This window comes from Sylvia atricapilla, chromosome 1 (assembly GCF_009819655.1).
Source record: "Sylvia atricapilla isolate bSylAtr1 chromosome 1, bSylAtr1.pri, whole genome shotgun sequence".
Taxonomy (NCBI): Eukaryota; Metazoa; Chordata; class Aves; order Passeriformes; family Sylviidae; genus Sylvia; species Sylvia atricapilla.
This window is the reverse complement of record NC_089140.1, coordinates 16419982-16692041: the sequence shown is the minus strand read 5'-3', so window position 1 is coordinate 16692041 and position 272060 is coordinate 16419982. Positions and strand designations below refer to the sequence as shown.

Below are 272060 nucleotides of genomic sequence, written 5' to 3'. Positions count from 1 at the left end.
TGGAAGTGTTGGTAAGAGTTCTGCAGCTTAGACCTGTCTACTTATAACCCTACTAAAGTTTTGGTTTTAACTTTGTCTAAATGGCCAACTTGTGTTTGTAAAGCAATATGGTTTTGCTGTCTCTAAAATACTTGAAGACAAAATACGAAGTGCAATGTGGGTTTAATTTCATCTAAAATAGATAAATGGAGTATTGATTCAGTGTAATATGAGGACATGAAGTAAGAGGAAATAAATAGTGTCTGTAATTGTGTTGCCTTTATTATATTGATAGTACTGTTTCGTCACCTCAGATTGAGGCTGTGCACTTTAGATTTAAACTGTACAATGTTGCAAATCAACATGTGTTGCTGTATAAGCTTGTACAATATATTATTGATATGTCATTATTTGTGTGGTAGTAGTATTGACTCTTGATATTGTAAGAACTGCATTCATGCCTGTCCCTCTACTGTATCTTTGCTTGGTGTTAACCTCTCCTCTTCAGCTTCTGGGCACACCCCTCACCTCACTTCAGTGGACTTCCATTGCTACCTGCATAGTGTTTCAAGCCAAGCTGTAGAGGAGATACCCATTCTGTCAGGAAGGCCTCAATGTGACCTCTGCTAAACGTGTCAAAATCAGCAGATAAATCACTGAAATACTGAGTAGAGCAGCAAATTTTATTCTTTTTCTTCCTGGGGAAAAAAGGTAAGCAAAGAACTTACAAAGTCAGAATAGGACAGGGACAATGACGAAGGTGATCAGTAGCCCGGTTACATCTTGCATGTGCAATTACCTTTCAAAGTGCTAAATGCAAACAGCGTATTTATTAGATGTATGTGCCAATCCAAGATTTACATTTGGTGTTCCAGGAGAACCAGCAGATATTTTTTTTACACATTACTGTGCTTAATGCAGCCAGGAAGGAGCGGCATAGCAATCTGTTCTTGTGTTTGACCAAAGTATCTTATCTGTGGTGTTGATCTAAATCCAAATAAAAGTGTACCGTGTGACTCTGGGTCTTTTCATTAGCAGCACTGATGAGCACTCTAAGTGTTTATCACTTGTGCCATTTCGGAGCAAGGCCCCAATAAAGAGAATGTTTAATTGGAACATTTTATGTCTCCTGGATTTTTTCATTTTTTCATTACAAGATGCATTCTGTTCACTACTGTAACATAAAAATACCAGCTCCACCACCAGACCTTTTCTGAGTCAGTACTCCAGACCTTTTTTGAAGGCAGTACTCAGCACCAGCATACAAAAGGATAAATCTGTCATTTCTGTACCTTATCTTTACAAGATGGATTTAGTTGCTTTTTTTCTCCTCAGACCACTTCAGTTTTTCTATGTTCTGTTTTGTCTTTTTATTTCACAAGTACTTATCCCCAAATTAACCATAGAGTCATATCAGCCTTCAGGACAGCAGTGAAAGCAGTCAGGGCACTTGCCAGGACAGCACAGACTATACAATGGCAACAATATAAAACAGCTATGAAGTAAAAAAGACAAAACAACCAATACAAAAACTTAAGATTTTTATCTTATATGTCTCTCCTGGCCCAAGGCCACCTCCCTTTAAAATCTGCCACCAATCTGCTCTATTTCTCTTCCACACGCTGTAGTGCAATACCAGCAGCAGAGAAATAAAACTATGCTTTTAAAGCCACAGCAGTCTGAAAGCTCATGCCTGAAATGGGATTTTTTTCTATCATTTCTTGAAGTAAGTCTCTACCAGAATTTAAGATTAACACCTGTGCTGAATACCTACACAGAGCCCAGATAGGAGATCTGTCAGGAAATAGAGGGAGAACATGTGGGGATAAGTTACTGTCCTTATCTCAGTGAAGCTCTCCATTTGGCACTGGGGAGGGGAGAACTGGTTTAGCCTTTTTGAGCACTACCCTCACAGGAGTGGATGAAGCTCGGGCTTGTAAAAGTGACTTTCCTCAGTACCCAGTAGTTAATAGCTTCTGGGGGGTCAATGCAGGAAAAAACAGTGTATGTGGGCTCTTGTCCAGCTTCTGCACATCCTTGGTCCTGATGCCACACTGTAGCCATGAGAGTGGCTGAGGGGCAGATGAGAGGCTGTAGAAGTTGTCAGCCCAGCTGATTTGTTAGTCTGATTACAAGATGGACCACCCAAGGACATTACTGACCTGGTCATTGGCCCTGGATGACTTTGGCTCTTTGTGGATGCTGCTCCTTTAGCAAAGCCTCCAAGCTGGACCCAGAGAGAACCCCTGACCTGCTCAACAGCTTACATCTCCAAGGAAGGCAGGTTTAATGTGTCAGCATGGCTAAGGAACAGACAAAGCAAGACAGAGCTCAAAAAAAGGCATATCTTCTATCTGACTTAGCCAGGCTAACTGCCAAGAAGAAATTCATTCTAGAAAGAAAGTGAGCCCCATGCAAAGCCATGAAACTCTGTCTTTACTGTGCTAATGTCTAAGTCCCACAGTGTCTGGAACCATCCTGTTTTGTCTGGCCAACCTAACTAAAGGGACTAATTCAGCCAGCAAGGGAAAGCTAAGTGCTGCAGCTGGAAGAATTACAGACCTGACTTTCCTTTTCACTGAAAAGACAGAACACCTACAGGTCATGGAACTGTTCATTACAGCACTGTAGCATGCAGGTGTATAGATTTTATGCTGTACTTTGGAGCAAGAAATTTGGTCTGAGATTAGAAGAAAAGGAATATCTACCTCTTTTTGTAATAGAATAAAAGCCTTGCTGCTGAAATTCTTGCGTTGCAAGTCAAGATGAAAAAAACCCTATTCTATAAATTCCCATTTCATGGACAGAGCAAAGGCTGTTTTCTCCAGGCACAGAAAAGTCACAAGTCAAGCAAGGATGGAAACCTCCCATTCTCCCACCACTCTGCACCAGCTCTCCCTGAGCAAATTCTCACTCCAGCTGATAGCTGATGCTGAGAATTCCAAAAGCATTCAAATACCTAATTTCCATGAGGTTAACCCAGATGGCTTAATCCCAGTCCTCTAGAGTACTCACTTTTAGCCTGTGACCTGTAATTCTCTAGGAATAATTTTCCGTAGGTCTATGACCAATGATCAGGAAAGGCAAGTTCAAAGCACTGCTCTGCAGTATGTGAAATTTCTAAAGGAGTCCTTGCTTTCCATAGAAAGGAATTGTTTCTAAAACAGTAGATTTCACATGACAAGTAACAGGATCTAGTGTGTTACTGACATCTGACCTATACTGGACAGTAAAATCATGTCAGATTTTAATTATATAGCAACAGAAAGATACAAACATTAAACTAACAAGCAGGACAGGGAGTATAAGAGTAGGTGTACCTAATTTGTCCCATTACCCTGGAAAATTTTATTTTTTATATAAACCTCTATCAGTAATTTTCCATTTTCGCCCACTTCTACACTCCCGATATGATGGACTTCTATTTTTCTACCCATCTTCTGTCCCAGTAATGAAAGTGGTTCTGGAAGAAGAGGTGTTTGGGACTTGATGCAAACATGTTTTCTGGCTCTGTGAAGCTAAAAGGAAATGGTTTGTGTTAAAATAGTTAGCTGGAGTCCACAGCTCTTTAAAGGCAGTCTGTGAAGAGGGATGGAGCTGTGTGGTTGGGGACTGCACACACCAGGACTGCCCAGCAGAGCTCTCCAGGTGCTCCTTTGTTGGAGGGCAATGCCTGCAGTGGAAAGTGACTCCAGCAGTCCCTGCCAAACAGCTCCAGCTAGTTTTCCTGCTGTTTGCATTGCACAGGCAGCCAGCAGAAGCCCAAGCCTGGCAGCAGTAAAAGCTGTAACATTGTTAGCTTCAAACTGGAAAGCATGGAAAGGACTTGGGGCACAGAACTTATCGCAGGACTTTGTCTCACATGGTGATTTTTCTCTTTCACCAGTATCTCCTTCTGACCAAGAGGGATTCTGGAAATAAAATATGAAAATTTTAGGCAATTCTCTGTTTGGATTCCTCTTTCAATGGAGTTGACTTTGGGACGTAGGTAGTTTATTTTCACCAGTTCCCAGATGCATGATTCCAGCAGCATGTTTAACCAGCATGATAAACCCTCCTGGCTGCAGAAAGCTCAGAGACAAGGACAACAGCTCTGCACAGTGCCTGCAGAGAGGATTCCTGTCACAGGTGGGACTGTGCACCTTCCTTCTTCAGCAGGCACCTATGTCCCTTCTGGGATCACAACACAGAAATGAGTTATGAACCCCCATCCCTTATCTTATGGTTATTGGCTCTTGCACCAACAGTTTGGGTTGCTACTCCAGATAAGTCTATCTATATTAAAATTGGGAGACTGAGAATTAAACTGTATTAATAGTGATACTAATGAGCAGGACATTAATAAAATTCAGAATGCCATAAGTAAGATCCTACAATTCAGTAAGATTCATGACAGTTCTGAATAGATGCTTTAATAGAAATTTTTAGACTAGAAGCTTATCGTTGTGTTATTTTCTGTAATGACTTTGTATTTAAAATATTATTTCCTGGTTTAGGACTACAAGAATTAATAAGCTGCCTCAGGAATTCATATCCAATAGTAAATGACAAATGGCAGCATTATGATATAGTGCAAGTTCCTCCATATCTCACTCTGTCCTTTTACCTTCAATACAAATGAGTTGCAATACTGCAATACTACAGAAGTGTTTTCCTTGCTTAACCAAACAGATTACATCTCACATTTACTAAAATGTCAATGAATTTCTGTAGTTGAAAGAAATAATCACATTGAAGTGAAATACAAAATACATACAATTTATGGTAGTGGTCAAAATTGTCGGTTCAGGCACACACTTAGGGCCCTGTTTGTGCATATCATAGCTCAGTTTGTGTTGATTCATTTCTCCCTTTGCCATTTCTCTAATTTCGTGTTTTCATGAGCTGCAGAAAAATCTACAAGCAAATCAGGTATTGTTGAAATGACACTGGCACCCAAGAGGTATGCAAGGATCCTCTCACCACTTTGCCGTTGGCACTGAAACAGCTTGCCCTTTTTTTGCCACTGTGACAGACTTTGTCTTCTACAGATGACAATTTGCAATCACTTTCTCCTTTTCTTCTGCTAGTTTAGCTACAGTCACTATGAAAGAAAAGATAAAAATAATCAAACTCAAAAAGCCTTCCGGTGATTGGAGCTGATTGTAGATGCCTCAGTTGTAACACAGCTGAAATTACTGATGTATTACAGTGCTTGAAAGCAATTTAATGGCAGTAACTCTTAAATAAATTGCAGCTATTGATCACTAGCCTTCACATTTCCTGCACAGAAAGCCCCCACTTTGCTCACATTGTAGGCAGCCTCACTTGCTCCCAGGCTTGTTTTTAGAGTGAACCAACTATACCACTTATTTGGAAAACTGGACACATTTGGCAGGATAGGTAATAATAATCCATGCAGACAGCACCAATGCTGCACCAAGTTTGACTTCTGCATCACAAAGAACATTGCAATTAAAAAATACTCCTGCTCTCTCTCTTTGGTACACAAAAAATACCCTGGAGTCATGCACAAAGACATCATTCTGCAGGCTGTAACAGAGCTCTCTTTGTGCTCATAGAATCAGTTTGATTGGAAAAGACCTCTAAGATCATTTATTCCAACCATTCACCTAACACTACCAAGTCCACCGCTAAACCATGACCCCAAGACACAGCAGTGGACTGTGTTGTCCATTATCCTCTGCTGTAATACTACATAGTCACTGAACATGAACTAACTTAAAGCTGATGCTCATGAAGGACTGCTACAAGTAGAGAAGAAGCAGAAAAAATAGTCTGAAGATCAAAAAAGGCTCACAGAGAAGGTGTCCTCTCTCATTCAGTGTTTTGGTTGGGACTTTCAAAAATAACATCATAAGGTCTCAGGTCCAAACCTAATTTTGTCGAATGAGATCTGAACCCACTAAAATGCTCATTGGTGCATATAGGGGTAAGAAATGCTCTTAATCCCTTCTGTGGACATATAATCTGAGTGAAACTGTGAAGGGATTGGCACAAAACTGGCTAATAAATATACCCAGATAGTTTTCTGTAGGCAGCACAGAGAACAGCTCTGTTTATGTCAGAACCAGACCTGATTTTGTCCAGCTCCTCACTAAAGACCCAGACTGTGAAATACAGACTCTGTCTATCAAGTAACTTGGTGGTGTGGTGCAAGGAGTGGCAAAAGCCTGGGAAGAGCAGACAAAAGGGAACAGCTGAATTCAAACCAATCTTGACAACTTGGAAAAATAGGATGAAAATGTAGGATGAGATTCAGTAAGCGCAAGTGAAGGTTCTCACTTCAAGCAGGACTGTGGTGACTTGCCCCTGGCTGGACACCAAAGCCACTCTAGCACTCTTCTCCTCAGCTGGGCAGGGGAGAGAAAATTTAACAAAAGGCTTATGGGTTGAGATAAGGATGGGGAGAGATCACTCACCAGTTACATCACTGGCAAAACGGGCACACCTTGGCAAAAATTATTTATTATTACCAATCAAATCAGAATAGGATAATGAGAAAATATAAACTAAATCTTAAAATACCTTTCCCTCCTCTCTCCCTTCTTCCTGGGTTTAACTGCAGCTCAAATTTGGTCTACCCTGCAGTAGCACAGTGGGGTGGGGAACTTTGGTCAGTTCATCATGTTGTCTCTGCCACTCCTTCCCTCCTTGGGGCAGAATTCCTCTCACTCTTCCCCAGCTCCACTGTGGGGTGCCACTTACAGGAAACAATCCTCCACCAGCTTCTCCAATTTGAGTCCTTCCCACACAGTAAAGTTCTTCAGGAAGTGCTCCAGTGTGGGTCCCTACCATGGGCTGCAGTCCTTCGGGAGCAGGCTGCTCCAGGGTGAGTGCCCCACAGGATCATAAATCCTGCCAGCCAACCTGCTCCACTGGGGGCTCCTCACCACAAGTCAACAGGTTCTGGCAGGAGCCTGACCCAGCACTGGCTTCCCACAGGGTCACAGCCTCCTTCAGGTGCATCCAGCAGGTCCAGGGTGGAGTCCTCCACAGGCTGTGGGGGGATCTCTGCTCCCCCGTGGCCCTCCGTGGCTGCAGGGACACAGCTGCTTCACCTTGGGCTCACCACGGGGCAGGGCAATCTCTCCTCTGGCTCCTGCACCATCTCCTGCCCCTCCTTCTGCACTCACCTTGGTGTCTGCAGAGTTGTTGCTCTCACATTATTCTCACTCCTCTCTCCACTGTTGTTTTTCCCCTTCTTAAACATCTTATCCCAGAGGCTCTGCCACCATCACTGATGGTCTCAGACTTGGGCAGTGACGGGCTCCTCTTTGAGCCAGCTGGCATTGTTTCTGTGGGACATGGAGAAGCTTCTGGCAGCTTCTCACAGAAGCCACGGCTGTAGCTGCCCTGCTAACAAAACCTTGCCAGTAATCACAGTCATAGATTGAAGGTGCTTTATGTAACAGCCTTTCAAAAAGGGTCTCAATTATTGCTGAACAATGTTTTATCAGAGAGAAAAAGTACACAGTCAGCCTGGAATATATGAGTGGGAAAATGGCTTGCACCACAGACTGAGTCATCCCTCAGACCTAGTCAACAGTGAGGTACAGCCTCAACAAGGACATAATATTCCGTTTTAGGCATCACACTTCCAGGAAGACACCAAGAAGAGAGGAATAATTATTAGCAATCTAAAAACATATAATCTTCAAGAAAATAGCAAAAGATGAACTGTCTGCCTAAAAAAACATGTCAAATTTTTGATGAAAGTCCTCTAGTATCTAGAAGACTAAGGTAGAGAGAAGGGATTTTTATTTCTCTGTGGTCATGAAGGCTCAGAAAAGAAACATTGTGTTCAAACTCCAGCAGGGAAGATGCAAATCAATATTAGAAACAGCTTTCCATTGTTAAAGCAAATAAAGCCTCAAAACAGATTACCTTGGGAAACCATGGGACATTGGAGATCTTCAGAACAGGGTGGACAAATGTTAAGCAAGAAAAAGATAATCCTGCTTGGAGCAGAGGCATGGACCAGGGATCTCCTTGAGACCCTTCTGCTGCATTTTTCTGTGCCTCAAGGCAGCAGTCCTGGGTTGATCTGTAATTACCTGCAATGCCTTTCAGTGACAGTTTTCAAATCTGTGATCAGCACAAAATTAATTTTTAGGAAATCCACTGTAGCAAGAAAGCTGCAGAGATCTCAGGCAATCTCAGTGTAATAACAGATGTAAGGAGCTCTATTTATTTCCCTCCTTTGGCAAAGGCAGTGACCTGCTGACCTGCCAGCTCCCCAGAGTGCTGCTACCCTGCCTTAACCATGGAGTAGGTTGTGTCCTTGATCATTAACTGTTGTAAAATGCAGCAGAAATTTCCTAAAAATTTCTCAAATCTCAGTACCACGAGACAGGTCAGAACCAGAAATCCAGATTGTGACTGAAATTTGAATTTCAACAAAGCAAAAAGAGGAAAGGAGAGAGAAGGGGGTGAGTTTGGATTCACTCCCAGCAGTTCTGGTGGAGAAGTAGCCTGGGTGCTCATTTTGACTCCTTAAAACCAGGAGTCGGGAAACAAACTCAGTCTTCTGCATTTGTTTCAAATTTCTCAGTTTGTCTTGCCTATGTATTCTGACCACATTAATAATTTTCTTACATAGCTATTACAAGATTTTAAGTAGATAAAACAGGGCATGGAGTTGACAGTCTCCCTGCATTGGCTTCAGGGCACTGGGAGGGAGAAGGTAGGGAAGGGTGTAGGAGCAAAGTAGCAGGACAAGGAGTACAATTTCCCTTGGGTCTGGAGAAGGCGGAGAGGCACTGATGTTGCACATCAAAGCACAGTCCTGGTCTAGTCTTGGATAAAATACAGAAGCCAGATCCTGCTGGTGATGGCTCCAATTCATATTTCCAGATGGATATCTTGGACAATCTCTCATCCTGACTCACCTTGAAACTAACCCAGGGCAGTTGTGAACAGGTGATAAAATACCCCTGTAGCCCCAGCCTACTGACAGATATGTGTTGAAGGAAGGTGGCTGTAAATCTCACTCCTCTCCACCCACACAAGCTGACTTTCATTCAGCCATGCCCAAGTCTATGGCAACATTCCTACTGACTGCAAATGGACTTGGACAGAGTTTACGGGTGACATGATTTACAGGATGTCTTGGCTGCCTGAACTAATATCCATCTGTTTCAATGCCATTTGTGACACTTAACAAATCAGCTGAGCCCAGAGACCAGGCAGGGCCTGACAGGAAAATGCCAAGTAGAAACTTGGATTGTCACTGATGCTGCAAAGCACCTCTTCAGTCACAGCCATTTCTCAGGGACTTTTCCCATGTTCACTTTTCACCTCCCAGCCAAGGGGTTGCCCAAACAGGGAGTTGCTTTTGGGGTCAGCTGGAGTGGGAGGAACCAGCTTCTGCCCATCCTTGCAGCCTCCTGCCAGGTCCTCATGCCCTGTGCCAGGTGATGCCCAGTGTTGGGTGTGCACCTGCTTTCTAGACAGGTGAAGTGCTGCCAAACCATTACAAATGACTACAGGGCTAAAGAAAGGGTTCCTGACCTGCACACATTTTCAGAGGTAAATTTCAATTTGTAGACATGACTATCATACATTAAAAGAGGCACCAGGAACTGGGTAATTACTATGCTCTGACAGTCCAAATAAGAAAGCGTATTTACTTAATTAAAAAATGAAGAGGAAAAAAATTAGAAATAAGAATGAAGAGACTTAAATGAGGAATAATGGATTTTCAGTTCAATGATAAGAGAAAGAATTATTTTAAAAATCTGTTCAAGCTGACTTGAATGAATTTGTATTGAGGAAACAAAAACTATGTATGTGTCCCTCCACAATTTAATTTCTGATCAACCAAATAATGTTAAAACTAATGTGCTTTTTCTGGGGACTATTTAGTCTATTGAACTTGCCATTTTTTTACACAGGTAAGAATCTTTACAAAAGCTTATTCAAGAATTAAGGCCCTATATTCATCTCAGAAATGCAGAAATTACATATCCCAAACACATTGAGATTGTAACCACATTTCTGTCTACCATAGCTAGAAGATCAATCAAAGTTGTTTTAATCCAAGTTGTATTTGGCACCCATTTGGCCCTTTTGTCTTTCCATAGCTCGTTTCATTTCTAGAATGAAGATGCCCCAGACATTTGCCCCAAACATTTGCCAAGCCCCTGGGAAAGAGCCCATCACAGCCACCCACGAGGTAGATGGAAATTGAGGTGTTCTCACAGTGCCTCCTGACGGGATCTTGTTTGTACACTGAATCCAGAAAAGTAAGTCAGCTCTGTCTTTTTGTCACATTTTGCCTGTGACAAGTTGGTGAGGGTAAGGCAAAGGTGTGGGGAAAAGAAGCAGCTTAAACCTGAACACCCATCAGCCACTGCACAGTGACCAAAGTTGAGTCTGGAGTACTCTGCAATGGATGTGGCTTTTCCTCAGTGTAAATTCCTTGATTTCAGTCTCATCAAGCCATAAATTTGTTTCTCGCCCTGTGCTGACAGTTTCCTTGGAGTGTATTTGCAGAGGTGGAGGCAGCCTGGCAGCTGTCCTGCATCACACAGATGATTTGGTGAAGCAGTGAAGTACACTGTGATCATGCAGCCTTCCTTCCACTCACATCCTGGGGACCAGACACAGATGGCTGTGGCTGAAAAGAAGTGAGAGAAAGATGACCAAATGCTGTTGGTTAATTTCAAAACACCTTATCAGTGAGTAGAAGAGATCAGATGTAGGAGCTGAAATGCACAGTGCAAACACAGCCATAGCAGGAGATAGGAATGACGACAATAGGTACTCCCACTGCCACTTGTTCATGTGTTTTTAACTTATTGTAATTTGTTCTTTCTAAATTGGGAAGAGGGATGGGGGGAAGATGTCTAATTTTTTGCAGGTGTCTTCCACTGACCCTTTTTAAGAATTTGGCTGAAGAAGAAGGAGGAAAAAGGCTCATATTGCATAAAAAACATTGCAATATCACATTATGCTGAGATCAGTCACTTACCATGGAAGAAAAAAAGTCCTCCCCTCTCAACTCCAGACTGTAAAACATTTTTGAACTGTGCACTGAGACAAATGGTAGCACTGCCATGCTTTTGCAGCGCTTGGGTGCAGAGGGAAATAGAAGGTATCATGTGCTGGCCCTTCTGAGCTCGATGGGGTTTTCTCCATGGAAAGGACAATGCTCCCAGACTAGGTAGTTGTTTTCTACATCACACTATTGTCATCTGGTTCTTCTCACAAGAAGGCCTTCAGTGAGTGGCAGGTTTGACTGCTTAATAGAAGCTTGAATTTGACAGGAGAAGGGACAGAAAGCTGATGTACTCATCAGACCCCAATAATGCTGAGCTCCACTGGCCTAGAAGACCTGAAGGACCTGAAGACCAAACACACTGGTACCCTTGAGAGCCACTGAATGTGACATCATTAAAAAGACAGATTTCTATGTTACTCTTTCCTGTAATTTCTCTGTATTACTGTTGCATTCAGGGGACCTTAGAGTTTTGCCATGGTGAATCATCTAACAACATGAAATTATTTGTTTCATTCTCACCTTCAATGTCATTATTTTTAAAAGAGACAAGCTGATGCAGGACTGTGCAATTAAATTGTTAAATTTGTAAGCAGACTAATAATACATTGGTAGCAGTCAAGATATACTTCACCCTTCATTGCTAGCTATCTGGAGAAAGCTGCTGGTACAATCAAACACTATTTTATACATGATCATAGTAATTCCTAATTTTTTTCCTAGTCACATTTTCATGTAAGCATTTTAATGACAAATATATATGAAGTTATTAAATACAACTGTTCCTCTCATCTTGTTTTCTTGCATTTCTAAGGCATGAATGTGTCTGTTCTCAGTACATGATTTTCTTGTATTTCTTTTTCCTCTCATGTTTATACTTATATCATACTTCATCCACATTTTACCACCGTATGTCTATAACAATAATGTTTTTATCAATGAGGCACACTGCAGAAATGAATAGTAATATGGAATTAAACATAGCCAGCAGTTAATAAAAGACACCTTAGCTGTACTTCACAGTTAACTCTCTGACCAGAAACATTTTTTTTTTCTGTAGAAGATGTTTTACATAATGAAGACAAAAAAAGAAAACTCAAAGCAAAGGTATGTGGACTGGTTTGGAGATGAGTGAGCTAGAAAGATTAAGGCGGGGCATGAAGTCAGGCTTTCACATTTCAGCCATTAATTGGCTGCTAAGAAGCAGTGGCTGAAGAGTAGGAGGTGTGTTAATTTTGGTGAAGACCCACAAAGAGAAGAGAAATTCTCATTCTTTTATTTCTCAATCCTGCTCCAATAAAAATTAAGCTGGTGAGAAGGTTTTTTAGAAGTCAGAGCAAGCTGATGTGGGGATGCTGTGCTGGAATGAGGAGAGTGCAGTCCCACCACCTCCAGCCAAGCCTTCTGCTGCAAGTACCACAGGCAGCCAAGTGGGGCTGGGCTGCAGCACAGGTGAGCATCCCAGCACACCACAGAGCTGGCTGTTAGGGCAATGCTTTCCTCTAGATCAACACAGTGTATGTCAGAAGATGATGCTAAAATTAGAAGTTGCAAGGATAGGAGGTGCTTTCAAGCTAACTTCAGACAAATAAGTTCCTATAACTTGTCTAATTTGATTGGTAGTTGAAATCCTGGCTGTGTTGAAGTCTTCTGCTGACTCCAGAAGTTCCAGGACCCCAATGGCCAATCTCTGCTGCTTGGTGGCCCCGTAGCTGGTTGGGTCTGATTGTGTTTTAAAGTGGCCACAAGCCACAGTGCCAGAGCAGCTGCATTGGCAGTGGGTAACGTGGAACCCACCCCTGACCCTGTACTTATCAAGGGGACAGGCTTGCCACAGGCTGGCAATTTGGCTTTTTAAAACTCAACTTTAAAGCCACCCTGGACATGCACGAAGAATAGGAAGGACCTGAGGCTGTAAAATTAGCTACTTCCAACTTGCTGCTCCCAGGTAGAGTGATGGGTGGAAACCTGCAGGCAAGCACAGAGATGGACAGACTGGAGGTCCATTGTCTAGGGCTAAGGCTGAGAGGACTGCCAGTCACTCACCAAAAAGCTGGATGTTATTCTCTGAGGAAGACAAAGAGAAACAAGAATTTGAACAGTGTAAGTTTGTCCAGCTCCTGGACAGCACAGTGAGCCATTACCCCTTATTGTGGATGGATTGTACTGTGACAAAATAATCCTTCACCAAAAATTAAACAAGGAAGCTTTTTTTTTTTTTTCTGAATATGAATAGAGTGCATGAAATGGCTTTGAATTACTTATGAAGTGATGACTCTCTAATGTTTTAAAAAGCATTTGGAAAATTTAGTAAATACTGAAGCACTGCACTGCTATATGAAAAAAATATAGAATAGAAACTGGAGCATTCATTGGAGACTGTGGGGACCTGCATGTGTTTTTTGAAGCCTCCTAAAGGCCTCTGTGACCAGGATTACATTCTCTGTTAATGCTGCAAGGTAGTTTATTGCTTACAAAATTCCATAATGCAGGGGTAACAGAAGTCTATTGAAAATGTTTCATGAATAGGTAACAGCACTGCTCAGTGCCTAAGATATATACACAAATATATATATGGAAATCAAGTGTTTGTTGAAAGTAAGTGGAAGTAAATGCCAGGGTCAATGAAGCACTGTCTTTCACTCATTACCCTAAGCTGATGTTTTCTGTTAGAAGAGCTTTAGGTAGAATGTGCCTGAGATGTTTTAAGCAGAAGGACAGGGATCAAGAGAAGATTAACTAGGGTGATGAAAACATCAGAGCACACATTAGCCCATGTGTCTTGATGTATAGAAAAAAATGGATTATTTGTGTATGCCCTATTACTTAACAGGCATTAATGATTGCTAGCATTCAAACAAGCTCCTGTAAGTCAGTTGCATTTCATGGCCAGTGACTGATCTGCTACTTTTCTCTACATCGAATTAACTTGGAAAGTGCTTAAAAGTCTGCTGTAGATTTCTTCCTCTTTCTCTTTGTAGTAGCTTATGAGCTACTAAGACTACAAGCACACCACTACATTTTCTAAGTGTGGATTAAAAGAGAACAAGGATTTTTTTTCTAGCTGCTACTTTCTTTAAAAAAGAAATAAACACAGCTGTCTGAAGTCATAATATTTAGTAAGCAACAGGCCATATTACACAGAGATTAAATGGGGGAAAAACAAATTAAACAAACAAAAACAAGAACTGTAGTTTTAACTACCTCCCAGTTCCAATATTCTGAAAAAAAACAATGTGTTTCAGTTTTTAAATGGGGGTTTTAAACTCACTATGGCTTTCTGTAAACTCTGTGAAGACAAAGATATTTCTGAAGTGGTCATGACTCAGTTTTCAGATTACTGTGAAAATTACAAGGATTTGGCTGCATATGCAGTTACAAATGGAAACTATTTTGTTAGTCTGATTCTAGTATGGGTAATTACTTTCTTAGACATATGCTTGTTATTTTTTTTATAGATTTCAGTTTGTGTAATCTTCTTCATAAACTAAAACTATTTTGAAATGGTACAAGACAAGTATTTACTTTCAGATCCACACCTATTTAACAACATACCCTACTGTATTTTTCCCCTACTTGTTATTTGAATAAAGTGCCAGAAATGAAATCTTGCAAAATTCAACACTTGAGTAATCATGTGGCCACTAGAGTATTTGCTATATAATGCTTCGTGTGTTCAAAGCACTCACCAGTCCTCATTTTCTATCTGATGCTTCATAATCTTACATATACTTCTTCAAACAGGAAGCAAATAACTTCTGCTATCCTTTCAGTACAAGTGGCCTAATGTTTAAATGACAACATAAGCACCATACCACAACTTACAGCAGAACACTATTGATGCTTCTCCCAGCTTTCCTCTGCCAAACCCTAAAACCACAACGCACTGAACATTAAACTAAATGGGACATTTTAATATGCAGCAAGAAATTATCCGGTATTAACTCAGTCTTTGCTTCTGGAGCTCATTCTGGGTGCTGCTGCAGTGTTTGTGGATGCTTTAAAAGATGCTGATGTGGCCCGTGATCAGGGGTGTGTTCCCTCTCTCAGCCTTGCATAGTCACCAGCACTGTTGCTCATTTCAGGATACCAACCAGAAAAGCTATTTCTTCTCGAAAGAACAGGCTTTTCTGTGGAAAAAAATGTACCTTATGATCTGGGCACAGACATGGAGCAGTGAGCAAGGAAAACAGTATCTGGGAACAGCCAAGGACTGGAGTGAGGCCAGGCTGGACCATCCTAATGCTGCATGGAATGCCACCCTGCTGGGGATGAAGTTCCACAGGTTGAGCAGTCCTGTTATCCCTGCTGTGCTGCAGCAAGGCATTGGCCTTGTTTTATCCTCTGTGCCACAGGTTTAGGTCCCCATTTCCTGGGGATTCCCTTGTGGAAAGAGGAACTGCTACTGTCCACTAAATGAGCCACAGGAGATTCAGCACAAAGCCAGACACCTCTACCCTCCATCACTCATGGTGTGTGCTAAAAGGTCTGTTTCCATCATGTGCAATATAAAACCATGAGCATTTTGCTCCTGGCTCTTGAGTTATTAGTCTATTGCATTATGAATGTTTACCTAAGGGGCCTAACTTCTGTTTCTGCTTCTGAAGATATCCCCCTTTCATCAAACATCCCTCTCAAGCAGTTTTACCCCTACTGTGATTTTCACTCAAGTATTTTCCTGCAAATGAAAGTGTCAAATGGCAGTGAGATGGACCTCAGCTTTTTTCAACTCGAAAAAGAAACCTGACGCTTTCTAAATTTCAATTTCTTACTATTCTGTTTTAAGCAATGGTCAAGCCTCTCCCCTCTACCCAAACCATTTAATCATGAGACTTTTTTTTCTCTTGTGTTTCTTCTTTCCCTAGTATAGATCCTTAAACATACAGAGAAAAGTAGTGGAGCTAGAATGCTGCAGTAGCACATTCTCAGACTTACAGTGTCTTTCCATGAAGGTGTGATCAACCAACAAAGGAATTGCTTTGCAGACCTCAGAATCTTCTAGCTATTCTCTCCCACTAATTGCTGAAGTTGACTACTAAAGCCAGTTTTACTTCCTTGTGGGCTATTTCAGTGTTAGAACAAAAGACACTTAGAAAAATGCAGTTGCCAGCTTTACCGAATCCTTCTGTCAGACCTGTATAAAGTCACCCTACCTATAAATTTAATGAGAATGAACTAAATAGCTTTCTACTGATATTATATTTCCAGACAGAACAAGGAACTTGGTCATACAGCACTACTGGCAAGCGTCTGCTTTTGTCTGTCGTTTTCCTTCTCCAGACTCTGGTTTTATTATCATACTGCTGTAATGAAAAGCACAAATCATCCGGACAGCAATGGCAAGGAGCTGTATCTCACTGCTCTGATGTCACCAAATGACTGTATTTCAGGGCTCCGTCATTTCCAGCTTCTGTGGAAAATGCTGACTGCTTTGAAGACTAACATGTAAATGAACAGGAGCTGGCTCCGTGGGTCCCCTCTGAGTCAGTCACAGGATATTTCAGCCCTGTCTTTGCCTGTGCCCTTCACCCCTGGCTGGCTGCAGCAGCTCCTGACAGAGCCTTCTGCCATCCTCCCTGAGGATCAGGGCCAGGGCTTGGGAATTCCTCAAGGGAAAAGTCAAACATTACAGCACAGCAGGGAGAGTTCTGTTTTCCCCGTGGCTTCACGACACTTGAACAAGTGTTTCTTTGCTGTTGCTTTATTCGTCATCAATTCGTCATGCATCGATCTCTCCCACCTGACAGCAGGGAAATGTGCTTTCTGAATGGCACACGTTTATTGTGACATGCATGCAAAATTCCCACCGGAGGAATCACGCTGTGATATTGCAGCTTCTTCTCAGGTTTAATTCCCTTTAATTTAAAGACGACACTGGACTGGAGCACTAACTCAGCATTGTTTTCACTTTCTGTAGATCTCAAATCACCTCCCATCAAACTACACTCACATGCTAAATAGCTGCGAGCAAGTCTTACTTCGGTCTGTGTAAAAAGTCACAGAATGGAAATTGAATCAGGAGAAACTGAATGACCTTGCTTTAAAAGGCAGATAAACTTTACTGTCTTTAGATGAAACATACTAGGCAGAGATCGTGATTGAGCTACGTAATGCGATATCTGGAAAACTGACCCCAATTTCTGCTTACTGACCCTCATCTTACCTGCTATGGCTGCAGAAAGCTCAAGTAGCTGTGCAAGGCAAGTGTGAACATACTCAGACTCTGCCAAAGGCAATGAGACATTTCTACCAATGAAAAGAATTACCTGGGGAAAAACTGATGGGTTTTGGTTTGGAAAATTTTGCAAGTAATTGTTTCTTTTAAAAAAAATCAACCCAAAATTATACAAAGAATCCAAGGTGATTATTCACTGCAAACTCTTCTTGCATAAATATAAATAGTATATTTAAACTATTATGTAAATGATATTTTGGGCTGAGATTTTTCTTCTTCCATGTTGTTACTGGTGTAGAAGGACATTGCTGCTTGTGTTCCTGTTCTGCCTCAGCAGCAAAATGGAATCAGAGGGGCAACAAGAAATTCTCACCAGCGAAAAAATGTAGGACAAGAAAAACTGTGAGGAAGGGCAACATAAAACATTCTGCTTTCTCACCAGAAGCTGTATTAAGCTTATTTCAGAGGCTCTTTGCATCCACAAGGTATGTACAAGTCTGGCAGCAACAGCTGCTTAACCTGTGCCTTTCTTCAAGGGGGTATCTTGGATAATCACCCCAAAACCATATTGTTCTTATGACTTACAAAGCAAAAACCTATCATGTCCAGACATTTATGACATAGTAAGAACTCTAAGAGGTGTGTTTTTTTGTGAAAAGTGACAGTGATATTTGTATATTTAGTTGTTGTAACAACTATTAGCATCTGAAATTTGTGTATCTCAAAACACCAGTATGATTCCTAATGTGTAGATAGTTAAACAGAAATACTTTTTGTGGCCAGTTCAGCAGCAAGCTAGAGTCTTGATTTGGACCGAAGCATGGGACAAAAGCAACTATATCAAATCACTAATAAAGCCTCAAAATCTGCAACCCCACTTTAAGACATATGAGACATTGAGGCACACAGGTCCTCGCTGTGCCCAGTCTGGAGGAGCTACCAGGGGGTGTCCTGAGCATGGTTTGAAAGAGCTGCATGTTGATGTGGCTGTGCAGGGGAGGGTTTAGCTCAGTGCAGTTCTTTCTGGACAACAGACTGGATTTCTTACTATCTCTTTCACAGACCCATCCCACAGATTTCCTTCACATGCAAAAACCAGACATAGTCTTGGAGATGCTGCTCTGTCTTTTATCAGGCATCCCCCATCAGAGATGGGGCAATAGGATTTTATTCTCTCCTCTTCCTCAATTAATTCAATCTCATACCTCAAGGAAGAGTACATTGCACTATAATTTTTAGGTGCTTAGTGTTGGACCTTTTTTGTTTTCTTTCCCCTGAAAAAAAAAATTAAGGTTTTGAATAAAAGAATGTTAATGAGCCTCACTTCAGAAAGGTATATTTATCCTGAGGGGAAATATGCTTTCTTCTAGCTCAGAGTGATTGTTATGATTGTGCCCATTTCCTAAAGATAATTAGCAAATGCTTATGTCTTTTCATTCTTATGCTATTTTAATGCACACACATGCACACTGCATCTCTACACACACCTGCACATACAGCTGCTACTGTATTGAATAGATGCATGTATTGACAGCCTCCTTTCCTTCCCTTCCCCGTGTTACCCTTTGGAGTACAACAAATAGAAACAGTAGCAGTATTGGTTATTCAATTTCATTGAACAATGATATTTGAGTCATTAGCCAAAAAAAACTTTGAAAAAATACAATTTAATCTGATTCTCCTTTGAGCAGAGTAAATTATGTGTAATTTTTTCATGTTAGTTCTTAATTAAGTGCAAGGAGTATTGAGTTTCTTAGTTCCTGAATGTTGTAGAGCTATTCTAGTGGCTGTTTTTGTGTTCATTAAATTCACTGAAAAACTCTTTGCCTTTAGAAGACAGAAGGTCAAGTACCCAATGTCAGATTCTGCCCCAGTGTAGTCAGTGGGAACCTTGCCATTGGTTTTGTCAGAAGCAGAATTAAATTTTTATGTATTGCACCATCTTGCTTGTGAATGACTAATTATCAATTTGGTTTAGCATCTCTTTCAAAACTTATTGAAGAAAACTAAAATCTTTTTTTATAAAAACAAATCTCTCATCATGGTATTTTAAGAGTCTATGAAACTACCACCATCCACTACTTTACAAAGCTACCTTTAGGAAGTTTTGGGAAGCAGAAAAGGAAAGTGTGAGGGGAATGGCAGGCAAACAAACACATGGCTATGCCTCTGAGACGTGTATCTCCTGTGGGTTTGACTGAAAAGGACCAGTCAGAAGCAAAGGCAGGTGAAAACACAAGACTACCCACAATCAATGCAAGTCTTCAGACTCAGAGATTTCAATAGTTCTTTTAGGTATCTTCTGTGCTCTGATGCAGATGCTTTTTAGGTAAATGAAGATGGTTGCCTCTATCTGAATTTAAGAAGGATTAGACTACAAAGGATAAGTACAAATCCACAAATACAAGAAAAATGTAACTTGTGTGGTTAAAAAAAAAAAAAAAAAAAAAAAAAAAGTTTAAATAATATGCTGTGTGTTCCTGTAATACCATAGAATTTGAACATTTTCCAGCAGTGCATCGAGTCATGCAGGTAATATTCTGGGTATTTTGCTTTTTCCCCTGTTACCATTCTTGTTATAGCTCTGTGTGTTTGTATCTGTGAATGTCTGTGTCCTGTATTGTTAGGATGCTACATGACTGGGCACTTAACCTTCTTACTTCTCTGTGCCAAATTTAGATGAACTGACTGAAGAAACACCCAGACTCAAACTCTTCATGAGTGTCTATTTTCAGACTTGTCTCCAGGAAAGCTCAGTCTTTGTCTTCAATGGAAAAAATGAGCATTTACACTCCTCCCGATTAAATTTTTAGGGTACTTCTTCAGAGACAGTTTCAAACAGTGCAAATACAATGAATATTTTAGAGGTTTGGTTTGGGTGAAGCATAAAGCATCATTTATGTGTTAAACACACACAGACACTCCAGCTCAACCCAAGAAAGCTCCTGTTGCACTTAGTTTGTTTCAAACAAAATTTTAGTGTTGTCTTCTTCTGATGCCTCATGGTCACAGCTCAAATAGTAAACGTCTGGTTTTAATTTCTTAAAGGCAGAAAATCACTGTCCTTTAGTGAAAGCAGATGGGAAAGGGTGGGATTCCAGGCAATTACCCACACAGAGTGATCCAGGAATAGAGCAGCTGATGATGTTAAACTCTTTCAGCCCACAGGAATGGAGGAGCCCTCTTTAAGAATAAACTCAAAGGAATAATATTTTTCAAATTGACAGATTATAACACTTGACAGTCACTGAAAAAGAAGATGAACTTATGGAAAACATAAGTTGAAGGCAATAGCTCCTGGTATGTGGTTAAATTTCCATTTAGTGTGCCTGTGATGACCCAACACTGTAATCAGGCACAAGTACAGTGACCTGAACAGCCCATATCTAGCCTTCATCACACCCACTGAAGTCTCTCGGACACATGAAGTGGTTTGTAGCCTCACCAGCAGCTAAGCACTTGTGTTACCAGTGCATTATTGCCCCTTTTAAAAGTAAGTTCTGGTCCACATTACAAGATAATGCCCACCCACAGAGACTGAACATTGTGTCTTATGGCATGTCCCCACCGAGATTGTACTACGTGATCCTTGTTCTGAGGGAGGATAGAGATTTTTAACTTCCATGCTCCAGATCTGCCTGTAGGGGCAGGAACTCTAAGTGAGAATGTCCCAAAGCTGCTTCCAGTGTACATTTCTAGGAGCTTGGCAAAATCTGCAAAATCAGAGGCCTGGACACTATGACTATATTCCTTAATCCTACAGAAGCATTTGAAGGTGCCAGCAAGAAGGCTGCTCTTCCAGATTATTGTTTAGAAGATGCTGAAATCATAGATCAAAGTATAATGTATTATAATGTGTAATTATAATGTATTACAATATGTATTATAATAAGTACATAGGTCAATGTATTAAAGATCACTGCTGGATTTGCAAGAAGACAGTTTTCTGAAAGAAGAATCACTGGTGTCCATACAAGATTCCACATCTGTTTAAGCCACTCCTTCTCAAAACAATTTCCAAAGTCTATCAGGGTGGGGATGAGCTGGGATGAAACGAAACACCTTTAAAGATGTAAAGGCATTTTTAAATTTGCTGGTTCTTCTTAATTTTAAATAAATTGAAAGAAGAATTTTAATTTATTAAAGTGTGACTTAATCAATTAAAATACCTTTTAATAAAAATTAACCATTCCATTTAGGAATAGTCAGAAAAAAGCATGCTGAGAATAATCACATAGGGGCTTTTCCTAACAGCAGTTCTAAAAGTCAAGAGGAAATCTGAAACAACTGCAGGTTGTTACAAAATCTGTAGCTTCCAATAATGTGGTGTGATCAGATGTGCTACATAAACTAAACCAAGGTCTGGATGCTGCTCCTTTTCCTCTTTGCAGCTGTGCCCAGTAGCTGTTCACCATACAGCTGGAAGGTAAGGGTAGACTGCACTCTTCATTCTTTATGTGCTTTCATGGATTTCCGTGTTTCTTTTGTGGACTTACACTCAGCTATGACATTTATTGTGCAGTTATGCAGCTCTAGTAGTGGTGGTGACAAAGCTGCCTTCAAAGCCATCTGCTCTGGAGCTCCTGGTGACTATTTTAAACATTTCAGTGACCTGTTTTGCAGCATGGCCTCAAAACCAGCCATAACTTCCCACCTTGGAGGTGGTAAACTTTGGCACAGCATTACAATTCTTGCTTAAGGCTGCTATGAATAAAGAAAGGAGTTTCTTAAACCAGCTTTCCCACTGAAGGCAGCACACAGGCTTGACTTGATTTCCTGCAGAAATGCAGTTCATTAGGCACCATAGAATCAAGAGGGCAGGGCTTTTCTTTGATTGGAGGCAATCTAGAAGTTCAATCAATGTGAAATGTGGTGCACAGCTATAATATGAACTATAATACAAAAGGCTGTGCTTCCTTGGTTTTCACAGTTTTGCCATGACCTAAATATAATGGTCTAATTGCTTTTTACTGAACGTGGGACTCTGTTTCTTGTTAGAGGCAAGTCTACATTTGCTTTGTTAATCCCTTGCATCCCTTGCCTACTGAATCCTAAAGTTTATTTTCACTGAGATTTCTGTCACACTTGAGCCTTTCTCCCAGTACAGGGAATTACTCTGTTTCCCCATATGGCTCCCATATTTCTGGGGTGTATTTTTGTCTGTGTGTATATATATATATATATATATACACACATATGTATGTGTATATATGTTCTCCTACCCTGCCCCTCATTAAACATATGTACCATAAAATCTCTTTGTCACATAGCCAAAGCTTTCTTGCTACCTACTCAAATGCAAAGAACATTCTGCTACCCTCTGTACATTTCCTATAGTGCAGCTCTGCTGCTGTGTCCATGCTCAGCTATTTAAAATACCTGCTGGGAAAACGCTCAAATCCTTTAATAATTTTCAGAGAAACAGAAAATCCTAACAAAAATCAGTACATCTGATTGCATGAAATAGTAAGAAGTGAGGAGAAGTTCCATTTCTTCCAGGAATTTGAATTCTTACAGGAGAGCTGCAGCAAGGGACTACTCTGTTGGAATTAGACATCTGTGTCAGTGCTTTCTCACAAACACACATAAGGAGATTTCTGATTTTACCCAACAGCCTGCTTAAGATGTTTTAGAATACTTGGTTTCAGAGGAGTCCTACAGCTAAAGGAAATTTCAATCAAATCTGGCCAAAAGACCTAAATGCCTGTTATTTTTTACCTCCTCTTCATATGAAGATGCTATATGAGTGTGTATCTATGTCTATGTAAAAACAAAGGCAATTAATTTACTTGCACAAAATACACTGAGGGAAGAGCTCATTAGAATCAAGGTAAATGATGTTTTGTAGGGTATTGGCAGCATGTAAATTTGGAACTGATTTATGTCAACATTAAAGTATGTACATTTAATTAGCATTGATTTTAAAATGGAAAATGGTCTCCCAGGATGCTGTAGAGCAATTCCTTATGTCTTAATTTGCAGCAGATATTGCTCTTGAAAACAGATTTTAGTAGAGACTAACCTATTTTAGGCAAAAGGAGATGTATAAACATTAACCTGTAAGGAGGAACTGTTAGGATAATCTTCCTAGATCTCACAGAGAAAAGCCTCCTTCATCTGTCTTCAGTGCTTGCTGGAAATAGGGAAGATTCTCATTTCTTTTGTATCTATTCACATTCCAGCTTTTAGAAAATAGATGGAGGTCTCACTCACACTAAAGATATAATTGTGGTAATATCATGCTCAGATAAGCACTGAATGACTGGGCAGATTTACAGAACAGGCTTTGTGGCCCACATTCTGTGCTTTCTTTTCCATTTCTTAACCAGAAATTGATTCTTATGTTCAGTCTTGCAACACCTTAACCCTTTTGTTAGGCATTTTTTCATGGTACATTACCCAGCACAAATGCACAGAGCTGGAAACCTGTTCTTGAGCAGAGGTGAAGGCAAGTGAAGTAGTGCTCAGAGCAATGGATAGTACAGAAATTGACTTGAAGAGATGCAGGTGCTGAGAATAAGCAGAGCACGAGAATTTGAACTTAGGTGTCTTTTCAACACTTCTTTTTTTCCTATATTTCCCTTATATCTTTACATGGTAATTGGGCTAGACTGACAGAGAGAAGAACTGAAACCCTAAAACCTGAAGTTTTTGTTTTAAATTGGTGACAACTATTTAAACATGACATATTTGCCTTTCTCCATATGTAGGATTGGATCTTTGGCAACCACCACTCATCTTAACACACAGCAGCTGGAAGGAGGACACAGGCACTGGCTGCATTAGGAGGATGAGGCTGCACAGTCTTCAGGCTGTGGTGAGCACCTCCTCACAGGAGCAGTCCTTGAGCTTCCATGGGATATAAACTCTTGCTGGTCTGGAAACACTGACTGCACACAGCTCAGAGTTGCAGATCTCTGTGATATCTGTTTTATGTAAAGACATTCACACAACCGTAACATGGCAGGATAAAACTGGTAGATAATATCACATACCTCTACACTGCTAAAAGGAAGAGATTTTATGGATAACGTAAGTGAAATACACACAGCTCTTTCCAAGAAAGCGAACACAAGGTTATCACGTACATCTGCTGACAGTAACAGATGGCAGCACTAATTGTTGTTCAGAAAGTTCATATTGTTTTAATTTCCTCAAGGGCAGTGCATGGACATGGACATGATGTGTTTCCATATTACCCTATTTATGCACTGCTCAGGCAAGTGCTGCTGCTTCCCACCAAAAGTAGGGTGACCTCGAGGCTTCTGCTGTAAGCAGGGGAGAGGGCTGAGCTGAGGAAAAGGGGGGCTGGAGGAAGGGAGACAGAGGAATAGGCCTGCAACATTCAGAGTTCACAGTGTCAAAGTAAAAAACAGAATTTTTTTAATAGCAGAATAGGAATGGAGGAAAATGTGAGCACAATTCAATAATGATGCCTGATACTTCCACATCCAGTGGAGAGCAGCTACAATGGTACAGATGCAGAGGGGTTGCCAAGGAAACAGACGTGTTTTGCTTCAGATGTGCAGTGAAGCACATACTCCAGACATCCATATAGCCTCATTACCACTGCATCTGAATACCTCACAGCCATCAGGAATTAATTTTACCCTCATAACACCCCTGTAGCAGTGCAGTGGTGCTCTATCCCATTTTTAAAGCAGCAAAAGCAAACAGATTGAGGCACCAGCCCAGTCACACCAGCAGTCTGTGGTAAGATTCCTGGAATCTAAACAAGAACAGAGCATTTGTACCCACGATCCAGCCAGTGCAGTGATTTTGATATGGGTAAACAATAAACAGCTAGGAGAAGGATGGAAAAGTAACAAAACCCCAGCCTGTGATACAGACCACTGCCAGGGAATGGTTCCATGTTCATTTCCAAGGATATGCAACACTTCTCTCTCAGAATGTAGCAGGAAAACACGGATGTAGTTCATGGCTCTATACTTCAGAATCAAATAATGGTGTATGAAAAATCTCATCTGCATATCAGAAGTTTTCTTACAAAATTCAATAGAAAGGTAGAGATAAGGAAACAAGCAGATATTACCCATAAAAGTCTGACATTTTATTAAGCTCTGTTCACTTCTGCCTTCAAATCAGCACAGCTCCCTTTAAGCTTGGAAGAGAAGAAAGGGGAATAGTCTTCTCAGTTTAGGGAAGATGAAGGAGTGGCCAAATTATATGCAAATAGGCCATCTGATAACCACTCATTGCATAGGCTGTATTTTCCTTACTCTGTATTTCAATTTTCTTCTTTAGTCTATCACATGCCCAGCAAATTTTGCTCTCTTTAAAACAAAGAAACAATTAGAACTCATTACTCTTAGAGTAGAAATTGCTGTGCTGAGACATATTTTTTTTAGATTTCTAAAGAAGAAGAAAGAGCATAGGACTCTCAGAGCAAGCTGTGGATGACTGGAAATGTGGATGACACTGAAAACACAGGCTGTGGTAATGGGCTTTCAGTCCTTTTTAAGAAATGTAGAGATAATAGAAAGAGCACCAATAAGAGCTAAATAATCATCCACAGTGCATAGAGTAGTCCATAGTGATTTCAGGCTGTATGTATGATGGGTTGAGTGTCCCTGCTCCAAGCTCTGAGTGTCAGAGCCTGTTCTGAAAACCTCCAAAAGCTTGGCAACAGCCCTTCTCCAAAACAGGGGGCTCTCTCAGCTGTGGTTCAATTGCACAAGGTGAAGAGTGACAAGGGGACATGGCACCTCCTGTCCTGCCAGTCTTTGGCTGGGTTGTCAAAGGTGCTGCTTCCTTTTTGACTGTCTGGTCTGACAAAATAGGTAAGTGGCCATTAATTCATTTAGATGTTTGAAAATGACGCATTTGTCTTTATTGATACAGACCTAGTTTCAATAATTCTCAAAAAGGGAAAAATACGAGTGTGCTAAAAAAAAAAAGCTTTAAAGATCTCTACTTCCTGCTTTTCTTTTAAGGAACTCCTTCATCTGCTCATGAGAAATATTTTTCACAATTTTTTCTCAAATTTGAGATATTGACAAGCTGCAAAAAGAAATCAAAGTAAGTGTCAAGAGTACAGAATCCCATCCAATTTGCCTTTAGAAACACTCTTAAATATTTCTACCATTAAAACTTAAGTCCAAAAACATTTCCAAGATCTTTGATGTAGAAATTCCCTGATCTCTTCCCCCACACACTCTTTTTCTTTCTAATAATGTAGCCAACACATCCTGTTGTATCAAATAAGGTTTAGGGTTTAGCTGGAATCCACAGAAAATGAGGGAAGGGAGTGACTGTGACCTTCTGTGTTTTCATTCTTATGGCCTCTGCCCTGAGTGTTTTCTTTTGTCAGATTAATTCAGTCTTTGAAGACTCCAGTGTTGACCTCAGGACACCTAAGGCATATCAGCATAGATGCTCACATTAAGAAACAGACTCAAGGCCCCAAAATACCTACCTGAAACATTACATTTATTTTTGCAATTACTTGCTCATCCAGAAATATGAGAGGAAAAACGTAACAAACCTGTACTGCACAAAACATTGTAGAAAGCAAGGTGCAGGCTGTTTGTCTCCTTTTGAAAGGGACTGTATGGGGGTTTAACACTCAATTAGCACTCACCTAAATCTGTACAGAATTTTTTAACAAATGGTTACAGTTAAAACCAGCTGATACCCATTGTGATACACTTAAAGAAATAGAAAAGACAAAAATTTATACAAGCAAATACTAAATTTGTCATTAACTGATTGCAGATCAAGAGCCCATGTAACTTGCAACGAAAGAGTTCGGGGCAAAGATTTGTCACAAACACACCTGTTTAAGGCATGTCACCAAAATCAAGATACATCCTTTTCTGTGTGCTAGAGAGTTCACTCATCCCTCACTCACTGGTCTCTTCCAAAGAGAAATGAGTTAGCTATGAAGGAAAAGATGCCAACAGCAGATAAAGAGGTTGCTGTAATGACCTCAACTATGCCTACAGTAATTTCTCTCATTTACCTGTAGCATTACCTGCATACAGCTGATGAGCCCATCTGTCTCCAAGCCAGCAACACCTCCAATCTAGTGAGCAGCCATTTGTCAAAACCTTCCCCAGGGCAGGAGACCTGCCTTTTTACTGCTCTTATCAACTATTATAGCCACTTTCATGACTGCTCAGCTGAGGCAGTGATAAATAAGACCTTGCCCTGTTCAGAGTTTTTCACTGAAACAAAAAAAAAAAAAAAAAAGTCCTCTCTAACATACAACCTCTAGTGGCAGCCTTGAAGGGCACAGAAACATCTCTAGGGCAACATGAACACGATCAGCTTTCAGTGGGCCAGAAAAATTCTTTCTTGTCTCTGATCCTCAACAGACTCCTGCAGCCCCCATGCACAGCCTTTCCTACTTACAGGGAACCCCCCCAGCTGGGCACAGGCTGCAGCCGGGGCAAGGCTTGTTTACAGATATGTGAAATTTGGAGGGATGTTCCTGCACATAGGCTGGGGCTGCTGTAGCAGAGGAAATGTCAGCATTTTGTGTGTGAGTTTTCACTTTTGAACGGAGACACGAGGTGTTCTGGGGTGGGGGTGGGCCTGGAGATCCTCCTGGTGTAGCAACAGCCACTGCCACTGCTCAGCTCCAAAGAAAATGCTATTAACAGGGCTACAGTGCTACTTTGGTGATGGGTAAGGGTATCCCAGTCTTAAAGTCTGGACAGAGAGTTTGAATACAGATTGAGTATCTGCTCCCTGAAGCAATGATCTAGACCTCAGTGATGTATCTGGTAAGTATCCATAGCACTGCTGAAGTAAAGATTTTCAGTTTACCAAAAATAGTGTAATTCAAAACCCTGCTTCACAGTGATTATTTATTAGAAGAGAGCAGATCCATGCAGATCTTTCAGATGGCTGGGAGGAATGATTGCAGAAGAGATTTCACATTTCACTCCATAAATCCAGACACATGTTGAGAGCCCTCAACACTTCACCATCAGTGTCAAGTCCAGTGAATTTGTATCTGTTGGTTTCCTGGGAGGCACTGGGAGGATACAGATGAGGTGAACTGATCTCAGGTGAACTGTATCTATCTGATACAGCACAGGCAGAATGAAGTCTTCTTTGAGTTATGTCAGAAACAGTTTTTATTTATCAGCTGATAACTACCCATAAGAATACCCCAACCCCTAATACAGACCTTAGCCTGGATACTTGCTATCCAGGTTTAGCATGTTTTGAAAGCACAAAATTAAGGGTATCTGTTACAGTTCCAGCCTAAGTTTCTATTATCAAGTGACGTGTCCTGTGCCCATACCGATGTGTGAAAACTCAGCGCATTTCGTGAACACTTCACCTCATCATCTGCAATTTCCAGGCATTTTGTTCAGATTTTCAAACCAGGATGGGCTTCTGGAACAAATTTCCCTTAAGTTGCTTTAGATACTGAATACAGGCAACCTTCCAAGGAAAGCATTATTTACCCATAGGAATACAGCAATGAGCAACAAAAATGCTGCAACAGCAAAATAACCTCAACACACCCCAGCCATTCCTAAACCTTGGCATGTCTTGAGGACTGCTCAGGTCCCACAAACTCCTGCTTCTGTGAGAGACAGGCTGCAGCAGGATCCTCAGTCGTGTCAACTCCTGAGCTTCAGCAGGGGTCCCTCTCCCAGAGCCAGCCTGGCCTGTTTAATCAGTATTTCCATGTGCTCTCCAATCTGTTTCTTATCAAAGAATATTGTGCCAACCTGGACAGAAATAAATCTTCAAAGACTTTGATACCTGCATTGGAATTAAAATATGCCTGCAGAACTGGCCAGATTCTGAGATTACTATCAATTCTGAAATGTATTTTATCAGTAGCACACCAATAATACCATAGGTATTTATTATCTTATAAGCAGGATAGGAAACACACTTTGTGTTCTGGCCTCTGGAAACCAAATGCCAGGAAGATTGGATGAAAGCAGATCTTTTCCTTACAGTTGGCTTTGGGAGTAATTGCAAAAGTAAGACCAAAAGAGGTATTCCCTCTCCTCCCAGGATATAATATTAAGTGCATGTGCAAGCACAGAACCTGAAAGAAGTTTTCGAGGACATCAATACTTCAAGAGCAAGGGGTGATACCAAAAGGTGTGAATGCTGCAAGAGCACTGTCATGGAAACAGGACATGTCTGCATATGAAAATGCCACCTCCCTGTCTCCTAGGGCTGTACAGGTCCAAACAGGACAAATCACCTCTGGTAATGCAGTTTATGTGGTGTTTATGTGGTGCTCCACAGATGAGTATGAGAGGGAAGCCTGCCAACAACAAACCAAAAACTGAAACCCCTGTCACACACCAAAACCTGAGAGAGCAGAAGTATAGGTGCACATCAAGGGTGGAGATGTGGGAACAGTGGATTTTTGCCTTATGGCTAACCATGAAAGAAGAAGGAAAAGCAGAATGGATAAAATAAGTGGTGAAAAAAACCCACATTTATTGCAGATCAGACTCAAGTATTTGCAACTTCCCACCCTATACAGCTGTCACTGCACACCTCCAGCAAGGCCAAAAGGCTTGACCCCCTCAGGACAAGGGCTTCAGGAGGCTGAAGCAGCTGAGGACAAAACCCACTGCCTGAGACAGGATCACAGAGCTTGTACCTGTTGGGAGACTTGCAGTATTAGACCCTATTTTTCAAGGACTGATCAGTGGTGTTTGAGATGAATTGCTTGTCTGGCACACGGGGGGAAAATATCCTCAAAGGTTTTAGCACAAATCAAGCCTGTATTAAAGTTATTGGTGTGGCAGTAGTTTGAAGCAAAGGTTTAAGCAAATCCAGGTACACGTTCGAGAAGAAATGAAATATAGAGCATTTTCAGGCATAAAGGCATCTTAAGCAATTTGTCTTTTCTGTTTGGTATAAAGCACACATTTTCATTCTCCTCTGCTAATAAAACAGCAAATGTATATCTCCTTCAAAAACCATTGTATTTTACAGTATATACTAAATTTTTATTTTTTTGACCTCCTGAGTAGAATATGAGGCTTTTATTTGAGTTTGATGTAAAGCACCTCTGGCTCTTTACTCAAGACACCTGCATTTAATCTGTGAGTATTCTCAGAAGTTTTTTTATACTCAGCAAGAGAAGGCTGCAATCATGGAACTCAGATGTGATTACCAGTCTAAATCACTCACCAGGCCAAACTTGCTTTGAAAGCCCATATCTATCATATGGACTTCTGAACTGAACACAACTTGTGATTTAAAACAATGAAGCAAGTCAGGAAAAACCAACTGTGACCAGGACACTGTCAGCATTCCACATGCACAGAGCTCCTGAAGACACTTAGTACATGTCTAGATTATTGACTAAAATATAATAGAAAAATACCCAAAGGAGAATTAAAGGTACTATTAGCAGTCAAGTGATGGTAACGTGGAGCTTAGAGAAGGCTCATTTATCTAATGAGAAGCAGTTCCAAATATAAACATAGTTAAGAGGTAATGATGAAAACTGAGGTTTGCATGCCAAAACCCACAAATATATCCAGAGAATTCCCAGTACAAGCTGGTATTTAATTAACCAAATTACCCAACTTAATGTTCCAGCTGAGCAAAGTGCTTTAGCATATTCGAGATACTCTAATACTACTTCAGTTTACAAAAGTTGGTGAGTGGGAAATGCTTTAAAGAAGAGACAGAAATTAAGCCAAATGTGATCGAATTTTCAGTTGAACAAATGTTTAAATACAACTTATTGAAAGCCTAAGAATTTCTGACAAAAACTAGGTTAAATTCCTATACATGGAATTACCTAAAAATTGGAGATTGCTTTTTCCTTCTTCTACTTTTTCTTCCCTACTATCTCCATTCCCCCAATCTTCTCTTTTTAATTTCCCTTTCATTCCTCTACATTTCCAGTGAAAAAACTGCAAAGGGGAGAGTTGAAGACATTGATTTGATGAGAAGATGCAGGAACTTTTAAAAATGCTTTTTCCACAGTACTTCTTTTAGAGAAAATGCTATTTAACCAAGACCAGGGAGATTATATAAGTATATACATACATATATGTAGGTAGGTAGGTAGATAGGTAAGTAGGTAGGTAGGTAGGTATTTATGTAGGTATGTATGTATATAACCATGACAGGCTTTTACTTCAAGGTTCTGCTAAACCCAGGCATTAACACCCTTCTAGTGAGGAAATCACATCCAGCCTTTTAAGGCTACTTTAAAGAGATGCCATTTAACTGGAGTGCACTAGAATGTCTGGAGAGCAGCTCGTTTTCCTTTGAAGAGCCTGTGAACAAAAGATGCAATCCTGCAGGTCACAATGTGCCTGCAGAGCTCCAACTAAGGGCTGAGGAAAGCTGTGCAAACTGCAGCTGGACAAGAAACTCTGTTTTAGCAATAGCAGTTCTATTATTTAATGCAAATGAGTTTCATGGATCTCTTACAGTCATTTGGCTTTCATACAACCAGAACCAGACAGTGAAAGGTGCAGAGAGAAAGATGCTGAGGTCCAGCAGATGGGCAACTCAGTTATTTTGGGGCCCACTCACTACTTGTATCTGTCAGGCAGCACAGCAAATGCAGCATAGGCACTGCCACTAATACAGTTAACATCTTTGGGGCCATACTGTAAGGCAAACCCTGCAAGCAGCAGAAGGGGCGCCAGGCTCAGGGCACAGTGTGCTTTTAGACCTGTACATGTGGATGTTGTACAGGGGCATGTCAGACCCCTGAAGAGAAATGTAAGGTGACCCTGAGAGAGCCATCATAGGAGCAGACAAACATCAAGATGGTTCAGAATGTTAGGGAAGGGCACAAACAGTGTCAGCTGCTGAAGGCCAGAAGAGAAGAGCCAGTTTTGATCCAGCCTGGAGGAGGATGGTCTTATCTTCAACTGTATTTCACAAACACTTCTTTTACTATTAGCACAAATACTTCACAAATACTATAAATACTTCTTTTCTCCTTCCTCCCCAAGGAATTTTATCCTTGGGTAGAGTATGTTAATGATGTCCGTAATTTTTAACAGCAACTCTCTGTTCACATACAATAAACAATAACATCCGCCAAAAGAAGAAACAGATGTATAATCTAAAATACTTGTAAAGTTTCTATCGAGAATACATGAGTTTTAATTTGGCCAGACACTGACAGAAGCACAGCTGTGCTACTGCAACAGCCTGATCTGTTAAAAGCTTTCACATACAACAGAGAGCCTATGAAGCACCAATGCAGGACAAATTTCTTTCTTCTGTTAGTGAGGCACTAGCCAAGACCAGGATAAACTCTACTGCTCTTGCGACAATTTTCATCTTCTCAGATCTGCTGTTTCAACCACAGGAACAGAAGGCAGGCAGATCTCTAGAAATGTTCACTGTTAGTGCTGCTGTTTACTGCCACTTCAGCAAGCACAGGTGAATAACTCAAATGACATCTGTGAAATGCTGACCCCAGAAGAGTCAGTGGTAAAAAAAAACAAGAGCCACCAATAGTCTTCCTCAGAACAGGACAAGAATACAATGAAGTTTTATCATTTTATTTATCTCAGTAAAGTTCTTTTAAAACATATTACAACATAATATTAACAGAGGCAAGTGTCTAAACAGTATTTTTAAAACAAGGAAATATTTCAAAGTAGAAAATTTCATAAAAAGCACCACTAGAAAATAGTATTGTTTTCACAGTGTACTGCAATCTGCAGAGACCACAGAACAGTGGAATATCCATAATATTAAAACAGACTTCACATATTCTCCCCAGTTTTGACTTGACAGAAAGCATAAAAATTTGCATAGGTAATAAATATATTCAGGTAAAAGCTTTGAACTTGCAAAATGTTTCCCAATACAAATCAATGCAGGCTTCCTAAGTCAAATCTTTTTTTCTTTTGTATGAGCAGCACTATACAACCTGAATTATTTTCCTCCTGTAATGTTTTCTATAACAAGTTGCCCATTATCTTCATAACACAGTGAAATAACCACTTCCTTTCCTGGATGTATTAACTTAAACTCACTCTGTACAGGTAGATCCTACCAGCCTCATACTTACTCTGTTACTTTGTGAATCCTTTCTTTAGAAACACTCTCTGGCAGAAAAGATTGAAGGGCTTGTCTCCAGCTATTTTAACCATTCATGGATATGGTATGAAAAGATGCAAAATGAAAGTTTTTGAATGAATTCCATACTTCACAGTGTTATATTGTACTATTAATAGAAAAAATATCAACAAAATAATAAAAACGTTCAAAATTTGTAAATATCATTAGTAAGATACTTGTCAATAAAACATGCAATTTATTACAGCAAATGGGATAAGTGCCATAAGATTAGCATTCATTGTGCATCAATTCCTCCTTTATCTTATTCAGGATCATAGTGCACCACTTAATGTTGCATGGCATGAGGCAATATATATCATTTTCATAGATGCAAAGGCTATATACTACACAATGAATTAGGCTATCATAAATCTATAGTGATTCCAACATACTCAAATTTCTCTTGCTATAACCAAGGTCAGTGAGTGCCCTGAATGACAGATCTGGCGTTCCTTTTTTTGAAAGGTAGATCAGCCTTTTCTTGCTTGAAATAAGGCTAATCTTGCTGTAAATTGCAATTAATAATACATATTAGATAAGACTTTTTTTTCCACTCTGAGTGCCTTATCACAGATGACACGAGTTACACATTATTAGATGCATTATCACTACCAGATGGCTGCAAACTACTGTGTTTCTGCCACTGCGCATCTAAAAACTTACTCTGAATTTAAGGGAAATTATGGCCACTTCCCAAAAATCCTCAAAAAAAAGTTTTATTAGCATGAAGAATTTATACTCTGGAACTTCTCTCAGTTGTAATAATGTTCACTTGTACCTTCCTTGTAGCTTCTGTATCCTTTAATAATGGTGCATTTAAATGCAAGTACCACCAGCAGGCATAATACAGGATTGTAGCATCATTCTCTTCCCTGTTTAACTCCACTAATCTCACAGTCTCATTCAAATAAAGCATGCTCATACAAATCATGGCATTAGATTTGCTATATGCCACATACAGACAAATGTTTATTATATTCAAGTAACATCTGCACCTTGCTAAAGATGTACCAGATTATTTCTAATACCAGGTTCTGATCTCTGCTACACAGGTTTTAATCTAGAATGAGTCTTAAACTGTCATTCTGGGGAGCTCAACAGAACTGCACAGCACAAACCAGCAAAGGATAATAAGGGGCTCTGTTTGTGAGAAAGTGGCATCCTTAACTTCTTCTAAAACAAAAACATAAGCCTATAATTTCTAGCTTTCTCCAACCTTGTCTCTCCCTCAACTCTTACCATAAAAATACCCAGGTGTACTCTCTGCAGAGCTTCTCCTACATCACATGCACCCTTCTACAGAAAGCAGAATGGGTATGTCAGAAGAACTTCCACTCCTGTGCCATTTCATCTTTGTTCAGTCTCAGTAGACTCCAAGAGTGAAGTTCCCAGAAAAACTGCTCTGCTCCCAGGTAATGCAGCTCTTCTGTACACAACAGATACACGTGCTTTTCATTCCAGAAGTCCTTCTTCACCACTACAAAATGTCCTCTGTAATGATAACAGTATTATGCAGATGTTGAACACCTTCAACAGTAGTTTTAATTAATCCTTCCTTATGACCTTGCAAGAACAAATGAGACCCTGGCTACACACGGGCACTAAGATCTCTGTCACTGACAGACTTTGGGGACACCAGGATTACTGGTTTGTGACCCCACACTGGCTCCAACACACTGCTCAGTGAGGTGTCTTCTGACAGGTTGCTTAGATTTTGCAGCTGAAAGCAAGAAAAACTACTGCTCTCTATTTGGAGCAGGAGAGCAGTTTGTCAAAAGCCTGAATCCTTGAGCATATTCTTGAAGGAAAAAAAAAAAAAAAGATGATGGAAAGATAACTTCAGATGTTAAGGACACAATTATAGTGTCACAAGTTAAAACAATGACCAGATAGAAGATTTGCACTTGGGTCCATTCTATTACAGAAAATTAAAGGAGGCCATTATACAGCAAAAACTGTGTAACAAACTCCAAAACACAAAAATGTACACATATTTTAGATATACATACTCAGGAAAGCACATTTAAGTTATATTGTGCAGAACATTTCTTTTCAGTAGGCTTAATTTAAGGCAGCCTCCAAGTGCACTGTTAATGTCCCTTTTCTATAGTTACATCTGTAACACAAACATCTACCCTTTTGTAAGAATGCTGAAAGAAAGCTGGAAAGAGATGTGACAAGGCATGCCACTTACTCCTAACAAAAGAAATGATAAAGGAGAGTGAAGAAGAGTTTGTGGAGGAGAAAGGAGAAAATGGAAGAAAACAGTCTTCATAGCTTAGAAAAAGATAAAAAAAATAGTTTGATGGAAGAGTTGGAAGAAGATAAAATTTACTGTCAATGAATACACCATTTCCCTGAATTAAGTGACTGATATTACAAAAAAAACAACAAACCCCTCCCCTTCCACCCCCCGCAAAAAAATAACCACCAAAAAAAACACCCCCACCTTTTTAATGTAAGTACCTGTTTGCCTGTTTGGAAAAATAAATGGACTTGTGAATAACGGGGGGTTTTGATCAGAAAAATATTTTGCTGTTTAAAAGAAATGGAATAAAAATTTGCTAAATTTACAGAAGTCTAATTTTCAAGACATTCTTTTAGTATTTGTTTCTTTTCTTATATACTCTTTCTTGCTAGAATAGACCTCCTTCCTTCTCATTCTGCAACTTCTCACTGGCAAAACTAAAAACAGGGAAAAGCCTTTCTAAATTACTTAAATGCAGATTACTTCCAAATTAAATTAGAGCAGTCATTAGTTCCACTGTTTTGGTTGTAAAAACAATATTCTATTTTTGACCCAGTCCCTTTCCACAATATTAAGAATGTGTACTCCAGTGCTGCCAGATTATCACCTATTTGAGTCATGTTCTCTCCATTTATGGAAAGCACAACATTTTGTAAGATGTAGACAAATCAGCCCCTAAGTACATTTAGTCTTTTCATTAGCCTGTTGCATGAAAAAAATGAAAGCAGGTTTCAATTATTTGGTTGTGCTGCTTTCAGTTACAGTACTAAATGCTATTTACCCTCAGCTGCAATTTTTTGTGGCTCAGAAATAATCAAATCTAAGAGAGTGCTTTATTAAAAATAAGGGAGTTTGATCTGAATTCCACATTCCCACCTGAGGATGGTAACAGAATTAAAATCTTGACTGAAAGCTCATGTTTTCTCTAAAACGTGATAATTCAGTTAAGATTATATTTAAATATTCCTAAAATGGAGAGCATTTTGTGGGATGAGCTGCTCAAGCCAACACAGTATAGTGTCAAATATGTACAGAATCAGAGTAGAATCCAAATGCAATTGAGACCCCAATTCCATGCTAATTTCACTGCGCAGAAATTAAGATGAAATCCATAAAATAGATATACTGGTTCCATGTTCATGAGTGATCTGATTGATCCTTCCACGCACACAGTCAAGAGAAACTGATATCAATGTTCCATTATGTACTTCAAAAGATGCACGGAGTGACACGCTGGTCCATATGCTTCCTTCTGGCATCTGACCTCCAATCTGTTGAGCAACTGCTGTGGGCTGCATGTGGTCCATGGTCAACTGATTGAGAGTCACTTTGAGCACATTGCAGGAATGGATCAGCTTTAAGTTAAATGCAATGCTGGCAACTCCCTTTTCAGTAAAAATAAAATACTTCTGAGCTAGTTGTCCAGAAGAAACCAGCTGTATCTGTTTCTCATTGGATGAGACCTGGGTGAAATCCAGTAGTTTGTTTCTCACAGCTCCAGTAGGCAGACCTGTAACAGAAACTGTGGCTGATATGGCACTAGAAACCGCTGAAGGGATCCAGATGAGGCTAAATGTACTAATTCCAGAACTATCTCCAAAATAGCGAACATTACACTGTGCAGGAGAAAGTATCTCAAAGCTAACCAGATCTCCAGCACCAACCTTTGTGGCCCCAGAAGCAGATATCGATGTGTCTCTGTAATTTACACCAGATTTAAACACATTCATTAATTCTCTGTTGGTACCATTCCTATTGATGTAAGAAATTAAGGAGAAGCCCTCTCGGACACACGTATGACCCATGGAATACAGTGCTTGATGAAACACAAATTTGACAACACCAGTTTCAGTGAACTTTATAGCTCTGCCATCATGAGACAAACTTAGCATATAAGGATCAGAAACAGAAATTATTTTGAAGGTAGGTCGATAGTTGGTTTGGTAATGCATTGCTGTTGACATCTGTGCACTGAGTGCCACAGCACCTGTGTCATGGGACAACCAAAACAAACTGAGTGGGGTATTAAGATCATAAATATTTAAATCTTTGCTTTGATTGCAGAATTGATTAGGGCTCCTCAAATACACAGAAAGAGTTTGGCTGGGCTCTACTTCAGCAGCACTGCTTAAACTAGTGCTCTGGAAATACTTTCCTTCTGGCTGCTCGATCCGAACACCGCTCAGTTCATAGTCCTCCTCGCTGCCATTGAGCTTTAAGGAAAGTTGCAAAAAGTTCCTGCAGTTGTGCTTTACTGCAAAATTTAGGTCAGTCCACAACAGACCATGTTGCCTGAATACCAGGCTGCTCTCTTCAGTGGACAGGATATCACAGGGAAGCTTTCCCTTTATCTTCAGTTGCAAGCCAGAGTAGATCTGAGAGACACCAGACTTTACAGAGGGTAGAACGATGTTTGCAGCCCAAGACTCTGAGAGCTTGTTTTCACTGGCTGCTGAACAAATCGTGTCACTGACAGTGGAACAAGGCACGGCCACCATTCCATCTTCACACTTTAAACATGCTTGGCATTCCTGCATTTCCTTATTAAAGAAATGTTCCTCTCCACACATTCCCAAAGCTGCGTCTTTCTCAGCAATTCCAAGGCATCGGAAACCACCTGTGCACAGAAAATGGACTTTTTTTATTGTCATACCTTTAAAATACTAAAAATAAGAACTCTACAGCTCCACATATCAAGCATCTTTGATATATATCTAATCATAAGGGAGAAACCAGAAGACAGTTATGGTGTTAGATCACTTTATGCTATTAGAGGATCCTTGATAGATTACAGAGGAAATATTAGGCATAACTCACCTTGTCCAAGCCAAGCACAATGGTTTGGAGTGAAAAAGAAGGTACACAGGGATAATTCTAACTAAAACCTGTAAACATATCAGATACAATGACACTGCTCCAAAGATAGTCTCTTACTTCTCTGACGTAAAAGGCGCAATGACTGTACACTGACACCAGTGGTTGTGATCAAGCTAAGGTAAAACGCTCGGCAAACAGTGGGGAGGATATACATGTGCTGTTTGAAATTATTTTGTTTGACATAAAGCAATTTTGTGCTGTTAAATGGTACACCATGACCTCAGTGGATCAAAAAATGAACATCAAAAACCACGTTTAAAAACAGCCTGTAATTTTCTGTGGGAATTTTCCAAGAGCACCACCAGCTGCCAGTGCTTCCACCTGGAGCAACCAGAACTCAAAGCCTTGGAATGTGAAGATTTCAAGATCTGAACTAACACACAAGATCTGAGGCATCCTAAAGAATAACTATCTGCAGTTACATATATAACAGTCTGTGCCTCAAAACTTAATCACTAATGCACTCATTTATGCTTTTTTACCACTATGATCAAAACCCAATAATCATCTAACAGATCTTCTTAAATATCCTTTAGTATCTAGATCCTATGTCATACACTTGCATTATTCTTTAGGTGGAAACTTCATGTACCTGGGCTGAGATTTGCACTAAGATTGGGACTACAAGCATTTGCATGGATCCCAACAATGAATTCTCCACTGCCAGCCCAGGGTGGGGCTGGCTATGCCAACTGGTGATGTAGACAGAAAAGCTCACCACACTTGCTACAAACTGCAAGTACACATGTACCTGGCCCACAGGGGAGGTCAGAATGTTGGCTAGAATTAATTTCTGATACTACTTTATTCAGCAGAGAACACCAGACATCGTGTTAATTTATACAGGCTTCATATATTCACCCTTGTATCACTTTGTCTATTTATACTTCGTTCACTTAAGTGATGATTCTCCACTCACACTGATATATAGGACTGTACAATTTATGATGTGAGAATATTCCTTCCAAGATCGGGTACCATTTTATCACAAGAGTTCACTGCAGAACAAAAAGATTTTTTCCATCTGGAAAAAAATCAAGAGAAACTTAACACTTTGTTCCTCTATGAAAGTGTCTCATTCTTTAATGAGAAACAAAAGCCAAATAAATAAGATTACATTTTTCAACTAAAAACATTCTAGAGGGAGTATAGAAAAAAGTCCCAGACAATCTTTCCCCTTGAAAACAGTTGCAACCACGATGTATTTGCTCACAAGACATTTCTTAACTACTTCTCATATCAGTAACTCCACCATCACTGAGAAATACTGGATGAACTGATACTAAGTACACATATGCATTTGGTCCATATGGCGGAATGTATGCTGAAAATATTTTTTATGCTGTTGGTTTCTTAAAAATATTTTAGTGTATATTTGAATATTTACAAATACCATGTTTCACAAATACTTGTGATGGCTATATGCAGTAATTTGCTCTCTAGTCTCTTATTGGTTAGATCTGCAGCAGGTGGCCCCCCTGTGTACTTCAAATAGCTGACTTCAGAGCAGCAAACAAACTGCTTCTTGCTGTAGCCGCAGTTGCAAGAGCAACACCCTACCCTTTGCCCAGCAGAGGTCAAGCAGCAAATGATAGCCAAACAGCAGAAAACCAGCACAGCAGCATACTGCTTCCTACTGCTCTTTATCATTTACAACCTCTGCCAGCTCTTCCTGCTCCTTGCTCTGAGCACTGCTGCACCTGGTTCCACAGTGAGCAGTCCAGCTGTACTCAACCTGGCTTTGTGAAATCGAGTCTTTCTGCAGCACATTCCCCAGCCCTTGCCAGGAATTGCAAGGCAATTACAATCAGCTATGCACATGTTTTTTGCTGCTACTACTCACAACTGACTGATGCAAAGGTTACATTTGGGCAGATTAAGTGCAGGAATCCTTCTCTTTTTAAACCCTCTATGTCAAATTTGGATCATCACATATCAATATGGTTCAATACAAATGTGGGCTATCTGTCAAGGTTTTCATTCCTCTTCCCCCTTGCATCCCATATTAAGTTCTAAGGTAAGTCCTCTTCATTTTGCATGGCATTTCAGGGAGAGTGCCTTTGGTTGATTCCATTTGTTGGATAAACAATCTGACTACGCTCCCATGGCTGTCTAAGAAGGAAATGATCCACCAAACCCTGTTTTCACTGATTACATACTCATTATTGAACCTTAGTGACTAGCCTTTAACCAAATAAGTCAACAATTCTCATCCCACATAGAAGTGAGAAAAAGTAGCAAGGGAAGAAGGTATGATGTAGAGGAAAGCGGAAGGGTGAAGAAAGAGAAGCTCCTATTTACATGATTCTTTGCTGTTATTTGCTCTGTGTCCCCTCACACTGTGCATTAAACATGAATTGCTACAGATGCAACAACCTTTGCGTGCAGCTTGAGAAAGCACATTCAGCATCTGGAACTCATATGTCACATCACATCCCCTTCTTCCCTTCTTTACCCAAAACAGACACTGAGTTTCAGCCTTTCTCTTGACATGTTAATCACACTTGTATAAGATAATGAGCTACCATGAACCAACAGGCTAAAAGTAGCAGTCATCTCTAACAAAAAATAACAGGAACACTCCATGACAGATGGGAACAACATTGACAGGACATGAATTCCTGTCCAGGTGATGGGTAGCAACTTGCTTTTACATATCTACACACAACCATTAAAACTGGGAGAAGAGGAAGAGAGGGAAGGTTCCTTTCCTTCCAGATGCACTGCTATTGCCTCTCTGTGGTCTGACACACTGTCACAACCCATCTGTTTCTTGGCAGTGTTTTGCCCTCACGTTCCTCCAGCAGTTGTACAGACCCTTTCTTGGTCTGGTTCCCCTCCACGGAACCCACTGAATAAATTCATTACAGCCTTCCCTCTTCCAAGCCACAGACTAGAGCAACACCAAATGACTTCCACATTGGTGGCTCTCCTTTCCTAGGGCTGAGGCCTTGTGGGCTTTCATCCAACAAAACACCAACGGGAGCAAACCTAATGTCTCAGTAAAGACAAGACAAAGCCTTACACCTTCCCAATGCTCTGACTCAAATCTTGTGCTCTAAACTGTCTTGCCTCCAACTGTCCACCTCCAAGACTCTCCAGAAGTGTCTTCCCTCTTCTTCTGTAAGACTGAGGGTACCTCATGCGCAGCATTTACCACATAAGGCAACACTAAGTGCTCTCTTTCTCAAGTAATTTCCACTTTCCTGTAGTGTTTGTAGTAACATCCAAACCAACATAATTCCTATCCAAAGAAAGTAAGGACAATACAGGAAAATCCACTTTTGATCTTAAAAGAGGAAAACCCTCTTTTAATCCTTTCAAAGGTTCCCCAGTTTTCTCCACCAGTTACTGGGTTAAAAGGCACAGAATCACTCACAATCAGCTGAAAACATCCCTTTGCCCCTCAAAAAGGCCACCCACTTCTTACAAGTCTAGAAGCCTAGAGGAAGAAAAGCATAGAATCTAATGAAGCCCTTGCTGGGTTATTTGACTGTGAGACCTCAGGTACAGGTCACAGCTGCTGAAGCTGCTGAAATGCTCTGTTTGATCACAGAGCCCCTTTCCAGGTTTTTGGATAACCAAAAATTAGACCAATATAAAGAAACTTAGTCCCTGGATAAAATTTTCTCAGTATGTCTATTAATTTCACTCTTTTTGCCATGAGAATGTAATGAACTAATGAAGTCCACAGTGCAAAACACCAGACAGTTTTGTTCTTAAATGTCTGAAAAACTCCCCCAAAGTATCCTCAAATAATGGAAACTGTTGATCTTTCCTCAGTATTTGACAATATCGTTGCTAAGGAGAATAATATTCATGGAGGGAGGTATTATAAGAGTCTTCATTAGATCAAATCAGGTAACCAGTGCACCAGAAGGAAAATGACAACTATTTTTCCCCATTAGGAATAATATCTTTGATTTGGGCCCTATTTGAACCAGCATAAACAGGAAGAAACTCAGATCATAAGAGAAAATGAGAAACAAAGCATATCAACCCCCATGAAAATAAGGCAAAAGGGACCATCCAACACTTCTAAAGGATATTAATGTCCTAAATAGCCCATTGTCCATGAGAACTGCTATCGACTTACAGATTAGTGTTTTTTAACCCCTTTGATTCCAGCAAGCTGTGCATTTCACTACTCACTAACATATAAGCCTTATAAGTCCTTATCTATTTCTTTGGCCTTTTCCTGAAGATCTAATTATCCTCATTCCTGAATTATCAGAGACTATAACTTACCTGGAGTATTGAGGCATTTTATCCTCTCACCACAAATGCTTGGCGATTCAGTGCATTCATCTCTGTCCTATAAACCACAAGAATCATATTAAAAGAGTTTAACATGACAAATTTCAAACAGGCATTTCAGGCTCTGTGACATCCATCTGTCTGTAATAGGTGTGTGTAGGGATGGAGAAGGGTTGGATCCCATAAGCATGTTAGAGCAGGACAGTTTTGGTTTTTTAACCAGGTATCCAAAAACACTGTGTGATGCCACAGAAAGCAAGCAGTGTGCAGATGAGCTGAACAGAGGAGTTGCGCAAGTAACACTTGTTATGATGCACATCCTCAGGAGTGGTACATCAATCAATCAACTGATCTTAAGGATGTTGCAACAATTAAGACAGTGTTAAGAAAGGCTTTTAAGGACATTTAGTCTGGGAGGAAGCTGCTAACCAACACACACACGAAAAGAAAAATATAAAGTAATATTCCCTGTCAATATTCCCTGTCCATATTCCCTGTCCTTTCACCCTACAGCAGGCAGAGGGGAAAGAAAAACAGCCTACATGTGTCTTTAAATGCTAGCATTAAAGAAAATTGAGGCTAGCAGAGAGGGAACTGAACAGACACATTCTCAGTATCTGGTCCAAATGGTCAGGCTCATGTTAAGCTAAGAATTGAGGGCAACACATAGCAAACAAGACACTGCTTTAAATACCAAGTTGCCCATATATCTTAGGACTTCTAAATGACAGAAAGCAAACAAAGAATCATCTTACTTTGCTTGCATGCTAGTCTTGTGTTGTATAATAAAATGTATTTCATAATAAAATGTATTTAACAATAGAAGTATCTGTGTTCTATATTCGTGTATTTGTATGTTGTGTTTAAGAAGGAACTAGTTCTTACATTTAATTGACAACTTCTGCTTCCAAACTTATAAATAAATGTCTAACTTATGCTTAATAAAGCTTTCCTGTGTTTTTGATAGATGTCTAGAAGCTCCTGTAGAGTGTAATGGAATTAAATAAACAAATTTAGCATGCATAAGTCTGAATGTTTTAGGATGTCTTTTCCTACCATGATGAAAAGAATTTAAGTCCTGCCAGCTGTCAGGTTTGGGAAAGTGTCATACCAACAGGCACAAACCAGTGCCTCATTTAGAACACAAAATGCTAAAAAACCTTCTGGAAGACTTTGAAGTTCCATAGACACATTCAGTAAAACACATGATCCAAAGTGGATTTCTCAGCTCTCCAAGTAGTTATTTCCAGAATGTTATCCCAATATGTCCAACAAAATGCTTCATAAGCAATAACTAAAAGTGACAGAATTATGTTTCACCTGGCAAATCCGATCAGAGTTTGCAGAACAGTCGGCCATTTGGAAAAAACCAGCAGGACACAATGTGCATTTTTCACATTGTGAAGGTGTCTTCTGGAAATTGCAAAATTCATCACTTTCACAAAGGCCACAGTCCAGCAAAGACTCCCCAACGTTAATCACTTTTGCATCCACTTCTACTTTGTGCACAGAGTATGACTTCTGGAGATGATTTCTGACCTGGTTCTGAAGTCCACGAAGATGACTTTCAAAATAATTTTGAATATCTTCTTGCAAACTCTGAAATGACATTTTTTTCACTGTATCAAAAAGAATGCCATACTGGACTTTGATCAGATCCATTTGCTCATACATCTTTCTTTGCTGTTCAAGAATCTCCCGTTGTTGGCTAACCAACACATGCTGCTGCTCATTAAGTTTTTGCTGCAAATCAACAATGATCTGCTGTTGGCTTTTTAGCATTTCAGTGAATTTCTCATGCCCTTTTGCAAGGTGCAGTTGTAGTATTAGGGCATCTTCAGATGGAACTTCATTTTCTCCTGAAATACAAATGATCTATTATTGTCCAAGCTTGTTATATTATCTCTTAAAAAAAAAATCCAATTTTAGCAAATTAATGAAAAGTGTCACTAAATTCAAGACATCATTATAAGGTCAGTTCCTTTACTATCTTTGTAGTCCCTTCATGGAACCACAAGGTTTTCCATTTCATAAGCAGCTTATGAAATCATCATTTGCCCCTGCTTCAGGGCATAAATTAATCACCACATCAATAACAGAGTAATCATTCCTATGTACATGTTCAAACACAGTAAAGAGTAAATGGCCAATTTTCACTGTAGAAGTGATAAAATGAAGTGATAAAACATGCTGCAAATACTGAGCTATTAAGGGTAGTAAAAGTAAGGGTAAATTGCAAGGAGCCGCAAAAGGAGTCTATGATACTGAGCAGCAGCAATAAAATGACAAAATGGAAGCTCAGAGGAGATAAAGGTGAATTGAGGTTCTCATTGGAAAAAAAAAAAACAAAAAACCAAGATTTTTAGATCAAATGTCATACTTGTGGATTATTATTACCCCTTGGAAATGATCTTGAAGTTATATATCTAGATATAAACGCTGGGCTACAGAGCCGTGTAATCATCAGTTCAGTGCCCAACAGAGGTCAGAAAGGCAAATAAAATGCTAGGATTAATTAGAAGAAGAACATATAATAGAAGATAATAAACTATTATTACATTATATTAATCAATAGAGCATCTGACTATAGAATGCACTCTGGTTCCCCATCTCAAAAAGGAGTATAGAAGAACTCACAAGTTCACAAAAAGGGCAGCAAGAAAAATCTAACATGATACTGCTGCAATATTAGAAAGTAGGTAAGACCTTTCAGGATCAAGAAAAAAAGAAACCAAACAACTGTGCTATATTACAGGTATCATAAAGCAAGTAAATATGGAAAGACTTTTCAGTCTTTCTTCCAATATAAGAATTAAAAGGGATTAAATGAAGGCAGCAGTTCCATACACACTAAAACTTAAAAAATAAAATCAATTTGGGGCTTAAGGACATTGACCAGATTCAGGAAATCTAAGCAACAAATTGTTGGAGCTGGGAAAATTATCTAGGCAAATATTGTGCCATATTTTCTACAGTATCTGCTGCTGGACACTGCCAGAGAGAATCCTCAATCCATATAATCACTCATCTGTTCTTAAGCAGCACTGATTTTTATTCTTACAAGCCCATAACATGAAGGACAACACAATGAACAAAGACTATATCCAGTTTTTGTTTACAACTCCCAAAATATTTTGCTGTTTGGTTATTTTTACTCACAGCATGAGGCACACATTCATTTTTATTTTTCAGCATTAACTTAAATAATAAAGTAGTTTTCAGTATACTGGATTTGAGAAGACAACTACCAGTAAGACAACAAACCCAGTTTCTGTGCATTCCGTTTCTTTGGAATGCCAAGGTGCACTCATGGTGCTGCTAAGAAATAGCAGGAACAATGGGCTCATCTGATGTGAAATGGGATAATGAGTCTGCACTCCAGCATCTGCACCTGGCCAAAAGAAGTGGTGGTTCAGCTGCAGTTGGCAGGAGTCTTCCAGACAGTAGGTGTGGTGCTGGTGATACTGGCTGAAAAGATGAAGAGGGTTGTGTAACCCCCACAGATGGGCTGTGCTGGCTGTGACAGGCAGCTGGTGGAGAGTGACAGTCACCTGCCTGATGTACATGAGCCTGCAAACATGGACACCATGCTGGGAATCAGCCTGAGCCCCTGCTATTGGCCTGTACCTTGGAGGGCTGGCATCAGGCATGGCCTTCAGGAAGCATCTGAGTAGACTGCAGTGAGGGGAGCTTTTTAACAGGCTGAACGACAGAGCATTCAATTCACTAAAACACAGTTTTTTCCAGCAGGTTGATTAGAGTAGGGATATTTTAATTACTAATAAATCACTGCAAATCTACTCAGGCACTGTCACAAAGCTGGCACCATACACTGGGGTGGGCCACCAGGTCTCCACCTGTGCACGCTGGATTAATGCAGGTAGAAAGTGGCCTTTGGGTCACCTAGGCAGTATATTCCAGCTCCCCTGCTGTCTGAGGAGAGATCAATGACAAAGAAACATCCCATTCAGCTGGTATTAGTGATGTGCTGAAATCGTACCTTGGCAGGTAACTTTAAAACCAGAGAAAGACAGGAACGGTCACTGATCTGTCTCTTGAATTATTGAATAATGACTTGCCTTGGAAGGGACATTAGAGTTCATCCAGTTCCAATATCCCTGCCACAGGCAGGGACACCCTGCACCAGACCAGGTTGCTCAGAGCACCATACAACCAAGCCCTGAACACTTCCAGGAATGGGAATCCACGAATTCTCTGGACAACCTGCTCAGTGCCTCACCACCCACACAGTAAAGAATTGCTTCCTAGTATCTTATCTACACCTACTCTCTTTTAAGTTGGAAGCCATTCCCCCTTGTCACGGACATTACATCCGTTTGAGTTGCAGCTCTCACCAGACAATTGTCAATGCCCAATTCTCCCACTTAGAGATCTGATTATCACATTATTTTGTCTGCTTGTTTCAGTAGACAAGCCATGCTAGAATTACTAAACAAATCATGCTCATTTGCAAGACTTGACTCTAGCTGCCAATGGAGATTCCTCTGCACTACCAACCTGTCTTAAAAGGTCTCAGGGAAACAGAGAATGTTAAGAGGTTGCAAGCAGAGCAGAATGCTGGATGCTTGCCCATACACTGACTTGAAGGAAACCAAATACAGTCAACATGCCTTATTTTTGTTCCTGATGGCAAATACATGCAATTTCTGCTAGATGTTGATGAATTCAGTATGCTGTTCTTCCACTCCTAGGAGAGTGAGCTGGCTTATGAAGGTCTGAGTTGGGTCCTGTCTTTGGAATAAGCAAAACATGTATATATGTCCTCTGTCCACTCCAGACAACGCATGTCTACAGCAAGACTCATTCACATCAACTGCAGCAGTGGGCACTAGTGCAAGAAGAGAATGTCTGGTCCTCATCTGAAAACTCACATGAAAGCTTGTGAAGTTTGCTTGCTGTGTGTTCCATGTCGACAGCGCCTTCCATGAGATTACATGGGTTAGTGGGCAGTGTTGTACACTGCTTTCTCTCCTATTGATAGGACACTTGTCTCTGCTCTAGGATGAGGAATGCAGGAATTCATGATCACCACTGCCCATAATCCATTCTTGACACATTAAAGGGTTTTGTTAAGGGAAACTTCTAATCACACTCCTCCCTCTCCAAGATTTCACCCAGCATCAGGCCTGCAAAGAGTCCTGAAAAACTGAAAGAGCGAACTCTGAGTCTCTGAACATCTTCACTCTCTGACTCTTGAGCTTTAATTCCTGTGACCCACATCAGAGGGGACAGAGGACCCAAACCTAAGGCCCAGGAGATGAGAGCTGCATGTAACTCACCATGCAAGCTGTTAACTGCTGATGGTATTAGAGACTGGGCAGCACAGACTGACCAGAGACAGCCAAAGAATAAGATAATGCTTGGAGAAAGAGCTTATGCTGAGCTGAATGGTCTTTGTAAGACTTGAATGGAGATGCATGTCTATTTTCAGCACCATTCAAAAGTATTACACTTCTCTGTACAAGCAGAATGCTCTTACTATCTGCTAAGGCTTGTATAACAGGACTTTGGTATGGACAAAGAAAATGCAAATATCCTGGGTTCTTCGGCAAAACAGAGGCATGGCATTTATGATGACAATAGGAAGAAGAGTATGCACAGAAGCAGAGAAAAGGGAGGTTAACCATACTGACTTGTTTTCTGTCCACTTTTGGTCACTGAGCATCCAGAGGCTCTCTAGGATGTCTGCAGACAGTTCCAGGCAAGATGAAGGTAGACAGTGTCACTGCATTATGCATGAGGGGGCTTAAATGTAAGTCCTGGGACTGGAATCACCAGTGTAGCAGTCTCCTTTGGAGGAGACGCCACTTCACTAAGCAGAACCTTGATAACTTGTAGGCTCAGCACGTGCTCTGATGTCTGAGGCAGCCATGGCACTCATATTTGCCATGCAGATGAGACAAAGCTTAGATTACCTTCTTCATGCTTTTCATTAGCTTTTAACATCAATGGGAAATAAATAACCCTTCCTAATACATTTCCTGTCTTTCAGACAAGGCAGTAAACCACAATCCAAACTGTTTTGTGGTTTTTAAAGGCTTGTTTGTGCTCTTCATGTTGGTAAATCCACAAGTCGCTGACCATTAGAGACATCTTCTGCTGACCTGTGAGTATAACCATAGCCGTGCCTGGCTTCCTACAGGAATACCAGAGCTGTGCTTGTCAGTGGACAGGCAAGTGTTCTGAAGAATGCACTGTTAGAGATGCTTTACAATTTTTTCCCCCCTGGCTATTACAGCAGGACAGTTGGGAAGCAATAGCAAGTTTCTTACCAACGGCATCAGTCTGGGTATGGAACATACACCCACCCCACAGAAGCTTTTAACGATGTTGCTATAAATTAGGAACACCAGAAATACCAGACTGTGAAGAGAGAGACTTCAATTTGTTTAAAAAAAGCGCTAAAATAGATTCTGCCAAATTTCACCAGCTCTAGGTCTCCTAGGTGCATGTGTTTCTGGAGGGAAGATGAGGGGGAGCAGAGAGAGGAGGCACGGCAGCAACTCCCTCACATGGTGTGAAGACCAGTGCCAGATTTTCTTCCCAACTCTCCCAAAACAAGGCGCTCCCGTGCAGCCGCTCAGATGCCCCTGCGTCCGGGCTCTCAAAGGTGCTGAAGCCCCTTGGCCCAGCAGAAACCCGCCCGGCTCCAGGTGACCCAGCCCCCAGCGGCTCTCCGTGACCACAGCGAGCCTCGGAGGGCTGCAGGAGCCCTGCGCGCCGCGGCAGGGCGGCGATGGTGCGGGGTGTGCCCTCCCGCCCCCGGGCCCCTCATGCCGCCCCGCACCTGGCTTGACGTCGCAGGTGAGCTGCACGCCCGGGGCGCCGCCGCCTCGCTCGGGAGCGCCGTGGGCAAACTCGTCCCCCGCGAACTGGGCGGCTCTGTCGGCGGCGCGCAGCAGCGCGGGCTCGGGGCAGCCCTCGGCGGGGCCGGCGCAGCCCGGGCCGCGGGGCCGCGGGCGCAGGCGGGGCGGCAGGAGGCGGCACTCCAGGCCCGGGCAGTCGCGGCGGGTGGCGTTGGCGGCGCAGTCCCCGCCGGGGCAGGCGGGCGGCGGGGCGGCGGGCGCTGCCTTGCCCTGCGGCGGCCGCAGCGGCGCGGCGGTGTGCAGGAAGGAGCGCGCCGGGCGCCCGGCCCGGCCGCCGCAGCGGGGTCCGCGGCAGGGCGGCGGGGGGCGCGGAGCCGCCCTCACACGGGGCTCCGCGGCAGGGCTCGGCTGAGCCGCCCCCCGCGCCCAGCAGCGAGAGGCAGACGCCGAGCCAGCAGCGCGCCCACCACAGCCGTCTCCCCGGCATCTCGGGCCGCGCCTGCAAGAGAAGAGAGGCCGCGGCGGGTCAGGGCAGATGCCCCTCTCCCTCCGCTCTAGCCCGGGGTGTTCAGAGCCGCGGAATCCCGCCTCCCACACCCCTCTCTCCCTCCGTTGTGCAGGTACCGTCACAGCATCCCAAATCCAGGAAAAAACTTTTCGCCCCCGTCCCTCCCCGGCGTCTCCCGGCGTAACCTGCGGGAAGGTGTGCCGGAGCAAGTGCGGCCTCGGCGCTGTGCTCCTCGGAGCGGCTGCCCGCAGCGGGGACCAACCTCCTCCGAAAGCTGGAGGGGAATGGAAATGTGCAACATTCCTGGGGCTTCGTTAGCATCAGATTTCCCAAGCGCCTCCCTTTAACTCCTTCGCTCCTCCAGCCCCTGCCGGCTGCCCGGGGCGGCGGTGGGACGGAGGGGGGCTGCCCCGCGGCTCCGGCTCTCCCGCCGGCGGTTCTTGGCTGTGCTATCCCACGGCGCCCAGCCAGGGATATGTACGTGTCTTTATAGGCTGTCTTTTATTCCAAGCGGTTTATTCTTATTCCAAGACTGAGCACCCTACACGCCTTCCCCCCCTGCCCCCCCCCCCCAAAAAAAAAAAAAAAAAAAAAAAAAAACAACCACCACCAAAAACCACAAAAGCCAAACAACCGAAACCTCAAACCAAACAAGGATAAAGTCCACATGCGAAGCAGTTACGAATAAAGAAAAATTCACGCAGTTGAAAAAAATTATGGGTGGTTTTGATTTCTTGGTTCCCACTTCAACCTCAGGAAGCTCCATCAAAGTTAACCACGACGGTAGAGTCGTCTTCTCTGAGGTTACGGAGGGCCGCAGCAGAACGGAAGCCAAGGACCGATTTTGAACAGACCAGCAACGTCGCCGTGCCCATGTGTATTTGCTTTCTGATAAAGCAGCTTCCCCGGACTGCTTCTGGCAGCGCTCTCACCGAGGTGCGAGGATCAGCATACCTTTCAAGTGCTCCGAGGCGTGAATAACTCCCCGCAGCAGGAGCCACCTCGCTTATCTAATCTCTTCCACATGCTACCGCGGGAAAGCCACACCAAGTATGTGTCCAGTTCAACACTAACTGCGATGCCGCATTGGGAAGTCAGCCAGCATAGATACAGTAGCTATGGACAGAAGAACAATTACAAAAAATTCTATTTATTGATTCGTTAGCTTCAGCTTCCTTCCATGCACGGGCTCACACACATGTAAAACCTCTTCAGAGTATCTTTGCAACACTCTCACACGGTCCGTTTGCTATCACTTAGAACAGGAAAGAGGAGAGACAGCACTGTTTTGTTGGTTGATTTTTTTCAGATTTTTTCCCCTACAAATACCGTCTGAAACTTCTTGGGCCGGCCTTTTTTTTTTTTTTTTTTTTTTTTTTTTTTTTTTTTTTTTAGATTCAGGCTGATTCATTTACTGTTTCCCTTGCTACTGGGAGAACATACCAAATACATCACTTGCAAACTGGCTTGCCATTTTTTGACTAAGTATCACTTCTTTTGAAAACACTGGCTTGTCAAAACTGAAATACCCTGTGCAGCAGCAGCAGTAAAGGCTGCAACACACAGGGATTGTAGCCCCTGCTGAACTGTGCAGAGCTGGTGACCTGTCAGGTTCCAGAACACCTGCCTGGGACAAGGATACCTGTCAGCTCTGCCAGACCATATCTTACGTGAAATGCCCAACAGTTCCTTGACTCTTTCCTTTGACCTTCAACTGAAGTCGAATTCCAGGGTCAATTGCTCCTGAGAATGCCTATATTCTCCTATGGCTTCCAGCAGCTCTACAAAAAGGCATAGAATAAATGGAGATAAACCTCCACAGTTTGTCCCTCCAGGGAATCCACAGCCCGGCTGTGGTAGTATGGAGCTCTGCACAAGCTATTTTTTTTCTTCTAAATGAACACCAGTGTGTTTTCTCTAGTTCCTTGATAAGTTTTGCAGCCAATACATTGCTACCACAGTTGTATTATTTTGGGGTTCTGTGCTAATGCATATAAAGCTACATAAGATACAAACTAATCTTTGGATCATCTTCAGAAATGCCATAAAAAAGGCTATAGAGTTGGGGGTGATTCCCAGAGTAGCTACACCTTCAGTCTAATAATTCATTAAATGACATGAGACATCGTGTTCTCAGACACTACACAGATCAAGAGCAACTCTCCTGAATTTGAGCTCTTTATATATGGATGCGAAAAATAAAAATAGAATTTACCTTCAAACCTGAACCTTATTAACTTTTTTTTTTGATAAAAAAATCTTTTAGACAGCCAAATATCATAACAGTAATAATGCCAACAAGAGTATTGATTGACACATTTTACTTTGGAAGTGTCTGTAACACAGAATGCAGCAGTGAGAAATGCTTCCATTGGTTTGACAAGCAGCATAAACATGTGTATGCCATCCCTTATGATTGAAAAGCTGCACATCAATTAAATGGAAGGGGTGATACATGTAAAAAAGTATGTTCTGCTGATGTCTAGTATAGGGTGTATCAGCTATATGATGCTCTTTGTAGGTTTTGTCTACAGATGTCTACAGGACCAGAATCACTCAGTAAACCTGCTGAACATCCAAACTGAAGTCAGTGACTCGTTTGTAAATGCACATAAAGCTGTGCCTGTTGTACTTTTGCTTTCCTTCTCTGTATGGGCACTGTGTAAGGAAGGAGAGTTCCTACTTCACAAGTTTGAAAGATGGTTTGGTGCAACACTTTTGTTTTTCATGGCATTTTTCAGACTGCCTGTGTTTGCTGGCGCAAAAGGATCGGCTCACATCAAAAAAGTAAGTTAAGGGGCTTCTCCATCTACACTATATGCAGTTGGGGAGAGTTCTTCAGACCCGGCAATGATTAAAATTTATACAGAACTGGTCTGTGCAGCTACATCCCCAGCCAGGCACTGATACCTGTTTGATGTCTGTCCAGAAAAGAGCATATCCTGTTAGATTCCCCCAAAAAGCACCGCCTGCAAGTGGCAAAACTGAATCTGATAGGCAAGAAAGACTGTGGCAATCGGCACAAAACAGCCCTGTTGCTCTGAACAGGACAGAAACTCAGAAAGAACCCCAAACCGATTTACTTAGCCACATCTTCCACTAGACGCAGCGGCTCTATCGCTCCCCGTGCAGCGGGAGGCGGGCTTTCCCCGTCTCGAAATCCATCTTACCGAGGCCAGCGAGACCCGTGAGGGAGCATCCGGACCTCCGCAGCCCGCGGAGCGCTCGGGGGCGGCGGGCCCGGGGCGGGGCGGCAGCCGGCAGAGGGCGGCAGGGCCCCGCGCCTGCCCGACGGGCACGGCCCGGGCTGGCCCTGTCCCCATGCTGTCCCCATCCCGTCCCCGAGCCTGTCCCCATCCCGTCCCCGACCCTGTCCCCATACTGTCCCCGACCCTGTCCCCGACCCTGTCCCCATCCTGTCCCCATCTTGTCCCCGAGCCTGTCCTCATGCTGTCCCCATCCTGTCCCCGAGCCTGTCCCCATCCTGTCTCCATCCTGTCCCCGAGCCTGTCCCCATCCTGCCCCCGAGCCTGTCCCCATCCTGTCCCCGACCCTGTCCCCATGCTGTCCCCTACCCTGTCCGCAATCCTGTCCTCGACCCTGTCGCCGTCCTGTCCGGCCCCGTACCGGGCGAGCAGCTCTCCTCTCTGGCACTCCCCGCCGCTCCCGTTCGGGTTCGCTCCCCGGGCGGTGCTTTGGCGTTTCTCGAGGCGCCGGGCGGAGGGGAGACCGCGGGTGAGTGCACGGCATCCTTAAGGGCCACTGGCTTTTACGAAACCTCAGCGGCACTTTTTCTCTGTTCGTTTCTTTGTTGTGGCAGCTGGATGAAGTAAAATGTTCTTTTATGGCGCGCTCTCTGCATGAGCCAGTTTTTTTAAAAGGTCTGGACAACCTGCATCACGCATTTTTGAGTAACGTTTGGAGTTGGATGGTATTTTGCAATATTGATGATAAAAAGCATCCAAAGCAGTCATACATAACACAATTGCTCAACGTGATTTACTTTTCCTAAATTTCTAGTTTAACCATGCAGCAGTTTTGGAAAAATCCCTGCCAGGTACCTAAATGTAGACCCCACATTATTTCCTCACCTTTCACAATCTTTTTCAGTAGCAATGTTGAACAATAATTTGATCCTGCAGGCCTTGCAGACATGCTTAATTTATCAATCTGAATTAATACTACATCCAGCAGCACTGCTTACAGTGCACACCTTTCCAGATACGCATTTTTCTTTAATCAAAACCTAAACCAGAACAAAATAAATATTTTTGTCTGGTTGTTTTCAATTATTTATTTTTTATAAGACTTTTTTTAGGATAAAATTTCAAGTATTGCTGTCATTTTTAGTAAATGTTGGTTCCCAAAGAAGATTGATAGTTAAATAAATCCTTAAGCCAGATGAAAAATATGGGAGGAGTTATGAGTTTTTTCCATTGAAGGTAATGGGATTTTTGCACGAACATTAGCTAAGAAAGAAAAAGAAACAAATCCAGAATGTAACTAATTTGCTATCAGGCAGCATTAGAAACACTCTGATTTTGCTCAATGCCTTGTATCCTTCACTGTTTTTCAGAACATTACCAAATTTGAATCCCAAGGTGTTTTCGGTATTTTCAGAACTAAGCTAAGTTTCCTGTTTAGAATTTTTTTTTAATATCCACTAACCTCCAGCCTCTATTTGTAGGTTGGATTTCAATAAATTAATTCTATACACTGTAAACAGATTCCTAATCAAAGTATAGATGAACAAATAATAGTTGAACTGGTAATAGTGCATGTCAAGGGATTGACAGGTTTTGCCTAAAACAGCCATTACAAACAATTTGCAATACAAAATGGATAGACCTCGAACTTACATTCCTTCCTTCTTGAATGACTTTAGGTCATGCAAAATGGCATGCAATGATATCTGTGATGACTAATTTGCCCGTAACTGTACCTTAGATCACTGAACTAGATGAACCGAGGAGAGAGCCATGTCACTGAAGTAGTACTTCTCTCTGCTATGTCCTAGATCGAGAAGTAGCATCAGATCTCACAAGACAATCAGCCTCTCTTAGATGTCTAGACTGACACACCTTTACAGGAAATAGTTTACCATCTAATTGGCATGGGGAAAGAAATGGAAACTCACAGCTGTCCAAAGGGAAAAGACGTAGAAACTCCATTGAATAATGACAATACTGAAACATCCACCCCCCCCCACCCCATGCAAAGATTTCAGGGTTTCATGAAAGCAATAAAAAAAGGGAAACAGTATAGTTCGAAGGACATACTTTATGTTGTTAAGTTACACACAAGAAGTTGTTACCTTGGCATATGGATACTGAGAACTGGAAAAAAGAAGAGCTATTCTCTGTGAGAAGATCAATGACAAAGATCTCAGATAACACACATTGCCAATCTTTTCCACCTGCACAGAAGCAGGAGCAACAATTATGCAGTGTAGCTACAAACAAATGAAGAATCTCCTTTTCTAAGTAAGTTTGGGAATGACCTGTTATCCAACCAATTTTAGGGAATCACCTGGAATAATTTTTGTGTACGTTCATTAAAAAAAAAAAGTAGACCAAATCAGGCTGGTAGTACAAGCTTAGTATTTTGTGGCTTTTACTTCTATGGCCAAAATAGTACAAAGACAGGAAATACAAATATTCTCTCCAATTGCCAAGAGAAAACTAGATCCTTTTCACAATGTAGTTCTTAACTGTACTAAAATTGAGCAGGAGAATGCATACACCACAGCTTGAAACTAATAGCATTTCACTGTTTCCACAATCCAGTGTAGTTTCTCTGCAAAACAGTCTGCTGCCTCACATCAGTGTGTCAGTGTACTCAGCACTGACTCACAGGGCTGCACACAGCTCTGCAGACTGCTCTATGTTGCAACTGCTTCCTCCAAGTGAGCTCTGTCTGCCCTGTGGATAAGCCTTCAGGCTCTCAGGATAATCTAGGATTTTACAGCTGAGGTGAACTATGAATACTTTGAATTGGTCAGGGCTCAGACTTTGCATTTTCTGAGGAATCTTACCAGTTTGAAATCTTAATTTTAGAATGAAATCCCAATTTAGAAGGAAAACTGTTAAAACATTTCCTAGGAAATAGACATTCCACTAACAATGCTATTTGGGAAACAAAGATTCACAGCATTTCCAAAAAGCAACAATTTCGTCCGAGAGTAGTGGAGCCCCGAATACCAGGAGGTCCTTGTATTCCTGGATCCCTGAGACAAGGAAGAGGCCATCACACAGGAGTAGATCTGACTGAATGGAAAACTGGCAGCTGACCCACTTTGCAGAGGACTATCAAAAGTTATCTGTATTCCATTATAAGGCTCACTGAGATAAGCTTTCATGAAATGTTTCACTCTCAGTGAACCCTCAACTTCTGACAGAAAACATGCCAACAGAATGGTGTTTCCAAGAGATGCATTCATAGCTGGATGACACAATGATAAAAATATCTCAGACTTGGCTAGGCTAGCTGGTCAGCATTAGCTCAGTGCTACAAGTCTCAGCCTCCTGAAATAATAATAATCTTTGAGTCACCTTCTGTTCCCCTCATTGCTGACTGCACTTCTTCCGGAGTGCCACATGAGCATTAGAAGCACAGTACAGAATCTCCGTTAATGGTTTCATAGTTGCTTAGAAAGAATCTCCTGGACAGATATTTTTGCATTCTACTTTGAAGTTAAATATGGATCACCAGACTGCCCAGAAATTCTCCTGATCAAAGCACCTTAACAAGGAGTCTTGACTTTTTCCTCAGGTAATGGGAAAAGCACAAAAATTATGAGGGAAAATTTCTCTTGAGTAGCTGTAGAGCTAAGTTTAGGAAGACTTTATTGTGTTCCCATGCCTTCACACAGAAGATCTGCAAAGAGAAGGTGTGCTTGAGGTACATCACATCAGTGTACATTCAGGCTACCAAGAATTGTGGAGCAGAGTCCCTAGCTGGACATATATAATGTGTTTTAAATCAATGTCAGCAAGTACAAGAGATACCTAACTTATCCACTTCAGCTGCTATATTTTCTTGCATATACTATTTCTAATGGCCTGAGGACAACCTCAGATCTAACCTGTTATTGTTGTTTTTCATTACAGGAGTAGCAGAAACTGTCATTTGCTAGTAATACTCTCTCAGATTTTCCCATTATAAATTTTGGGTGGAGTTTTTTAATACTTTTGCCAGTTTTTAACTGCTTGGATCAATACTTACTCCAGTGTGCAAAAAATTTGACAGAAATTAATTTAAATCAGCAGCCTTAATTCTGTTATTCCCAAGTCCATGAAAGTTTTATTTTATAGCCTTAATAAAAGCTTTGGTTTTGAACATACTTATATGTTAAATATTTGGTGTAAAATAAATCGTGGGCAGGTTACCACCTGTCAAAACTCCATGGCCCCTGCAAAAGTAAACATACGTAATTATGGTGTAGGTCAGACTAAAATGTACCAACTACTCTTGGAACATCAAGGAGCCTGAAGGGAAAATGGTGGGTTAAAGAAAGTATTTTTAAAAAGCTAATACGAGTGAAATATGAATACAAAGTCCTGGATTCTCTAGTGAATGGTAAAGCACCCACAGCTATAAATGGTGTCATGCAGAAAATTAAAGCAGAAAAAACCCAAAAAAAACAAAACCCTACAAAATAGGAACTGGATGAGTGCAACACTGGATTCATTATTTTTGAAAGCCCAAATCAGAAAACAATGTTTTTCTAAACAAAAAATATTTGGCTTAGTACTGACTGTATGTGTAGAGGATTTTATCTTATGTTATAAAGAATAACAGACTAAGAAATCTAGCCTTCACTTCCAAAACTTCTGTACCAGGACTTGTCAGTATGGAAGTAGGAGAAGATGGTCCTGTTTATATTTTACTTTATTTGACAGATTCTGTTAAGACCAGTTTTCTTTAAACTTTAAAAGAAACCCCAAACCAAAACCAACTGTTTGGAATTATATACTTAATATTTAGAAAAGTTTTTGGCAATATTCCTTCTAATCAATTTATGTCTAATAGTTAGAAACTATCACTATGACAAGCACTGGCCAAAAATGAAAAAAATTAATATAACCTACATGAAATCTTCCAGTGGACATTTCAGACCACAGACAATATCAGGTCTGAATCTGATAATGTTTCTATTTGATTTTTTAGACAAACATACATTCACTAAATGTATAAAATGTTAAAAATGGGGACTTGAACCTGGAATTGAAGATGACAAAATCTTTAGTGTTGTCTATATTTCACTAATGCTGAAAAATATCACCAGTCAGTCTTGAGGCTGCCAAAGAGAACAAATAAAAAGACATCTAGATAATTTTTATGCACACAACTTATAACAGTGTAATTTTTTAAAAGCCAGACTGTAGAGCTACAAGAAAGATAGTCCTGCATCTTGGTGCCTTTTGCCTTCAGGGTGAAAATGGGAAGAAAACTTCAGTTGTGATAATTACTAAGACAAAGGGTATTTTATTTTATTTTTTTTTTTTTTTATGTCAATTTCTAATTTTGCAGACCAACAATGGGAGAAACAGCACAGGAGAGATACCATGGAGTGCTTATAGGTTTCCAGTTTTTTATCTTCATTCATCCAAGAACTGCAGAGGTTTTTCCTGTAGAGGAGACGTTTTTCAGACATACCCAAAAGAAAGGGCATAGCAGTGAAAGTTTTCTGCAAAGATAGGCAGCATTGTCAATTTAGATCTCTGCAGTCTTGGAGTTTTGTGAACAGGGGAGTCATTCTTGCAAAAATGACTAAATTAAGACTGCTTAAGCTACTAAATACTGTAGACTTGATCCTCATTTACCTCATGTGAAGGAGCTCTACTACAAACGTAAATCAAGTGCTCTATGTTTTCCTAGCAATTACAAAAGCTCTTGAAACAAACATTCTATATGAGTTTCTCTTTGTGCCTTTCTATAAATAAGGATTCACTTTTCTCCTTGAGAAAGGAAGCACACTCTTGCTGCATAAGACAAGCAAATCATGGTTCCTAGGGCAGAAATCTGCACAGTAACACAACAGGCTCTTCTCAATAATGCTCCAGTGTCTGGTGGTCTCTCAAATACCCTTTATAAACAGTTTACATTGATCTTTGCTCCAAGCTGTGAGACTTTTTGGGATCTTTTTCAGTATGGCTGTTTGCCCACCATCAAGACCTTATTTTGGTAATCCCAAAAATAGGCTAGGATCGATTACAAAGACTTTTCCTCAACAATGTAGCTCTAAAATAAATTTAAAGCCTGAGATTTTGGCAAAAAATCACATTAACAGTCCAACTGGAAATGTTTCAAACACTGATTGATCAAGACCCAGCTGAGTTTATTCTCCTCAAGATAGATTTTCATTAGATAGTCCAAGAAGAGTGTTTGTCTTGGCCTCTGCTTCTAGAAATAATATTAACCTGGCAAAAAATGTTGTTTCCTTAAAGAAAAAGGCTGTTGAGCAGGCTAAATATCTGTGTCTTTTTTCTCATATACTACATTAGTTTCACTTACATCCTGTGTTTGTATTTTCAGGAGCTGCATTAGAGTTTTGGGGCTGTGGTTAAATAATCTGTCTAGATCTCTGAGGTACTTACCTGGCCAGAGATTGTGAGAAGGTCACAGTCCAATGCAGATATGTTCAGAACACATCTGTGACTTAAAGAAGTGTTCTTTTGCCATTATTCACCCATAATGATTTGATTCCTAGACAGTTAAGGTGCAGACTTGCAGTCATTCAAGAACAGTCACACAGCTAATGGGACACATTTATTTTTTTTACAATCTAACGTGACATTTAGCTCTTTTGACAATTTTAAGTGGCTTTAAATGCCACTAGTGACATGGTTACAAATATCCAATGACAGACTTGAAAAACCATTTAGGTCTTCCACACCCTTGTTTAGTACCTTCTCTTTCATCTCCCTTGCTCCATATTATCAGTTTTATATGCTTTAGGGAAAGAACAATCTTCCTTACCCTCTAGAAATGTGAGACCCACAGTTACCTACAGGAAAAGAAGCTGACAAGAGAGATTAAACCTGTGGAAATTTTCATTTTTAGTCAAAAAGGATTATACTTTTCATTCAATATGAACCTTGCAGGGAAAAAAATGGTATATAGTGTTGTCAAGAATATTGTCTTCATGAGATAAGATCATATTTGCAAAGTTATAAATGTTAAGGACTTTTTTCCTGGAGTATGTACATATATATGGGATGTTCATTTTGTATGCATGCATCATAAGGCATATGGAATTCTTTCTGCATGAAAAAGGAAAACCTGAATACAGAAGAAAATTGTGATTAAAGATGCTGCTGAAAATCTTATTACTTTTACAGCAGTTTACCACCAAGGGAAAGTTTGCTTTACAGTCTTCAAAAGAAACAAATCAAGTGCATACCATGTATGTGACAATACTGACAGCTTAACAAAACCAGTGCATGTCAGTTGCTGAATTTACTTGGAATGCACATTTATATGTTCCAGGTTTACTTGCAGTGTATGTTTTTCAGCTTCTCTCTTTATCCAGCTGTCAAATCAAGCTCAAGTTGAGCCTATGAAGATTTAAGAAAATACTTTCTTCCACATGCTTTCCTTCTCTGCTGTTAACTAGGCATCGTCTTTGACTCAGATCTTCCCTGGTTAGCTGTGCCTAGAGATTGCTGCTTATTTTCTTGCAACACCTATATAATAGGTGGTCTCTTTCCACAGGTCAAAGCTTGAAGCAAGGCTTTCATTTCATATCCTTACCCATGGTTTCCTGATGTGGTCTTTCCCTTCTCATTTATTCTTTCTTGCTCAGAAAATTATTTTCTAGGCTCAATACTTTTATTGTATCATTTTGTCTCTGCATTCCTTAGCTGGCACTGGCTTCCCACTTCTATCAAACAAAAACTACTGATCTTTTTCAAGTTCCTTCGTGGACTCTCCATGTTCCACACCACCTCTCTTTCATTATAGACTCATAAACCCTCATCTCTTCTTGGCCCATTTATTAAAATTTAGGACAGCCTTCACATTTTATTTTTCACACCTGAAACTTCTAAAAAGTCCCTGCAAAAGGTTGTCTTTAAATCCAGGATAATGTGGTACACATACTTGCTATTCTACCACAGCTACCTGTACATGGAAAAGTTTCTGTCAGCTGGGAATAATCTAAATGCTACTGGAAAGGATTTTCATTTGAAAATGAACAAAAATACTATTGAAGAGTGAAATGTGAAGGGTACACAATTTGAATTATGTTCAGATGTAATATGTGAGATGAAGACTAATGATACTGTGGCAAAAAGGGAGCAGGATTAGACACCACAACATGAATAAGTAGCAGAGCGCATAAACACCAATTATAGTGGACTGAACATGAGTACAGTACAAGCACTTCCTCAACCGCTTTGCTGAAATACAGCTATAAACTACCCCTTGTCCAAGAAGTCCTGGACAAAACTGTTTAAAAGTTTTTTGTTAAGTCTGTTTGAGAAAGTAATCTCCTTACTTTCAGAGAAACATGATCAGCCAAAGATCTTTCATGCTTATTGTATTTTCAGAGCAGAAGGATCAGTTTTTTCAATACCAAGCTATATTATTTGAAATAATTTCCTCAAAACTTTTACCCCAAAGTCACATTCTGCCTTAATGTGTCCTGCAACAAACTCTTCAAATTGACACCACGGACATAGCTAGTATATAAGAACCCTTATCCTCAGGAACATGAAAGACCAATAAAGCATGTGATTCTGGCTGGCATACCTAAGCTGTTGAATGATTTTAACTTCTGTTGCTGGGTCAAAGCTTGTTTTTCCTTGTTCTCATAGAAAGCTCTGTTGTGGTCAGCAGGTGGCTGTATCATTGTGCAAGAGTACTATTTTTTGTTGACAAATGGCCACTCAAGCTATCATATGAGGGAACTAGGACACCATTTAATAAATTATTTATAGTCTAAAAATATAGTCTAAACCATAATCTAAAAAAAATACAACTGTATATTGCAATAGTGCAGTGTAGAAACATGAGCTATTCAATGAAAGGAGAAGTGAGAATTCACTGTCTTCTCCTTAGAAAAAAAAAAACAAAAACAAAACAAAACAGGCTACCAGTACCAGAGGAAGCACAATGTTATTGCCAAGTTCCTCTTTTAAACAGTATTGATTCTATTAAATTCAAATGAAGCTCATATTCAACTTGTATTCCCATGAAAGTACTATATTGCCAACTTCATCTGGAAAACACAGACTACCAGTTCTATTCCAGTAAACCTTTCATTGTCTTATGTTCTTGTGAATCAAGTGAGATGGTTCTTGAGTAAAAGTGATACTATTTGCCACAGCTGGGTTATTGTCATTTCTCTGCACACTGGAAGGAGTGTCTCACCTTGACTCTTGCCTGACTTATAGACATTTGGTTACAGACCAGCACCAATTATAGGCCATAGAAAGCTGAAGAACAAGAAAAGATAGAAAGTTCAAGGTCTCCAAAATTTTAATAGTAACATTCAGAACTCAGCTGTAGGTTACCTGAACAGGGTAAATACTACCCTTCAGAAAATCTGGAATTTTATGCAGGCAATTTTTATGAACAATATGGAAATAAACAAGTTCCCTGCCTATCTTATTTATCAGCAGCCATGTAAAGCTGAGACCACTGCTGCAGTGTGTTAAGCTCAAGCACATAGCTTTTCTCTCGGAATTCATTGTACAAGACTGTGGTAGGGTGGAAACTAAAGAGTATTTATTTGGTTGAAGATTGTCCTGTATCTCAGACAAATCTAAAATAATCTGAGTTGGCCGAGACAGGTTAAAGCTGTCATGGTATGACAAAACTCTTAGCCTCAAATTTTTGCATTATGTGTACTTTTTCTGTAGACTCAGCTTGCACTTCTATGAGACCACTGGTCTGGCTCACTGGGACCTACCAGGAAGGATTGAGTGCATAGCCAAATTCCAGCTGTGAGTTTCATATGCATGAGTTCATTTCATATGTACCTCTCTTTGAGGTGGGGCTAGAAGATGAAACTCTTAAAAATAGTTTCCCACAGTCCCTTCCATGTTTAGTACATGGTCTGAAAGCAAGTTCTGCTTTCTAATTTCCCCCCTTATGAGCTGTAAGAGCAACACACTTAAAATGTATTTTGCAGGAGCTGTCAGGAACTTTGCTGGTAAAAAATAGTTCTGATGATTATTTCTGAAGGTGTCCACCTGTTTCTTGCAGTGTTTACACATGTGGGAAAAAAGTGATTATGCAAAAACTCTACTTTGCACTTCTTCACACTCAAAAAAAATCATACAGGTATAGTGCTGCTTTCCTCATACTATCCCTCACCCTGTATGCATATTACATCTGGACAAATGTTACACACTATATATATGCTCTGAGTGACAGACACACAGCAGAAAAATTTGCAGCCTAATTCTGATATGCAGCGACAGAAAATCAAATGCATGTGCTAAAAGATGTAACATTGCATTTGTACTTAAAAAAAAACTGCCAAGAGGGAAAGAGGACTAAATGCATACTCAGATTTTGGAGATATTTTCTGGCAAGCAAAAAAATGCTGACAATTATCTCCTTAAAGAGTTCTGTAATCACTGTGAAAATAATGGATGGCTGGGAAGTGGGCAGGGGGTGGAACAAGTTTATTTTGAACCCTGAACAACAGAAAAAAAATCTCAAAATGAAGTTATGAAGTTGTTTGCAACTACTATTGTTTTGTCAAAAGAAGACTATTAAGTGTTCCTAAGGCTTTCCCCAGGCATTCCCCAAGGAATGGGGGAAGTTTTAATATTCATATGAATGTAATGAAACAGTCAACATTTAGCAGGTAAAGGAGAACACTTAAAATTTATTTTTAAAAAGGTGAAAATTTAAAGTGGTATGACCAGACGACCAATTTCCATGCTTGCTCTCACACAAGCTAACACCTTTGAATTGATGAAACTTCAAATGAACATTCTACCTGTATAAAATATGCTTACAAAATTTCAACAGTCAGGAAAGAAAAATGCATAAGGAAGTAAATCCCAGAGGAAAGGAGTGAGTAAGGAAAGGGTTGAACAGCTTTAAATTAGTAAAATATATAATTAATTTTTTTCTATTAATAAAGTGAGATAATTATTTCTTATTTTGTCTTCAAGTACCCTGTAAATTCACATCAGTAAGAAGCTTCAAAACCTTACTCATATTATGCTTAGTTTGTCATATATATGAAATCTAACATACAGCATTAATAAAATCAAGTGATCAGTTTAAAATTATACTTCCAATTAAACTAACTTTTGCACACATTGCTGTGAGCAATATCAAAAAGCCTATTTTGCAAAGCTAAAGAAATTATATTAGTAATAAATGCTGACATTTTCAAATGAAGACCCTCAGGTTACAATTTTCTAGTTAATAACAAATATTCTGAGCAAGTTAGATGAAATTTCAATCTTCCATGTCATGACATATGCTGGTTTCCTTTAAAGGGTGCAGCCAATTTCATTTATTATAAGATTAATAAAGCTAATAAATGAGATGTGTTACTCAGGCTTTTCCTGCCTCAGCTGCAATTTACGTTAGATGCTCAGGTCTCACAGTAAATAAGGGGACTGACTTGAAAAGAGGTCTACAAGGAACAGAAAGGGATATATAGAGATATCTGCTATGCACAAACAGAAGAAATATGGGCGTACGCTGTGATACCTATCTGTGTGAGAAGGAAAACTCAGACTCTGATCTAAAACTCATTGAGCCCAGCAAAAAAGTCTCCCTCAGGCATCTCTGATTTATTAATCAAGACCTCAGAGAAATTTTAACAGTGGAAATCGTGGATATCAAAATAGTTGCCTAAATGTATTCTACATGCAAAAATGGAAGCCATTTACTAACTCAAAGCCCTACCATATACAGAGGAAAAAAAAAATGGAAATCGATCTTAAAACTATGATGGTGGATAGAATTCTAGTAACTAAGCTTTGATCATAGACTTTTCAGAAGCACTTCTTATTTTCTGCAGTCAAAAGTGTGAATTTTCTAGCTTCGCTGCTAACATCTTCAGATTAAAACATCTTCAGCTTTTCATCCAGGTTGAGATACTGCTTTGTTTTGCTTTTGGTTTTCCACTGTAAGAACCAATGCTTTCCTCTTAAGAGTAATGGAGAAATAATTCTATTTTCAGTTCTGATTCACTGAAAGATGTTTTCAAAAGGATGGAAGAGAAGATGGGCATAGGGGTCATGGTGCTCTTTAGCACACTGAGTTTTAGCTTCTTAATTTGCTATAATTTTAAAGAACTTTGTATTATGTTCTTGTTAACTAGCTTATGTACACAGTGCACAAGTCATACTGCAATTTGATTTATTGTGATTTTTTTAAATGCTGCTTCTGGTAATTGCTTCAATATAAGCTCTTAAATGAGAGCTTTCCATATTTCTTGTAAGGAAGATTTAGGGTTTACAGATCTTCTGCCGTATTGCACAATCACAAATGAATTTTTAAAGAACCTCCATCCTTAAATAGAATTAACAATTATTGGAAGAACATAAAACCTATCGTTGCTACGTCCTTATACATATATTTTTTTTACTTTTGGCCTTGTAAGAAGACACCAAACATTTTTCCAGAATGCTCTGACATTACAGTCAGATGTGATGTCATTACAGTGGTAATGTGAGTCACTTCTCATGAACTGAAATCTCTTAAAGCTTATCTGATGTACCCTAGAGGATCATCCAGTCGTTGTACCAAAGCTGTTCAGTATCTGCATGGTACTACTTGAAAAGAGGATACTCCAGCTTTTAGATATTACTTGCTTTAAACACATATTTTTAATCCTATTTTGTAGCTTGTATCTATATGCCTTTGTCCTCTATGATCAAAACTTCCATTATGCTGCCTGAAAGTTATTTTGTTTGAACAAACACAAAACAAACAACCTTTTCAATTGCATTGTCTGTGTTTTGCTATGACAAAAGTTCTAATTAATGCACTGATTTTTTTTCCCTCGTTTTTTACTGTTGGCCAGGGGCACAAAGACCTGGCAATATTTTACATATCTGCACCCTCTCCATTCATAACACTGAGGGCTATGGATTGTTCCTGCATTACTTTGCAGATCTGAGCTAAGATCTGCTAAGACCTTAGCATAGTGTACCATTTACCCTGTAGAGAAAATTACAGTCAGTCTCTACAAAGTCAGGTCATTATTAACAGTGTATAAAGTCATCTCAATAATAATTTAAGGGAATACATTTATGGTAAAATGTTTGGGTTTTTTCCCAATGAATTTCTGGTTTCCTGATGCTAGAAATATAGCTATTTGTTCCCTTTCAAAAACAGATGTCCTGCTTTAATTCTAAATTATCTGCTGCTTTATAGAAACTTACATTACTAGGACATCCAAAAGGACTGGGGAGGCTAATAGAGCTCTCCCCCTTCTTTCTCAGTGGAGAGTGTATAGCATATCTACCCACCCATCACATGGGTGATCCCCTCACCCATGATAAGAGAAGGAAAAGAACGATTTCTAACTGCATGCATTAGCTCTTGAGTCATGCAATTGCTAAGAAACACCCAACTGTAACCTGGGTGGAGTGCATGTCTCCTCTTCCCATTAGAAAATTAAAAGCTTCTGGAGGAAAGCAGGCAGAATGTAGGGCTGGAATTCTGGGGAATGATTCTGCTGTACATTTAATTTCATCTAAAAAAAAAATTAGGAAGTTTTACTTATGTTCACCTCCTCTTCCCACAAACTTTGTTTCTCTCTAACATTAGAACACACACTGTTAATAAAGTCTGTATCTGCTGTAGCATTTGCCTCACCACATTTCTTCCTTATGAAGATATGATGGCCTCCACCCATCCCACTGGAGCACAATCCTCATGCTCCTGAACATAGACCAAAAATTTCACAGACAGCACTCAAGATTTTCTGGGATTTTCTGTTGTTTTCTCTTTGCTTTCTAATGGTGTGCTGTCTTATTGCCACTGTTCCTCTTATAGGCAATGCCAGGTGAGCTTTTGAGAGCTGCAAAATACTGCCATTCAGCTCTCTCAGCCTTTTTCAGGATACTTGAAGAGAACAAGAACAAATCTAGAGACAGAGCAAACAAAAGCTACTTTGTACAGCAAAAAACTATCAAAGCAGAATAGATGTTTCCTACATCATCTTAACAAATATCTTGGTTATGTATTTAACAACAGCAAAATAAGTGTGAAACCATTACAGGGTGTATTCAGGGCGTGACCATGTTATTGGTAGGTCACATACAAAAATGAAACAAACAAAAATGCACCATCTAATATTTAATACATGCAGAGTGTTCAGTGCTAAGTGCTGATTTAAAAATTGACTTTGGGATAAATTAAAAAAAACCAAAACAAACTGCCAATGAATTTTTCTTTAGAAGTACATCTTTCCTTGGCACCACAATGATACCAAAAATCAAAAGGAGCAACTGCAAATAAAGTCAGCAAAGACAATATGCATTATCCATGGAATCTCAGATTCCCAACCTCCTCAACTAATTACTGTTTAATAGCTATGTGCATGATTTTACAAATTCTGTTGGCCAAATTTAGATGTATTTTCATGTGCCTGGCCGAAAATGAAGCTCTGACCTCACCAAAGACTGGCAGATTTTAGCCAGCTTGTCAGTGAAATAATTTTTTTTTTTTTTTTTTAAATAACACAAGCAGAACAATGCACTATTTCCTAAATGTGTTCTGAAATATGGCTGAGCTGTCTCAGCTGGAATTTTTCAAAGCAATTACCCCTTAAAGCATTGAAACATATTTGCTGTGCAAAACATGGTGGTAAATTAAAATGCTACCATCCTTTTGCTATCATCATTTTATCTCCAGCAGTGTTGGAGCAACAAAACATGGGATTTCTTGGCTGCTTTGAAGCAAAATCTGGAATTTTAATACAAATTGCCAATTTGTATTAAATATATATTTATAATTTTATACATATATAATTTATAGTCACATTAATTTTATTAGATTAATTAAATATATATATTATATTTATAATATAAATATTTGTCTTACACAAGACTAAGCTAGATTACCTGGTGACTTCTCAAGTAACAGAAGGAGACGATGGTGACATCGTTACTTTTTTCACTTTTTTTCATTTTACTGTCAGTGCTTTAGATATAGAAGAAAATAATCTGCTAAAACCATTTTGTTTTGGCGAAGTTATAGGTATTGAAAGTAGGATTTTAAATCAAGAGAGATTTCTATTTTCACATGGCTTACATTACTTAAAATCTCTTTAACTTGGTGACATCAGCATTTCATGGCCTCACTCATTTTCTGACACTTGCTTTTTTAACTTCAGATGGAAACGTCTCCATTTTTTTCCTCCACAGCTTTTTATGGAATTTAACCTGTTAGAAAATCATTCCCACTCCGTTATTAAAATTAAAGTACCCTTCAAGGCAGCTTTTTCCAAAAGTACGAAGTGACCAAAAGAAATGCCATGAAAGCACTTCGCTGTCTTGCGCGTTACAGAAGATGTAGAGTCACTAAAGAGAGCGGGAAAAGAAACACAACTCTGTCCGAAAAGCAGAGACGCCTGACAGCGCTGTCCAGCCGAGAGCGCGGCTGGGGCGGCCCAGGGGCGGCCGCGGCAGGGAGCACAGAGAGAGGGCTGCCTCGGGGCGGCCGGGGTTTGCCCGGGGGATGCGGGCAGGCAGCGGCCGCGGCAGGGAGCACAGAGAGAGGGCTGGCTCGGTGCCTCGGGGCGGCCGGGGTTTGCCCGGGGGATGCGGGCAGGCAGCGGCCGCGGCAGGGAGCGCAGAGAGAGGGCTGGCTCGGTGCCTCGGGGTGGCCGGGGTTTGCCCGGGGGATGCGGGCAGGCAGCGGCCGCGGCAGGGAGCACAGTGAGAGGGCTGGCTCGGTGCCTCGGGGTGGCCGGGGTTTGCCGGGGGATGCGGGCAGGCAGCGGCCGCGGCAGGGAGCACAGTGAGAGGGCTGGCTCGGTGCCTCGGGGCGGCCGGGGTTTGCCCGGGGGATGCGGGCAGGCAGCAGCCGCGGCAGGGAGCACAGAGAGAGGGCTGGCTCGGGCGGCTCGGGGCGGCCGGGGTTTGCCCTGTGCCGCCGGGGTTTGCCCTGTGCCGCCGGGGTTTGCCCGGGGGGCGCGGGCAAGCAGCTCCCGTCGACCCGGGGGCGGGGCAGTTTTGCGAACACGGCGGGACGGCCCCACTTCCCTCAGGCAGCGCCGGCCCCCGCCGAGTCGGGCCGGGCCCCGCAGAGCGGCCTCCGTGAGTCTTCGGAGCTTCCGGAGCCGTCGCCCGCCAAGGTAAAGCGGGGAGGCCGGGATTAGCACCCGGCACCCGACGGGGCGGAGGACAGCGGAGGGCGGGCTGTGCGAGGCCCGCTGGCCGCGGGAGGAGGCCGGGCGACGAAGGGCGCGGCTGCCGCGGGGCGTACGGCGAGCCCCGCTCTGGGCAGCGCGGCGGGAGCCCGCGGGGGGACGCGGCCCCGCACACCGCGCTCCCCTCGGGACGGCGGCCTCCCGGCGGCACGCCTGGCCTCTCGGAAGGATGACGGGGAGGTGCGCGCTGCGGTGCTGGGTCCCGGTGATGGTTGTTCTCCTCGGCGGGGCTAAGCTGAGTCCGACCTTCCCTGTGCCCTGTCCCTGGGGGAAGCGAGGATTGATGATGGCAAGGCAAGGGTGCCAGAGCTCCCCTGCAGCCTCACGAGGCCGGTGGTATCCCGAGGGACGCGCAGTGCCCTGTTCCAGGATCAGCGTTAGGAAAGGGAAGGCTGGAGGGAAAAAACTGCGGACCAAGCGGACAGAGAACACACCATGTTAATGCTCTCATTACTCTTAAAGTAAGCGTGTAAGAATGTGATGGGTTGTGACCAAACAGCGAGTACAGACTTCTGAGGAGCACAGTTAACATCTCTCTGCTGGTGGTGTCTTTCGCCATGTAGGTTAGGGACTCTTAAGTGCTTGACCAGAGAGCATGATAACATCTCAGCTGAATACCACGGAGAAGTAAATGAAATGCAATCTCCACAAGCTTGGGATGGTTTTTCAATCCCTCGTGCACCAAAAAGAGAAGTTATTAAATCCATTCGTTTTCAAACTGGGAAGAGGTATCTGGTAGTATCTTTTAGGCAGCATATGATCCAGCCTGCCTTAACGGTCATTAAAAAATTATTTCAGGAATACAGCCTACAAACAGAATAAGCAGGGTTCCACCAAACTAGCAGCTTAACTTTCTGAAGTCACTTTTTGCCCGAGATGACTCTGATTCTGTGAATAACTTGGCCTCCGTTTGTTTCTCCCTCTCAGAACTTAGGTTTACAGAATTTTGGCAGTCATTTTTCCTCTTTGGATCTAGTTCCTCTTTATGAATTACATGACATGCGTGTTTTGTCATCTCTTCCTGCGTCCGTCTTATTTCACTCATGAAATTTGTTGATTTTACTGTTAATCAATTGCCCTGCTGCCAGACAACAGTGATGTAAATGTAGTCAGGGCTTGATGTAGTCCATCTGTGTTTTTAGAGACAAATAGGTGAGCCCCGGTGCTCCAGGGAGTTATACTAATGACCTGCTCCTCCTGTGCAGTCTCCTAATCATTTGTCTTCACTAAATCTACAGTATTTTTTGTTGTTGTTACTTTGTAAAGAATGTGAATTTCAGTTAAAACTTGACGTCTGAAACAGAATGTTTAACTTTTTGCCGAACCTCTTTGGTTCTCTTTCCCCATGTGAGCTTTCTAAGGAGACTATTACATTTAATTGTACTTAATACTTTGTGCAAGTATTGCTTAAAAATGGAGATAATTTGGTTTGAAATATGGCATACAAATGTATTTGGGAGGTTGAATCAATGGAGTATTACAAATAACTGAGTTGTCCTTGTTTTATTCTCAGAAAATTCTGGTCCATCTGGGAACACTCATAACTGGAAAAATGTACTATCTCTGAAAGAAACATTTAATCATTCTTTGTGTCTTCTCTTTCATTTTTAAATACTTCCTATGGATATAACAGACTATTCTGGTGTTTGGAGGCAAAATGACTGATGGCTCAATGTAATTATTGAGTAAATTGTGTTTTAATTGTTCATTATGGAATTTGTGGTTATCAGTGTGTAGTATTTTCAAGCAGGGTATAATGCTTTTGAAGGGCTGGTTTATTTTGTTATCAAGTGTATTTATTACAGCAAAGTTTGATTTTTTTTTTTACAAATCAAAAGTCCCTATACTTAGGCAGTGTCTAGTAGATTGCACGCCATAACTCATGTACCTGTAAATCAAGGTGTAACCTTGATATTTTTTGTAAAGAGATAACACATTTGGTAGGATAAAAATTTGCACAAAAGGGATGACAGTATGAGCGGATGGGCCTGTTGGATGTTGTAACAATTTGTCTCAGTACTGGGCCCCAAGATTTCTTACAGGTAAAAAGATTTACCCAACCCACTAAGATGTTGCTTTTGCTATGTTTTACCTTTCCTGTTAAAAGCAATCTCTTAAAACAGTAAGAGGAAGAGGAGGCAGAAAGCTTTCCTTCTCTTGCTCTGCCTTAAGTAGTGAAGGAAGAGCTAGGACTTGGGAAACCTGTGGACAGGGGAATCACCTGTTGCATCTCTTTGGCCCAGCAAAATGTCTGAGAAAACCACCAGTCTGCAGTACTGCTGCAGATGAGAGAAGGGGTTGCCTTGTTCAAGAGAGGACCTGTCTTTCTTGCAGATTCATGAACGTCTGACCATTCATAAGATGATCTGGGAACATGTATTTTCTTAAAGGCATGCTTCTGTTTCAGAGGTTGCTTTACAGGAATGTAGCTGAATTTTGTTTTCCCATGTATCATTAAGATATCAAGGCCCTTACGCCTTCCTGCTGTCTTTGCAATCTGTGTGGGTTTTTCTTTCTCACAGATCATTTTTGATGTCTTTGGTTGGGGTATATCTTGGTTGTTTTGTTTTAGGTTGGTCTGACCTGTTCTGATGGTTCTGTTGGTCTGACCTGACTTCACATGGTCAGGTCCTGATCTGGGGTGAAAGTGGAAATAAGACCTCCTATTTGCCTGCAGCCATATGGAAGCTTTAGCTCATTTCCTTTGGAAGGTCTCTAGTGACAATGCACTTGCATCCATGCAGACCTTCCAAAGCACTTCTTGGGCTTTAGGGGCAGGACTCTCCTCATGCAGCTGTAGATATGAGCGTTTGAATCACTGATACCGTCTTTTACACAGCAAGATAGAAACTGCTAAGCCTTGCTTTGGTGGCCCAGTTTTAGACAGCAGCCGTGAATCATACTCCATAAAGTTGCCTTCCTTTCCCTTCATTGTCTGAAAAGAGCTTGGGACAGCCACATCAGATGCAGATATCATAGAAATGCTACCATATGTGTTCCCATGATTAGGAGTGATCCATGGCTCTTGGAAAAGCAGGCATTTGAGACATTTCCTTCTTGTCCAGCCTATTGATCCATAACTACCCTAGGGATTACCAGTAGAGCTGCCAGTGTAGAAGCTGTATGTTGTACTGTGAAAGATAGGAAGAAACTGGGTGCTATGTTCTTCTCAGGTTTCTGTAGGAGACTCTGAGCATCTACAGCAGCATATATGAGGTGGTGTTCCTCACACCCCTCAGTTTCCAGTTATAGTATTGATTCTGGGTTTTGAATGAAATGGAAACACAGATGACTTTGATCTGACTTAAAGTTTTACTGTGGGAATTCACAAACTAGTTTGGTAATGATAGTGCAAAAAGTTTAGGCCTGTTATTAGTTTCAAAGGCTTTCTTCCATTAAAGTGACTTTTTAGATTTGTGGCTGGCTAATTGCCCTTATATTTTTTTTTGCTGCCAGAGGCTACACCAGCCTGCACAAAGCTCTGTTTCTTCTTGTTGAACATTGATTCAGCATGCTATGAATTTGGGCTCAAATAAATAAGGGCTACAGTCATTAGAAGTATTAGCAGTATTTTGAGGAGTAGATGAATTATGAATCCCAGAAGAACAACGTTCAGTGTACATACAAAACAATTTTTTCTCTGTTGCTCCATTTAGAAATGCGAACAACCCCAAATCTGATAGAACCACACCTCAATGCATTTTCCATTTTTACTTTCACTCTCTATTTTCCTGTAATCTAAAGCAGCGGATGTAAAAGTGGGGCATGTGACATCAGTACTGAAGGATAAAACTCTGTCTGTGTGCTATCAGTGATGAGCAGACCCTGCATGGTGGATGTTACTACCAACGGAAAGTCCTCAGTTGTCCTCAGACAATCCAACAGATAAAATAAACATTTTGGTGAAATTCTCGTCATTGTACCTACACCTATCAGGGAGAATGGGGGTGGAAGGGGAGCAAATCTGCCTTTAGCAGCATTGCTGGTCCATCAAGCACAGAGAGAATCACTAGGAGCCCAAATCAATCATACAGGCACTCACTGGATGCTTTTGCTGATAAAAATTGTAAATTACCTTCAGAGTCCCCTGTTTTAGGCAAAATTATGTGTCTGCCTCATAGGCAATTCACCAGGAAAGCTAGGAACCTCAGAAGAATGGTCATTTAAACTGTTGGCATCAAGTCCTTGCTGGCAGGAATAAAAACGTGCTCCTTGGTGGCCTTAGTTGATCCATTTTGGTACTCTCACTGCATCTTCAGGTAACCCACACTGCAGACACATGATTACTTTACTTCTGCATCAGGACAAGATGTTTCTGGTATTTTCTGATAGTACTGGAAGGCCCCATTACCTCACTTGCTACGGGGATTTCACTGAAACACAGAAATAAGAAGAATTATCAGCCCAAAAATTTCTTTGAAAGGTGATGTGGTTTTTCTGTCTGATTGAAAAAAAAAATAAAATAAACAACCCCCCAAAAATCCCCAAACAAACAACATCCCCCCCCAAACAGTCAAATATACATTACTATTCTTTCTGCTTTTTGATGAAATAGCGTATATGAAATATCTGCTGTACATGTGCCTTGGAGGAGATAAGTATCTGAGATAGCCTTGACCAAGCAAGAATATGTGCCAAAAACATGAACACAGATAACAATCTTGAACATTTGTTGTGGTTACAGCTTAGTTTTGTACTTTGGTGACCATATCCTCATGACTTAAGGGGAGGTGACAGAGACGTTTGAGATAGCAAATACAAATGAGTGATTTTGGATGCTAGTTCTAGGAAGGAATTAATAATAAACTTAACTACAGTTCTGTCCTGTGGGGACCATGCTCTTACATGAAATCCAGCAAAATCTTTCCTGTCTGTCTCTAGATTGGTTTCTTTTGTCTCCCCTGTGTCATGATGGAGTTGCTGTGACCAGATCAGCATTGTTCCATCCCTCCTCCAGTTCTAAGGGGAAAAAGAGAGGGAGGCAGTAATATTTCCTTCTCATGGAAAACCTTAGAGAAATGGAAGAATGGAAATGTCACAAGGCTCTTCTCCTTTTGGTGCCTTTTCTTCTCATAACTGTTTTTTTGTGCAGTTCAGGGCTCTCTGTATTGTGACAAAGCAACCACTGCCATGCCAATACAACGTCCTATCTGTGGTGACTCCGGACTTCACTGTCCTTACAGATCTTCATCTGAAACCTACTGCTTAAAGCTGCACATAATCACTGCACTGAAAGAAAGCAAATTTGCTAGATGAAAATTAACAGTGGGCCTTGGAATTGTACCTGACACTTCAGTCAGTAGTATAACACTGAGATTTGTTAAAAAAATCATCATTTAATTTTTCTACTACTCGCAATGTTAATGAGCACTGTACTTTCGTGAAATATCTATAAATTCATATTAAAGCATTATTTGCTTTATTTGATTTTAATATATGAACTGCATACAAAATGAACAGATTAATAGAATTTGTCAATAGAATTTTTACAGATTCATCCTTTTGCTTCACTCTTACTGTTAAAACATTTTATGTTAGTGTCTTCTCCTTTTTCAGTGTTCCTTTCCCATACCATGTGTGCCATCCCTTAAGCATTTCTGGCAGTGATAAGAACATGTGATTATAAGAAAAAAGATGGTGATTTAGAGCTTTTGCCAAGGATAGGTCATAGGAATAAGTTATTTGTATGGAGAGACTGTTGTGTCGTGGACCCTTGTAGCATATCTTGTGCTTAACCAATGCTCACTGTGGGAGGAAGTGAGTGTTGGAAAAGAGCCATCGACTGTCCAACGTAGCAGTTTCTTCGCTCAAATTTGGTACTGTAACTTTTCTTCCCTTTTTTCCTCTTTCTTACATTCTTATTTTCACTATTCCACACTTTAAACATCTCTTGATTCTATAGAGAATTGAGGAGAGGAAGGATTTTCCCTCATTTTACACCTGTGTATGCCTTCCTCTCTCATCTGTGGGCTTCCTTGTCTGCTGTTTTCTGCTCTTAGACAATCTATTAATGTGGGATCAGCCTACTTCATGTACTGTGAAGCTAAACATCAACATTGCATTATTGTATTTTGCTGGCCATTGTTTAAAGTACAAGACAGTCTCTTGTTGTCATCTAAGTTCTGGACAGCAGTGTTGGGTAACAGGAAAAAAAAATCAGGAAGGAAAACATTGCACCAACATCAACAAGCTACAGATTATGGGAAGGAATGTGGAAACTATAAATTTCTGCTACTCAGAGTTACATTACTCTTTTGCCATTCTGAGCTGCCATCCTGGCAGGGAATGGGGAGGACCTAAAACTGAGGTTCTGATACTGAGTTCTAATAACTTGGATGTCTGCAGTTGTTTATACCTGAGCAGAGCTAAAGTAGAAACGTTATCAACTCAAAGTAGATGAGCCTGGGTTAGCTGGTGGTTCATGAACTCAGGGGACACATTTGCACCCAGCTTTCTGCCTTTTGCAGGAGAAGATCTGTTGGCAGAATGGAAATATTGTTCCTGTGTGCCATTAATCTGGCGCAGAATAAGGAATTGTTTCTTTTACTAGTGAAGACATAGGGCTGGAAATATGTCTTCTCCTGCCATTTAATCTGCACAGTTTGTGCTGCCTCTATGGCTCGTGAGGAGAGAGTTGCCAGACTGGACCATTCTGCAGTAAAAAATCCTGTGATAAAGGAAAAAGCAGATGAATGAGACTGTAGCTGTATTTCTGTAATGTTCTTAGACCCACAAGCCAGACTGGAGCACATTGGCTGATGTGAGGATACTATATAAAAATGAACAGAAGTGACACTGTTTTGATTTCCATAGAAACAATCCCCTTTGGGAGCTGACAGGAAGGTACAAAGTGCAGTTCTGGTACACAGAAATTGCTCCCTTTTATAACTTTCTCCTCCTTGCATATATGCTTTACACCAGGTAGGTGTTTTTCCCCCACCTTTAATAAGGTGCTTTTAACTCACAGTTCCACAGCTGGTTGAGTATATTTGGAATGCATTTTCTGGAGGCAAGGATACAGACTGTGTTTTTGCCTGAGAATTACTGTGCAGAGTATCTTAGTGAGGAGTCTCATACCCAGCCTGCATGCCATATTCCTCTACATGCCTTTAATGTAGTCACACGTTAAATGTTCTTGTCTTCTTCAGAGCAAGAGTCTTTTGCTAAACCCCTCCTCTGGCCTTGGGTAACTTCTTCCTGATGTACTGTGAGTAGGCTTTTAGGTAGTCCCTTGATGCGTTCCGCCTCACTTAAAAGAACCTCAGTGACCACTCAGTAATCTTGCCATCCTGCCTTACCCTAAGAGCAGAACCCACAGCTGGTTCTTCCAGACACCACTCTCGGCAAGGGCACTAAAGAAAAAAGTATGTGTTTGGGGAGAGGGGACGGCTGGGGGTGGTGGTGGAGCCATCACGGAGGTGATGGATGCTGAGGCAGCACCACCTGGAGGATGGTCTCACACTCAGCGAGGTGGGACTCTGTCGCTTTCCTCATGCTGCCTTCGGTGCTCTACAAGCACATTAAATGTTTGTCTGTCTCTCCCTGCCCTCCCCATGCTCTTCACCCTCCCTGTCACTCTCTCTGAAAGTGACGTACTCAAATATCAGTGAAAAAGATGGTGGTATACTTGTGCATGGGAGTTCCTGTAGTGTTTAAATTATTATTATCATCTTGGCGAAACAAGTGTAAAATGCAACTGGCTGTCATTGTTTAAGTGAAATAATGTAGTTTTCATGTCTATGAAATCTGGGACTTTTGGCCTAATAAAGACTTTTTCCAAAATCAGGCCTCACTACAGGTTTGTTCCAGGAAAACATAACATAACTGTGTATTTCCAAAATGGCAAAAAAGGGAACAAGTTTTTGAGAAGTTTAATTGTAAAAATGGCGTAGTTAAAATTTATGTGAAACATAAGTAGGATCTGTGAGTTTGGGGTGCTTTTATCTAACAATGTTTGTATTTACCTCTGGGTGGATGATTCTGGAATTAGTAGAATATGAGCCCTAGTACCCCATGTTAATATTAGAGTACAAATCTCTCTTGATTGTATTTATCTGCCACTTTAATTTTAATCCAAAGCCAGATGTCACTCATTTTTGGACTAATAAGGACACTTTGCAGTTTTACAATCTTCCTGGAGCTACTTGTGTTTTAGTGTGTCACTTTTATTTCCTCGTGAATGGAGTTAGAGCATGTCACACCATCCCTAAGATAAATATACAGTGTAACTTCAGCTGCAGATAAGCCTACAGTTACTGGCACACCAAATTTCCCAGAAGGATAGTGAATATTAGTAAAAAACTGCTTTCAGAATTATCAGTGTGTGCAAGCTTTTTATTGGAAAACACCATGCTTATCAGCGTTAGGTAAGTACAGTGCTAGAAGCAGTCTAATTTTTAAGCAGTCTAATTGCTTTTAATTTATTCTTTTCAAAATATGAGCTAGTGTTAAAGCAGAAGAGACTTACATGTCATGTAGGTAGAAAAGAGGAAAGTCAACGCGCTAGTTGCCAAATCTGATTGTGATTTTGAAACCTTGGGGTCAGCTACCATTTCTGCTCTATCACGCCAAAACTTCAATTTCCATTCTTTGTATCTACTACAATTAGTAATTGATTGGATTATGTTCTTCTAGACTGAAGTCTGCAGAGACAGATGTTCTCTTGTACCTTACTTCATAAAAGTGGGCCAAAATGTCTGTTAAGGATTTTTTACTAGATGTGAAGAAATAGCTGGTTAAGGAACTTCCCGTCCTGCCTCACTTTGGTATATGAGAGAACTGTGTAGTATGAGTTTTTTCTTGACATCTAACTGTAAAATCACTGTAAGAAACCTAGTTAGATCTATTTCAGACCTGCAGTCAATCTGGCCAAAGAGTTCTTCCCAGCAGTGGCTAGCATCATGTACTTCAGGCAAGAAATCTTGTGCTGGAAGGTATGGTGTAACTAACCTGTCTATCATGAAAGGCTCCAAACTGGTGGAGCCTTTATTTTAGTCTTAAAACATGAGGTTCATCGTCCTTGCCTGAAGCTCTATGCACTTCTGCTTCATACTAGCATTTCTAGCTACAACTACATGTAGAGCAAACCAACTCCTCAGCTTGCTTACTCACCAGTTTTCATGATGCAGGTTTCCCTGGAACAGTTTGTTATTTAGACTTTCATTTACTATCCTGTTGGTTTTGTGTCGTAAGTCAGGATGAAATGGTGCCTCAGTATACTTTCCCCTAGGTTTTGGTGAATTTTTTTAATCACACTAGTTTCACATCTGTTTTCTGTGACAGTCACCCTCTTTCAAGCTTTTCACTTTATGGTGGGACTCTGTCACTTTCCTCATGCTTCGTTAGTTTTCTTCCTTTTTCTGTCTTTGCTGTGGGATGATCTACTTTGTGTAGTCTGTAGTACACATGGGTGAATCTCTGATTTGAGCAGTTCGCTCCTCAGGCTACTGCTGTGTCTCTATAAAACGTTAAAGGTTTCTTCATTACACTCCACATTAGGAGTGTAGGCATGTAGGTATTGAGCAATAGCAGGAAGTTGCAGTGCTCGCTCTTAGTGGTTAGTGGATTGGGGAGTCAGTGTTAACTTTGGTGGTCTGGTACTACATGCTGTAGTGCACTACACTAAGGCCTGAAGGTGTGCTTTTGGTGTTTCTGTGTGACTTGTCGAAATATACTTCATGTATTTTTATCTCTGCTATTTACGTGTATAGCAGGTTAAGAATAGCAACAATACTTTGAATGTAATGACTGTGACTGTAACTGTTCCCCAGATCACTGAGTGGGCTGATTCCCAGTGCTGTTCATAGCATGAATCCACTGTAAGTCGTTATCTTCTGACATCGTGATGTTCCTTATTCTTTTTTTTTGTTGTAGCCCTTTGGTTGGTTAAACTGCATCAGCTCCACTGAGACAGAGTTGCCCAAGTGGTAACTTTACTGTTTCCTGTTTGATGTTTCTCAAGGCTTTTTTTGAGCTTGTTTTTTAACTTCTCTGGTGCAAAAGCCTTTTAACTATGTGTCCTAGACTATTCTTCCTGTGAACAGGGGCGTAGCTTTGAGTATTTCTCAGGCTGATTTTTTTTTAAGCAGTGTGAATTTTGTACCATTATTTTACTCTCCATTTGCTAGCTTCCTTCTGAGTGTTAAAGATTCTGTCAAACAATTCAATTTCCTATCTAAACTGGGAAGGTAAAAAAATTAAGAGATCCAGTGATTTTGGAGGACTTCTGGAATTAATGAGTCAATATTTATGTATTACATAAACCTCTGAGAATTTAATATACATACACCAAGAGTGAGACTCATGGGTGATTAGAATAGGAAGTTGAAGAGACTATGTCCCAATCTCTTAGATACACAGTACGAGAAATGTAGGACTCTTAAATAAAATGTTTTTATGAGAGCTTAGGGAAGATCTGAGAATGTGAAGTAAAAAACAAGGAATGCTTTTAACTGTGCTACTTCAAAAGGTGGTCCAGAAGGCATCAGTTTGAAAATCAATTGCTTTAAAAATACATTACATTTTGCATATATTGCTTCCCAGAAGGCCCTTCTTAGCTTGTTTATTTGTGACAACTGCAATTTCCTCATTTTATTTCAATTCTGGGGTGGTGTTTTTTGTTTGGTTTTTTTGGTTTTTTTCTCTGCTTAAAATCTTATGCATAGTCTGGGAAACTTATTGTTAAAGTACTGTTCTGTTTGGTTTAGGTTTTTTCCTGCTCCGTTTATTGTAGTCAGTAGTGATTTTAAGAGTTTCTAGTATTAGTACAAAATACAGAAAAACCTGACAGAAAAGTTACAGTAAAGTAGGACTGGGTATGAAACTGAGTATTCTTCTGGGCACTTTGGTAAATATTTTCTCTTTTTTTCATTAATAATAGCTCATACACCTACAGATTTCATCTTGAATTTCTGGTTTAAATAAGTTCAAGGCTATTTATAAAATTCAGAAAAAAATTGTGATCCAAAATGCATCAACATCCAAAGGATAATTTCCCAATATGAGTTTTTAAATCTGTTTATTTCTGCTGTGGCAATCAAATAAAAGAAATGGATATAAGTGGAGAGAAGTCAAAGAGGAGACGGGTGAATGGACAGTCTTTTGCAATTCCACATTATGGGGACGCATATTACTATCTTTTTGCTAGCTCTTGGCAAGATCTTTGGTGAATATGTAGAGTTCTTATACCAATTTAAGGGATTATTCAGTGTGTTTTAACATAAAAAAAAATCCAGCATATTTGTTGATTATGATAATAATTTTTTCTTCCTAAACCAAATCAATAAAAATTCAAGAGAAAATAAAATACCAGTAGAAGCAGTGGCTTGGTGACAGCATGATTTTATTTTTTTTTTGTCATTAGTAATTACTGAGCAGGGTCTTTAGGTTTGATTTTTCCTTTTTAGACACTTCTTATTACTCCTTATGATAAGAAGTTGCAACTGGTTGCAACTTGAGTAATTTTTTAGCCATTTTTATATTTCTGTTCTGTAAAAATATAGTAAAGGAGGATTTCAGTTTGTCAAAAGAACTAGTATGAAGATCTTTCCCTGAAAGTTGACATAGCTAGTGCTTAAAAAATCTACCAAAAACATACAAATAACTGGAACTGATAAGATTCCCTTAGAAGTTATTTTTATCTCCTAAGTCAGAAAACAGGAAAACATAAAATTATTCAGTACTATTTAAACACTGATGAGATACTTGTCAGTATGGACTGCTGCTCCATTTTTTTGTCATGTAACAAATGTATCTTCACTCTTCCTGATCAAGTAAGTGCCATTTTATCTAGCCTTTCTATGAAAATTGATTCTCCAAGTGCCAGATGTGTAGGAAGCTAAACAGCTGCTGATCCAAATAAGTGAATTAAGAGTCAGTAATCATATGCCACCCAGCATACAGCTGAGTCTACAGAAACAGAATGTTATGTGCAAGGCTCTGTATGAGAAGTGTGATACAGACAGAGGGTGTGAGCCACGCGGTATGCATTTGTCAGCTGAAAGGAAGCAGATAAGATGACTTGTAACTCACCACTGACTCAGTCCTGTGAGATATCTGTTCCCTCCTTGGGCAGAGCTGTGCAATCTCCACTGCTGGGCTACAGTTGCCCTCAGCTCTGTCAACCACATCCTATTAAAATGTCTTTAAGAGTATCCAATTCCCAAATCTTTAATTCTTTGATTTCTGGGATTTCAGAGAAATGTGAACATTGAAAATTCAGTTCTTTGTTGCCTGTGCCTTGTTTTGTTATATCACAATTCTCAAACAGCAGATTCTGACTTCAGGGTTCTACTTACATATGTAAGGTTTGGCCCTAGTTTGAGCCACAGTTCTCAATCCTTTGCAGGCTTGAGCCTCTTAATAAAATGTTGTTTCTAGTTCTTGTCTCTGGTACCGTTCCATGGCAGACACCATTTCATACTGGACTCTCCCTGCAAAGGAACAGATTGATGAGAAAGAGGATTATTATAGAAGCTGTCTCTTCCCCATAGCCCAGCTCCATTGATGTGTGATCCTATCCTTGCACTTCCCTCTTGCAACAAGCACTGCCATCAACTGTCATGCAGCATGTACACATTTTCCTTCTCTCAGTGCACTTCCTCAGATCCCTTCAGGTTAGGTAAGGCCTGGAGTTCTCTCAGTGCAGTAATAATTGAAAAAAAAAAAAAAAAAAGGAGAAATACTGAGCCAAAAAGTTGGCCATGTGCCTAACCATAACCTGGTTTTGCACTAGATAACACCCAATAAACTTCTATAGTATTAGTTATGTAAGTCAAAGAAAGAAGGCTTTCAAGATGAAACATTCAGAAATTTCTCAACATCAAACTTTGCTTTCCCCTCCACCTCTCACAGGCTATATTTTTTTAATGTTTAGGATACAACCATGGTTTAGTAGATGGTGACTTTGTATGGAATGTAAATGATAAAAGGAGGCAATTGGAACTTCTGAATAGCGTAGATCAGAAGTGTGTGTTTTAGCACATACAGGATAAGGATATTGAACTCTTAATAGTTACTTCTAAGGTATAGATTTAGGTTTTTGTCATGACCAATGACTCACAAAGTTATTAAAGTGATTTAAAGTTATTTGTGAACACAATATAAAAGAGCATTGTGCACCTTCTGGTTTCAACTGTTCCTGGCTTTGAAATGAACTTCTGAAATGAACTTCTTGTCTTTGTTTTTTTTTTTCTTTCAGATGGAGCAAACCTGTGATGATATAGATGAAATGTTCAGCAATTTACTTGGGGAGATGGACATGCTGACTCAGGTAAATTTTTTTCCCTCATCAAGATTAGAAAAATTAGAAAAAAGCTATTATGTGTTAGAGAAAAGAGGGAATTTTTCTACATTTTTCATGCACTTCCACTCTGAATAAATACAGTTACATTACTGTGGTAAACCTTCAGCTAAATTTCTCTGCTTGACTGTTAAAACAAGTGGCCCAAAGAATAATATCAGTACAGGGTAGGTTACTAGAGAGACCTAACTGCTTGTGAAAGACATTTTCTGAAAAAAACCCAGCCCAGCAATTAAATTCCTCTGGACCTGGTCCAAAGAAATTAAAGGATTCTGTGAAAACAGGAAGACTTTGAGTCTGAATGTTCAGGTATGAATGCTTAGCACACATGGGTAAATGGGAGGTAGCCTGAGGGTCAAATGTGAACTTTGAAAATGAAAGCAACATTTTAAATATATGTTTAAAGGATTCTTTAGATATGGCAAGATATTAAACTGCAGTGAGGGTGGCATTCAAGAATTCATGGAGATTCTAATCCCAATGCATAATACATTCTTGAGAGTATAAAACAGCATGAGCCTTTTTCTAAAGCTCTAATCATTAAGTACTTCCTGCAAAATCTGATGAAAGGAGAATTTTTATTTCTAGGAAAAAAATCTACAAAGGGAATAAACTTGTTGTATTTTAATAAATGCATGATTGAAAACACTTAAGTTGTCCTCTTGGATGTCTGAGTTTGGTTACAGCCTTGTTTTGAGGGGGTCTTCCTTCTTGGTGAATCCCACTGCTTGAGAAATTAAATGCAAATAATTCCGAGGCACAGAATAAAAATTGTGTTTAAACTGGGTGAAAGCCAAGATTTCACATGGTATTGTAGCTGTCAAATCACAATACCTTGTCCCTTGGTGGTCTTTCTAATATTTAGGACTTTTTGTGAATGTGCATATTTATTTTTATGTATTTACATACATATATATATATGGAGGGATTTATGGTAATCTCATTTCAGTATTATGCCTTCAAAAGAACAAAAGACTGCTTGTGATAAATTTTACCTCCTCAGACTGGACCCAGCAGTGTTACAAGTGCAGGTGGTGCAAAGAGTGTGAGAGAGTGAGTCTCCTGTCTCTGTGCTCCTCAGTGCAGTACTGGGTGGGAAGCAGTGTAGAGATTGAGACAGGCTTCTCCTCCTCCCTAAAGTTCTGGCATCACCTCTCACATCAGCACTGTATGGGAGAAAGAGGCAGGGGTGTCTGAAAGCCTGAAGACTTTCAGTTAACTGAACTGGATCTGTTAATACCCTCAGACTCTTAACTTTCAGAACAAAATTGTAGATAGTTTTTCACACTTTTTCACCAGTCTGTCTGTTCCTAAGGTAAGTGTAAATGATAGAAGTGCACAGAGATACCTCTACATGGCATAACAGGGCTGAAAAGGAAATGCAAATTCAGAATTGGCCTTTTCTGCGCCAACTAGGAATTCTCTATTTACACAGATTTGCAGCTTACATTGCAACAGCATGAGGTTTTGTTTGTTGTATTCGGGTTTGGGCTTGTTTGGTGTTTTTTCCAAACAACAGGAGAAAGCAACAGGTAGGTTTCTTTTATATTGGTAAATAAAGCACTGTGGAAAGAAAATGGCACTGTGGCTCAAATGTGTACACAGCTAAATGCTTCGCCCACCCCCCTTCAAAGAACCCAAGGAAGCTAAAAATCAGCCTGTCTTTGCCCACTGTCTCAATTAGAAACAGCCCAGTTCTCTGCTGTTCCCCACACCAGGCCCAGGTGTTGCCTGACAGGAGCTGCTGCCATCAGCATTGAATTGGGGAGCATGTAAAACCCTTGCCATGACTGTGAGACAGTGCTTGAACCCTTGTCCTGGCCCTTGTGAGTTTACCAGTCCAGCATAATCTCAGAAACCAGTGTGTGTCATTCTGTTCTTGAAGAATATATTTCATAGATAATTCAGATAATTGATTTTGAAATGTTAATGTATGTAATAGTAGTTATATCATCAGACACTCGTATTTTCTTCTGTCTTAACAGAGTTTAGGAGTGGAGACTCTACCACCTCCATGCCCCAAAGTGTCCAACAATGAATTTAGCTTTACAGTTGGTTTTAAAGATTTAAATGGTAAGTAGCTGAATGGACTCTTTCATGTCTTTTATGCTTGCTTAAAATGCCTGACAGCAACAAATGAGAATAAAATCTTTACGTACCTGATCAAAAACCCCAAACCAAACAAACGAACCCTCTTTTGCTGGAGGGAGAGGTATATTTTTGTGTCTCAGTTTAGGAAACTTCAAAGGGAACAGTTTTTTGGGGCATTACTCAGTTTAAATAGAAGTCAGACTTAAAAATGTCTGAGTGTAGAGGAAAACAAAAATGAGAAGTCTCCCAAATAACTTTCTAAAATTCAACCTTTTTAATGTAAAGATTTAACTTGGTGGAAGACAAAGTTCCTCAGTGTCATGTCAGAGCTGTGTAAGCATTTCTGTCCAGTGGAAGTATCAGCTTCATTTGCTTCCACTTTTCTTCAGTGCTTACTCTCATTTTGGTTTGCACTGTTGCTTCTGCATGTATAGCTGCTTGCTGAGGCTGTAAGGCAAACCAAATGAAGGGATTTATGAGTTTGAAGTAAGAACCCTTCCTTCAATTTTGTTTGTGGTTTGGTTTTTTTGTTTTGCTTTGCTTTGTTTAGTTTTTGGTGATTTTGGTTTTTGGTGGGTTTTGTTTTCGGTTTTTTTTTTTTGTTTTTTTTTTTTTTGACTGAGGGCTGGTTGTTCATGTTAACCTGAGTTGGTGCTAACTTCTGGTTTTGTCCCAGGATCAGTTCCCTGTTGGGCTTCCTAAAGGCTCTATCAGTAAAGTGGATAGAGCTATCCTAACAGAGAGGATCATAAGCCAACCTTCCCACTGTGAAGAAAAACTTATAAAGTACTATATTGACAGGGAGAGCAGAGTAAACTGAGATGGCCTATCCTGACATGTTCACTTAATAATTCATAATCTTACTAATGACTATATTATTTATTGGACGGTATTAGCATCTTTGAGTACCTAATTCTGTGTTCTCTGTCCCTCTCAAAATCTCGCTTAAAAGTTTTCCCAGTTTGTGATTTATTTATTTCTTAACTGGACTCTTTAAAAAGACTTAAACCACTGAATCTGTTCAATCCTAAAGAGCCCTTCTCTTCTAGAAAGCTAGATCATCTTACAGGGTTTTGCTCCACAGTATCTCTCTACACCACAGCTAGTTCAAACAACCACAAATTACAAATGAAGTTCTGGTATAAGATTCTGTTTTATACTCTGTCTGAGGAGAAAAAAATAGAAAGAAAAAGTTACAATATTTCTACCTGGTTCATAAAACCCTTTAAAAAGAGATTTTCTTGTTTGTTCCTTGCTTAAAGGATCCTCAAAAGCATGTGTGATGTACCACCCATGTGGTATGTCACAGATCACACAATTAATGATGTGCTACAGATGATACCATGCAGTTTCTTGTGTCTTAATATTCCTTGATTCTGCTTCATTTTAATTTTAGAGTTTTAGAATAGTAATAATATATGAAGATATTCTTGATCTAGGCCTCAGTTACATGGTTTCTTGTGTGCTGTTCCAGAACTTCCTAAGCATTTGTGTATGTGCTTACATAGCCTAATGGGAGCACATAGAGGTAACCTTGCTGGATCAGGGCCATGTTTTGTAACATCATAAGGGTCTGAGACTATATCACTGGAACTGAAGTTTGTATTTGTAGAGTTCCTTGTAACAAACTGTTTAGTTTGTATTTGTAGAGTTCCTTGTAACCAGATTAATGGATGTTCAGAAAGCACATTTGTTTCTTGAACCCATGTAAAATGTTGTTTCCTTTCCCATAACCCTGTAACCATGCCTTCTGCAATTTAATCTCTGCTGAACTGGAAACAATGCTTTGCATTGCACTCCCTCTGACACATTTTGTGGTTTTCTTTATAGAATCGCTAAATGCCCTAGAGGACCAAGACCTAGATGCTTTAATGGCTGATCTTGTAGCAGACCTTAATGATGTTGAACAGAAAACTTTACAAGCCCAGAAAACTTCTTGCAATCAGGAAAGTACAGTCACTCAGCCTTCAACAGGCTTGAATAGTGACATTTATTCTAAAGTAAGTCCCTATGTTGCCATTACTGGACAGTTTGGGGATGATTTGCCCCCTCCACCTCCAGACCCTGAACCAGAACTTCCACCACCACCACCACCACCTCCTCCTGAGCCACTTACTCAGGTAAGTCTGGGTGGAACCTTATTCTAAGCACTCACTAGTTCTTGTCATTTTGTAAGTGGTATTTGGCACTGGAATCTCCCAGGTAGGTATATCTTGGGAAGGTTCTGCAATGATGAAACATGCATGAACTCTGGAGTGAAATTTCTAGTGCTGTGGCCTCAGCAGTTTCTGCCTGTTCCTTGACCTATTGCCCATTCCTTCATCCTCCTAATCCTCATTTTTATAGCCCAATACATGCATAATCTTGGCAAATGGTTTATTGTAACAGAAAATTTATCACTGAATTTTTTTAGGAAGCACTGATCAGTTAATATCGTCCTACAGAGAACTTGGTTTTGGCATCAGTGCATAGCATGGCCAGTGATCTCCACTTTGTGAAGAGGTTATTATGTGTGTTCATTGCAGTCTGTGCTATTTGTACTGATGACAAAATTCTGGCTGAAGTGATTTCTTGCGATAGGAAAAGCTGTTCATTTGTGTAAAACTCAACATTTGCTAGGTGACCAGGTCCAGGGACAAGCACAAGAAGTACCTCTCCTTGAAATAACATGGAATTACTGCTCTTCTTGGTCTTGCCCTTGAAGTAATGAAGACTACCTGGATAGGGGACAAATGCTCTTAGGAGGTGCCAAAGTTATCAGTAGGTACCTATTTATGGCTATTTAGAAACGACTGGCTTACCTGTATCTAAAATTTCAGACTCATCACAACCTCCTCCCTGTTTGTGTTTCTTGCAGAGCTGTTTTAACAACTGAAATAAAATGTGATAATTGTAGTATTTTTTTGATGTGAGGTTGTGGAGAGGTAGATAGTGTGAGAATTCTGCCCTGTCACAGCCCTATAAGGAGAACAGAAGGCATTAAAAGAGTGATGCAGCCCCCCCCCAAATGAATCTGAAATAATGAAATACACAAATATACCTCTTTCAGTATTCATGTTTACAGTAACTATGATTAAGAGAAGATATTTACATTTAGGAAATGGAAATATTTTAGGGAACATGAAAAGTATCAGTCAGTTTTGCTTAAAACCATGGTCAGTTCATTGCTGTTTAAAAGCTCACATGAACTGAATATGAGTCACCTCAGCATCACTGCTGCCCCTGTGTTTGGAGTCATACAGCAGATATATTCAGCAAAAGGAACAGAAAATTTAGTAGGAAAATTGGATATGTTTGATGACATTAAAAGCAATTCACTGGATAAACTGGGGTTTATATTGTTTAACATTTTCATTTGTGACCTGGGAGATGACATAAAATCCCACCTGCAGATGTGCTGAAGATGCTTTTAATTAAGGGCACTGACTCTCAGGATCACTGGCAGACCTTCAATGCAAGGGGACTTAAAACATGAGAACTAGGCCAGAAAAACTCTCAAAAACCCAGCCAGGTACAAGGTCCTGCACCTGGGGTATAATAACCAATCGTACAGTTTGGGAGACAACAGGCTGAGCAGCAGCCCTGGGGAAAAGGAGATCCTGCTGGATACCAGAGTGAATAAGAACCATGAGTGAAAGATCATCTCAGTAGAGGAAACTGGCCTCTATTGGGAGGAGTATGGCCAACAAACTAAGGGAGTTATTGTTCCTTTCTCTTGGCACTGATGGTCCCACTCCTAGAATACTGCACTCTATTCTAGATGTGGAGATACTGGAGACTGTCCGGCAGAGAGCTGATGGAATGGCCAGGGGCATGCAGTGATCAGGAGCCAGCAAGGACAGGCTGAGGGAGCTGTGCATGTTTAGCCTGACAGAGGAGGTTGGGGAGTGATCTAATGACTAACGTAGAAGTGGCAACAGCTACGTGTTGTAGCTTTGTTGTTTCAGACATGACATTAGGAAAGTTTTTTCCACTTCAGATGATGATGTAGCACTGGAACAGGTGACCAAGAAAGATTCCAAATTCCCTTTCTTTGAAGGTTTTCCAAACTTTGCCAGGCAAAATCATGACCAACCTGATCTAATGTTGGGCAGGAGCCTGACTATGGACCCTCAGGCCTCTCTTCCGGGCAGCATTTTTATGATGCTGGGATCTAAAGCTCACTGAAATCAACCGTATTGGAGTTCTTTCCATTTGAGTGTTGTATGGAGCTAATTCTTTATTAGCTGACATCATGCATTACCTGAGGGTCAAACAAGATTTTAGAGTGGGAAGAATATGTACTTGCTAAACATTACTGAAATTCTATATGAAGAAAAGGGTAGCCAAAAGTCACTTCTCCCTCAGTTAACTGGTCCTCTGAAACTGATCTCTAATGATATTCCCTGGTCTCTTTCCAGATTCAGGAGTGTCAGAGAAGGACAGGAACAGGTTGTAGAAGCATTTCTAAGGAATATAGTAACAATACTTTATTTCCTCACTAAGGCATGGTTTGGCTTTTTCCTGCAGCCGTTGCCTCATTTTGTGATACAGGCTGTATTCCAATACTAATGGCATTCCCACTGTGGCTTACTGTCCACAAAATTGCCACAGGGTTATTACACAGGTTGCAGTGTGAGTGATGGAGGTAATAACCATTTAAAATTAATGTGGAAAGAATTGATTTCAAATTAATATTCATTGTCCTGATTAGTTTTTTTTCTTGATTAGATTTGTTTTGACATGACATTTCTGCTCAGTAGAATAAAATTCAGTTGTAAGTGGAATGTATTTTGTCTTACCAAAGTCCAAGTTCCTGTTAACCATGATTCTTGATAAGTGGATCATGAGCCAATCAAGGCTGAAGTTGTGTTCAACACTTCTGGTTATCCACAGTCAAATAAGAACAGTGTTAATAATTCCCAATACAACCGTGATATTAAGACCCTATTTTCCTACCTTTAGGTGTGCCAAAATAAAGAAGTATGGCCTTCCTTTCAGGGAAGCATAGAGATGTCTCATAAATTTCCATCAACTCTGACATTTCTTCTTAAAACTGCCCTTCAGCTAAATAAGGCTTCTTCATTTGCTGTTAACATGATGACTTCATGTGCTTCTGTTTAAAGAAAATGCCATGATGACATAATACTGTAGCAGGTGAAAAAATCCTGTAGCTTGTGTAAGCATTTCTCTAATACTGCTAAAATTTTGCATCTGATAGTTTATTTCCTTTTTCTGCATTAAATCAAATCTTACGAAGCCATAAGGCTGTCAGGTGAGAGCTCTGTTGCACAGATTTATACAGTGTGTGAACTCTGTTCAACACAGGTCACATGCAGGTGAAGCCTGAATTATACCTGCCTAAAACTTTCATCAGGTATGTGCCCATACCACAGTCAGCCACTTGAGTTGGGGTGCTTCTCCTGTTTGCTGCATAGAGGTGACAAGGGGAGGGCCATGGTGTGAAAGGCTCTGTGCTTTTTTCTCTGTACAATAGTCAACCTCACTGCGGTGGGCACCTTTGTGCAACTGCTTGTGTTCAACTACAGAGGTTTTTTTTTGGATTCTCTAAGTTAAGCACTGCTGAGCTATAGGAATGCAAATTTCCACACCTGCAGAGAAAAAAAGGAGATATTTTTAACTGATTGCATGGTATTTATAGTGGAGAATTTGATAACAGGAAACATGCTTGAAGCAGTGATGAAACAAAAGATGTTTAGTTCAGCAGGAGGGATGTCAGTCAGGAGTACTTCAGCTACTGTTGAACGTGCCTCAAAACTTGAGATGAATAAGATGACCTTCTTTGCTCTTTCTTTGTTATGGTTGTATGATATCTCAGTAACAGGAAGTGATGGTAATGCTTAGTTGGGCTTAGTTTCTTGCAAGTGCAACTTCCATGAGTTGCAGCCAGCAACTCTTGGTTGCAGGAGCAACTTCAGCTCTTGGTACAAAGGCCACTAAAAATTACGACTTTATGGTAGCAAATGGAGGCTGAAGGTAACAGAAATCTTGTGTGGAAGCAGAACAGGAGCTTTCTTCCACAGTCCTTGACAGGAAGTTGGTAGCCAGTGAGTAGCGTAGCACAAAATCCAACCCCTTTTAAACAAAGGAAACTGAAAGTAAGAGAGCAACAGGGAGATGAAAAATCAGCAGAGAGGCAAAAAAAAGCTTTGAGAAGATAGACTTTAGTAGAGGCAACAGGGATGTTAAGTTGGAAAGAAACTGAACCCTCTAGTAGTACTGGAGGGAGTCCAAGGCAGCCCCAGGAACCACTGTCACTCTTGCTGTCCAAAATGTGCTTTTCCAAATCTGAATGTGACTAGAGGAGACTTCTAGAAGAGATGTGGCATAAAGGAACAGTCTCAATCTACACAGTAGTCACAGAGGCGGCACTGTCTTGGTACATGTAGGAAAAATTATCAGCACTGGGGATCCAGAGTCGTCTTGGATCACAAGTGTTGATATTGAAAGGCATGATATTGATAAAGCTGCTTTGTAAAAGGAGAGCTGGGTGATACTGAGATTTTTGATATTCTTACTGTGGCGTTCAGGAAAAGCTGGAATGAACTTGTGTGCTCTATCTAACTCTGTGTGTGTGTTAACATGAATAGGTTCATTAGTAGAATAAAAAGCCATGCCATCATCCAATTAATGGAGGTGTTCTTCTCAGTGTCTGTGCATTAAGAGATCATATGTGACAAGTCAAAGAATTCAAGTAAATGAATGTAATGAGCACAAAGTATGAAATTATAAGTGGTGTAATTGCAGGCCAAAATTTCAGTAAAATCATACAAATTCTAGTTGTCTTACCCTAATGAGAAGCAAGTTTTCTTCCAAGCAGCTGCATCCACAGTGCTGTTTCACTCAGGCTAGATCTTCCTTCACCTTCTCTTTTGTATCAGCTGTATGTACAGAAACACAGAAGAGTCCAGTTTTCAGGCGTTAGTGTAGCATTTGAGGAACAGATCATGTAAGAACTATATCACTGAGCAACAGCAGGGAGCATTGGACTTGTAAATCAAAGCTTTCATTTAAGGATATTAGGTCAAGGAAAGCTGGAGATTATCTGTATGTATGAAGTTTGCTGTGACAAGCCTTATCTTCAGGATATAAATATCAAGAAAAAAACTTTTTTTTCAAGTAAATGTAAATTGCTGCGATTACTTAACAAGAAATATACCAAATGTCTTGTGTCTTTTCAGGAAGAACTAGAGGCAAAGGCTAAAGCTGACAAGATTAAACTTGCATTGGAGAAACTGAAGGAAGCCAAAGTTAAAAAGGTGAGCCATAAAATAATAAATGCTACCATAAGAGCTACCTAAATAATCTGTTAACATTATTCTTAATAATACATTTCTTACTAAAGTGACTAGGCTTTTCCATATTTTATCCGTAAAGATACTCTGTGGAGCTCTCATCATCTGCCTCAAGAGAAGTCTCTGGGAAAATGCTACCTCCAAGGGACCTATTTTTTAGAGAACTTGGAAAGTGCTGCCTCTTTTTGGTTTTTTCAGCATTGAGGCAAAATCCACTGTTCTGATAAGTTGCTGTAGAGAAAGCTGAGTGTATGTGAAAATGTTTCTTACTTATGCTGTGTTGATTCCAGGAGTATTAAACTTTTGTTTACTGTGGATGTGGATTTAGCTAATCCATATTAAATTAATGAGGGTCTTCTTGCTAAATCTTTTCACAGCAGTGTAGTAATGTACAAGGATAATAGAAATTATTTTAGACCAACAAGTTAGAAAGGTTCCAGCCAGTGTCTGCACCATGCTGCAGTGTGACAGTACTTATGCCCACTCATCCTAAACTGGTGTTCTATCTGAACTCAATAGAAGCTGCAGGTGTTCAGTAACTCCAGATAATGGATGTGAACTAAAAACTGTCATAACCTTTCAGTCTTGCTCAAGGGAGATAGGAAGTGCTGGAGCCTGCAGAGCTTCTAGGAAGAATGGAAGCTTTTGATAATTTTGGTGATGTCCAGACTTGAGATGGTTCCCACAGAATACTTCATCTTCATATACAAATGCCACCTCTGAGAGAATATGTTGGGAGGAATTCACCAATGTTGACTTTGTAAAGCTCTGTAACTAAAGTTAGGACTGCTCATTGGTTGCCCTCTTTTCCTTCTAATGTTAGCAGTTCTCCTTTGGGAGACTTTTTTTTTTCCCAACTTTTTTTTCCACTCTGAATATTTGGAACCATATGGTAGAAGTAAGGTTTAATCTTGTGCCCATGTCACTATAATGAGATTACTGTCATTCTTGAATTCTAAATTGGCTAAATATTGTCAAGAAAACTGTTTTGTCTCTTTTACCAAAAGTGAAGTGCAAAGGGCAAGGATGATGGTGAAAAGCAAGTTGACAGCCCTGGACTTCAGGAGTGCAGACTTTGGCTTCTTCAAAGATCTGCTTGGAAGAGTCCCATGTGGAACTTCCTCGTGGGTAGAAGGGATCAAGAAAGCTGGTTAATATTTGAAGATCACCTCCTTCAAACTCAAGAGAGTTCCATTCCAATGGAAGATGATCAGAAATTATCATGAGAATGATCAGGAGTATCTCCTGTGAGGAAAGATTGAGAGTGCCTAAGGAGGAGAGAGGTCTATGTGGTGCTTGTCTATCTCTAGAAAAACCTCAAGAGAAGGTACAAAGAGAATGGAACCAGGCTGTCTTAGTGCTGCCCAGTAATGGGACCAGAGGCAATGGGCACAAACTGAAACACGGGAGACTCTGAACACTGGGAAACAGGCTCTGAACACATTTCTTCACTGTGAGGGTGGGTGAGCCTAGCACAGGTTTCTCAGGCAGGTGTTGGAGTCTCCCTCCTTGGAGATGATAAACCATCTGGACAGGGCCCTGGGCATTGGTCTCTAGTGGCCCTGCTTACACAGGAAACTGGACTGGATGACCACCAGGTGCCTTCCAGCCTCAGCTGTTTGGTGAGTCTGTGAAGATGGATGCTGCATGACCAGTCAGTTATAACCAGCTAAAAATCCCCTTTTGCCTTAAACATGTTAGAGTATGCACATACAACACTTCTTTTTCTCTATAATCTGCATTATGGCTCAGCTGCTTATTTCACAGGAGAGGCTGCTTACAAGGATTGGAATCAAAACAAGTGCATGGCTTTTGTTACATTTGGTTTTGCTTTTCAGAGATAGTGTAGATTTTCTCTCAGGGATCATAACTCTGCTCCTACCTGACCTTTTACACAGATTGTCTCCACAGAACCAAAGCTTCTTATGCACACATTTTAAAATAAAGAGCTATTTAAACAAGACTATATGGAAAAGCCTCCCAACTCACCAGCAATGTGCAGATCTTGTAGAGAATTATTCTATTGTTTTAAGTACTAATGGAGCATTTTAAGTACTTCCTTCTAATGTATTTCCAGTTCTTTATCACATTTTATGTACTTCAGCATTTTCTTGCATTGTTCCTCTCCAAGGAAAGTTCACTCTGTTTCTTGTTTAACAAATACTTCACCATATAAAGAAGTAATGACTGTCTTAGGTTAGTTAGTAACTCATGAGGGGAAGAGGAGGGGCACTCACTGATTTTTTTCTCTGTGGTGGCCGGTGACAGAACCTGAGGAAATGGCCTGGAACAGGCCCTCCAGGGAAGTGGTCCCAGCACCAAGCCTGACAGGGTTCAAAAAACATTTGGACTATGCTCTGAGGCACAGGGTGTGACTCTTGGGGTTGTCCTGGGCAGGACCAGGAGTTGAGCTCAGTGATCCTGGTGGGTCCCTTCCAACTCAGCATATTCTATGAACTCACCTGTTTTTGTATTGATGAATGTTGGACTATGGCCCATCTTAGTACAATCCAGTTTCAGGTTAACCTGTTGGCATGGCAAGATTCTTCCATTCTTTTTCTGTTTACAACTAAATTTTCCACATTTGTAGCTTGCATTAAGGATAATCTGTCTTTTTGTACTTGTATTCCCTATCAAGCATTTTCCTTTATTGCACATGTAGTAGATTTAGAGAAGACATTAACTTCTGCTTTTTCTTCATAGCACTTTTACCTGTTCTGAAGTCCTGCATAGGACAAGGCTCAATTTTATTTTTAGAGAAAATATCTTTATTTTGGTAGCATTATAATGTGAAAACTTCTGAACTGTTTTATTCTCTCAGCTTTGTGTAGGACAGGATGCCTTCGAATCAGTAATCACCTTCAGCCTTTACCTTTCTTATCTGTGTTAGCAGATTCAGACTAATCTTTTTCTTGCTTCTCAAATTAACTGACTCTTCTTGTTCTCAGCTTGTTATCAAGGTGCACATGAACGATAACAGCACAAAGTCTCTGATGGTGGATGAGCGTCAGGTGGCACGGGATGTTTTGGACAATCTCTTTGAGAAAACCCATTGTGACTGCAACGTTGACTGGTGTCTGTATGAGATGTACCCAGAGCTGCAGATTGGTAAGTGACATAGCACACAGCAAATAGATCAAGGGCTGGTAATCTTGAAAGATCAAGTGAGTGCTGGTGATCTTGAAAACATGACATTTCTCCTGCCCACGTGTCCCTTCGTGCTGGAACATCACAAAATCTAAGCTGAGGGATGCTGCAGGAATATGTTTCTGCAGTAGAAAGGAGTCCATTCAGCTGTGCTGTGACCTGCAGAAGGCTCTTTGCTTTTCTCCATTTCCATTATTTTATTTTACACAAAATGAAGGATCTATGTGAAATTTCAAGGTGATGACAAACCCAAACACACCAGTACTCAAATCCACTTTTTGAAGAGAGGGTGCAGTGCTGGAGTGTTGTCAGCAGGCATGCATTACATACTGACCAAACAAAAATGTCATTAAACAAGACTCTATGAGAAGTGTTTTAGTCATTTCTAATGCTTTTCATTTGTGGTAATCATTTTCTTAAGTGTAGCTGTGTACAGGATACTGCTCTGTGATGGGGCTGCAGCTCTGCTGATGTTAAATTATGACTTATGAAGTAATTAACCTGGCCTAGAAAACAGCTGTGCTAAACTTAGAAATTGTTCTGTGCAACATGAGTCTTGTTTGAAAAAGGCGTCAAGGTTTCTTTCATTAAGAACAGAGTATTCTTTAATTGAGAAATATTTCAGAATCTTTTTATTTTCCAGACTGAAAAGGTATTGACATCAAAAGGAGAAGGAAAATTGCCACAACTTTCTTTTGGAGCCACATTTGACTTAGAGAATCGGGAAATTGTCAAACAGCCTTTAACATTCTGAGTTTACAGTCTCCCAGTAGAGATGTGAAAATTCACAAATAAAGTCAAATATCAATATTGCACTTTAAAAGAACCCCAGGTGTTGTCATTCTGCTAAACTAAACGACAGAAATTTAAAAATAACTGGAAAAAAGCCTGACTGGTCATGAGCAAGGAGATGCTCATCTGCTTGTAAGAGTGATGCAGAAATGTGCTGCCAATCTGTTCTTGCTACTTGATTAAGATAATGGTGCTGCATTCTTTTGTACCTGCTTATCTTAACTTACCTTATCTTATCTTAAGGAAAGACCAGAAATGTCATCTGACTCTAGAAATCTGACAAAAGTCTTCTGAATAATTTTTGAGTGTTTTCCTGTCTTAGGAAGTTGCTCCCTTTTTGTCCAGCGTGACTTGGACAAACATGTCTGAGTATTAGGATGACAACATATAAACATACTGTTTTCTGAATTTCCATAATCATTAAGGAGAATGTACTTGTGTTTCTTCATAATCTAATATTCGACTAGTAGATATTCCAATTTCTCATCATGCAATTAAAATGGAAGATATCGGGGAGATTGTTTGCTACAAACATTGGGGTTAATGATTAGAAATTTTTTGTGAAAATTAATTTTGCTACTTTAGTCCCAGCTAATACTAGGTGATGTTAGTTAGAGTTAGAGTATTGATGTAGTAAGGATTTACTCTCATAATGAATAAGAATTATTTTAAAAGCCAGGACAGAAGAAAAGTACCAAAGGAAATAAACTTGTATCTGGTTCAAGAAAAAAGGAAGAATCTGTTAACTTTTGATGCAGTGATCTATTACCAGGTCCAAATCTGCTGAGGATGGATTCTTTTTGTTTGCAGAAGGCAGTTTCAACATGAGTGGAATGTTACATGTTCTTTCTTCTGCTTCTAATGTGCAGCAACATGCAGTTATTTTTATTCAAAATTAGAACAATGTGAGCCATTCTTTATTTTCGTCATAATACTTCTTGGCTTCTCTAGATAGCTTTATTACTATCAGCGCAAAGACAGAACTTTTCTGCACTTCATCTTTCTGCCTGCTTTCCACATTAGTATTAAAGAGAAAAAAATTATATTTACTTTAAGAAGCAAATCTGAGCGGCAGAAACTTTTTGCTGAACTGAAGGTCCAAACTACTTTTATATCATAAGATCCTTGACAGATTGTCTTACATATATGGTTGTTTTGAAAGACTACCATTGTAAATAAAATAAACTCCAGTTTAAAATTAAATACATGCTAAATATCACAAATAATCTCAATAGGAGATGGTGATGTCACACTGGGCTGTACATACCAGCATCTATTTTGCAATAAAGGCTATTATAGTCTTACAATAGGCATCTAGATTTTACTTCTTTTAGGTAAAAGTAATTATTAAAAATACCCGCCTAAGTATAATAAAATCACATTTTCCATACAAGAAAATCCTGGTGCAGCAAATGAACAAACAAAAATACGTGTGGCAAAAATTATTTCACCCTTCAAACCATTAACAGGGTTTTATGTAGTGCTTTCTATTTCCAGTGCATTGCAGAAGTGCCAGTTGCTAAATAAGGTGTTATGGTGTTGGGGTTAAAAGTTACCATATACATGCAAATGGGTCTTGTAGCTAATCTCATTCTGTGAATTTAATTAATTCACAAGATATAGGTTGTATGGGATGAACTAAACCCTTGTCAAAAGTAACAAGTGTTAGAGAAAGCCTACAAAATATATGCAGTGTTACCTCCTCTGATGCTGGGCCAGTCTGGGCCATTGGAAGATGTGATCATCACAGGCCACAGAAATGGGAGTACAGCTGTTCCCAGGAAACTGCCAAAATCCTACTGAATTCCCTATCCCAGTACTGAATCTGTAGAAAACTGCAGGTTGGGACCCTCCAAAATGACCCGTCAAGTTATGATGAATTAGTTTTCCTTTAAAAGTGGGGGGGGGGGAGGTGTGGGGTGGGGTGGTTTATTGTTTCTAAGATTGTTGAGCAATCTTATAGAAAGCAGAAGAGATCAGAGTTACCTATCCGCACACCCTGTGACTTTCCTGGGTGGAGGACTGCAGTTCAGAGCAGGTTAGGAGGGGACAGGGGTGACATAAGGTCTCTCACATCCCTGGTAAGGTGTTTTAAGTACCAGAAATGCTGGGTGAACCTCAGTTCAGACTGATAGCTCTCAGTCTATCTTTGTGTTTTCTGTGTTTGTAATTTGTGGTTTTAAATACAGTTGCTTGAAACCAAAAATTTTATTTTCAGTGCATAGAATTCTTCCTGCTGACAAAAAGCTGATCATCATTATAAAAGAAGTAAAGCAAAAGACAAATAGATAAATTTTTACTCTTTTTTTTTTAATTCATTAGCCAAAGTTTATATATACCCCTTCTGCTGCCCCCCAATCTGCAGTACAGCAAACCTTAAAAAAACCCAAATCAATCAAAAGCAGAAAGCCGTGAAAAACATGGGTGTAACCATCTGCTCCTGATGGGCCATTGTTTTCATCCCTTGCAGTCTTCAAGGAAGAGCACAGAGATGCAGTAGAAATCCAGGAGCATGGCACAGCTACATAAGGCATCTTCTGTAGCTGCTTTGCCCTTCCATGTGACACAATTTCATGTGGGTTTTGCACCCATCTGTGCAGTGGAAAAGAGTGCTGGACTGTCCAGCCCTGAGAGAGTGAACATCAGATAATGATTACATTCTTACACAGCAATTTCTGCAGCCTCAGGACAGGGCAGAAACAGTTTGAATGTCTTATATTGTCTTCTCTGTCTCTCCAGAAAGGTTTTTTGAAGACCATGAAAATGTCGTTGAAGTGTTATCAGACTGGACTCGAGACACTGAGAATAAGATTCTGTTTTTGGAAAAAAGTCAAAAATATGCTTTGTTTAAAAACCCCCAGGTAAGCTAACATGGTATTTGGATAACAATCTAAACTAGGGTCATTGGTCTGCATGCTGCCTATTGCATTAGTAGTTTGCTTTCAGCTCTGTCCGTTCAGAGAAAGCAAAACTTGTATTTTCAACTAAATAATTCAACATCCCACCAGGATGTTGAATGCAAAGATTTGAAAATTAGTGCTTTCTACTTTTTTTCTGATACTATTTTAGAATTCTGTCTGTAGATGTAAAAGCTGAAGCATGTACTTCAGTACAAGCTACTGCCTGGGTACAGCTCTGAGAACTGGGTGAGATGGCTCAGCTCTGAAAACCTGGCCTTTGTTATTGCTACAGCTTCTCCACTATTTCTGCTGATGAATATCAACATTTCCTTAAAGGCCCAGTTTTTGCCAGTTGTACATGAAACTTTGTAAAGGATATACTGAATGCTACAGAGGATTTACTGGATTTTGTTTATACCGAGGAGAAGAATTTATCAGTAACTTGTGCACATTAACTTTGTAAAGGAGGGTCTGCACACTGAATTGCATCAAATTATTCAGATAGGTATATACATAGATTGTTTTATTTCTTGTGTTATGTGGTCAAACCTGTATGTACAAACATCCTGGAACATACAGTTGCTGGATTCTGGGGCACAAGATCTTTTCCTCATGTCAGCTGACTGTTAGCTCACTGAGCATCTGGTTTGTTCCTGAGGGCTGCAGGAGAAAAATGAGCAATTCAGCATTGCAAAAAAAAATGAGTCAAATATGTAATTTGGCAGCAAATATCACCAAGCTGCTCATTAGGAAGTAATTTTTTTATAGAATGAACCAGTGTTTCAAATAAAACCTGCAGAAAGCAAGTTTTCTTCATTGACATAAGTATCTACAGTCAGGGAAGGAAAACTTACCCTGCAATGTACATGGCTTAATGTTGATTTTTAATATGAAACAGCAAAACCAAATTTAGAAATACACCATGGTGGCTCAGTGTCCTCCTTTCTAGGGCGCATAAACCCACTCAGCAGCAGAAGTTCACCTCCACATTTGATAAATACACTGAAGTGTTATTTGGGTAAGTGGTTTAGAGCAATTCTCTGAACCTCAAACGGAAAGTAAAATTACGAATATTCTGCTCTGGTGAATACTGCATTTGGGTTGCAATGACATTTAGAAATAAACATGACTTAAACTGAAACCAAAGTGTAGCTCTATCCTCATGTCTCAGCTGGATCTGAACAAGTCTGCAGTCATTGAGCTTTAGCCTTCCATGATAAGCTCTAAAATGAACAGTATAAGGAAACTAGATCAGTTGTGACAATCACACTGTTGAGATATTTTGCTAATAATAAAGTCTGTCCATCTGTTGGCCATGGTAAACTCAAACATTGTGAATGGGGAAAACATATCAGCACTTTGTGGCAGAAAGTAATCAGTACTGTACAGATCTCACAGTAAATACTGAAACATGGTAAAATACATGATCTGCAGTGAGTCCCTGAAAAGGTAAACCAAGCGGAAAGGCTGAGTTGTAGGGGGTAAGATGTGTGATTAACTAGCTGACTACTTACAGAAATTATAGTGTAACCAATGAGAAACTGAAATCTTGTGCTCTGAGACTGCTGAGTATATTCAGCCTCCTTCTAGCTTAGTCAAGGCTGCCTCATGAAACTCATTTTGGGAGTACATAAATTGCAGAATTTTTTTTTTGACACACCCAGTGGTGCTAATGCTGCAGCAGTTGAATTCCTTGTTTTATTTCATGCTCATTCTATTGGGAGGGTTTTGTGGAGATCTCACCATTTTTTAACTTGCAGATATATTTCTAGGGAAAAAAAGAGGCAAATTCCAAAGGTGGCCAAGTGCCTACAGTTCATTCTTAGACAAATTAGTGATCCAAAATTTTCATCACAAAGATTTGACACAATTAAGTGCTTTAAAAAAACATTATAAAGATGGGCAGTTGCCTTGCTAAAACAAGTGGACCTCTGAAGAAGGTCTATGACCTGTGCCAATGTTTATTGTTTCTTTCTGTGAACTAGTTATAGACCAATTTAACAAAAACTTAATTAAAATATTTTATTTTCTAAGAGGGATTTCACATTCTGAAATGCAGGATTTATTCTCTATGTGCTGGCAATATGTTACTCAGTTAATGCCTGTGGGTTTTTTTGAAGATTATCATTCTTGTAATGCATCACTTGGTAGTTTTTCTGCAGCTTTGTTTCTGAAATACTTTTTTTAAGTGTTTGAAATACCTTTTAGAAAAACCACTATAAAATTCTCAGGTGTCTCCCTCACCATGAAGACAGGCACGCTTTTGCCCTCTGCTCACTGTGATATAATAGACCCTGCAGGGAACTTGCAGTAAAAGGCTGTTCCATGAATGCCATCAGTGACTCATGTGCAGAGAAGGAGCATCACAAGTCTGTGACTAAAGAGTGAAACAAAAATACATACTGGTACATGGGCAAATAAAGAGAACCTTTATAACATTGGAAAGGTGATGCTTTGTCATGTGGTTGAGTGATGCTGGTTTTCTCTTGAAAGAAAAGGTTGTCAGTTATCTTTTCAAAAAAACCTCAAACAATAACTCTCATCTGTAAGACACTAAAAAGAAAGAAAAATGAAGGAAAATGGTTGTTTTTAAGATGTAGCTGAATCTAAACTCCTTGCTGTAAATGCTGGGCATGCTCCTAGAACACTATTTCACTTCTGTTTGCATGAACTTCCATTTCCTGTGTTTTTCTTTTGATAAAATGAAACAGTGCAGGCACAACTACATGTGCTTTTCTTTGTTTGTTTTCTTATTTTTGGACAGTATTTATGAAAACTGTTGAAAGTCTCTACAGTGAGTACTTTATGCTTTTGCTCCCTCATATGTGAGCCAAAAGCTAGAGTTACACCTTCCAATGGAGAACCCATACACTGAATTGATATTTTATTTCTTCTGAAGAGCAAGAGTTCTCAAGAGCATGACAAGGTGGAGTAAGGATTTGTAATGTCTTTTGTAACAGAAAGCTATAGTGAGTTTCATGCCTGAATATTTATCTACTATCCACCAGGTGATACTTTTGTTTTACACCAGTTTGGCCAGATTTATGAATCAAGATTTTCCTTTTGTCTCCACTGTTACCCAGTGATGAAAACATAAAGGGGTGACAGGGAACCTAGTTATTGACTATGCTGGCAAAATTGCACAGAAATAGAAGCGAGACAAGGGAGGTGTTTTTCACTGTACTCCCACTGTTTATTAATATTAATTTCTCTCTCTTTTTAGGGGGTTTCAAAAGATTAGCTTAATGTAATTTTTTACTTTTACGATCTTCAGAACAATTATAAGTGTCTTCTAATATTTGTAATGTACAGTTTTCTAGGGGGACACACTATGATATGAATTGCAGATATGACCTTGCTCTGTTATGTTTTTTCTGCACAAACCATGCTGCAGTTGGATTGATCTGAAAGGGGGTGTGAGCTGGCCAGTTCTGGCATCATATTGGGTGCAGGTTGGATGAGCATAAACAAGCAGCCCATTGCTCAAAAGAAGCTAGTCATGAGTATGAAGCAGCTGCCTTGTTTTATGCACACTGTTGGATCTGTGCTGTTTTGGATTTTTCAGATCTTCTGGAAAAATCAATTTTAAGAGCTTGAAAGCAAAAATACAACCTAAGTGTAAGAGGAGGTAGAGGGAGCATGCTGTGTTGGAGTACCTGTTTTTTGCCATGCAACAAGTAGTTGCTGCTGCATTCCCACTTGGATGGCTCTGTGTATGAAAAAGAGTGAAAGGTGTGAGACAGATGCTATTTCATTTAGGGAGTTCATTTTTTGAGCATAGAGACATAAAAACCAATCTGAGAGTTTGATAGTGCAATGGTTAAGTACTGTTTCTGTCATGATCCATGTTTGCTTTGCTTACATGCCAACACAGATGTTCTTGGACACTACTGAAAACACTTTCTGTCTTCCACTGTTTGAGGGTTTTACAGAGAGGTACAGCCTGGTTTGTTTTTGTTTTTTTTTAACCTACCTTTCCACGCAAAAGGAGAAGGCTGTATCCCTAAGTGGAAAGGTTGTATGGATAGACTTGGCTTTTGAATGTAAGAAATAGTTAATTCTCAAATCTGTAGATATATGTAGAAAGCTGCCCTCCAGCTACATCTTATCCCATTAATGACCTGACATCCCAAACCAAACATGCATTTTCCAGTGGTGTCCTCACACAGGAAGGAGCTTGTCTTTTATCATGACCTTTGACTACTGGACTTGAAATGACCTCTTCTGGACACATGTGGTTTTCCTCCTCTAGGATGAATGCTTCTGATCAAAAATAGAAGACCACACAGTGATGAAGCAAGTACAGTGCTCAGTCTGCTCCCCAGGTTTTTAGCCACTGACAAATAATAAGTACCATGTACTTCAGGTTTCAGAACAGAGACATAAAGGAGATAATCAGTAATAAATGAAGTGTGTGTTGACAGGTGAAAGACAACTGTGTACATCTGTGTAACATTGGGTTAGGTGACAGAGCCCTGTTTTCCTAATGAAAAAGCTGTGGCATTAGAGATCCAGCATGGATCCCCGTACAAACCTTCTCTCTTTATGATTAACTGTGTCAGTACAGGGTGGTCTGGGCTTCTGCTAAATAAATGCCAGATGCCTGAATGTGAATCAGTTGTAGTCAGAGGAGCTTTGTTTCTATATTATCAATCCACAGAAGGCTGACTAAGTCGGATGGATGGTCTCCCCACTAGTAGTAAAGTTGATGAGCCAAGCCTTGTTGAGACAGTGATAAGGTGTCAATAAACCTTCATTGTATTTTAGGGGTTGTACTATGTCTTTATAATGGTATAGAGAAGAAGCCTTCACAGGCTTCACACAGCTTATGTCCCCCTCTACTTTCCAAATCCATCCCAAGGTCTGAAGGCCCATCCTATCCTAACAGTATTGAAGCCCAGCTGCAATAGTGCTGCCTATCAAGAGGAGCTGTTGCACATGCATGGATTGCTGGGCTGCAGCTGCTAAGAACTTTTAAGTGAGTTTTGTTTTGAGCTGATTTGGGTTTTTTCCCATTCTGAATATTGTCTTTAGATGTAATTGCAAAGCTGTGGTCCTTAGTGTTTGCTTACCTTCCGCTGTGGACGAAAAATGTGTCCAGGCAGTCTGAAGCCAGCTGCATGTCCTAGGATAACTGTTATAGTCAATGCTGAAGTTTCTCACACCACAGACATGGCATCAGCATAGGCCACATTGCAGGTGTCTGTCTTTCTGAGCTCCCTTATCTGACATATTGTGAACTTTCAAGTTTTTAAAGAACTGGTTTTGAGATCCAGACCTCTTCTGCTTCCTTTCCTGGTGCCCCTCCAAAAACGGTCTGCTCTGTGGCTTGCATTCGGGCAAACAGCTGTTCACAGCACTGCTTGGAAAACAAGATGTGGTTGTGTGGAAGAGCAGAGTTTCACTTCAGATAAATTTCATTGCTTTAAATGTGGTCTGCTGGCAGGCAGATTTGCTGCTTTGTGTTTTTTCTTTCTTTTTCTTTTGGCAGCAGCCTGTTCCTTCATTTACACACTTCTCATTTGTATTTTGGTAATGTTTACATTTATGTTGCAGTTTAGGTGTTGAGGAGTTCTAGGCATGTAAATATGTTGTCACTTTCTCATAGTCTTGACACATGAAGAGATAGAGAAAAGTCAGATAAACTGAAAAACTGTAAACCACAAGAACTCTTGAGTGTAACCATTCTGGCCTCAAGGCCATGGATCCAAATAGCTACTTGATACATCCATCCTTGATCTTCCTTCACATTCAATTGCCTTACACTGTGCAGGCAGCTGTCTGTGTTTGTCTGGCCCTGCTTGCTGTGGAGCAAAGTCACAGCACCTGCTCCAGCACACAGGTCCTAGCATCCTTCCCACACATCAGAATCTGTACGTATGTCCGTGTGCTGTCCTTTTGTCCATCTGTACAATGCAGATGGATGCAGACTGGTTATTGCTGTTCAACAGTGGGTGAATTTGTTTTCATGGGTGAGCGTGTTCTTGAGGCAGCATGGTTCCTTATTTGTGGCGCAGGCAGGCACTGGGTCCTCCAAGGGCAGCTGCATCTTCACAGAAACAGAGGAGTGCAGGCTTTATTTTCAGTAGGCTTGAGCACATGTGCCAAGATATCATGACGATCACTTCTTCAGATTTCTTCTAGATTTTGCACAGTTTCTTTGCTGCTTAAAAGTACTTTGAAGAGCATGAGCAGGGGTACAAAAGTAGAAAATAGTAACTTTGGATAAAAAGTGCTTTGGCACATAAGCACTTTAACTAAAAATTGAGAGCTGACTTGTATCCAGAGTGCAAGATACAAAGCATGCAAATGACCAGATTGGGTTGTAGGGAAAATGCTTTCTAGCCTTTTGATACTGTATTGTATTCATTCTATATCAGCATGCAATCAAATGTTAGGTTCTCTACAACCTGTAATAATATAGGAAAAATTGTGAGTTGTATAGTAAAAATTGGAATGCTAAAACCGAAACTCATTGACCCAGAAAAACAGCCAAAACCAAAAGCCACTGGTTTTAATTTCTGGAGGCCATATTTACATAGGCAAAAACAATCGTATGTTAGCTTTGAACAATATTCATAATGAAGAACTAAAATTCAGAATAAAGAACTAAATGAGCAGGCAGATGTGATTAAACTTTTCTGTAAGAAGAGTCCCTAAGCATGTGTCTTTTGCACCTGCTGATAGGGTACTCATTATTGAAAGACTCAGTAACTATTGAGTTTGTAGCAATCTAGTTTCTTTTATTGCTGGCTTTATAATGAACATGAACTTCTTTTGTGTCTTCACCAGAATTTCTACCTGGCAAACAAAGGGAAGAAAGAAAGCAAAGAAATGAATGATAAAAACAAAGAGGCTTTGCTGGAGGTAAGCCAAATTCTTAGGCTGATTATACAGATGTCACCAAGACTCCACCACCATTTGCACATTTGTCTGCAATAACATTTAGTCCTTTGTGGGAACCAGTGTAACAGGAAGTTGTTGGTGTCTTTGTATCTCGGGTTTAATATGTAGACTTTCCTCTGCATCTGCTGCTTCTCGTTAAAAAAACGCAGATTGTTCACTCTTAGGTCAGCCCTTGGGACTTATTGTTAGTAAGGTTGATCAGTACTGAACAATTATCTTTAGATTAGAAGTGGATTTACTTCTCAACTTGTTAGCTGTTCTACAACAGAAAAAGACCTGTTCACTTTTCCAGAAAGTCTGTTTAATCTCTTGCCTCCTGCTCAAGTTTTGCTTCAGATGTACTCTTGAAAGAGAAAAACCCAGAGCTGTTTGAAAGAAAAGATTACCACAGTTCTCCAGGCAAGCAGTTTGGTGAAAGCTCACAAAGGAAATGCTTTTCTCAGGTGACTGAGGACTCATATTTCCAAATTAGTGCATCTCCTGAAGGCACCAGATGTTAACCATCAGAAATCCTGGTTAATTCTGGATGAAAACCTTAAGTGATAAGTGTGTTTGCATTAAAAATTACCTAACAGTAAGTCCTTCAAGCAAACAATTAGTATATCAGATTAAACAGTGTTTTAAATGCTAGCATGTATTTCAAAGTGAAGGCAGAGGTTCAGCTGTTTTTAGAGCTCTAAGCAGTCTCTGAAGAATCTCTCTACCATAATATTTCTCTACAGAACCTCTAAACACTGCAATAGAGAAAAAAAAGCAACAGTACTAACCACTCTGTTCTATAGCCTTCACTGAGCACATCTATGTCTAGTTAAAAGCCTTTGTAGGTTTTTGCTTGACCCTAAGGGATGGAGATTTTGCAAGCCTTCTTTATCACTGTGTGAGCACCCAGCATTAGCTTGGAAAAGTTTCCTTTGCCTGTCTAAGGTGTTCATCTCCCCAGTAACTGCATTCCCCATGTTCGTATGTTCACTGTCATGAGAAATGTCTTTATTTTTCAAGAAAGCATTTTTCTGCTATATATTGATAGGATTGTCCTTAAGTGGATTTATCTTGTGCGTTATTATTCTTGTTGCACAGGAAAGCTTCTGTGGGACATCTGTCATTGTGCCAGAGCTTGAAGGGGCTCTTTATTTAAAAGAAGATGGAAAAAAATCCTGGAAGAGGCGTTATTTTCTTCTACGAGCTTCTGGAATTTATTATGTACCCAGAGGAAAAACCAAGGTCAGGAAGCCAAATAATCCTTTTAGCAATAAAACAATTCATGGAGGTGAAAGTGTAGAACTCCCAAGGTGATATTTGAAGAGCACTGTCTGGTGCATCTGAGAGGGCTGAGATTTCCATGGTTCAACTTTGACTACATCACTTGTGCAAATACTAGAATGCAGTCACTGAATCCTGTCATGTTTCTCTCCTTCAGATTTCTAGGGACATATAAAAGCATTAATAAAATAGTGCTCCTCCGGGAGGCAGGAGGGGAAAGAAAAACAGCATAGCACCCATCAGCTGGTGAAGTGTTGCCAAAATACTTCACTGTTTATGGGTTTCCTGTGAAAGCCTATCTTAAAAAGTTATCAAGTAAACTATTTTTTGTCCAAAAAAAGGTAGAATTTTACTTTGCTTGATACTGACTTTCTGGGCCAGTAACCAGCAAGTGAAGTGCTGTACATTTTTTATTACAGTGATCTATACATAGAGAATGTGTTGTGTCTTTTATGGCTTTTTAATACCACCCATTATGTAGAAAGAAGTGGGTCAGAAGTGTCTACCCAGCTGAATCAAATTTACTTACATTTAGTATTACAAAATACTTGAAGAGTCTGAGGTACCAGCACTGGATGTATTGCACGTACAGCTGTGGCTTTTCATTTCCACGGTGATGAGGTAGAATAGTGGATTCTGGGACTGGTGATATTTTTTTGGTGTGTGTTCTGAAAACCTCTTCTGTTACCGCTTACATCTCTGCTAATGCTTCATATTTAAAAATGCTGCTGCTGGTGGTGAAGCTTTACTGTTATGATTTATGCTTTGAAACTTAACTCTTCTGCTACTTCCTGACTAAAATAGGAAGGAAAAAATAATTTTTATCTTGTAAAAGGATGTTGTGCTGCTGCTGCAGTAACCTGTGTTTATAACTGAACCACAGTGAAACACAGATCACCTTACTGCTTTATCAGCAATTGATTTTGACTTTACCTGACCCTGAGATAATGGCTTTCATGCCTCAAATCAGGTTGTGCACACAACATCCAGTCAATTAGGATCTAGAATGCTATTTAGAAGGCATTTAAGGTGGAAAAAATGTAATAGTCAAATGCAAAGTTTATCTTGGACATTTCCTTGTAGTATGCCTCCAACAATGACCAGTAGTACAGTGCCAAAGCAAGGCAAGCATGTGCTGATAGTTACTCAGCCTTTTTTCATCATTCAGTGATACCTGTTCCAGTGACTTTTCATCATAGTGCAAATGAGGGAAGTGCTTTCTTTTTTCAGGTGATAGGCTGTAAACCGCTTGTTACAGTCCCCTTGTAACAGCTGTTTAACACTTTACTGCCTGTTCCTCATTTCAGCCTGTGTAACTGCCTGTTATTGAGTATTTTTGGGACTTGTGTGCTTTAAAGTCACTATATTTTCACCAGGAATCTCGTTCTTTAGGAGATAGTGACAGCCGTTGAAGACTGTAGAACAGTCATCTGTTTGCTTCTGCATCTGTAACAGCCTTCAGCCAAAGGATTCCTATGCCCATGTCTTAACCATTCCATAGAAAATCAAGTCTCTTAGCTCAAATCTGTGCTTAATGGTGATCTAAATTATTACTGCAGTCTGTATTGGAACAGATGAGGATGAGGTACACTTATCTGTTGTGGAGACGGTAATTTCTGGGACATGAGCAGGATGCAGTGACAGTGTTAAACCTCTTAAAGCACTGCAGTAGAATTCAGTAAAGCTCTTCAGTTAAAACCCTTAAATTATGAGACTTCATCCCTTTGTCAGGGTAGCATGAAAAGTGCACGTGCACCTTGCACATCATTCAGTTGTGGGCAGGGTAGTCTTTCTTTGAGAGATGGAAACGAACACTTGGCAGACAGCAGTATCTTCAGCTGCTGCAGCTGTTTTGAGATTCATCATAGTATTCCTGTTTTCAGTTGTTACACAAAAGCAAAAACATCTGGCATACCTTTGGCCCTTTGTTCTGGCTGTAAAATACATGGTGAAGGTGAAAATACAGGGGCACGTTCAGATAATTTTGCAAACATGCTTGTGGTGATTTTTGTTTCAGGGTTATTTGTTAACAAACCGGCACCAGTCAGCCCTGCTGTCTTAATTTTTTTCTTCAACATTGCTCCACTTATATCCCATTCAAAAATGTGCTGTTAATGGATAGAGTCACAAAAGAAAAGCATCAGAATTACAGATGATAATTAAAAAATCTATTCTTGTTAATTGTGTTGCTATGTCATGTTAACGTTGCTATGTCATGCTAACATTGCACAAATACTCACAGTAAGTGCCTTTGTCCCTTGCATAAAAATCTGTTCCTTAGAAGATAGTAAGAGCTGCATTCATATTGGTCTTAATCACTATTGCCTGGTTCCTAAAGGAAAGGAGCAACACATTGTACTGGATGGATTTGAGCACATTTATGAACTTTAAGATGTTTGAAAAACCGAGGTCCGCGCACGCTCTGACAAAATCTGTGGTATTATCAGCTCCAGTGGAGACAGGAGAGAGAGAGAGAGAAGCCCTGTCTACGTCTAGTAGGAAGTGTTTCACCATAAATCTTATTTGCAAACTCTGTAAATAAAGCTGACTCAAGGGTATATTGTAATGAAAATATCATTAAGAATAAGAACAGCAGACAAGGACCATCATATGCATATTATAACATATCCCCATATCATATCATATCATATCCCATTTTTAAGGGTAAAGGGAGCTTGTGGTTTGTTGATTCCTTTTTGCCTTTTTTTCCCACAATTTCTTGATTTCTCAGTTTAGCAAAGAGTGACCCTGTGAAATGGCTATTTTTGCATTTCCATGCAAAGGATTGCAAAAGTTACTGTATGCAGAATTCATCACTGAGAAATGTGCCAGCAACAGAAACCTTGTTACTTTAGCAATATATTGTGAACAAGCAAATGTTATGATAAACAGAAACGGAATGACACCAGGAAATTTGAGAAAATTCATAACGAAACAGATTAAATGTGTGCTTATTTCCTGATGAGGGCTTGTTTGTTACATGTACAAAAGAAAAACAAGCTCCCAAACCAATTTAGAATCCCAAACTTACTTTCTCCACTCAGAATTTTAAGGGTGTGGTTTATTACTATGGTGTTCTCTTTGACCATATTATACATAAGCTAAAATTTCCAGACAAAGCAATGAAGCACAGCATAATCAGAACAAGAGCAAAATATTGAACTGTGTTATAGATTATTCATAATATGTACTGACCCTCTTTCAATTTTTATTTTAAGAAAGCATACACTTAAAATTAATCCTTCTTTTTTTAGTCAGCCTCATGAGAGTTACAGGAATAAAATTCATTGGCATTCAAGCACTTGATAAAGGTCCTATTGGTAAGTTTCACATCAAAATTCAGTTTGTTCTAAGAATGATGGGCTTGGTTTTCATTTGTAGACATCACGGGATCTGGCATGCTTCCTTCAGTTTGAGAACGTGAATGTGTATTACGGTTATCAACACAAAGTGAAATATAAGGCACCAACAGATCACTGCTTTGTCCTAAAGGTAATGTACAAAAAAATAAGAGTTCTGCAAATGTCACACATTTTGTTTTATATGCACACATGTTTAAGTTTGAATCTCCAAGGATCCTGATAAGATAGAGTAACTGGTGCAAATCATGTGTAATTTCTTCTTTGCTTCATTGTTATCAGCAACATACATTTAGAACCTTAATTTTATTACTGATGGTCCTGTAATATATGTCTACACTGCATCCTAAAGTTGTCTTCAAAACAGGGTTGAATATGCTGACTATTCAGGTGACTGGACACATTTGGACAGATGACACCCATGGCAGATGTATGATGTGAAGTCTGGCAGTCTCTAATTTTGATGTTATGAGCATTATGGATTATACACTAAAAAACATGTCTCTTTTTTTTTTTTTTTTTTTTTTTTTTTTTTTTTTTTTTTTTTTTTTTTTTTTTTTTTTTGTGGTGTAGTCATTCCTGTTGACGGGTTTGTTAAACTGAGATACAAAATTTTGCAGAATAGGCCTCTCATTTGTCATATTTTACTGCAATGCTGTTTCTGGCAGGAAGGCAAAATACACGGTTCATCCACTCATGAAAACCAATGCTTGTTCTTGAATAAGTATCTCATTGCTGCCTCTCCAGGTAATAGCTCTGCAAATAGGCTGAGAATTCTGCATTCCTCTCAGGAAACGAAAAGAAGCCCATGCTTTTGACCTAGTTCAGACAGCAGAAATGAAGCTTTGAGGTTGCAGTAATTTGGCCTTGATTGCTATCTGTCATATCACTGTGTACAAGACAGAAGATAATCTTGTTGCTGCTTTTCTTTTTATAGGTTTGCGGTGCAAACATAGTGTTAGAAAACACAGTATCTTGCCATCTCAGGGGGAAAAAAAAAAAAAAAAAAAAAAAAAAAAAGTAGAAGAAACATTCTCATGTTTCCTTACACATTTCTGGCTGCAGTTGCACACTTAAAGCACTTTTTTATTCAGTTCCAAGATACCTGCTAGCCTAATTTACATATGGCCAGGCAGAAGTGGTTTATAGACACAGATTTGTTTTCTGAAACAGATGTATCTAATTAACACAGATGAACAGTTTTAATACTATAATCCTCCACAAAACACTCTACAAGAAACACAGGTGAGCTTTCAGAAGTTAACAGGCAAGCAGTGCTTCTGAAAAGTACAACCTCTAATGAAAAAAAAGGAAAAAAGGAGCTGATGTAAAAAATAAGGAGAAATTGATTTTCTAAACAGATGACTGGTCTGAGAACTATCTGACTAATTTAATAACAGCTATTCACATTCTGTTCAGATGAAAATAAAGGCATGATTTTTGAATGTATGTAGCAATGTGTTTAACTGTCCACAATAGTTAGGTAATCTTGCTGGACTCACTGCCATCTTTTTTGAGAAGAGGTATGCTATTGACACTAGCAAAATGTCACACCTCAACTGAAATTCTTGCTTTATTTCATGTGTGATGTTAGTGCTCTACCTTCAAGGTGAAATGGGAAAAACAAAATCAAAAGCTCACATGGGAAAGCTTTATGCGTAATAGCTTTATATATGTATGAAACTGACTTAGCAAATCATGTTTGCTCTAATGCTTCTAAAATGTGTTTGCAGTACACTAGAAAAAACATTGTAACAGTAATTATTTCTGAATGATATAACTTAGTGATGAATAGATTATGTTACAGTGCTTGTTTTTCATTTTTATTGTTACAAATCATCATTTGGTAGATTCTTTACCCTCTTAGTTTCAGACTTGGCTTTTTTTTAACGGCTGATTTGCAGTGGCTGGAGTTGGTCAGGAAATACAGGCAAATACTGATATCTTCATATTTTCTGTTGATTCAGAAGTGAAAGTCTCCCACTTAGGGTGGCTTTCTGAGGGCGGTGGAATGGAGAGTTTAATATTTATTATAATTCCTGTACATTAAGTTGAATTCTATATATAAATAGGGTATTAATTCTACTTTTTAAAGCCGTGCTGCTGAAATGAGTTCTCTCATATCCTTGTCTTACCTTTGGAGGTTGGAGCTGAGGATGTAATACATTTTGTGATCTGTGAGCTGAGCGAAAGAGCAAAGTTAAATGTCAGTCTCTATGATTGGATCCATGGTGGCACAAAAGTGTGTGGATGGTAACACTGAGCCATTTATCACACTTAGTCACATTTTTGTCCTGCCTGGTTTGATCTGGAACTCTCCAAGAAGAAAATATCTCTTTTGATGTGAGACACTTGTCCTGACATGTCAAAGGAAAACAAACCATCATTCTTGAGGTATTTCTCATCCTGCCATATTTTGAGAATGAAGTCCTCAAGAAGAAATGACAGTATTCTCACAGACAGATGCAGTGAGCAACAAAAGGCAATGGATTTAATGGGTAAACATTTGTTTTCATTACACAGGAAGCCTAGTAATTTTGTAGGAATTTGGATACCCAGTTCAGTCCAAGTCAGTTGGAAATTTCTCCACAGCCAAGGCTCTGCTGTGTCTTCACAGCTCTTTATTGCCCAGTGTGTGCCTTGCCACTGAGAGCAGGATAAGATTATCTATTTTACAACAAGTAGGGGAAGGTAATTGAAAGAGTAACAGCCACAGCCCGTGCTAGCTGTTCACTTAGCTGGCTGTAAAGCAAAGGAAATATTTTGGGGAAAAAGGTTAGTCTGGAAGCCATTATTAGCTCCAGCAAGCTGTAATGCCACTTGGGAAGTTTTTGAATAGCATTCCACTACATTTTTTAAAGAATTGTTTCTTTCTGAGGACCCCCTTAGGAACTGCTATGTCAAAACAGGGAGCAGTCAACAGTGAGCAAGTCACTTGCTCTGCTGTGTTCAGGCATAACAGAAGAACCTGCCCAGCTCAGAGGCAAGAGACCAGCTTATACTTTATAGTACAAGAGAAATGTAAGGGTGTAGCAGCTTCAGCAGTACCTTGCTTCTGTGCTAGGTGGAAAATCTTGCTGAATTCAGAACTATATCTTCCCAGCTTTGAGAACTGAGTTGAAAAAATACCATATTAATTTCTAGTGGTTAAGCTATTGGCAACTTTACATCACGAACAGGGACATGTCCTTTGTTTATTCAAATGGCAGCAAATGGCCAGTAAGGTAGGCTGATTTGGAGTTGAATATGGCCTAATAACTTGAAGGAAGTGTTCTTTCTTTCTCTCCAGTCCCCAGCTGTATCATAAGCCTTCTAAACAAATAATATATGTATATTTGTAATATTTGTTCCTGCTTTGAAGGTCTTTTCTCACATTAGCAGGGAGAAAAGAGAAAACATTTCCTTTTGCCTCCCCCCAGTCTTGATCATCTTTGTGGTGTGCATTTATGTAGGGAAGAGCACTCAGGAAAAAATTTAAGAATGAGCAAAGCATTCCTGCCATTTTTACATATGTTCCAGGCATTGCCAAGAATGTAAAGAGAATGTAAACACTGTAACTAATGTTAACCACAATCCTGGTGACCTGGTTTTAGCCAGAACAATGAGATTTATCAGGTCGTCTGGCACAGCCCTGAATAATATGGGTGTTGCCTCGAAATCTTTATGACATTTCTTTGAATGTTACTTCACTTTGATCTCTCTCAGTGGGATGTAGGCTTTTGTCCAGTTTCTTCTCCTCAGCTACAGTCAGGTATGGGGCTTGCAGAGACAGTGAGCTTTTGGTCATAGTGCTTATCCCAGCTAATATGCATCCAGCCACCAGGAGCTGGCAGCTCCCTGGTCCTGTTTCTTTTATAATCTAGATTCATTTCGACTTCAGTCATCATACCTGGGTTATGTAGCTAATGCTATATATGCTAATACTGGGTGCTGGTATTAGTATAGCAACAAACCATAGGAAGCCATGGGCAGGTTGCATTGATACTTAGCCTGAAGCTGTGTTGCATTTTGCAGCCTGGGATATTGGAGCTGCACCTAAACTAGCTCAAATATAAGTATTCTTATCTGCAGATCCATGCTGTAGGATATTCCTCTTTCAGCTGAGAAGCACAATGTGTTGTGAGTGCTCCTTGTGTATTATTTGTTCCTATTTTGTCAGCACACCACTGTATATATTATACTTCAGGGCAAAGATGGGGTGTGCTTTGCTTATTCATTAATAATCAAGATGCTGAGGAGGTAATGGGAAAAGGGTGGGGTGCCAGAAACAATTAAACATCACAGTGTTTATTAGCAAAACGGGGAGCATTATTCAGAAGTTTCCTTTCAGGATGATTCAGGAGACAACTGTAGTAACAGAAGAAAGCAGCCTTTTCCTCAATATCAGGCAGCAGAAAGCCCAGCTGTGACCAGCCAGAAAGACCACAGCTGGCTGGTTGGTGGCTGAGAATAGAGTCACCTTCAGCTGTGCCTGTGCAGCAGACCAGGACAGATGTGGCTAGGTCCTGAGGACAAGACTGCACCCTGGCACAGAGCCTCTCATGGAGTTGGCTTTCAGGAATCCTTATGCCTTGGGGCACTAAAAGCTTGAACTGTGCTTTATTTCTCAGTGGCTATTTGGTCTGTGCTGAGCCTTAACCATCTTAAATGCTCTTGTTCTATACCACTGCTAAACAAACCTTCCTCCCTCAGAGGAAGTCCCACATTTCAAAACCCAGAAACAACACAAAGAACTCTCAGAATATTAAGAACAGAGCCTCTGAGTATAAGTACTTTTTGGACATCTGCTCCTGTAAATATGTGGCTTCTTCCTGTTTTTTTCTCAACCTAATGTTTTCATAAAGTCTAATGTTTTACACCCTTCTCTTGGACATCAGATAAAGTGAGTCTTTTCCTAATAGAGATCTCCATATGCAGAGAAGAGGAAAGGAAAGATCAGCGAAGTTTGAAAAAAGACCCTCACTCAAACCTGCATCTCTCAAGTTTGGATTTGTCACTCTGTTCCCAGCAGAGTAGGCAGGAGAGAAGTCACAGCACAGCTCTCCCTGCCGCCCTGCACAGAGTGCTGGCCACTCCTGGGAAAGCAATGGTGAGGGAGCAAAGTTCTCTCTCCTTTCCAGGAAAAATATATTCACACACTGCACACAGCAAGAAGGAATGGTTTGGTTCCTCTGACCCACCTTTGCATTTACAAATATGTGGCTTTATATCTAGATTCCTTGCAAATTTTCTCATTCACCATCTACTATGTTATGTGGGAAATGCTATGGAAGTAAATGAGACCTTTAATGATTTATTTTATATTCTGAAACTGAAAGCCCACAAAAGTAAGGTATTTTACCATGGAGGAAGGGATCTGTCCATCATGCTAGCAACAGCATCTATTGCACTGAGCAAAAATTGTGAATGTAATGTTTATTTTGTGGATTGTCTCTGTGTGTGCATGTGCACGCCTGCTCGTCCAGGAGCTGATTTTGTCACACCATGTTGAAAAATCTTTCAAAGCAGACAAATAGCAAGGTAATCTATATGCAAATTTGCTGGTTTAGTCAGTCTGATGTGCCTGTGACAAAGAGTGGATTTAATTATAGTTTATTGGTGCTGGTTATGCTTGAGTAATCTGGAGGTAATGGTGCATAATGCTGAATTAATCTAGGATGAAAATAATTGGTTTCCTGAGGATAAACTGAGACAAAGGCAAATCATCCACTATTTCTACAGCTAGATACATTTTCCTGTGCAATCAAAACAGTTAAGTTTTCCTGGCATCATTTGGCACCATGATTTAAAAAGAAAATTCTAATGATCCAAAGAATTTTAGAAGTAAATTTTCAAAAAGAATAGCTTGTTTGCAATAGTGGCATCATTCTAGCAGGTAATTTGGTATTTAGCTTCTCCTGATTACCTCCTCCCTCACACCCCATGTGCTTCATGCAGGCTGAGTCATGTACATAATGCATTCAACACAAAGACAGTTAAAAAGGAGGAAGGAGAATTAGCATTGTTTGAGGTAGAAAACCCTATGAATAACAACTATGTAGAACAAATGGCTAGTGCAGGAAACAAAGATAGAAAGCAGGAGATTTTTTTTAATGTGAAAGATTTGGAAATTGTGTTAGTATGAGTGCTTCACTTAAATGTAATAATAGTAAATTCATTGCTAGATTAACTGAGAAAGCAGAAGTAGAAATACTTTTTATTGCAGAACACTTTCAGATATGTGGTATTACAGTCATGTACATGCACAGTTTTGCTAGATTAATGTATAAACAGCAGAGAGGATAGGGACAGAGAATGGACAGGGAGAAACTGAATATGATAGCTTTGGAAAATACTACTTTCTGGATAAAGCAGACCTCTTTGGTTACAATGGCTATTATATATATATTTTAGTGACCTAAAAATTTTACTTCAGGTCATCAGAGAAATGTAGGTCAAAAGAATAATTTCCTTATAATAGGGCAATTATTATTTTATACATAGAGTTCACGCATCTTCAAAAGATCATTTAAGTATGATCATCTTCATGCAAGGGGTGCACAGCATCTGAGTTTGATCATGATGAATAGTAGATTGCAAATCTGAACAATTTCAATGTGACTTTTGAAAGGTACTGACTATTAATTCTACTTTCAGTCATGGGAGCCAGAAGAGTCTCAGCTTTTCAGAGAACCTAGTTCAACACAGCACAAGTTCGTTGGTAGTAGTTAAGGTATCCAAAGGCACTGAGCATTTTATGAAAATTTGGCTGAAAGCCAAAGCTTGTGATCCAAAGTTAGTCACTCTTTATGCTTCTGGCTATTGTTTCTGCCTTAGAGACTGAGTAATGATCCATATATTTTGGGGCAAGGAGTGCAATGAGATGCCTGAATAATTTCAGTTTACTTTTCATCCTCAGTGTTGGAAGAAGGCAATGCAAAAGAACATTTTATAGGGATAATCTCCAGTTTCATGCACACATGGCCTTCAGTCATTTGTTTTGGCAGACACCATAGAAACCACATCATTCAGTTCTCATTTCTTGAGGTTTTCAATGTGTTTTATCTTTTTTTCCTTAGGCAAAGAGTTTACTTTATATCTGAAAATGTTATCTGTGGACAAATATTTTTTCAAATCTCTCCAGAAAACACACTCTTTATATTCAAGTGCTTCTGCTTTCTTTATCTCTAGACAGTTGATACTTACAGTGGGACAGGGAAGAATATTAGGTTCTATTCCAAGCCCTTTCAGTGCTTTTCTGGGTGAAACATAGCACATCCTTTTGCAGGCTGATGTTTGAGATGCTGAGATCTTAATACCTGCAAAATCGGCTCAATTGTGCAACTAGTTCATCATTATTAAGTTTTGACATCGACAGATAAAATCTCACTGTAGTCCATATTATTTCAAAGCACTATTCAATTTTTTAATGTCAGAAAAATTCTGGAGAAATTTTCTATTTGCATATTTCCACTTTTCTTTTAAACTGTGACTTCTAGAGTTGTTACTTTTTCAGCAGTTGTCTTTCATAATTCGTTTTGGTGCTGCATATTTCCAAGGCAAAGGTGCTAAACCTTTCCAGAGAAAGTGTTTTCACTTTGCTGTCCGATGATTTTAATGATCTTTTCAGAACATGGTATGCACCCTATAACAAAATAATTTATCTGTGTCTATGTGTGAGGTGTGGCATACTGAGGTTAGTATAATTTTGCCTTAAAGTTTATTAATTCTCATATAGCTGTCATGATTGATGTTGTTGACCTCTTTTAGTCTCACAAAGAAGTTGTTATAGATTCTCTGAATCTAGTTTAGTAAAACCAGACTTGCGCAGTGACTGCAGCTGCTTCTGTCTGTGTGCTAGACTAAACACTCTCCTGAGACACTGGAGCTGTGAAAGGAACAAATTGGTCCACACAGAATCGTAGAATCATTTAGGGATCTTCATACCAAGTCAGCATTTCCAGGCACTTTCAGCTGCCTAGGTTCTTCTTCAAATTGCTTATTCTGAGTCACCATTTTTATGCACTATGTAGTAGGTTTTGTGTGAAGTTCTAAGTGGGAAATTGAGCTTGTAAAGGTCAGCATCGAGAGCTGAGACTTCTGCCTTTTGTACTGCCGAAGCAATTCCACCATGATACAGTTCCTCCAAGTGAGCAAATGGTGGGGTGGGTGGACTGTGACAATTCTTGCGTGAAACATTTTACCTTCCTACCTATAGTAGCATGCTTGATGCATCTAAAATCACTGGAAGCCAAATGTCTCCATTTGGGCCAGTCACTAATAATACCATATGGGTACAAACCTTCAGCGCTAAGCCTGGTGCTGCTGGTGTTTGTTCCTGTGATGTGGCCTTGCAGACAGCTGCTGTAGGCAGCCTCTGTAGTGGCAGCCTGGAGCAGTCCTCCTTAGGCCTGATCCAAAGCCCTTGTGAGGTGAGGAGGATATTTCCAGTTAACCTTAGTAGGCTGTGGAACTAGTAGTGACTTAAGCTTCATGTGTTATTCGTAAAGTTACATGTAAAAAGAGCCAGTGCTGCTGGTGCTTCTTGGAAAATGAGAGACAATACAGTTCTCAGCTGTAGCAAAGTGGTTATACAGGCTGCCTGCATGGCTCTGAAGGTGTCTGACCTTCCTTCTCAGAGCTGGGGGTTCAGCAGCCTGCTGGTTTGGTCCCTAATGGACTGCACATATTTGTGACTGTGCACTTAATCATAGTTGCTGATTGGAGTAATTTAATCAAGGAACTGATTGGGGCAATTTGGAATAGGTCCCACTGGTGAATATCAGTAGTGAAGATGGATTGCCTAGTCAAGACAATAGCCAGCAAAAGATAGGGTAAAGGGTAGCCAGTAAGTAACTCACATGTTACCCAGCAAGGGACACTGTCACCTTCACTGCAAGAATGCACTGATTGTTCCCCCTCAACTTCTCAGGCTTGTGAGACTGCCACAGTCTGAAAATATTCTTAGTCAGGGTAAGGAGTGAGGTGAGGAAACTTGCTGATGATACTACGTTATTCAGATCATTGAGGAAAGGGCAAATTGAGGAATTCTGGAAGGTCATTGTGAGGCTGAGGTTCAGTGCTCAGTAGTTGTCAGATATATAAATCAAGCATTAGGAATTATTAGGAAAGAAATAGATGATAAAACAGCAAATGTTGCCTTACCATGGCACAAGTTCATGGTTTCTGTTCACCTGTGCAGTTCTGTTCCTCTCATGTCAAAGAGAATATATAATAAATTTGCAAAGATACCAAGCAGGAACAAGGATAAGCAAAGGTGAGGAATTACTTTGACTTGATGAACGACTAGAAGAGACTTTGACTTGAAGAGACTAGAAGCCCATAGGCTGAAAAGAAGGGACAGTATGATGTGGATCTCTAGGCTCAGGAGAGATGTGCAGCATGGAGAGATGTGTCATGGGGTCAGGCATTCAGAGTCTCTTCCAAACAAGAATGGCAGTGGCAATCAAGTTCAGAGAAGGAGGTGGTTCTTCATAGGCTGTGTGACAGACTTGCAGAGGTTGTTGCTTAAAACTGTTGTGGATGCCAGAACTCTCTTTGTACTCAATGAAAAACTGAAAAATATCTGGAAGAAAACCTATTTACAGGGAAACCTTGTGAGTCTCCAAAAATCGCTGAAAATCATTGTAGAGAGTGTCCAGAGAAGGAAGTATCATATATGCTTATCTTTTCCTTTCTCTTTCCCATTTCTGGCCACTCTCAGGGTCCAGATACTGGGTTCAGGGACCTTTGATCTGACCCAGTACAGGTGTTTTTTTGAAACTGATATTTCCATAGGGTACCCCAGAGGAGAGGTCTGCAGCAGCCTCTCCTGAGCACCCCAGAAGCAGATCCCAGTGGCACGGCTGTATGTGCAGCACCATTGCCTAGTTTGCTCTATGCCATGACCTCCTCTGCCTTGTTATGCAGTGTGGACATTCTTCCGGGTGTTTGCATGTTAAATTATGGAAGTCTTCTGGTTTTTTCTTATAATAAAAACATGCACTGGTAGGTGTGGTGTTTAAAAATGCGGGGCGGGGGAGTATGTAGATGCAGTGGACTTCTTGCCATGAAGGAGAAAGGGAAGGAAAAGTTCCATTTTTTCCTTTTTCGAAGGTTTGGGTGCCATCTGCTGGGTTCAGTAGGACCTTGCACACTGGAGCAAAATTGCTGCTTGCTGGTTGAAAAGTGCCTGAAGAATTGAATTTACAGAGGGTTGCAGTGTCTTTATTTGCAGCTCCTGGTTCTTTTGTCTTCATTGGTGATAATGTAACCCTGGTATATGGGATGTACTCTGTAAAACAAAAAAGTGCCTGCTTTAAGTTCCCTTTTAAAGGAACCATTCAGGCTGAATTCTTTACTAGTTTTCATTGTGTTTGATCACCTAATGCAGAAATAGTGGAAAGAAATAAGAATTTTTGGGCATAGCAGTGCCCACTCTAAGCAGCATTCAGGCTCTCTGAGGCTGTGGGAGACAAGGACAGGCAGATGCTGGGAGCTGCAACAGGCTGTTTGTCCAGGGGCCTGGTTACTGCCTCGGTGTGATACGTGGCAGAGGTGTATTAAAACAAGATACAGCCCTGTATGTTGAGCTGTGTGAACGGGTGATGTGTGAGTGTACCAGGTGGGTGAGAGTCCATAAGGAGGGCATGGCACCTACTCTGCAGTTAAGACACGTGGTGACAGTGAGCTGGCACCTCTGGGCTTGCAGTGTGAGCTGTCCCTTGCTCCCAACGTGGGAGTGCCCCAGAGCAAGGTAATGGGATAAGGTAGCCATAGGCACTTCCAGAGGTGGAAGCAGACTTGGTGTATTCATTGTCCAGGGGAGATGGCCAGCTGTGTTTTTGCAGAAAAATGGCCAAGACTGTGACCTGTGTGAGCTGATGAGTGCAAACATGCAGGGTCTTGCAACATCATTACCTGCAGCAAGGCCTAGGGATGCATCTGTCACTGTGAGGCCTCTTAAGGGTAATATCCCTTTGTTTTTTTCTTCCTCATAGTTATCTCCATGGTATGTTCCCTCTCACTCCATATTTTGATGATACTGGGCTTTGGCAGCAATAGTGGCTTGTGCAGTCCCATCTCTCATCCATCTCTTGCTACTCATTCTGTCCTCAAACCATAATGTCCCTTAGTCCCTCACCGTATGTGAGGTCATGCTGTGGGCTGCTGAGTTTAAAAACATATAAACCAAAACTACAGCATGATGACATGGGTTATATTTAACCCAGATCAGTTCTGTTTTGGGTTGGTTTTTTTTTCAGAATGTGTTTTCCTGAGCAGCTGGGTCAGCACAAGGAAGGGAAGCCTGGTGTCTGCAGTACTGAGCGAGGAGCAAGGGACACGTGGCTGAGGAACAAGTCTGCTGTATTTGGCTCTGCTTTTGAACCCTTGGGTCACCCAGCTGTGGACAGGTTTAGCCTCTGCAGCAGGATGCCCCAACTACCAGGAGATATTTGTGAGGAGGTGGCACCTGCATGAGCGAGAGGCTGGCAGCACTCACTGCTGGGAGGGACCTTGCTGAGTTCCCCATGTCCAGCACTGCTCTGCTTTGGGGGCTTAATGACACCTATAAACCTAGTGTCCTTCCTAGGTGGAGGTGTGCTTTAAATTTTTAACTGCACAGGCTGAAAAGAGTGAATCCTTGGAGCATATTTAGTTACTCTTTGAGCGTTCACGATATTTCACTGACTGTGCACTTACAATTTTTAAGACTATAGATAAAAATGAACACATAAATAAGGGATAATGAAGCATTTTTCCTTTGGGTCCATTCTTTCCTTTACATATCAATAGATGGCATTATGTTATTCCATGCAAGTTAGTAAAGACATACGTCCTTTCCTGCCTTAGCAGGGAAACCAAATTCCTTCAAAGTCTTAGAGAGAATGTTCAGTCCTAGGCAAGTAGGAAGTCTGGCATTTTGGTCTTTGAGTTGCAAAGGTATGTCAACACACACCCATACTACCTTGATCAGTAAAGGAAAGAGATCCTAAATTTTGTCCAAAATGAAAAAAAAAATAAATAAAAAAAATATTTTAAAATTGTAGAGGTTTCTGGTACAAACAAATGAAAAAGAATTCTTCCAATGGTGCTGGATTTTGAATGATTCTCTATCTAGAACATATAACAGTTCTATATATATAATTTTTGCAAAAAAAGCAAGAGTAAATGAGAATAAGAATATATAAGAAGAAAGCTAGAATTGAGCCCAGAGAAAAATGGTCAGTTAGGAGGGAAAATCTGTTTCAGTTGAAAGTTTATATTTAAACAAATTTAACATACTCTTTGAGAACTAATTATGTTCAACAGTGAGTCTGGGTGCCTTACGTATGACAAACCACAAAATGAGAAACAGACTTCCTTCTCGTCTTTGTACATTGAGTGTTAGACCTTGAACCAGAGCAGGTGTAGATTTCCTTGAATTCTAGATCACTGTTACATTTCTGAAACCTTTGAATTCATGTTACAATGCATTTAAATGATTTCAAGCAAAAGTTGCCAGTGGCAACTCATGTGTTGTTCATAATCACCATATTTTTTTATATTTTCTTATACTCTGTTTTTGCTGCCTTTTTTTTTTTCAACTCATCTTCATGATGTGTTTTCACAAGGTCTTTGTGCGGTGCCTTCAGACTTTTGCATAGTGATTTAATTTCTGTGTTTGTCTTATTTTATAAATTAATATCTTTCAGCACCCCCAGATTCAAAAGGAGTCACAATATATCAAGTACTTGTGCTGTGATGATAAAGCAACCCTGCATCAGTGGGTAACAGGAATAAGAATTGCCAAGGTGAGATAAAAAGTAAATTTACTTTAATGTGTTTTCTGTAAAATCAGGTTTTCCTGAGGTTACTGACTTGTCATCTCAACTGGATGTGCTGTGGCAAGAATGAAGATTCATGCTAATTTTGCCATAGAAACAAAGATCAGAAGTGCATGATGAGGATGGAGTTGCTGAATGTCCCTGTACCTTAGCTATCAGTATGTTTTTCTTAATAACACAGGAGTGAGTTCAGTAGCTATAAAACTCATGTACTCTAAAAACCTACTGCACAGTTAACTGGCTCAATAATAATATGCTGTGGCTAAAGTGCAAGCTCTGGTCAATCCAGTTGTGACATTTTTCAGACAGTCCTACCTAAATTGTCTGCCTCACTCTGTTCAAAAAGATCCTAATTGACAACCTATTTTTCATTGTACAAAACGTGAAGGTAGATGAATTTATAGCCTTGGTATTGGCTGTATGTTTCCATATAGACCTATTCCTCTGATCTGTTAGTCTGGGCTTTTTCCTGACAGCTCTGCTGCAGGGTGGCATATAAAAAGGTGTGGGGTGAACATAAACTTATGTTGTGTCTTACACTGACAGAGCTGTTTGCTCTAGAGCCTGAGATTCCATGTCTCAAGTCTCCAGTTTGAAAACATAATACTTGAAAAGAGATACTGGGAACAGTTGATTCTAAAGCCAGGTTCCAAGAAGTTTACAGATACTGAATGAACATGAAATCTAAGAATGATATCTATCAGTAGGATTGTGTTTGGTCATGGGGGTTCATGTTTTATTGTGCTTTCCACCTGGCCCTACACAGAAAAGGGCACACTACTTCTAGAAAGACACATTTTGACAAAACTAAGTAAAAAAGAAACAAGGTCAGAAAAGTTGTCCAGGAGCAAAATGAATGCTTGGCCTATGTCAAGCCTGTGTCAAGCTCATGTTATTGTTTGATTATTTTGCAGTATGGCAAGACGCTCTATGACAATTACAAATGTGCAGTGAAGAAAGCTGGCTTGTCCTCTCGGTGGGTGAATCAAAAAGTGGTGGAACCAGCTGCCTCTGCAGGATCCTCATCAGCAGGTACTGACACTGTCACAGGAGTTAAGTCACATTTATTGCCCCCTTCTATTATCATCAGTGTTGCATAGAGTCTTTGTTCAGAAAACTATCCCGTGCATGCAGCAAGATGTCTTTTTATAGACGAGCCAGTGCAGCAGCAAAGCTCTCACTTTGCAGTTAGAACCTGGAGAATACAAAGACAGTTCACTGAAGATCAGTGTAAATCAGCATTAACTTAATAAGGCATTTTTCTGTTGGCATCTGAATCCTTTATCCCCCATCTACATTTTGCAGACTGATGGTCCATGTCTTGAAACTTTCTGTTTGCCAGTCTCTACACTGGCTGTATTGGAGTTTTTCTTCCAATTAGTAAAAGGGGTGAGTGAGATATTCTGAGATTGATCATTATAGAAAAATTATTACAGGGTGAAGCATTCTCTGTCCTAGCCTTTCATTCATTTGCATGGTGACAATGTGTGTGTTAGGACACAAGAGTAAGAAAGCATTGTGTTATTTTCTAGCCTTACTTTTCCAGTAGTTTCATCATCCTGCTGGTACTGATCTAATCATGATACCAGTACAACAGTGTACTAGCTGTAACTTGCATGACTATTTTTAGTTTACATGCTTAAGATATGCTTTTTTAGGGAAGGCATGCTGGCCAAGTACTTACTGTCATAAGGGAGGTGAAGTCGAAATCACTGTTGGCAGTAAATATTCTGACTTCTCATGTAGGCAACTCAAATACCTTTCTAGGGGTTTTTTGAGTGCATGAGAGATAGAGGATGGTCTTCTTACTATTCCTTGGAGTCAAATCGTGTTAATAAATACATGTCTGTTTTGAGATTAGAGAGGTTTCTGATAGACAAAGGTGTTTTTAGGGGTTCCTTTAACTTCTCATTATCCTGCTCTGATTTTCTTAGCAATAAATTCACCTTATATCTCTAACTTGTGCCTGTTTTGAACTTTATGGTATTTGGTGAGCAGTCTCTCCTGGTTCTTATCTCAACCTCTGAACTGTTTGTTAAATTTTCTCTCCTGTGTACAACTGCAGGGAGGAGTGAACAAGCAGCTTTTGTGGGTGCCTGGCATCCAACCAGCATCAACCCTAGACAGGAGGAAGTTTACTTGAGTGAGGATGGATTTGGCAGTTGTGAAACATTTGTGTTCAGGTGCTGACAGTAGAGAGGTGGCTGGCCAGGGGGGCTCCATGCTGATGCTGCCATCTGTCCTGGAATGGGCAGGATTGAGGCCTTACAGAGTCTGTATATACATCTGTGTGACTTCAGCTCCTGACTAGAATCCAGGAACACTGCATGTGTTCAATAGGGTATACTGCTAATTTCAGCTAATGGATTGCATTAAATGGTTAAGTAGCCTGGGAAGGTTTTAGTCATGTGTATTGTCTCTATGGAAATACCACAAAAGGATCATTAGTGTTGTAATTGAGGCAAGTCACTGTGATTCTGGGTATCTTACATTTGCATAGCTGGCCTATATAAAACCTGGGGCCTGACTATGCTACTAGAACTGCTTAGCTGTGAGCAGTTGTTGGTTTGTGTTTTGGAAATGGAACAAAACATGTTCACTGCTGTTTTCAGATGGCTCCGTAGCCATTTGTATCGACTGACTTCAGTATAGGCTAAAATCTGCTATAGAAAACTACAGTCCTGTGTGAACTGGGCAGGGGCTGTACTCTGTTAACTTCAGTGGCAGCTAAGGAAGGCAGGTGAAACTTAGGTTCTCACTTACTGTGTAGCCACTATTCCCTGGACACACTGCTGTAGCCAGCATTGGTATCTTCACATATACACCAGCCTGTGTAGTCTGGGGCTCTGAAGCGTCCCAGGTGCATCTCAGTCAAAATACGTTGTTTCCCTCTCTGCCTTACTGTGTGCCTTTGAACACTAAAAACATCAGGTATGTAGTGGTCCTGCACAATATCACAGTGTTTGAAAGATGGAAGATGTCACTTTACACAGATGTTCTTTTTTGCTACAGGGATAAATACTTTGCATTTGAGTATCTATATTTTGCATTATTTGGGCTACCTAATTTTTTTTCTTAAAACAAATGTTAATTCACTATAAAATTTTGAAGAAATCAACTTGTAAAGGATACTATAACATTTAAATTAAAAAGAAATCTTGGTAATAGAATGCATGGGCTCACATACTGTATTGTCTGGGAGTCCATTAGCTGGCTGGCAAGAGATGATGTATCAAGTGTTGCTTTCAAGTCTTGCATAGTTTATGAAATCCATTAACAGAAGAAGAAACAGATTACCGTGTCCCAGCCTTCTGTTACATCATCTTTGCCAAGTAGAGCACCGTACCTTGCACTAGATGGAGTGGATCTCTCTGCTCTGCTTCATTTAGCTAAATCTCAGACTGAGAGCAGCAACATCTTTGAGCAGTGTGAAAACCAAACTGCTGCTCTGCTATGAACAGCAGACAAAGGGAGGTGAGACAGTAACTTGCTCCACTTTAGGCAGCATAACCCCTCCAGCCACAGAACCCAGGGATTTACTTCTCTTTCCACTGAGGAATTCCACAAGATTGATTCTGTCTCTTTGTTGACTTCTATGTTAGTCCTTCAACAAACACAAGACTGTAGTTTAAATGATCCAAATGGTATTTTGAATTAAATATGCTGAACAACATGCAGGCACAGGCATAAAACCTAAGCATGTTAGACCACCTTCTGTCATCCCTTGAAGCTTAAATAGCCTTAGTAAATTAGGCACACTGCAGAGTTTGTCTTACTTCTCTGCCAGTCATAGGATTTGCAGGTATGGCAGTAAAAATATTCTATTTCTTATCATACTCTTGGAACCTCTTTGCTGATCAGTAAAGTACACAGTAAGATTAACGCCATTGTTGAGCTTAGTCTACACTGTAGACAGCCAAGGGTTCACTAACATCTGAGAAGTACATGAGTGGAACTTTACTGAATCTCAGAACTGTAAAATATAATAGAACTAAGGCAGTCATTAAGGTTTGCAAATGTAGTCTCTAGGCAGCAAACGCTGTCTGCTACTTTGACACATACAGCTTTCAAAAATGCTACACTAAACTGGAGAGTATTTAATCCTCATCAGACTACACAGGGACAGGAGATTTTTTTATAATTAAAGTTGTAAATTTGTTCTTTGGTCTCACATTCACTTATTCCATTTGACAGTACTGGGTTATTTATGTATATCCCTTGCACAAGCAGAAATGGTGGGCAGATGTTTTGCAGAGTTTTAACTCAGCCAGATCCCAGATCCATACTAATCTGACAATTCAGTGAAGTTCACAGATCTTTGTGATTCCAAATGGGGCAGAAATTTCAGAGCTCGGGAGATGTTTTAGCTCATTTACTAAAGAAAGTAAGTGGATCAGCCCCTCTGTAGGATTTTGGACCTTCCACTCCCATGACTGATTGATATGAAACTATGGTGCTTTTAGTCTTTAGCCTAAATTAAACAAACAAAAAAAAGCAATGAAAACTGGGAATGTAGTAATACTACAACATGCTGCAAACTTAAAAATGCTGTTATGAAACACAGGTATTTTAATGTAAGGTACTTTGTTTATTTTCATTAAGTAATGAACTTAATATGAAAAGTCACAAAATTAGCTTGAAGTAGAAAACAGATGTATAAAAACCCTGTATCAAGTGTTTCCTTGTGGAAGTTGTAAATAAATTTTTATAGCCTTTTTCTTAGTTGGGTATTTCCTGATCTGGTTAATATCACAAAAACAGAACACTGTCTTCCCTCTGGCTCCTCTCCTTGTCACAGGTGCTGTTCAGTCAAATGGACAGATTCCCCAAAGTGTTCGTCGTTCCAGTGCAGAATTTCCAGACACTCAGAAGAAACTGGATACATCTGAGGCACAAGTAAGCAGTTACTACAGTTAAATGTCATCTGTGAACGAGTTCTCCAAGTTTGTTTTCCTTCACCTACTGTCTTCCCCCTCCAAGTGCCAATGAGAAGCATTTGGCTCCTGGGAAAGGTGGCTGCCCCTCCTCATGCTTTGCACGCTGCAAACAGAGTGTGTGCTGTGCAGAACCAGGAGCCTCTGATGGAAGGTGAAGGCACAGCCACTCACTGCTTCTGTTCTTCAGAACAAGCAGCCATGAGTTCATGTAGCAGGAATAGAAATGTGCCTGCTGGGATAGTCTCAAAGTGTGCTGCCAGAACCTTGGTGCCATGTTCTGCTTCTGCCAAAAAATAAAAAAAATCTTGCCTTAGGAACACAAGACATACAGCAGTGTTTTCAGTAGGGAACACTGCACAGCTGAAGATGAATGTCTAAGAAAGGAGAAACTGTTAAGAACTAAGGTAAAACATTACATGTTTTCCTTAGACTCTAAATGCATTTCTTAGTTAAGTTCCAAATTTTCTGTACTTCCACCAAATCTGGCTGTTCAAATATCAAAGGGTACAGTAAGTGAACCTCAAGAATGTCATACAGAAAAAAGTGTGCATTTTTTTGTAGTTATTTATTCAATCTCTCCATCATGCATGAAGTGCACAGGACAAATGAAATTAAATTCCTAGGATTTTCCTGTCACCAGCATTATGTGTTCTATACTTCTTGTTTCTGTCTTTGAGTTCTTCCTGTTTCTGTGTTCTGAACCTCACTTCCTCTGGACCAGGCCATTCTGAGAACTCAGCCAGTGGTTCCCTCCTCCTGTGTCTGATTCACTTCCATGTTTGTAGGCAAGAAGTGAAGAAGAGGAGGCATACGTGTTATAATTAGCTCATGCCAGAATTAATGCTGCTGACTGCAGAGATGCAGAGCGCTTTTCTCTAGAAGCAGCAGACAGGAGGAACTGGAAATCTCCATGCAGCCACTGGGCTTTGATCCCATTGCAATTATGGACATGGTGGGATAGCTCCTGTGACTGGAATGTTGTCATGAAGGGCCACAGGCTGTTCAGGGGAGACAGACCAGGAAGGTGCAGTGTTGGAGTTACCCTCAATGTGAGGTAACACTTGGAATGTACTGAGCTCTGCCTTGGTGAGGATAAAAGGGTGGGCCAGTAAGGGTGACACCACTGTGGGTGTTTCCTACAGGCTGCCTGATCAGGAGCGAGTGGATGAGGCATTCTACAGGCAGCTGGAAGCAGCCCCACAGCCACAGGCCCTGGTCCCTGGGGGGCTTTAACTACCCTGTCATCTCCTGGAGAGGTAAAACAGCAAAGCACAAGCAGTGCAGGAGGTTCCTGGAAAGCACTGGTGACTTCTTCCTGTCATAGGTAGTGGAGGATCCCACAGGGAATGTTGGGCTGCCAAACCTTATACTAATAAACAGGGAAGGCCTCGTTGGACATATGATGGTTGGGCAGCCCTGGCTGCAGTGACCATGAGATTGTAGAGTTCAGTATTGAAGGAAGAGGTAGCAGGACAGAGAGCAAGATTTCAAACAGGGACTCCAGGGGAGCTAACTTGAGCATCTTCAGGGATCTTCTTAGAAGAATCTCGTGGGAGAAGGCCTTGAAGGGAAGAGGATTCCAGGAGAAGTGGTCAGTATTCAAGGATCATTTCTTCCAGGCTCAAGGACAGTGCATCCCAAAGATACTTCTTTGATGTTAGTCGTACTAACTGCAATTACTTAAAATTTTAAAAGGTCATGAACTCATGAGCTTGAACTCATGTTCTGTGGACAGCATTCAAAGAAGCACTATGAATACAGTCAACAGGGAGGTTTCCACTGTCAAACCTCTGTGGGCAGCTCCAGAAAGAAAACAAAATACTATTTTCATGTTTCAGGCAAAATGTACTCTACCCAATTTTTCTGTCTACTACACTCATCTGTTTTCACATATTTTTATGTTCTTAGGCAGTGGCATTAGTTCACACATTTGCTGACTGTGTCTGTCCTTTTATTTTTCTGTTTATTAAAGGCTGAAACAAGTAATGCCAGTGCAGCTTGCCTGGCACAGCCACTGCTGAGGCCACAGAAAGTCCAGAGTAAGAGGGCCTCACTGCAGCCTCCTCCTCCACCTGAGAGGCGTTCATCTGTTATTTCTGCTTCACCAGTTCTACCCCCCAAAGTGAAACGAGACAGCGGCGTTTTCCTGACTGATCCAGAGAGCTTTCCAGCACCACCACCTACACTGAGGACTGATTTTCCTCCACCACCGCCCGATTTCTGTGAACCTCCTCCTGATTTTGTGCCTCCACCCCCACCAGTCTCCAGCAGCTTTAATGGGGATGTGCCATTACCCCCTCCACCTCCACCTCTCTCCTGTAAGCCACCACCTCCTCCAGCGAAGAAACCTGTACCACTTCCGCCAAAAAGGCTGGAAAACACAGGACAAGATGGAGAGCCACAGTCAGCGGGGCCACCTCTGATTGCAGGGGGAGGCAAGCAAGGAGATTTCATGTCTGACCTAATGAAAGCTCTTGAGAAGAAAAGGGGTAACAGCTCCTGAACTCTGGGAGTGGATAGACTGTAAAATATATGTGATTTTGTGAGGCATCGGAGAAGATCCTGCTGGATCAAACTTCTTTAGACAGAATTCTTCTTCAGAGTTCCTCTTGGGGGGTGGTCTCAAGAGGATGGACCACCCTTTGTCCCCCACTTTGTCCCTGTAACCTGCTCCTTTCCCCTTGTACCGCACCATCCCCTGCTCTTAACTCCTATTCCAGCACCAGGCAAGGTAAGAATTAGCTGGAGAGTCTTGCTTCCCTCCAGCCAAGGAGGGAAGGACAGCCAGGGATGGTGGAGCCAGTGCTCTGGAGCCAGCCATTTCAGAAACTGAAATGCATCTACTCTGGTGGCCTTTTTAGTAGAATTGGAGTTAAAGGGAAAATAGAGTGTTCTCATGCAAAATTTGAGAAGTGGGAAGGAAGATCCCTTTTCACAGAATTGCCTTTAAAAGTTCTTTATCAGCAAACTACCAGTTGTGGGGGGGGTTTCTTCTAATACAAAGATACTTTTAATTTTTTTTTTTAAATAGTTTGTCTTAAAAATTAAAGCCTCAGCTAGATTATCATGCAGATTAGGGCTAGGATCCTTTCCAGTGTCACCCCAAATGTTAGACACTAAACACTCATGTTTCCATATGCAACTCAGTTATACTTGTCACCAGCATTCACAGCTTTGAAATCTCATTTATTTGGTTACCTTAGACAAAGAAAAATAATTTATTTTTAAATCATGTATGCTTCCGTGGTAAGCAGGGATTTTTTTTTTTCTGCTGGTTAACATTTGTCTTCAAACTGTACCTAGAAATGATCTGTGTTGTGAAAGACGTCATAATTATGTTGTACATGATACAAACGTCTGCCCCCACTTTTTTTAATTTGTTCTCCCCTTTTAATTTTCCACTGTTCATTTAGGAAACGTTCATTGTTAGTTCTTATATAAAAATAGCTTCTATTTTATATCTGTACAAAGTGTTATACTTAATGAACAACCATTTTACTGGCAATAAAAGTATTTTCAAGAAATTTTGCCTATACCTTCTAGATTTTGTTTTTATTTATTCTGGTGCCTCTTCTCATGCACTCTTGACCTTCTAAGACATCACCAGCAGTGTATCTTTGTATATTGAATTATAAAAAAAGCATAAAAAGCAAAGTGTGTGGTCTAAATAAATGCATGACACAGAGGACAGAGCAGGAGGTGAGTCTTGCTTTCTTTGTCAGAATCGATTCATAGATCCAGAAGTGGTGGTGGAGGCAAGAGAATGACAAGCTGGTGGCAGTGCCACAGTCTGTATTTTGGGTCATCTCTATTTCTGGCTTAAGGCTGGCTTGTCAGAACTTACTTGCATAACAAGCTTAGGAGAAATAAGAAAGCCGTAACCATGTCTTCATGAAGAACCTTCTCTTTCTTCTGAAAACTGTTTGGAACCACATGCACTTCTTCCTGAAATACTTCTGCTTTAAGCACCACGTTAAGCTGACACAGAGAGAGTCCATTCACTTCTTACTGGTTTTTGAGCTCCCTTGCTTTCAGCTGAACTGCACAAAAAGTTCTTACCAAGAGAACTATGCCCCCCTGTAATAGAAATGTCACCTGGAAGTCTTGAATTGACATGCTGGGACATTCAAAAGGTATCTCAGCACTTTCAGACTGGGAGCTGAGGAAGGCCTATGAGACCAGTGCAAAGCTCATACAAGCCTCAGTTCAAACTGGAGGGGAAAAATGCCTATGACCTAAGAGGGTTAAAACTAGAAGTTGAAAAAAAAAATTAAAAGGGAGGAAAGGATTACAGTTTCCCAATCCCTTTCTCCCTTTCCATATATATCTGAAGGAAGCATTATACAGAATCACTGAAGAGCTATGTGTCATTTTCTGACTAGGTATTAGGAGTGCCCACATTTGGCATTCTTAGGTGACAACAGCTGTCTGCAAGTCAAGTATTTTTAAATCAAATTAATTTAATGAAATATACACCCAGCATCAAAATAAAGCAGAACATGTCCTTGGGAAAATGTTGCACAATAAGGTCACAAAGCACTGAGACTTTTACAATGGCTTTTCTAGCATTCACTCTTCTCCCCAGAACGCTCAGCCTCCCACCATATTTCCTCCCTCCCTTCTCTTTTGTTACAACACAAAAAAATCAATTTTATACATTTTACATCTGTAGTCGATCATAATTCATGCACTTAATCTTAAATAAAAGAAGTTGAGCTTTGTTCAAAACAAAAAACATCAAAGCCTACAGAAAACTCCAGAAATCAAGTAAAATGCTGTGATGATTAGACCTCTATCAACTATTTTGTGTATGTACATGGTTACATGGAATTTTTAAAATGTAAGATTTAAACTCCATTCAAAGAACAAAGCTGCCTCTTATTGATACAGAATTACTTGGCTTGATCTGGTACCAAAATATGCTGCAAAATACAAAAAGATGTTGCAATGCTGTAATTCAAAGCATTTGTAAAAAGAAATTAATCCTTCCACCTTTACCTAACCTATTGCATTCTAAATGGTCTGTACATCACCAGACCTTACAATATTTTAGCCTGCAAGTATCTGACATTGCATCATGTCCTTTTTAGTCTCCCTCCATGCCTGAAATGGAAGCAGTCTCAGCTGAGATACTTCCAACAGTCCTTTTCCAGGTCCAAACAGTGAATTTTTCCTGAGACTTCATATCTGTGCACCAATAATCTTTCCACTCCTATCAAAGGATACTTTTAAAGAGCAGTGGTCCTCTGGATTATCTGATGTCAGATACTTGACATCAGCAACAACACTAAAACTGACTCTAGAGTCACTCCCAAGACACATCTTTTGTAACTAGTTAACTGAATTTCCTTTAAACCTTTTGTCAGTTTAATGGGACAAAACAGAATGAGAAAAGGTGTCAAGATTTAAGATGATCCTCTGTGCCAGGTCTGCAAGATTTAAGAACATTTATGTCTGCAGAACATGGCTATATTTGATGAGTGTGTAACAGCAAGAGGAAAATTCTTCAAAATACTGCATTATTAAAATGAGCTTAGATTTTAAATTGAGAAGTCACTTAAAGCTATTAAGACCCACCTGATCAGCCATGAATTTTGAAAGGTTAGCTGTGACAGGTTTTTTTGAGAGGGAAAGTGTGACAGAACTTAAATATTGGAACTCAAAGTAATGCACAGCTGAATGTGAGAGGCAGAGTTGTCAAAGGCAACACAACCTGCTGATGCAACCACACACAGTGATGAACTTCTTTAATCTTAAGGCTTCATAAGTTGGTCAAAAACAGTAGCAGATTCCAGTCCACAAAGTCTAAGGGAGAGAAGTTCCTGTGGCTTGGTCCATTAGCCCTGTTTGAAGGCTTGAGCTTTGACCTTGATCATTCTTCTTGCTTGTTTGAATTTCCCTCAGGATGAACAGCTGACTTTCAGATGCTTGGCCCAGTCTGGGGGGCGCAGGGAGTACCCTGCTCTCTCTGCAGCCTCCTGCCTCTCAAAGGGGTGTTGTAAAACCTGCTCTAGGAGCTGAACCTGGAAGCAATTAAAAATGGCTAAGTTTTTATATAAAATGTTTTCTGGTAAACAAGGAAAGTTTTTTCCACTTTGCCTTACACACCCTCCTGGCTTCAGAAACTATCACATTAATTGCTTACTATTATTAGTACTACTATTAATATATTCATTACTATTTATGTTATAATTAATATTATTAATATTTTTTAATATTTTAAGTAGCAATTGGTGTTATATGGTACAATTTTGGTCAAAATGTAGTACAGTTCAAAGTGTAAAATTAAAAATTGTTTCATTAACTGTTATGCCAGTTATTATTAAATCTGTCAAGAAAAAAGAGAGAATTTTACCTCAGAGAAATCATTCAAATTAGCTTTTTGCACTGCTGATTCTGCCATCCAATTCCTAAGTATGTATCTAGGATTAACAGCTGAAACCAAGAGTAAATAATGTTAAATTTAGTTAGATATATTCAACAAAATGAAAACAGTCATTGAAACATATTGCTGAAATCTTCAAGAAGATTTTAATTTGCAGAGCAAGAAAAAAATGCATGAAAAGGAAAAGGAATTCATCAATTTACTTAATTATGGGAGGTGCTAAAAGGATTTTTGAAACTTGCACTATCAGTAGTGCCAAAGTAGCAAACAGAAACTAGAGTAGCACAGAAAATGACATTGATACAGGAAGGATTTCCTGTCAGGAACACCAGCAGGCTTTTGCAGAGGTTACCATGTGTTTGCCATGTATTTACCATGGCCTAGGTTCCTGCTGTGTTGACGGAAAACATTTCAACATTGTCAATACCTTCCTGGAGGTCACATAAATTAATATTGTATTATTTGATTCAAAAAATAGTTACTAAGATATGCTTTATTGCATATATACTTAGATACTCCTTCTATGTCATGTAACAAAAGTTTAGCTATAAAAGCCTTTAATGTTATATTTCAGCTGTATTTTTTAGAAACTACTTTTTCAACTTTCCTTTTAATCTCCTGTTTGGGGGTAGGCAGAGGTTCCTCAGGTTTTTCCAAAGCTGTCTGTTGTATCCTTTTGGAAACCCTCATGACAACTGCACTGCTTCCCTGCCTTGTTTCAGGCTGCTTTTGTCTAAAGAGCAGTAGAGAGAATGTAGCAACACTGGAAAATGAAACTGCGGAATTAGTAAGCCAGGATATATCCTACAGCAGAGCCACTAACAATTTATAAAAGGAGTTTTGTCAAACTATCTGCCAAGGACAATTCTTATAAGCACACACTGCTCTAATTATGAGGGATTTAACAATTATGTCAACGGAATTCTTATTTTTGTTCTGAAATTAAAGGCTAGAATTCTATTAGTGATGACCTACCTAATGATCCAAAGAACATTACAGAATAATTGTAACACTTCAAGCCTGCTTTGAAGTAATGATTTGCCATTGGTCTGTATATTTTCCCCAATTCAGTAAGCATTTATTACATTAAGATATTAGTTACTGATTCCAAAGGGGTTTCACCCATGCTCTTGAGAGCAAAAGTCTGTAATTTATGAACATACACAAACTTCATCTCCTTCTCTTTCCACTGATGTCCCAGTAGGTTTTATATGAATAAATGTTAGTTTTATATGTGAATAAATGTTAGTTTTATATAGTTATTTTTAAAAATACATAGAGATGTATAAAATATTCTTATAAATACCCTTACAGTATATTTGAAAGAGGGTATTAGAAAAAGCAGAGGAATCATCAAAATTACCATCTCAAACTTCCCTCTACTCAATTCCTTTAATCAATTAGTTATTAAATTATTTTATTTACAAATAATGTATTAGAAGAGGCCCCAGACATTCTTCTTTTTCACATCCTCACTGTCCAGTATGTACTTACACATACTAAAAAAGTCAATAAATACAACTGTCTACTGAGAATCCTGATAACCCCTACACAGGCATAACACTGCTCTAACTCCTAAAAAACAGTTTACTACTTGGCAAAACGATTTGTTCTGGCCAAGTATTTGACTTAATCCAGTAAATGGGTTATCAACAGTGAAGTGTGATAACTATTTGAAAAAATATTTTCAAAGGTGAAAAAGTTAATATATGACTCATTCAAAAAATGGTAATTCACATTAGAGCTGTGAGTCATTTTAGCAGGAGAATATTCGTCCCAGAAATAAATTCTTAACAATTGAAAATTGACAGGTCTCACAGTGGTTTTAAAAATATCAGTATTTAACAGAAGTGACAAGATAATTATGAAAGAGTAATTCAAGCCAGGTAAGAAAAGGACAAAGCAAAAGAACTTTTGTGCCCTTATAAGCATGATCTGGTCTACTTTTTTTACATTTTTCTTTTGTAAAGAAATACAATTTTAGACTTGAATTGTCAAAACTTTTTGATCAACTCCAGCAGAACTAAGTTTAGGCTGTGCAAGAAAAAATACTACTCAGAACTGAAAACTAAATAAAGGGAGAAAAAATAAAAACAATAAGTGATGACTTCAAATGATTAAAGTTAATGTACTTTGAGAAGTGAGATTTTTTATGACGCTTACTAACAATTAGGGAAGGGTGATGAATAATGAGGTGTTAATGCCAGTGTATTCAAGGTCAGTCAAAGACAGCAGTACACAATTTAGTGGAACTTCACAACCCAGTTGAGAGAATCTGAGGAGCCAGGACATTTTTGTCTTCAATATGAAATGCTGGGTAAAAATGCAGAGCTGACTGAATTGAAACAGATTTCTGTTGGAAGTTGTGCTGACAAGGACAGCTGTTACAAGCAAATGCTCAAACAAACAAACAAACAACAAAACAAAAACTGAAATAATTTTAAAGAGACCACAGGGGCATCTAAGCAATCTATTTAAATGCAAGGATGTAAAAATGTAAAAAACAAACAAACAAAAAAATTCCCAAAAACCTCTGTAGGAAATTTCAGTCACACCGAAATATTATAGAGCAGTTGGCAAAAATCCAACAAGGGTTGTTCATTTTAAATAAAACAATAACAAACTAAGATCAGTAGCCCATTATAAATTTTTGCAGCTCTACAGTATGAATAGAGAGTGATGGTTGATTATATGGAAGAAAACTAACTGAACCATGAATCTTTGCAGATCAAGTTTTGACTGCTACCAAAACTAAGACCATTAGTACAAGTGTGATTTTGGATACAAAATCTTTTCTGAGTTTCATCTGTCTCCTGTATGAGATCTTCTGCGTGCATGTGGAAAAACATAATGATGGTTTGCAGAAGACATTGACAAACTAGGATCCTTTCTGATTTGGAATAAAACCTCAGAATATCATGATTTTCTCTAAAAGCAAATTCAAAAGATACAGAAAAATAAGAAATATGTTCAGACTGTTTTCAACATTCAATTTTAGCTGAGGAAACAGGAGCTTGAAAACTCAAAATGATAATTGAGCAAAGGGCCTCAGAAACTCACAAATGAAGCTTCTTAACCCTATCAAAAACCAAAAAAATAAATATTTCTTCTTGGTAGCACTTTTCATATTAACTTTCTAAAATGCATATAGAATTTTAAGAAGTATTCCTTAAAAATGATAGAGCCTTTGTAAGAAAATGGGGATGCAAACCTGAAACCATAAACTGTGCTCTCTATAGTTTTACTGTCTCATTACTGAGTCAGTGCCAGCTCCTGCCACTTTCGTAGCAAATCAATTTTAGAAGTTTTAGAAGAAAGTGGCAAATCAATATCTAACAAAAGAGTGCAACCATTTCCATCCTGCTTTGCAGGAAGCACCCTGCAAAGCAGTGGAACAGTGAAGCCTCTTGTGCAGAGTTTGATCAGATCCTGTAGTTCCGTCATTCCCTTCTCCCTACTCATTTTCAGTTGCTCATTTTCTCTTATAAGCAAATTTCACAAATTTACCACAGCTTAGTGCAGATGAAAAATATCTCCTGCTGAACAATTCTTGGGAGTTCCATATCCACTGTTTCTGCTGTGATACCTAACTGCCATTTTGTGTTTAGAGTAACCTGGAGAATCAAAGCACCTTCCTTTGCCTTCTATGCCTAGACAGTCTTTTCATAAGGAGTTTCTTCTCTGGGTGAGAGAAAGAAAAGTGTGTCCCTGTCAGAAATTTGAATTCTGTGTAGCATGTAGAAAGGACAGAGACAGACAGAATCTATGTACAGTGTTATAAGATTTGCAGCAGCATAATGAGAGCTTCTCCTCTTCAGGAAAGTCCTGTATTTTAGTTCTACCCAAAAAGAAAAATATCTAACACTAAAGAAACATATGTAAATAGATATTTGCCAGCTGCAAGCATATGATTCCTTTGGATTGTTTTACTCACTTGCCATCCTTGTTCTTCTTTTGGCATCTGAGTCACTGTTGTTACTACACATGAAAAACAAATGAAAAGAAAAACAGAAAGCACTGCAGCTAGTGGGGTTATGCTGATTTATTTTTAGAAATATCTTACTTGATTTCCATTAAAATCATTAAGTGCTCTGCTTTTGTGTTTGGCAGAAGCTCTAAGAATGATGAGACTTGGAAAAGTGCACACTTTCTTGTAGGTTTTGTGCCTTGTGCCTAGATTTTGTCCCCTAATAATATCATTTACTGAATAAAATTTCCAAGTACCTGATATGAATTTATGTTCACTACTATTAGCCATGCATACCATATATAACTAAGAAAAAAGGTTAGATTCTTTATTGATTTAACACAAAAGAATCCTGTGCATTCCTATCTATGCAATACCATGATTTCCAAACACAATCTGTGTATTTGCAACTCTTCAACTTCCATCCCCTGTCAGTATAAATCAATGTTATTACATAGTAAATATATCTATATATAAACAGCAGTTAAATACTATTAATTCCTGTGTACTTGCAAAGCCTGTTTGTGATTCTTGGACTGAATCTGTGGGATTAGTATTTTAAGGAAAACTGCTAACCAAAAAAACTGATGAAGGAAAAAAGAACAGAAATTACTCCTTCCATGTTATTTTTATGTACCTGTGTGTCAAAACAAAACTACAACAGTAATTATTGTTGAATCCAGCACAATCTAGAACCATGAAGACAAAAAAGACGTATGAAACCATGTTTGGGCCAGTTTATTAGACTCATTAAAGCCTATGCAAAATCACTGCAGATTAAAGTCACCTGCTTCTGGCAAATACACATTTCAAATTGCAATCAGACTTACCTTTTTAATCTCAGGAGGTACATAGTAACCCATTCTGAAAATAATTCGTGTTTACCCAGATCCTGGAGAGCCCAGAACTCCTAAAGAGAAAGAAACATTTATTGACAGATAATCAGAATTATTTTCCTGTTAAGCAAAAACCAAAGTAAGCAGCAGTAAATACTGTGTTTTAACCCCAGCTGAGAACTAAGCCTCACATAGCCAGTTGCTCATGCTCTCCCTCAATGTGGCTTTAAAGTAAGGTTAAAAGTAAGAAAACTCATGGGTTGAGATAAGAACAGTTTAATAATTGAAATAATGCAATAATAATAATAACAGCAACAATAGCAATGAAAAGGAAAATATCAAAAGGAGAAAGAAATAAAATCCAACAGAAACAAGTGATGCAAATGAAAAAACAATTGCTCACCAACCTATGCCCAGCCAGTTCCCAAGCCAGTTCCTATGCCTTATTCCACCCAGCTCTCCCCTGGTTTATTTGCTGAGCCTGACACTGAGTGCTGTAAGATATCCCTTTGGCCACTTTGGGTCAGTGTGGGATATCCCTTTGGCCACTTTGGGTCAGCTGTCCTGGCTCTGTGCCCTCCCAGCTTCTTGTGTACCCCCAGCCTCCTTCCTGGCACAGCACCATGAGGAGCTAAAAAGTCCATGACTTAGTGTAAGCCCTGCTCAGCAACAACTAAACCATCAGTGTGTTAGCAGCATTATTCACAATCTAAATCCAAAACAGAGCACTGGACCGGCTACTAGGAAGAAAATTAACTCTATCCCAGCTGAAACCAGGACACTGAAAAAGAAAAGGATTTAAAAGGCAAACATATGATGAAATTCAAAGAATTTTCTCCCTAAACATTCTACTAGTATCTTTTTCTCTGTATTCAGATTATTTCTTTTTGCCACCATGACATATCCATATTAATCCATCTCTGTAATGACAAATTTTACCTAAACACCTCTAGGACTTCACCCCTGTTTTTCCTCAGCTTATTGTCTGACCATTTTTTAAGGTACATAATTACAGGTTTCACTCTCTTCTGAGACTTGTACATGGGTCAGATATATTAACAGAGATTTTTTTTTGTCAAAAATTGTGCAATAAAATATATAAATAAAAGGTGAAGAGAAGGGGAAACTAAAATCTACAGGGATAGGCGAAAACTGAGAAGGATAGAGACAGCAGGAGAGGAGACAGAACTTGGAAAAGGCCAACAGCAAGAAATCAGAGCTTGGGGTTACTGCCTGCAGTGATGGACAGCAAACACAAACTAGGCCTCCCTGGCTGAGTACACTGAGCTAACAGCTGCTTCATATTCCTCAGCTGAAAGCAGCCAAAGCTCACAGACAAAAAATGAACCCGAGAGAAAAAACAGATTAGGAAGAAATGGACGTAGATAAAAGGAGGTAAACAGCACATATTCTAGAAAAAAAGTAAGGGAAATTGAAAGCAAGAAGAAAAAGTTTTGATCTTATTTGGGTTTTTTTGAAGAATAAGAGTAAAAAATATATTAAAACTCTATTTGATCATAAAAATGAGCATAGAAATGATTAAGAGCTGGGAATCAGGCAGGTGGATAACAGGTGAGTGTGAGAATCAAGAATTTGTTCAAAGATGTGTAGAGTTAGGCTGCTTTAGGAGGAATTTCATGTTTTGGCTAAATAATAAATGTAAGGACTCCTGCAGTGTTTCCAAAGGATTCTGGCATTTTTAGGTCAATTCTGGTATGCAGCTGAAAAAATCTTAAGTGATGTACAAATCAATATGAAAACTTACTCATAAAAGTATTGATGTGTAAATAAACAGAGGTGAAATTGCTTTAAAACTGAAATTCTTTAAAACAATGAAAACCTTTTACCAGCATAAAATTGTACTTGTTTTTCCACACCAGTTTTGGAACTCAGAATTTGTGGGCTAAATCATTTCATTGTGTGGAAAAGAAAGAACAGGTTGCTACCAAGTGAAGGTTGGAAATGACCCTTGGTGTAGCAGCAGGGTCACAACTACACCACAATCACTGGTTCCTCAGCCAACACCTTCAATGATGGGGAGATGGAGTTGCCATAAATGGAAAAATCCCTTGGGTTCTATGACAAATACCATCTCCAACAAACACACCCATCCTCTTACCACCCTCCTGTGCAAACAATTAATTCCAAAGACACAATTCTTGGGGTTTTTTTTGTTGCTTAACTCTATAGTATCTAAACTTTTAAACTCTAAATAGTTTCAAGTCCATAGAAAAGGTCAGGATAGACCTCTAACTTAACAGAAGAAAACAAGGAAAACCAGAAAATTTGCTCAAAACTACTTAATTATACTTGGAAAAAGAACTGTTAACTCCTCATTTTCATTCTGTGTTTTACATAGTCATCCTGCTGCCTAAAAACAACCTCCTAAGTCTACCTGCTCGTTTTAAACTGGCTTCGAAAACAGACATAAATCAGATGTTTGGGGAAGGCAGTGAAGCTTCCCAGCAAAAATGAACAATATTTATCAGATGGAAAAGGCACTGTATTAAAGAATAAAAGAAAAAAAAAAACATTTTGGCACTCACAAAAAGGCTATTTTCTTTCCAGAATAGGTTGCTTTTCAGAACCAGATTACAAGCTTCCCTTTCAGAATTTCCCTTTTGCTTTTTTTTTTCCAATTATGACTTATCTAACATCTCAGTCCAGTTCAAATATTTCAGCTATATCTCCACTTTCAAAGACTGCACTACATCCAGGTAAAACATTTTAAATACTCTCATGTCTTTTATATATGGTTATACTTGGTCCTGAAGAATAAGTTTAGGCTAAGTTAGCAGCTACACAGGATGGGATAGCAGGCTGAGCAGGTCACAATAGCAAAATGTATTCTTTTGTTTCAAGTTACATTTAAAACCATTCTCATGCTCAAGGAAGGGCAGAGGCCAATCTGGGCTGAGTTCCAGCAGGAGTTTATGTTGAGATTGGATCTCACTTATCATTAGGTACCAAGACAAGCAAATATGCCTGAGAGCAGAGGTTTAGGCCACCTGCTAAACCCATGTCAGGAACAGTTTGGTTGCCCTGAGGCTGAAATTTTCCTCATGAGCCCTGTGCAACTTCACTTGTTGGACAAAATGTATTCTTAAACAAAACAACCAAAAATGGGAGATGAGGGGGAAGAAAGTTCTTTTCTTCCTATTTAAATGTAAAGAAAATCACACTCCCAGTTGTGTATGAGTATTTATGACTACTCATATTGGATCTGTACCAAAGGCTGAAAATCTGATTTTCAGCATTCTTCATTAATGCACCTTTCATTAGCACTTTTCATTCTCATGTCCATCATTACATAAAGACACAGGCTTTACAAGGGGTGGTAGTCTGACACAGGTGTATTACTTCCTCTGTCCCTTAATAATGATACAATAACATATTTCCCAGATGAATCATGGCTTGAGATAACCTCTACTATATTGAGGTTACGCTCAACTTGATTTACTCTTTTTATATTAAATATTCCTAAGATTGGGTGCTTGTATTTATACCTCAGGAATATGGAGCTCCTTTAACTGGTCTGCAGTAATTTCACTCAGCTCGCGGAAGGTCATTGTAAAATCAGCCTTTGTATCTTCCATAATCTAGTGAATAAAGATACTTCTGAGTGTTTTTCAAGTGTGGGTGGTCAGTTCAGACAATTGCCAACAAAATTAGCAAAGTAAACTCACTTTTAAGAGGAAAGCAATCAAATAGTTATCATTCTCATTCTCCCCAAGAAGACCCAATTTTGTTTTGAATAGTTCTGTGAAACTGAAAATAGTAACAAAGTATGGAAATTGTGAACATTATATATTTTACAGTATTGTGACTGGAAGGTTTCAGTTCTGAAAGTGCATACCGACTGTAATAGTGCTCATCATACCCCTTCAAAATTTGGGAAGCTCTGCAAAACAAAAGAAATATCAAGTCCTAAGGAACTAAAATGCTGCTGCAGGTATAATCCTGCTAAACAATGAAAACTTCCGCCTGCTATCTCAGAAACATTGATATTCTGAATCATCTGGGATCTATTCTTCTTTTGAGAATCTTTACAAGAGGCTACTAAATACTACTTCATTACTTCAGGAAGATGCATCATCTTCCTAAGTAAGTGTCTTACAAAACAAGCTAGACAAACTTAGAACAGAAAACAATGGGCAAAGGTCCTACCTTAGGTCCTACCTATCTAATACCTCCCTGTGGTCCTGTTTTGCTACTATTTATGACCAAGAAAAACTTTTCTCCCCACCCTCTAATCCTATTCTGACCAATAATTAATCCAGACTCAATTTCCAGTTTAAAAAAAAATATTTTAAAAGCTAATCCATTTCTTTCTTAAGCATATGGTGATTACAGTGTCTCCCATTTCACTAGTTCCTTTAAGCATTACGATATTTTAAGGATTACTTACAGCTGCTTTTGCCTGGGATCCAATAAAGGTTTTAGAGCTTGTAACAGCTTGCTCAGATTAAACTGCCCAACAGTTGCCTGATTTCCTATTTTATACCTCCTTTCATCATCGGATGTGTTCGGAACAAAATCTGTTTCAAACAAAACATTACTTTTCCATAACAGAGTAATTACAATAAACAATCAGTGTTAAAATATTGAAATATATTCATTTTATACTTACACAGCAAACTTAAAGAAGACCAGAAACTACTAAATACTTAAAATCAGATCACAAGAATACTTATTTAAAGTGAATTAACTCAAGATCTATTATTTGCAAATCTAAGGAATACATCCTTCACACACAAGTTCTCATGTGTCACAAGTGACAGTTTCCTACCTGAAGATACAAGATGAATTCAGATGGTTACAGAGAAAAAGACCATTTTTGCATTAAAACACTGTCTTTTACACTTAAACTCAGTATTTTTACTACGTCTAGTGCAACTACTTAGCACATAGATTAAGCAAACAAATGTCCAACTAGATTCAGAATTTAAGTATTTATGGAAAAGTCACATATATAGTAAACATGTATTTAATAGGCCACCTAAGCAAGATTTGTTTCAGTTGGACAAAGAAGGTTTGTATTCACATAAAAATTGGGCCTAATGTGTTCCAATGTGCAAATCCATTATCTGGGAGATAATAAGTGCCTGTCATGCAAGTTACAAGTATCCAGCAGTAAAATGTATGCTTATATACAGCAGTAGTCTCTGAGGGGATCAGTGGAAACACTCAGATCAAACCCAGACAAGCTGATCAATGCCCACAGCATTGCCTGAGTCCTCAGAAGGACACTGACAGCAAATGGAGCTTCAAAGAGGAGACTCCCACCTCATCTGTCAGATCTGGTGAGTGGTTGAAATCTGAATTTCAACTCTAACACCTCTCATCAGGCTCTAGGGGGCTGGCTGGGACAGTTAGTTCTCCTCACTGCAGCCTGTCTGGCACCATGTGGTGGACTTGTGACTAAAATAGTGCTGATGGCACAGCAATGTTCTACACGTTGCTCAGCAGGGCTGAGGGTTCTGTTCTCACTCTGTAATCCCAGAAAATGAGGCTGGGGTGGGCAAGAGACTAGGAGGGATGCTGCTGGGACAGCTGAGCCCAGCTGACCAAAGAGATATTCCATACCTATGACACCATGATCAGCAATAAAAACTGGGGGTATTTTTTCCAAGGCAGCTGATGCTTGGGGATTGACTTGGTGGTGAGATATGGTGAGTGATTGTCTTTGCATCACTTGCTGGCCACCCCTGCTCCTTTTTTCCCCTTCACTTACGCAAATGTCTTTATGTTAACCCATAAGCTTTTTTCTTAGCCTTGCCTTTCCATTTCTCTCTCTCAGCCCACAGCAGGGAGGACTGAAAAATTGGCTTGTGGGTTCAAATTGCCAGCTGGGGCCAATCCACCCTATAGAGAACGATCTAAAAGCAAAAAAGCCCCATTTTGTTCAATCCAATAGAAACAATATGACATTTATTCTCATGACTTTTCCTTAATTTGAGGCTGCAGGCAAGAGAACACATAGCAAGATAACCACTGCTGATTCTGAAGTTTATTCAGCTGCAAACTATAAACAATATTCTAAGAATACACATTTATGTACATACTGAACCTGTATCTATCCATCCCCAACTGACTGAGTTAAGACTTTCAAAGAAAGGTTACCATAACTGTGTAGGTTTGATTTCTTTTCTTCCAACATATAATTGGCTGTTGTGACTATAAAGCTAGCGCTTCCAGCAATATACAATTTTTAGTTTTCTTGCCTTCTGTTGTAGCATCTATTGAATTGATGGTGTTTATGTGGAACCAGTCTTATGGAAATGGGTTTAATAGTAATATTTCATTAACGAGACTTTTAGTCCTTGAATGCAACCTACATAGTGTATCATAAAACTAGTCACTGATGCAATTTTTTCCCCTAAAATTCTTCAAACAGTACACATGCTTACAGTTTTTCTGCTAATAATGAAAAATGTTTTCATGCAATGGAAACTATATAATTTAATATAACAAGATGGTTTCAAGTAAAAAAAAAAAAAAACAACCAAAAAAAAAAAACCCACAACAGGTCTACACTCACTTGGGTCATAGGCGTCCATAAATCCAAATGGACCATAATCTATTGTTATGGACAATAAACTGAAGTTATCTGTATTGCACACACCTACAGTTGAACAGAAAGGAAGAAAGTTAAAATTCCACCTGAACCCCAGTCTTTAGGCAATTTGCTGTGAAACAGATCCACTGAATTTAGAGAGCTGTCAGGAATCAGGCTCTGGAAAATGTACCCGTCCCTCTGCCCCCAGCCCATGCCCACAGGACACCAAGGCTCCTGGCCCCACCACTGTTTTGGGGTTAATCCCACAAATCAGCAGAAAGCCAAGACACCTCTGCCTCCTGTGCATTGAAAAAGGCCAGGGCTTTTTGTGGATGGATTGAATTCAGAGCAGTTAAATCAAGCAGTTAAACTGATACATGGCATCAGTGCCCTGTCTTTGTACACTGCAGTGTTACAACAGCTCTGAGAATTCTTGCTCCCCTATTCTGGCCCTGTCACAGTTGTGCTCTGAGAGATCAGACAGTGTAACTCTGTTACAAAGTCCCCTGTGAAACAGATAAAGCTGTAGGTGAAGACATCAGCAGAAGTGACGACCACAGTGACAAACAAAAGCCATTTTTAAGTACATTACTGCAAAGTGTCCCTCCCCTAAAGCCAATGCCATCTGGCACCTTACCATGTGCAAACCCCACAGACATCCACAAGGAAATGAGATTTGCAGTCTCTGACACGACTGTAGAGAAAAATTCCTAAAATCAAATACATCTATTACTTCAAGTTGTCTGTATCAAAAATATTGAAATAGATAAGCATTTTATTCACTTTAGAAATAAGTAATACATTCTATTTTTCAAATTTACGTCTCTCTCAGTCAGGACTTGTCATTCCCATTCTAAATTAAGTGTATGCATAATAACCTTATCCAGCGAAGACTATAGTTAAATAAGTATACACAGGTGCCCTTAAAGAAATTAAGAAGTAAAATTTAAAAAAACCAAACCAACAAACAAACAAAAAAAAACCAAAACAAAAAAAAGACACTATATATACTAGGCAGTATACTAAAATATACTATATCTACTACATTTACATTAGCAAAAGCAGATTTCATCACTTCATGACCACTGCTCAATGACAACCTGAGCAGTAAGAGAATAAAACAACAGAAAATGGAAGCCTCACAATAAACATGTTCATAATGGAAACTGGTGAAAAATGTTGACTTTGAGAAAACAAAAAAAATCAAGAAGCAGATTTTTACTGCAGAGAATTAACAAACTTTTGCTAATAAAACCTGGCAGCTTACTTCAAATTTTAAAATGTTGTAAAACTTGAAATTGTGAAGACCTTCCTGTAATATTTGTTCACATGCCTGTGGAAAATGAAAATTACTCTTAAAAAAGACTTACCAGGTATCTGTTTGAATCATTCATTGGTATTGATGGAAAATGTTCCTGGATGATAAAGTCTAGCAATCTTCTGTAACAGCAGAAACAGAATTCTTTAAATAAAACTGGTACTTTGGAACTGAACATTAAAAATTCTTGTTTTCAAACAGCAAAATGCTGATCTACAGCTTGCCACAAACAGTTATGAAAAAACTCAGTCTATTTATTCCAATGAATATTAGTTTAAGCTCTTCCAAATGCTTTAAGACAAAACCTAAGGTTGTAGTCATAAATACAACTGGAGACTACCAGACAGAGTTAAAATTATCCCCACATTAAATCTCCAGAGCACACCAGGATGTGGTTTTGCATGCAGCAATATCCATTTCTTAGGGAAAAAAAGCTTGCATTTCCAAAAAACAGTATAAGATTACAAGGAATAATCATTCTACATCAGAATTCTCACAAACAAAATGCTATGGCCGAATTCTTATGAAGTAGGGTTACTTCCATAGTAATTGGCTGCTCCCAAAACAGGCTTATGGAAATGGGATAGATGCATTAAAATTTGCAGAAAAAACTGTCACAGAAAACTGAGAAATGTAGGAACTTACACGTTCAACTTACAAATCTTTCCAAAACAAACAACTTCTGCCTAGTGCTTAGTTACCAGAACTACTTAGGTATAGAATTTTCCTCATTTTGTAAGATCCAGGCCTTTAGAAACATCTCAAAGGTTTTACCCTTGTGAGGTAAGATCTTTGGTATGCTTGAACAAAAATAGCAGGCTACCTTTTTAAATTATGTAATCTTACTTGCTAAATAATTTATGTCTAAATTCCATCTATATACATGAATTCTAATGGAATTTGATTGCTGAGAAAACTATTGCAGTTACTATGAAGATTCAATTCAAACCTTAGTAAGTCCAGTTCCCCAGAGTGAGCTAAAATTTCCAGGGATCCTATACGAAACCACGATTTGGCAAGTCGCAGCACTATTGCACCTTAAATATAGAGACAAGTGTGTTTAAATGTAAATAGAGCATCAGAAAAATAAAACAGCTCCACAGCAAAAGCCACCATGTGTTGTTTCTATAGACACAGAGTTTGTATATGCACTGTTATACTGGTATTTTTGTAAGTATGTCTAACACATAACAGATGAATATGTATAATGTTATTTTACTAACTGTTATTTTTAATGATAAAGCTCGATTTGCTATCCCAGCAACCACAATCAAAATTCTGGCAAATGCCAGCCTCAAAGAAAGAACACAAACAGATTTTCCCCCATGCTCTGCCATCTCACTCTTTTTCAGAGCAGGTGCAGATGATGTAGCAATGACATGGCCACAATTGCATTCCACCCATCCTGGTATTGCAATCCAAATAATGGAAAATTTCCCAAGTTTTCAATATCATTTTTGTAATGGGAAATGAAAATCAAAATTATATTCTTGCAATATGTATGCCACAAGCATAGAAGACCGCATTTTTTAATCATTTTTTAACCAAAGATATGTTTCAGATTGATTTTCTCAAGAGAGGTTTTGTATCTTAATAATGAAATTAAGCCAATTTATTACTTTTTATTACACATTTTTTCATGGAGAATTAAGTTACAATGTTGTAACACTATATGTTCATTACCTCTTTCTTTCTTAATATTTCCATTGTAAAACTGGTCTCTCCACACATCATCATCACTTACAACTAAGCTGTAGCGAACAAGAAATGAATATTAAAAGTTATCTTGGCAAAAAAAATTCATAATGAAGATCAAAGTGGTATTTTATATAAATTCATTTTCTTCATAAGAAGAAAGATCATTTTGATGGCATAGCTTTGTATTTACAAATTACACAGGCAAAGAAGATGCTGAGGCTTACCAAGGTTCATATCAAAATGCATTTATTTAGTATTTAATGCAATGTTGTCCAATTTCATTACTCTCATTGTTCTTGGGGAGATGGCTGCTCTCAAAAAGAGCAGTGCATTTCACCTGGAACCTCAGTGACAGATTAGTGTGACTGTAACATTAACTAAGTCACAATTTCCCTGGGGACAACATGGAAATTTTGAGGATAGAAAAATTAGAAATCAAATTGTTGCATCAGGTGGAGGTTGCCCTTTACATAAACCAAAACCATCTCAGAAACTTAGCAATCACTGCTACTGGCACTTGGACATTTAAAATCAATCTCTTCCTTTCATTTTCCTTAAAATTCTGCAGATCCTATAAATTTTCATGGTTATCCAAATATTGAGGTGTGTGAGTGTTCAATACAACTTGCTTTAAAATATTTAACTTACTAATATTAACGTAGATTAATTCTATGAAATAAAGTACATAACTTCATTGTATTTTCTATTCTATCAGGAAAAAACAATCCTCACAAACTATGCAAGGGCATCATGTTCCTCCAAGGTAAACAAGTAGGAAGTTTTCTGCTCAAAGCAACTGGGATTATACTGACAACCCAACCTGGTGCCATCTTCTGAAAGATCTTAGGCCCTCAACAGGCTCAGAAGACTCCTTGTTCAAGAACAAGCAGGAGGATGATTTAGCTCATTTTGTATAATTCTGCTTTATATTTGCTTTTTGATAACTAGAAAATATTAATCTATTCAGGAGAGACTATTGGAGTGGGTCCAGAGGAGGGCCACAAAAATGACCAGAGAGCTGGAGCACCTATCCTATGAGGACAGACTGAGAAAGTTAGGGCTGTTTGTGGGGAGTACGAGGAGACCTTACAGCACCTTCCACTCCCTAAAGGAGACTACAAGAGATCTGGACAGGTACTCCTTACCAGGGCCTATAGCAATAGGACAAGGGGGAATGGCTGTAAACTGAAAGGGGGGAGGTTTAGATCAGATATTAGGAAGAAGTTTTTTACTCAGAGGGTGGTGAGACACTGAACAGGTTGCCCAGAAATGTAGTAGATGCTCCATGCATGGAAATATTCAAGGTCAGGTTGAAGGTGGCTTTGAACAACCTAACCTAGTGAAGATGTCCCTACTCATTAAGGGGGGAATTGGACTAGATCAGTAAAAGTCTCTTCCAACCCAAATTACAATTCCATGATTAAAATATAGTTGGATGGCATGCTATTTGATATTTAATGCAGTTATTTATATCTACTACCTATCAGGTAGTTGAAGACAGCAGAGAAGACAGAACCAAACTTTTCTTCGAGGTACACAGCAAAGAACAAGAGACAAACCTAATATTCCATTCATAAATATGACTGAAGACAGTCACAGGGTCAATTCCCAATAGTTAAACGTTGGAAGTTCACTAAATTCTGGTTTTACATACTTGAACATTGAAATTGGTCCTGGGGTGACTTTATCTTGGCTTGTATCCCTGATTGTCTGTCCTGTTTAGGCTGGATATTAAGTTCTGCACCTTTAAGACTGGTTCTGAGAGCGAAGGGGGGAAAAAGAAGTGCAGAGTTTGTTTTCAGAAACTGCACTCACTCCCCAGCATTTCTGCTCACGGACTGTGCTGTTTGCAGCGTGGACAGACAGTGGGACAGAGCACTCCTTTGCTTTTAGTAAGGTTTTTTTAGCTAGCAGAGGCAGAGAAGTTCCCTGGATTGTGGCTTTTCTTTTCCTTGGAACTGTTCAAACCTGCTCTGGACTGAAAACCCAGAGAGACACCAGGAGCTCCCACCTGTGGCCCACCAGGACAGCATTTTCCAGTGCTGGAGGGACTGGGAAGAGACTGAGTGAGCTGAGCTACATCCCAGGAAAAGGACTTTCTGAATTTGCCATCTCTTCAGAACACAGAGAGATTTTATTGTTTAATATTATTCTCTCTCTTTTTTTTTTTTTTTTTTTTTTTTTTTTTTTTTTTTATGCTTGTGAACACTTTTCTAGTTCAATAAACGGTTTTTTCCACTTTTCTCCAAGGAAATCTTTTCCCGAACCAGCTGGGGTCGAGGCCACTTGAATCTGCTTTCTAGATGGGCTCTTTGGAGGTTTCCTCCCAAACTTGCCCTAAACCAGGACTAAATTTTAGAAAGAATTCAGTTGAACCAAAAACGTGGGACATCCCAATATAAACATGAATATGTACAAAAGGCCATGAAAAGAAACAGCATGTAGTCTTACCTAATGCAGTTGCTTGCAACAGTAACTGTGGGTTCAAAACTAAATTACTGTAATTATATTCAGTATTTTTGAAGATACCTAGTAGCTATTCAAACTGAATGTTCTGTTAACTGCAAAACAGGCAGTGAATTATTTCAGGAGGGGAAAAATATACAGAAATCAATCTCCTTTTACTGGAGCTGTACTCATACAAATAGAATTAGGGTGGTGGTTTTTTTTTTTAATACTCATTTGAAATCAATTGGTATGTCTGTAGGACTATGTACAAAAAGCTCTGATATAAATGAAAGGGAAGAAGAAAATCTTAATCCTTCAATAGAAAACAAAACAAACCCTAGAAACATGGAATGAACCTCAGACACTAACAAAATACTGTGTGCAGCAGAGCACTAGGGGACAGAATGCACAAAAGTTGTGCTACTAAACTTTACTGTTTTGAACAGACCTCTGTCAGAAAGGCTGTTTCTTTTTCACTGTGTAACTTAGCAGGCTCTCTGCAAAATTCCTACAAAACACCAGCACTACTTCTATTGCAGATAAAAAAATCCATGGGGGCATGAACACTTAGTTACTTTAGTTAGTATTTAGTTGAGAGCTGGGCAGGGAACTGAGCAGCCACCTAAACATACATTCCCACTAGAAAATCAGCTCTCCAATGGTCCCTGTAGTTGGTAAGTACCATTACTGGAGAGAAGGCAGCAGCAAACCAGCTGTACACTCACCCATAGGAAACAGAGCACTGAAATTGCTCTTACACCAAAGAAGCTGCAAAAGCACTCACAGAAGGATGGAGGGATGGATGGACGGATGGATGGATGGATGGATGGATGGATGGATGGATGGATGGATGGATGGATGATATCCCTCCCTATCTGGCTCTCACATAAGGGATTTAGTCCCACTGCTCTGCCTGCTGTTCTGCATGAACATCAAGCCCTATGCAAGTAAAACTTGGAAAACTGCATATTGGCTCACTTTTTTGACTTAATGCATAACACCACTCACTGGTAGTCCCAGTATGTGACTAAAATGGTCCTGTATGAAGTGTTCTGTATCTGGCAGTACAGTCATAAACTGTAGCATCCCATTGGGAACACAGTACTTAAAATTAATAGAGCAAGCCAACCTGCTGGGGGTTCTGGGATAAGCCATAAGGTTTTTCCTCCCACTTCTGCCAAGACTTGACAAGACCTCTGTTAAGTGCATCCCACCAGCCTCTGTACAACAGCTCCCCATTGGGAAGAATATGGCTGTCAGCTGGGGTTTTTCCAAATTAAGTCTTGCAAACAGTCTGCAGAGCCTGTACAACAGTTAAGAGAGCCAGGCATTTAACCAATCTGCCAGCAGAGAACTAAAGCACACTGTGTGCTCAGTAGAATTCGTGCACAGTAAAGGGGTAATTTCATACTGGTTTTGCACTGAACAATTTGTTGAGACGACAGCAAAGGGAGGCTCTAACCTGCCAAATGATTTCCTGCTGATATTCAGACAGATTTAAAGTTCTGCATTAACAGCCAACAGCAACGAGTCTCAAGACAAAGTCAGTGAATAAACCATCAAAAATGTCATTTACAAACACTGCACCTCAACAGAGCAAATGAGTTAGAACTAATGCTAAAGAGATTTGCAGACACTTTGCAAATACAGACACCTAGCCATGTGGCAGCTGAGTACAGGCCTTTTCTGCAGAACATTTGATTTCTTTGAAGCCTGAAGCACTGCAGTGCAGACTTGAGGCTACTTGGAACACAAAATGAACTTGACAATTTAAACATGATCACCTGAAAATATTCAGTTACTTGATTCTGAGAAAATCATCCAAATGAATGAATGTGTTAGTCTCCTCTGGTTCAGACAGAATTAGTTTTAAAGTATTTTTTTATGAAATATCTCTCTCTCTGCTCAAGGGGTGTTTGCATAGATTAAGAATTGAAAGTAATTGCCTACATTCAATTCTACCTCCAATATTAATGTTTGTTCACGTTGTTGACAATTTTTTCCCAGCAATCTTAAAAATGAGAGGACAAAAATAACCACTTTCAACATTTTCCTAGTTGGCTAGATTCTAGAATTTGGATTAATTTTACAGGAAAGAGTCTTTACTACACTAAAGTTAAGTTGTATTTCTAGAATCCAGCAAACTACATGATACAATTAATTGCTGGACCTTATTATTATTGGAAAGTTTTATCCAAAAATCTGTAGAGAATGTATTCTGTTCTGATTGCATACATATGAAGAGATCTTTCATCTTGAAAACTAACTGTCCTACTTTATTGATGTTCAGTGAAACTCAGTTACAAAATTACCTGTAAATTAGTATACTGTGAAGAAAGGAAAGAAAAATACCTAGCAGCTCTGCTTGTAGGAATTCCAAGATAGTGCATTGCCTCACTACATAAAAACTCTCGAACAGAGGAGCGAAGCACAGCTCTTCCATCACCATTCCTATGGAGAACAGAGAAATAAGGAATAGATCATAAAATCAAGGTTAATTTCAAAAAGAAAACACTCAGTTTTAGAGTACACAGAATAACTGCAACTTACCGGGAGTATGGGGTCTTTCCTGACCCTTTTAGCTGCAGTTCCCACCTCTCACCATGCCTGCAAAAGTACCATTGGCATTTCTAACCATCGACCTCAGGTTAACCATGAATCAGCTACACTGAACACAGAGTTCAATCAGACACTTAAAAAAAAGTCCCACCTGTTTGTATATACTCCGACCAAGTGGGCTCTTCCATCCCCCAGCTGACCTGCCCAGCTACCAAACTGACAAAAAATTAAAATCGAGTTATTGTCCTCTATCATTTATAGAAGTCATACTTGAAAAAATACAGATTAAATCTAGGTCCTCACAAAAGACACATTTGCTCACATTAAAATGTTGATCCCTAAAGCTGTATTTCCACACTCACTTCAAAAATAAATCAGAAAACCACAAGAAAAGAGTAATACCAGTAATCCTCTTCTTTTTTAGCTTCCAGCTATGACGTACAGCTACAGACCTGTCTTATTTGTATAATGAGCTTTTAAACCCACATGGCTTGTTTTGCTTTTTTTAATTGGAAATTACAAAGGAAATTCTACCATTCTTCTCCATGAATAATCATAGCCATTTCAATGAAACTTCAATCTTAGCAATCGTGGTGTTGTGGTGAGGCTCTGCCCTTCTCCACTCCTCTGAGCTATCAGTATCTATCACAAAGCAGAGCTGGCCAGGCTGCTAGGGTGCTAAGCACACTCAGCAGCTAATGAAAGTTAAAAAGGTAATTCACTTCAGGCATAAACAAAAGCAGAGTAAGTAAACAGGGCATTATGGAAGGATATTGTAGTTCTTTTCCACCTGCAGCCTGTTACGAAGAACAAGTCTGCAATCAAAATGTTAGTAAGCATTCATGTACTCACAGGCAGATAGTCATGTACTTACAGGTATTACCAAGGTGTAATTCACAAGAAAAGACCTACACAATTCCATCTGGAACAACGAGTGCTATCCTTACCTGGTGACCCCCATACCTATGGGCCAGTGGAACAGACCCAAATATCACCTTCCCACCACTGACAAACTCCAGAAAATCAGATGATCCTTTGACAGATACATCAAGATCCAAAATATTTTCAAGGACTTCCTGGAGAAAAAAAACATACTTGAACATGAACAAATTTTCAGTGGTAATGAACATGTTTTCTCTACACATTTCATCATTAAAAGACATCTCACAATACGGTTTTTCGTTTGGAGTATATACTGAGATGTTTCACAATAAATAGCTTATGAATATTAAAATTACTTTAGTACGTGTATTAATAATTTTTACTAATTAGAGAGGAATTAAAAACAATAGCCAACCTTTGAAACAGCTACAAGACGAACTCTAGATTTAAAAGGTGTAGGATAGACAATTGAAAAAATGCAGTTTTTCACATTACGGACATAATTTTCTTGGATCACATCAACTGGAAAAGGATCTGTAAACGTGAAACAGAGAACAAATGCTATATAAAAAACAATCACATTATTCTTACTATGTTTCCTCTTAAATGTAGCCAAAATGCTTTAAAACCAATTTAAACTTGTAACATTACAACTTTACGAATGTATATTAAGCCTTCATGAAAAGCAAGCCCAAATAAATTGAGGATTTTATTGTTTGCAAATTCTCAAAAGGACTGAATTCTGCAGTTAAAGAATCTACCAGAGCATTCTAGCTTTGAGATCTAAACCATATATAAGAATAGGCTGAACAGACTCTGACTAGAACAGTCTCAGGGAAGTTTGATGTTGGACTCAATTATATCCACCCTAAAAGATACCTGCAGGAGACAGAGAAGTACGGCTTTCCCCACAGCTGAACAATGTAGTGCAAGAGATTTAAGTCACTGTGCACCAGTAACTGCTGTGTACAGTCCATATGCAGCAATGACCACCACACAACCCAAGAAAACAGATGATGTCTTTTCTGAGTAATGTAAACAGCGAATGAATGGGTTAGAAGATGTAGCTCTTGCCATCACATACGTGTGTACTCAGAAGTTGTGCTTCATTCTTTCTTCAGACCTACTCTGCGCCCTTTTCCATTGTAACAGACAACAAATACTGTCTTAAGACTGTGGTTTACCATCTTTATGGACTTTGCTTGCAACAATCTTACAATTCCACATCAATTATAAAATCCTAGGACCTCACAGTCACTGTTATGTAAAAATTTTAAGTTAGTTAGGATCTCTGGAGCCTGGCTGCTAGCCATATTTCTCACTACCTCTAATGACAGATCCTGTTATAGCCAGCTGCTACAAGATTTGACACTACTATTTCTTAATGCTCACGAGTAATTGTGTCACCTGATGAAATTAGTTCTGTAATATCATCATATCAGTTAGCATTATGATTACAAGCAGTTTTGTATGCCCGAGGGCTAGGAGAGCTGGAACGCGTTGTCTGCTTCCAGAGAGGTGTCAGCTTATCAACTCCGCACTAACAAATAGCTGGGACTTAAAAAAATAAATAAAAAATAAAAAAAATTTTAAAAAAAGGCGCCATCCTTTATGGCCGATCGTTTTAATTTTAAAACTAATATTTGACTGTGCGTTATCAGGTCTTCGCTTAAGTTACTGCTTTAGGAACTGCTACAACCCAACAAGCAAAAGCGGCGGGCAGGACAGCAGCACACAGCCTGGGTACAGGGCGGGACAGGCGTACAGAGCCCCGGGAGAGGACAGGCGTACAGAGCCCCGGGACACGGCAGCCGTACCTAGGAGGCTGTCGGAGGACAGGGCCCAGGCGCAGAGCTCCGCCGCCCGGCGCCGCGGGCACTGGCCCGGCTCGGGGCGGGAGGCGTTCGGGGCCGGGCAGAGCCCGCGGGAGCCGCACAGCGCGGCCACACAGCCCCAGGCCAGGCAGGCGGGCAGCCAGGGGCGCCACCACATGTCCTCAAACCTCGCCTCCCAGAGCCACCTCCGCACCCGGCCTGAGGTCTCCCGCCCTCACAGAGGGCGTTGAGGGGCCCGCCCGGCTCCCCGCCGGAGGGCGGTGGCGGCGCGGGGCTTCCGCGTCCGGGTCGCGGCGGTGCCGGGAGGCGGTGCCGGCGCGGCGGGGCTGGGGGACACCATGGCCTTGCGGTTGTGGTGGCGGAGCGGCGCCTCGTGCTGCCGGGCTCCGCCGCTGGGCTCCGTGCCGAGCCCCGGCCCCCGCGCCCCGCCGGCCCCCAGCGCGGCGGTGAGTGCTGCGGCGCCGGGCGGGCGCGGAATGAATGGGGCGGGGGGCGCGGGGGGCGCCCGGGGCCGCGGATCCTTCGGCGTTCCGAGGCCTCGTCCGGGAAGCGCCGCGGCCCGAGGGAGGCTCCTGGCTTGGGGGTCCTTGCTGGGGGCAGCAGCGCGCTCGGTGCAAGGTTAAATTCCAGATTAAGGTTTGTCAGCCCTGTGAGAGTGTGAGCCTCTCGGAGCCGGCCCTGGGTGGGAGCAGGGCGAGTGGTTCTCATTAGCGTGAGATTTTGAAGGCGTTTTTGTGTGTTAGCGGTGTGAGTGGTGACGGGGGCAGTTCACTCACTGCCTTGGTTTGGAGCTGCCTGACGAGGCCAGGCTGCGGTTCTGACCCTCCCTGAGGGGCTCTGGCTGTCCTGAGCCCCGCCAAGGTGCCGTGGCCATCGCGTCCAGCATCCGCACCAGCCGCTGCTGCGGGGCAGCGCTGGAGGGAGGGAATCCGTGTGTGCGTGCATGGAGGAAGAGTAGGAAGAGATCGTCTATTTTTAGCAACAGAACGCGGTGAGAGGTCCGAGAGAGCATCTTAGGAATGCCTCAGCCATAGGGCCGGACACTGAAGTCGGACAGCAGTGGGTTGCAGGTCTGTGATAAGTCGCCTTCCTTTCTCTCCTTGCATGGCCTCGTGTAAGGCAGGATGGAAGTGCCCTTGAGCCATTACAGTGCTTTTGTTTCTCTCCCGCTGTCGAAGGAGAGAGAGAGACTTTAATCCACATATTAAAGGAGGAGACGCTGAGGCAGTAAGAGCTGGTCTCCTTGAGCGTTTCTGTGTGAGTTTTTTCCGTGTGAGCTTTTCCAGAGGCGGTTTGGTGAACACGTGGATCGCAGTGATTTTAGGTTGGTTCAGGCCAGCACTGGGCAGGGCTCGGGACTTCCTGGCAGCACTCCCAGGAGCAGAGCAGAAGCTGTACTTCCTTTCTCAGCCTTATCTGCTGGAATCATGTACCTGGGTCTGTGCCTTCCCCCACAGTCCTGGCCTCTGTCTGCAGGGAGAGGTCATTGGAGAGATTGCTAGATTTGGAAGTTATGTTCTGGACATTTAGCAGGAAAGATGGGCAGATGTAAATTATAAACAGCAGGCTGAATTGAAATTCCTTCAGGGGAAAACAAGGATATGATTTTCTGTTAGTGTACTGAAACAGCTCATCCTTTTCTCTGTGTCTTGAACTGGTACAGTCTGGATTTATCTGCCAGGCAGGGAACGTTTGAAAATTGCACCTTGCACAAGTGCAAAAGCAAGGTTTTATTGGAGCAGCTCTGGTAATTTAACTGATAAGCTTCCTGGGATGGGCCTGACAGGGGAGAAAGTCCAACACTCTGGAGCTGAAGAGTCAGTTCAGTGTGCCTGTTGGCGCTCATGTCTCACGTGGTATGGAAGGGCTTATGAGACTCCCCTTGCTGCTGGGTTGTTAAAAAAGGAGAAATAGAACAGTGGTGATGGATACATTTTTTTGGAGTCAAATGTTTTTTGTCAGCTTAAAGTTCTAATAAATTATCCCTGATTTTATTTTGTGCAGATGTGTCACATTACCCAAAGAAGTTCAACTTCCTCGTTTCAGAAAATATGTAGTATATTTTGGCGGTGAGTTGGAGATTCACATTGTTGTATAGTGGGTAAAGACATAGTTATTGGTTGAACTGGGTAGTTACACCTCTGAGCTGTAGACTTTGAAAATAAGGTTTTTCACTCCAGTGTAGACTGCTGCTGTAGTGCTGAGTCTGAATCTCAGTTGTTTGTCCTAGAGAGTAATGGACAAAGCAAAAATGTAGCAAGAAAATACATACAGTTCACTTTGGAAAAGGAAACATTAGAAGAAGAAAAAACTTCAACTCCGGGAAAGAAACAAACAAATCTCCTAAGCTAAGTGCATCTAAATGCAGCCAGGAAGAGCTTTCACCCTTTTCTGATTAACTTCCGTGGCATCATCATGCTACCTGGAAGTATTGATTTAATTTATTAATTTTATTAATTTATTAATTTTAGCTGGGTATACAAAGGAAAAAATATCCAATCTAAGTCAGGAATATTTTTTCAGGAGGAAAGTAACAGAATACTTGGGTTGGCAGAAGTGAAGGCTCTAACTCCAAATGTAGGCTATCTATAGTGTATTCAAAAGGAATACAGCAAGAGCAACATAATGTTCTGTGTCTCAGAAGACTTCTGGGATCTGTTAAGGGCAGAGTGTGTTTGCCAAATGTGCTTTGCCAAGTCCCATAGGTTTGATCATCAATACATAGCTCTATTGTCCTTGCACTTTACTGTCTGTCTGAAAAGAGTGTTTTGATGCCTTCATATATTTTAACCATTTGGTTAAATGTGGTGTGAGGGGAGAGGGATCCTTGGAGATGTTTCTGTTTGGGTAATCAAGGGAACTTGACTTCTAACAAGACTACTCTCCTGACAAACACTGTCACCAGGTTTCATCATACAAGTACATCCCACTGGTGCAGCTGCAGTAAGACAATTAGTGATGAAAAATACCAAGACCCTTTTCAACTTGGTAAAAAAGACTTGAAGAATCTCTATGAAGATATTAAAAAGGTAAGGGATTTTGGTGACTATGCTAGAATGTCATGATGATTGTTTTTAATAGCTGCCATGACTTTGGAGGATGTTTATTGAAGGAATGTTATTTATGTTTATGGACAGCTGTCTGAAACTTAAACTGAAGACAAACAGAACATTTCTCATATTTTATAGAACTAGAATGCAATTTTTTCTCCTGATTTGCAGTGCTGGAATGCATCATTTACATTTCAGATTCCTCATAATAATTTTAAAAACAATTTGAGCTTACACTGGGTGGAACGAATGCAGGCAATAATGTTATACTTGAGTACTGTTTTACTTGCACTGGACAGATTGACTTTGTGACTTCTATGCTGAAATGCTTTTGTCCTTTTTATAGGAGTTGCTGGTCTCTGCAGCAGAACTTAAGGAAATGTGTGATTATTACTTTGATGGGAAGGGGAAGGCCTTTCGACCAATGATTGTGGTGCTAATGGCTCGGGCTTGCAACATTCACCATAATAATTCCAAGTGAGTTGAAAGTTATCATTCTTGTGTTTCTGAAAAACACTTTATGAAAATAAAATGCTCCTCAGCAAAACCTGAATGTAAGTTCCATCTTGAAGCTGTATTTTTGTAGTTGCCAGTGCAAAAGGAACTGCTGGGTTTATTACATATTTCCACGTGTTAAATCGTGGACTGTACTGTGCTTGTAACCAGGGTGAGTAAATAAGGTTGCCAAATTACAGTATTTGTAAGGCTTTTAGTCAAGTCTACCTTCTTGCATAAATGCTTTATTAGAACCTTTAATACTCTTGGAAACTATATAAACTTCATTAAGTATTTTTCATTTGTTATCACTCCTGTTCCTATTAAACTCTGGTCACAGGTAAGAACTTTTGCTGTGAGAAGAGACCTGCACAGATTTTTTTAGTAATTATGCAGAAAAGAGATTAAACGGGTGGTATGACTATATTCAAAGCTGTGAGATTTTGAAAATAGTCAGACTTTCCCACTCTCTAGTAGCAAGTTTTTACACTTTATGTAAGATTCTAAGTTAATTAGTCTGGTGTAATCCTTAAGTCTCCAAGTTGCTTGTGTTTTGAAAGCAGTTTTAACTGAGCAGAAGATCATGCTTGGCCTGTACTCTCTGTCACTCCTGAGTCTGGCTCATTGCAAATGCTTCACTCCACACGTTCCTGTCAACTGCTATGTTTGCATTTTGAGGAAAGATGTTGACTGGAGTGTTCTCTGCCTTCCAGCTATGCTTCCAGTCTTGCCTTGTATAGAATTTCGAACAGATAATCTTTGGTTCCTTTCCAGAAGTGTTTCTAGACTAATTTGTCAGTCTTAATGGATTTCTCTGAGCTCTTGCAGTATTTTCTTTCTGCAGGAGTAGTTTAATGCCATGTTACACTTAATTACTACTTCAGAGCATGGCGTGTATTTTGTTGCATGGATAACCCCTTTCCCTCTACCTCCTTCTGTGTGAATATAATTTTGAGGGAGAAAGCAAAACCGAGCTGGCAGTGTCCTTTCGTGTGTGTGGCAGTTCCCCTCGTTTTAGGAAAAATCATCCAGGATTAATGAACTTTGCTTCAGCCAGATTCTTTTGTCAGTTCAGGACTGCTTCTTGTCATTGACTTCAGGATAGCAAAAGGAACAGCACTGGTTGTGAAAAGCCTCAGGAATGCCTTTTGCCACTGACTGGCTTAATATTTTCATAAGTGGTCTGGGCATGAAAAACAGGAGCATGAGGATGGCATCTTTTGATGGCAGAATCATTCTCGATGGTCAGCCATCTATGGTGAAATGTAATGAAGCACAGTAAACCAAAAATTTCTGCATGAACCTGTAGGGTCTCGGGTGTCCTGTTAGGGCATAACCCCAGTGTGGTTTGCAACCACTTTCATTATGAAAAATCTCAAAGATATCCTAGCATGCATCAGCCATCCAGTTAAGCTATGGGAATGTCTATCACATGTCTGAAATCATCAGCATGTCTGATCCCTGTGTTCAAAATAAATTAGGTCTGGCTAGCTTCAGGGATGGATTGCAAAGATAATCACAAAGATTGAAGACTTGTGGTCTACAGATTTATCAGGAACAGGGTGAAAGAGCTACTTAAGACAAAGCATTATGTTGCTAAGAGAATGGAAATTTAGGAGGAGACTTTAACAACAGGGACAGTGAGTTTCTGGAGCATCTTTGGAGTCAAAATAATGGTAAAAATATTTTTATCTCATTCTAGTGTGTAGCATGAAAAGCTTATGAACAGAATCATGCGTGCAGTACTGAGAAGGCTGGAACTGATGTCATACAGTGTGGGAGTTGAACAGTGAATCAAAGAGAGGTAGCAGTAGAAAGACTGAATTTGCCTGTATGCTCAAAGAACATTTGCTGTCTTTTGACATATGTATATGTTCATGGACATATTCTTATCCACATGTTATGCTGTCTCCAAACTGTCAGGACCAGTTTTGATACCTGCCCTGTGCCAGTAAGAAAGTGCCACATATGCCTGGGGCAAGTGTTTGCTTTGCAGTAGCCAACCCTCAGCAAAAGTTCTCTGATTTCTGGATGCCTATGTCATTTGGCAGCTTTTGTGCATCTGTTGTGGTTCTAATCAGCACCTCCAAAATATGTTCAGTGTTTAAAAGCTGCCTCATTAATCTGAATGTTCCTGGTACAAACCAGGCTGAGTCACCATCTTTGTCATGTTGCTCTTAGAATGAAATTCTGAGTGGCAAGAGCATAAATGTTTCAGCAAAGGAATGGAATGAAATCTCAGGGTATTGACTTTCCTCTTCTGTGCCTTGTGCTAATTTCTCCAAGCCTGTGATTGTAATTAAATATCCCATATGTTGATAGAAGTCTTCACTGTACTGCTTGTTGGTTCCTGCATGGTGACCAATGCTTTGGAGGATTGGCAAGGCCGTGTGAAAGGAATTTACATTTGTACTGAGCATATCCAGTTCCTGTGAGCTGATAAAGTTTTATGGGCATTTTCTTCTCTTGTGCTTTTAAGCTGCTTGAAGCAGGCTATCTTACTCCTGCTCTGTGTGTACATATACTTCAGTTGACATTGATACTATGATTGATTCATTATTTTTCTTTCTTAAAGCAACATTGTCTCCAGGTGACAAATTGTTCTTCCAACTTTTTTATGTTTGTGAGGAAAGTTGTGTATATAGAGAAGTAATACTGCATATTTTTAACTCTGCTATTCTTCTACAAACCATAGAGGAAAAATACTTGCCTTGCATTCTGTTTCTCCCAGTGTTTTTTTTTAAATACATTTTTCCAGTTTCAATTTGTCATTTCCCTTGAAGCATTTTATCATTCTTTTACTCACTTAATACTGGTTCTTCTCCCAGGCTTGTTTTTCTTTGTTGAGGCTTTGGTTCCCACATATGTAATTGAAGAGATTGACCACAGTATCTGTAGGTTTATAAGGTGCTGTTCATCCCTAGCATTTTCTTTTTAAAGTTTTTTCTTTTAACCTCTGTGGTTTGTATTGCTGATGTTCTGTTTCTGCTTCATCTTGCTACCATTCTCAACTGTAATATAACTTGCTGGACCCAGCATGCTTTTGCCTGCTTTTTCATTTCCTTTTCTTTTGTGCAATTTTTGTATAAAAGGTAATATTTTTCCTTACTTGTAAAATAACAGGATTCAATTTAGGAAGGCTACAGGTCCTGATCTTACAAGGTGATCCCAAGAGACCTCTTTCTCTTCAGAGAGAACTGAGATTTCTCAGGAGAATGGAATGCCCAGGTAGTCCTGCTTGCAGGTTAGGTGACATTGATCATTTATGTTCAGGTTTGAATGAGGTGAGGTATTTACTATACCTTCAGTGGGTTAACTCTTTTCCTAGAGTGAGAACACTTTATTCTGGTCATAATAAGGAAAACGACAGTTGTATAAAGAATTATCTGAACTGTTACAAAAAAGGTAAACGACTGAAGTGTGTTGTTTCTTTTCTTTTGAAGTTTTAAGTGTCAGAAGTCCCACCCTGAGTCTTTAAGTCCCTTGGGCAGTGGCTTCTTGCTTATTGATAGCAACTTTGCTTTGTGTGAGAGAAGAATTGTTGTAAACAGTTTAAGCTGGGGTCATGCAAACCCTTAATTTCACACATCCACTGGCATTTCTTCACATACCTGTGTGAAGAATTTCACAGAATTATCACTTAGCCTGACAGGACCTAGTGTTTCTGTATTCTTCAGAAGTGTTCACGAATGAGAGCTTTTATTTCTTTTCCTACAACCAAATGGAGAGAGGCAAATAAGAGAAGGCCAAAGAAGTTCAACAGTAGAGGAAACAGCACGAACTTTGGAGGGGGGGAGAAATCCACAATAGTGTGAGAAACAAATAAAATGATGTGGCTAAACTCGATGGAGTATTTCCTAAAGATAGGACCTGCCAGCAACCTTAATTCCCTTTTGTTTCACTCCTCCAAGCCATCATTGTCAGAAGCCCGTGTTGTCAGCTGCTCTACAGTTTTCTCCAGTGTTTATACATGCATTCTCTGTGCTTCTCCTAGTTTGCAATGCCCTTCTGTGTCACAGGCTCTGTTTTTGAAATGGTTGGTTCTTTCCAGCCACAGGACCTTAGCAGGAGAAAGATGCTTAGAGGACTGTGGCCATAGCACAAAAATTTTGCAAGTTCTTGTGCTCATTTCCTCTCCTTTAACTGGTAGTATTTACTTATGGGCAAACACATTGCTTCCAAGCTCTTTGTTGGAGAGTGTAAATACTGGTTTGTGTAGTTTTGAGTTCACCCCTCACCGTTGTTGGGTGGTTTTGGTTCGTTTTTGTCTGTTTTGGTTTTGGACAAGGATATTTGGAGGGAAATATTTGAGGTTTCTTAACCTGTATGTTCAGCCTTGGCTCGTTCAGTGTTCGTGAAACAAGTTCTGTAATGGAAAACATCTCAGGGTGCAGTAGACCTATAAAACCTTCTCACTGAATCAAGCAGGGGGTCCTCCTGAAAAACAGAACATGATTAGTTGTATAAAATATCTGTGTAAACATGCATCATCTTGGGTCATCTTCACTTTGAGAATGACCTAAAAACGGCATCTTTCCACTTACTGGATTTGCAGGGACCCTGTTATCTATTGAGCCAGTTTTTGCTTTTGTTTTGCAGGAGAAGCTGAATGAAAAATGGCAGGGGATGAGAAGCATCCTGCATTTGTGTGTTTTCCCCTAAAATCGGCATACTCTGATCTAGAATTAGTCTCACATGATGCATGTAGGAAAGTAGGGAAGAACCTTGATTGAGACTTTGTGGAAATAGTAGTTTTAAAACCCCTTCAGATTAAATTGTCATATTTGATACAACTTCCTGGAAACAATGAACCATGAATATTCCTGTGCCATTTTTAGTCATTGTCAGAGATAAGAGAGTATAATGCAGAACTTTTCAGAACCTGCTTTTGAAATAACTGGTTTTGTGCTCTCTTCATACTACTGAAATATTTCAGTGTGTTAGTGAGTGTTGCCATTTACTGCTGCTTCCCAGCAGGAAATCCAGTCTGCTGACATAATTAATGAAAAAGGGAATCCTCTACAGGAGAACAGTGTATGAAAGAGGCTGGAGACCTTTACAGTTTTTTGAAGGTAAGTTTTTCCTACTTAGTAAGAGTAGTTTATTTTGGAAAACTTTACACTGAACTAGCATTTGATTAAATCACTAGTCCACATTAAGACTTGCCTCCAAACAACCATGAAGGTTTCCAGCTCTTATTTTCTGTTGTGTAAAAGCCATATTTTCACAGCCTATGAGCTACCCGTTCATCCTGCTATTGTTCAGGATGTAGAACTCCCACTGACAGCAGTACAGAATTCTGTATAGAGGTAGGTGTCAGAACGCAGTGTTATGTCAGTAGACTGCAATATGTTCTTTCATTTTGTGATTAATCACTACATTTTAATGGACATAGGCAGTGCAGGAAAGTTTTAAATTCCCTTAGCTGAGCTGAAATTATCTTCTATTTCAGTTCTTTTCCTGTTCTCCTGGAAAATAGTATGATTTTCTCTGTTGTCTGTATACCAGAAGTATGGTATTTATGTAGCAGAAGTAGTTTCTTTCTTTCCTTCTGGATTTTTGGGGTTTTTTTGTGTTACTGTTTTGTGTGTGGGGTATTTTAAATATCCATGTGGACTTGTTACACCTTTGAGGCAAGGCTGAATGGGATAGCTATTTCTGGGATTCTGCATGTAACCCGCAATGAAAACAGATAGAAAAATAGCAGAAGATGGTGGCAGCTGGATACTAAGGGAGATGGTCCTTTATGTGAGCTAGGTTGGCTCTTTTATGTGCTTTTTGTGAGTCTTGTTCTCTAGATAATTGCTTCTGTGTTCTTTCATTACCTTCTTTTCATCTAGTTAAAAAAAAAGAAGTAATGGGAACTAGTGAGAGTTGAATCATCAGTATTGGATCTTCTCAAAGGCTGCGTTCCAATAAGTGTTAGGTAGTTGGTGTTTACAGGCCTAAAGTGGTTGCCGTAGAATTCTAGTTAATTCCTCAGGCTTCTGAAGAACCTCTGGGGTTTTAAGGTAATCAGATAACATAAAGGATAAGATCTATGAGTAATGTCTTTCAAATGTGGAATGCAGGTTTCTGTTCCTTCTGATCTCTCCAGCTCACTGGTTAGTAGTTATCCAGCTTTAGAGAGTCTGTGATGCCACATTTATAGGTAGAACGACAGAGGTAAGAAAAACTTAAAACTCATCTATAAAGCTACCTGGCATTCTTTTCTCTACTGTTTTCCAGACTTCAGTCTTGGAGCCAAGCATCCTTGATGCTGTGCTATTTATTGCAGTCTGGATTTAGAGGGATTAAAGTCTGTAACGCAGGAGTTTTGCAGTACTGTTAATGCAGCAATGTAGAAATAGGCCTAATGAGGATGGACTCGTCCCTCTGCACTTAGAGTACTAATGTGATCTTACTTTCTCTTGTCTCCCTAATTCTAGGTTTGAAAGAAGGGGGTCAGACCAGGAAAAAGCTGTGACGGCTGTTTTCAGAGAAACAGTTTTTGTTTGGTTTTTCATAGACTTTTTAGTGTATTGCAGCATATACAATTGATTTAATTATTTGACAGTTCTTATTTTTTGTTTTAGGGAGGTGCAAGCAAGCCAGCGCTCTGTGGCCATAATTGCTGAGATGATCCATACAGCTAGTCTAGTTCATGATGATGTTATTGATGATGCAAATTCTCGCAGAGGAAAAAGGACACTTAATCAAATCTGGGGAGAGAGGAAAGTGAGTTTGCTAATAAATGCAAGACTTGCCTTTGAATTTCAGCAGAGCACAAATACGTAGAGGTTTGTAATGTTACTATCCCTAGGTCTTGGAATATGTCAGAAAACATATGAAGAGGTGTGCACGGTTTGTGGGTGAGACAAATGTGTTTTCCTTTTCTGAACTGTTGGAAGCATTAGATAATGAATGATTGAAGTGTGTAAGTGTTGGGGTTGTTCAGCCTTCTCAAGAGATGACTGAAAGGGGCCCTCATCATAAGTATCTGAAAGCAATGTCAAGAAGATGGATCCAGGCTCTTCAAGTAATAGGACAAGAGGCAATAGACAAAAACTGAAGCACAGGATGTTCCACCTGAATATGAACAGATTGCTCAGAGAGCCTTTGGAGTCTCCCTCACTGGAGAGATTCAAGAATCATCTGGATGCAATCCAGTGCCGTGTGCTCTGGGGTGACCCTGCTTGAGAGAGTTTGCACCAGACCCACTGTGGCCCCCTCCAACCTGACTCATTCTGTGATTATTACTGATTTTATATTCCATGTGCCATTCTCTGCAGTGCTGTTAAAATACTTTAAACTTGCACCACACTCTGAATGCAGATTCAGTGGTGAGCACAAAAATGTTTTTAGTCAGCGGGAAAGTTTTTTTGAAATTGGTGTTTAGTTCACAGAGCATTACAAGAAAGGTCTTCACCAGAAAATGTAAGGAAGGAACTTGGGGCAATTCAGAGTTCACATGGTGCAACAGCCACAAGGGAATGGTCAAATAGAGAACTAATGTTCAAAAAAACTTCATAAGCAAACACAAACTGCATACAGGGAGGACACTGCTTATACAGAAAAATATAAACAGTACTGTAAGAAAGGGATTCAGAAATTCGCAGATTTCAATATTTGGTTATGTGGGTTTGGCTCTTAAAATGAGATGTTTGTGCTTTATGTAGAAAAGTTACATAATATGAGTAGATCTGAGAAAGGAAATTGTACCGTCTATAGTAACACAGGAAAAGACTTAAGGCATCGTCTTTTTGTTGTTGTTGTTCTTAGGCTGTTCTAGCTGGTGACTTCATCCTCTCAGCTGCTTCTGTAGCATTAGCACGAATTGGAAATACTACTATCATCTCTGTTCTAACTCAGGTGATTGAAGATCTGGTGCGTGGTAAGGTTTTTTCCTATTTTATCTTCCCATTTGCTTGCCTAAGCAGTAAACCCACAAATAAAACCTCCCATCTGTGCAACTTTTTAGGTGAATTCCTCCAGCTGGGTTCCAAGGAAAATGAGAATGAGAGATTTGCACACTACCTCGAGAAGACTTTTAAGAAGACAGCAAGTCTGATAGCAAACAGTTGTAAAGCAGTATGTACGTCTGTCTCTTCTGAAGTTAACATACCATACTCTGAGCTTCACAGCTAAACTCCTAGTATTGCTGTTTGCTCTGGAGACCCTTCAAAGTAAACCCTTGTAATGGTATTCTGCCAGAATGTGAATGGGTTGAGATTGTGAATTTTATCACAGTTCAGCTGTGTAGCCTCCAATATTGGTTTTCACTTTTTCTTTGTGGTTTTTTTACTTATACACAGATATATTATTATTCTCAATTGAATCAAAATAAGGTTCAAATAATCATAATGGTGGCCATCTTCAATTTATGAAATTCTGCAACTTTGAGACGCTGGTTTTAAACTCAGTTGATCATTTTTGAGCCTACAATTTGATACTAAATATTCTTTGACATCTGGCCCTACTCATTGGTGCTGAGTGAGACCTTAAATGGTAACAGTGGGAGGAAACAATTCATAGAATCAGAGAGTAAGCTGCTTTGGAAGGGGCCCATCAGGATCATCAATCCTGTCCCTGCATGGCACACCCCAAGAGTCACACCATATGCCTGAGAGCATTGTCTAAACACTTCTTGAACTCTGTCAGGTTTAGTGCTGTGACCACTTTTCTGGAGAGCCTTTTCCAGAGCCCAGCCATCCTCTGTGTGAAAACAGTTTCCTGATATCTCTGTATCACATTGTAAAAAACCAGAAGCATGTACTTGATTTGTCTGGGGGTTTTAATTATCAATTGCTTTATCTAACCCTGTCACTCTGTTCTCTTACTTGATTGCAAAAAGATCCAATTCAAGATTATGTTCTTACACAAAAATAGATGTTCGGTTTTAGTGCAGAAAATAGAGGGGCATAATACTCTCGCCCCAAATGAGAGTTTTATTTATTCTTTTTAGTGAAAGGCACTATAGCTGATGGATTCTATAGCAAGCAGGAGTTCTAAGAGAATTAGACTAAAAATCTGTGCTAGTGTTAATCATCTTCCTTTGTTCTCAAAGAACTGGTACATTAGTGCAACAGACAGCAGTTGAAAATAGCTTATATCAAAATGATCACATAGAATGAGACACATGGACTTTGGAGGAGGGAAAATACCTTTTATTCTAGTTGGAGGAAGGAAACTAAGTCTTCTGGTTTGCTCATATTAATAGCAATATGACCCTGACAATTTTCTCTTGCAAGTCTTGCTTTATATCAGTAGGCACCTGGACTAGTAAAGAGCATCACATTATTCTGCTACCCGAGAAAAAACATACACAAGTTTTAATATTAATTTTGACATTCTGCCTAAAAGAATCTTTGCAGATAGATGAAATCACATTCCCACTGGGTGGATTCTCCCTATAAATGAGCTAATTTAAGCTTTTTCCTTTTCATGACTTGCAAGAGTTAAGGATTTAAGCACTTCCCTTAATATTAAGGCTGTGATGCTGGTCAAGGGGGTGTTTGGCTGCTTTTCTTCTAGTGGCTGATCTGAGTTGTTCCACTGCTGAATTGCTGTAATTTTATATGCTGTAAAATTTGTGTTAGAAAGGAAAACTGAGAGAGAAGGTCTCTCTTCATGGCAAATCTTTACTTGCTGCAAATAGTATCAATCAGTTGAATATGTATGTTTCCCTCAGTTTCTTTCTGCATGGATTACCAGAACTCTGTTGATAGCAGTTAAAAGGGGTGGGTTTTTTGTTTTGTTATTTTGGTGTGTTTGTTTGTTTGTTGTTTTTGTTTGTTTGTTTGGGATTTGGGGTTTTTTTGTTGCATGTGGGTGTTGAGATACTTTTGTTTAGATGGCTTTGGCTACTGAGGAAATGGAATCAGAAGGGAGTTCTGTTTTCTGTATCAAAAATTATAAGCAGGATCATCAGCTCTATCTTGAAAGATAATTCAGCTAAAGAATCAAGAGTATTCATATCTTGTTTTCAGGGACAAAACTAAGAGGAGAGATTATGGGGTTTTAAAACAATTCTGTTCCTGTTGATGATAGGAAAGTCCTGATTTGTTGCTGTGGTTGAAGAAAACACAAGTATTAACTGGAAAGACGATGTCAAACAAGTTCAGGTGGCACCTTAGAATTCCACAGTGCCATGCTTTAGAAGTGGAAAAGTAGAGTATTCCTGGAAAAAGGTCTAAACAAGACATACACTATAATTGATACATTCTCTTGCCACCAAAGCATTACTGCATTTAAATTAAAATTTTTTGAATTAGGACTTAGGGACAAAACAGTCTGTTGAAGATGTTAAGAGCCATCCCAGTCTCTGCAATAGTTCTGCATGGGGGAATGTTACCAAAGTTTCAATCAAAGTGTATTGTAAAAGGAAACAGTGGCAGATGGCCCAGAGTCATTGAGGCCTTAGTTACTGCAAGGCATTTTTCAGAGAAACATGAGGTGACTTTAGTTCAAGAATTCAGAAACAATAAAGCTGAAGTGGAATTTCTGTTTAGTCATCAGGCCAGCTGGAAATAGCAAAATAACTTGAGCAGATTTTCTGTAGTTTTTAAACCCTGCCATAGTGTGAATTCCTGAGCCTCATAAAGCTGTTTGTATTTTGCATGGCATACTTTCAGATGAGGGATTAAATCGTGCTTGCTTTGAGGTAAGTATGAAGGTGCACTAGAGAATCTTGATTTCTGTATTAGGAGCAAGCTTGTGCCTTCTTGTGTGAGTCAGGGCTGTGGAAGGGACTGAAGAAACCAGTAGTCTGCAGCTCTGGATCTACCTGTGATCTACAGGATCTACCTGTGAGCTCCTGCTCTAACCAGTTCCTAGTTTGGTGTATGCACAGGGCTCCATCAGAAAACCCTACCAGCACTGGAACTGGTGCCTAGGAAAATGAGACCTCTGACCCCCACCAGCAGAATTGAATCCCCCTCCAGCCCAGCTAGACCTGCAGGCTACAATAATGTCCAATGACACATGTAGGGTAATAGCATAGCAGTATCAGATATTATTGTCAGCTAGTAAACTGCCTTACTTTTTATTTAAAATACAGTAAGTCTTTTAGGGGTATTTCTTTTGCTGTGAAAAAGATGTGAATAACTATATCTTATATATTCAGGCAGATAATCTTTGCTACTGAAAAGTGCAACTCTGCACAAACAAGTACTTGGTTAATCTGTTAAAGTATTAATTACTTAAGAAAAGGTCAAATGCAGGTAAAGGCAGACTCAGGACAAGATAGTTGCCTTGTGTGGGTATCTCCCTCGGCCAGGGAGGCCTCCATCACCCTCTCCTCAAGAGTAGTGCCCAGGAGGGTTTGTGGGGCCCGGAGAAGTCAGTGGCATTCCCGCAGCAGTGGAGGATGAATGTGGGGAAGGGGCATCACTCCCAGCAGCACATCCAGGGCAGTGAGACCACAGGGCTGGGCTCCCTCGGGACACACATGGGCACTCTGCAGAGAGTTCTGTGAAGGGCCACCGTGAGGGCAGAGGCTGGAGCTAATGTTGTGCCAAGAGCTGTTTTGAGTCTGGAATAAGGAAGACAAAGGGGGAATCCTCCTGCCATCTCCAGCTTGTAATTGGAGGGCATAGAGAGGATGGAGAGATGTGCAGTGAAAGGACCAGTTGTATGGTGGAAAAATTCAGTTAGGTTTGAGGAAAAAAATTCTCCATGAGGTTGATCAAGCATTGCAACATGTAGCTGAGGCAGTGTGGGATTTTTCGTCCTTGGAAGTGGTTAGAAACCAACTGGACACAACTCTGAGAAACCTGATCTAACTGTGGAATAAACTCTGAGCAGATGACTTTCAGAGTTTTCTTCCAACCTAAACTATTCTGTGATTCTCCTGGAAAGAGGAACACTGCTCCTGTCTAGGAAAACAGTGGTGGATGTGCCAGGAATGAGAAGGCAGGAACCTGACTGCTTTTGGAGATGGGCATGGAGGAGAATGGCTGGAAAAGGGGAAGATTTTAGCTTTTTCCTTTCCATGGAGCCAACAAATCTAGTGCAAGAACAAACATCTCTTGTAGTGTTTATCCAGGCAAATTCTGACCCAGCAGAAGGTTTTCTGCTCTGACCTACAGAGCACTCAGTGGTAGAGATGTGCAAATGCTTTCAACTCCAGCTGCCATATTGTCACATATTAAATATCAGAGCAGGATGTATCTACCCAGAGCTGATGAGGTATTTTATGGATGTAAAATTCAGTAAAGAGGCAAAATTGTTTTCTTGTCTCTTGTATGACATAACAGAAACTTTTGTTTTTTTGCAAACAGTGTGTGTGAAATAACACCAAGGAGATTGTCCTACTTTGCTGAATTCAAAGAACTTTTCTAAAGAATTTGTTCCACTTGGTATTAGGAAGAATTTCTAGTCACGATTTAGTGGAGGACAGGCCTGAATTCTTGCAAGATTAAATTTGTCATGAACCAGTCAAGGAAGCTATTTGGGGAGCCCCTAGGCTGTTTTCAAAGGCAGAGTTTTACCATTTAAACACACATCACTCTATTGACTTGGTTATTCTGATTTGTATTTGCAAATGCCTGTATTGCCCCAGAACATTATCCCAGTACAGCTCCAGTTAAACTCCATGTGGGAGTGACAGGCTGCAGCCCGGCCAGTGTCCAGCTGGGGGCAACAATCTACAAGAGCATTTTGAGAAATTGCATCTTGAGGGAACTCCCTGATAGTTTCAACCCAGTCATTGCAGGTTTATGATGTGGTCAGAGGGTTGATCACTTGAGGATGATTGGGAAAACAAATCTCCTGAATTAATTTTTTTTTTTTTTTTTTTTTTTTTTTTTTTTTGGTGTGTGTATGTCTATGAATAAGACATGACCTTTCAGGTTAAATGAGGAAGTTCTTTTCTTTACATAGCACTTCCTCTCACCCTCTGCCAGCTACTGCCCACTCTGACCCTTTGCCATTAACCAAGATTTTGTCACTGAGTTCCATATTTTAATCTTCCACACAGAATGAAATGTGGAGGTAGGTAAGGATTTCCCTGGAACAGGGTAGATGCAGCCCCCCTGCCACGCTGGCATTATGGGATTTATATTACAGAAGCAAACAAAAGTTTGCATGGTACAGCAGTAGATGTTAGGTCTTCAGGCAAATTCTGCTATTTAAGAGACAAACATCAAAAGGAGGATAAAAGAGCATATTGTACTACTTTGATAGTCCCTAGCAACATCTATTTAAATATCTCATATTTGCAGTTCACTCTGTTTAATAGCCTTCAGGATTTTGTATGACTGTTAGAGATAAGTAGCATTATTTTCCTGCTATACTGTCCTCCTCTTTTAAAAAAAGGTGGGGAATGTATGATGCTGTTAATTCCTCAGTCATCCAGATTCCTCTGGGGTTTAGTTATTATCTACAGATGCAGGTTATGACTGGGAAGTGTTCTGATGCTCAGATATGAAGTGCACTGATGCATGAAACGATCTCTCATTTTGTGCAAGTTGCTTCACATTTATTAGGATATAATGTTGTTTCTTATTCCCATCTTCACGTTCACCTTCAAAGTGACTGCTGGACTCCCTTTTAGTTAGTTTGGGGTTGGTTTTGGGGCTGGAGGGGTTTTCTTCATGATCCTACCTTACACCATTTTAAAAAGGAAAATAAATAAATACACATATATATATTTATATTGTGGTTTTCTTAACATATATTTTTAAGTCTTAAAAATGTATCCTCACTCCTTGCATTAGTCACAGCAGATTTGGAATGCCTGCAATAAACCAGGGTGGATTTTTGTCCTCTGGTCCTGATTGGTTTATTGAAGGTTGAAGTAAATCGGAGTATTTAACCAACCTCATTTTGCAAAATGTATAATCAGTACATAAATGCAAAAAGCATAAATGCCCTTACTTTGAAGCAAGATATTAATTCTCAAACCTTAGTGTCCTGTATTTTAGTTTTGTGGAGTTAATTCACCAAAATTTTTGTCTCTCAAGTAGTTGATTGTATTTTTAAGTAAAATGTTTCATTTGTCTCAGTTTAGTGATACCTTTGTCAGCTTGGAGTGCTTTCTTCATTTGCTGTCTTTCCTTTGCCACTAATTATCCCTCAGTACCTTTCCCTGCAAGCTGATCAACTCATCTTCCTGAGCAAGTCAGACACAGTTAACATCACCTTAAAAATAATCATCCTTATATCAACTGGCCCTCCTGACTGGGTTCAACACATCCAGCTTTGTGATGTTTTATGAGACATGTAATGTCCATTTATTTGTTGTCTGACCTCCAGTTATCCCCTGGCTGATTTATACATGTAATTAGCTTAATTTCCCCATAACTGGACTGTATATAACTACTACCCTGCATGTGAAGTGCATCCACATTTCTCTCTTTATCCTTGCACTGTAATTTCTAAGCCTGATAAATATTTAATGAAGCTAATCTCTTTGCAGAATTGAATGTAGTTTTAATACTGCACTATAGTACAGCCTTGTTTTCTAGTAAGCTTGGCTATTTGTGTGTCTCCATGAACAGAGATAAGCCAGAATGTGCCTGAGTCAGTTTTTTTTTGTTTTTTTTTTCCTTTCCCAGATCCCTCCTGCCTGTGCTGGCTGTGTCACACCTATGTTCAGGGGCTAAAAGTGGATGCTAACTAAAGCTTTCTATTTACTTGGGGTTTTTGTCTTTTCAGGTTTCAATTCTAGGCTGCCCTGATCCCAAAGTTCATGAGATTGCATACCAGTATGGAAAAAACGTTGGCATAGCTTTTCAGGTAGTGTTTTTGTTGAGCTAAATGGAATCTAAAATCTAAAGGTTTCCAAAGTGCTTTAGAAATCAAAGTGGGCCGTCTTAATCCTTCCTACAAGTCTTGTCTTTAACAAGGATTATTCTGTATTTAGCTCTAATTTTTAAAAAAGGAATTTTAAATAATCAGTATGTTTATTTTTTCCAGCTGATAGATGATGTCCTGGATTTTACATCATGTGCTGACCATCTGGGGAAACCAACAGCAGCAGATCTCAAGCTTGGATTAGCCACAGGCCCTGTCTTATTTGCTTGTCGACAGGTAAGTCAGCAGGAAGCTGTTTCCTCAAAATAAAAAGTGTAAACTGCTCCTCACAGGACCAGCTGAAACACATCAAATCTCCAGTGTCAGTGATGAGAGTGGCCTGGGCACATGTGACAAATCAGAGTATTCCATCTCAGATGGATTCTGTACACACACACAGGTTGTGAGAAACACCTTCCTGCACAACTCTACTTACTGTTAGGCTCTTGTAGGCATTCAGAGAGTTTTAGCACATTTTGCATAGGTTATTCCTAAGTAGCTTCTTGCTTGTGTTTTCTCCTGAGACATCTTCCCAGGCTTGATTGTGTATGTAGGCTTTTTTACCTTGTTCTGGGCTTTGTATCCATCTGGGGCCAAGAATTGAAATCTCTGCCTTGCCTTTAGGTGGGTATCTTTATTTATTGGATTTGATCTCTTAATCTCTTTGTCTTCAAATATTATCCAGTTACAAACATGGGTAGCTTTCCTGTCTGAAGGTTGGATAAGAGAAAAGGGAGTGTCATAAATAAAACAAGCTTAAAATTGGCCAAGATTTTCAGTGCCTTAAAAATTATTTGGAGGAGCAGAATGAAAACAGAAGTGTGTGCGGCATGAAAAAAACCATTAAAATTGGTGCTAATCCATAAAGAGGAAACAAACTGGTTTAAGTCCTTGCTCCAGTGTCTTGTTCACCAGAGGCAAGCAGATTTGGGGCTTAAAAAGCACTCCTTCCTACCAGGCTTTACAATGCAATACAAAAACTGGCACAATTAGTTCCAGCCGAGCTCTTGTCTATGATCTCTCAGTGGAATTACTTAGAGCTTGACATGGGAGAAGTTCTAAATCATTAAAAAAACCGCAACAGCTTTGACATTTACTTCCCCCTCTAAAAGAGCCTGTTGTGGGGAGAAGTGGAGCATTCACAACTCTTTGCTTCCTTATCCTTTGGGCATTTACATGGATCTGTATCTCAGAAAAGACAGGGGAGCACAGAGTGTCAGCCAACTGACAAAGCAGATGAACGCATATTGAGAACAACCTTCTGCATGTCCTCAGCGTCTCCCCATATTCATCTGGGGGATTCACAAGCATGTTCTTGAGTCATTATTTCAGAACCGTGTCATCAGCAATTGGAGCTGTCCAAAGAACAGTGAGACACTCGGGTAGAGAGGGAGCATGTTGTTGTAAAACCGTTTTTGTGTGTGCTAAAGCCGTGTGCAGAAAGAAACAAGGCATGTTGCAAATACCCAATTTTGGCAGAGAATGGGTGACATTGATTGTCTTGTGGGTGTTGAATATTCCGTTTTTTAAATTAAAACTATTCTTTATTAATTTGTTTGGGTTGTCGTCTCTGACTTTGAACTTCAGCTGTCTTTTAATTAGCTTTACAAGATAAATTAGTTCATAATATAGAAATACAAGAAAAGAAAACCTGTTCATCCTATTTTAAAATCTTGTTCTTTGTAGGTTGCTTTTAAATGCTTTTCCTCATTTATATCTTTGACAGATGGGAAGTGTACATTTTTGCATTGAAAGATAACTTGACTGTCTTACAAAGTTTTCTGCATTAGCCAGAAAGCTTCTCTGCTGAAAATGTCCTGCTGTTTTCAAGAAACTGGAAGAACAGCACTACATACAGACTTAACTGATAGATAAACAAAACATGGGTGCTAAAAAATGTGGAGCTTCAACAGACACTTACTTGTGATGCTAAAAGATATTTCATGTATTTGTACCTGAGAAAAAAAACTCATGAGGCAGGACTATGAGACAGTCCAAAGTGTAATTATTAATTATAGGCTGTCTTTTCAGATTAGTATTGCTGCTATTCTTTCATATAGCTGTACTCCTCTAGTTGTCTTCCTGACAAACATTTGTTAGTTGTTCATGTGCTCTGGATCTTCAGTGACAGATGCCTTTTCTTCCTGTCCTCTCTCCTCCCTCTGAAATCCACCTTTGTGCATTAGAATATTAATGTGAAAAAAATGTTTACCTTGATATAAAACCTATTTATTCAGCATTTAAAGTTAGGTCATTAAAAAAAAAAAAAAAGCCAACGAAAAACAAAACACTCCATTTATTTTTTAAGAAAATACACTAGTGTATGCTAATTTTAAAGCTCCTCTTAAATGAGTACAGCTGAAGAATGAAGGTTTATTTTTACTATAAGCATTCCTGTTAAATGCTGATGTGCTGCCCACTAAACATGCAGAGTTGCTAATAACAGCTCTGCCTTACAAGTTTGGGGATTTTCATGTCCTTTAGTTCTTAAATATAAAAAGTGATCCGATATGCATCCTATATAACTGTAAATATGAATAATGTCAAAACTGATTGCATGAACACTGCAATTAAATTGTCATTACCTACGAAGGAAGCTAGGATCTAGAAAAAGCCAAGACTTTGTTTTAGATAAAGTATGAGTCACCACTGAATGTACTTCTGAATGCATCTTCAAGACTATGTATGAGTAATAGGAAAATGTCACAGCACTGAGGGGTGCTACATGTTTGTACCTGAACAAGGCTGTAAAGCTGCAGTTGCAGGACCAGAGGGGTGCAAGGAAAGCAGATCATTATTTACAAGTGTATGGCAATAAAATCATCTTTGATCCTTTCAGGCAAGATGAACAAACAGCTCTTTCCCTTAAAAAGAATTCTTCTGTGAAGTAGTTGCCTTGAATTGTGGCCTTATTTTGTTAAGCAAGAGGTTTTTCTGTTTCTAGGCTGTCTGAAGAAAGAGGCTGCATATTTAGCTAAGTGATGTGATTTTTCTTAAAACAACTGCCTTGAGTTACCTTCTTGATTTGTAGGGAATTGAGCATGCTAACTACAAATGCTATGTGACTGAAAACAAAATACCTCAGAGTTGTCATTTTTCTCTTATTTTAAAAAAATCTGCATCTATAAAATACCAGCACAATGGAAAACATGAGAATGTAACCAATGAGAATGTAGCCAGTGTTACCATGAGGGGGTTTTACAAACTGTGCAATATTGCAACAACAAACATCCTGGGTTCTTTGTATGTGTGGGGGCAGAGGTGCTGCTTGTACGAGTGCCAACACTAACCATGATCTGTGAGAGAATATCTGATACAGATTATTCAATAGGTAGTAGCCAGATCAGGAGTTACCACACTGGAGCATCTGCTTCACATGATAAAATGGCAGGTGCTGACTTCTGCTACCACTTGGCTACAGCCAGCAGAGATGGCTTAAGTTTTAAATGCTTGGGCTCTGCTATAGTGTGCAGACTGCAAGGACGAACCTAAAGCTGTATCTGTAGCAACAACAGTGAAAGGGGAAGAGAGCTGCACTTTGCTGTCATTCTGAGCTTAGCCTGGCAGGCACCTACATGGAAAACAACTCAAAGGCAAGTACAAACCCTTCTCCCTTTGTGCTTAGTTTCCAGAAATGAATGCAATGATAATGAGGAGATTCAGTAAGCCAGGAGATGTTGAACGTGCACGGAAATATGTGTTGCAGGTAAGACTGATACCAAATATTTCTGCTCTCCCTGCTGTTAAGTCTGAAATTCATTGTCTCTCAAGTAAAATAGCAAGGCTGCATTGTCAGCTACCTGCTGAGCAGCATGCAATGTACAGTGCCAAGTCAGAGCTCCTCAACTCTCTACTGGCACAGTTTTTTAGCAGAAATGATAGGTACTGAAGAACTTTCTTCTTTTTTTCCCTCCAATAGCATAAAATCCTCATGATCAGTAAAAAGCTCATCCATGAACTCGGTGCCTTTAGCTGAGACATAGCTGTATTCAACAGCTGGTGTAAGTGGTATAATTACCAGTGTGTTTTGTAACTGCAGTTATGCACACCCCATACCAGTTTTAATTGACTCTGGTCTAAAAAGACTGAGCAATGATCTGTGCAAAATTAATACCTATTTTTCAGAATAGCAGGGGGGTTTTGTACATCTCTAGGGCAGGAGGAGAAGGGATAAACCATTAGTTTCCAGTTTGATATTAATACCAGTGCTGTTTTAGCACTTTGACAGTTCAGGGGAAGGTAGATGGGCTCCCCTGATTACAGGATGAATCCTCTTTCTTTCCCCATCAGAATATAATGTGTTAGGGTACTTACTGACCTTTAAGCCTCCCCCTGTGACCGAAGAGGCAAAAGGCAGGAGGAGAGGCGGATCAGTTCCCCATTGCTCTCTGTCTCCTCCCCTCAGAGTGATGGTGTGCAGCAAACGACCTACCTCGCCCAGCGCTACTGCCACGCCGCCACGCGCGAGATCCGCAAGCTGCGGCCGTCCCCCGAGAGAGAGGCCCTGGTGCACCTGACAGAAATGGTTCTCATGAGAGACAAGTGAGACAGCTCCTTCCACTCCTTCTGGCAGCTACTTACCAGACTGTGCCTGAATTTATTTCAAAAGTTACTTGCTTCCAACACAAGCTACCAAAAATTATTTTTTTTAAAACAACCCTTTTTTTTGAAGTTCTACTTTCATTTTTTTTAAACAAAAGTTTAAAGTGTTTTACTGCAGGAAGCCATGCAATTCAGAGCAAATCAAACTGTGCTGTACAATTGTTTTAGCGGGGGCTATTGATTGTGGGGGATGGGGAAGATGTTTACATGTTGATGCACAAAGGCCACAATGAGAATAAACATAAATCAGTGTATGAAAACTGAAGCTGTTCCAAATTTCATTTGTTTACAGTAATAAACAGAGCATGCATGTATGGGAGCTGGTAAACTCCTGGGAAGAAGGATGGTTTGAATGCTTCTCTGGCTGTTTAACAGAGGCACCTGGAATTGTATATGGAGATACTGGTTTACTCTAAAAGACTACATGTGGATTTTAATTGGTTATATACATCAGTGAGTTCCAGTTCATGCTACTGCTGGCTACCTGCTAGCAGTTAACATGATGCAGAATTTGATACTGCTACCAAATGAATGCTGTTGTTCAGAAAACGAAAGGCTCGCTATTTCTAACTCACACTAAGAAAATTATTTACCAGCCAGCCAAACCTGCAACTCCATCACTTTCCATCACTCATTTATAGAATATATTCTGCAGCATCCTAAAAGCCGCCTTTGAAGTCCCACATTTGTGCATTCCTCTCACAGTAATTACCCAGTACTACCACATTCCTTGTCAGGTTATTTCAGCCACAGGATCTCTAGAGCAGGGAAGCACACCCTCTCTGGCTCTGGGCCTGTGATCTCTTAACAATGGCCAAGTTCCTGTCACTGTGTTCCCCTGGGTGCTATCTGGAGGACAGCCTGCTCCTGCTTCCTCTGCTCCATGGGGATTGTCCCCGAGCCACACAGAGTTCCCACACAGAACTGTCAGCTCCAGGTAACTAGATTCAATCAAGAACCCTCACTAAAATTAAGTGTTGGCAGAAAAAAACTTCTAAGAGTATGTATAAGTGTGTAATTCAGGTTTCAGATCTAATTTATTTGCCCTCTGTCAGTGATAAAGTCATGTTACAAACATTTGCCTTTTAGTACATTGCCTGGGATACCACAGCCATGATTTTGCTACGTTAGCATTCCAAACTTCTTTGCCAAGCCAACCAACAAAGTAAGGGACAAGACCTTTGGTTCACTTATATATTTATGAATGGAAAAAGTCATAATGTAAATTTACTCATTAAAAAAACTTGGGTACAAATTACACATACATAAGACCACCCAATTTTTGAATCACATGGACACCTTAGACCCAAACAACTCATTGTAATAGACTTTAGTGAGAATACTCCAGGTAAAGATTACAACAATTGGAAGCATCTTGGATTTTTAAAAAAGTATATTTCAATACATAAGTTTGTATGCATGCTTTAAACAAATATAGTTCAAGAATGAGCAAAGAGTCTAAACAAAAAGTAATATGACCAGCACTAACATTAAACTTCTCATCCAGGTTTTAATATGTTAGTCTAACGTAGTGTTAGTTACCATGCTGTACTGAAAAAATGTAATGGCACAATCTGATCATGGTTCATTAAATATTATACCCTACTTCCCCATAATATTTAGGCTGGTCATAAAATTAACAATGCATAAGTAAATAAGTATAACCAGTTATAGACAGTTGCTTGTTTTACAAATTGCCATCAGGTAAGACATACTGTCCCCAGAGACTCAGAGATGGACATTCAATCATACCATTAAAACAGTATGGCCTGAAGAAATGGGCACAATTTTTTGAAAGTATATTAAGACAATTCTGTTAGCTTTTAGTTACCCCTTGTAAATAATCATGGTATGACTTGAATACAAGACCAAACTTTGAAAAGCAAAGGATTTTAATCGGCATAGTGCATGATTGATTCAACGTAATTCCCAGGAAACAAGCCAGTTACTCGATTGCAAACTCCTTCATACCAGCCGTCATCATTCTTCTTGATCACATAAATGATTGCACCCTCCATAAACGACAGCTCATCGTCTTTGTCCTTTGTATAGTCATATATAGCAACGACTGTGGAATAAACAGGGACACAGTCAGCATTTTATTAATAGCAACAGTATTAAAAAATAACTGTACTTCAAAAATTTTAAAAGTTTGCTATTGTGGGATTTTCAATAATGAATTCACATGCCTTTCCTGTTGAACATTAAGCCCATAAAATGGAATTTCACTTTCCTTGCAACATTAGCTAGCACTAAAAAGAGGGTGGCGACTACACTGAACACTCATTTAAGCTGCTGAGAGAGAAGTACATCTGACTGTGACACAGAAAAGTGGAGCTTATGGACACTTAAAAGCTGAGTCAGGGAATACCTGACTTGTGTGGTACCCATTTCTGATCAGATTACCTCAAAAGCATGTGGATCCCTTTATATGAATATCTTGATTAGAACACAGCTAAAAAAAACTTTACAAAAATCATTCCACTGAGGCCCGTGTTGGCACCTCAGTGCCCTTGCACACACATTGCTGCTAAAGCCGTTGCACACAATTGAATGGTCTTTTCTACACAGCTTTCATGTCATAAGGAGTTTTGGCATTATTTTTCAAGGAGCTGCACTGAGTGCAAGTAGGAAAGTTGCTGAAGAAAAATGTAGAAGCGGTATCAGCTATTTTCACCTGCTTGGTGAACACCTTACTCTTACCAACCTCCAACTTGCTGCGTGCCATTAAAAAAGCAGAGATTTCCCCAAGGAAAGAATGTTACCACCACCAATACTGGAGTTAAAAACTACCACTGTGAATATACTGACTTCAGACATCACAGCCTTACCCTTCCAAAGTTAATATGGATTTATGCAATTGATCAGCTTTATGAATTCCCAGAATCCACGATTTCACACCTACATATATTCTGAGATATCTGATGTCTCAATGCCTAGCAATGATGCGCTGCATCAGTAATCTTCATTCCGTGGCTATGTTCTGCACACAGTCCAGCTCAAGTGAAGATGGAACACAGGAGCTCTGCCACAAATACCACAGGTACTTGGCCCCATTTTGTACTCACTGCAGCACCAGCCAGCTCATGAGGAAACCGCAGCTGTGCTGCTGACAAAATGGTCAGTGCTACAAGACAACTCCACAGGTGGGTAATCTGCTTGTCCATTTTTTATGGGAAGAGGTGTTTACTATGTGACTTCATACCTAAGCACAGGTCACAGTCTGCTGATCTGGAGTCACTGATAAATCTCCAAGGAGGCCTCAACACATTCTATAGTTCAAAGTCTAATAATCTACTCTAGTAATCTAGTTGGATGTGATATATACACAGCTTGGAATTTCTGTCTTTTTTGCAGCAGTTTGTAGATGACTGCTCAGCAATCCTGAGGTAGGTACAGACAGTCCAGTTCATCAAAGATGAAAGCCATCCAATTTACATCTGCTTCTCGTGAAGCAGCTTTCTTTTTCATCCATTCTAGAATGCCTGAAGGTATTTTAAAATTTGTCCAGAGAAGGATTATGTCTTACCACATTAGCTGTAGACACAAACTAAGGAAAGCATGATTTGAGTTCTGACTTAGGAGGGACAATGACTGTTCTCATCAGATCCACGCTAAGTCCTTCATTCCCTTCAGATCCATTAATCCTCTGATACTGCACTAACACAGCTGCCAACACTTCTCTTACCTTTCTCTATGTAGTTTTTAGGTGCCCAAGCAGGATCTCCATCTGCATAGGGATCGCTGTACTGCACAACAGCAGCCTCCTCATCCTCATAATCCACAGGGGGTGGGGGTGGAGGAGGAGGAGAGTCATCAAACATCGGCATCTCATCGGGAGGCGGCGGTGGGGGAGGAGTCGGGCTATCAGCAACTAGAAACATTTGGAGATTATTGTTTCTTCTTAAATCAAGACAGTGTGGAGATGCAAACAAACCTGAGGCTGTACACTGTGAATAAAAGGGCTGGGGGAACAACACACACAGCATGCACTATAATACCATGCACTGATTAGAAACAGAGGCTTTGTATTAACAACTACAACACACAACTATATTTGTTATTAGTGGTCATATCTATGTGTAAATGCTACTAGAGTCAAAGCACATGCTGCGGGGCATAAGCTGAACATCAGCAGAGAGGAAAAGCTTCCTGCTCCAATGTCCATGCGCTGCAGCGTTAGCTATGGAGGACTCCGAGTGGCACCCTCTGAGCCAGGCAGCAACAGGCCTGGGACTGGGCCAGCAGCAGCTTGGTTGATTTGTAACAAATCCTCTGTAACAGGCACTTCAATTTACTTCTGAACACTGCTTCCTTGGATTCCTTCTCTCTCAGAGCTAGCATTAGGGAACAAAAAGATCTGGTGTGGATCATAAATACTACTCTCTTCCCTTTTTTAAGATTTAACCAGGTAAGAGGAAGCCAAGTAATCCTTCTGCAGGAGAAAAGCTTTGTACAGATCTCCTTATCTTGCAGACTTGTGTGTGTGCACACGTTCAGGAGTCAATTAACAAATGGAAAACTACGACAGGCAGCTGCTGCTCTTAGAGAAAAAGTGCTCAAGGAATTAAATGTATAATCCAAAATGTCAAATCCCTGCCCTGAGATTCTCCAATCAGCACAATTATAAGTTGCTTTGGGAAAGGGAAAAAGAGAAAGGCATTATGGCACAAAACACTTCAAATCAGTTCCTTAAATTAGTTTCCAGTACCATTGACAGCAGCTGGCAATGAAACAGAGAGGTGGCATACTCAGATGCAGGATATCAAGTCACTTTATGCTGTTCCTAGGGAGATGTCGTCCACTACACATGGACCTGGTGTAAGCACTATGAAGCCATGAGTTACTGAAAGGCAGCTACTGTTCCTAACATCAACTTGGTTACATAGCAACACAGACTCATTTTCAAGAGATCTGAGATTCTGCACACTGAAAACACAGGCTGAAAACCACTGCTCTAGGCAGAGTTTGATGGAATGAGGCATCAGCCCCAGAATGTGCAGCTCCGGCACACAAACTTCGAAAAGAAAGCCAAGCAACAGAGAAAGAACAACACTGCACTGAATGAAGCTTTAACTACTGATTAGTTACAATGGCACTGGAGATTAGAAATAGGGGTTTTGTTGTCTTGAACTCTTTTTATTGTTGGCTGGTCACTGCTCTAGTGGTGACTTAACCTTTGCTCTTTAGTCCCATGCCCCTGACAACGGACTTGGGCACAGCTCCCATGTCCTGTGTGGGTCAGGCTGGCTGCACTGGGATAGGTCTGGCACCTGCTGCCAGGGGCAAAAGGGGGCAGGAGCTGCTGGGGCAGGGGCTGCCTCAGCCCCAGGCATCCAGCCCACTCCCTTCCCTTAAAGAGCCAATTCTTTACCTGCAAGCCCAGCTCCTCTTCAACTTGACCAGCTAAGCTGAACACCTCACAGCTCTCTCCATCATCAAGACTGGCTGCCACTGTATTAGTGATTCCTCTCCCATACAGAAGCCCATTTATGTCACTTGGAGACAGACTAACAAAGTCTTTGGCGGAGTGAATGCTACGTCCTGCCCGTTGCTGAACAGCACTCACAGACAGGCTTCATTAATCCACCCCAGACACATGACAACACCGTTCATGAATGGACTGGTTTTGTGCTGCAGTTCAGCACATCTTCCACAAACGTATTTCTCCCCTTAACTTCTGTCTGCAGCCAGGAAAAAGAAACAGAGTTGAAACAACAATCATTTGAGATCTTGAGAAATCTTTACCACAGGAAATTTTTTAAAAAAAATTGAAAATGCAAAAAAAAATTGTATTTATTCAACATTGAAGCTGCATATTTAAAAAGAAGAAAAGAGAGCAGGAAATGCAAGTGTGAAAGCACCAAGATATACTCTAACTGAGATGCAGTGCAGGAACTGCAAGCTTTATGGGACACATTTAAAACAATTCAACTGCACATTTAAACAAAGGGAGGGAATGGAACAGAAAATGAGACATGTGCCACTCCACTGAAGCATCCCCTCGCCTCTTGGCCTTTAACCTAGACTTTTCCTGGTTCTAAACTTAGCCAGACTCTAGGACAGCAACACTTCTCCTAGGTGAGGAAAAAAAGCATGCAAAAAGCCACTCTAAATGAGAAAGGGTAAAGGGACGAGTATTTATAGAGCTCCAAACTGAGATCTTCTTTGGTACGTATTCCCATCCTTGTTCTTTAAATGGCGACCAGCAGACTCCTTTTGGAAGGACTGGGTGTGAGAGTACAGCAACTTAAATCAGCTGTCCCTGAGCACCAGACACACTGGAAAACCTCTCTGGAGGAGATGCCCATGGTCTGGACACAGGAGAAAAAGAAAAGGCATTGCATAGTTTCTAAGCCCCCTCTGTCCTTGTCCTCTGACAGAAGTCTACAAGCAGAGGATGTTGCTTTCCAGACCCAGAGATCTCTATGATAAGGAAAAGACAAGTCTCCCCACATATTTCCCTAACACCCAAGACTTCTTGCAAAAAACGAGGCCGATGAAATCGTCTAGCACACAATGCCAAAACCCAACAACAGCCTCTACAGCCAGTTCTGCTGAGCGAACGCACAGGCTGCCACACACCCACCTGCCTCAGGAATGAGGCAGCAGCAGCTCCAAGCCATACTCATTATATAACTTTCCAACCCAAGGGACTTTTCTATTAAAATAAAGAAAATAAAGAACAATTCCTATGACCAGACTTCAAGCTTCAGCTGTTTCATTGCAATCTCATTCACAAGTCAGCTTGCATTTTGCTGTTGCATACACAAGTCAGTCTGTCTCTTTCACCTCTGCTCTCCCAAGGGCTGTGTTACCTCCAGGAGGACAATACTTTGAACAATTCAGAAGCAGGTGTCAATTTTCTCAAGTTTATCAAAGTGAAGACATTCTGTAACCTTCATCTTCAACAGGTTTCCCTCTACACTTAATATTTTGGAAAGGCTTCCAACACAATTTTGTGGGACACTATTCTACATCAATGTGATTCTTACTGTTTACCTGGCACAGCACCAAAATATCTTATTTTTGAAAGAGAACCAGAGAGAAGTCTTCAATCTCATGGGGAATACTCAGAACAGGACCACTTAAAAGCTCTAACGGGAAGCAGAACAGCAGCACTACGCAGACTTGGGGTCCCTAAATGGATGCTGCAGCTATATAGCCAACTGTGTAGTAGTAGCCCCTGAGATCCTAGCAAATTTCAAAATGGTTCCTAAACACTTTAAAAACATTTTTTATTTAGTTCATGGTCTATCTATATCACATTTAAACTGTTGTTTACAAAATTGCAACAACTCCTACACAAAAGGATATCTCCAGATCAGGAACATGATTTTACATCTGCACTAGCACTTAAGACAGTAACATTCACCTGAAGGGAATCAAGCAGTAATGGTAAAAGCAGAGTTACCGGTATAAACACAGCACAGCTAGAGAGCACCTCTCACAAACCTAACAAGCAGAGCTATGCTGCAAGAAGCTCAGCAGGGAAATAGGAGAACACAAGAAATGGAGAATGAAAGGCCGCTGAAGGGAGTGATGCCTTACAAGCTCCTTTGGAATGCATTAGATCTGCACGTTTTCAATTGACTGTACAGCTTCCTGAAAAATGCTACAGTATTGGAATCAATGGTTACATATTACACGTTCTGACAGTCTACATAAGCCTTTCTAATAAAAAATAATCAATTATCCCTAGTGAAAAAGGCAGGGTGATTCAACATGAAATTAGTATTTTCAATTAAAATACAATTTTATATTCGCACCAAACATATGCCATATTTCACACTGTACTTCTGTAATCAATTTGCAGTTTAGAACTTAAATGAGTCAGAAATAATCATGCACGTGTTATAAAATATTGAAGAGTGTGCCCTTCAGCTCCAATAGCATATTGACACTAGAATGCAAGATGGTATTAGCTTCTGGAAAAGGAAACAAAATAGAGTCTGACTTGCCAGCCATGCATGCTAGAAGAGAGTAGGCTCTACCCTTTAACAGCTCAGCTTGTCCAAACTTACTGTTTTCCTGCACCCTGGCCACGAAGCCTGTGAGAGGTATCTGTGGAGTCAACTGAGGCATAGGGGGAGGGGGTGGAGCAATAGAAACTGGTAGCAACACACACACCATATCAGGAAAGTCAAATGGACAAAGGAAAAAAAAAAGGGGGAACAAACAAAAGCAGCCGTCAGTAACGAGGACCACAAAACAAAGTATGTAAAGAACAACAAGAACACACACACACAAGAACCTTCTTCAAGCTTGTGTTTCCAACAAGGCTGAATTCGTGGTTAGCCAATGGAGGATCAAAAGCAAAGCATGCCCGTGTTCAGCCAGGTAACAGCCGAGCGCAGGCTGCGTGTCTGGAAGCTCACAGGGTGTGTGTGAAGGTTCTTGCTCTGTCACACATTTTGTGTGCTTCACCTGGGGAGCACATAAAATTGAGCTTTTGTCTTGCTGCTAAATAAGGATTACTTAATTTAGCAGTTACCATTTCAAAGAGAGCTACTAGAAGTAGAGGTGATGTTTTGCAAGATTCTGGACTTCTCTAAAATCAAAATGCAGCAAAGCAGCACTGACACAGAGCAAAGACAACTTTTGCAAGGGGCACAATGTTCCAGCATCAATACTTAACATTCATACAGAGAGCACCACCTCCCATCACTGTGCTCTGCTAGGACAGGGGCAGTCAGCTAGCCTACTGCATTTTAGTTTTTCTCAAAAAAAAAGGGATCCAGCTGCTTGGTGGTAGAAAAAAATAGATGGGTCTAGAGGAGAGTGGAGCTTTACTATGCCTTCTGTGGTGAGAGGGCACTCAGCAACCTAAAAGGCTGGCAAAGGCTTCAACAGCTTGGAGTGGCTACAGGAGCATGCAGAGCTCCCCAGGAAGCCCTTGCCAGCTCATCTTCTCTGAAGTATGTGCCTACCTAATGAGTAATGAGACATGTGACCACACCCGTGCTCAGAGACACTGGGCTGACAGCTCAGATGTTCAACTCTTCCCTGCACAGGTAAGGAAGAGGAATGGGAGCAGTAGGGCAACCCACTCAAACTATCAGCTCTGGCAGGACATCTGTCCCTCAAGTGCAGGAGATGAAAAGCATAAAACAAAACCTCACCCAGAAACTCAACAAAACATCAACTCATTTGTTTATACCATGTCCCTTCTCAGTGGAATTTCTCTTGCACTGGAGCAGAGAAATTCCTGTGAAGGTGGGAATTCAGCAGGGTAATAATCCAGTTGGAACCAAATTTGAAAGAGGTTCTGTTCTTCCAAGTAAGCAACAGTTTTAAATAAAGCTGTAACTAAGATTAATGTTTGATGAATTAAAACAAAGCATTTAGTTCATTACAAAACCAATAATCAAATAAACTGTATGGGATAAATGATCAATAAAAGCAGGAGAACAAACAGTATCTCACAAAATTGAAGTAAACATCTAAGAAAAACCAGAGCACTTGTTAGCATGAAAAGTAAAACCTTAAGAAAACATGGGACCTGGGTTTAATGTCAAGACAGTAGCACTAAAAAAAAAAAAAAAAAAAAAAAAAAAAAAAAAAAAAAAAAAAAATCACCAGTTACAGAAACAGAGGAAAACAGTTTCAAGTTCAAGTAGCAAAACACTCCCATCAAAATACTGTTTAAAAATGCTGACCATCAGTATTTTGAAAACACCAGAGAGGCTAGATTAAGAAACAGCACCTGCATTTGAGCAAAAAATTGCTTTGGACAAATGTAAACATTCAGAAACAGTGGTGTGCACAGCATTTAAGACAACTGAACTATTCCCAGAAGTAAAATCCTGTTTATTTAATGGAACTCAACTGTTCAAGCAGGAGGGAGTTTCTGTTGTTATGGTGAATTAATTTGGAGGAATAAGAATGTGGAGGAAAATGAAATACTAGCATGGGTGAGCAAGAGTAGGAGGAAAATCAGGTTTGGAAAATAAGACAGATACTGTCTGTGCATATAAAAATGCTTTCTGACAAATGTAATACTTCTAAACTACTGAGAAAACTCTTCACTTCAGTGTCTCAAGTATTTTAAAAGCATTCTTTTCTTAAGAGTAAGTACACAACAGCAAACACTGGTCTAAAGAGATCTTGAACCCAAACATCAACATTTCTTTTCAAAAGAAAGATTCCTCTGAAGTTTAAAGAGCTGGCATTCTGAACACTACCAAGAAAAAAATTATACAGCTACCCCTCCTCAATGTGTATTTGATCAAAATTTATGGAAACGGCAAGGAAGACGTTTCCTGATAGAGCTTCCTACCAGCAGCCAAGATCCTTATTTTGCAGATCTTTCTGCAGTGAACCTTGTTTGCCTTTGGGGGTGGGCAGGCAGGAGGCTGCTGACCAAAACCTGCTCACTTGTCCATGACATCCATCCCTTCCCTCATTCATCTCTTTCTGTACTCCTACTAGTGTGAAAGCACAGAGAAGCTGTGTGCTAAAAGAGAGAGACAGAGCTGTTTAACAGTCAAGCTTAAAGCTAAGAACAAAGGAGAAACCTGGATTCAAGAAAGGATTTAAGAAAGAGACAGAGAGGAACAGTGACAGGAACACGAGAATTGTGCTCAGATAGTGTTCTTTTGCCACCATCGAAATAGTGAGGGGCTGCACTACAATCACATTAGTTCTCCCGCAAAAAAACCTGGGTTTAGTTTATGTTCTTCAAGCACACCTGAAATGCCAAGTTTAACGTGCCTATAATTATACAGGCAATCCTAATGATTTCTTGTCATGAGTAACAGCAAACAAGTCAGGGGGGAAAACAGTATAATTGCACAGAGTGCAATCACTGTACAATTTCAGTATGGTTTTTCTTGTTTGTTTTTCCTTCTATTTCAGGAAAGAAAGCCATAATCTCATTGATGCTTTTCATAAATAAATTAAAATGCCATGCATGCTTTTACAATCATTTTGCTCAAAACAGTTTGTGATTTCAGAGCTCAGCAGCTTACTTGAATTTTGAGAATAAAGAGGCCCGCCATTAACATGAGGTTGAGCAGAAAATGGGGCAGTCACAGAAGGATTCCGTCTGTATCCACCAGAAGATGCTGAAGAAGTGGTAGAGTTGTGTCGCGAGATTTGCCTGGTCATTGTGCCATACTGGGAACCAGGAGCTGAACCAGGAGCAGCTGAAAAGCATTAGCCAGAGGAACCAAGGAGAAGACTTAAGCAGAGCATTACTTGGGATAGAATGCAGAAAACAGAAAGAGTCCAGAATGTGGAAAATACTCGATTACAGTTCTCCAATAATTTAAGGTCAGTAACAGGCGATTACCAGAAAAACAAACATTCCCATTACAATCAATAATGAGAAAAAACACACAGAACATAATCCAACTCATATAAAGGGCATTGAGAAATGCTGAGAGTACTTTGAGAGACTGGATTGGACTGGAAAATTGAATCCAACTCTTCCAACTCTTAAGTGTATCTCAGTTATACTACATGCAATAATACCCTTTATTCAAAAGCACACAGGAAAAAAAAATCCACATTCTGCTCTAAACAAAGAGCATTCCATTGCAAAAATGAACATGCCTCCAATCTAATATAAAACAACACTAAAAAAATAGTGAAACAAATGTCATGAGCTTCAGACACCTGGCATATTTAATCAATCATATTTGCTGGTTGTGCTTTTATATTGATGGAATTTGTACTAACAAATCAGAATCACCAATGCCAGCTGACAAAGATGTCATTCTTTCTTTGTGATAAACACCCATATTTACCTTCCACCTACTTGCTGCACAAACTTCAAGGTTAACAAAACAGTTTAAATTCTCTTTCAGATTAACCTCTCACAGACAGAAAATCACACCTTGGAAACTAATGAATCTCACATATTATAGTTGCATGACTTAACACAATTCTTAAATGCAAAAACTGGTTTGCAATAAAATGTTTATCTATATATATATATGCTTTTATATGCATATATCATATAATTATGTAAGACACAAACAGCAAGCAGTCAGAAGTTTGCAGTACTGTAATGCTATCCAAAGTAACTTTCATTTAACATTTCAGTAAGGGAGAGTGCAAAGGGTTATGTGGGTCAAAGCCTCTAAAGCTAGTTTTGTAACTCAATTATTTTTGTCATCAACCTGTCACAGGAAAGGGTGGGGTATTTTTTTCTGTCTATTTTGAAAAATACTACTTTTAGATCCCACCCTAACTGCTGTATGTAATGTTTGAAGCAATTTCTCAAGAACTGTTAGTTCATATCCTCAAGTCTTCTAGTTTGACACCTGCCTGCAGCATTATGGAATCAAAGCCAAGACACTGACAGACATTTGTGCTTTCCAGTTACTTTATGCCCACAGAATAGAACACACACATCACCCTACCCATAAGCTACCATTTCTAAGCTAGAGTGCAACTGCTGTGACTTAGTTTCTGCTGCAGGAGTTACACAGCCTAATACCAATATTCAAGCTGATTCTGAGATCTTATAGATCAGATTAATTGGATCTTAGCTTAACTGGGAGCAGATTTCAAGCAACTAGCAGCCTTTTTTCCATACCAAGAGCATTTAGCTTCAGAGGCTTTAACCACAGGAAATTAGTGGAGATTAGATTTGTTGAAAAAAAACACCAAAAATCCCAGAACTGATTTTTGTAATAAAATCACACAGGTCCCAGAAGAAGAAAAAACACCCTCACTAAGTTCATTAGGAAGAGATGATTATTGATTATGCAGCATGACTGCAATCACTTCAGCATTGACAAGTCTCACCTATCAGACTGCCCATCGGAAGAGGTGGAGGCAGTGGTGGTGCTGGCGGGGCTCCAGGAGGAACAGAAATGTGTGCTAATAAAATAGTTTATATTCCTAATTAGGCCATATTATTAAAAGTTAAAAAAAAAAAAGTACAGGCACTTGATAGGCTTCCCAACAAACATGAAAATTCAACTTCAGTTAACAAATACAAATTCAGACCCTGATCTATCCAGGGTTATGTACATGCCAATCTTTATTCTCATTGACTTTTATGGGATGCCAGATGACAGTAAGACTTCATGCCTATTTGTACCACTGCAGGACCAGAAAAGGTCCTGGAAAAGGAAAGCCTACATGTATATAAGGAAGTGAAGACTTGTCATCCAAGAAACAGAGAAATCTCTGCAATAGCAAAATTATATTACACCAAAACTCCACTATTTTTTTACGTCTTATGGGCCTGCAAAACATACAGCAAGTAAGTGACTGGGCTGGTTTATTACTAAGATATAATAATGAAGAACGACCCTACACAATCTCACCATTCATCATTCTTAAACACAAGGGAGTGTGCCTCCAACACTGAGAGATCCTGCATGAATCTTTCACCACAGATGGCAAAGTTAGTAGAGTATTTCAGAAGCCAATGTTTCCCATTAAACATGTACATAGTTGCTGATGCTCTCAGGGCATCCAGAAATGCCAAACTGTAGACACATTTAAAATTACAGTTAAGCTTTAAAAGGATACATTTGTCTTTTATTGCCATTGTACATACACCCTTCATTGTCTTGTAAAAACATGGACCAGCATGGATGGTATTTTAACCATCCATTATTCGGTACCTAATTGTCCAGCAACTACTTTTGGTAAAGAATTAAAACTTCAGACATCACTCAGCACTCACAAGTGTTTCCTGAGTAGGACTGTGCTTCAGGACAGTTTCTACCCCATCATGTTTAGTGAAAGTCCCTCTGCAAACACAAGGAAGTAACAAGCAGCCTGAGGTCAGCATGGGAAGAGCCCCACATACCTGGCCCGATGGTTGGTGGTGAAGGTGTAGGCACGGCAATGGGAATGCCAATACTGCTGCTTCCACTGTTCTCTCGACTGCCACTTCCTCCACTACTGCCACTTCAGAAGAAAAACAAGTATTAGCACAGCATCTCCTACAAAACTGTATCAACACTCACACTTCTTGTGTGAGCTCTCTTAGCCTAACTCAATTACAGACTGTTGAAAAACTCCCTATTAAATGCCTCTGTCTTTACCTACAATTGCATGCAGATAATCAAGTCTGGATGAATTACATTTCTAATAAAATGGAATTAGCTAAGCTGATAAACACCACTATGAATAAAATGCAGAATTAGATGCTTCAAAAAATAAAAAGGTAATCAACCATGCAAGTTCTAGCCAATGGAGTAACAATTGCAGGTGTCGGGATGCAAATCTCTCTAGGCCCCATCCACACAGACCCAGAAGTGCTCAGAAATGTAAGGGCCGAATTAAAACCTTTGCAGAAATTAAAATATATAAATGCACGCAGATATGAGGTAGAAATGTAAGTTTAGTTTTAAATAAGTAGAGAATATTTTAGATGCCTTAAGCAAATAAGAGACTGAATTAGTCAGTAAGAAAAAGCCCTAAAGCCTAGTTTAAAGTTCAGCACCATCACCTCTTACAAAGTTAACTAAATTCTAGACACAATGAAAACATAACGTAGCCTTGCTAGCATTCCTAGATAGAACAGATAGAGTTATGCATGTAGAATTTGTGTAAGAAATTATAACCACTTTTGTACATCAATCTTAGGCCTGGATAGGTTCAACAAGGCAGTAGTAGAACCGTCTTTGTACCTGACTGGCTAAAAATAGAATAAGAAAGCACAGCTTTGAGAATGCTAGAGATCACTGAGAGAGCACACACCCAGATCACAGAGGGATGCTGCGGCTGCTGCTAAACTACTGCTGCCTCTGCATGGGTCTTGGAGACTTGGTGCTAGAAGGCTTTCTGCATAATGGCATGAACTGTAATAACTCCACCTTCATGGTTTAGCCATGCAATGAATGACTTTTACAACTACCCAGCTTCTTTAGTCTTCTGTGAAGACCCCCACAATCTCAACATGCAGGAGTAGTTCAGGGGCCTTGTAATAATTGAAAGTAGTATGCTGGGGCTGGAAGACTTCGTGGATAAACTCTAAATAATTATTTAGGATTAATTATGCTATCAGCTAAAGGAACTCAGAGTAGAAGTTTAGATTTAGTTGCTAAGTTTTCAGCTGAGAATGGACGTGATAAACCACCTGGGGTGGGGGGTGGGGTATGGTGTGCCTAACTTTCTGTACGTCTAACACTTCCCACTACCCATGCACACACCTTTTATGTACGAGAAGTTTGTTTCTAAGATGGTCTGAAAGGTAACAGTACAGCCAGCTCAAAATTTGTCTAACTAATGTTATATGACAGGCAAATCAGAGGTCAGCAATGCAAAACATAGTGAACTACTGGATAACATTTCGACATGTGCCTTCGGAGGCCACAACATTTACTTTAGAGGCAATTGAAAAAGAAGCAGAATTCAAATAGAATCTGTCCTTATTCTTATCTAAGAGCACTCCTTTGTTCAAGTCTTGAATTTATATGCATTAAATGGATAATGTAAAGGAAACTAAGCAGATAAGATGTTTTGAAGCCAAAACTTCACTTACGTTCATCCATATTAATTAAGAGTACTCAGTGAAGTTCTAGTTTATTTACCACTCCTGGATAGCTATAAATCAGTCAAGAGTCAAGTGCAAATCATTCAAATATATCTCTTTAGAAAATAATGTTACAAAAAAGAAAATCAGTGATCTGAAATGGAACCAAGATAATTCCTTCAAAATTAGAGTTCTGTCTGCTGAACACCTTGATCTTGTCACCATGGCTGCAGCTGAATTTCTGACTGCAGCCTACATAAAAGAAGACCTTGTGAGACAGGAGTAAGGAGCATTCACGGTAGCCAGCTAAACATACTAACAAGATCCTCATGCAGTGACATTTAGAAGTTATTTAATTCTGACAGTATTTAATCACCAACTGTGTCTAAAAGACCCTCTCAGTCCCTGTTAGTGACCTACCATGTTTAACTGCCTACTGGGAGTTCTTAAAAAAAGAAAAATACTAAGAAAGAAGCTCTCTAAAAACCAAGCTAACCTTTTACTTCTAACTACACTGAATTCTTTCATCTGTTTTTTCCCCAATTTGAAGCCTCTTATAAAAATCAAACTGAAAAAAAATGAACTCACTCAAGAGACTCAGAGCAACATTTAGCCTTGCAGTTCAAGGAGAAAATAACAAACTTGAAAAAGCTACACTCAGAATATTGAATATGAAGGCACTTCTTTGTGTTACGGAAGTCAGCAATAGTATATAGTTCTACTGATGCAGTGCTAGAATAACTCACCTTTTTGCCTTTCAACAAAAAACCAAGAGGCACAAAGCTTCAAGGCTTTCCTGTGACTTTTAAGTAAGCATTGGCTTGCCAGGCAGGAAAGAATTACTGTGGGGGAACACCCTACCTACCTGTGTGTTCGTGGTCTCTGGTTCAAGGAAGCTGTCCTTCCAGGACTGTGCTGACTGCCCAGCCTGGCAGGGCTGGTCATGTAATCATTTGGGACTGTTGGCGGTTTGACTGGCTCCAGGGTTTTGTAAGGAGTATTTCGTCTGCTCAAGGAAAAAGAGATTTCAAGACAGAAAGATAAAGAATCAGAAGATTAAAAGGATAAATAAGTGAAGTTGTAAATCCATTTGTTTTCTAAATTTTTCATGAAAGATCACGGCAGTGACCCACACTGCAGTACATTAAAATTCCAATGAGCAGGATAGACAGGTCACAGTCAACTGCCCAAAGTACTCTTACATAGACAGATCCACACAAGTTGGCCTACAGCACGTAAACTAGTCAAAAAAGCCTAAACTAAACTAACCACCCAAAATACATTATCTGAGCAACATACAATAGCTACCTCTGCATAACACTCTGGGTTACCTGAAAGCACACGACACATTTCCGTTGTACCAATCTCCTCTTTCCTCCCCCCACTTCCCTTCCCATCAGAATCCTTTCCAAAAGTATTCTTGGCTAAAGGTATGCATCTCATTAAGTCATCAGCAAGGGTGAATCAAGATTCACAGAACAAGTGACATTTGCAATCACCAGTGCTTTTCCTAGGAGCACTCCTTCATGCAGTAATCAAGCAACCTCATCTCACATAAGCAGATCTGAAAATGCCTAACAGATGAGTTTGATTGTCTCCATTTTGTGGCCCAAGAAAGCAAAGCCCAGAGAATTCCAAGCTAGCAGACTGCATCAAGTCAAAAATGTAACACGGATCTTCCAAGATCTATTTACCAGACCCCGTTATGGCCGTAAGAACAGTGCATTTATTGTACTGAATCACAGAGCTCTTCAGGTCTCGCCAATTACTGAGAGATCCATTGAAAAACACAGAATTTGGCGATGCACCAGAGCTAAGCAAAACCAAAAATACTGAACTACTGGCATTTAATTATTTGTTCAATCACTGATTATAACTGAGTTGCTAAGTTATACAGCTTCCTGGTATTTTAAGAAACTCACTGACTTTCATTCTACATTATGAAAAGCAACAGTACTAAACTTACTTTTCAAGGTTATTTCAGTTGGAAGCACATTAACAGTCTTCCCTGCTTATAATCATTTGGTAGTCCTTAGATCTCTATTGCTTACAATGAGAATACAAAATTTCTTCTTTTCTCCACAGCTTTTGGCAGGTCTATAGATGGTGACATCCTGCATGTTAAAATCATCTAGAGCTCTCCATAGAGACAAACTAATTTACAAACACCACAGTATCTGAAAGCAGTTACAATGTTTCCACTCTTTTTTGGATTAGTTTTAATAATAAATTGTTACAGGTGGAAGACAAAAACATCATTTCCTGACACTGCTCAGAGCTCCCCACCTCACTGTCCCCCAAAGTTTCAGGATGATCCTGGGAGCCCTTGCCACCAGGGAGAGCTACAGGGAGCTCAGGGCCTTGCTTTGCCCCAGGACCATCAAGAGTTGACTTCAACTACTCCTGCCACATCCAGCTTCAGCAATTGACTGATTCTTCCATGGCACTTCCAACCTGAGCACCCAATGATTTCCACAATCTCTCCCTGGTTACTTCAGCCCTATTTGCTTTTCACTCTACGTGATTTCCATGCACGACTCCCTCCCCACCATATTCCTTTGGATAGTCCTGCCTTGGAGGGACAAGCTGCACAACAGACAGCACCTACTCAAAGGCCAATGTTACACATTAAGCTCATTCTGGTTTTACATACTTATCTCTGTTTTCTGGATCAAAGGGAGAAGAGTAGCATCCTTGTGGTTTCTAGCAATGTTTTTTGCATAAATTAGAGTAAGTCATGCCTGTGGTATTTCATGCTTTGGTGGAACACGGCTGCTCAAGACAAGAACTGTACTTCCTGAACAAGAAGGGCAGATAGAAATCTCTCTTACAAACCCACATTATTCCTCCCCCTCAGCCAACTGCTGCCGCTTGTCAAGCTCATCTGGAAATGACATTCAGCTGATTAATCCTTATCAGGCATCAGCCAAGGGAAGCAAACAGCTCTGGCTTGTTCAGGGGGAGTATTGAGAAAGGCAGCTCACCAGTACATCAACACCACTGTTTCACTAGCAAACGTCCAAGAGGACATTAAAGTGCACCCAGGTTCCCAAGGCTGATAAACAACTCTCTCAGCTGGGATAAGAGACACAATTGGAATACTGATTTCATGCCCTTGAGCAATGGGAATTTTCAGGAAACATGCTGAGGAAACCTCTAGGGTAATTTCTCTGTGGAATCTGCAGCAAACACTACTACCAAAGCATCAAACAGGGATTAAAAATTGCTAAGTCTTCAACAAAAGGAGTTGCTGCTTTTAATTTTCCTTGATCATTGCTCTTGATCTCCACCCTGCTCCATCTCATTATTCCTCATTTTTCCAGCTTCCTGCCTCTCTGAGACAACATACTTGAAGCCAACACAACCATGCCAGCCAGCTTTACAGTGCCTCAGTCCCCCACAATTTAAGGAGAAGGCTGAGTGTGACAAACAAGTAGAAGGTCACTTATGATGCCTTTTGGAAGACTTTGAACAGTTGGACAGACAAAACCATATGGCACGTGCACTGAGCTTCTCAAGTATTAATGTTTTCGTCTCTAGCAATAACTACTTGCTGGCACACCAAGATAAGCAGATTTCACTCCCCTCAGGTCCACAGCAGCAAAAGAGATGCAGGGAACTCTGCTCACACTGGGACTTGGGAATAGCAAAATCCTTCCTCATTTAAGTATAAAAATAAAAATGCACAAGCCAGCAAGAATCAATTTGCCACTGTGTTCACAATGCCATAAATTTTGCTTAGATAATGCAACAACTACAGGATGAACAGCCACTCCATAGCTCTTCTAATATTAAGAAACAAGTAGACAAGAACTTTACTCGTAAAGTCTTTCCCCCACTGAAGTAAAAACTTCAAGATTCATTTCTGTCACTAAGGATAGTGTCCAAAAGTCCAGAATAACAATAGCCTCCTCGTTTACCCATTTCCATATTAAATCCTTCCCTGTGAAAAAAAATATCTTTCAGTCATCCTGAAAACAAGAGTCAATGCAGCTGAAGGAGTTTACACAGAAAAGGTTATTGCGATTTTTTTTTTTTTTTTTTTTTTGCTAAAGGCAACCAGAATTGCCATTTATCCATGAATCTAAGATATACCAAGACTGGTACAATTAAAAATTTCTGTTATACAGGAGGGACCAGTCAGTCCATTCTTACCCCAGAGTTCCCCGGCCTGACATGGGAGGACTTGGTGGTTTTTGTGTAGGCGGATTTGTTCTTGACAAGGTGCCAGTTCTTGCAGGCTGGTTATTTCCATGCTGAAATAAGGGAAAACATGATTTTATTTTTATAACAGAGCAGCTCTATTACTGACAGTTGGGTTTTTTTTAAGTGTAAGAATATGAAGTGAGAATTCCCAGACAGCTGTCAAACAGCAAGTTTTCAGCTACGCGAGACAGACACCAGTAAATACAAAGAGTCTAAACACAAGCTTAATGTTATTTTCACTATTAATTAACAACAGACATCAGGAAGGTAGACAATTGACAGGTTCATGCACAAATGTCTTCTATAATTTTTTTCCTTAAAGGGAAGTCACATTTGTATTCATTGCCATTGGGATGTTAATAATTTAAATCAAACTTTAACACTGACAGTACAATACAGCCAGCATGGCCCAGAATTTCTTAATCTGCCCCTGCTATTTGACTAAGAGAGTCATTCAGGTTGTCTGGGAAGTCTCCTGCAAAAAATGTAAGTGAAGGGGATCAAGGCATCTACCGAATTCAGAGCAAAGCACTATATGTGTTAGAGAAATTAATGTATCTATGTATAAATGCGGATGTCAATGTATCACAGATACATTGACACGCTAAGTGCTGCAAATGAAAAAAAAAAAGTATAGCATGTTTAATCTAAATATCCTATGGAAAGCAGAAGAGAGTGTAAGAGAGCGCTAGTTTTCAGTTTTAATGGCTCTGCAGCCTCTACTATCAGTCACATGAGGCACTGTGGGTCAAAGGAGAAATAACACTTCTTACCTTGGCTTTTAGCCACTTAACGTTGGCAAAAAAAGGGGGGGAAAAAGGTACAAATTAATGGCAGATCCATCACAACTGATATGACAGGTTAAACTAAAGATAATCACATTTTAAAGAAATCATTTATGTCTACTGATAATTGGCTCATCCCAGTACAGTAAGAGAGATTCTGCTGTGTCAGTTATTGAAAATTCAGTGTCTGATGAAGTGACCACAGGAAAAGCACTTGTGTCAAAATTAAGTTTAGCTAAGCCTTGCCAGATGTCTGCCAGGTTCCTCATGGGCAGCAAAGGGTTGAAAAGCCCTCTGCTGACCATTCAAGTCCAAAACCAAATTAGTGCTATTTCAACGGCAATATGCACTTAAGAATTCATTCACAAAACCACAGTTTCGGCAATATGCACAGAATCAACGGGCCTGTTGCTTTGACACTTAACCTTCCTATGTTTTCAAGAAATCCTAGCTGCTGCATTGAATGGTAAATAAAGAAAACGGAATTTTTAAGCAGGATGAGCAGCAGTGTTTTTCACCTCTGGTTTATTGATTGAAATTTGATTCAAGCCAGCATAACACTGGCTGCTCAAAACTGTGTTGGCAGGGATATGATGATTGTTATGCTGAAATTTTAGCTCATAGAATCAAGTCATTATATGACTCCACTGTATCATTTTAACAGCCTTCGTGATTGCAGAGGAAAAAAAATCAAAACTTGGCCTCATGAGAAAAATGTAACATTTTAAATAAACTCAAGCCTATTCCTTTCATTTTTGGGAGGAGCAAGGGGCTCACGGGAGAATGGGACAGGGGAATAGGCACTTGTATTTTTGAAAGGGTTAATTTCACCAATTTAAAAAAAGCAAATACAAACACCCAAACCAAAATGATCCCAATGCTTTTTCTGAGGTTCTTCGGAATTGAACTGTTACATCCAGAACAAGCCTCCTAAGGCAGAGCATTTTAAACTGCGGTTTGCATCTTCTCCTCCTCCAAGAAGCACAGACTAGTTTAAAGGCATCCATAAACTTAGTAAAAAAAGTAATTAAAACATGCTATACAGCAAAGATGCATTTGAGGCTTCTGACAGGGTCTGCAAAACCAATGAAAAACAGCTGGGGTTTACCAATCAAACAAGCTTGAAAGCCATGGCCCTTAAGTAATTCATACAGTAACAGGAACATAAATCCCGTTCCAAAATTCAGATGAAGAAGTTTAGCTCTGGTAAGTAAATTTGAAGGTCAACCCATTTACTCCCAGCCTGGGCAGAAGTTCATCAGCAGAGTTCACAGGCATTTAAACCATCTCTATCCCCACATACTTATTTTCAGAGATAAACATGCAGGTTCAGTTCCCAAGATGCCAGAGTACTCTCCCAAGTAGTGTATTTTTAAAACAGGCCTTTAGTAATGAAATTTGCTTTCTCTTCTCATAGGAATATGTGACCCTTCCCCCTACTTCACCAGTTATAATACAAGGAATTTGTTAAAGGAGAACAAAAAATGAAACTCTTGGTTCTGTCCTTCCCCAGCAGATACAGCTAGAAATGTTTCTGAAAGCTTAAAAGGAAGGGTGGCATGGTTTCTTATCCCGCCTCTACTACTAAATTTGCCTGCCTCAAAAATATAAAACCAAAAAGCTTTCTTTCTTTCTTTCCCTTATGCAGTGTCACTCAGCATTTACGGTGTGTACCTCCACCCTCCTCCTAATCCCTGTTTCATTCTGCCTCTACTGCAGTGACAGTCTGAATATCAACACGTAGCAATGATTCAGCTAATCTTCATCTTATTTCAAACCTTTCTACTGCAAAGTACACTATTAGTGTACAGTAAACATTTATCTGAAGTCCAACAGCTCTTGACCTTTATTCCTGTCTCTGGGACTACATGAGGCGAGCTTCATCTCTTTTGCTAACAGTTAAACAGTATACAGATAGATACACATTTGATTATTCAGAAGAGTTAGAAACTTTTGCCGTACTGCTTTCTATATGTAGAAAAGTGTGTAGATGGCCTCTCCGTTGTTGTCAATATAAACAAGACTCATACAGGCAGGAAAACAGAAGGCCAAAACACAAAAGGAACTGGGATTCACATGGGAAAGCAGTTCCTGATCCAGAAGACCAAAGTAAGGGGGGAAAGCAAATGAACCATAGCAAGATGAACCATATGGCTATTTAATCATGGCTAACAAGCTAATTAATTAGGAGGAGACTATTTTTTTTTTTTTTTTTCATTTATTGGCTGAGCTTATGAGGTCAACATTGCTGCATTTCTTGGTCTAAAAACCAAATGTGATGCTTTCTAAGCAATTTTAAAAACCTGCCTGGAATTGAGAACAGTTTATGCAGCAGGGTCTAGACTCAGTGTGATTTGAAGAAGGTGAAAAAAGGCAGCAGAAAACTAAAAGGAGTGGTAGGTATGTGCTTAAGCTTCTCTCAATAAATGCCCCCAGGGCAGCCAGCCTGTTGGCAGAACATGACCATCACCAAGTGCCTGATCAGCACCAGGAAGGAGGGAAATGCAGGGCATGAGGAGGAGAAGTGGTAGCATGCATACGGTTCACAGCTTGAAGAGGGAAGAAACTGTTCTGAGAGGGTATAAAATAAGAGACAGAAGGTACAAAAGGAAAAAAAAGCTTAGCGAAATGAAGAGCATCACTGAGAATTCCTGAAGAAGCTGCGAGGAGCATGATTCCCTTCTCCTCCTGCTACTTGTATTACTGCACACATAGGAGACTTTTCAACCCAATACCAGCATCCTGGATGACACACATCAGAACAAACACAGACTGTAGGCTTGCTGGGGGTGCTTGTGATGCTGAGGGCGAGAACTAGACAGACCAGGATGTTCCCAGAAAGGAAACAGGGTAGGCAGCAGTACTGGTTGGGGTTTCTTGCAATGATACAGTAGATCATGTTTTAAAAAAGCAGGCAGAACAATCTTGCCTTTCCTGGGAAAGCCCAACAAGAATGTGGCTGTCCTGGATAAAGCTTTAAGGGCTGTCACAAAACTAAGACAAAGAAACCACAATCTCAGGTTGCAGAAATGAGAGTCAATGCTGCTGCATTTCCAAAATCCAACAGCTAGGGAAGTGACACATTCGCAGGGTTTGGACAGTATGGCAGAGCAGACAGGCCTAGGACCTAAAGCCAGCAGTGGGCTGGAAAGGAGCAAAGCAATTAAGGACACAGGTAGAACAGGTGTTTGCAACAGCCATGCAAGGCATTTATCAAAGCCAAAATTGAGGCTGCTCCTGTAATTCATGCCAGGAATTCAGAGCACCTGGACTTTGGAACTTCAGCTATGGGTTTAGAAGGACAAGCAATGACTGCTAGTACTAAGAGACTTATTTGCTTAAGGCAAGTCTTTTGGCAATTCCAGCATGCTCAGTTCTGGTAGTCTGAAGAGTACGAAAACACCTGCTGCCAAAGGCAGTACTGCAGACTGCTGTAACTGAGGTCAAAGGGACAAGACCAAGAATGGCACGAAAAGCAAAGGTGTGAAGAATTCAGAAGTACCCACTGGTAGTCAAAGAATATCAAGACATCGAGGGAGTCCACTGGCTGGCCTCAGGAGGAAGCCATCTAACAGTTTTTAATAGTTTTCCTGCCAAGTAACAAGTCATGGGGGAACATTAGTCATGATTCAGGAACTATAATGCTATCATTTGAGCTATAAACTGCTTAGAAAACTAGGGGTAGGGATGGTTGCAAATAACTCATTTATGTGAGCAAATTTATCTGTAAGCGCACAAAAGACCATCTGCACACAGAAGCAAAATCCTTATCATGCTGATATCCAGCAAATTTCGTCTGCACATTTCAGCCATGAACTCTCCAATTTCAGAGTGCAGAAACTTCAATCTTTGTGCAGGTTGTACTTCCCCTGCTATATTCACTCATTATTTCTCTGACTCCTGAATTTAAAGAGCCACTTTCACTCTATATCCCTCCATACCTAGGATGACTGAAAGAGGTCATTAAAGGCCACCCAATATAAATGCTCTTCAATGGAAACAAGGGTTTAAAAAGTGTGCCAATCTGATCTCCATTAACAGGAAGTATCTGGCAAACTTGGAACTTTTATACATAGGGCTCTAAAAGCAATAGCCAGCCTAAGATCTGTTATCTTTGACCAATAATCACAGATCAGCCACAATAGGAAAAAACCCCACATGGTCACTTCTCACTCTTTAGTCAACTTCCCTTTTACTTAAAAGGGTATTTCCTTTATTAGTCATGGGAGAATGCCCCTACAGAAAGGTAGCTGGCCATAAGACCTTTTGTAATGCCATTATGTGTGTGCAGCTAGGCAATTTTGCACAAGATGGCCTTCTGTCTCATCAGTGGGGTAGTTCTGAAATACCACATGGTGACACAGTCAGAGCAAGAAAAACAGAGGCTGGAAAGGTGCTTGCATGTGAAGGTAAAGACTGCCTGGGGAAATTATAGAGTGAAGCATCAAGCCTGGAACATGGTTTCCTGACTGAAATCAAGACATGGAGTTTGGTAGAATATGTAATCAAAGATGTTGTTCGGCAGGCAGACTGTATGTGGGTGTCAGACACTCAGGGCAAAACACTTCTGCCACACTACTTTTGTGCAATTCAAAAGAAATTATTCTGGTGTCTCAATTTTCTTATAAGAATGGGTCAAAAGTTTTTATTGTTCTACATTTCCTTATAGTTTATAATAAAGCAGAGGAAATATTTTGGTGGAAATGTAGGTTTCAAGTAAGTATTTTCTTTAAAAATTGAACATATGTAGGTAAGTTTCTCTTCAGGGAAATTTAACCTCTCCTACAAATATTTGCAATCTAGTCATTAGCCTTCTGTGTTTCCTTTGTAAGCTGAAAGGCTTGAAACCTACATTATACCAGATGACACTAGGCACACTTCTGACTTTCCAGTAGCAAGTGCCCAATGGAAAGCTCACAGTGTTAACACTCACAACAGAGCCATTACAGTTGGCAACAGGAAGTTCCTTTTTCCCCCAGAGAAACATTCTTTATCCTACAGCAATATTTACTGTTTGGCCGTGACCCCAGAGGGATGATGTGACATTAATGAAATTGGCAACATGACATCCTTTGAAGCGTGAATGTCTGACAGAGGCTGGTAGGGGGACAAAGGCAGCAGCAGCTCCAGTTCAGGATTCCTATCTCACTTGGGTTTTATTAGGCTGAATTATTTAAAATTTATTATTCCAGCAGCTGCACATAAATAGTCTTATCCTAAAGGGTAAGTAAGCTCTATTACATAGCCTTTCACCTTCACATCAGCATCTCATCTGCATTTTCGTTTTGCACTGACACAGATATAAGCTTAAGGACTGCAGACAAGTAGGACATGCTGAGAAGCACAAGGGTAAGAGCAAGACTCCCTTCTCTAAGCTTAGTGTTTGTCAAGTTCTGGCCCAATCCCTACTTTAAGGGAGTCCTTCCAACTTCCATTTGCTTGAGAAAGATTTCTGAATGCTCAACTCCTGTTTAACTTTCTGGACTAAAAAGCTTCTTACAGCTTTCATGTGCTAAAATGCAAATTTCTTTATGGTGACAAAATTACAATATTTTTCCTTAAAGTAAAACTGAAAAGTGATCAGTATTCATATACAATTCAAGTTTGTTTTGAAGAACTATTACTTCCATAAAGAAACTTGATCCAATTACAGGTATTAGGCATTTCAATTATGCATGTATTCAACATTTTATCTGACTTTAACCATAAGGCATCATCACTTCAATTTCCTACTTAACTGCCATTTTACAAATTGCTGCAATTCCACCTGCCTTCTATTCAAAAAGAAGATTAATATAAATTCAAAGGCCAATTTGAATTTGGCTTTTAAGGGCAAATTTAAGGTTTATAAGGAGCTTCCAAGCTTCCTCCTTCTCCCTGCTCTTAAACTAAGGATTTTCTGTATGAGTAATTGTGTTTGACCTATTTATTTGCTGGCATGGTGGCTTTTTCTTTCCTTTCACAAAAAAAAAAAAAAAAAAAAAAAAAAAAAAAAAAAAAAAAAAAAAAAGGAGAAGAGGAGGAAGGAAATGTTAAAGTAGCCTCTGCCCAATAATTTTAAACCAAACTCTACACAGGAAGGTAGATAACGACACTTGCTGTTGTTTACAAAGAATTACTTTAGCTACATTCCCCTATGCCCAGAGGGTGACCGCTGAGCAACCACTTAACAGACCAGCAAAAATGTGTCCCTGTGTGTTTCTTGGAGCCACCAACACATACCTGTATTGCAAAGGAAAGCCTACTTGCTAGCAAACCAACTTAAAAAGCCTTCCTGATTTGGACTGATGGCTTCAAAGGGACTTGTTTTTTTTTTTTTAAAGCAACTTTTTGAGACATCAGCTGTGTCCCTGCAAAGACAAGGGGCAGGGAGTACAGCAGCAAAGGCACTTTAGGGCTGCCATGGAGGTTTCAGGCTGAAGGAAAAAGCACCTCTGTAATCCTAGGATGCTCCACCAAAGCTTTTCAACCAAGATCTGGAGGAGGATGATAGAGGAAGAAACAGCACTGTGTTCCAAGGAAGTGTCTCCCATCAGTGAGGAAACCTGCTATGGAGAGCAGCTGCTTACCCATCACTGCCACCTCCACCCTCACCTGCCCCCACAGAAATTGCTGCATGCGTGTGAGACAGAGGGAGGCATGCAGAGCCCTTCTCCATGCCCCAAGCACATGCATCTGCTTTTGCACCCTTTCTACACAGCCACGACAAGCAGAGACAAACAAAGAAAATGAACTGTGAGTATACACAGGAGGTGGTTTTGCATTTGCTCAGATGGAAGATGTATGGTGAAGGCAGCATTTACTCTGAGGATTACACACCTCCCTGATTCTGTTATTTAACTCTGTGAGACATTATTTTTATCTACACTTTCCATATGAAACAATTCAGGATCATCCCATAAAATATACTGCATATTTAAACAACATTTTTCTTAGGATCAATATTTAAGTACATAAAAGCAGAAACAGAGTGTAATCCAGTCTGCATCCTTGATTTCTCCTCCTTGTATTTTTCCTTCATGTTTCTTTATCAAATCCTACACCAGAACAGAGTCCTGCTAACAGCAATAAATTGTCATCTACACATTTCAAAGTGTTGTACAATTTTTATTTCATACTTAAATACTAACATATGTGTTGTGCTGTATTTTACTGACCTGCAAGTTACTCAAATTTACCACTGTTCTAAGCAGACTTCAAACTTCTTTTTCTCTAGAAAAACATGGTTTCTAAGTCCTTATTGGACACATTGCTGTCCAACTTGGGGTGAAATCTTTGCTCAGGATAATATGACTTAACAGACACTGAAGCATCTTTCAAGACCACTGTAGATGAGACAAGGTTTGTAATTCAGTTTTTTCAATTATCCCCTAACTGCAGATTCAAGAGGCAACTCAGATTCTCAGCATCATCTTTCCTTTGTGCTGACTTCTGACAGGACTTGATCCAGCTTCTTTATGTTGTTTTGGTTTGATTTTCTTGTAACACCACTACCTGCACCTAAGTGACTAAGTAAGCTAGTTCCTACAAGCCTTGATCTGTGTCACACTCTTGGAACCCAAGTAATAAGACAGCTAAAACATTTAACTGTGTCATTCATGAACTCTCACACTCTTTTTAACAGTGTGTCTAACCCACGGCAGCCACCTTGGACTACATACCTGAGGTCTGGCTGGCAGTTTATTTCATTTGTGTAACAAGTCTACATAGAAAATACCAAGTGTTTCATGCCTTTCATAGCTGTAAAACAGACTTAGGCAAGTAACTCAAAGAAACAACATCAAGATGCAATTTGCAGCTGTTTTGTAATTGAGTTGGTAATTTGGTTATTACAAGATGCTTTTTTTACCTCAGAAAAGACCAAGCTTTTAGTATAGAATAAACCACTAACATTAAAAAAAAAAACTCTTTACCAAAAACATTCCATAAGAACTGCCTAGAAATGGGTAAACAGCAGCCACTAAAAAAAGAGGGTCACATGAATAAAGACACCAGTACTCCCAAAAGCAAATACTGATATTGGAAAATGCAACAGCTAACCCTTAATAACCTCAGCCTTCATGGATCAAGCAATCTGTTTTGAGTCTGCACAATGCAGGTAGTTCAGCAAAGCATCAATTTCAGAGACTAACAGTAATTATTTGACTTTTAAAGTCTTCTACAGCGCTTGATCCCTGGAGTACTTAAATGCAGAAACCAATAACCTGACATTGAATTTCTGTGCTCTCTATTCATAGAAAATTCTCCTCAAATGCAGGCTATACTGAAAAATCATCAGTTTCTCTGGTTCCAGTGTTTTTATTTTACAGCAATTGAGAACACTTCTGCCAGGCCTCTACACAAGACTGTTATTCATCAGGACTGGCTAATTTATTACTGTAAAACAATCCTAAGAGCTACAGGTTTAATACAAGTTCATCTATAAACAAAACAAAACAAAAAAAAATCAGGTAGTCTAAAGTGACTACATTAATTCACAGTCTACAGCTGTCATGGTATGCAACTGCTTTCTAACTTGTGTTGGAATTAGACTCTTGTGGACATTTGGAAGCCTACTACAAAGCAGGAGGTATCCTGGTACTCTGTTGTGCCAAGTAATTCTGAAAGATCTGCTCCTCAAGTTCAGCAATTCAAAGAGCACAACATGATGGGCTGACACAGCTGCACAAGTGACTGACCAGAGTACATCAAGCTTTAGAGGATACACAGGTTTTGAATAAATGCCATCCAAGAGAAGATTATTGTAAACTGAATGTACCTTGAACACCTGATCTAGAGGGATACAAAGGTATTCTTAATAAAAAGATGACAAGGGAGTAAATGGTGTTAAACTCATTCACTCTAACTACAACCATTTCAAGAGCAGTAGACATTATCTTATTAAGGTTTTTATTAAGAGAAAAGGAACGCAAGGCTATCCAATGGAAATAAGGTATCAAATGCCACTGAGATTTAAATGCAAACTAGGTGACCCCCTTTCTTCTGTTCACCCACCAAAAAACCACACCCCCACCAGCCAACTTCCCCATAAGAGATGACTTCCTTTATTTCTTTAGTTGTCAAGAAAAACTGAGTGACACTGACAACTTAATGTAGAATAGGAAGTAGTGATAATTTTAATAGTCAGTCATGGCTTTTTTGACAAGTCATTAGCCTAAGATCATGAGCCATTACTTCCTGACACTGTGACTATCACTGACAGTCACAAGACTATGGAAAACATTGCTCAAAAAACCCTCACTGTAAAACAATCCATTTTGTTACTGAAATGTTTGTATGTGGGAGCGTATCACACCCATAATCCTTCCTACCATAAACGAACTAAACATTTTAGTATCAGTAACGTTCTGCCCCAACCCTGTCTCCTGGTCTGTCCTATTTGGAGTCCTCAAGTGTCCAGGAGTTCTTACCTTTACGCCATGGCCAACATCATCCAGCACCGTGTAGTCTATAGGTTTTCGAATATACCTTACAGGACGTTCCATGTTCGCTGGTGCTATAATTTTGTGAGTTCTTGATGTGTTCTTATTGGTCGTCAAAATGCCTATCTCTCTGCGAGCGACCTTTTCTTTATGGATGTCCACAGTCTAGATTAAAAACAAGAAAGTATGGGTTTCTTTAGGCATTTGCTGTTTTCTTCACAGAGCTAGCTACATGTTTAGGTTTCACTGTTAGACAAAGAGTCTGAACTGAGTTAATGCTGCTGGAAAGATGCCAGATTATTGATGAAATGAGTTTAATCTACACAAACGCTGTTAGAAAATTATACCTTAATGAAATAGCCAATATTAATAATAAAATTACAATTATACGTTACTGCGTCGACACTCTAAAGGCACTATGCAGATACAGTCCTTACAGATTAACCCTCAGCATTCTTATGACTGACACTGGTAATAAATTACTCCAACTCCACAGCTGGGAAACCAGGACAGACAAGCTAAGCAATTTGCTCAGAGCCCCAGAGGGGGACTAAGCTTGGGAAGTCTGCGTGGTAATTTCTTTCAGCAAAGCCATCAGTGCATATCAGAGTGAGAGTCTGCACAGGGAGGGACTAATTTCAGCACTGGGGCTAGTTTCAGTCATATTGTTCACAGCAGCTTTACTGAAAGAATAAAACAAAGCTTTAAAGATGCAAGTAAAGGATTATAAAATATGCTATATTTTACTCAGGAAAATAAAAAGAGAAACGGAGACAAAGATCAGTCCAGCAGTCTGTGAAAAATCAAACTAAGCTTCAGATAACAGACACATTCCTCTATATGGAATATAATCATGGCTTAAATGCTAGCTGAAGAATAAGTGCAAATCAAGCATTGGATGCCACAGAAAGTCCCATTTCTAGGAAGCCTGCTTCAAGATTCAGGGATTGAATGTAGTGGTTTAAGTACCTGCTAGAGCCTTAAGATCTCACTGAAGGAGATGGTATCTGACAAAAAAAAGTCCCTTTGAGCAAAACCTATCAAGCCACCACTTTATCCACTGAGGAAAATAAATCTTAGTCTATAATCATCAATTCATCCTAGAAAGGCTATCATACAAAAAAATAGGATGACCAGGATTTTTCTTTCTTTCTGAACCTTCACTAAGTCCTACATCACTTAGGTGCATCTTTAGAAATGGTTTGATCTAAAATTAATGTTGTGATGTGAAAGGTTTTGTTTAGTGAAGCAGAGTCAAAAACAAGCCAAAAGATTAGCTGATATTTATACTTCTATATGAAGCAAGATGAAAAAAAGCAAGATTAGTATTCGGGAAATGAACATTTCTAGGAAAGCCAGCATTAAGTGTTCACTGTGAAATGTCTTCAGCTGAACTGTTTTTTTCATTAACTGGTGCACATGCTCCAATAATCTTAAATTCTCCTGACTATCAAAAGACAAACCCTTCCTTAATAGTTTTGATAGACAGCATTGTGGATTACAAGCAGGCATACAGTTAAGAAGCACCAAAAAGCAGTGATACCAAGCAAGCTTGTTTTTACAGCTTAAAGCTAAATAACACACAACTTGTAATACTGCAAAAGGTTCAGAATCTTAATAGAAATAAAAATTTTAATTTTCCAGAGCAATGCAAGACATTAACTATGTGTTAGCATATTTGGAATAAATTAATTAAAAATCCCAGTAAAAATTTGGAACAAGCTTTACTGCTCTAAATGCGCACCCACTGAAAAATCCCTAAGTCAGGAATTAAAAAATGCCTTTCCTAATGAGACATCCTATACATCAAGTATTTACCACATCAGTGTCAGGTATCACCCACTGCACCCACATTTTCTCTGGCAACTGATTCCACAGATAACAGAATGAAGGCTAAAGAATGAGATTAGTTTAATTTTTCCAAATGCAGCTGTTATTTGTTCTTTTCCTTTTAGAAACTGAAACATACACATTTGTTCTGCCTTTTCATTGTTTTCTTCATCTTGCTGAAAGAATTATGAGTGCTGTGCTACATCTTCATCTCTCTTCCAATTTTTCTGCACAACCTTCCTGTTCAATGATGACAGCAAGTCTCAAACTATCCTACAAAACTCTTTAATAATAAGCAACTCTTCGTATTTTGTAGTACATGAGCAATGCATAGGAGAGAAAAATAACCGATTTTAAAAATCCCTGAATAACAGTAATTTAACAGGTTGAGAACATCAATTTAAAAAACATACAACAATGTTTCAAAATAGAGTTTTTTAAAATACAGCTATGTCCCTTGAAATAAATCCATACTTCATCCTCACGAACCAAATCTGTTGTTACTAATAAATTATTCTTTTGTTCAGTGGACAGACAAAGACAAATCTTTATACTGAAAGTTTTCATAACATTGACAGCAAAAGAAAAAAAAAAACAGCACAAAATAAAATAAAGCTCTTTAGAGTACAAAAAGATACATCTTTTCCTAGCAGGCAGCCCATGAAACTACCTTTCTTCCCTGCAATGGACAATGAAAATTCCGAAAGTTACTGGAAGAGAGGATAAGAAATTCCAGAAACAGATGCTGTACCACGCATGCTTTGAAAACTGACTTAAGTACTTTTGCAACAAATTATTATTAATGAAAATACCTCTTAGAGCAGGAAAAGACTATACATTAATTTTATCAGACAGCTTATCCAAAATTAAGTACTGAGCAGTGATTTGTAAAATCTTGGCACAAATTTCAGTGAGGCAAACAAACCAAAAGAAGAGTATCTGTACCACAGTGCAGGGCCATCAACAGGGCACATATGTAAATCCTGAAAGGCATTCAGACATGCCTGTGCAAGAGACTAATTTGCTGTTCAAAGCAAACGAGACTTCAACTCCTACCACATCTGGTGCACAGGAAAAGCAAGGCAGGAATTTACCCCTATGCAAAGCAAAGGCTCATAGCATATGCTTTGCCCACAGCAATAGGCTGCCTGTCAGAGCTACTAGACAGCATCTTACTTCTTCAAGAAATTACTGGGTTTTTTGATCTGCATATTCTTAAGTCTTATGTGAACATTCTGCAAAACAAAGCACACGACAATTGGTCATTCCTGTATTTTCATTTATATCTACTTGCTCGATGTTCATGTGGAAGTTTACTGTTTAGTCATATGCAATGTTCTTCACTTTCAAAAGTGAGAAAACTCAACACACAGGAAATTTTTAGTAGGACAGCAAAGCTTTCTAGCCAGTCAACAGTTCATTTCCAAGAAAGACAAGTCACATATACCTGGTAACAGCCAAACCAGACCATTCTCAAAGCTCTGGTCACACTTGACAGTCTGTTTGTTCTGATATGGTAACAAGACAGCTAAACAGTAGCTAGTTTGCGATTTCATGCACAAAACCTACTTTTAGATACAAAAGATGGAGAGGAGCGAAGTATGGCAAACTGGCATGGGTTAGCAAGAACCTGCAAGCAGTCACACCAGGTTCAGGTATCTTTGGCCTGTACTGAAACAAATACAGAGCATAAATTTTAAAATTTGGGGAATAGGACAGGGATTTTCACTCCCAGACAACATAACCCAGTGAGACAAAGCCCAGGTTATACTGATATGGAGAAGAGGGAAGAGAGTCCTTCCAGAAGCACAATGTGTTTCCTTTGGGAAGCAAATTTAAATGAACTCATCAAACAATGAGTTTGCTTTGCCATTATAAATGAGTGCCAGGGACTATGTCAGTTAATCCAGAAGCTTGGATGTTGAAGGAACTGTTAATTATTAGCTGCCTCCACTATTTGTCTTCTTCAACTCATATAAAATTAAAAAAGACAACCAACAAACAGTTGAACAGCAGGATGTAGAGTTAAAATTTAACTATTTGCTTCCTTAGGAGCAGCCTCAAGGCCAAGTGAAGCACAGCAATGATACAGCAAATAGTTGATAGCTGCAGCACAGGATAATAAAAGAACAGTCTACCCATGTGCTAGAGTGTACTAGCCCAGAACAAACAATTTACAATAGAGACCGAAGTATCTCTGACCAAGGTAATATGAGAGGCTATCTATTTTAATAAAGCTCACACATATGGGACTATCAAAATAAAAAATAAAAAAAAGAAACAATTCAAACTTCTACAATCCTTTTACTCCTGAACCATTGCAGCCTAAATTTAAGTGTTAAAGGATAAGGTAAAAATAATTTCAAGGACAATTTCTTGATCTTAAAAGATTTAATGTTCAAACACATAAGACAAAAAAAAAAAAAAAATCCTAAGATTACACCACTACTTTTAATGGCTTTTCAGGCCATTTCATGCAATACTTTTAAGAACTTTCATATAATACAAATGCCCTGTGCCACGCAGAGCTTCAAGTCAGTAACTTTTCAATTTGTCCCTAAAAAGAAGGAATGAAGGATCACAATCCACAGATTTCCTTAAGATAGTAATTTCTCTAAAGCAAGGAGACAAGGAAGACCAAGGAGCTTGTTACTGGCAACAGTTTTCTGTAATTTTGACATTGTTTGCTTTTTTTTGCTTTTTCAGTTTGTGGTTAAATATAGGGTTAGGTCTCTTACTGACACTTTATTTCAGGCAAGTAGAGCCCTGATTACAGTGCATCAGTGCTATACATACCTCAATGTCAGCAGAATAGATTACAATTATTTTATACAAACAAAACCCAGACATAAGATGTATCAGCCCTGCAAGCAGCATGACATGCTACCACTTCCCATCCCCATTTTCCTACTGCACTTGCTGTAATCACATGTCCTGAGGCTCAGCAACCTGTTCTGCACAAACTTGGTGCCGTACTTCACCAAAGGAATCTGCTCCACACCTGAAGCCCTGTGTGCACTTTGGGCCAGCTCAATGCAAGACTGCCAGAGTGTGTCCAGAGGAGGTGACCAAGATGGTGAAAGATGTCAAGGGAAAGCCATACAAGTGGCTGAGGTCACTGTTTCTTCAGCCCTGAGAAGGGAAGGCTGAGGGGTGCCCTCAGCTGACAATTTCCTCAAGGAGGGCAGCACACAGGGAAGGTGCTGATCTGCTCTGGTGAGCACTGAGAGCGTATGAGAAAATGGAAGTGGAACATGAAGCCATGTCAGGGGAATTTCAGACTGGACATTAGGAAAACACTCTTCACTGAGAGGGTGGCTGGTCACTGGAACAGGCTTCCCAGGGAAGTGGTCAGGGTCTCAAGCCCATCAGAGTTCAAGGTGCATCCAGATGACACTAAGTCATATGGTTGAACTTTAGCGAGTTGGATTCAATGACGGGTCTAACTTCAAATGTTTGTATGCTAAATACTGCATTGCTGAATTCCAAGTAAATGGAGAGAACAGTATTTCGTCCATTCTATACCTGAACAGTAAGATTCTATTAACCAAAGGGCACTGCTGGCAGTATAAGATAAAAGAATTGCTTAAGAAAAAAAACCCCATAAGACCTCTAGTCAAAGACAAGCCAACTGGAACACTAGATTTGACATATCACATCACAGCAAACCATCAAATATAGTATCTTCTTTTGGAAGCTGTGCCGGATGTGACACAAAATACTGGTCAAAGGCACAGGTTTCAGACTGAATCTTGTCAATAGAACTATGCAAAGCATGGGACAGTGAGTGGTGCAGAGAAAGTGTAGTTTCTTTCCTCAACCTCTCGAACAACTGTCTGGATTCCAAGCTTACTTCTTCAGGTTTCAGAATGAAAGGTAGTATCTATTCTACTGCCCACAAAAAAATCAGTCACAGCTTCAGATTTAACTGGTCATACACAGCAGTAAAATACATACAGTCAAAAACTTTATAACACGAACAAATATTTTCTACTACAAGTTCACATACCCAGACTATAAAGTGTATTAACGAAAGGAAACAAAACTTAAGAAACAAACATTAAGGTGCTTTTGGCATCCCTTAATAAATAAAAGCAACCCAAACTCTCACTCTTTGCAATCTGTTCCTAAACCCAGATTTAATATTAACCTTTATTATAACTTTAATACTGTTATTCTCCAGAACTACAGATTTCATTGTCTTCCTATATAGTTAATATAAGAAGCTTCCCTGACATGAAAAAAAAAACTGGTGAGACAAAGAACATCAACTTGTTCTGTTTTAGAAATAAAAGTTTATTCCACTGCTACTTCCAGAAAGGAAGCATATTTAGTAAGACCTTTTAAATAAATGAATTACAGTTGAGTAATGGTACTGAAGAGACCTGGACAATGCACATTGCACAGGCCACTGGCAAAGAAGTCAGTTTGACCCACAAAAAGAACAATGAAATCCCCAGCTTTAATGAGCTTGGTCAGACAGCTAACTTCTTCAGTGAGAGCAACATTTCATGCCATTATTTTGTAAAGAAAATTCAACACAGGAAAATGTGATCATATTTAAACTGCAAATAAATATTCTACAGAAAAGAATTATGGGCTCAAGGCACATCAGGCATGAAAAAGCACAAGTGAGTAGTCTGGGGTTTTATGATGCCATGTATAATCAGATATCTACACAGTGTTACAAATTATATATTTCACTAACTCTTGATGAAAGTGCTAGTAACTCAAGTATTTGACCTGAAACTATTGCTTACATATTGTCTGATCCCCACCAAGATACTGTTCAAGAAACTCAAGAAATTTACCTACAGAAATAAAATAGTTTACTTCCCTCTCTCGTTCAGGAGATCCCAAGCACTAAGCAGGCCTGGCCTCCCAGGAGACAGAGACCAGAGCATCAGTGCAACTGGCATCGGTCACCCTTGTTTATCACTGTGCACACACCTTTACTTCATGGGGATCTCCTGCAAAGTGTGGGGCTGTACTGGCATTGGGAACTGTAACCATCAATTCCATCCACCTGAAATTGTTTGAATACCCCAGCTGTTACTGTACCAACTCAGTTACAGACCAAAACTGGTCAGTTTGGTGGGACTTGCCTCTTCCCAGTTCTTCAGCACAGACATCCAATTAAGTTAACTAACATCTGAGAAGCATATGAAAAAATGAAAGAAACTTTGACTGAAGTACTGCCCTGTTATTAGGGACTGGTGGAGTCAATCCTGTCTCTTAAGGTAAAAGACTGACGCAATCTTCTGTCATGCCCAGTTAGCTATCAGTTGTGTGAAATTCAAGTCCCTAGCTAGCTTTGAACAAATTTCATATGAAGGCATGGTACTAGAAGCTTTATATTGGTTATTTTTTATTTTCATCGTTAAAAAGGGAACAGCCTTTCTTACCCTTCTCCTCTTCAAGAGACAATTTCAAGATATTTTTAACAGCCTCTTGGACAGTAACCAGAATCCAGTCTGCTAAACCACTGTCAGTTTATCAGTCAATCCACAGAAGAAACCCAGTGCTAGCAACAAGCAATGGTTACTACAGGAAAAGAAACAGGGAAGTGCTTTTTCCAGTTTCCCAAATTCCTTTAAGAATATAAGGATTTCAAGACCTTTTTATCTCACATCCTTCAATCCAACTTTCACTAAGGCTAATAGTTGCCTGAACACCACTATCTAAATTCACTTGAGAATCCTCAGAATATCCTGCCATGCCTTTTGAACCTGCACCATGAAAGTAAGGTTTCCTATCACTCTGAAGCATTTGGACATCTGAGTTTCACCTTGAGTGTTTGCTTTGTATGGGGTGCTGGCAATGTAGGAGGCAACTGAAATAGATTTAAGAGTTGTATTTCCAAAGCTGGAAACCCAGGCATGTTTTCTGGTAGGTTTATAGTCAGAAGTTTCTCACACATTCTCTTCAGTATACAGACAAGTGACAATAGTAGGACAGGCTCTCCAGAAAGCTTCATCTCCTGAAGTCCTGGTAAATCCAGGCCTCTTAAGGTAAAAGGCTAGAGGAGCCAGATAAGCCATATCTCATGTAATCTGATATGCCACCTTCCTTTTCCTGCACAGAGGGGTCACATCCGAAAGCTTTTACAGATTAACACAATGAATTAAGACCATCAACACAGATATATACAGCAACTTTCACAGTCCATATAAAATGTCTGCCACCAGCAGAGGGGGAAAGGCACTAGAGAGATCGAAGGAAAAATAATGAGAGAAACACTAAGTCCCCCTTCCAGAAGTAACTCATATGTAAGGGTACACTTTTAAAATACATTTCAATACATAAAATATAAATATATATTTTTTTATATATTTACTAATATTATCCAATGAAGAGGAGGGTTTAAAAAGTGGTGACTGTGGGCCTTATTTTGACAGTTTATCACTATTTCTTCAATTATGTCTGAACACAGATTATATGTCAGCTTAATCCTATGGAGCTAGCCATGATTTAGAATTGAAATCTCTTTATATACACTAGCAGTTTTTTCTGAGATTATCCTAGCAATTGCCATTGGCATAAAGCAAATCAGATTTCAGCAACATCTGAAGATATTTCATACCTTCACATGGATATTTTTTTTCTGGGTTATCAGGACAGCTATAGGGGGTGAGTAGTCAGGGAGTGAAGCATACCACAGACATCTCATTTACTCAAGACTGCATGTTTTTAGAATTCAGAAGCACAGAATGTAAAACAATAACGCACAGTTTCATAGCAAGTTTAAACTGTATTAATTTCAAGACATATTTAACAAAACTGATTCCTGACTAACAGAACATGTGCTTGCAAGTGTTTGAGAAAGAAAAAAGCCGTGTTAAAAATCAAGAAACTGAAAACAGAAGCTAGAGATACAGGCTTGAAGATTACCAGGCACAGACAAATAGCCTCACCTTTAACCTTTCTTCCAAAAGGAAGACTAGGCTTCACTGAGAATTGGACCCCAACTGGATCCCGATTTCCACAACATGACCTGTGGAGCGGCACACACACCTATACAAAAGCATAGAAAAGGAAAAAGAGAGGCCTGTTCACCTAAGGGATTATTTCTATAGATGCTTTTCAGAGTAGCCTATTGGCAAATCTAGTCATGCATTCTGCTGGAGCAGCTGAGCAGAAAGGGGACATGGGGCAAGGACAAACCAGAGGGGCTGGGAAGCAGGTACACAACATTCTAGCACAAGAATCAGAGCAAAGAAACTAGCCCAGTCATCCAAGAGCCAGACTTGAGTTCATGCCTGGTTTTTCTTTCCTGGTGCCAAGTGCAAACGGGAGAGGACTGCTATGGAGGATACATACTTATCCCTTAGACAGCACGGAAGGAAAGAAGCTTCTCACATTATTCTCTTAATGGCTAGTTCAGGAATGTTCATGCAAGAGGCTGATCAGATAAAATGGAGCACCTGACAGAAGCCAGTAGGTCTCACCTGTGAAATGCCACCTCACAGAATTAGGGTTTATGAATGAGAAACATCTTTGGAGAGACACAAGGAAATCCCACCACACCCTCATCCCCTGGTCCCCACTTTCCCCAACTGAAAGAAGATGATGTCAACACAGAGCATAAGGAGGGGAGGTCCACAGAGTATCTCTGGGAACAGGGAGAGGGATGTGGGAAGAAAGACTGGCAGATGGCAACTGAAGGCAAATGGAGTTTAAGTCCTACAGAGGAGGAGATTTTTAGCAGCTCTGGAGAAGCCCTTATTACGGAAAGAAAACAGTTAACAGCCTCTCTGCTGCATTGGTGAAATGCCAGAAGCACTTTGCTAAAGTTCACATAAGCATGGGGGAAATGGAACTTCAAACATCTGGAGTATGGAGGTCAGACAGCGCTGCAGAAGCAGCTGGCCTGCACACAGGAGGCGGCTGTCTGCCAGGACGTCAGTGAGTGAAGAGGTGGGATGGGTCTGTGACTAAAAGCAAGAGCCTGGAAAACAGCAGATTGAAGTTCTATTCCTGGCTCTGCCAGACTTCCTGTGCTATGCCAAGCCAGGAGCTTTGCTGCTTGGGCCTGGAGCTGTGCACCTGCAGCAGCACCAGGAACAGACAGAGTACAGGTGGGCACAGGTACAGGCAGCACTGCCACAGCTGCCTGCCCTGAGCACAGTGACACTGTGACACTGTGACACACAGATAGCCCAGATTCCTCTGTTAAACACCTTCCACTGATGTTTTTAATTGCTAATGAAGATGTGAGTTACAAATAATACTTCCTGTGCTTTGGGAAAACCTACTGCCAATTTTAACCATTTGGGCAAAGTAAATGTACATACACTGCAATAAGAAGCACATTATGAAAATTATTCATTAAAAAGAAAAGCATTAGCTCTCCAATGACCAACATACGTTTATACGGAGGACAACGATTTTGTGTTCTAGATAACGATAACTTTCTTTTCTTTCAAATGCAGCTGCTATTTCAATACCTTCTTCAAGAGTTTGAGTATGATAAAGAGATAGAAAAAATGCATCCACTAATGTAGATATCCGTGGGAAGACACAGAGAAGAGGAGACAAGGCATATATCTCCACCTGCCTCCTAAAGTCTACGGCTTTTCAGCATCCAATGTCAGGAGTGGGGGGAGAAATAGCTTCCATGGTGTTATTCTCTGTTCTGACATAAAATCCCTGATCACTCTATAATGTTTCCAGTATTTGCAGGAGATTCAGCTGTGGCTAAACCCCACACTTCACCACTTCACAAGCGCTGCACAACAGGAAGTACAGACCCAGCTCTGCATGAGATCAAAACTACAGCACATGGCAAATTAACAACTGGTAACCACTCATTGAGTTTCACACTGTGACAAACATCTTTCTGAATGTCAGTTCTTTTACTCAGCCCTTCCTCTGACCCACCACCTCCCCTTCACCAAGACAGGATTCCAATAAGAGAACTACCGAGGTACAGCCCCTCTCCTCTAGTGTTCTACATAGTGAACTGAACAGACATTTCAATGCTTAACTAACATCAGTTGCTGATTCAAATCAGTCTTTAAAGTGGAAGACACTTCAAAAGAGAAGTGTTTCAACAGTACAATCTGATGGATTTTCGACAGAACAACATTTGGGATGTGTAGTCATGTTACATTTGTATTCAGCCCTAAAAAGCACAAAAAGCAGATAAATGCTTTTGATTATGCAAAGTCAAAATTCCAGCTGTATGTGTAAGTGCATTTCAGTCAGTGAAATTAGGTATCAGTAACTTCAAATTTTTTTTCTGGGTATTCCTGAAGATAGGCATGATTTAGTCAATTCAAAAGAAAAAAAGAAAAAGAAACTAAATATGCTTATGCAAGCTTCCACATAAGTCTTTCAACACTTTAAAGCAGCTGACTGAGTCCCTCTTTTCCTTACTGGAAGCAGTGCACTTGTCTAGAATTAAACAAAACATACAAACCTAAATATATTTTTGACTGTAGGGAAGCACAACAGAAAGGAAAAATTAAACGGCTTCTTCAGTAGTTTGGACTCACTAAAGAACCACCAAGGGAGTAGAACAAAACTGCATGTCAAACGAAAAGCATTTTGTGTGCCAAAAAAAGCAACTTCACAGGAGATGAACATGTGCAATTGCAAAGAGCACTGCAGGTGGCTGAAAAGGAAACCATCTAAAAAAAGCCAATGAAAAATAAACTCAAGAGAACAAGTCTGAATTTTCTGAAAGTTTGTCTGAGGTAAGAAGCTGATAAAGCTGTAACAATGACAAGTCAGAATGCTCATGCCTGAAACAACAACAACAAAAAGCCCAAAGCCCCAGTACTTCACATTTAGTTGTAAGTTGCCAAGTTAAATTGGGAAGAGCATGAGACAGAACTCACACCAAGAGCAAGTGAGCTAATATTGCCTTAGCCTTAATGTACCACCTCTTCAGTGCTTTATTTAATCACCTCTAACTGCAAAAATAAAATCTTTTTCCAATAATAAAGGTTATGTTACATGGATTGGATAGTGGATTTATTGTATATTTCAAAATAATTATTATGCTAAAGAATAACAAAACTCATATATGAAAGCTATTCTTATTTATCATATGTATTTACTTGAAAGTGGTCTGGATTAATTTTCAGACACACACTTTTCTTAAAACAAGAAAATCCCAACCACCAAATGACCTAAAACCAACAACAAAATACATGTACACGCATAAATACAAAAACACATACACAAAAACGCTTCTCCCAAGCACCCCACTTCTCCACATGAATTCAGGGCCTATGAAATATCTAAGGCTGACAGTTCTGAGAGAGGCAGCTTCCCCTACACATAAAACAAGGACAACATACATTGGAATGACGATGGGTATCCTTTAGCTACCTGCAGACACAGTTTGATTACAGATCCCCAAGGCACAATGTTCCTTCTTTGATCATATGTCATCTGATGGCAGTGATATGAGCTAGGTGGAAGATTGCCAAGATTTGGCATATCTTCATTGAAGACTATAGAAGCTGGGTAGTTGTAAAAGTCCTTTATTACATGGCTAAATCAGCCTCATGAAGGCAGAGTTATTACAGTTCATGCCATTATGCAGAAAGCCTTCTCACATAAAGTCCCCAAGTCCCATGCAGAAGCAGCAGCAACAGTAGCACCAACAGCATCCATGATCTGTTTTCCATTCGTCGTGGTGGTGGTGGTCCTGCAATCTCCAAGCAGTGAATTTTTATTCTATTTTTAACCAGTTACATACACAGTTCTACTGCTGCCTTGTTGGACCTATCGAAATATAACACTGATGTGCAAAAGTAGTCATAATTTCTTACACAAATTCAAAGTATCTGTTCTATCTAGGAAGGCTAGCAAGGCTACATTATGCTTTTGTTATGTCTAGAACTTAAAACTTTGTAAAAAGTGATGCTACTGAACTTTAGGCTCTAGGGCTTTTTCTTGCTAACTAATATAGTCTCTTATTTGCCTAAGGCACTTAAAATGTTTTCTACTTATTTAAAACTAAACTTGCATTTCTACCTCATGTCCGTGTGGATTTATATATTTTAGTTTCTCTGGAGGTTTTAATTCAGCCCTCACACTTCTCAATGCTTCTGAGCCCTTGTGGATGAGGCCCAGAAGGATTTGCATCCCAACAGGAGATGTGCTGGTTTTCAGCTGGGTCAGCACTGCACCAGAAGTAACTCATGAGTATTAATTAAACAGCCATCACATGGCTAAATGCCATACTATCTACACCACAAGCTCTCTTGGATTAGTGCCACAAACACAGCTTACCCTACATGAAATGTCTATTTCCCATTTCCTAAATGTTCGATGGTTGAACATTCCACTTTGTACAGAAGAGAACTGCTAAAGTTCTAGACTTTTAGAAGATTTTTTTTAAATACAGGAATAGGCAAGATGCTATAGCAAACAACTTTGTTGCAGCACTATGAGGTCCTGCTCCAATGGAGTGATAATCACCAACCGCGATGTTTTCCCTCTCATCCCCCCGACCATCAATAAAATAAGGTGGCAGAAACAATTCTCAGCCACCAGAGATTCCAATCTAAAAGTTTTCAGTCGACATATTCTACTCTGGAGTTCACTTACTACCCATACTACCATCTTCTGCATATTATTGTAGCAAAGAGCTCTTCCATGTCCCTTGAATACCAAAACAATTAGGATCTGACAAGTTCTTCGCTTTCCTCTTCAAAGACAAATACAGAACAAAACAGATCAACTTGCTGATGCAGCCTGTCCTTTCTCAAACCCCTTTAGCAAGATACATCAATAGAGGACAAGCTTAGAAGCATCATGAATTTCCATCAGCTCAAACTTCTTCCAAAAACTGAGTTTCCAAAGCATTGCATGTGGACACCTATTAAGATACTCAGGCAAAAATGGAAAGTTTACAAAAATTCCCCCAACACTTTTCCTAAGACTGTGCTACTATTTTGGACTAAGTCACACAGACTTCTTGCAATTTGGGATATATTACATAAAAGCAGAAGACAGACGAGAAAATCACAAGCATGTACGACATTTACCAGTTTAACAGGGTGGGAAAGAAGGGCTAAGCCAGAGATGAAATTGCTACGGCTGCTCTAATTCCTCATTGCCGTTTTTATTTCCACACACAACTCAAACAGGAAGTTGCACACTGTTTCTGTAAATGGATTTCCCTTAAGCCTCCCAACTCTTGGTCATAACCGATATGAAGTACTGCAGTCACATCTATTGGTAACATCCAGATGGTCTCAGAAGTCCTGGCAGCACTTACCCCATACTGAGCCACAACCTTATCCACCCAAACTTCTTCTGACTAAGCAGGGCCTACTGGCAGAGAGAGTTTGACCCAAGAAGAAACTGTGTCATCATTCAGCCCCTCCACCAGTATCACATCTCAGGCTTCTGCAGACACCCAAAAGTGAGATCTTGACTCAGTTCTGTGCAAGAGCACCTGAACACAAACACTGCAGCCTGATGGCAGGTTAAAAGACAGTACAAGTCTTGAAGAGAAGACTCTGTGCCTTGTATGTAGGCACAGAGACAGGCACACCACTGTGTCCTGCTGCTGAATATTATCCTACTATTGCTACAGTCAATTCATTAGCCTGATCATGTGTTCAGAAATTAGCCATTTCCACTGTGCAGTTATTAGTATAATGATTAAATATGACTGCAAACACTTGGGGAGAAGCAGAGCATCAGCCACTGCAAAGGACATAGAGAATGGAGCCAGTCAAAGAAGCCACTGGAAGTCTGCAGTTCTCAAGACCTTGTCTCCAGGATAACTGAGCCTGCAATTCACGGAATAGGGGACCAAGAACAAAACACTGCCTGTCACAAGAGAATGGCAGGAAAAAGAAGACTAGCCATCTCCTACTGTCACTTTAGGCAGAAATGATACATATGCTACACAGATATTGACCACTGAAGTGTTTACAGAACTGAGAAGGGCAGAGGAGTGCCCTGGTGAGGGTGCTCCAAACACCATGGTGCGTTATAAGCCTCTGAATGGCACCACAGAGTTTCAAGAGGCAGCTCTACCACTCCACAGTCACAACCACCACAGATGTGCATGACTGGACACTGATCTGGGCAGTGCTGCACAGCTAAACACACACTGAAGAGTCACTGAAAGCCTGCAAAAAACCTGAGTGCACAGGAAAGTGGTGGGGATTGATAAACCACTACCTTAATCAGAGAGGGAGGAGCTGCCAAGTTGCCCAAGAGATGGAGGGGTACAGCACAACACAGTTTAATGAGCTACAAGGGAGACAGCTGTGCAAACTTCTGTGGCCAACCTCCCCAACTGCTTTGGTAAAGTGGGGAGGTCAATGCACTTTTTGGATTTAAACTCTGTATATCCATTCAGCAATAGAGTGTGTTTACTCCCAGAAGTATCAGCTAATATAAACAACAACTATGCATTTGTTTTAAAAACTACAACGACTAAGGAATCTCAGCAAATGGGCAGGAGGGGAAGAGTACACAGGAAAATTATCCAAGATCTGCAGACTGCTCACAATCTGTTTTCCCAGGATGTTTGCTTAGGTCACATAATTGTTTGCAGAACCTCTGCTTTCTAAAAATGCATCTGAAAAAATTCATTCCACATTTTCTTAAATCAGTTTCTACTGATTAGATGATGCTTTTCAATATTCTCCAAGTAGGTGATCTGTCATTATTCAATAATGACCAGTCAGCAGCATTCTCTGAAACATGTTCTAGGCAAACATTTCATTTCAAACATTTCATGAAAACCAGTATTTTAAAAGTTTTTCAAATAATTTTTTTAAATATCAGATATATTTAGTCCAAGTATTTCAGCCAGCTCTAGTAAACAGCACCTCTGAAGAAATTTCTGTATTGGCTGAAGGACTACACATTAATGCAGCTTAAGAAGATACAGTCTTAAAGTTGCTGAGCTGAAAATAAGATGCCAGTAACTTGGAGTTGTGGCCCCCTCACTCTCCTTTTGCTCCCATGTGTGGACCTCTAGAAGTATGAAGCAAGCTAACTGGGAGTGAAGCTTGATGTTCTTGCTGCCAGTCCAGGGGCACACTGCACTGCAGGAGGAATTTGTTGCTTAAAGCAGTAAAATCCCCAGTGACTGAAGTCGAGTTTTGCTCAGTGAGGGCTTACAGAAACCATCCCCCACTTCCTGAGGTTTTTGTTATTTATTCATGTGCCACAGCCTGAGCTCAGAAAAGGGAAAAACTTGTTATTTTAACCAAAGCACTGTGAACACCCCCAGAAATCCTCTCCTCCAGTTTCAGCATTTGGATGCCAGAGTACCATCAAATGCTACCTCTACATCATGAGTGCTTCAAAACTGTAATAGATGCAGTGCTTCTGAGGCCAGCTGTCATGCTACCATCAAAACAAGGCACGAGCAGACATATCTACATGTCTGAACACCATTCATAATACAAAACTAGATATGCTTAATTGCACATCAGTTTAGGATGAGGCTAAACCAGGGATATGTAAACAGTGAGACGGCCATCCTCAGTGTGAAGAGTGGAACAAATAAAATAGAGGATGACTCGCCTCCTATCAGCTTATAGGTGATATAACCCTATTGGTGCTGGCTCTCAATGTGCAACTTAGAGTGTATGAGGAAACTAAATCAAAATACAGCGGCACAGGTAAGAGATTAGAGAGCTGAGAAATAAATACCTGAAACAAATTAGCCTTTCTTTACTGTAATGACTCATAATTATGTGAGGTTAGAATATTTCTGTTATGATTTGGAGGTTCCTCCATTTCCTAAATGGAGAACGTCCTCAATTACTTCAGCATCTCACTCATCACCACAGCAGGCAAAAGCTGACCAGAGGTGGAGAACTGAAATAACATAAAATTTCTACCATTCTTCCACTCTCAGAAGCCATAATCAACCAAGACACATGTGCAGGTCAACTGTATAATTTCAAGGTAGATTAAAAATAAGGAAGAAACTTAAGTTTTAATTAAAAGAAATTCAAGAATTATTAAGAGGAATACACAAATAGCTAGTCCACACCAGTAGGCATCTTATTAGCTTACCATACACTACCTACAAGGAGCAAAAAATATGTACCCTGCTTAAGAACTTCACTTAGCACCTTTTTCAGCCTACCTTAGGTGACAAGCCTTATCCACAGCAGAATTCATCTTTTCTAGTCCTGTACTACATCTGGCCATTACTGCATCTTGCTCAATGCTTGACTTAACAACACATGTAAGAAAATCCTATAAACGGACAAAGAAGGATCAGCTTCCCAAAGATGATGTTTATCCCCTTTCCAGTCAGATAAAGGTTGATTTGTAGTTTGAAGGCTTACTTTGCAACTTTATATAGCCTAGTTCTGAACACAATTCAAAAATATTAACTTAAAAAAAAAAATCTACTAAAACACAGAGTTCAACATGCAAGCAGAAATTCCTATGTTCAAATCATGCCTTTCAGTCATTATTCAATTTCCTTGTTTTCATATTTTCAAATGATGGCCCAACCGACTTTTCCTGAAGCAATGGTATGTTTCATTATTTCCATCATGACCCCTCTCAACTCTAAGGTCCCTATCCTACTTGTTCTTACTTTATATTTAGAAGCCTAATAGCTTTTAATCATACCCTTGTTGCTCCTGGCCTTGCCACACAGAGGAATTTGAGATAGTATGACAAAATCAGGTTGATTATTATTTCTCTCTTGCAAGCAAGGACAGAGAAGCCAGTTAAAGAAATAGCAAGCCATGCTTCAGTCCTGGTGTGACACCACGCTGAATTTTATCATTGGATATACTGTAAATAATCATCCTAGGATAACCTGAGAGGGGAAGAATCAAATGCCTTTTTTTTAGGCATGAAGAGGTGAAGCTACATTAAACATTAGCACTCATACAAAGATGGATTCATTAAGAAGTCATAGCTACTCAGCAGATTTCCAAAGAGAAAGCAAACAACATAAAAACCCTGTGATTCTGTGGTCACATATTCCTCACATTTTTATGCCCATAAGACAGAATTAGGTACAATATTATCCAAAATCATTAAATAACTATTTGTTGGAACCAGAATTTAATATTAGAGAAGAATGTAACAGCTTTAGTAATCTATTTTTTGGAATTGAGACAGAGGCACACATACTTTTATGCTGGTTACTTCTACATGCATAGTCAACATTTCAAATGGGAATGACTGAAATAGCAAATGATGGCCTTAGCAAACTGTCACTCAAAATGTGCTTGTTCAAAACACATTCTGAGTTTTGGTCAACAATAAAATCCCTACATACAGTACAGCTTTTAAACAAACAAATTTATAGTTTTATTTCCATTACTGCCATAATGCCTTCTCTGTGATGGCACCAGCAGCAAGGTCAGGGAAGAATCAACAATATTCTCCAGCAAAATAAGCTGTTTCGAATAAACATTGTTCAGGGTAACCTATTTAGGTCTTTAGCCATGAATCTTATCACTCAACACAATTTCACTTTTTTTTGTGGTACAGTAAAGGGAAACTTCCCTTTGTGGTCTGTGTCTGCCCCAGTGATGCAGAGATGATGCTGAGGAAGGGATTCCCACTGGGGCTCAGGAGCCACATAACAAATGTTTAGGAAGATTAACACAGTTGGACAGATTTTCACACTTCATACACACTTTTTCAAAGTTACAAAAAAAAAAAAAAAACAAAAAAAAAAAAAAAAAAACCAAAACCAGAAGCTGTCCCAGCTTCAGAAGAGCAGCTACCAAGTCATTCATAGACATCGCAATAACTAATAAAGTGTCCTCTGTATATATATGACCAGTCAGGGGACTTTTACAAGACATGAATCACAGATATCAGTGGGTCCCAAAAGGCTGCTAATAAAGAGAATAAAGTCAAACCAGCAGCAGCATAGAAAGTGGCAGTGTTATTACTGGCTTATAAACACTCATGTGAATCATTACTTGGTTTTCCACCTGCAGATCAAAGTTACTAAGCACTTATGTGGCCCCAGTAAAATCAGCCAGAAGAAAGCACTAAACAATTCCTATCTGAATGGCACAAGAAGTCCAGCCATAAGCACCCAGCAGAATGTGTTCTTGTGTTTGAGTGGCAGCTTCAGTGATGCTGTACAATGAATGCTGTTAATCATCTGCTCCACAGTAAGTTTCTGGTACTTGTTTTTCCCCTCCATTTCCCCAAAAAGAGTCAGCTCAAGCACACCACTACCCAGCTGCCACAAAACCCAACATCCCAAATAGCTGCACTGGATGGCACAGGCACAGCAACTGACTAAATGCTTTGGTAGCTGGTTACTTGCTGTTTTATTAGGCACAATGTTTTTATCTCATACACTGCATTTATGCAATTAAAACACTGACAGAGGTAAAACTTTATTTCAACGTAAACCAGAAACTATTCATATGTGAAAACTGCTAGTTTACTAAGACTTGAAATAGAAGGGAAATCAATTTCAGGCAGTAAGCTAATCAGATGCCTCTGAAGAAAAAAAACCAAAACAAGACTCCTTGGAAAGCCTAATATGTGACTTCAGTGATATAATGTGATGCATTTCGTCTGTGTTAGTATATCTTGGTGACGCATTTTGTGTGTCTGGTATATCTTCCAGATATGAGAGGTTTTCATTAAAAAGACTGCACAAACACTGATGACTCCTTTGTTACAAAAAAATGTCAAAAAGGCCTTTCAGAATCATGTTCACAGGCCTGAATTTTTGTCTTGATTTCAGAAAACAAGAGTCTGCATCAGGCTTCTTAATTTAGTATTTAATGAGGTATCTAGAGCTTACAGCCAAATAACCATTGAGCAGAAAGAAGGTTTTAATGGTCTAAAACACACTGAAAGCTATGCATTCAGACTGCCCTTCTAGCAGACAGTGGAAGGGGAATAAGCATCTGAAAGAATTCATGACAGTCAATGGCTATTAAAGTAAGCAATTTTGCCCATTCCCCAAAAATATGTTCAAAACTCTTCATTCCACTGATAAAAAAAGTGTGTGAAACAAAAGTTTCTGGTTCAATTTCTTCTTCTTCAAAGCAAGTGCTCTTCCCCATCACAGGAAGGCTGACATTGTGGCTGCTCTCTCATAGGTGTACATAACTAAGTATCATGAGGGGTTGCTTTCATTTATTTGTTGGCAAATGTGCTGGGGTTTTCTTTTTGACTGCATCAGCTGAACTGCACAGGAATTACAGACATCCTACATGTGTTTATTCGTGGATATGAAGGGAATTTCTCAGCTGAATGGCTGATGGGGCAACTCTTACCCATTATACTACTTTCTGAGAAATTTATATATCGTGTAGAAGCTGATATGCACAAAGTTGACAACAATTTTCACATGCAGACAGATAAACAGAGCAAGCACAGCACAGCTTCTCGGAGCCTTGGCCTCCATCAGGGAGAGAACAGGAAGAACAGGATGTGAAGCAAAGGCCACAGAGATAACTGTCAGCACTTTATTAGGAGAGGGAACGTCACCCAAGGCAAGCTTAATCTAAACAAAAGGTGCAAGTTTCTTGCCATATTTAGAGTATTTGTGGCTGCTGACAGGCACACGCAGTCCAACAGAATCAGACAGAAGACATTATCCTTCTAATGTACACAGCATTAGATGATGTACTAGTTCCTGCTGATACTTTTGATCTCTCCACATACTTCTGGATGTGTGGAAAGTTTGGATGGAAGTGGAGCTTACAAGATTTGTAGATAGGTGATGGCAGTTTCCCCCCGACTTTGTAGTTATCACCCTGCCACCAATTAGTTCCTATAACTTATTATGTGCCTTTTAAGGAAAAAAAAAAGAAAAAAAAAAAAAAAAGTGACGGCAGAGATCCAGCGCTGCATTGCACTCCAAAATAAAAAGGCTTTTCGGCTTTTCCCAACTCCGTGTACTAATCTGCCAAGCTTCAACTTATGGCTAGCTGTTTAACATTACACTGTCACTATCAAGCAAAAGACTAACTACAGAGACAGAAACAGACCTAAATACTACTAGGTTACCACATCACTGCTTTGCTTTTTATCACACCAAACTAACACAACTCCTTCAGCCTCCTCTAACCATCTCTGCATCCCTCTCTGCTGGACTGTCTCTGGTTTCCCTAAATCACTCTTGAACAAAGCAGAAGTAACAAAAAAAACCTAGCTCAGACCCAGCACTCCAGATGAAATCTCATCATTGCCTTTCATCTGTCAACCACAATCCTCCCAAGGCAGCGCTACCACACTGCTTCACTTATTCAGATAGCCTTGTAGTGTTGGCTCCCTCAGCACAGCACCCATCAGCACACCAGCTCCTTTCCAACCCATTGCTACTCACAGTCACATCCCAGCGCATACAAATGCAGTTCAGACCCTATCCTAGGCTGTAGGACTTTGCACCTTGCTCAGTTTCCCAAGGTTTTCGCTAGTTCAGTAAGAGTCCTGTGTACTGAAGCTCTGCCATTCAGCATATGAATCACCTTTCCTAATTTAGAGTTAGTCCCAGATTTGTGGCAGATATGCTTTATGTTCTGAACAGCCTCCAAAGAATGTTCTGAACACTGTGGGCTCCAGTACTGACCCTGCTTGTTAGCAGCAGTCAACCATTTGCTAGTTCTGGCTAATCTTCTCTCCAATTAACAGTCCTTCATCTAGCCGGTATGTTCTTCAGGTCAGAGACAAAGGTCAGGGGGGGTCTAAGCATTTACTTCTTTATAAAGAGGCAACTTCAGCATAAAAGTTCCGGGACAGCTGTACTTTGGAAGCACAGACACCGTTACGAGGATCTGGAAAGATCTTTTGCTCCCATCCCTAAGTGTACTAAAGTACTTCACGTAATTGTTTCTAGGCATGACCATCCACATTCATCAGCAGATTTGTGACATTTTCTACCCTCTTTCTACTTCTTGGCTTTCAAACACGAATTAAACTGCATTGTGATCATACACCACAATCCCTAAATGCAGTATCACATTAATCCAAAGTACACACACACTCTGAAAGCTCTTTCCCACAATAACTCAATCACAAGAGTCACCACTGTACCTACGTTGCCTTTTGCCTCACATGCAATTAATTAGACATGTATGGTAACAGGCAAAATTTTTCTGAACTAATTCAGGGGAGTTTTTAAATTTTTTTTATTAGTTCTAAAAGCTTACAACTTTAAATGGTAACAAGATGTGTGTGTATCTTTTTTTGCTGAGTGATGTTTTCAGAACACACTGTTTTTCAATAGTCCCTATTTCACATTAGAAGAGAGCTTCAGATGCAAAAGAAGAACTTCACACTGAATGTTTAAGGGGGGCAGTGCTTCCTGGTAAAAATTATCATTTCTTAAAAAGGAGACTACTGCTTTCTTCGTGCTTGGATTTAAATACTGAGCTATTTAAAAACTGTTTATGTAGAGGGGGAAAAAAGGAATAGTTGCTACACCCAGTGCTGCAGCTCTGACATAAACATGAGCGCTGATCTGTTACATATTTCAGTTTTGACACAGTAAACAAGGATGTCCCTGTCAACCTCTCTCCTCTGACAAATCTGGCTGTCCCATCTTCATTCTCTTGAACTTTGTGGAAATGAAGCAGCAAAAAATTTATCTTTAAGTACATGCTTCAAGTCAACTCTCAGTTCCAAGAAGAGGAGAGGAAGAGCTGAGTACAACCAAAAACAGTGCCGAGTACAGAGGGACGATCACTTCCCTAGTCCTGCTGGCGACACTGCTTCTGACACAGGCCAGGATGGCACTGGTGGTCTTGGCCACCTGGACACGTGCTGGGTCAGGTTCAACTTCTGTTGACCAGAACACCCAGGTCCTTTTCTGCTGAGCAGCTTCCCAGATGCTTCTCTAAGACTGGAATACTGCAGTGGGTTGTTGTAGTCCAACTGCAGTGCCTGGCACTTTGTCTTATTGAACTTCAGACCATCAGCCTCTTTCAATCCATCCAGCCTGTCCAGATCCCCATTCAGAGCCTCCTGTCCTCCAGCAGATCAACACTTCCACCCCACTTGCTGTGTCTGCAAACTGAGTAAGGTTGCCCTCAATCTCCTCATCCAGATCACTGATAAAGCTATTAAACAGGACTGGCCCCAATACCAAGCCCTGGGGAGCACCACCGGTGGCCAGTGACCAGCTGGATGTAACTCCATTCACCAACACTCCCAGCCCTGGCCATCTTGACAGTTTTCTACCCAGCAAAGAGCACACTCATCCAAGCCATGGACAGCCACTTTCTGCAGGACATGCTGTGGGAAATGGTGTCAAAGGCTTCACTAATGTCCGGGCAGACACACCCACAGCTTCTCCCTCATCCACTAAGTGAGTCTCCTTGTCATGGAAGGGGATCAGGTTGGTCAAGCAGGATTTGCCTTCACAAATCCATCCTGACTGGGCCTGATTCCCTGGTTTCATGTGTCGCATGACAGCACTCAAGATGATGAGTTCCATGACCTTCCCTGGCACCAGGATCAGGCTGACAGGCTTGTAATTTGCTGGATCCTGCATTTGGCCCTTCTTGTAAGATGGTGTCTGGGACATTTACTAAGTAAAGCCCTCAGTGAAGTCTTGATGCTTGTGTTGGTGTGAAGTATACACTTACTATCTTTTTCCCCCAAATCTTGCCTAACAGAGTAAGCAGCATCCCTTATAGCAGAATGGTTTTCAAGTTTCTCCAGGAGAGTGACCAAGTCTCTGCTCTGCCATATCAGAGCAGCTTGGAAAGGTCAAGTCAGCTTGGCAGTGCTCCGAGTCAAAATGAAGGATTTAAACCAAAGAGCTGAGCTCTGTGTACAGCCCCCTGTACTGGGTATAGCAAATGATCACATAGCAGGTCACTCCAGCTGAAAGACAACTCTAACTACAGAAAATACAGATGCAGCTGGGCAGGTTTTTGCTCTGGCTGCTGTATGAAAGCCATTCCCGGATCTGTTCACTGCATTTGCCTCAGAAAACTGCTCCCTCACCACACCGCGATTACTCATGTGAAGCCTCTGTGTTTGTGTTCAACCAGAAACCAAAGCCAAGTAATTTTTTTCCTATAAAACCAAGCACAATTTCCATCTGTAAAATTAGGCTTCAGTAACAATATAACACACTAGTCCATCACTTAACTTTTCATGAGCGCTTTTTCCAATGCAGAAGATACAAAGTTAGAAAAAATACAGTGGCTACTAATCAGGCCTAGCTATCCAGGGATTTGGCTTAGAGTCACCCTGGAGAACATGCATAGTGAACTGAAAAACACTATGGAAACAGGAATGGTCTGCATTGAGAAGAGCCACAGGACTTATTTCCTAAAAAGAACTTGAGAAACTGTGCCTAATTTCACAGATAGCTTCTCTTTTTTGCAAAACCCAGAATCTAGTAATTGACTGGCAATGCCTAAGTTCTGTGTTTCTAAGCAATACTTCTTTCATGAAAAAGAATGCCATTTTGAGATTTTGTTCATCCCCATGCTTTCGTAACATGAAAATAGTCACAATTGATACAGGTAGAGGGAAGAATACTCTGAAGATCCCAAAGCATTTAAAAACAGTCTACTGCAGCAATGGTACAGCTGATTTCAGAAAGGCAGTTGAAGAATTTGCGCAGAAATACTTCAAAGCAAATATCTGAAGTGGTATGTGTGCATTATCTGTATCCAGTTTAATTCTACAAAATTAGTCTGCAGAGGTTCATTTATAAGCAAGGATTAGTTTCAGGCAAGATCAACCAGGACAGAAACTAAAAGCAAGTGACCTTGCTAAACACTCTTCAAAAGCTTTACAAAGCACTGATTGTTCACAGCCTTTAGCAAACAGTTCATGTATCAGGTGACTCAACAGCTTTCAGCACAGTGCCTTCAATCCAAGCAGCAAATAGTACAGTGGGCTAACACCTTTTATGCTAGTATCAAACATTTTGACTTTTTCCATAGTTAGTCATATTAGTGGGCCAATGAGAATTTAACAATACTTGCTTCACACACACACACTCCAGCTCTCAAACACTTAAGCAAAATCTGCTCAGTGTAAGAGGGCATCCAATGCTTGACAAAGTCTGTAGATTTAGTTCTTTATGCAGTCACTTCTTAAGAAGTAGTCATAACCCCAGCATCTCTGAATCCTTAACAGAAAATAAATTTATCTACAGCAATTTCATTTCATCCTACTTTCCTGTTTCAGTGGCAGGTACCTTTTAAATACCTCACATAGCTTTGAGCATTGTTTAGTTCTCAGCACACGTTAACCTCACGTGCCTTTTTGACAGGTTTGTTACTAGGACGGCACTTCCATATGCACTGCAATCTTCCCCCTGCTGACATGCTTTCGATAAAATCACTGTTCTGTCATTTCACAGAAAAATGTTGAGAAACCACAACTCCAAAAAAGCAGTATGAGAGGTTAGCAGGGCTGGGGAAGATACAGCAGAGACCATAAGAAGCATTTTCCTTCAGGTATTTGGTCTGAGGTATACCACCAACAGGATGCTGTTTGACCAACTAAGGTTTTAAATTCACTGTCTGCACTGAAGAACGTTTTAGGTCGCATCCTGTGTTATTTGTTTGAAACATCTCTAAGAGACATACGACAAAGCCCACTGAAGATCCGACCGAATTTCAGTAAGAGCACAACAGAGTGGATACTGGGCTTTTAACAACTCCCTCAGGGCCATTTCAGAACAGTCATATAAGGGTGAAATAACTGAGTTCTGTCTCTGCCTTCATTGGCACTAACATGGCACACACCTGGTTATGCAGCAAGCCACTTCCAGAATAAACACAGCAGACATTTTTGGCTGAGTTAGCATACAATCAGGCCAATGATCAGGTACAAGGCAGGCAGCAGCAGCAATGCTTCCCCCCCAACAGAAGCAGGCAGCCAGGGTAAAGCTTCAGCCAGGGAAATACAGGCTGCCACAGAGAGGGATAGGCTTATTCTTTCCTGCCATCTATTTCCATGTCCTCACTGCAGCAACTCCAATAATACTGCAGTCACAGTACACGTCAGGTCAGCTCACTCATTCACCTGCCTTGGCTGGGAAGAAGTTTGGCTTGAGCAGGCAGTGGCAGCATGTGAACCCCTCTCCCCTTCCACACAGCACATGAAATTATATCCTGCAAGGCTATGAAAACAAATGAATTCACTGCATGTGTTAAATAAAACACCACCTCCCATATGGCACTTCTAACTGGATTTCCTTCTGAAACAGAATCCTTCTCTCTACCCCTCCCTCAAGTGCGGCTTCAGACCGTGGAATCTTAATAATTAATTTCTGATTTAAATCAAATATAATTCCAGCATTCTCAATACAGGAACTATTTTATTTTGGTCATGACCTCATTCACAAAAATGTTTCATAAATATTAGAAAGAAAAAAACCTTACCACTTTCTACGACAATAAAGAAGTCAACATAAACTACCTAACTCAATAATAAAAGGCAATAATGCCTCCTCCAACACTGTCAGTCCTCTATTAAAAAAGAAAAGAGATTACCTGGGAGATATGGTTGATGGAGGACTCCATCCTCCGTAGCTGAGACGCTTGGATGTCCAGCAGTTGTAATACATTGTTGGCCAGTGCATTGATCTGATAAGCAACACTGGCTAGAGACTGAGTTGTGTAGGCTTTGGTCTCTTCTAATGCTTTCCTTTTATCTGGAGCCTGTAAAAAACAACAAGACATGCTTTAGGCCAGGAAGGGGATGAGGAAAAAGGACAGGAACAAAAAATACAACCTGTATTTGGAAGAATCTGTAATCAAGAAGGTCTGATTGAGCAGCCAAAGTACTTGATCTGCACGAGATTTAAAAAAATCTCAATCATACTGAGGAGGAAGTATTTGAAAAATATTTAACGATAATAAATTTAGATGCCAAGAAACAATTCATTCAGTAGGAAAAACAACACTACCATGATTTGTTGGAGTCAAGTTTCTAGAGCCTGTCCAATCCCTCATTTCTCAAAAAGCTTCCAAATCCCCACAACCACTGAAATGCTCCTTTTCCCATTTCTTATGAGATCATGCAGCCCAGGCTAATTAAGACAGAAAAATATTTTCCCATAGTTGGGTGTCCCCTATTCCACATGCCATCTACAAAGCCCACCCTGCAGCTATGCTGGCTACTACTCCCACAGAACAGGAGAAGGGCAAGTAGAGCATCAGGATGGCATGCACAGAGGTCTCCTGCATACAGGAGTACTTGTGAAATTATCCCACACAAAAGCTTAATAAACTTTCTTTGACAGCTGAGAAAGCCCATCATTGACTGAGAAGGCACACATATTTTGAGGTATCAGAAATGAATGTATGCTTTTCCCTGAAGGGTAAAAATACAGGGAAAGGGTAACTTTCCCACTGAAATCACACCTTGCTGAGGTAAAGTCATCAATCTGTCCTGAGGCATGGCTCCCTAGTCAGAGGGCAGGTTACTGTCCAAGATCAGCAACTGTTCACATGACTTGAGTTGCATGGCCCAAGTAAGTCCCTCCTCTCTGGAAGGATGGGAAATACCAACACCACCTCTATACCATGAAAACACACAGGCAGAAGCCCTTTTGAAGTACTCTCTGTATCACACCTTAGGAGCTGCCAGTGGAGGTCATGTACTTCATCTGTTATCCAACTTGCAAACTGGAGCTATCCAGAATTTCCTTTTTTTCCACTTACAAGAGAGATGCACCGCATAAGGAAGAGTTTGCAGTACGCAATGCTAGTATCAGTGCTAGTATCATTTCTGTCCGATTTTATGTATTCATGGAACAAGTAGCAGACCTCAGCAACCAACAGAAAAGGTCCATATTAGCAGCCCCTTCCAATTAAGACTTTTATTTTTATTGTTGATTTCTTTGAATAACACTCTACACACATCGTATGCAAGGCTTCCAATGTTTTAAGCACAGAGCAAGGAAACAAATACATTCCATTAGCATTCAACTGAGTCCTATGTTTTCCGCTTTCCATATACTCATTCATTTTTAAATCCTGTCTCTTATTTTAAAGGAGAAAACCAGAGGGGCAAGCTGTTCATATATGTTATAAAAGTTGCATCATGACCTAAATACTGCAACATGTTATGCTATGCTACATTTTGCTTATACATTTTTTAAACACCAGTGAGTTCCCTCAAATCCAGGAATTTTGTTCAGATTCATGACTAACATTCCCAGCAATGTTTGACACTTATTAGTGACACTTGACACTTGGTTAATGCCACCCTTCAAATGGAATTCATATCCAGATGTCTTCTAAAATGTGAAGCAGCAAGAATAGTTCAATGTAATCTGCTGCCAAAAGGCAGAAGAGCTATTGCATGTATTAAGGACAGAATATGTAAAACTCAATATTTTAATATTTCCAAATGCAAACAAAGCTACCTTTCATCTGAAAAAAGGTATTGACATTTCTAGCTGTCAGAAAAAATTAGTAAATGTCACTTTGCTTCTTCAGAAAACATAACCTGCAAAACAACTACTAAAGACTCAAGAAAAAAAATTCCAAAAGCACTCTGGCTTTCTAAAGAAGCCTTTTAAACTTCACCATTAGCAGTGACTTTAAAAATATTGTCTAACTGAACTACAGCCTAAGAAAACAACTGATAATTCAAACTCGAACTTCCATCACTGTGGAAAATAGTAAAAATGCAGGTAGCAGATTAGGTGCCTCAAATAAAAGGTTTACTGGATAAACACAACTGATAAAGCAGCAGTCAACATCAATGTAATGTCATATAAACTGAAGCAGAGATCTGCAGCCTTTACTCAAGCAGTTTTCTTAATTATTAAGTTTCAATTAATACTGTTGGGCTAAACACTAAGAGGTGACAAAGTCACAGCACTCCATTACTGAGTGCTGTCAAATGAGAAAACTTCAGTGTGTAACAAGTTTCTTTTCATCTGTAATGATTCTCTGATTAAATGTCTTGCTCTCATTTGCCTAAGCACCAAACGTTTTAGTTATTTGCTTAAATTACTGCTTTGGCAGCAGGATTAAATGAACATAGCTGAGATGTGGAATGCATTTCATGTCCTGTAAGGACTAGATTAGGAACATTTTCAAGCCTTGCAGATAATTCAGGCAATTTCAGTTTGCAGATTAACAGTTCAGATTAGAACTAACTTGACATACAGTCTTTTGCATTATTTTAATGAGAACTGCTGGCATCCACAAGATATAAGCTAAAAGCTTCACAGACAGCAAAGGCGGGAGGGTGGAGGGAGAAGCCAAAAACTGTGACAGAAACAGGAGGGAGCCAAGAGTTCCAATGTTCTTCAACTGTTACTTTCACGCCTCTTTTCAAGCAAAAACTGAAAGCAGACTAGAAGACAGCGCACGTGTTTACATTCAATATAATACATAAGCACTAGTTAACTACTCAATTTTAAGATATCACAATACAAAGACTGTCACCTGACTTCTTTCCTGTATGGTTCAAAATTACTTTGCCATCTAGTATTAAAAGCTTCAAAGAAATTAGTTTTTCTCCAATTGTCCTTGATATAAACAAAAATTTTATCTCCTTTAGTAGCAAAGTGGACGTTCTTTACGGAACACCATAGCTTTTGAACTTTCCCTCCTGTAAGCTCCCACTTGTATCCCCAGTTCACCTTTAACAGTCATGTGACTATGACAAAATTGCTGTTTAAAACTGCTTTCAAATAACTAGATGTAATACTAAAAAAAATTTAAAAAAGACCCTCTCATATAATTTAATGGGGTATATAAAGAGACAGTTAAAATTGCATGGCAGTCCACAATGCATATAATGTATTGTCAATTGCAACTTGTATCATAAAGCTTCCTTAAAAAGTTTACATAAATACTATTGGAAAGTCAAAACTGGTTCTGCACCCAAGCAATCGACACAATAAAGAGAGCAGAAGCTTAATTACTGAGTCTTCAGTTCAGTGACATGTCAAGGTCAAATGATGAGGAACCTGTCCATCACTATACAGCTGATCTTTACACGTCACATTTTCCTCCCCTCTCCAAACTGCCACCCACACAGGCACACCCCCACAACATTGTGTGTGCATTGTTCAGGACATCTGCCCTCCCACCTCTCTCTCTCAGCTAATTCCCACCATGTGCCAGTCCATACAGCACACAACTGCATGCACAAGCTCCATCCACAAATCTAATCAGCTCACATTGCAAATCGTCTTCAGAAGTCAAACCTTCTACTGCAAACACACTGGTCCATATCACCAGTACCTGCTGTCCAACCTCACTTCTCCCTCTTTGAACTTCAGTTCCATTTACTGTGCTTGAAACTCCTTGTAAGATAAATTCTCCACTAGAACAACTGGTTCCATTTGACAAAGGTCAGAAAGTAGCTTATCAGATCACACAAAATGCTGGCTGGCCTAGCAAAAACAAATCAAAATGCCCCCTTAGTATGTGGCATGGGTTGCTCCACATTATTCCTCTTCAAGCTGTTGGAAGATGTACAAATTCAAGGACAGAAAAACTCATCCAGTATAAACTGCTAACAGAGAACTGCCCTAAAGCAGCCCAATAATCAGTAAGTTAAACAAAGCTCTTAAGTATTGAGTGCCCAATAGCTGTTCAGATGCTTGGAGTTCTCTTGCTGGGCTTGATCACTCTCAGCAAACAAGCTACAAGAACAGCTTTACACTCAGTTCTATTTGCCTTTGCTGTCACTGCTCATTCACCTTTAAAATGCAACACTGCAGCACATTTGCATTTGCTTCACAAGTAAACACAAGAAAATTGTTCAGTTTTACATTTTCGAAAAATAATTCCTATAATTAGTTGATTAAAGATAAAATTAGGATTACTACAATCAGTTGCCACAGGACTTCAGCAATCTCCATTGTGCATCACAGAATGCACGCACAGAATGCAACTATGCAAAGCCATCAATACATCCATTAGTACTGTCTTTTGTGCATCTTGTCCTGCATCAATCTTTGATATATACAGAATGCATGCTTTCTGATAACACAGGCCCTACAGCCAAGGTTTCCACGTACTGTTTTCTTCACTAAGGTCTTGCCATTTTAGCTCAGAGATCTGTATGAAACCATCCAGTCAAAAGTTTTATTTTATGGGCTTACACTAACTACAACCTACAGCACCTAATTTTTCAAAGTCAATAGGAAATATTTTTACAGAATGGTGAAGATGTACATTCTGGAAGTGGCTTGGAGACTTCAAGACATCAGTACTTTAACCTGCCTGAGAAATAACTGGGGATACTTCAAAGTGGAAGGAATAGATTTCTGAAAAGTGGTTTCCCCACTCATAAAACAGGAGCAGATCTCCCTAATGCAAGAGTTTGTAACATGTGGAACTTCAGATATAAGAGTCTGAAGTTGCTGCTTCACTGAACTGATAAGGTTTTTAACAAATCAAACCTGGTCTTGAGGGTTTGTTACTTCTGACTGGTAATTGCAAAAGGCTTGGACATCTCTAAACTATCCACAAGATATATTCTTAGACCAAGTATTCTACATCCAAGCTGTAGTAATGTGTTGTTAAAAGCTTTAAATATACCATATACACTAGATTAACTTTTGGCTTAGGAGCTAAACGTAATTTATGTTGAATATCATGTCCCTAGATCACTGTAAATAACTGAGGAGTTACACACTGAAATAAGTAGGTACCCCACAGATACAGGTTCTCCCTTATCTGTTTTTCATAGAGCTTGTCAAACTGCTTTGTAAACACATTGCACCATGGTAGACTTTTTGGCTGTCACTGATGGTTATTACTTCAGAGCATCATTTATAAATTAAAGAAGAGAGACACAGGCAAGTCCCAGCAACAAGTGCCACAAGTTTCTAGATTCTGAAAAACTGTCAGGAGCCAACTACCTACCTGGAAGCCAGCCAAGTAGATCTAGACAGACTGTGGTTATTAGCAGCAGGTACTGAGCAGAGAGCATTCAGGGTTTCTATCACCACAAATAATGCCTTAAGGGATATATAACATTCCAAAGTGGCATAGGAAACTAAGATTTCAAAATTTACAGACAGGGTTGCTTACATTATGTATGCCATGCAGATAAAAATAAGAGTATCAATCAGGTGTGTCATCTCCTGCAGCAGGTTTACAGTACTTGTGCCATACAGCAATTCCACTGAAGAAATTCTCTCTGTAATGCATTAGGCCAGGCAACATATTTACTTCAAGGGGATGGATAATGTGCTGAGTGCATCCCAACATCCACAGAGTTGTATATGGCCTGGAATTTACCTGCCTACAAGCTGGACTGCTTCTCACTGATCAGCATCCCAATTCCCCCACTGGAAAGTGAAGTAAGCCATCAGATGAGTTAGCTCTGAAGTTCAAACTCAACCCTTGTCCAACATACTAGGAGAAGAGACACCCTCCAACAGCACCACAAACAAGGCTGTAGAGGGTCACCAGTACACTTCATCTACTGTCTTTCTTCAGCATAAGCAGATCATTATCCATATTCTTGTTACTGGAACCACTTGCTCTGCCATTCATATCATTATTATCACCAGCAAAAACAAATGCATGAAATTTAAAAAAGCATGAGTTTATGTGGGGACAAAGAACAGGAAGGGACTTAGTCCAAGTACAGCCTGATAAAATGACAGGACCAACCCAGCCTCCATACAAAGCGGACACACATTCCAGACCACTGGCAAATCTCTGAATTGCTAAAACTAAAATTCTGCATCACAAAGATCAGTACTAAAGTACATGCAATGCACAAGGGTTTTACTGAAGTGATTTTTATCATAACTTGTCATTTTGTGATACTTGTCTACCATTCCTGAATTTGTGTGCATGCAAGTAAAAGCTCAAGATTTTAATTACCCCATAGTTTGCAAGCTATTAATAGCAACATACTGCAGTCACTGAACATGTCCACCTCCTGTCCAAGGCCTCTCCAGGGGGCTGGCAGCCAATCCTTCACTAACAATGAAAACACGAAATAGAACAGACTATTCCACACACTTCTCTCTTCTCAGAGTGGGAAGTAGTGTCAAAAAGAAGTATCAAAGATCTTCATTACGTAAATACCTATTTGTTCCATGAGCATGGATGAACCTGAAAGCCAGGTAAGGTACGGAAGGATGCCTAACCATTAAGAGCAGTTCTAAACCCCAAGACACCTCTCACTATGGAAACCCCAAAACTAAAACCAAAATTATTAAAATTCTTTCAAGTTCCTTCAGTAAACAGTAATTCTTCACATCTACTAAGGCAGAAATCCTCAATAAACACAGTAAAGCTAGCATCTACCATTCAACTCAAGGGAATTTCCTTCCAGCATCTAAAACAAAAAAATCCACTGAGATGAAATAATACCATGTTGAGTTTCTCCAGATAAGATGCAGTAAGTCAGCTATGCAAAACACAGAGAAACTGGAAGAACTTGAAATCTCTTCTCCCCAGGTAAAGACCTTGCACAATAAAGCTGGCATTCATTCCAGGCACCAGAAGATGAGATGATCACCATCACCACTACACCACAATCCACAAACAAGATTTCAGTCTGTTTCTTTTTAGAAACACTATCTTGACAAAAAAACATTGACTAGTCAGCTTCCTTATCTCACGGGTCAAGACACACACCAAAATACTGTTTAACAAACACACACAGCAGTGTAACCAGTACTGCCTGTAATTCGCAAACTCTGTTTCAGACAAGCCCTTCCCCCAAATCCTGTATGCACGAGACAATCAGCTAGAAGCAAATCCTTCATTTCCATCAATAATATTCCCCTGACCAGTCCTGAATAGGCTTGATAGCAAATTAGCATTTCTATGGGCTGAGACCAAATTTAGTCAACCTCACTGTGTCCTTGCTGATTTTATTTTACTTAAAACTTGCTTTTCATTCTGTTGATTAACTGTAAATAGAAGAGTCACAATTTTTTGATCATTCTCTTTTTTGACGAAGGTAGAGGGAGAAAAGCTTCTTTATTAAGGGGACAAGTTAATTCCAATAGAAAGTTTAAGGGACATACATATATCATGTATGTGTGTGTGTATATATATATATATATATATATATATATATATATATATATACACAGACTTAAACAATAAATATTTTTTAAACAAACAAAAAAAATTGAGGAATTCCATTTTAATCCAGGCTGCAAACATTATAGCAAGAAATAAATCTCTCCACTAGGAACATGATTTATAAAGCAATGCAGACTCTGACAGATGGAGCCTGCGAAGGTACATGCCAGCTGCTCTGTTAGTAGCATTTTCTGCCCAGTGCAACAAACAAGGTTCATGTTGGCTCTGGACTAAGCCACTCCCTTTTTTAAAAACCAATATATATTATTTATATACAATAAATAAAAATACTGTTGAAAATGTAATTATCAATTCTTCTGCCAAATCAAATCAAAGAGATGTCTTAATAAATATGTTGGCACAATACATTGTTACTGTCAGTTGTCACAGTCTGTCTATACAACCATAATGGCATGCCACAATGAAATCAAGTGACAGAAGCAGACATGCCCATGTGTCACTTTCACACAGCCCTTGTACACTCAATTAGTAAGGCTTCAAGGCTGCACATGCAGCAAGGGTAGGAAATTTGGTCCAAGTCTTACAGGCTCTGACATCAGAGATATCAGCCAGAGCTCCAGGGTGTTGGATTCATTTAAATACCTCTAGGTAGATGTGGCACCTAGGACATGGTTTACTAGTGGACTTGGCAGTGCTGGGTTAATGACTGGACTTGATGGCCTTAAAGGCCTTCTCCAATCTAAATAATTCTATGATTCTGTGATTCTAATGCCACCCTTGGACTGTCTGACAGAAAAATACACTCTTGGCACTTCCTCTTCAACACCAAGAAAGTGTCTTCTCCCTTCAACACTAAGAAAGTCACCCAAGGCTTTGGAGTGTATGATTATTTTGGCACACTAGACAGCAGATAACAGTGAGTTAGAGAACTTAAGAGTGCATAGAATAGAACAAATAGAATGTCTCTCAAATATTGATCCTTTGTTTTTGTAATAGAGCTTGAAATTAAAATGGCTGTTTACTTTCTTAAGTGACAGCACCCACCCACAGATAGTAGTTCATCTAGCAAGACATGCTTCTTGGTAAGTCAGAGACTTTTCACTCATTTTTTTGGTGAGAATAGGAAGAAAATGCTTTAGTATTTATTAGTTACTTCATATCCTCTCTGTGATATAGTGGCAGCAACATAGAAACAAACTCAAGTTTCTCCAAAGGGAGAGAAAAATCAGAACCTAATAGACTTTCATGTCATGCAAGCCTTTGAAGCCAGACAGCTCAGAGTAACCTGCTTTGGGGCAAAGCTTCTCAGCTCACTCAGTGTGAAAAAGTTTCATTATGTTCATAACAATGTTTCCTCCTATGCATTTTGTTTACCTCTTCAGTTTACTCTCAAGGACTGATGACTCCTGACATGAAGTCTTTTATTTCTATTTTGACAAATCAAACTGAGGGTCTAAACTCAGAATACAGCAAACCTTTATCTGAAGACAAGCAACATGCTAAAATTTGATGAAGTCAAGCTTCAGAGACTACCTTTTTTTTCCTCACTTTAGTCCTCCCTACCTTCTATGCAGGCCTGGAATCATGCCAGATAGCACTGAGCAAGCAAGGTTAAAACAAGATTCAGCATAAAGGATCAAATTACAGTCTCATCTCAGCATGTCCGAGTATCACAGAATATTATCAAAGACGTTCCAGTAATTGAAAGGGTGGCTACAAAAGAGATGGAATCTCCCTTTTTACAAGTTACTCCTGGAAAGATTCCAATTAGACACAATAGGAGAAGTTTTCACAATGAGAACAACCAGTCACTGGAATGATCTGGTCAAGGAAGTGGTGGAATCTCCAACAAAGGACATGTTTAATATTCAACTGGACAGGGTGCTGGGGCATCTTGTCTAGGTGATGCTTTCTTTTGCCCAAGAAAAGTTGAGCCAAATGATTCTTAAGGTCCCCTTCCAACCTGGTGTTCTATTTTACATCAACAGTGCTCTGAACCGATACAACAGGGTAACCTTAACATCTGTGTGCAAAACAAACACTCAGCGTCAGTATCCACTAAAGGATTGGTCCAAAAACAAGCAGGCTCAAAGCTACATTCTGCACTGCAACAGGTTCCCACCATGGAGATGTCAGAGATGTTGCAGGACAACAAAGCAGCAAGGCAAGTAGGAAAAGAGAGCGCACAGAAAGTCATTTGCAGGCCTGTCCAGCTCCAGGGAGAATCTCAAGGCAAAAAATGTAGAGCCAAGAGTTACACTGATCTTCAGACAATCAGCAATTTTCTGGATTGCACGTGTTCCTAATTCAGGAACAGATTCTCATGTTTAAGAGTCACTTTAGACACACAGCTGCTGCCCAGATTCTACAGTTCAGGCAGTTCCCAAACATCACAGTATTCTTAAAACAAAGAAAACAATGACCATTATAGGATCAAATTCTCTCCTCATGCTTTGTATCGCTACACTGCTGACTATTTACTGTCTTGAAGATGAATACACTCAGTCCAGCAGAAAATCATCACATATCTCACTGCACTTAGACCAGAAAGTAGTGGATTCCCACAATTTTGTAGCAGCTTTTTTTTCCAGCACAAGGCATACTCTCACTTACTAAGTACACAGGCTATACAGTGATCTCATGGTAATAATGGACTGCAATACAAGGAATGATTGTTTTTATTGGAAATTGCATGTAATTGGAAAAAAAAAAATCAACCCAGTTTCTGTTCTTATCTTATCACATAAACAGCAAATACTGCTCAGACTTTGATGTACCCCTGGACCTGACCATATGATTAGCAACATTCCAAAATCTTACATGCAGCAGCTCACTTACATACTGGGTTATTTCAATTGTAACAAGTAGAAATTTATCTCCTCTAAAAACTACACACAACAGAGCAAAACAGATGGCTCAGGAGAATGGAGAAGGAATGGCAAGTCAACAATATTTCTTTCCCCACCAAAAAGTGAACAGAAGAATAGATAGCCAGAACTAAGTAAATATGGAAATCTTCACATCCAGTAATAAGTAAAACCTAACTTACAGAAACCAACAGAAGAAAGCAAGCAAATCCTTTCACAGGAAATACAGCAAAAAGTTCAGGAGTGAGGGAATTGCTTTGTTTGGTTTTTCTAAACAAAGTCCTTGGTGAGACAATTGCTGCGCTGTTAGCTAGTACAGCAGTAGTCCAAGTGAGTAACTCGCCCTAGTAATACAGCTGCAATGCCTCTTGCAGACACAATTACAGCAAAGTTTTCTAATCACTGTTGAAGTTCCACTGGTGTTTTTAAAATGTACCTTCAGATGATTTTAAAGACTGCTTCTCCCTCATGTACAATGTAGAGGGTAGATTCAGGCATATGCAGGAGGTGCAGAGTCATACAGATGACAGCAGAGCTGCACTTCAATGCAACCAGATGCATAAGATGCATAAGAACAGTCATAGCCGTCTCTCCCCTCCAGCAGTAAAACAAAACCTAAACTATTCTATTTCAGCACTTGTCATGGGGCCATCAGGACACTCTGCTATCTCATCTGTAATCAGCTTGAGTGGCCTTATCACAGCCACAGAGGAGCTGTGCTCAGAGAAAGAGTCCCCTGACAACAGGAACACATCACCACAGTTCCATATCCATACACAGCAGTACCCACCCACACCCACACTGCCACTGATGCCTTGGGAAGGCTGACCTGAAACAGAGACTGGACAGAGCTAGAGAATAAAGTAGATATTTACTGAAAGGCCTTTAGGCTACACCTTGTGCAGGACAAGAGCCTGACCAGGGCTACACTCAGGGTGGACTTAGAATGGTCATAAAATGCCCAATCAGTCACGATGTCTAAGACTTTTTTAAGTTTTGGTCCATTTGCATATTGGAGTTTAATTGTCCAATTACAGGTTCAGGTTGTGAGGTCTCATCCTTCTTGTTTTTTACTTCAGTCCACCATTTTTTATGCTTTTGGTGCTGTCCTTAGTCTTCAGCAGGAAAAGGATTTGTTTTGTCTACCTACTCTGTGAAGACAGCTTACAAAAATTCAATATGAGGCACAGAACTACACCCCTAGGCAGCACTGAATCTGAAAAACATGAAAGCTAAAACTTAAGGCATCATCTCTACCTTTGCATCTGTACATCCAGGAGGAAGCTGGGTTAAAACACATGGGAGGCCACAGGAGGACATGTACAGCAGTGGAGCAGCATGTGGGATTGTGGATCTGTCATTTCCAACTGCTTCAAAGCTTAGGATGGCCTCTCTACACTGCAAGAGGCAGAAGTAGCAGTCCAAGAAAATGTTATGCCCATTAAATCTGCTGATAAGTCTTACTATCAGAGATAAGATTCTCACTATGATGAGAGCATCTGCAAGCAAGCCCAGGACTGGAACAGTTACATTTCATAAGCTCTGTTCAAAACTCTAATTTAAAACAGCAAGAAGTGGCTGTGTCAGTAAAGAAAAAAAAATGCAGCTATACTTTAAAAACCTGCTGTTGATTTTACCAAAGAATAAGCAGTATTTACATGTAAATTAAATCCTGTATGAATAGGGGGACAGGGAAGAAAAAACTTTTTATACAAAACCAGCCTAAATACTGAAGATATGTTCAAAGCCAAACTGGAGACTGGTCTTTTTACCACCTCCTCTCCCCACCAGCTCTTGGGTTAGGGGACGGCTTTTTTGCTTCCTATCTTGTTGTTTTTCAAAGCAAACTGGAAAGCACAAAAAAACCAAACAGACCGAAAACAAGCATGTTTTCTTTTCAACAACTACAGAAATTAATTCTGCTATTCACAAAAGGAGAATTTTCTTATCATCATGGATGGCCACATTTTTGCACCCATTATATGTAAATGATGATGCATTTTTCTTAACTTTCACAATGGTTGCTTGCATTTAGTAATTTTCTGAGGAGGCAAGAAGCTTAAATGAGTGCCTTTGCTCATTATTTATGTTCTCTATTTGCATAACTCCTGCACAACTGCTCCATTAAACACCTCTTCCCCTCCAAGGCCAATTTTAAAAAGCCTCCTGCTTTATGAGACTGACAAGTATGACTCACAGTATTCCCCACATTCATTCCCCCAGGCCTCGTGGGATGTTATGCAGCCAGTAAAAGTACCTGTTCCAGTTCATACTCCCCCACTCCCGCTGCTGCTGCAGTACAGCAATCTGGGAAAAAGTAAAGCTATTTCTCTGCTGTAGGCAGGAAACAAATAGTAACAGTATTTGCTTTTCATATTGTCCTTCTCATCACCACAGTTAGCTAGAGAGAGTGGCTGCACACAATGAAGGTTACACACTCTCTTCCCCATTCTTCCTGTGCTCTTACTCCCACCAGAAATTGGGGAGTTTCTCATAACCCTCAAATTGCTTTTCAGTTATCCTTCAAACCATTCCCATTTTCTACCAGCAAGACAGAAAGCTATTCAGCACAGATTATCTACAAGTTCTTTCCATTCCCAAGGAATACATTTAAATACTCCACACATACGAAATTCAGGACCAAAACCAGCAACTTCTCTCTCCAGCACAGAAGCAGAAATCAACAGGTACCATATCCCTGCATACTTGGCTTCAATCCCTAGTAAACAAGCTTCTCTCATAATTACAAAAATACCTCCCCCTCAGTCTCTGAACAGTCAATATTCATTCACTGCAGAGTACTGAGAAGAGCTGATTTTACAGTTCATGTTCATGGACAATAGGTTTTCAAAGAGGGAATGTGTGCTAGAAAGCTTTCCACTGGCTATTACCATTCTCCACTGGTTAAAGGACAGATTGATAAGGAGGAATGAAATACACATTTAGAAATGACAGCCACTACTGAAGAGACACAAGATTTCTGATAAAGTAAGCTGCATTGTATGAGCCCAAGCTTGAAATACATCTATGGCAACAACAATTTCTCTAACATTCAGAGTTAAAGACACCTTAGAATATAGATCAAAAATCTGTTGCCATTTAAGACAAATCCCAGGACTACTGCAGCAACCACATCATTTCAGTGCTGGGAGAACATATGGTGTGCTGCAGCAGGAAACACACCCACAGTATTTGAAGAGCCCTTGTAGAGCCAAGCACTTCCAAACCAGACGCATATTTTATCTAACGCAGCTAAGGCCAGGAGTTTGCATCATAGAAACAACAGCTCCTCCCAGAGATTTAGAAATCCTCCAAGTCAGACAGCAAATCAAAAGCTGAACAATCCCCAGACAGGTCTTGAAGGTCTTGCCAATGTAAGTGCATTGATCCACCACATCTCTACTTGTTAGTCTGATACTCTCTGGACCTTGACTGAAGCATCATCCAAGCCACCTGCCATGAGGCATCTCAGCAGAAACCCTGGAGGTTATAACCATATTTTATAAAACCCTTTAAGGATCAGGTTCAGCTCTGCTTTGTGGACACATGCCTGTTAAGAGAATGCCATTCCTCCTGACACGTTCACTTTCCTTCACTGTTAAGAGAACCAAAGCCCTCCAAGCAGAGAAGTTTTATTATACCCATTCTGCTCCTTAATCTCGAATGAGTAACAAAAGGACCAGTTTCCTGAAGATGATGGGTTTCTCATAAAGGAAAGGCCTGTCTGCATATAAATATGAGAGACCTCCTAAGAATTTTACTAATAGGGAGAATTATGTCTGTCCCATTCCACACTGTCTTCCCAGCTGCATTCCATTTCCTCTGTATCCTGCTCATCACGGCTTCCTCAGGTAGTTAGGAGACTACTGCAGAGATAAGGCTTTAGTCTCAACTCTGTGCCAACAAAGATAATTTTAAAAATGAATGTGTATGTATGTCTTCAGTAGCTGCAGGTTTCGAATTACGAGCAAACTCATGCTAGTAGAAATTGTTTGTTGGAAAGGCATAATGAAAAATAGGTGTAAAATATAAATTGCAAGGCAGTAAAATATTCAGTTAAATAACAGACTAATTAAAGGGAGAATAGGTTTTCAGTTCAGATCTGAAATGAGAGAAGGTCAACAACATAAAAATGAGACAAAGAGGTCTAACAAGCTATCTGCACCAAGCAAATAGAAGACATGAGCAGGGAGAGAGAAACCAGCAAATTCACATTAAAATCACAACCTAGGAGAAGCACATGGAAAGAGAGAAATGTCACTAGTAATATTTAGTGACATAAGAGCAGCTAACATTACTAGATATGTGAAAAGACAACCCATAGCACAGCAATCTGCAGTTACTTAAATGTTCATGCAGTAATATGACGCACCTGCCTGGACACCTTGTTCTTCTCTTGCCTATTTGTTTCACACATATGTTTTCTTATCATAGGCTCCAGAAAACAGAGAACTATTGCATGAGGACCACAGCACACCTGCTACAACAGAGCCAAGTAAGATGCACGGCTGACAATGAGTGCTGCAGGACAAATTCTGCTTGGCAGATTTGCTGACTCTGAAGTACAACAAGGAGATACCAGAAAATGAAAGTAAAGATATGCATCTGGTAGAAGACTGGCCATGAAAAAAAAAAAAAAAGCCAACAAATAACCCCACACTTGCCTGATAAGGCACAGTTTATAAAAAGTATTATCATGTGAAACACTGGTGTGAAATTAGCCAGCAAAGGCCACACTTCAATTCTTTTCCAAGATTTGTTATGCTTCAAGTAGTAAACAATTTTTTTTTTCCTGGAACTATTTATAACTTCAGGACCACCCAGTAAGAACATTACATTCAACTCTAAGGATGTTAAACCAACATTTGTTTTAGTAAGACTCCTCTGGGCAAGTTCTGAGAGGCCTTCCTGCTTTCTTAACAAAAGTAGCAACAGTACCACATTTTATTCCTATTTGTCTTTGAGGTTACAATGAAGTTAGGACAGTGATGCAAAGTCCCATGAGTCCTTTAACTGTACATCACTACAGTATCAGACCTTCCTTGCACATGAGCAGCGTGCTTGCACTTTAACTTCTGCCTGTATAAAGAGTATACAGAATTGATTATTTTGGGCTCAGAGAAGGAGGGATGACACTATCACAAATATATCTGCTATCTTAACAATAAGAAACACAAGAAAGATGCAACCTCATTGCAGAAGAGACAACCTTTACTGTACTTTTAGAATATTCCACGATGTCAGAAGACACAGTACAGCATACATCATCACCTGTGGAGGTTATGGAAAGACTATCATAGAGGAGGCTCAAACTAAGGGTAGTTTTGATTTTCAGATAATTTTTCAGTTTGCCAAACCGCAGCACTTACTAAACACATTTGATCTGGAATCTTTGACAAGAATACTAATAAAAATAAAGTTCCCTTGTAAGTAGTCAGTCTTTTTCAGAGTTAAATTATCCTGCATCTTTAGCTCAGCTAAAGGTTACTTTAGCCCAGCAGATTACCTACCAATTCCAACTAATGTTACACAAACTGCCGAATTTTACATGTTGTACCAGAAAATGCTACACTCACGTCTCACTCCAAGTTGAAAGTCTCAGGCAGGATTCTCCACCCTTCCTCTTCTTCTGAGCTGTCAGCATCATTGTAACAAATATATATTCCACAGAGCAAGCATGCATGGCTCATGTTACCAGCATTAGGGGCTTGCATAAGTAATGAGCAATACTATTTGCAGTCTCAAGAAAAGGTGGCATCTACACTCAATTAACCCAAGGAAAATAACACATTCCCTCTAAAATCAGGTGGAAGAGTTTGGAGTTCTGTTTTCATCTGCTGCATAATAGATTGTTTAAAGAGCCCACCTGTTAGAAATGCTGTATCTTCTATTTCAATACCTGGCACTAAGCTGATGAAACACTTGACTGAGTCCCTCCAGCACAGTCAGGACAGACTGGGGCTGCAGGAGGAAAGGCATCTGCAGTACCATCTCGCTCAGTGTGCTCAGGAGCACACCGTGACCTATCCCCTACAGTACCCTGGTCTTGGCCCTCAAGGGCCCTCTGCAAGTTTTGAGCTGCAATGGGCTATTTCTGCAACTCACAGGAGACGTGAAGTCTCTATGGCCGCTGCCTCACCAGCAAGGTCAGGAAAAGGGAGGAACCAGACTGAGGCACAGTATCTACCACTTCAAATTTAGCAGTTACTTCCTTTAACATAGGGGTGGAGGGAGGTGAGGATCCCTCTGACCAAGCCCACCCGTCTCTGGTCACCAGTGCTCAGATTTGGGATTGGGGGGGAAGGAATAGCATCAAAGGAAGACCACTCTAGGGAATACATATGCTAAAGAGAGCAGGAATGCTCAGGTAATTATGAACAAGCCTGGACACTGAGTAAGCAGCGTCCCACAAGTAATTTCTTACCATGCAACAATAAAAACCACACTACACTCCTTTAGACTCCAAGTCACTAAACAAGGACTGAACACAGAGAGAGCAAGATACCCCCTTATTCCTCAAGGCTGTCTTGCTATGCCAGAACTGACGCTTTGTCCACACAGTTGCCAACCCACCCTTGTGCAGCTACGCAAGATTTCGGTCACCAGAAATGTCAAACACAGACTGCTTTCACTGAGAAATAGAGCGGCATCTTCTCGTGCCTCTGCCAAGACCCACCAGCACACAAACAGTACTGCGAGCGTTATGTAACTCCTGAGGTTCGCAAAGCAAAAAATTAGAATCTCAAGGCTCTTATGAGCGGCAATACGTAAAATTCTTAAAAAGTAATTGCTGCAATGAGTTCATTGATGGTTTCAGGTGCATATTTTCCCAAAAGAGTCATTACACTGCCTCTGTGTATTATACTGTCTCTGTGTTTCTGTGGATACCCACTTTTTGCAGTGTTGCAGTGCAACAGAGGCAGTCTGCAAAGGGGTGGGGTGGCAGGGGGAACAGCACTGGAAGTCCACACAATCAAGTTCTGTTCCCAAATCTGACATTACGTCCCTATATGACCTTCTATGAGCAAGCTATAAATTCCATGCCTCCACTTATGCTTTTGTAAAAAGAAGACAGTTCAAAATGCTAAACAAAGATACTGGGAAGTTACATCAGTTCTTTTGTTTCAGAGTTCAGGGGTTTTTTCTGTTAAACTTAGATTAGATACTGACAGGAACTTTGCCCTCAGAGCGACAGCACTTCCTACTTGTACTCAGCCTGCTCCTGTACTCTTACCTTCATTACAACTGCCCTCATTCTCCACTTTATGAGACCTTCCCAGGGCTCATCTATTTTCTCTTTACCAGGCGAGCCACTTACTGTAACAACCTCCTAGAGAACCAGGGGGAAGTATTAGATTGTTGCCCCATTTAATCATACTTCTTTCTTCCTTCCAACAATTCCACAGCAGGACTGTGCACAGCAGGAACAGCACAGGGAGCAAGGATCACACTCCATATACTGACCACAGACATCCTGCAAGCTTCTTCCTTCCAACAGCACACAAACAGAAGGGAGTGGGGAGCACTTCCCTTGTGGAAGAAACAATATGCACCTGTAAAATCTTACCCAAATCCATTTTACTGCACCTGATTAAGGCAGCACTTGTGAAAAAAGAGCAGGAATAGCAGCCAACATCTTGCTGACTTCTAAAACCAAATATACCAAAATTAATGGAAACATTTTGAATTTGGAAAAGCTCATCTCATATCATCTACCTCCTTTGGACACAGACTAGACATTCAACACCCTAGGATTCATTTTCTTCAAGTTCAGTGTAATCACTTGCTGATTCAGTGAAGTTGCACTACAGTCACATGAGCTCAAGTTTTATTTTCCAAAACACAAAGACACTTGCCTAGGAACAGAAGACCTACACAAAGCATAGAAGAGCTATAAGCCTAACACACCAATCTGTACCTATATTATTCTAAAAAAAACCCCAACACTATACACTGAACAGCCAATGCCTTTTATACTGCTGGCAAATATTTGCTTAAACTACCTTAAAAAGAACATTATTTCAAGGTACAATGCAACTCCTTTTTAAAAGAATATTATTTAAATATACAAAGCATAATCTATTATATGCTTGTATTTTATTTCATTGCTCTCTAATTTTGAACTATATTTGGTGTTACAGGAAGCGAACTTAACTTGCACTTTTTATCAAATGTTCCAAATTTAACAATGAAACTTGTGGAAAAAATATTACTGTATTTACTCTCAATACAAACTAACTAACCTATGAACATAAAAGCATGCAAGTTCTCACAGCACATAAAGGATTTGTATTAGTGACAATTTAAGAACCTTATCCTTTTAGAGCAGCTCATTTCCTGAATTAGACATTCTGACTGAACTTCTTTGTACTGAACTAAGTTAAGCCACTTTCCATGTGCCAGGCAATGAAATTGAGTGTCTGACCATTTACCAATGTCTAAAGAAAAATCACCAAAAAAAGGTTTGTTAGTGTTGGAAAGGAAATATCTACTGTATATAAGTGTAGAACATCCAACTTATAAAGCAAAAATAGTTCCTCTATGTACCTTGGAAGATCACAAATACTTACGAAACTTTTTGGATGCAACACTTCTGCTCAATGCCACACATTTACTTTTCTACCAGCTGGAAAGATATTTTAATTTTTTTGCAATAGCAGTTAAATTGAAATCTGCCTGCACTTTTGTCTGTTTTACCCAGAATAGCTCGTTAATTCACCGTTCAGTTTCCACATACCAGTCAGAAGCTACAGAAGGAAGTAACATGACAGAAAAACACACATTTAGGCAACACAGCACTTACTTCCTTAAAAGGTCTCTCAATTTATTTTTCCAAAGCTGCTAAATCTACCCACTTGAGACTATCAAGATGAGAATTTACACAAGAAGTGCAAGCTATTTGTTTAGAGATTCTCACAGTCATATTAAAATTATATTTGAGCTTAAAATCAAAAATTACAAATGGATCTTCACAAGTGGTCTAGAAACTTGAGACTGACAAAACCTAAGGATATCTGCATATACATAAATAAGGTTATAAGGAACACTTGATTTGGACAGTACAAAAGTTGCAAGCAGAGTTTTATAGCACAGAGAGGCCTCTCTGGGATACACCACTCGACTGAAATTGTTCAAAAGGATATCATCAGTGCAGTAACACTGCAGAAGCTGATTTCCTGTGTCATTCTAATGCTTCATAAGCTAATTATTGTAAATAAGTTCCTTAAAACACCAAAATAACTCATTACAGCCAGAAAAATGACTAGAGAATCTCCATGCAAGTTAGTATTTTTCAGCTGAAGAATCATAACTAGAACTGCAAATGCTTTAATTCCTTGTTATTTCTGTATTAAGTAGTTCTGATCAAGTTCATGCTGTCTAGGATACTGATGAAACTCCTCACTAGCATCTTCAGCTTTATGCTACAGATTGTCAAATAGCCTTTTGGTTACGAGCACATCAAAAGGGCTAGTCCCAGAATATACCTGGCAGGCAAAAGAGTTTGGGGAAGACATCAGCTATGGAATTTACATTCTGAAAATATTTTTTTAAAAATTAATACAGCTATGTATAAGAAAAATTATTCCAGAAAGCAAAAATATACCTAAAGATTTAAGGTTCAAAACCTGTTCTTAAAACTGTTCAGAGCTTAAGCTTCTAACCTAAAACAGGGATCTAATTTTCTCTCTGCTTGTAACTGAAGCTTCCAACCAGAAACATCAGATTTTAAATATTGTAGGAGATAATATACTAGTAATACTTATAATGCCCTTTCCCTTTTATTCAAAGCCAAAATCACCACCAAAACATCACAATATTCTTCAGTTACTACTTCTGCATTTAGTTCTCTTTATTTTTTCTGTCCCCTTTTTCTCCCATCCCCCTCAGGAGTGCCACCATACTCTACTTTCCTTTCAGCAGCGCAGGTCTTCCTTAGAAGCTTATTTGTTCTACTTCTCCTGAATTCTTTTCTCCTCCTAACAAATAAACTTTCTAGATAACCAGAATACACACGATCTGGAGGGCAAACTGTGTTACCAGCCAGCATTCTGATATAGTCACAATGTGCCTTAGCAAGAAACTGCTTCCTGCTTTTCTAAGAACAGCAATTTTCAACTTGAGATCCCTGAATGCTGACATCTTTTCTAAACGCTTCAGTAAAAGGATACTTACTCTCCACACAGCTACATTCACCCATTCACCATCAGGGAGCCAAGTTACAACTAGGTAAGTTTTTCCCCAATTCTCTCTCCTTTTTTTTTTTTTTTTTTTTTTTTTTTTTTTAGGAATCCTTAAAGACATTGAAGACAAATTCTCCTCAAAGAATCAGCACGACTGAAATTTTTCTCTCTCAGCTTAAGTAAAAGAGACAAAACAAAATTCCTGTATTTTTAAATTTTATTTTTATACACACACACACACACATATATATATATTTATGTGTATCTTGAATATAGCCATATTATGGGTGGGAAATTACTTTCCTGCTTAAGTTGGCAAAGAATATAAACCATAACACTGAGAAAGAACATCATTCTGTCTCCTATTACAATCACTGTAAATTGTTAGTGCCAGCACTTGGAATAGTCTGACGAACCTGTTCCACCTCAGTGGCACAACTCAGAGTGGGTAACAGCACATGGTGTTTTTTACCACTATGGAGCACTTAGCTTTTTCCACAGAAATAAAGGAAACCCTCCAAATCTGAAGTGGCTGAACTGTACCAGCTACCTACTACCAGCTAAGTTACAAGATGTAGCTACTTGTGAAGTATTTTAACGTTCACTTCAGACCCAGGTTCTCTATTCTGGTCTGGGATTTTTTATAAAAATGCTCAATTACATTGAACACATAGATTTCGTATCGTATGTTTGTTAAGCCTCTTCCTTTCCTTTTCTCCCTTCCCCACAATACTCATACACTCAAACCTCATAACCCAGTGCCCTGTGTCATATTGCCTAATCCGACAGTGGCCCCACCACATGCACTGGCAGTATAATCTGTTCAGCAGTCCAACTGGACAGCAGATGGCTTTGCATCAAGTGCTGATTAAAAAAACCACCTCCATCAAACATTTTAAAAAGACATCGTTTTATCAATACATTTACCATTTTTACTGAGCAAATGTACAATACATGTAAAAGACAAGTGAGACATATACACTTTCCAAAGCTACTGTAAAAGACTGCATTAGGAATTTTGGAATTCCAGCTTCCTTTCAAAAAGGGTAAACACAGCTGTGCAAAGATAAAACAGACCCCACCACCAATCCCACATCCAGTTGACCTTGATACTTGAGGTGAAAATGAGCTACCAAATTAAAAAAAAAAAAAAAAAAAGGAAAGGCCACCCCAAATGACCGTAATTTGCTCAAGTGTTGTGTTTATTTGGTTTGTTTGACAGAGGAAAGAGAAGACAAGTTTTATGACTCTCAAGAAAATGATGTAACTGAAGATTCCCTGCACCTTTCTGACATAGGGAAAAGTCAGGAGCAGGAGACACGTCAAAACTTGCGCTGCAATTACCATACTCATGTATTTGTCATATTTCCCATGAGTAAAACCAAATGAACCTCGCCTCTTAGAAACATTTATATCAGCAGCTTTCTCTGGGTGGAGCAAACAACTCGGAAGCATAAATAGGCATTAACTCATACTACTTCATATACCAAAAAAAAAAAAACAAAAAAAAAAACACCTTGAAAATATGGCTTGTCAGAGCAGTTTTAATTCAAATATCTTATGAAAAAAATAATCATTTTGTATTATTAAAGATGTGTTTTCATATTTACTGCTCTATTAATAAAACCAGTAAGATAGCTTACCAGCAATGATCGATACCAAAGACGTTAGTAACCTGTATTAAATACTTATCACAAGTGATCTGGTATTAGAGTCAACAAGTTCACTCTACGAGCTGTCTAGTAAATTATTTGCCTTTCCCCTTCCAATTTTTTTACGGGAAAAAAAAAAAAGGGCTCAGTTTCAGCATCTCTGGATGGTTCTGCATCCAGATCAGTATGAATAAATACACAGACTTAGAGTCACGTGATGTAAATCCTGAAAAAATAATAATAGTAAATTGTGCTTAAAGTAGCTTCACAAAAGCAGACTTAAAAGAAGGCCAAGTACTGGCAGTCTCTGGGAAGGAGAAAAAATCCACCTCGACCGGCGGAGAGACGCTACAACCAACAGAGCCTGTTCCAGCGCGAGAGACCCGGTCTGCAATCACTGCTGTAGGGTGTTAGAGCCGGGCAGGCTGCGAGAGGCACAGATTGCCATTTTGAAACGCCGCCTCACGCTCGCACGGCGCCGCCGGCCCACGGGCAGCCTCCTGCCCCGCACGCCGCTCACGGCAGCGCTGCGGACCCGCGGCCCCGCGGCTCCCCCGGCCCCGCCGCGGCTCCCCGAGCCCCGGGCTGTCCCCCGTGTGCGGGGCCCCTTCCGCTCCCCGCTGCGGCGGCGGCCCCGGCGGAGCGCGGTGCGGGGCCGCCCGGCACCCGCGCCCCACGTGCGGCGCATCCGCCGCGGCCACCGCCGCCGGCTGCCGCCCCGGGGCCGCTCGGAGGCCCCCGGAGGGAGCCCCGCCGCCGGGAAGCCGTGGAGAAACCCGGGATACCGGGTCGGAGCCGACCGCACCGAGAGGCTCGGGGGCCCCCGCGCCTCACTCACCCCCACCCCAGCCCTGGGAGGTCTCCGGGATGTGACTCATGATAAATAAATACAGGGGAGCGGGGGGGGGGGGGGGGAAGAAAAAAAAAAGGAAGAAAAAAAAAAAAAAAGACACACCCTCGGAGCCGGACTGACATAATAACCCCCTCCCTTCCCCTCTGGAGCGGGGGAAGGGAAGCCTGGCCGTTCAGCTGGGAAAGTTGAAAGAAAAGGCAAACCCGAGGGACCGGCTGCGGAGCGGGAGCCGCGGCGAGGGCAGCCAGGCGCCGCTGCCCCTCGGGCGGCTCCGGCCCCGCCGCCCGCACCGGAGAGCCCAGCCCCGCCGAGCGCCGCCGCCGGCCCCCGCTGCGCTGCCCCGCCGCCCCTCACCTGGATGTAGTTGTTTTCGCAGTAGTCGGCGACTCGAGTGAGGTTCTGGTAGCTCTCGAGCAGAGCCCGCTTGCCAGAAGGGATTTCCTCCTCTAGCAACATCTGCAACTCTGCCATTTTCCACCCCTCCGCATCGCTTCCTCTTGCATTAAAGAGACAGCGGCAGCGCCGGGCTCGCAACCCGCCTGGTATTATGGGATTCCTCCTCGCCTCGCTTTCGTGAACGCTCGCTTTCCCCACCCATCCTTTCCCCCTCCGAGGGGAGGGGAAAAGAAAAAAAAAAAAAAAAGCCGAGGAGGAAAAAAAAAAAAAAAAAAACAAGAAAAAAGAGAAAAAGCCCGCCCTCTCAGTGCGAAGGCAGCCGGGAGTTGTAGGCAGGGCCGGGCGCATGCGCGGGGCGGCCGCCGCTCATGGGCACCGCCCGCGGCCCGAGGGACATGGCGGGCCCCGAGTGCCCGGGCCTGCCTGGCTCCTGCGGCGGGCGGCTGCGGCCGCCTGTCCTTCTGGGGGCAGAGACGAGCGGAGACAATCATGTCCATCCCGCCTCGCTCAGAAAAGCCCCAGCTCCACAGTGCTGCCCGGAGCCAGGGGAGGTTAAAAATGTCTGGCAGGGAAGCACTACTCTGGTCATCTGGTCGTTTGGCAGGCTAGAAATTCGGAAGATCGCAGAATCAACTAGGTTGGAAAAGGTCTCTGAGATCACTGTGTCCAACCTATGACTGAACAGCACCATGTCATCTAGACCACAGCCCTAAATTCCATGTCCAGTGTTTCCTTAAACACCTCCAGGGACAGTAAATCCACTACCTCCCTGGGCGGCCCATTCCAAAGATGACAAAAGACTGGTAAGATGTTAGAAGGATCATGGTGTGGGGCAACTAGTCCCTTCCAGGGAGTTACTCCCGAGGGAGAAGGAGAAATACTGAATCCAAGTTGTGTAGATCTTCATCAAGACTTGCCCAGTATGACTACTAACAATTAATGATTGGCTGGATTTAGGTTCATAGGAAGAGCTTAAATACTTGGCTGAGATAAATACAGTATTCCTGCCACTCATTTACCTCAACTGTTAATCATTGTTCAGGGCCTTCTCTGGCTGTTTGCAACGGTATGGAAGACAAAGGTCTGGTGATAACTTACTACAATCTTTCTTGCATGTGTTTTTTGTAAGCAAAATCCTGATCTTGCAGTCATGCCAAGAGATAAGCCAGTAAGAGCAGATGACTGCTCAGCTGGGATGTCAGTGCCTGCTTTTGCAATGAGTAACAGGCCCAGAAGAAGCCATCTCCAAGGCTGTGCATGCCATGTGCTGTGTGTCTGAAGTCGCAAACACAGGCACAGTTAGTCCTTGCATTTTTGTAGTTGTCTCAGAGAAATCCACACAGTGGTAAAAAGTCAGCATGTTTCAGAAAAAAGCGGTCTCGAGCATATTATAGTAAGAGGAGACTGCCTCATCTTTACATGTTCTCTGTAGTCTGTCTCTTGTTTGCAGTACTGTTCTGGTCAGGATGCTTTGATGTACTTGTTGCTGTCCCTAAATCAAGGTGGAGAGGGGAAAAAATAGATCTCCCTTCACCTCTGGGGTTAGCGAAGTCCAGCATCTCAGCCCAGAACTGTAGAAGCAAGGACGAAAGGTAGGGAGCCTGGAAAAGACCGGTGGGCCTGGGAAACTCTTTACAGCTGCAGTTACAAAAAACATCCCCTGTCTGGGAGCAGTCAGGCAGGTACCAAGAAAAGTATTTGAGAGCTCTTTGAAGAGCAGAAAGAGCTCCTATGCTTGCAGCACTTGCTGTGGGATAGAAATGCATCTACTTTGCTATCTTCTGATAGTTACTTGACAGCTTAGCAAAATTGTTTCCAAAGGGGTTTCAATAACTCTCTTTAGGGCAGCATGTAATTTCCAATAAAACACTTCATTTTGGACTCCTTTTAATGTAACATAATTAAATTTGTATTGAGATATTGGCAAGCTTTAAATGTGTCCCAGGGCAAGTGTGACCAGAACCCCCTTGGGCACTGGCTTCTCCTTGTTTCCAGTACTGATTTCTCCTTGTTTCCAGCTAAAGACAAATTCAGTTTCTCTGTTCACATTGGCTGCAAATTGCTTAACACCCATTGGCTTGGATCAGTCTGTAATTGCCTACAGATCACAGACTGGCTTCATGGAAGCTGTTAACATCCTCAAATGTAGCACAAATGTTGTTGGCTCTTCTTAAAATGTTATGGCTGCCCCTGTTAAAGAAATGGCAGATGTGTGGGACCTTGCCCATCAACTTTTTTCAGTATGAGTGGTGTGTGTTTTGCTACATGTACTGTGCTTCACTTCAGTGAGCAAGCTTGTCCTGCAAGCCCATGGCAGGACAGGCGCTGAGCAGGCAGTGGGGGAGATGAATCCACCATTGCGCAGTGGAGCATGGCTCCAGGAGGACTTCCAGCCTCATGCCCTGCTGCCACTCTCCACCTGGAAGGCCTTGCACAAACCCCACCAAGTGTACTCCAAAATGTTCTCGCAACTCAAAAAGGCTTGGAGGAGCCCATCAAAGGTCGCCACCTTGTGACAGCTGCGTTGAGGCTTCTCTGCAGCTGCCGTGGCACGGCCAGGCGTTGTCCCCGTGCCCGCAGGACACATCTGGGCTGGATAAACACCCAAACTGGCTCCCAGTCCACTCCTACAGGACCTTTCACCTGGGTCCCTTACAATAATGGCAGTGCTGCTGTGAGTGCCACACAATGTAAGATGTACTGGGAACTGTAATGTGGATATGCTCAACTGATTAAATCAGCAGGCCTTATTAGCTTCTGTCTCATGCTAGCTCTCCTTCTTTCTAAATAACTCTCTGCAGGGTCCCTTGAGTGTCTTAGCAGGGTGTTCCTCATATCTGAGGCTCTTGGAGGGTGGATTGACTCAGGTGCAATAGATCGAAGCTGGCTCCATGAGTCTGCATGGTGTGTACACCAAGTGGTCCTAAAGCACCTGAAAGAGTGCAAATGTAGCAGAACCAGCACTGAGCCACAATCAATAGACCTTGGGCTTGAGCTGACATTTGCTGAAGATAGTAGTGTGCATCTAAACTGCACTGGGATTTCTTTTCAGAAACTGTTTTATTTTGTTGTTTTTTGTTTTTTTTTTTTCATTTTGGTTTAGTTTGTTGGATTTGGGATTTTTTGCTCTGCCACACTTTCTCATTGCACCAGTCAATAAAATGCTGATTAGAAAAGAATTAGCTAACTTTCACAAGATACTTTAAGTGTGCAAAAGAGCTGGGAATTAAAATTTTCCTGGCTTGGGCTGCTAGACTGGCAGAGGAAAACATTTAATTATGTCCATCAATCTCCACCTAAACAATCACCCAAATGAGATCCTGTCGAGAGTAAAATATGCTTATATATCTCTCAGTATCTCAACTTTATGTCTGAGATTTTCTCCTCCTCAGTTGGGCATGATGATTTCCAGGGGAAATCCTGTCTTTCTGGGACAGTAGGCCATTTTTGGCTGGGAAAGAAAAATGTGCCTATAGTCTATGTGCTGTTTAGAACAGCAGCAAAGTAGCACTATCACAGCAACTTCTCCTGCACTGTAATTTGTGTAGCTCTGTAACTGTCTGTTCCCTTTCCTTGGCCATAGATTGGCATTTGTCTTTGTTTTTCCCTTGGGAACGAACAGTACTTGCTTCAGTAGTGTTGATTGGAAAATAACCCTTTATTTTTTGTTGGACCATTTCTCAGCTGGATTGATTCCTGATTTGGTTGTTTAGCTGCACAAGCACTTCTGACAGTGCAATGGAAAGGGAGATGAGGGATCTAAGGGGGCAGCTGGAAGCACAGAGGACACAGGGCCTGTTCAGATCAGCCACACCAGCTCTGCTGCCAAATGCCAAGTCTCTTTTTTTTGTAAGAAAATTTTTGTCGATTGCAATGATAGTTAGACAAGTATGGCTATACTAGGACAAGACTGTCTGAATACTTAATATTCTTTATGTTTTTTTTTCCTGGTACCAAAATTTGCTTTTTTGGTATTTCCTCCACCAGTTTAATAGCTGCCCAAGAAGGTGCATAGCTACATTGTGTTGCTTTCCTTTGCTTTAGCACAGAGCTTTATTTAAGAACCAGAATAATTACCCATACTGATATTTCAGTTATCATCACATGTTGTCTGAGTATTGCAGAGATGAATGGGGCTGCTCCTGCATTTTGGAGACAATTTGTTATGCGCTCTGCACTCTCGTGGTCATCTCCCTGTGCCATTTTTCCCGATTAATATTTGTAAGGCTTTCATCACAGCTGTTAACAACCGGAGGTGCTGCCTCCTGTCTTGCCGGGGGAGCAGGCGTGTTTGGGGCAGGACTGCATCCCTGAACTGGTCGGGGACCCCAGCACAGCCCCGTGGCAGTTGCTAGGCAGCCACAAGCTCTGTGCAGCACAGCCAGGCATTGCTAGGCAGCCTGAGCTGCTGGGGAGCACAGAAGTAATAAGATTCAAAATTGCAGTTTCAGGAATGCACAAGATAAGAGTGGTGAAAAATAAATAGTTTTACTGTATTTTGACATGACCTTTCTCCCCTAATATATTTTCCCTTGCAGGATTTGCCTTCTGTCTCAACCTCATTTCTCATAAAACGCTCTCTTCTTCATCCCTGCTGCATGCTTATCTTCGCTCCTTAGCAGTACTCTGGTGTCAGCAATCCTCCTTTTCCATTACCTCTGCTACCCTTTTCTACATCTGTCATCTCAGTTCTCCTCCCATGTTCCACTGGATCCGTTGTTCCTTTTGGCCTCTTTAGTTTTGGTTTTCATTCTTGCATCTTACTCAGCTCAGCCTCTGGCCATCAGGTTGTCTCCTAATTTTTCCTTTCCACTTTCACTTCATTTTTCCTTTCCACTTTCATGCTCCTATTTTCCATTCCCAGCTCCCAATCTAGGTCCCTTCTGCTGCTGTCACTTCCAGCTGCCCATCACAAGGTAGGCTTATCTTCTTAGTCCTCAAAATATGCTGAGGCATCGACTGCCCTAAGAACATAGGAAAAATGGGGGAGCTGTACCCTGGTGGTGCAGCCAGACACATGCAGAACCTCAGACAGCCCATCTCTTTCTCCTAGACCTACCAGGGAAGATTGTTATTGTGTGAGAAATGACAAGATTACTTGCTTCTTACACCACTAACAAATGGAGCTAAACTGCTTTGTTATAAAAACATTTTGAGGAAGGGCTGACTTTAGAGCAACCATTTCAAGCAGGAGGTGGGCTTCTGGCAGTAATCCTTTTTATTAGCATTTTTTTTCATTCTTTTATTTTATGGCTTTGGAAAGGTAATTTAAATATGAAAAGAGCCATCTTATTGCAAGGGGTAGGCATGGAGTGAAAGTCAGCTTTTTGAATAGACCCATGCAGGTTTGGCATACTCATTAGAGGGTAGATTGGGATTTCCTGAGTTAATAGCTGTTTGCTGGAGAATGGCAGTCCTTTAAAATGGAAGAATTTCTTTGATATGTATATATGAAATAAAAATTTTCCTGGGAAAGGCTTTTCACCCTACATAAAGCTTCTGGTCAAAAGCAGACAGAGAGACACCTTGCCCAGGAAAAAAAATAATATTTGCATAATTTGCAGTGAAATGGAATATAACAGACCCAAAGACGAGTCTCTTGTGACTCTGAAATGAAAGGAGGCACTGGAAGTGTAGATGGCCCATATCAGCAGTCTCCTACTTGCTCATCTCTTTGGGGTGAGCATCCCTAACAGGAAGAAAAGCACTGCTTAAGGTCTTTGGAAATGTTTTGAAGTCTGAAAACACCTTTAGCACCATTTCTGTTGAGTTTTGTGCTGCTTGATAAAGACCATGAGAATAGCACAAACAAAAAAGTTCCTGGGAGAATGCATATAGGGCCACTCCAGGCTTAATGAGACTCACTGGCTCAAACATTGTTTGCAGAGCTGTAACTGTGTCCTTGAGAAGTAGAGCCTAAGACGGTTTTGCAAATTCGTGCAACACTGCAAACAATGCCTTGAGACCACTGCCTAGTGCTGAACACAAAGTTAATAAACTCTTTTGGACTACGTTTACTGCACACAGAACTGAAGTATCTCTGGTGTTCCTTGGAGCAGCTCCATTATCTGTGTTTTTCTCTTCTCCATCAGGTCCCAGTCTCCTATGATCCCACATAATGGAAAGTTGATTGTACTATGCTATCACCTAGTTTATCCACACCTCAGAATTGCTTATTTCATGCTCTTGGCTATACCTAACCCTATATATACCTAGACTAATTTATTTCCTATCCTCAGTACTTACTTTCTGTGTTTGGTACAGTAGATGAATAAAAACCAGAAAAGAGTAAACATCTGTGTTTCAGCGCCAACATTTGAGCTATCTCTGTGGATTTTTTAAAAACTATTTAAATTATTTATTTAAGTCCATTTTTATTCTTAAAAAAAGAAATTAAAGGCTTATCAAAATGTGCTTAGCATAATGCAAAGCTTTAAAAGAATATATTATTGTGAAGATAATCTAATTGTACAATTGCAATTTTTCATTGTATTTGAGGAAATCTGAGCATGGATAAGAATTACTTTTATGTTCTTTCTATTTAAGAGATTGGTGTTTTTCTAAGCGCCACCGTTTTTTTGATGCAGATTAAAAGCATTCGTATTCTGTACTGATTAATTGGTGTGCCTCTTTTGCATTTAAATATATACTTCATTGAATTGCAGTTTTCCATCACAAAGCAGAAAAGAAAAAATAATTAAATGATAACATCATGCTACTACAGAAGGAGTGCTATTTCCCCAATAAAAATAAATATTTGACAGCAATTTTGCAGTGATAGTATTACCAAGCACAGTATTTGGATGGTAAAATAAGGGACAACATAATAGCTTTTTTTTTTCCACAAGTGAAAACACATTACAGTTCTTGGGTCTGTTCCAGCTCCCAATGAAACAGTAAAGCTTCAACTGGAAGCAATGCTGAGTCTGTAGGGTTGAGCAGTGTTTGAAAAGGACCATCTTCAATAGCACTGAAGGGAAAAGGGATCAGACTGCAACCTTCAGATGCAGCTGTATACTAGAAAATCACTTCCACACTAAGATAACATCGACATTTTCCTTGGTATTGTCCCAGCTCAGACACAGTCTGTGGAGAAATGAGGGTAAAAAGTCATTACACATAGACTGAGGCTATTCTCTGTTGGGAATATATAAAAATAAATCAGACCACTTAGTGCAGTCCAACAAAATTTAAAGGATAAACTTTGCATATTCAAAACAAATCAGCAGGGGGGTGGTCTTGTTACTTTTCATTGCATAACAGGAACAATCTCTTGTGCCTCTGAGACTGATTACATCTAAAACCTAGTTTGGGTATTAATCAATCTCAGCAACCACTTCTTGTTTCCTGTAGCATAGTGCAGTAAAAATTGTCCTTTAATTACCACTAATGAAAGTTACCTGCAGTGAAAGTGAAATATATGTCACTGGAAAAGGACTTGGTTCAGAGGGCAGTGAATGCAAATACGAACAATCTTAATGATGCACAGGCACAATTAGAAGTGAATATGTAAATTACTGATGACAGCTTCCTGCTATGCTCAACTCTTTGCTGCCACCATTAGCTATGACTGTTTCAATTTGTTTGGTCATAACCATAATAATTCCACAGTATCTTTCTGGCCAGTGTGTTTCCTAAAGTGTTGGGGACTTTTTAAACAGTGTCATGTAATAAATACATACTTATTCAGTATAAAAAAATATGTCTAACATTCTTTAAAATAATTTTGAATGTGAGGTGGATGATTATGCATGCCATCACTTCCCTTTAAATGTCTGACTCTTCATTCTGTATCTAACATGTGTGTACTTACCAAAATTTCTTCAATATGTAAGATAGATCCTATCTAGGTTTTTACATCAATTGAAAGGTGTCTCACAACTAGATATATTTTCTTAGATGCTAAAAAATAAAAAGACTCAGGCTGTTCTGACTGAAAAAGAGATCAAAATATTGTTTTACATGGCAAATGTATTATAAAGCCCTCACTATACTGTGTGTGAAATTTGCAGTTGTTTCCCCATGTAATGCTTTGCTTTTAGTTACTTATACCTTTCTCAGTCTTAATTTAGCTCAAGTAGCACATATTTCTATTTCAGACTTTATTTTTCCCCTCCAAGAAATTTGTGAGACAAGAAGAAGAAGAAATTCTTTCTGTAGCATCATTACAAATATTTCAGCCAAGAGGTTACATCCCCAGGAGCTTTCTTATTTTGAATGAGGAAGATAGTTAGAAAAAGGTAGCTTCAGGGTCATACCTCCTGCTCTTCCTGAAAAACCTGACAATATTTGGTGAATTCCTAAAGTTCTAGAACTAATATATTTGCATACTCTCTAGTTTATAAGAACTAGAATTTATCCATTGAGGAACTGGGCTGTTCTGATTATGTTCCACTGTGCACTGCAAGGGTCAAGGGATTTTCTCTGCATCTGGAATGTAACAGTGTGATGAATTCTGGGAGAAGAAATAGTGAGGCACTTGCAAGGGCCAGATAGAAGAGGCATGTACAGGCATGGTGTAAAAGGGGAGAAGAAGAAGAAAAGGTAAAGAGGAACTATGACGAGATTGAAGATTGTTTAGCTATGTGGTGTCTGATCGTAGCAGAGAACAGGTGGGCTGAGGAAGCACTAAAAAACTACAAACTCTTCCCACGCAGGATATAAACCTGGACTCAGGACCTTATTTTCTTGTTATCTCACAATAGCCAAAAAATTCACAGGAATCTGTCTGTGTACTACAATCATTGCCGATTACTTCTGCCATGTGAAGGTCATTTGCTATAGATTTGAAAAATCAAATCTTGATGTTGGTACTTATGTTGGCCACCCACCAAACTCTTAACAAGTCTAAAAAATATATCAGCCATTGAATCACCTAGAGAGTGTAATCCTCTCTTATGACCTTATAGATATCATACTTGGCTGGGTATCATCATGTAAGCTGCTAAAGGGGGTATGTCCTTTTTATCCTAAAAAAACTTGTTGAAATGGGCTCTCTTTTGAAAACACCTTTGTTTTCCAGTGAAAGAAAAAAAAAGTTTTGAAAAAAAAAGTTGGACTGAATGTATTTTCTCAAGTGGTTAATATATATAATTTTAAATTCTTTTTATTGTGTGGCCAAAAGGATCTTTATTTTAGAGAACAGAATTCAGTATTCAAATGCTTTCTTGTTCTGCATTAGGAAAAGAGCAGCAAATCTGACATACAATGCCTCATTCAAAGATATTATGTCTTCATAACTGAAAAAGCCTCATTTCAGTAACCTCTTTAAGTATTATTTACAATAGCCTCCTGCTATAATAGTCTATTAGAACAATAAAATTGCTATAAAGCGATCCATTACTGTTCTGTGATGGATATAAACTACAGGAACCTGTAACCCAAGCCAGTGGCTGAGGCTGTTCCGTTGCCACGGTTCAGCTGAAAGCTGGGAGGTGTTGGCTAAAGCAGCAGCGAGCCAGTCCCAGCCCTGCTCCTTCCAGCAGATCTGTGCTGGCCATCACACATCAGGGTTAGGCTGGAGGCTGGCAGCTGCCAAGCATTCCCTTGGTGCATGGCAGACAGCTGCATTTTCTGGATCAGAAGATCACTTGTTTTTCCACTTAAGCAATGTTAGTAAGAGTTAGCAAAGGGCTATGTGAATATTGTGTATTATCAGTGCATAACTAAGATACTAATAGGAGGTTATCCAGTACATATGTTGAATATGGCAAAATTGTCCTCTGCACTTTATATCCAGCTTTTTATACCCTCTAGTTTTAAATTACCTACTGAAAACAGCCTGAAGCTTCCAATCCATCAGCTGTCAGACTGTTCCACAGTCCACTATGGTACTGGACAACTTGTGCAATGTCATACAACTTTTCACAGATTTGCATAGAAATGTACTTTTCAAAGGTTTAGTGAAGCCACAGGGGAATATATTCATATATAAGTGCCTAGGAATAAGGGTCACAGCAACAATCTAACAATTTATGTATAATCCATTGCTAGTGCTTATTTACAAAATAGACTGTATAAATTATGCCATCTAATGCATAACCATTTTTGTATAAGAGGTTTTAATGAAATAAAAGGAAATGTCCAGAGAAGGTCAACAAAGCTGGTGAAAGGGCTGAAGAACAAGTCTTACAAGGAGCAGCTGAGGGAGCTGGGGTTGTTTAGCCTGGAGACAAAGAGGCTCAGGGGAGACCTTGCAATTCTCTACAATTATCTGAAAGGCGGTTGTAGCCAAGTGGGAGTTGGTCTCTTCTCCCAGGTAACAAGTGACAGGATGAGAAAAAATGGCCTCAAGTTGCACCAGCAGCTGTTTAGATTGGATATTAGGAAAAAAATGTCTTCACTGAAAGGGTGGTTAAGCATTGAAAAAGGCTGCCCAGGGAACTGGTGGAATCACTGTCCTTAGAAGTGCTGAAAAGACGTGTAGATGGGGCACTTCAGTGAGGAATAAGGTAGTGCTGGGTTAATGGTTAGACTGGATGACATTAGAAGTCTATTGCAACCTTGACAATTCTAGGATTCTGAGTAATTTTTATTCATTTGCAGAGTAATACCAAAACTATTAAATCAGTTTCAAATTAATGCCTTAATTTGGAAATCTCACGTTGGAAATCTCTCATGTTGGAAATCTCACTATAGCAGGCTGGATTTTGTGTGTTCCTCCCCCTCCTCCCCTTGCCAAGCAGATTTCTCCTATAATTTGTCTTCTGAATTTGTGTAGGAAAACTTCAGAATACGTTTTGCCCTCAGCTGACATGTTTTATATATTAAAGCAATATACCACTATTTGATATATCTCATATTTCTTATCCTTTTCTGTTGGATAGTAGGAAGAGATTTAGTCACAAGAAGGTTTATTTTCATTTGGATAAGTAATCTGAAAGCTAAAATCAGGACACAGAAGCAGTAAGTCTCTGATTTTAGCTGGAGGGTTGGTATGAATTTCTTCTTTCTCACTATTCTTGACATTTAGAAATCTGGTTTGATATTTGATTATATTACTCAATAATTAATCCAGAATAATTTAGCACATCTCCTACCACTTAAAATTATTTGGGTTTGCTCAACCATTTCTCAATATCATGCTTGTAGAAAGGAAAGGACAGAAATTTGAATACTGTAATACATACTGCCACATCTGTTATACAGGGAGAGTCATGTTATATGATTATAGAATTCATCCTTTCTATCTACTTAATACAGATGTTTCGGACACACCTGACTTTTGTGCAGGGGTGAATGGATAAATGTGTCTACCTCATAAATATTCTGCTCCAGCAGGATAGAAATACCTGTTGCTGTATTGCCAAAGTGCTTCAGCTCAGCTGTGGGAGCCTGGTTCTTCAGGGCAATGTAACTAATCCCAGGCACAATCCCAACTGTGCCATGACCATGGAGGCTTCCTCAGACACCTGCCTCCATGCAAGAGTTTTGTTCTGGTTTTGTGGCCAAGATTTTGCCATTTTCACACTGCCCCACCAGGACCAATCTGTAACAGGGCCTTGTTCAGCACCTTTAAACTGTTTGATTCCTTTACTCTGTCTGGAAGAAGGGGAGGAGCATTAAGTAGAGCAGTTTCAGAGGCAGATAAGAGAGGCAGCAATCAGCAGCCGTAGATGTGCAGGAGATGGTCACCTCAGCCTCTTGGAAGTAGCTAGCAAGGAATGTGGGAATGCAGACTGCTTTTGTGGAAAAAAGTTTTAAAAATTATTTACTTTATTAAAATGCAATTTTCCTCTGTCAGTTAAAATGAAGTAAAGCTTGAAAATAAGTAGTTTGGTCTATTTTGTTCTCCATTCCCAGCCTTGGATTGAAGGGGGCATTCAGTTACGCTGCAGGGTGAGTTGACACCCTTGCTCTGGCACCATCCTGCTCTTTTAAGTCGTGCCTGACCTGTGAGCTAAGCTGATAAATGAAGACATTTTTATGCACATGTGGTGTGCATTTTAAAGAGCTTCGGTGTGTTAACAAACTGCTCTGAATATGGTGGGCCCAACCAGAAAGCACATAATTTGAGGCATATAAGAAAGAGATGCAGACCTGAGAAAGTAAAGAAGGTTCATTTGGAATGACTGAACAGCCACCACAGAGCTGCTTTCCAGGATGGGCATGAGCTTTCACTTGCTTTTACTACAACTATTTAAAATGTGTTTTCTCAAGTCATTCCCAATCACTTTCTGATACTTCTTTTCAGTAATGTAAAATATCGAGACCCATTGATTTGGGGGTTTAACCAGTTTCTTTGTACCTTCAAATCTCCCATTTCAAGTTATGTAAGACAGCTTAATATTTTCAATATTTGTGGTCAAAAATACAATAATTTTATTTTTTTGTGCATGTTTATTATGTTATCATTGATTCCCTATACCAATTATGCCACACATTCTTTAATGAAATATATTACAATGATGTTTTGGTGATGCAGATGACAGCATCCAGCAACCATGAAGCTCTTTCACAGTGATTTATATAATATCCATCTGTGAGTCCTACTGTGGGTGCAAATCTGAGTCAAGAAATAAGGGGAATGGCAGGTGGCAGGAGAATAAGCCACAAGGCCAGAATTCCTGACAGCCAAGGGCTTATAAATGTACATAGGACTTAATTTTATTATTACAAAATCAGTGGGATGCTCAAGATGTTGAGCTTGAATGTGTGCATAAGTCAACACAACTACTATTTTATCTTCAAATTCATGTTTGGCCTATGGTTATAGTGGTTTCGTCTTTGATTTGTGAATGTCTCTTGTTCCTTCCTCTGTCCCACGCACGATTGTGAATTTGTTTATGCAGAATATAGGGGGAGCTGTGGTGGGGTCGAAAAGTTTTGTTGCAGCCATGTGAGCTACAGCAAAACCCACCTAATCCATGGGAGCACCCTGCCTGCAGTACTGCATCCTCTGGGGACCTGACTAAAGGAAAGACACGGGCTTATTAGAGCAGGTCTGGAGGAGGCCACAAAGATCATCAGAGAGAGGGAATAACTCTCCTGTGAGGAAAGGCTGAGAGACT

At 40.0% G+C, this 272060-nt stretch overlaps 4 protein-coding genes and 2 long non-coding RNA genes across 21 annotated transcripts; 3 read left to right on the top strand and 3 right to left on the bottom strand.

The window, feature by feature from the left end:
* The first annotated feature begins 69174 nt into the window (after window positions 1-69174).
* Window positions 69175-131779, top strand: APBB1IP (amyloid beta precursor protein binding family B member 1 interacting protein). 2 transcript variants are annotated; one of them, XM_066315969.1, is made up of 14 exons: window positions 69175-69223; window positions 82497-82568; window positions 84584-84671; window positions 86520-86809; window positions 91871-91948; window positions 94933-95092; window positions 98663-98784; window positions 105616-105690; window positions 106807-106950; window positions 110371-110481; window positions 123023-123121; window positions 124069-124186; window positions 127953-128050; window positions 130064-131779. In XM_066315969.1, exons 2-14 carry the CDS (start codon window positions 82497-82499, stop codon window positions 130592-130594), a joined length of 1986 nt encoding a protein of 661 aa, XP_066172066.1. In that variant the 5' UTR covers window positions 69175-69223; the 3' UTR covers window positions 130595-131779. The 2 variants fall into 2 exon arrangements, with proteins under 2 accessions (XP_066172066.1, XP_066172058.1); XM_066315961.1 differs by lacking the exon at window positions 69175-69223 and adding an exon at window positions 77636-77664.
* Window positions 131780-132531: 752 nt separating this feature from the next.
* Window positions 132532-133706, bottom strand: LOC136359359 (uncharacterized). The gene is made up of 2 exons (XR_010743257.1): window positions 133361-133706; window positions 132532-133316 (listed from the first exon to the last, which is right to left on the bottom strand). It is a non-coding gene; the product is annotated as an uncharacterized lncRNA (long non-coding RNA).
* A 6-nt stretch (window positions 133707-133712) lies between these two features.
* LOC136359299 (protein adenylyltransferase SelO-like) lies at window positions 133713-156876 on the bottom strand. 2 transcript variants are annotated; one of them, XM_066315792.1, is made up of 19 exons: window positions 156561-156874; window positions 155159-155277; window positions 154809-154937; window positions 154013-154077; window positions 153853-153909; window positions 153655-153753; window positions 148840-148907; window positions 148106-148193; window positions 147209-147278; window positions 146476-146548; window positions 145821-145904; window positions 143688-143817; window positions 143136-143180; window positions 142966-143047; window positions 142786-142878; window positions 139274-139353; window positions 138411-138454; window positions 134447-134526; window positions 133713-134114 (listed from the first exon to the last, which is right to left on the bottom strand). In XM_066315792.1, the coding sequence occupies exons 1-19, from the start codon at window positions 156733-156735 to the stop codon at window positions 133992-133994; spliced, it is 1704 nt and encodes a 567-aa protein (XP_066171889.1). In that variant the 5' UTR covers window positions 156736-156874; the 3' UTR covers window positions 133713-133991. The 2 variants fall into 2 exon arrangements, with proteins under 2 accessions (XP_066171889.1, XP_066171898.1); XM_066315801.1 differs by lacking the exons at window positions 133713-134114; window positions 138411-138454 and having other exon boundaries at window positions 134456-134526; window positions 156561-156876.
* PDSS1 (decaprenyl diphosphate synthase subunit 1) lies at window positions 156734-179765 on the top strand. The gene is given in 11 exon segments (XM_066315927.1): window positions 156734-157024; window positions 158583-158647; window positions 159484-159607; window positions 159975-160105; window positions 166699-166840; window positions 167885-167996; window positions 168084-168193; window positions 174761-174841; window positions 175022-175135; window positions 178524-178604; window positions 179304-179765. Coding segments are annotated over 11 exon segments (1392 nt in total). The 3' UTR covers window positions 179445-179765.
* Window positions 179766-180680: 915 nt separating this feature from the next.
* Window positions 180681-259275, bottom strand: ABI1 (abl interactor 1). 12 transcript variants are annotated; one of them, XM_066315906.1, is made up of 12 exons: window positions 259009-259275; window positions 235602-235769; window positions 209347-209523; window positions 199925-199939; window positions 199101-199201; window positions 195811-195951; window positions 193275-193375; window positions 192257-192331; window positions 190471-190647; window positions 187525-187611; window positions 183189-183374; window positions 180681-181568 (listed from the first exon to the last, which is right to left on the bottom strand). In XM_066315906.1, the coding sequence occupies exons 1-12, from the start codon at window positions 259123-259125 to the stop codon at window positions 181393-181395; spliced, it is 1521 nt and encodes a 506-aa protein (XP_066172003.1). In that variant the 5' UTR covers window positions 259126-259275; the 3' UTR covers window positions 180681-181392. The 12 variants fall into 12 exon arrangements, with proteins under 12 accessions (XP_066172003.1, XP_066171931.1, XP_066171958.1 ...); XM_066315834.1 differs by lacking the exon at window positions 187525-187611 and having other exon boundaries at window positions 259009-259265; XM_066315861.1 differs by lacking the exon at window positions 190471-190647 and having other exon boundaries at window positions 259009-259265.
* On the top strand, window positions 206038-208757 carry LOC136359364 (uncharacterized). Of its 3 annotated transcripts, XR_010743259.1 has the most exons (4): window positions 206038-206671; window positions 207153-207277; window positions 207375-207448; window positions 208558-208757. It is a non-coding gene; the product is annotated as an uncharacterized lncRNA (long non-coding RNA). The 3 variants fall into 3 exon arrangements; XR_010743258.1 differs by lacking the exon at window positions 207153-207277 and having other exon boundaries at window positions 206039-206671; window positions 207317-207448; XR_010743260.1 differs by lacking the exons at window positions 207375-207448; window positions 208558-208757 and adding an exon at window positions 208246-208345 and having other exon boundaries at window positions 206039-206671.
* Window positions 259276-272060: the final 12785 nt, after the last annotated feature.

Bases quoted from the DNA above. Each gene is read 5' to 3' on its own strand.
- LOC136359299 (XM_066315792.1), bottom strand. From the start codon at position 156,735: ATGTGGTGGCGCCCCTGGCTGCCCGCCTGCCTGGCCTGGGGCTGTGTG. The intron at 154,078-154,808 runs GTAAGGATAGCA...ATTTTTTGTCAG, and splicing joins ATAGGTATGGGGGTCACCAG to TTTGGTAGCTGGGCAGGTCA. The intron at 138,455-139,273 runs GTAAGTCTGATT...TTTCATGTGTAG, and splicing joins TACCTCCTGAGATTAAAAAG to TAACAACAGTGACTCAGATG.
- ABI1 (XM_066315906.1), bottom strand. From the start codon at position 259,125: ATGGCAGAGTTGCAGATGTTGCTAGAGGAGGAAATCCCTTCTGGCAAG. The intron at 183,375-187,524 runs GTAAGTTTGGAC...AAATGTTTCTAG, and splicing joins GGCCAGGGTGCAGGAAAACA to TTGCTGATAGCCCGACTCCT. The intron at 181,569-183,188 runs GTAAGAGAAGTG...TTTATTCCACAG, and splicing joins TAAAAACTACATAGAGAAAG to TCGTTGCTATATATGACTAT.
- APBB1IP (XM_066315969.1), top strand. From the start codon at position 82,497: ATGGAGCAAACCTGTGATGATATAGATGAAATGTTCAGCAATTTACTT. The intron at 84,672-86,519 runs GTAAGTAGCTGA...TTTTCTTTATAG, and splicing joins TGGTTTTAAAGATTTAAATG to AATCGCTAAATGCCCTAGAG. The intron at 110,482-123,022 runs GTAATGTACAAA...AATATCTTTCAG, and splicing joins ATCACTGCTTTGTCCTAAAG to CACCCCCAGATTCAAAAGGA.